The following is a 288,358-nucleotide window of genomic DNA, read 5'->3' as shown; positions in this document are numbered from 1 at the left end:
CCTACTGGTCCTGTGGTGGTTTTAGGCTATTTTCTTGGGGGGTGGGACACCCCCAACCCCCCAAAAAACCAAAAATGAATTGTAAAATAAATTTATAGGAATATAATTTGAGCAGATATAAAATTTAATATATGTCTTATGCTAAGATAGACGCAGGAGATTTCCTTGGTCCTTTTACGAATTTCACCTTATTTTTTTTATCACCTCTTGGGGCAAAGCCCCTAGAGGCTAGGGGCGAAGCCGCTAGTATTCCATATAACAATGAGCATTCAGTTTATACTTTACATCATCCGTCAGTCCGTCCGTAATTCTCTTATGTCCATTCTATTCACATTGAGAAAATCAAAGTTGCCCAACTACTTTTTTTACTTTTAAGGGGTTGAAGCATGGCGTTTCAAATGTTTGAGTGGATCAATCGAATGTATTTTTTTTAAATTTTAGTTGGTATAATGTTGGGTTTCAAAAGTTTGAGGGGTCTAATCTATTTTATTTTTTTTAATTTTAAGGGTGTAATATTAGGGTTTTCAAAATTTGAGATTAGTAAACAACCCCTCCACCCTGAAGTTAGTAAACACACCCTTTACCTCCACCCTGAGGTTAGTAAACATCCCCTTTACCTCCACCCTGAGGTTAGTAAACACACCCTTTACCTCCACCCTGAGGTTAGTAAACACACCCTTTACCTCCACCCTGAGGTTAGTAAACACACCCTTTACCTCCACCCTGAGGTTAGTAAACACACCCTTTACCTCCACCCTGAGGTTAGTAAACACCCACTTTACCTCTACCCTGAGGTTAGTAAACACCCCCTTTACCTCCACCCTGAGGTTAGTAAACACCCACTTTACCTCCACCCTGAGACATCTATGTCGACTACTACACAAAATTGTAGAAAATCTTGGATTTTGAAAGAATTTGAAAATAACTTAAACTAAATACTTCATTGTTAGTTTACATTTGCCCTTAAAATTTTAACATGGCCAACGAATTAAAGAATAGAGGGGGCATGCGATATATGTAACTGTGCCCACAGGGCTGGGACCCTGTCCCAATTTTGTATCGTTTCTTTGAATCACCCAATAAGTCGGAGATTTAAACACAGCCGAGTCTCTACAAAAGAACCGAAAGCAATTTGCTAGCAGACGAAAAGGGGGGGGGGGGTGTTGAGCTCGTAATTTTAGTCATCTACAAATTTCACTTTTCACATGATAATCTAGTGTAAGTTCCAAGTAATACTAAATCTATTTAAAAATCAGATAAAGTCATATCTTTTACTTAATCCCAATCCCAATCCTACTCAATCACAGCATGAAGGGACATTTCTAACATTACATTTGGTTCATACTGAATAGTACTCTATTTGTAAATATCTATTGTTAAAGTAAATAAACACTCAAAGTTAAGCAAAGCCCAATTGTCAACTAAATCAATAATTGCTGTCTTGTTCAATTATATGGGTGTCGTATGTAGCGAATATTTAAAGGATTTACGGGTTTTCTGTAGAAATTATGTTTGATTTTGAAAATTTAATATTGCATGCCAATTATGATTTTGAAGGGAAGACCTGCAGAAAATAGCCTAAAGCTATCCTAAAACTTTGATTTGAAAATAAAATAGCCTAAACTTCAGATGTGAGACAAATTACTAATGTTACAGACATCATTATGCAAAATATGTATTTGTTAGGACACTTCTAACATATTCAAATTAACGAAAAGAACTATACTAACGGACGGACGGACTGACACTAATTATAGAAAAGATTTGCTTTAAAAGGTTGACACCCATAGATTTATTTGTATTAGAATTTAAGGAGGGAGATTACCATGAAATTTAAATTAATATGCATACATCCCTTTCTTTAAATTAATAATTTGGGCTATAAAATTCATAATTGGATACATTAATTTACACCAAAATTATTTTGTATATTGTCTTATACCTTACTCCCTGATTACAATGAATGTTTATTGGTAATCCTCAGGAAGGAAGGGGACATTGGGTTGTTTATTACACTATTCCCCAAAGTTTTCTTATTCGTTGACTAAACAACTTTGAGGCCTTTTATTAAATTTGAATTGTTGGTTCAGTAAGTTGAGTGTCCTAACGCTTCAACCACTAGTTGTAATCTTTAGAAGGGTTAATTTTTTCATCATCATTATTAGGGATGTACATCGATTTATCGGCCATTGTCGTATCCTTTTACATTCCTAGGCAAATCCTTAAATTAAATAAAAATTATTTCTCGCATCGTATTATAAACGGCTTTCCGCGGGTATAGAATGTACAATTATGAGATTAAAACTAGTTTTTTTTAGCCCCGAGGTGCCGAAGGCACCGGCTAAAAAACTGGTTTTAATCCTATGATTGTACATTTTTATATTCGTAGAAAGCTGGATATATATTATAGGCTAGACTTAGTTTTTTCGTATAGAGGAGAACCGGTTCCTATCCAACGGATTCGAATTAATACAAGAAAAGTAACTAAATCCTTAACATACCATATTCTCAGGAATACTCGGATAGGACGATGGATGATATATTTTTCTGGTATTTCAAATTAAATTGAAATCTAAGCAATAAAATACTTGGTATTATGATTGTGATTAGGTTATGTTTAGAAAAAGAGAAAAGTGGAAAAGTTAAAGAACTGTATGTTAATGTGCTGACTTTCAATTGGGTCTTTGAATATTAGCATATATATAATAAATCTTTCTTAATCGTCATTTAAATCTAGTAAATCATATTTTAGGTCTTAATTTACTTTTCTTCTATATTTTCATTATTTCATAACCACCAACCCCACTTATTCATTTTATCCCCCTCCTCCTTACGTGATTATATGATGGCCAGTTTGACCGTCTAAATACCTTATTATTATAACCGCTTGCTTTAACCCTCTAAATACCCCATCCCATTTTCCCTCCCTTTTTCAGTATTTTACCTTTTTATAACGTGAAAATTATTTAAGTTTGTTAGTGTTTTGGAACACGTCCAAGTATCAACATTAATTAAAGAATTAAAAAATATTTATTGAAAAATGAGTTTAACAAAATGCACCAATAAGACCATCTTAAAATGCGCACCCCTTCAAATGAGCATTCTAAAATTCGGCCAGCCTAAGATGTGCGTTATAAAAAGCAGCGAAGAACAGAATAGTGTAATACAGTGTGCCCAGCCGAAAATGAGTGTTTTCAGGTTTGATCAGCCAATAGTGACACTTCTCATGTATAGAGAAACGACACGAAGCCTCCTGAAATATGAAATACCAAGAACGAGCATGTTCAAGCGAAGCTGAATTGAGAAAACTATGAAAAAATTGTAAATAGTTCATTTTGATTATTACTTTTGATACAATATTTGACTCTTTTGGTACAATGATATGTTATTGTTTTTAAATTAAATAAAATTATCAAAATTAAATAGCAGTTTATTCTTTTTTCTTTGTTAAATGTAAAGCTACTATGTAACACTCATACTATCTTAAATTCTTTTATTAATTTACGATTAAGGATCTACTCTATAAGTATCTTTGTCCGTTGTCATTCTATTTGCATTAATATCAACTTCTTAAATGTTCCCTTATTAATTTAGTCGGATATACAACGTTAAATAGATATTCCTCAAATTCTTTTTAAAGTTATTCATCGCATCGCCGAATGCCCGGGCAAACAAAACTGGTATATTAAGAGTGTATTTTAAAGGTTGTGAAAAATTGTCTGTAGTACGATGATATGAATGATTTTTTGGTATGGATATTAATCGGTGTCGAAGCCATATTGGAACTGAAATTTTGTAAATATTGGGATAAGAGATTGCATGAAGATTAATTTAACCGTCAACTCGAACCCTCGACAAAAACTAGATTAAAAGCTTTTTAGTTTAAGTTTGTGTATGTATTTAAAAAGAGTTTAATAGATTTTCTTGCTTTCAAACAACAAGGCTGTTTCTATACATTTTTTACATTATATTATAACATGCAATAAAAAGGACTTCAATGGACTGTAATTTAACTGTTAATAAAACCTTTAATAACCCAAAAACTCTCTGTGTTATGTTTAACAAGGTTAATTCTTAAGAAAAATTCAGCCCAAGGCTTAGGAGAGACGTGTTTCTCGGATAATAGATATAAGAATTAGGAAAATCCTTATTTAAAAGTAATAAGATGTCTGGCTGTCTTTGAGCTTAGAGTTTAGCTAACCGCTGGGGACCGATATGGTTTTCTTTACAGTGAAGCTTCTTAAAGGCACAGGGAAGGTTTATGACTATTTTTTTTATTGGACCTCATTTCCTCCATAGAGAAATCAGCCCTTGAATAAAAAAACTCATAATATGAAGAGTGGCTGTAAATATTAATTGTGTCTTGCTGCGAAATGTACAATTTCTGGCTTCTTAAAGTAAAACACAAGAATTGTACTTTGGAAGAACAATATTTTAGAAAACAAAAAGGCAGGCTGATTAACATACCAGCTGTAGTTATTTTTATATAATTGTTGACAATTGTCATTAGATTTGTGTGTATAGCAAAAAAGCTTCTTAGTTATAAAATATTTTTTTTCCTATATCTATTATCCAGATGGAAATTAGATCAGTTTGATGCAAGGTGCTGAAGGTTTGGGTCCTAGTCCTTTCCTGGTATGCATACAATAATACAATTACAAGCAGCTGCATATAAATGTATAAGTATGGATATATTATCAAGACAACTACCTGGCCCAAGTCGTGGAGAACCTTTTTGTCTGCTAGCAAATGGTGTAGGGACTCGGCTTTGTTTTTATTTCCGACGCTATTAGCTTATTTCAATTACCCAATACAAAACCGGAACAGGGTCCACGCCCCGTTGGCAGAATTACATATAGCTCATGCCCCTTTAATATTTTACTTTAATCGACTCTTCTACTATAGCCTTTAAATCAGGGATCTTAAGGTATAAGACAATTGAAGATAAAATCATATGCATCCTCAAATATGAAAAATAAAATATATTTAAATTGTTTTAAGAAACTAAGTACCCAAAGTTTTCAAGCAACAAATGAGATAAGTTATTTAGAGATATAATTTAATCTTCCATTTTCCTTCTCTCCTTCTCGGCCCGGAGTAAATGAATAGAGGGGACTGGGGTTAAAAATTGTATGATCAAGTGGTGAAGACCTTGAGGAAACTTTCAATTGAGTCTTTCTTTAAATATCAGCCAATAACGTCTAAAATATTAACACAGCCAAGTCGCTATCAAAGAGCACAAAGTTATTTTGCTAGCAGACGAAAAAGGTCCACACAACTGGAACCAGGTAGTTGTCTGGGATTTACTTCTTTGCTATGAATGATGTTGTCTTTATTGAACAAACACCACTAGAGTCTCGATTAATACAAAGATAAAAGAAAAGTAGAACATGGAAACATAAGATAAATTAGGTCAAAAAAGATATAAACAATATTTATTTTTGATACATGTGTTTTCATAACGGAATAGTAAATAATAAAGTTAATTGTGATTCTTTTCAGATAATATTTATGATTCTTCTTTTAGTTAGGTTAGGTTTTTTAAATAGTAAGAATACGGATGACAACATCCATAAGTAGTGAAGCACAAAAAAATCATGGAAACTCTAACGGATACAATATTTATTAAATATTTAATAAATCTTACAAATCACGCAACCTTTCTAATAATAAAAAAAAGTTTTTTAATGTCTTTTGAAGCATGACCGACAAACCGACGGACCACGGTAATTATAAACAGGATAGTCATTGCTACTTAAAGTCTTCACCAAAATATTAAAGTCAAGAAAATCACATTCCCGCTGTAGCTTTACGGACTGACGGACAGACAAAAAGTAAATTATAGAGTAGCACCGATACTTGTTCTTCAAATTGTAGATTACTTGTTCCTGCTTCTATCTATATAGATTAATGTAATTCTCATGTCTACAATGTAAATGAACAAGGATTACAACACCCATTTTTTTAACTCTTTTTTTTAGAAGTTATGTATAATGGTGCATTATTTGCCAAATGTACCACTTTTCTGCACTACCTCTCCGATTATGTTAATACTCTATATTTTGGTCCGTTGGGTAATTCAAGGATGCTGGATGGCCAAAAAAAAGTTTCAGAGTCCCTGGATATCTAGATATCTAGCTATCTATGAAGGTAGGTAACAAAAATTTAAAAAACACCCATTTTTTCACAATTTTAAAAATTATTTTTTTCATCAATCTTACATCCAACCTATACATTTTATACACCAAAATGATCGTTTATTCATGTAAAAAGCGCACATAATGCTATTTTGGCCAAAACTCTAATTTTACAGGGTGTCCAACAAAAAGTGTATTTTGGATATCTAGCGTAATACCCAAAATACCTGTCCGAAAAAATCATTTTTTTTTGGCTTAAATCCTGTGTTTTATCTGTGGGCATATGTGGTATATAACGGTTCGGAGGACCCGGGACTATAAGGTTGTCAAATTTCATTTTGGAACACCCTGTAAATGTGATTTTTGTGTCTGTAGAGCTAAAACTTGGTCCGAATTGGCTATTTTTTTCAAATTACTCTAATATGTGTCTTAGTATGTTTGGCCATAGAGTTTTCTGACCAGATCAATATTTTCCTATTTCTTGGACACCCTGTATTTTCAAAAAAAGAGAAAAAAATTTTTTTATTTTTTTTTTATTTTTTTCTATTTTTAAGTTACTTAAAACTGTCATATAGATACAAATTTTGACTAATAACAATAATATTTGCCTATTTTACAAATTTTTACACTTTTGGGACACCCTGTGCATGTTTTTGAAAAATGATGGTTTTTGCCCATTTTTGGGAGGAAGGAGTCGTTTTAAGGGCATAGACTATTTCTTCATTTTTGTAGAACTTTTCAAGATACATCATTTGTTATTTATGCAAAAAGCGCAAAAACCGAACCGTTTTGCCGTTATTCACTGCCAAAGGCGGAATTTTTTACGTTTTTTGCCGTTCCCGAGGATTTAATGCGCATTTTAGGTAGGAAGACGTTGATTTTTCAAGATAATTGTAAAATACTTTTATTTAGGCATTTTATTTTACTAAAATTCATGTGAAGTAAAAATTTTTGTATATCCAACCGATTTTTGTCAAAAGGAATTTCAAATGCACACGGTTTATGTTTCTTATATTACTTATGTTATAGCAATTATTTATATTATATTCTTGTTTTAACAATTGAAATCCATCTCGACGAAAAATGGTTAGCTGCACAAAAAATTTGACTTTATATGAATTTTAGAAAATTAAATTTCCTAAATAAAAGTATTTCAGAGTAATCTTGAAAAATCAACATCTTCCTACCTAAAATGCGCATTAAATCCTCGGGAATTGCAAAAAAACGTAAAAAATTCCGCCTTTGGCAGTGAATAACGGTAAAACGGTTCGGTTTTTGCGCTTTTTGCATAAATAACAAATGATGTATCTTGAAAAGTTCTACAAAAATGAAGAAATAGTCTATGGCCTTAAAACGACTCCTTCCTCCCAAAAATGGACAAAAACCATCATTTTTCAAAAACATGCACAGGGTGTCCCAAAAGTGTAAAAATTTGTAAAATAGGCAAATATTATTGTTATTAGTCAAAATCTGTATCTATATGACAGTTTTAAGTAACTTAAAAATAGAAAAAAAATTTAAAAAAAAACAAAAATTTTTTTTCTCTTTTTTTGAAAATACAGGGTGTCCAAAAAATAGGAAAATATTGATCTGGTCAGAAAACACTATGGCCAAACATACTAAGACACATATTAGAGTAATTTGAAGAAAAAAAGCCAATTTGGACCAAGTTTTAGCTCTACAGACACAAAAATCACATTTACAGGGTGTTCCAAAATGAAATTTGACAACCTTATAGTCCCGGGTCCTCTGAACCGTTATATACCACATATGCCCACAGATAAAACACAGGATTTAAGTCAAAAAAAATGATTTTTTTCAGACAGGTATTTTGGGTATTACGCTAGATATCCAAAATACACTTTTTGTTGGACACCCTGTAAAATCAAAGTTTTGGCCAAAATAGCATTATGTGAGCTTTTTACATGAATAAACGATCATTTTGGTGTATAAAATGTATAGGTTAGATGTAAGATTGATGAAAAAAATAATTTTTAAAATTGTGAAAAAATGGGTGTTTTTTAAATTTTTGTTACCTACCTTCATAGATAGCTAGATATCTAGACATCCAGGGACTCTGAAACTTTTTTTTGGCCATCCAGCATCCTTGAATTACCCAACGGACCAAAATATAGAGTATTAACAAAATCGGAGAGGTAGTGCAGAAAAGTGGTACATTTGGCAAATAATGCACCGTATATCAAAGTAAAATAATAGAGAGACCCTGTCTCGATTTTTTATTGAGTCATTTAAACCAGCCAATGGCGTCGACAATATTAACACAGCCGAGTACCTATAAAACAACAAAATGTAATTCGCTAGTAGACAAAAAGGGTCTCCACCACTTATACATTTATTGTAAGTATTGCCAGTAAAAGATTTCATTAAATTTGTTGGAAATCTTTTTGTTAACTGTTATTTAACAAAAACAGAAAGTTGTTAAAATTATAGAAAATGCTAAATCAAATAAATTGTACATTCTAGACAAAATCCTTACGAACGGACGGATAAACATACCAATATTATAGAGAAGTTTAGCTATAAAAATTATTAAAGCCATAAAAGATGAAATAAAGTGATCATAGTTATTTATAGAGTAGCTTTGCTTCCAAAATTAAACACAAGGTTTTGTTTAATTAGTAAATCTTAAAACAAACAATTTTTGAAATTAACACTGTTACTTAAATACAAGATTACTTGGATGTTGCACCAGATCTTCATATACAAGTAAAGTTCGCAGCTGCCTAAAATAACGATACTCCCTCCCATCGTATTGGATGAATGACCTAACCAATAATTTCCCCCTAAAACAAGGTTTCTAGGCACAAAGTTAATTAGTTGAGAATATTTGTTTAGCTTTTTTATTTCTATGATATTTTTCACCTTACATCCTTATAATGCATAATCAAGTTTTTTATATGTAAAATTGTTTAATGAAGTTACTTTTTTATATATTAACATTAACTCCAAATTTGCTTCAAAAACCTAAATTTTAAAATGATTTATAGAATGGACATTTATCTTCTTGTTTATTATTTGAAAAGCAAATATTTAGTAAATTAAGTTAAATAAACAGATTTCATGTGAATTTTAAATATACTTTTGTGAATTAATAGGAGAAATAGAGGTCTCTAGCGGCACCTGAGGTAGTGGGGGGTTGAATTCGACCCCCTGCCCCCCGTCCAATTTTTATTTTGGTTTCAAAAAGAATATATAAAAAAGTGAGGGGGGGGGATTTTTTGAGGTGGTGGTACCCTGACCCATAATAGGTAAACCTTCCAGGTCCCATTAGAAGATAACTGTAAAGCTGTGAAATCCTGCGGTACAGACATACATACAAAGATCCTATTACTTCAAATAAGGATAAAGATAAAATAAAATTCTTGATGATTTTCAAACACCCATAAAAAAAATCTTTAAAAGGCCTAAAAACAATTTTAAATGTGCGTTGAGACCTTTGATTAGTTCAGGTTAAATATCAATATCCTACGTTTACAAGACAATAATAATAGCATGGCCCGAAAAGCATTAAAAGATCAATAATTTAAAGATTGGTTCAAATGTTAATTTTGATATTACATGAACAATTTAATTTTAAATGTTAGAAACCATATTGTTATTATAAAATTTGGCGCTTTCTCTTAAACTGCAAATCAATCACTGAATACATCCCCCTATTAAAGTGTTCACGAAGCTGGGAAAAAGTTGATATATGTCACTGATTAATGTTTTTTAAGAGTACTATTTTGAGAATTAAGTCTTAAATACTTCCCATTTAAAAAAAAATCAAACTTTAAAAAAACGAATTTATTCCCTTGAAAACATCGTTGTATTTTGAGTTTTATTATACATATCTTAAAACCTATCAAAATCGACAAATAACAATCTTTTTGTTGAAGTTTACTTGCAAATTTAGAGTAGAATAAATTCTTTTGTTACATACATATTAAACTAACCAAAAAAGTTTGTAATTTCTTTTTACGGGGAGATTAAATGATTTTTACCGATAATCGTAAAGATATTACCAAATATGGGTATAAGGTCAGCTGATTTATAGTTGTCGATTGTGTAACATAGCACCCTCATCCTATCTCAATATTTACTACTTGCTAAAAAAGCTTCAACATACTGCAGAGCTAAAAATACGATTAGGCCCCCACATAATTGGGGGATTTTACTATAGATTGAGAAAGTTTTTAGCTATTATGGTTTTTTTATTTTGGGGTAAAATTCTTGCTTAGATTATATTTGATTAATTAACTAAAATCTATAAAAGATATTTAAAAGAAACAATCTTTGAAACATGAATTAATTTGCTATAAGCGTTTTCTGATTATAGCCAGGTTAAATCAAATACACACACACACAAACATACATATATGATATGGACTCCACAGAACTTGATTGTTTAATACTTCAAAACATGGAATAAGATAAAGAGCACACAAATTATATTCTTTTAATATTAATCTGTTATTCATGGATATACATTAATTAAAGCAAGGCTTTTATCTTAATCCTAAACACAATGTAAAGATGGTTCCTGAGGTAATAAATCAAGTCAGTTAGCAATAAACCTATACAAAAATTGAAATAAAATAACATGTTTTTTCAGTTATGGGAATAAAATTATTTAATTTTTATAGCTATTGAAATTTTCCCGTACTGGTCCAAACTTACAACTTAAAACATATTTACAATATTCAGTAATGTTTGGTTTCTATACTTCAACTTAACAAAATCCGTTGGTACCATTTGTACCACAAAAGATAAGGAGAGGGGACGGAGAATGGAAGAGGGAAACATGAATGGCCAATGTAAGTGAATAAGTGTGTGTGTGTGTGTGTGTGTATAATGACAGATATTTAATTAAATTCGACACATTACGAGATTATTTTACGATGATAAAATGCTTTTTTTTATGTAAATACTATAGAAAGACTGCTATATTTTATGCTGAATATGTGCAGCAAATGATATTTGTTTATTCTATTTGTAATTCTTAAATATCATACTTTCTACAGATTTAAACAATTTTTCTTTTGTCACTATACCTGCATAAACAAAGCGGTATTTGGTTAATGATTTTATAAAATAAATCAAACTTTTTCATTGCATTTTAGAGAAAGTTCAAAGATAAATATTAATAGAGATATATTACAAAAATATTTTCTAAGTATCAATTTTTTTGTTTTTATCTGCAAGGGAAGAAATAACTTATTTTCTCTTAGTTTAATTGATGCTCAGATTTTAACATTATTTTCATGTGGAAATACTCTCCGCATTTTAAACTGATTTTTTTCTAACTTAACTGAACTTTTAAGGCATAATTCTTTGAAAATTACTTAAAATATAAAAAAAGGTAAACGAAAATGCAATTTGAAAAATTAAATTTGTGATCACTTTAAATATAAAATCAATGTAAGGGTGGGGGGGGGGTGGAGTGGGAAAGGTATTTCAAATCCTATGAATAACATAATTTGACAAAGAAAAAACTAGCACCCTTCCCTTATTTAAATTTATTCCAAACTAAGAGGGTATGGGGGGGGGGTTGGGAAATTCTACTCAAATAGGCACTTTAAGGGAAACCGTCTGTTGGATGACATTTAAAAAAAATGTAACAAAATTTATTGATGCGCTTTATATAAAGACAAAAAAAGATAAACAAGAAGTTGTAATTGAAAGACAAGACAGTTTCTACAGACAACTCATATGCATAATTTGAACCGGTGTAGGTGGAAAAAATTACTTAGATATATCAAAAATATATTATAGCAAGAAAACTTAATAAAAATGTTTGGTACTTTTATTTAAATCTAGATTGATTGATTAAAAGTTGTAGAAAACGAAGAAATTCCATGAAAAAATCAGCATGTTACGTCATAAAAACGTAGGGATTATCCATATCTTTTTTAGGGGTTTCTTTCCATCTCCTCCTCTCCTCTTCCCTCACTATTATGACGTCAGATTTTTTTGAGCGACTTTCTTTGTCTTCATATATGTTTAATAGTAAATCTGTTTATTATAACACAGGATGTATATCAATTTATCGTCTATTGTCCTATCCCTTGAGATCCCTGGGATAAAATGGGAAGAACATACTGTACTACTGACCTACCAACCTAATCATTATAAAATCTTTTTTAAAATATTGGATATAGCCCTTTTTGTGACAACGTTTTATTGCATTTTCACAGTAGCTTTTGATGGGTTATTTTAGGTTAGATTAGGTTAGGTAATTGTCCTGCAAAGTTAGGCAATTTTCCCCGCAGGGTTAGATCCCCCCGCAGGAGCTAGAAATAGGATAAAGGTTTCTATGAAAATACGACGAAACGCCCCTTAAGAGGTGTTGTCACGAAAGGGACTGTCACTATACTCGAAATATTGAGCCATGCTAACCTCAATGATTTAATGATAACCTATCTAATGTGTTTTTAATTACCATGAAATATAAATCAATTATTACACATTTACAAAATGAGCTTGATTTTGATATATCACATAAAAATATCATTAAATAGCAATATTTAGGTCAGAAAAAAATAATATATAATATAAAAGTTTTAAAATAGAATAGATTTTCAGTTCAATATTCGTTGAAATTGTTTGTAATAAACACGATTTTTAAGTATGGCTGAGAATCCAACAGATATTAATCGGTTTGAAGCTATTCCGGTAAAGCAATTCTATACCTTATTTAACACCTCTTTCCATACTCTCAAACGGAGAAAGGTGGATTTACATGGCTGCTATATTGGATAATGTTTTAATATTTGAAATTTATGGTCGTTCTTCATCTTCAATATGAGGTTTTTGTGGAGGCTTAGTCTTATTCTTATATGCGATTTCGGACATTTTTAAAAGCGAAGCTTTTCTATAATTAGGGTCGGTCAGTCCGTCCGTCTCTTCGTCTGTCAGTCCGTAACGGATAGCTTTTTCGTTAATTTAGGCATGTTAGAATTGTCCTATCGATTTCAAACTTTGCATGATGATTCCTGTAGTAGTTAGGTACGATTTAGAAAGCGTGGTAACTCTATAATAGTTACCAGAATGTCCGTACGTCCATTTTAAACATGTTGATATTTTTACTTTTTTTTAACAATAATTTTTAATGTGATAAAATCATCCGAATGATCTGATTTTTGAATTACTGATTACTATTACAATAAGGTATAATATTTCTAATATTTATGTAATCAAGTCCTAAAAATGTCAGTATGTCATTAAACAGAATTCTGTATTTAAGAAGTTTTGCAACAAATTTACGTATAATTATGTCAATTATATATTCATACTTTGTATATTCAGTTCTAACACTCTACAAGTGTTAATGCTCGTCTGCCATACCGTTTCAGAGCTTCGCTTTTATGGATGTTGTCATCCTTGTTTTCAAAGTGTTTACTGTAATTAAGACCTATATCCAGGAAAGGAGGACAATTTGGTTCCAAAGTTTTATAACAACGTTATCTTATTTGTTGACAAATAAACTTTGGGGCCTTTTCTAAATTTTGATTGGTTAGTTCAAAACAAGTAGTGTCCAAACGTTTCAACCAATAAATTAATCCGCATAAGAGGTAATCTTAATTCATTGGGTATGTATATCAATTTATATTCCATATTCTTATCCCTTAATTTTCCTACGTATATCGAAGTTTAGTGACTTTTAAGGTTGATATTGGAATAGAGAGGTTTCGTGAATTTTAATGATTAATCTAAACCATAATCTACGATGAACTCACTATTAACTAACCCCTCTCTATAATACACTCCCCTTGATTTTGGTTTAAGGGGGGTGTCAAATTACTGTGCAAGCCACTAATTCAATGTATTTATTTTCCTATTAGTATTAATACCAAAGAATCCATGTAATATTTATGAACGATTAAAGATCTAACATTTTGTACTACTTAATATTTAATTTATCAATTTAAGATTAGGTAAAACAAACAAAAGACAAAAATACTACAATAAATATATTATATAAATTTTATATAGGGACAGATCTCCGCGAAAAGTAAAATATATGATTGATACCAGTTTTGTTAGTTTCATTAATTTGATTAATTCAACATTAAAGTAAAACAATAGAGGGGGCATAAGGAATATGAGGGCAGAGACCCTGTATTGATTTTGTGTTGGGTCTTTGAAATCAGCTAACATCGTCGGAATTATAAACACAGTCAAGACCCTACAGAAGAATAGAAAGCAATTGCTAGCTAATAAGGGCTTCTATCACTTGGGCCAGGTAGTTGTTTGGATTACACATCTATACTTATGCATTTATTAATTCAATAATTTAAATCCTTTGCTACTTTTGGACATACTTGTTTTTTTTTTATTTCCTATGCTAAATTTTCTAATGACCATGATTGAGTTAATGGCAGTAACGTCAGATAAATCTTCATTCTACACCCTTCCCCTCCCCATTGCAGTAATATATTTTTATATATAAGACTTTGGGGGCATATTAATCTATTATTCATTGAGCTATCCCTGTATCCTTGGTAATAACCATGGCGACATATAAATATTCAACACTTTCTTTATATGCATAAATAACATTAAAAACTCACGGATGCAAGGGACATCTATCTATTAAAGTAACGGAATTGCTGTTACAATAACAATATGTAACTTGTACGTACAAGGCAAAGACCCTGTCCTGATTTTGTATTAGGTCTTGTAATTGCCGCCATTTTAACCCTTCAGTAAAAACAAACCAAACAATGAAAATTAATCTTAAAGCGTCTAGCAGCTTTATTGAGAGGGCAAATTTAAATGAAATTCATAATTTTTGCTAGCAAAGGTTCCTTGTCATTTTTGGTAGGTAGTTTTAAAGTTTGAGGGGGTTATATAATGAATTTTCTAGAGGTGGTAAAATGAGGGGTTTCAATGGTATGGGGAGAAGGGGGGGGGGGGGGTGTAATGTACTTTTTTTAAAAAAAATGATGAGTTTAAAATGCGGGGTTTCAAAGTTTTAGTGGGGTAGATACCTCTTTATCCCTTAACCCCTGCAATTAGGCACACATATGTATGTGGAAGAAGAAAAAAATGGTTTGTAATAAATCAAAATTTCGTCGTGCTTCATACACAATACCAAAGGGTTATAATTCATAAATTAGATAGGTAGATACATAAATAGATAGAGATAAATAAATTGATATATGTTGAGATAAATATAAATTAAATAAGGATAACAAAGTCCATGATAGCGAAGCTCTGAAGCGGTAGGAAATGAATAAGCAGAATATAAATTTGTATAAGTAAATAAGTATTGCAATTTATTGTTATTGCAAGTAAATTTGTTGCAAAACTGCTTAAATTCAGGATACTGTTTAAGGACGAAAATACATTTTTAAGACTTGATTATAGAGGTGCGTATACCTTGGTGTAATAGTAATCAGTATTTAAAAAATTAGATGAATAGGATAAAAGCTTTTTCTTTAAAAAAGAAAATCACAAAAATGTTTTATAACTCTAGATCTAAAAGGAGCAGAGATATTATCCTATTGAAATATTGCTTGTGGTCAAATCTTCAAACGTAAACCAACAAGCAAAGGCAGTAGCTGAAGAATTATAATTTATTAACAATTGTCCCATCCCTGAAATCAAGGGGGGTCATAACTCATGACGACCTAAGATTTATTTAGTCAAGTAATGCTACAAGTAAACAACAGAATTTAATTCTATAAGAGTAGCATAACTTTAGATTATTGGCTTACTGTCGAGGAAGTGTCTGAACCTTACAGTGTCAGACTGAGGACGTTAAAATGATAATGATTAATAACAACTGCTGTTATGTTAGGCGTGTGATATCAATAGCAAGAATTGTGATATTTTTTGCTGATGAACTCATTGCCACGCATAGTTAGGACTTCCAGACAAAGGTCGTGCAATCAAATAGTTAGTTGTCTTTTTGGCTCATGGACGCATTACATGAACACCATTCGTAAAAAGAGTTGGTGACATCTGGTGTTTTTGGAATGGAGCTTCTCGAATTCAAGGTCCTGAAACAGTTTTTTCTACTGAATTTAACTTAGTTTAATACAGACAGACCTTTTGATTTTTAATTTAGATACTCTAATTTCAAAAGCAGCCTCTCTCAATGTAAAATAATTGTATGTACTTTATTTCTTTTGTAACAGTTTTATTTGAATAGAAAAAAATGGAATTCAACTATTTTAAACAAGCGGGTTTCAGACTAGGAACACTTAATGTGGCAGGGGGAGGGAAGTTCACCCACTCCCCCTGCAATAGGGTGGGTCCATTTCCCCCTTTTTTTAGATTTTACTGTTATCATAAATTGTGGAAGTCATATATTTGTATGATAAGCCCCATTCAAGTTTCAAAAGTGACTTGGCTCTTATGGCTGCCGGCGCGCGGGGGGTATAAAAAGTGCCCATCCCCTTATAAAACCAAATATTGAAATTCCTTCAAACACAGACATGTTGCATATCAAAATGACCGCATTGAAATGCTGATTACGAATATGAAAACCGTTTTGAAAAATATTGCTCCTAGTTCAGACTTAATCAATATTTTTCGAAACGGTTTTCAGATCTGTAATCAGCATTTCAATGCGGTCATTTTGATATGCAACATGCCTGTGTTTGAAGGAATTTCAATTTTTGGTTTTAAAATAGGGCGGGCACATTTTATACCCCCAGTGCGCCCGTTGTTTTTGGATTAAAAAACCTTTTTCAAGTTTCACAGGGTTGTATATTGGCCCAGTAACCCTTGCCAATGTCACTAATGTGAAATTCCAAAATCGACCCACCCTACCCTGCAAGCCAGTTTGGGGTGGTTTTCTCATCCAAAATAGTAATGACTGGGCCTATAAGAAATTTTACTGAAAGGAGAACATTATCGGTTCAGCAGTTAGCGAAATTGTTAGCTACAGACAAAAAAAATACTACTTTATATAATAAGATAAACCTTTTTGGCTTGAAAATATTTAATTTGAAATGTATGTCTTTTGGCAGAAGTTAAGTTTAGTATTTTGTATTCAGATATGTTTAAAGATTTGGCTATCTATGTCTTTCAGCTTCGCAGCGTAGCCAAACAATGTTAATAAATTATTAAAAGACTGCTGAGCATGTTTTGATCTAATATTATTTATTATAAATAAAAAGAGAAGTATTTTCCGTACCACCAATTTATATGTTAGTCTGTTACTTTCTTGGCTGCTATTGAATATAGATAACGGTTTTTTTTTGCATGTAAAGATACCACATCCGGTGTTCAACTTACTTGGTCTGTCAGTCAGTCAGTCAAGCTCCCAGACACATTGAAATTTTTAAGATTTGTCAATATAACTGATATAGTAAATAATAGCTAATGGCAAAATAAATTTTTTTTTTATTTTACAAGACCTACAAAATTTTACTTAAATTTTATTATCATATTTATGTATATACTTACAGTTATCTCTTTTTAAAAAAATATTTTTGGAAATATAATAGATATAGTAAATGATAACTAACTCCAATATTAAAGAACCTTTTCCACAATAACTTTTTTAATATGTTTTTTTGATTATCAATAATAATATATAAACAGTTTAACTTTTAAATACTAATCTTTTGTCAATATAATGGATATAGTAAAAGATAGCTAATAGCAAATAATTTTTTTTTTATTTTACAAGACCTAAACTTATAAGCAAAATTTTTATTATCATAATTATGTATAATCTGTTTTTTTTTTAAATCTTTGGAGTACTATAATAAATATAGTAAATGATAGCTTACTCCCATATATAAAAAAGTTTTTTCAAAATAACCTAAAAAATTGTTTTTTGACTATCAACAATAATGTATAAACAGCTTGACTTTTAAATACTAATTTTATTCTACAGTATCTATACAGCATAACCTAATCCTAAATACTTTATCTATAAAAGTAAGCTTTAATTTTGAATGATAATTTAATAAAAAAGAAAATAGTTTTTTTTTCATATAAAAATGTTAAATATTAAAATTTATGTATATTAATGTATTTTAAACACCCCCCCCCCCTGCTGATATTGTCTCTTGCTAAAAAATCCCTTCCAGTTTACTTTTAACATCCAACTAAACTCAAGGTTGATCATATTATTTTCTTCTTTTTTTAGCAACATTTTCTTCCTTTATAGTTCTACAAATTTCTTTATTTTTACCTATTTTTTAATATGTAAATTAAATTAATATGATTTATGTAATTTAGACTGATGAGGGTGCAGTGTCCACCGAAATATATTTCAATAAATAGCTGGGAAGTATCAAAGACTTTTTCACTCAGTGAATTTATCATTTATTTGCAGAGTTTGAAATTTCATGATAATGACATTTTTATAAAACATGGTTGACCAAAAATAGATGGCAAGGTTTTCCTGTGTAAATTCAACTATCTCATTAACTCACCGTTTGCCTATCAATTGCTCCGCTACCTATAGTTTTTTTTGTCATCCCTGTTTTATTTCTCGATCTTTAATTCGTAACATCTCTATGTCTCTCTCTAAAAGGAGTAAAGGCATGTGTGTATTTTATTTGACTTAATAAATAAAGTTAGTTTTAAAATACATATTTAAATTCTGACGGGTTTGAAATATTTCTATTGATAGGAGGGCATGCTAAGAGAAAAAAAATCAATTAAATGACTAAAACATACAATTTTAGTAGCATAACTCAAACATGCCATAGTTAGAAAACTAAGCAATCCCCAATCCTAATGTAGTGTGACGGCAGAAATCAAGCGTAAACGTAAAAGTGTAAGCTATAGAAATGCTTCACTCTTAAATCTTAAGTGCTGAAATAAATGTAAATATAACTTTTCCTATTTGCCCTGAAATTTTGAGACAAGATGGGTTGATAAGAATCTTTAACAAGCTTACTGAGTTTCATATCAAAACAAAATCTTTTACACACTTTACTTTGGCAGCCAAGCTTTAAATTTTTGTTCCGTTCGTACGTTTATTATGGATAATTTCCAACTGGAGCTTTGGAACTATGCAATTATTATCAGAAAGTCAGCGAATATTTTTTGCTGATTTTAGAAACAATTTATTTGGAATTTTCATTTAGACTTTTAAATGGTATTAAATGTTTGCCGTTATTCTGACTGCCTGATTTATTGAGCTTTGTTGGATGTTGCCATTCTTGTTTTAAAATCAAGATTAGTTATTTCTCGCATCGTATTATAAACAATTTTAAGATTAAAACCAGTTTGTTTAGCCCCCAGGTGCCGTAGGCACGGGATAAAAAAACTGGCTTTAATCTTATGATTGTACATTTTTATATTCGTAGAAAACTGGATATAATACAATGCTAGACATAGTTTTTTTCACATGGATGAGAACCGGTTCTTATCCACCGGATTCGAATGAATACGAAAAAAAGTTTTAGAAGCATATTTTTAAAGTATGGAAATTTACAACATAAGGGGTTATATTTGAGAATAAATATTTAACAGATTTCAAAATTTATTTTAAATATAGAAAATGGTTCCAAATAATTTAGTGACCATACATCCATACAATTATTTTAAAATAAGTGGATGACCTATTAAACAATCTTCTGTTTTCTTATTTTCTTTTATTCTAAATTAATATAATTTTATTGCTTTAAACATTTTTTCGCTCTTGGAGGATGAACATACACAAAAAATACTACATAAAAAAACTATGGAGTAAATTGTACAATGATGTATAGACATTTCTTATTAATAAGGTAACTTTACTTTGGCCATAAGATAACAAGGATGACAACATTCATAAAAGTGAAGCTCTGAAGCGGTAGGACAAACGAACATTAATACTTGTAAATTAATGTAAAAGTCTGAACAAAATTGTCAGTAAAAATGTATCAAATCTTTAAATTAAAGGATAATGTTTTAGGCCATACCTACATTTTAAAGACTTATTTATAGAGATGTTTCGCTTATAAATTGTTGTCAAAAAAGATGGAAATCAACATGTTTTCTATGGACGTACTGACAATTTTGAGGGAATAACCATGTAAAATTTGAAATCGATGGGATAAGCTAACCGTTCCGGACAGACGGACCGTTCCTAATTATAGAAAAGCTTCACATTAAAACAATAATCACCTGGAGTCTTAAAAAGTATCAAATTGTTGTTGTTTATCACCAGCAAAGAATATAAACAGGATGGCAGCAAACACATTCAATACTGATGCTAGAAAAATATAGAGATTAATGATTCAAACAATTATGATGATATCCAAAAGTAGCAAGGCACATAAATAAGAATACCCAAACAGGAATATAATATGAAAATGTTATAAGTAATCATAGAAAACAAAGTGAATACTCATTAGTCAGGGGAATTTCAATTTAAAGTGCAGACCTCTTTCAAAACTTGTGATAAAAACCAATGCAATGGATGGTAAAATTTACATAAATCCCAAACAAAGTTAACAAATATGCAGATTAGAATTGTTATGTTGAAAAGTTTGTACACTACTAGTCAACTAATACAAATTTGATACCAAAAAATTTTATTATAGACAGCTTTCTGTGGATATTAATAAAATGAAATTATTAGATTAAAACCATAATTGCTAGCCCCGAGGGGACGAAAGCTCTTGCTAACATATCTGGAAATAAGTGATTTTTATTTTAATATTCGTGGAAAATTGTCTGTAGGATGATGCTTTAGATAATTTTTCAGCCATTAAAATATATATTTATTTGAAAAGACTTACAAGTAGCAAAGAATAATCTCCAACCAAGAATAGGGTCCCAGCTAGAATCTGGATGGGTTAACCAGTTAGCCAATAAGGGTGTTATAGCTCCTAAAAGAAAAGGTTTGGTGACAAAGAAAATTGAAAATCTTATGTATTTATATTTTTCTTGTCTACATCTGTTTTCCCAATCATCAAGGACAACCATCCCTTTTATTTCACAACCTTTGTTTGAGAGTTATAGATACAAATGGTAATGAATTGCATCCATTGGGTCATTGTTTAACAAATCAATGTGTAAGTATAGATGTATATATCAGATAACTACCTAGCCCAAGTGGGTGACATTCTTTTCGTCTGCTAATATATTGCTTTCTGTTCTTTTGTGGGGACTTAGCTATGAATTTAAAGTCGATACAGGGTCCCAAATCCGTGGGTAGAGATACATGTTGCTTGTGCACCCTCTATACATTTACTTTAATTCTTAACTTATGTTATTATGTCTTAACTTAATCTTAACTTTAAATCTTCCATCTTCAGTCAACTACACATTTGAAAATGTACCTGATAAATTACCAAAACCATTTGAGATACCCAGAAATGTGCCTGATCTGTTAGGAGCTTGAAGCATAATATTTTGAATACCTCCACACCCAGTAGCTCCTACAATATTTAGATCTGTTAGGAGCTTGAAGCATAATGTTTTGAATTCCTCCACAACCAGTAGCTCCTACAATATTTAGATCTGTCAGGACCTTGAAGCATAATGTTTTGAATACCTCCACACCCAGTAGCTCCTACAATATTTAGATCAATTTCGCAGATTCTTATAAATTCTGACATGTGTAATCACCCAGGGATCTGAAGGGATAAGAACATGGCTGATATATTTATGTACATCCCCCATAATGATACACAAAATTACCCCCTTTTTTATATTACAATTAGTGGTTGAACCGAGTGGACACTCATCTTAATGAAACAACCAATCAAAGTCTCCAATAGTTGTTGAGCTAACGAAAAAGAAAACATTATCAAAAACTTTGGGAACTCTAAAGTGTAATAAACAACCCCTCTCTCTCTCTCAACTGTGTTCAACTGTTTTATATAAGATTTCTAAACATATTTTTGAGCTATTTTAGCTTCCAAGACCATTTTGTCAACCATTGTTTGTAGGTATTTTGTTACATAAAATATTCAAATGGCCTTCAAATAAAATTTTAAACCTAAAATTGGCTAATTTACAGAATTATCATTGTTTGATGCCTTGGTAAGGTCATAATAATATTTTTAGTTGACTTATGAATCAAATAGAATAATAATCAATCAATATTTTGATAACTCTATTAAGATTATAATCACTATTTATTGATTCATCAAAGTTGTATCTTAAATTTATAATATAAAACCCCTGCAGTTAATCTATCTATCTTTATGACCATACCTGCAAAAGCAAAGCCAGCTGTGATAACCAAAACACAGAACAATGGTTCTGAAGTTAAGTAACCCATCATGATTAAAGCAAGAGCAGGTGGTAACAGAGTCAGGCTGGCAAATATTTTCTAAATAAAAAGTTTTTATTTTTAGTAGTGAATCTACTCTATAATTTAACTAGAAATGCCTGGATGTACCATCCAGGTTTAGGATAAGCTGAAATAAATTTCCTATTCGAGCCCTAGTTTCCTAAAGTGTACAGCAGATAACCCAATTATTGCAGACCCTATTTTCAGCGACTCCGGTCAAATGGAAAAGTGATTTAATGTACAATTTATACATTATACATTCAAAAATTTTAATTTTTCAAATTTTGATTTTTTTTTAAGTTTGAAGTTTTTTTAGCTAGTAGCAAATATTGAGATAGGACGCGGAAGCTACGCACACTTTCGGAAACTAAATTCAGTTCATCAGGTTTAGATAAATTAGTGAAAATTATTGTTTCCTTCTGCTATAATACATTATTGATATTGCATCTTATAGCTATTCTTTCATAGTATAGCGTAGTGGTATGATATGAGAGAATGGGGTACGAAGATCAGTGGTTCAATTCTTGTTGTTAGAATAAACATTTTTTATTTCCTTTAAAAAAAAATTGAATTTTTTATTAAATAAATAAAATAAAACTAAAACTAATTTTGAAAAGTCACTTAAAATCTTTAAAAAAGCAATTTAAAAAAAAAATGTTGCCAAGCCTCGAACCGACTTCCTTGGCCCTAAATATTCTCTTTTATATTTCTTTTTATGACATTGTAAAAAATATCGGTAATTAATAAAATAAAACTAATTTTGAAGTCCCTTAATATCTTTAAAAAGGTAATTAAAAAAAAATTATCGCCAAGCTTCGAACCGACTACCATGGCCCTAAATATTTTAAAGAATACTTTATAGTAATTGTTTAATTAACAGTGTATTAAAACTTTCCTCTTTAGCTCATTGGATAAGTTTTATTGTTAATATTTTATCCAAGCAGTCTGAAGCACCTAAGATCGAAACCACTCCGGGGATTTAAAAAATATTTTTATCTTTATAAAGAGAGAAAGAGAAAGAAAGATATTGTTGTGTGGAGGGGGGGGGGGTAATTTTTTCCCAGAACGATTTCTCTTGGGTGGGTGGTGTTACCCTCTTCCAAAATAGTTAGAAACTTCCCAGAACCTATGATAAGCTACCCTGTACAAAGGAGAACCATATGGGTTCAGGGGTTAGCGAGATCCTTTGTCACAAACAAACAGACAGACAAATAAACATTCTGTTACTTTATTATATGGATGATAGCTTTAATAGTTTATTAAACATGCAGACAATAGAACTGGAATTCTTGATAAGTTACGTGGGGGGTTTTGAACCGGCGACCTATAAGCTTTGAGGGATACTTACTTAATATTATAGGAGGAAAGAGAGAGAGAGAGAGAGAGAGAGAGAGAGAGAGAGAGAGAGAGAGAGAGAGAGAGAGAGAGAGAGAAATTCGTAGGTTGCGTAATTTTCAATCATCAGCGACCGTTTAAACGGATATAAAAATCAAAATTTTATAAAGTAACAGGATATTTGTCTGTGTGTTTGTATGTTTGGAGGGTAGGGCGAGTAATATAATAGTTATTTAAAGCATCGTATTATTAACTATTATTATATAACACTGGCTTTAATCTGAAATGATTGTGCATTTTTATATTAATAGAAAACTGGATATAATAAGATGTTAAATATATTTTTCAGTCTGATATGTTAAACAAAAATTTTTTTTTAAAATTAATGTCCCTGCCTGGAGTCGATCTTGGTTAACCACGACCTTAGCCTTACAACGTACCCCTTTGCCACAAAAGCCGCATTAATATCAAACAAAAATTGGTCATCTTTTTACAACCCAAAACAAAATTAATAATGGGGATTAATCAACCCTTCTTTTTCTTCCATTGTTCTTTCCTTGAACTTTCCTTGAATATTAATATTTTTCTTCCATTGTCTTTTACCCTACTATTAATCTTTTTCTTCCATTTTCCAATCCCCGACTATTAATCTCTGAATATTATAAGAGGGAATAGAAATTGAAATTATTATAATAGCTAAAACTATTACGCCGATATTAAATTACACCAAATTTTTGTTAAAAATATTGTTATAAGAGCTAAAAAACGTTCCGCCGACATTAAAATACTCTTTTGTTTTAATTTAAATTAATCTAATAATTTTTACAAAGACGACATTAAATAGGTACAATTTTTAAACATGTTGATTGTTGAATCAACACCCCAACATATGTAATTTCTTGCCGCGTCAAATTTTTAAAAATTAATCCGCTTACGCTAAAATATAATAGTTTAAATAGATGACCTTTATGAAAACATGTGAAAGTTTAAAGTATACTATATGACATAAATTTTTGTAAAAATTGTCTAATTTTGAAATTATTCTTGGTGTACTCCATAGCTCAGTGGGAAAGTGGTAATGACTGGTTATCATGATCGAGTGTTCAATTCCCGGACCTGATTTGTTTTTTTTTTCAGTTCGTTTCCTTGTCTACCTTGGATGTGAGTTCAAGACTTACGAAAAACAAATTTAAAAAAATAGCTTTTTGATATTTTAAGTGACTGTTAATACAATGTAAATAAGTAAACTTTTACCAAATATTACTTATTATATCAGAGAGTGAAAATGATATTTAGTGTTTGGGTAGTTTCGAACTGACAACCTTCCGACTTGAATCAAAGTTAAACAAAAAAATATTTAAATTAGTCTTAGTTAAAAATCTATAGATCAATCGCCGAGATTTGAACACGCATTGATTCCATTAATAAGCAAGTACGATAACCACAATACCAAGAACACCAGTATAAATGTGTAAATTAATTACAATAGTAGCGGGGGGGGGGGGGGGAGGGGTTTACTGAACCGGCATCATATGGCCTTTGTAGTTTAGTGAGAGAGGGAGAGATAGATAGATAGATAAAAAAATCACGGAGGTTTCGTGAATTTAATTTTGGGAGGTGGGGGGAGACATAAGGAGGAAATAGGGAAGGAAGAACATATGAAGTGGGATGGATTCATAATAATAGTATAGTTTTTTTTACAAAAACTTAATTGTCTCACAAATCATGAGTTATTTTTTATAATAGAAATGATGCAATTTATAATAATAAAACATTTTTTGAATAATAAAAGTTGCATTATCGGATAGTCACGGAGGTTTCGTGAATATGCCAGAATGTTAAGTAGGGAGGTTTGGTGAGGAAAAAAATCACCAAACCTCCAAATTTTTTTTATGAAATAAAAACTTCGAGGTTTCGTGAATAATACTTTTTTTTACTACATTTACTTTTTTTACATCCATTCTTTGAAGTTTCGTGTAGCTTATGTATAGAACGCGAGTCTTCTTATCCGGTTAGTCCTGGTTCGAATCTTCTCCGAGAAGGGCGGGCTTTTTATCGATGTTAAAAATTGGAAGATTTCATTAAATAAAAGTTGTCGCAAATATAGGTATTAAATAATGTTTTGGGGGAAACAAGATTTGCATGGATCTTTTTCAAGATAAACGACTAGAATTTTTAGGGATTAAATGAAAGTACATTCCAGATTTGTTAAGATTAAGTTAAGATTTGGGTGCCAGATTGATTCTTAGATTTTTAAGTTTTTGTGATTTTCTTGACTTCTATTTAAGATAAATTGCTGAAATTTTCAGGGATTTCATAAGTTCACTTTCTACATATTTCCATCAATGCAAAGTTTTACTTTTGTTGAATTATAACCTGAGCTGTAATAAGCTTCACTCCTTTTGATATGATGAAATCTGATAATATTCCAAAAAGTCCACTGCAAACAGTTTTGGCCAAAAAGGGCATCATTGTCAACAAAGCATTCTGAATATAAAACTACATGGAAAAATCCTCTAATGTTTAGGTAAAAAATAAGGGTCAAGTGCAGTTCACGGTAAAATGTTCCTGGTAACTAACATCTCCAAAAATCTATGAACTTTAAAGGCTTTTAACGGCCAAACGGTGGAACGTTTAGATTATACTCGTACAAAATTTTAAAGGACAAAAAGCGTACAAATAATCTGGAAAATTCATTTATCAATAATGCACAGTTATCTCGCAGTGTACATAAATGCACAAGACTTTTATTACGCATTTTTTTCTTCAGTGAAAGATTCCCCGTGAGTCATTGGACCTTTGCTATTCCAGATTATTTGTAGGCCTTCTTAAAGTAGTGTTTGGTCATGATATGTACGTTCAGCTGTTTTACCGTGAACTACACTTGACCCAAAAATAATTTGCAAAAGTCTTAAAAAGTGAATTTAAAATACCTGAGTATATTTATTTTCTTCTCCGTGTGTAGCAATTGAGTTTATAAATGTTGGTCCCATAACTAAAAAGGCATATAAGCCCCAACTAAAAGAAAATACAAATTATAAAAAATGAAAACAAAATCGGGATGATTTGAAATAAAATAAAATTCAAATAAAATTTAAAGGATAAAAATTGATGATCAAAAATGTGACTTTTAAACAAATATACTAATTAGAAAGAGAAAAAACCAACAAAATTAATAATAATCAAGTCTAATTATAAAGATTTTAAATACCAATTTTTAAAATATTGTTTTTCTATATTACCAATAAGCTAGGTCATAGGCCATAATCACCCAAACTTTTGGACTTTTCAGCATTTCCAAAACTATTTTAAACAAGGAAGGCTCTACACCATCTAAATAGAGTTAATATATTGTTATGATTATCCTATAATATAAAGTATTAAGGTATTTTTTTGTCTGTGGAGAAGGATATTGCTAACAGCTGGAATAATATGATTCTCCTTTACAATATAGCTTCATATAGCAACATAGGCCCAGTAAAGACGTATTTATACTATTTTGGGGAAGGTTACCACCACAATCCCAAGAGAATTTGCCACTAGAAAAAAAGGCTTACAACCAAAAATTTAACTTTTTCTTTTTAAAACTAAAATTGAAAATAGACAGGGGTCAACAATCGCCTCCTCCTAAAGTACCCCTAGAGGGCTCTAGGACGTAGCCACTTGAGTACAATTATATACTAAATACACAAAATAATTTATTAACTTAACATAGAGGTTGGACAATACTTATGCCTAAATATCTCCTATTATTCTACCTTGATTGTTTTGAATTTTTCCTTCATCTCTGTTCTTCACAATAAAGTCAAGTTCATCTTGAGATATCCATCTATTTGTTTCAGGTGATTCAGATACTAAATATTCAACCATTTAAATTGTTCAGGGTGTCCCAAAAACAAAACAATTGTTATTTTTATAGTTTTTGTGGCAATCAGCAGGAATACTATGAGAATAGTAAAATGAAAATTTATAGGATAAATTTTTTTAGGATCTGAGGGGTAACAAAACTATTGTAGATTTTTATGAATTTATTTGATCTTTTGTGGAAAATTGTCTATAATATGATATGATACAGGTATTTTCATCATGGCCTAGAACTGATTCTTATCAAGCATATAGTATTGAAATGAAATAAATGAAAATACCCAGGACAAACCAAGCAAGACACCAGATCAAAGACAGGGAAGCAGTTGTATAGAAAACCATTTCCCATCCAAAGTTGTCCATAATAACTCCACACAGTGGGTAAGTTAAAACTGGACCCAGGTTGGATCCTGAATAGCTAAAGGACACAAATCTGGACCTATAAAAGTTAAACAAATTATTAACAAATATTATGCATCATGCAAATATTTTTTTTTTGGTTTAAAGAAATAAAACAAGTTGCATATTTTTACCAGTATGGGTTTAAAACCAATTAATAGCTAATTAGTTCCATTGAAAATGGTTTTCAGCCATACTGAAAAATCAGGTATAGCATCAAAAAATAAAATAATAAAAATAATACCTCGGCTCAACAATTTTAATTTTATATATTTTTTTTTATTTTTATCCGCGAAAAGCTTGTTTTATTACAATGCAATTAGTTACTATTACCTTTCTTGTAATGGTGTCCACTTTACATACAAAGGTGGAATACTTGGATAGGTTGGGGATAGCAACAACCCCTAAACATCAAAATAAATAGATGATAATATCTGTGGGTATATAAAATATAAAGAGACCCCCAGGATCCCAAAATTTAAGAACTTTGAGGACTTTTATTGAATTTGATTAGTTGGTTCATTAGGTTAAGTGTCCAAACAGTTCAACCACTCATCATAATCTACAAAAAGGGTAATTTTGTGTATCATCATTGGGGATGTACATCAATTTATCGTCCATTGTCTTATCCCCTAGCCTAAAATAACAGCAAAGAAATTAATAGCAGTTCCATATCATGTCATAAAAAAGTAAGTTAAAGTTTAAAAAGTAAATATTATGTTTATTTTTTCCTTATACTGATTTTGAAGAAAATTATTCAACAAAGAAATTTAGAGTACCTGAATAATTCTTGCAGCTACGACAGCCCAGGGGCTCCATCCTGCCAACACAGGTAGGAGGTAGCTCACCATCACTGAGCCTAGCATGGAAATTCCAAGAACATTCTAAAACAAATAAATTCAAATTTTTCCGTTTTGCTTAGTTAAAATAATGTCTATATTTACTCATTCTCAATTCGTTTAGGATATAGGAATAAATGACGAAGCCCAATCTGTACCACTTTTGATTTCTGTGACGTCATATAAATGAGGGAGATGAGAGTAGAAGTGGGAAAGAAAACCCATAAAAAAAGAGATGGAGAATCCCTCATTTTTATTATGTCACATGAATCAAAGTGGTACAGATTGGGCTTTGTCGAATAAATAATAAATCTAAAAAGATTTAATAGAACTATTTACAAGGATCTTTTTCAAATTCAAAATAATGAAAGTTAAGATTAATGATATTTTTTCTGTACTAAAATTAATATCTTACTCTAGTTCCAAATTTTTCTGCTAGGCGTCCACCAGGAATTTGAAGAAGTATGTACCCATAGAAAAAGGAACCAAGTACCCAAGATTTTTCTATAAATAATTAGAATACAGCTGAAATATTTTGTTTTGGTAAAATTTTAGTAGATTTTAAAAAAATATGCTCTGAAAGAAAGGAAAGCATCCACGAACAAGAGCAAGTCATTCTAAGCACCTCCAGCATTGATCCAGCAGTTAATATACACAGTTTATGTTTAATATTTGGTTTATCAACTATAAAGTTGGGTTTTACCATGGTTTTATATGAAAAAACTTTAAAATGTAAATATTTTTTGATGCAATATCATCAAATGCTTTGTTGAGTTAAAAGGACAAGATAACCAAGATAAAATAGCACGGTAGAATAGCATCATAAACGGTTTACATTATTACAAGTTTCCAACCCTTTTTCTAAATATACATTTTTATTCAAAATAATATAATTTTGTATCAAAGCTTTTAAAAAACAGTTTGAACTCATCTAAACATTTAAGGATATTGCACCAAAAAACGCTTTACTTTTCAAAGGTTTTCTCATATAAAACCATGGTGAGATCTAACTTTTTAGGTGATAAACCATATATTGAACATACACCTATTATATTCACTAAAAAAATACTATGGATCAATGCTGGAAGGTGCTTAGAATCACTTGCTCTCGTTCGTGGATAGTTCCCTTTAGTTAGGCCATTGGTTTTTGACGAATTAAAAATTTAACTTTTCAAACAGGCATTCAATATAAAATATCTAAACCAATACCTAAAGGTGTCCAATCATATTGAGAATGAACTGTCGAAGAATTTGTTGAATTTCCAACTATTTGAGTTATGGCAAAATCTATGTGAATTCTAAACAGGAAAAATCACGAAACCTTTCACCTTTCTAACAATTAGTTTTTGTCAGTCTGTCTTTCATTCTGTCTGTCTATTTGTCATATTGTCTTTCTTTCAGTCTGTTTGTCTCTCTGTTTGTTTAATTGTTTGTCTCTATTGTTGTCTGTCTATCTGTTTTCAAATTTATTTAAAGCAAAGCTTTTCTGTAATTAAATCCTTTCGTTTATAACGTTCAGCTCTTTGCGTTAATTTAGCATATTTATATTGTTTCTTCTCTTTCAAACTTTGCTTGATGATTCCTATAACACTTTAGGAATCATAGCAACTCTAAAATCATTACCAGAAAGTCCAAACATTCATTTAAAACAAGCTGTTTTTTAACTTAATAGCTATTGTTCGTTAGTCCTTCTTTCTGATTTTAAAGCTTCGCTTTTATAGATTTTGTCATGCTCGTTTTTACCTTAGCATATAATTACAGAAGAGTCCTATACATACCATTACAGAAACAATCCATCTCATACATTGCATTTTTTTCTGTCAAAATCTCAGCATAATACATTTTAGATTTAAACAAGGATTGCAACATTTAGAAAACCGAAGCTCTACAATTTGACGGTGTGACAAAAGAACATTAGAACTTGTTGTCCTAGGTATCACTATTTAAAAAATGCTATGAATGGGATAATTATTCTATAGTGTTTGTTGTATATATTTATATTTGAAATTAGGCAGATGTAGTTTTGCCAGTATAAATAATATGTTAGATGTAAGTTTGGAGAAAGACTAAACTACATAACTTTTGTGTCTTTTTTGAGGAAGACGATTCCTATATGACGTCATATAAAGGGAAAAGAAAAAAGGGAAGGGGGAAGAAATCTCTTTAAAAGATATGGGAGAAAAGAGAAGAAAAAGAGAAAGAAAATTGTCTTCCTCAAAAGTGACACAAAAGTTATGTAGTTTAGTCTCTAAGTTTTCTCTAAGTTTGCCCAGAGAATAGATTTTATTGTCATTTATACAGTAAAAATTGAGTTTGCCATAAATACATCCATACTTTTTAAATTGTACACAGTAAACAGAACACTTGTATCTAGACGTCAAATTTTAGATTAAAAAATGAACAAAACTTTACATTTTTAAAACATAAATTTTCTTTCATCACGTTTTGCTAGGCTTTAAAATACTAAATGCTTATCATAAAAAGCTAAATAAGTATATTTTAACATTAAAGCTACTCTTAAACTCAATTTTATTTTTAATTCAACCTTCAAGATGCATTCAATTATCTTTTTCTTTCCAATCCTGTACAATTTTTATCCCCAAGATTACAAAAAGGGGAGCGGGATAGGAAGAAGAAATATACCCTTCAATATTTTTTTTTTTTCGGGGGGGGATCTTTTGACTTCCTTGAATCATAAGTGTGTTTTGTGTTTTAAATGATATATTTCATCTTGAGGAAAATACCATACATAGATAACTAAAATTGTACATGCACAATACAAAATAAAATAATGTTTTTGTTCTAATAGCTACATTTTGATAAAATTAATGTTATTATTATCATGTTTAACTTATTTATGATTCATCTAATAAGAAGAATTTATGGTACTACTATATCCTATAAAAATTTGCAAACTTGTTGTCTATGTAGGCTGCTAATATGGACTTTATATATTGGTCAGTTCGTTCATTAATTATGAAAGTAGGGAATGGGGTAGCCAGCTGGTAGTATCACTTTTCTAGAGTACATGATAATCTGGTGTAACATCTAAGTAATTATATTTTAATTCCTATTGAGCATAGCGTATAGATTTCAATAATGGTGTTTTCATTTTTTACAATACACAGATCACATTTTCATTATTAACAACCTTGTCAATTCAAATCCTTGATATATTGTTTATGTTTTAGATTAATTCTCTATCATTAATAATAACACTTTTTTTGTTAAAATTATCCTTATATAAAAGTAACATGATCTGTGTGTGCCCTTTGTCTGTCTGTAGCTGTACCGAAGGATCTAGCTTGTCGCTAAACCGATTTGGTTCTCCTTTACAGTGTACCTTCTCATAGGTCCTGGGAACGTTCATAACTATTTTGGGAAAGGTCAACGTAACCCTCCAAAGAAAACTGAAAAGAAATATAAAAAATGCAGATAGGGTTCGCCACTGTTTGACCCACAGGACTTCTTATCGTACAATGATTACCACATTTCTATACTCCTTCTAAATTAATGTGCAAATTAGCGATTAGATTGCGGACGGACTGACTCTAATAGTAAAAAAGCTTTGCTGTAAAACACTAAAACAATATAAACAAAATATATATAACTAAAAAAGTTTTGTTTCTTTGGACAAAATGTGTTTCTCTTTCATTTTTTAACTATGAAAAAAATTTCCCAAAAAGCTACTCTAAAATAAGATCTGTCCGTAAACATATTGCGGTGCTTTCAGTATCAACTGGGAATGGATCAATCTCCTTAAATTTTAACAGATTTTTTGAGAGCGTTGATGGTAAATTTTTCTTGGGGCGATTTCTCTTGAGATACTCTCCTTGGTTATCTATAGTACAAAGTAGAATGATGTCTGTCCGTCCTTCCGTCCGTCCGTCTGTCTGTCCGTCCGTCCGTCTGTCCCTTAAGACCTCGGTAACCACTGAACCGATTGGATTCTACTTTTCAGGGAATATACCTACTGGTCTATAGTACAAAGTAGAACTATGTCTGTATGCCCGTTTGTCTGTCCGTCCGTCTGTCCCCTAAGATCTCGGTAACCACTGAACCGATCGGATTCTACTCTTCAGGGAATATACCTACTGGTCCTGTGGTGGGTTTAGTCCATTTATTTGATGGGTGGGACACCCCCAACCCCCAAAAAGATTACCCATATCATTTTTTTAGGTAGGCTGTAGCAGTAGCATGGCAGTGCCTATTTGTTTAAACAAATTCTATATAAGGGGGTTGACTTCCCCTTACCTCATAGGGCGAAGCCCCTAGAGGCTAGGGGCGAAGCCGCTAGTACGTATTATAAAACAATACGGGGACTATTAAGAAGATAAAGGCGGCCTAAGGGGCCTAGCGGTAAAGGAAATCTTTTCATACAAAGAATATACACAGACACACACCCTTCCTTTCCGTAAAAAATTACTCAATTTTCCATTTTTCCCAATAAAATTTTCATTGTGTGTTTCTGCCTTTTTTTGAGTGAAAAATTTTAACATAGGAAAGCAATTTTATGAATATTTACTTTTTCAGCATAAAACGCCCGGTGCTTGTAAGTTAATACAGTATGTTTTGTGTAGTGAAAATACTCTATAATTTGCTTTACGTTTGTCTGTATGTTTATAAAGTAACATACTTTACGAATGTTAAAGGGTGTGCAACAAAAATGCGGACATTTTTAAAATTGAAATTGCGCGGCTTGTGTTAATAGTAGAAAAATGTTACGCATACCGTTAGAACCGCTAAGAAGTTTTTTTTTTTTTTTAATATTAGAACGATTCCTCTGCTACGTATAGTTACGGAGCTACGTGTTAAAATGTACCAACTGATGTAAAACTTGACTTGTGAGTAAATTTTAAAATATAACTAAAAATTAGAGAAGATATTTTGCAAAAAGAGATGCCTACATTTTTAAATTTCAAATTGCGCGGCTTATGTTAATAGTAGAAAAATGTTACGCATATCGTTAGAACCGCTATGAACTGTATTTTTTGGGAAATATAAGAACGGCTCCTGTGCTACAAACAATCTAGGAGCCAGATTGTAAAATGTCCCAAAATTTACTCGCAAGTCAAGTTTTTAGTCAGTTGGGACATTTTAACACATGTAGCTCCTAAACTATGCGTAGCACAGGAATCATTTTTATATTTCCTAAAAATAGACTTCTTAGCGGTTCTAATTCTAAAAGTATGCGTAGTATTTTTCTACTATTAACACAAGCCGCGCAATTTCAATTTTAAAAATGTCCGCATTTTTTTGCACACATTTTAGCATTTCTTCTTTAGAATCTTGCCTCATTTACTTGTTCTTTTCAAATGGAATCAAACCGGTTTAAATATTGATAATGTATTCCAGTGTTTAATATACATTTTCAACATAAAATAAATAACAAGGATGTCTTTGACTTTTATAGGTAGCGAAAAATAAAAATATCATGATTGGAGAAACTAAAAATTCCAAATCACGAAACCTACACATATATGTATATGTTTTGTAACATCACCGAATTATAGTCAGTTCAAGTAAGTAACATACTGAATGCTCATTGCTTTAGAGAATTTTCAAAAAAAAACTTTCAACTGTCTATATTCTATAGCATCCGAGAATATCACTGCACTGTTTATTGATATTGTCTTCCTTGTTAAAATTAACAGTACTACAGACTACTTTCTTTTATTTGATTACCTATATATAGCCATCGATTTATAACTACTTGGATGTTGCACCAGATTTTTATGTACTCTAATAAGGTGACATTTACAGCCGACTAAAAAAAACTACATCCACCTCTTTACCTTATTCCCTCCCCTCTTACTGAATCAATGAAATAACCAATAAATTAGTTTATATTAGCAACCAAAATTGACGATAATATGTCCACATATTATATATCCATATCTATAGGTAAAACATGAACGTACATAACAATGTAAGGTTCAACTATTTAAGTCAGACAGTCAGTAAGTCAGCCAGGAGAGGAAGTTTTCTTAGAGTAGCTGCGTTACTTGCAATGTAAATTATAATTGATTGTACGTTTATTCATTGATATCTCGAAAACTGTTGATCAAAGAATGCTAAAATCCTCAAGGAAAATTTGGTTCCTTTTGTGATATAGAGGGGGGGGGGGTGTGTGTGTGTGTGTGTGTTTGCAACATTAGAGAAAAATCATAAGGTCGTCCTTTGTAGTAAATTCTCCGAATATTAATTAGATCTCATATTTAGAGTTTTTTTGGAACTTATTTAGGAAAAAAAAATTGAACTACATATGAGGACTTAAATCTTCATTTCCCATACCCCATATGACCATACAATGTCATTTTAAAATGCAAAACTATTTGCTATATCGAGCGTGACAGGACTCGAACCTGCAATCCCCAGATCCGAAGTCTTATTAAGCTTTAGGAATATATATGGTATAAATTGTTATTGATTTAAACAACAGTTGCAATTAAAATTATATATTCACTAAACCTATTTATATAAAAGTAACAAGCTAATAGCCTAACTATCTCTATGTACTAAAAGATCTACGTAACTGTTGTTGGGTGAAGCTTTATATAATCCTCCTCCAAAAGTTTAATTTAGATTTTGTTTAAGAAGGGTTATAATAGTTATTAAACAGTGTAAAAATTTTCGAGCGTGGCAGGACTCGAACCTGCAATCCCCAGATCCAAAGTCTGGTGCCTTATCCATTAGGCTACACGCCCTTATAATAACAAATAACTATTTCGTAATATAATGTATAAATTGTGATACATTTAAACAAAGGTTGCAATTAGAATTATACATTCACAAAACCTAGTGTAAACTCTAATCTTTGGTAATCTTTCAATTACTAAAAAAAGTAATGATTCGAATTCAACACAACACGAACCTGCAATCCACTTATTCATTATGCCACACACTTAAAAAAAAGATGTATTTGTTTTTATATAATCTATATTAAAAAATCTATAATACAAAGTAGAATGATGTCTGTCCGTCCGTCTGTCTGTCTGTCCGTCCCTTAAGATCTCGGTAACCACTGAACCGATCGGATTCTACTCTTAGGATCGGATTCAGGGAATATACCTACTGGTCCTGTGGTGGTTTTGGGCTATTTTCTTGGGGGGTGGGACACCCCCAAAAAATGAAAAAAATCCCCTCTCATTTTTTTTATTATTTAAAATTTGTGGGGACATCTCCAGAGGTAATTATTTTTTTTTCTTTAATTACCTCTTGGGGCAGAGCCCCTAGGGGCTAGGGGAAGCCGCTAGTGTATAATTAAAGTATTAATTGTAAATGATTTAAACAATAATTGCAATGATAAATCAGCATTCTCTAAGGCTCTACTGAATATTTATGATAAAATAATGTGATGTGTGTCTAAATATTTGATATGCAATATTTGTATTGGTCATTGAAAATTTAAATTTTAATTTTTTTGTCAGTGGGTGGGTAGAAAAGTTCACACGAAAATGTAAACAGTAAGAAAATAAAGTTTTGTTTTAATAAGAGCCATAGCTTTGAATCACAAATTTAATAAAAAGCTCGAGTGTGGCAGGACTCGAGCCTGCAGTCCCCAGATCCGAAGTCTGGTGCCTTATCCAGTAGGCCACACACCCTTCTTATAAAAAGCTCTTTTTTTTAATTTTATACAATTGTCTAAAATTTAAACAGGAATTGCAATGATGAATAAGCATTCACTAAACCTTTACAGAATATATGTGATACATACAATTCATATGTGTCTTAAATGTTGAATAAGGTTTCTGAAACAGTTAGCCACTAATAAAAATAATTTTGTCTTAACCCTTAACGGTCGGGGGGGGGGGGGGGGTGGGGCGTTGAACGCCCCCCATTCGGTTTTTTGTATCTCATTTTCTGTGTGTGAAAGATAAAGAGCCCAACTGCGTGACTTTTTAAGTATGGGTATGACACACAACTGAGAGTTGCAGGGTCATCCAGGTAAAAACAAAAATTTTTTTTTTGACTAAAACAAAGCATTTTATCATACCAAATTACTAAAATATCCTCTAGTAGTACATCCTTATATGAAATACAGGTCTTCAAGTCATTTTCAGGTTCCAGGTATGATCCTGCAGGTCCTGATCCTCCAGGTCTCCAGAAATCTTTAAAAGGCTCCTGTGGCCGCAATTTTTGACTTAGAGACTTCAAATTTTAAACTTAAGCTTTTCTCACATGTCTACATAACGTATTAAAATCTATGAAGATCCGCCGCTGTTTTCCCGCCGACCGCCGACTGCTGCGGCTGACAGCTGCCAAGTACAGCTGCGGCCGCTGAAATTTATATTTTGATATTTCTAATATAAAATTCACATAAAGATAAACATTTTCTGGAAAAAAATTGTTCTTCTAGCTTCAAAAATAAAAAGAAAATTACAGCCGTTTGAAATTTTAAGTAAAAAAAGAACTAAAAACAAAGGTTGTTAAATAAAAGGGTGAAGGAAGCGAAAAAAAAAGCGACTTAGACTTATAAAAGGTCGGAAATTCATTATCATACAGGGGACTTGCACAAAATTTTTTTTTGCCCTCTAGCAGGCTCTAATAGGAACTGAGATAATAAGGGGGGGCGTTGAACGCCCCCCCCCCCCCGACCGATTAAGGTGCGGCAAGGGGCCCGACTGTAAAGGGTTAAGGGCAAACAACTTTGTTACAAAACATAAAAATATTTATCTATTTTTTGGCTAGTATTAACTGCTTGCGTTCTAATTCAATGGAAACACAATAAAGTCATTCTATCCATTCATTAACAAAAAAATAATGACTCGAGTGTGACAGGACTCGAACCTGCAATCCCCAGATCCGAAGTCTGGTGCCTTATCCATTGGGCCACACACCCTTCTTGTAAAATTGAATATTTATTTTAATTAAATAAAAGTCTTACTTTAAACAAAAATTGCAATGATAAATCGGCATTCACTAAACCTTTACTGAATATACAAGATTAGTTATTTCTCGCATCGTATCATAAACGGCTTTCCGCGGAAATAGAATGTACAATTATGAGATTTAAATTAGTTTTTTTAGTCCCGAGGTGCCGAAGGCACCGGCTAAAAAACCTGGTTTTAATCTTATTATTGTACATTTTTATATTCGTAGAAAGCTGGATATAATACGATGCTAGACATAGTTTTTTCGAATGGATGAGAACCGGTTCCTATCCACCGGATTCGAATACGAGAAATTTGTATACATTATTACTGTTACCATCTAAAATTTGTATTTATTATGTTGAATAGCGAAGCTACTCTATAATTCACTTTGTCTGTCCGTCCATCCATCCGTCCTTAATGCTATGGGGGAATAGTTATTTCTCGTATCGTATTATAAACGGCTTTCCGCGGATATAGAATGTACAATTATAAGATTAAAACTAGTTTTTTTAGCCCCGAGGTGCCGGAGGCACCGGCTAAAAAAACTGGTTTTAATCTTATGATTGTACATTTCTATATTCGTTGAAAACTGGATATAATACGATGCTAGACATAGTTTTTTCGTATGGATGAGAACCGGTTCCTATCCACCGGATTCGAATGAATACGAGAAAATTTGATTTATGTTTATTGTATAACACTGCTCTATAGTAATTTTTTCCCCGATATCCATTCATAAATTTTGAGCTTCACTACTTTTGTTTAAATACACAGTTATTGTAAGACGACTTTTCATAAAATGTCAACATTTAGTTAAAGTAACTAAAGACAATTGAAGTAAAGAAATGAATGTATTATTACTTGAATGTTACACCAGATTTTCATGTTCTCTGGTAAGTGAAACTCACAGCGTGCTAAAATAACGATACCCCCATACCCTCCCCTCCTACTGGATGGACGAACTGACCAATAAATGATTTTCCTTTGGATGTCGGCCCGTCTGTAACAGTAATCTCTTATCGTAATTTAGGCAGGTTTGAATCGTCTATAGATTTTAAACTTTGTTGAATGATTCCTCTAACTAATAGTTAAATTTTCCTCTTACTACCCTTAGTTTATATCTTCACTTTTATGAATATTGTAATCTTTGTTATTTATATTTTATATTCAGATATTGTGTGTCAAAATGTTCTCTATCCATCCATTTACCAATATTATGGGTTCTAAAACAAAATTAAATCCAATGTTTTTCCCACTTTTTTTTCTGCATCTACCAACTTAAATTCAGATTCAATTTGCCAGGAAAGAAAATTTTGCAAAATTGTTCATCCACGATTAAAAGCATGGAAAACTTTTAAGGCAATGTATTATAGAAAATAAAATAAAAGTCCAGGTGAAAAATTATTCTCGGTGTGGGGATTTAGACTGGCAGTATATTGGATCTCTAAACTTTAGATTGGATAAGATTCTAGCATGCAATGTGTGAGCAGCGGTTACGACGGACGGCCGTTACCTGTACGATTTAACTGTAAAAAAGCTTCGCTTTAATCTTCAAATAATACAGAGGTTATATACACAAGTTTATTTATATACAAACAAAACAATACTGATTTAAATATTTACAGAATAAGGAATGGTTAAGCAGGATAATCATTGGTTCCTTCCTTTTATGTTTTATACATCTTGGGGGGATGAATTACAAAAACAAAAAAAATATATTTACATTTAATAGTCATGGTTTATCTAAACATAATTTATCTTCAAGGTGGCCTGTCTCACAACAATAAAGAGAGAATAGTTATTTCTCGCATCGTATTATGAACAGATTTTCGCGGATAAAGAATGTACAATCATAAACCAGTTTTTTTTAGCTCCGACTTTCCGAAGGCACCGGCAAAAAAACTGGTTTTAATCTTATAATTGTAAATTTTAATGTTTGTAGAAAGCTTGACATAATATGTAATAATACGATGCTAGACATAGTTTTTTTTCGTATGGATGAGAACCGGTTCTAATCCACCGGATTCGAATGAATACGAGAAAACAATTCAAGGGTGAAATTTACATATAGTTGTTTTATTATAATACTTTTTCTACTTTAAAAATCTTAGATTCTTTGATAAAAATATCCGTTTATAAAGGATTACGCTGACATCAGCTCCGAGTGAAAAGTGCAATAAATTCTTCTACACCTATCCTATGGATATGAACCACAGCGGCTGCACCCCTAAAAACCTCTTGAGAAGGGGGGGGGGGAGGGGAATGTCAATACCCTCCCCCAAGTTTTAATTTTAGTTTTAAAAAGAAAAAGCAAAAAAAAAATTCTAAGGGATGAATTTTCATAGAAAAGTGATGGTTCCCTCCGAAAAATAGTTATGAACCTTCCCTGGACCTATGATAAATTGTAAAGCAAGATACTTCAGTACAGACATACAAACAAAGATACAGATAGACATTATGTTACTTCAGGTATAAGGTATAACCAACAAGCGAAATTAATCTAAAATAATATTTAGGGGGAAAATGGAGAGTTCGTCAATTTTACGATGTGTTGCCCCCCAACGACAGCTGAAAAACACGTATAGGTTTCGTGATTTTTTTCCGAATTAATTTCATTGTTGGTATAAGCTGATGTTACTTATATATATGGCGAAGATAACAAGGATAAATATTACTAAAACAGATTGAATAAAATGGGTATTTTCCTCAAAATGAAGTGAGGTTGTCGTTATTTTAGCCAGCTGCAAGTATCACTTTATCAGAGCACATGAAAATCTGGTACAACATCCAGGTAATAGTATATCGATTCTAGTAAAAGTAGCTCTTATAGATTTTATATTAGTATAAGCTTTAATAGATGCACTATTTCAAGATAAAGATACTTAAAAGACCCATGTATAATATGTTATTGTATTACATTTTGTAAGTAATAAAACATTATGATAATAATAAGCTTGTTATTTATGGATTGTCACTGTAGTGTTTATACATTTCAGTAAAATATGGGGTTTATTATTACTTGGATCTTACACGAGATTATCATATACTCTAACATTGTAGCGGGCCAAAATAAGGATCTCCACCCTTTCCTCCTACTTGACAAACGAACTAACCAATAAATGACAGGGGAAATAGCAATAAGCTCAAACTATTATTGTCGTGCATCTGACGTACCCTTTAATTTGTTTTACATAAACACTTGTCACTTGGACAATAATTTAGAATGTAGAATAAAAATAATTATTGTATTATTCATATGTAGTACATTACATATGTATATTATATTATTGAGGGACAGTAATATTTTTTTTCTCGTTTTCATTCGAATCCGATGGATAAGAACCATTTCTCAGCCATACGAAAAAATTGTGTATAGCATTGTATTATATCCAGTTTTCTACGAATATAAAAATGTACAATCAGTTGTTAAAGATACGTAGAATTAGTATCATCAGTTAAGCAAGCATATCATTTTAATTGTCTTTAAATTGAACAATTATATGAAAATCTAAAAACAAACTAATAATATATTTATTTAATTTTTGTTAGGTTGCTTTTATCTTAGCTGAAAAATTAACATACTTAGGACTTCCAGACAAAGGTCTCACTATCCCACGGGTGATTGTCTGCAATGGTTGGTATTTGCCAGGGAGTAAGGGAGGGGACAATGGGCAATTAATTCAATTTAAGAGTTTTCGCTGAAAAGCAATGAAAATCAGATTTATCAAGGAAATTTGACCAAAATTGTAAAGGGATCATGTTAATATAATTTAGAACAAAATTAGTTCTAAAAAATCATTTACTTGAAAATTAAATTACCAATACATCACAATGTAGTAAACATTATGTATTAATCACTAGAAGTATCTTGTTTAGAACTGTGTCAGCCCTTCTCATATATTTAAACTGTCACCTAAATTCAAGAGGTTTTTAGATTGTTTAATACATAAATATCACAGTAGAGTTTCTATATATGAAATGACATTTTCTTGGGAAAAAATATTTGTTAAAACCAGCCATAAATAACAAATTTTTCTGTCTGCTATATTCAAAACTAACTCAGCTAGTTAGCGGGGCATTAGCGGGGCATATTCGTGCACATTCCCTTTAAGCCAGTACCCAAAGTCTGAGACTCTTAAAATTTAATATTCGATCCATCCCCTCCCTTACTCACTGGGTATTTGCACAGTGTCTATTAAATTTAGCAATTTTGGAGGGGTGTGACATTCGGCTGTTTATTAAACTCGTATCCAAAGTTTTATAATAAGGTTCAACAGTACTCAACATTGGGGACTTTAAGTAAATTTTGATTGGTTCATTAAGTTTCAACCATTAATTGTAATCTGCGGAAAGGGTATATTTGGATACCATCATTGGGGATGTACATCAATTTATCGGCCATTGTTTTATACCTCTAGATCCCTGGTTAGAAATACCACTTCTTTAAATTTAAATATATTTAAAGAATATCTTTTTTTCTAAGCGACTTTTCCCTCGTAATTTATTTGTAACTAGCGGCTTCGCCCCAAGCCTCTAGGGGCTTTGCCCCAAGGGGTGATAAAAAAATTTATATTTATTGTTTTTAGTAAGAGAATGTTGCTATTCTTTCATTCAAAATAAATGCTGGAATAAAAATAATAAAGGGCAGCCTGCGGCAGCTTGTATCAGAGCAAAATAAAAAATAAGGGGGGGATTTTTTTGGTTTTTGGGGAGGTTAGGGGTGTCCTACCCCCCAAAAAAATAGCTTAAAACCACCACAGGACCAATAGGTATATACCCTCAAGAGTAGAATCCGATCGGTTCAGTGGTTACCGAGATCTTAAGGAACGGACGGACGGACAGACAGACGGACGGACAGACAGACAGACGGACAGACATCGTTCTACTTTGTATTATAGATATAATTACTTTTATTGCAAGGTTCTAACATAAACAAACATATGAATATACCAGAGTTAAAGAGAAATGTAACTAAATAAAATAAAGTTGAAAATTGACACCTGTTTTTATGGTGTCAAGAATATATGTGAAACCTAGACAACTACCTGGTTCAAATGGCTTTTTTTATCAGCTAGCAAATAGCATTCTGCTCATTATAGCAAATGTGTAAATATTTCCATTGTTATTGGCTAGTATTTAAAACTCAATTGAAATTCTTATACTTTTTGTGTTAGGTTGCCAGAGGTATTCTTGCAGGGTTTGGCAGAAAACCATGAATGAAAAGATTTGAATTTATTTTTTTTTATTGTGACTTGTCCATTTTAGCAGAATTATAAAATTTTGTTATCTGTCTCATTCAGCTTGTATCTTAGCTGGCAGAGAATAGGGAATGATAAAAGGCTCAGCTGCAGATATTAATAGACTAACTGACATATTTGAATCATCTAAAATTTGACAATGCAATTTAAGCAAAATGAACTGTGGTTTAATATACTTTTAAAATTGTGCTTGAAATATTTACACATAGGAAACAATCTTTACCAAGCGATTCTTCACAGAAACATAGTAGATTGTTTCATTCGTACAATTATTAGTGCGCTACTTGTAACTTGGGCATGTTGTATAATAGTTTACAACACAAATTTAATTCTGTTCATTTGTAGGCTGTGTTTATATTTTCAATGCTGTTAGATGATTTTAAGATCCTATACAAAATTGGGATATGGTCCCTGACCTGTGGGCACAGGCCAAGTCTTCTATATTTTTTACTTTAATGTTCAAGCAAATGCCAAACCATTATGCACAGTTAGCAATACTAAAACTTTTTAACCCAAACAGCAAAGAATCACAAAGCAGACCAACAATTAAAGTAAAACACTAGAGGGAGAAAGGGTTAAATAACTGTATCTACCCATCGCAACAGCCAATTGCAACCTTTCTATTGGGTCATTGAAATCAACCAATGCAATGGTCAGCCAAGTAGCAGAAAATAATTTAGAAGCAGACAAAGGAGGTCTTTGAAAAAGGAAGGGAGGTAGTTGTCTGTCTATACTATAGATCTGTTGACCAACACACAGAAATTTGAGTAGTACAATAGATTTGTTAATCACAAACTCTGTCACAATATACAATCCTGTTTTTTTTAATAAATTGGTTAAACAAATGTTCAGGCTCACAAATTATCTATTTATTATAACAACCTAAAATAAACAATTTAAATAAAATTTTTAAAAAAATAATGAAATTAAGATTAGGATTACTACCCTGTTTTTACTGCAGATGCACACAAACACACATACACACACACAGACTAAGGATGATAAAACAAACAATTTATATATGGCTGAGAAAATGGAAAAAGAAAAATGTAAATTATTTCTTTACCTCTCTCTGTATGCCCTTTTTTCTTTACTCTCAACACATTAGAAGTTATAGAAAAGATGTTTTTAGATATTCAAATCTTTCAATGTTTAATATTTCTGAGGCCTGGCACTAAGGGTCAACCTCTAAAAATTAATGCTTTGATTTATTTAGACAATCCCTATATTTAATCACAGATGATGATCAAGGAAAATCATAAAACTGTAACCAGCACTTGGTAAAATTTAAAGAAAATTTCAGCATTTTAAAAGAAAATTAAGCCAAAGCTGCCTAAAGCCAAATATATTTTGCTCAAACCTTGTCATTTTCAAATGGCAAGTAAGATCTTTCCAGAATTGGTAGTTAAAGTTTGTTTACTTTAAATTAGATAGTCACCTGGTAATTTTGATCTAATTATTAAAATAGCATTTAATACTTTCAGCTATTATTTGAAGAGTTTCCTTCATAATTATCATAACTGCTCCCCTCCTTCCACTAAAAAATCAGATGTAATTACAATTGTTTTTTAAAAATCGCTCAGTTTTTAGTTTTAATATGATAACTAAAATATATTTTATGATACTCTTATTTTCTAATCTGTATAGTCTGCACTGACAAAATGTGCACTTTGCTGTCACCCTTTTTGCATAACATGAAATATGCAAATTGTTTTAAAGCAAAATAGAAATAAGTCACAAGTTTTTCTTCTCTTTTCTATGTGTGAGAGGAAAGAAATGAAAAGTTTATCATTACATAAAAAAACAAGGATAATTTAGTTCAACAGGACCTTTTTCGACATGTGAATAAACTCAGCAATAAAACAATTACTTATAAAAGAGTTAAACAGTCATTGTCATTGCTAAGAAATCTTCAAACTTTTTGAACCTTTAACTCTTAGCAGTCAGGCCTGTCTGACCTTATTCTGTCCCAGCTCCTATTAGATCTAGAGAGCTAAAAACTTTGTGCATATCCCCTGTTTGATACTGAATTTCCTATTATTAGAGGGTCAAAGGAATTTTTTGCTTCTTTAACCCTTTTATTTAACCCTTAACAGTCGGGCCCTTTGCCGCACCTTAATCGGTTGGGGCAGGGGGGGGTTTAACGCCCTCCCTATTTTCTCAGTTCCCTATAGAGCTAAACTTTTTTGTGCAAGTCTCCTGTTTGATAATAAATTTCCGACCTTAAGTACATCAAAGTTAATTTTCGCTTCCTTCACCCTCTTATTTAACAACCTTTGTTTTTAAGTACTTTTTTACTTAAAAATTTCAAACGGCTGTAATTTTTTTATTTTTGAAGCTAACAACTATTTTTTTGCAGAAAAAGTTTATCTTTATGTAAATTTTATATATTAAAAATATCAAAACATAAATTTGAGCAGCTGCAGCTGTACTTGGCAGCTGCCAGCTGCTGCAGTCAGCGGTCGGCAGGAAAAAGGCTGCAGATTTTTACGAAATTTTAATACATTATGTAGACATGTAAGAAAAGCTTAAGTTTAAAATTTGAAGTCTCTAAGTCAAAAATTGCGGCCACAGGAGCAATCTAAAGATTCCTGGAGACCTAGAGGATCAGGACCTGCAGGATCATATCTGTAACCTAAAATTGACTTGAATACCTATATTTCATATGAGGATGTTCTACTAGAGGATATATTAGTATTATAGTAAGATAAAATGCTTTGTTTTAGTCAAAAAAATATTTTTGCTCTTTACCTGGATGACCCTGCTGGGTTTGCTGGCATCCTGTGCCCGCCAGGATGGATATATTCAAAAAATTCCAACTCTCAGTTATATGTGATACCCATACTTAAAAAGTCATGCAGTTTGGGCTCTTTATCTTTCACACACAGAAAATGAGGTAGAAAAAAAACAAAGGGGGGGGGGGGGCATTCAACACCCCCTCCCCAACTGTTAAGAACATTTTTTTTTCAGCATATGTTTATCTTTATGTAAAATTACATTAGAAATCTGAAAACATAAATTTTGGCAGTGTCAGCTGTACTTTTTAGCTGCCAGCCACCACAGCCTTTGGTTAGTGAAAAACAATATAATACAAAATTATTTAGAAATACTTACTATGAAACAATAGTAATTCTGCATTTTACATTTATTTGATTTATTTTTTTGTGTGTCTGTGTCTGTGTTTTTGGTTTATGTAAGTAAAGACAAAAGTAAGTGAGTGAAAAATTTCAAGGGTTTTTAGATTATAGGTGTCCTACAGGTTGCCTGTCAAGGATGTCTAAGCTTTATTTGGAAGAGAGGACAAAATTTCACTAGGTGGGGGGGGGGGGTTGAATTACACTTATATGGTGTAAAATACACGTGATTTGAAGGGGAAGGGGTTTTAATCCAACAAATTTGATGAAAATGTAAAATTGTTACATGGCTTTTAAGAAGTAAGGGCTTCCAAATAAACCATGTTTTTTGTAGAGGGAGTTGGGTTAAAATTTTGTTAACTCCTTAAACACTCCTTTACCTCTCCCCTATTCTTTTTAAAAACTTGTTATCTCATTTGTTGGGTATTTTATCAAATCTGTATTGGTTGGTTCAAAATAGTAGTGTCCAAACTTTTCAACCATTAATTTCAATCTACAATATTGGTTGTTTTGATTCTCATCAATTATATAAAATTTCCACTAAACTGGTCCTTGATAAACTCCAGATCATGGAAAGAAAACAAAGTAGCGGGTTTTAATGTATTTTAACAGTAGCTGTTCTCCTATTTCTAGTCCTTTTGGGGCCTATTTCCCAACCCTGAAAATAGGACAAAACCTACTTCTTTATTTTCTTTCCATGATACTAAACCCTGGACAATTCCAGAGCCAATATACTTTTCCCTATGTACCTGATAGATGTTTGATTATTGAGAGTCGAAAGGGAGGATTTCTTTATCAAATCAAATTGACACTAATCTTACTTGCTGAGACTCTTCATTTACACAACAAATATCCACCAAAATATGAAAAGAAAAAAATGAAATAATAGTTATTTGTTGCATCGTATAGTAGACAGCTTTCCGCTAATATTTATATAAATAATTACAAGATCAAATTTTCTTTATATGCCTCTAGAGGCCGTCTAACATGGTATTACTTTTAGTATTCATTGAAAATTATCTGTAATACGAGGCTATACTTCAGTTTTCAGTATGGCTGAAAACTGGTCATAATCATGCGGATATTAATCGGTTTCGAAGCAATACTGGAATAGCTGTTTTACTATTTGTGAATTTGGAAATCCTTAGCTCTATCAATGCAGGGAGGGAATGGACATTTGGCTGTTTACACCAGTCCCCAACGTTTTTCTTCACGTTCCTTATTCGTTGGTTTAACAACTTTGGAGTCTTTCACTGAATATTGATGGGTTGGTTCATTAAGTTAAGTGTCCAAACATTTTAACCACTAATTGTAATCTACAGAAGGAATGAATTTGTGTATCATTATTCGTGATGTATATCAATCTCTCGGCCATTATCTTATTTTTTTTTATTCCTGGACCTGGTACCAAGTTAATTATTTTAAAATTCTGGTTCTTTTTTGAAAGATACTAATTTGTCTTTTAAACCTTTGTATATGCAATTAGAGGCAATAAAGAAATGATTTTTTTTTATTGTTTTGCACCTATATAAAAGATGTAAAATTTCAAGGCTTATCTTAAAGGGACTGTAAACAAGAAAATTTCTCATTAGATTATCAAATCTTAACATCATCTCATTCATATTATCTCAAAGATAGGGCAAAACTGTCTCTCGTTTCCTTAAAAAACGTCTTTTTCCGCCGATTTTTATTATGTCCAAGATTGGGGAAAAAAATTTTTGAAATGCTGTTAACAATTGATAGTTTTTTTTTTGAATAACCGAACTGAACAATAAATATGGTCCATATTAGCAAGTTTAATTGACAACAATTTGAATATAACCTGTCAATACATCCATTATTGTTTCATAATATTTCACTATAATTTTATTGCAATTTGAAAATTATTACAATTTAAAGGTTATATTTGTTGAGCTTCGCTTCTATGTTAACAAACTTGTTTCGTTAATTTTGTCTAAATCCTAATTTTTGCCAGAAAGTGACTTGCTAACTGTAGAGTAGCCGCACATCTAATAATCCTATGTATGTATAACAATGTTTGTAACTGCATAAACAGTCATAAACTATTATAAGAGCTTCTATAAATATATATTTACCCTCTAGAGCACAAGTATTATGAGATTCATCATGATACGGTGTCAGGAAAATGCGGGTAATTTCTGAAAGATAATCATTTCTAAAGCACATCTTTTCTATAGTTATGGTCGGTCTCTTTTCGTTGATTTATTCATGTTAGAATTGTCATATTGATTTCAAACTTTGCATGATGATTTCTATAATAATTAGGTTAGATTTGTTTAGACTTAAAATAATGTTGTTTTGATTAAGTTCTGATACTCTACTAGAGTTATTGTTCGTTTGTACTTCCTTAAAATTTTAGAGCTTCGCTTTTATGGATGTTGTCATCATTGGTTTTACATAAGTAGTGCATTGATTTTGGATCAAAAGAACAGGTTAAGAATCACAAGATAATAAAGTAAGAGACTGCGTAGATACTTCAAAATATAAATGGTGTAGGTAGAACTGTAAGAATAGCATATTAAAACTAAGGTTTTTATAAAAATAATGCTTGACTTTATTAAATCCTAAAAATAAGTTGATTAAAAACAACCTTGTCCAAACATTTCTACCATTAATTTAATCTTCAGAAAAGATGATTGTTAATTCCTTAGAAAAAATCTCATATTTGCAAATAATTATTATATTCACGCAACCTCTCTTAATATAAAAATCCTCTAAAATGGTTGAAACAATCTGCACTGTCCTAAATAATGTATAATATTGTCACTTGAATGCATACACACTGTTAGGACACAATATACACAGGGATCTAAAGGGATAAGACAATGGCCGATAAATTGATGTATATCCCTAATGATAATTCACAAAAATACCCCTTTAGTAGATTACAATTAGTGGTTGAAACGTTTGAGCATTCAAATAATGAACCTACCAATCAAAATTCAATAAAAGTCCCCAAAGTTGTTAAGCTAACGAATAAGAAAATGTTATTATAAGACTTTGGGGAAAGTGTAATAAACAGCCCAATGTCCCCTCCCTCCCTGAAATATACCCGTCCTTAGCTTTGTATTCATGCATATACACGAGGCATATATTAGGCAAATACGGGGTTCACCACAAAAAATATTTTTTAAATATGTTAGAATCAATTTTTTCTTCAAACTTGTAATAATATGGTTATAATTTAAAAAGTGCAGCAATTCTACAATTATTACAATAACGTCTTAAAATAAGTTCTTAAAAATGTTAGCAGATGCGATCAGAGAGGGGGTTTATCCACCACAATGACAAAATTAAGGGAATCGGTTACACTTCACTAGGTGTCTAGCTTCTTAAAATACATTCCTTTTGTTGTCTGTAATACACCCCCTAGAGCTCAAACCCAATACCCTCTTCAATTTGGGGTTGAGGGTGATGTTAAAAATTGCAAAGTTTTTTCAAAATTTTCATGTGTACTGCCTGCACCCCCCTGCAATTCCCTGTGCATACCACTGAATGTTATTATGTCATTATTAAGCAACCTGTATTAAAGCAGTTGTGGGACCGACTTACTCTTTTTTCTTTAGATTTCCTAACAAAGTAGAATTAATCGATATATAACTATTTGGATGTTGCACCAGATTTTCATGTACTTTAATAAAGTGATTCTTACAGCTGGCTAAAATAACAATATCCCTCATCAATTTACCTTTACTTCGTTCCCTTCCCTCTTACTGGATTAATAAACTAACCAATAAATGACGACAAATTTTCCCCTTTTAATATATCCGCGTATACTAAAGTAGAATGTAGTCATAACCAACCATTTGTTAATCATACTGATATCACCAACTGCAACTGGTCATACCACAGTTTTAGGCTATTTTCATAAGGAAGAGTGACATCCCACTATTAAAAAAATATTAAAGGTAAACATAGGGACGAACCTCCTGTTTTTCATGAAGATATAATTTGAAGATTATTCGATAATATCAAATCTACAAACCTAAATTTTGGGACACCCAGTATATACCATTTCTAGCTTGTAAAAGATATTATCCTAAGTATCTTATCCTTTAAATATCTAGCTATCTTTATCCTTAATATCTATCTATTTACCTTTTTCTTAGCAAAATGTTTTCCTTAGTTACACACAGAAGCGTGCAGAAGGGGGGGGTGTATTCACCCCGCTGGAAAAAAAACAGGGGGTAGATTACGCTTTCATGTCTTGACAAGGGCCTAAACCCCCTGATTAAAGTTTAAAAAGTCTGACTCCCTTTAAAATTTGGGTTCGGGGAGTATCAACATTTTTAAGTGAGATTTTGCACCACCTCTATAGCAAGAAATTATCCGTATTTGAATGAGAGTAAATGCAAAACACATCCTTAATGAACGATAAATTGATGTGCATTGCATATCCAATAATGATAAACACTATTACCCTTTTTGTAAATTAAAACATTGTTTGATTCGTTAGGAATAAAAGTATCCAATTTTTTTAATGAATAAGAAAACGTTTTATAAAACTTTGGGTCCGAATTTCAAATATGAATTTGCTTACAATTATCGCAATTATTAGTCAACGCATAAATCAAAAGATTATATAATTAGGCGTATTTTTTACTTGCCTATTTATGATTAAATACATATTGACTAAAGATGCCATCAGTTTTTATTAAATATTTTTATCTTTACTACCAGCTTGGGGTGAGGTAAGGGGGAGTTGAGAAGTTTCCTCCTAACACCGCCCCCCCCCCCCCCTTTTAGTTAAAGCATGCCCTGTATTTAGGCAATTTTGTTAAAACTTACAAATTAATGTTCTGCTTATTAATTTTTGAACGTTCTGCTTATTACTTTCTGACTAGTTCTGACACTCTAAAATAGTTATTGTTCGTTTGTCCTTCCTTTTAATTTTAAAGCTTTGCTTTTATGGATTTTCCATTTTCTGTTTTATTATTCCCTTTTTTTATAGAAGGTATAAAAGTATATTTAGTTATATTTACTTTGAATGTAATTATTCTTTATATTAGTGTTTGGCTTTCCTTAATTATGAGTTAATAATACTAAATATAAATATAATTTTCCTGTAAGTCGTTGTATCAATTTTAATAACCCACCTTTCTAACACGCAAGTTTGTATTGTAATCTAGGGAGGGAGGGGACATTGGACAGTTTATTACACTTCTAGCGGCTTCGCCCCTAGCCTCTAGGGGCTTTACCCCAAGAGGTTTGATCAAACCAATTTTTTTTTATTAAAAAGAAAAATTGAAAAAAAAAATTCTTTGGGGGGGGGGGGAATTTTTTTTGTGGGGGGGGGAAGTCGACCCCACTATTTTAATTTTAGTTTTAAAAAAACAAAAAAAATTTTTGGGGGGGATTTTTCATTTTTTTTTGGGGGGGGGGGTTGGGGGTGTCCCAAAACCAAGAAAACAGTTATAAACCTTCCTGGGACTTATGAGAAGATACCCTGTAAAGAAGAACCCGATCGGTTCAGCGGTTAGCGAGATCCTTTGCTACAAACAGACAGACAAACAAACAGACAGACAGACAAACAGACAAACAGACAAACAGACAAACAGACAGACAGACAAACAGACAGACAGACAGACATCGTTCTACTTTGTATTATAGATAGAGGTTGCAACCTAAGCAACTAGGCTAGATAGAATACAAAAATAACCTAAAACAATCATGGGACCTATGTGATGCTTCCCTGTTATGGAAAACTCAATCATATTAGTAGTTATTGAAATCTTAAGCAGAAGACAAAAATACCTTTGTACTTTTTATAATAGGAGTTTTTTTATTCGTTAGCTTCATATAATCACTTATTGATTTAAAACTTTGCATGATGATTACCGAAAAAGTTAGGTACAATATAGAACTCGTAACTACTCTCTACTCTACAAGAACTCTACAAATAATTCAGAAGGGTTTTATGGATGATTTTCACAACGTTTGGCCCTAGGTCCCTTTACAGGTTACTAAAAAAATCAACTTTTAGACGTATAATCCAGACAACTAATAGTTTTAGTGGTGGAGACACTTTTCGTCTGCTAGCAAATTGCTTGCTGATCGGCTGTGTTTATTTTTCGGACACTGTTAGCTGATTTCAAAGACCCAATAAAAATAGACAAAGGGTCCACACCCTGGCGCCAATATTACATACAGCTCTTGTCCCCTCTATTCTTTTACTTTTTATATTGTCGTATATCCAATCAAATCCAAGAATTTGGAGTTGTTATGCCATCATAAGAATAGTGTTATAATTTCGAAATGAAAAAAATAAAGTTAAATTAATAAGTCGTTAATTGTAAATAAGGAGGCTTTTTATTTGGACAACATAATTTTAATTGGAAATTATAAAATTATAAATATGTTGTACGTACATGCATATTAGTAACAAGGAAAATTATGCACATAGGAGTAGTTATTAATGCATCGTATTACAGACAGCTTTCCGCAGATATTAAAATTATAAAACTAGTATAACTATATGGCACAGGCTAACAAAATTTGTATTAATTTTACGATTTTTATTTAGTATTCGTTAAAAGTTGTGTCTAATACAATGCTATGCATGATTTTTCAGTATGTCTCAGAATCGGTTCTTATCCACGGACATTAAAAGATTTCAAAGCCATACTGTTTATAATAATTACATTTATTTAAAATATATCTAATAATTTAGCGTATCAATGAGTTTAAAAAGTTTAAACCTACTAATATATTACATTTGAAGCTATCCGTTACGCCATGATGCAAGTTTAACTACAAACGTATAATAAAACAAAAAAGCTATGCTGTACAATACATTAATCATGGACTTATGACAAAAGTAACAAAGTGTAGATATAGAGTAGCTTTACTCCTAACTAGGGAAAGGAAATTTTGATATTATAATGACATAAATTTGTGCGATTATTATGATTAACCTTTCAAGTACCTGGATATCCGATAGAGTAATACTTGGATATTGTAGCAGATTTTTATGTACTCTAAACAATTGACACTCACAGCTGGCTAAAATAAAGATTACTTTTCCCCATTCCCACCCATGGTAATGGATGAACGAACTGACTGATAAATAATGTCCATATTAGCAACCTAATTTGACGACAAATTTTTCACTGTCAATATATCCACGTGTTCTATATCCAGTACCTAAATATATGGATAGCAGGGCGTCGGGGATATGAAAATGGAATAATTAATAATAATTAAGGTAAGCGTTGGTTATTAATATATCAGCCATTGTCAAAGTAATTTTATATCATATTGTTCCAAATTTTTAAAAATTTCTTAGGTTAGCCTAGGAGTTATTAAAAGCGAAGCTTTTCTATAATTAGGGTCGGTCCGTCCGTAGGTCCGTAACGGATAGCTTTTTTCGTTAATTTAGGCATGTTAGAATTGTCCTATCGATTTTAAATTTTGCATGGTGATTCCTTTAGTAGTTAGGTACGATTTAAAAAGCATAGCAACTCTAAGTATGTAAGTATGTCCATAAACATCCTGAATCAAGCAGTTTTTCAACAAATTTACTTACAATTTTGCTTTGACTCCTATACATTTATATTATGATTATTCAGTTCTGACACTATACAAGTGTTAATGTCCGTTTGTCCTACCGTTTCAGTGCTTCGCTTTTATGAATGTTGCCATCCTTTTTGTTTTCTAAGTCATACATTTTCCTTTCACAATGTAAACCACTAAAGAAACCCATAGGATAGCCTTGGAATAATATAAGCATATTTTTGACACAAAAATGCCATTTAAAGAGGTTTATGTCGATAAAAAGTCACTACTTTTACCTAAAGCTAAATAGTCGACATAATTGATTTTAATTTTACATTTCATAATGTCAAATAGTTTCACAGAGAAGTAGATGATGAAATTGAGGATTGAAAGGTGGGTTGCAATAATTATTTATCGCATCGTATTATAGACACCTTTCCGCCAGTTTTGTTAACCCCTTGGGGTCAAGGCCGGTAAAACAAAACTGTTTTTAATATTAAGACTTATTTTAAGATGATTCGTTAACAAAATAGATAGAAAGAAATAAAGATAGAGAGAGAGAGAAAAAAAGAGAGTGAGAGAGAATGAGAGAGAGAGAGAGAGAGAGAGAAAGAGAGTGAGAGAGAGAGAAAGAGAGAGAGAGAATGAGAGAGAGAGAGAGAGAGAGAGAGAGAGTGTGTGAGAGAGAGAGAAAGATGGGAAGAGAGAGAGAGGGAGAGAAAGAATGAGAGAGAGAGAGAGAGAGAGAGAGAGAGAGAGATAGAGAGATAGAGGGAGAGAGGGAGAGAAAGAATGAGAGAGGAGAGAGAGAGAGAGAGAGAGAGAGAGAGAGAGAGAGAAGAGAGAGGGAGAGAGAGATATAAAGAATTAAGAACGAAAAAGAATATGACAAGAAGAAAGAGAGAGAGAGAGGGAGAGAGAGGGAGAGAGAGAGAAGAGAGAGAGAGAGAGAGAGAGAGAGAGAGAGAGAGAGAGAGAGAGAGAGAGAGAGAGAGAGAGAGAGAGAGAGAGAGAGAGAGAGAGAGAGAGAGAGAGAGAGAGAGAGAGAGAGAGAGAGAGAGAGAGGGAGAGCGAAATAGAGAAAGCAAATAGAAAGAAAGAGAAATATAGAAATACCCATTAACTAGTTGGAGTTTATTCTAGACAACAATATTTTTCTCTAAATATAAAAGCAACAAGGATGACAACATCTATAAGGCAAAGCTTGACATGTAAGGAAACGAAAATGGATTAAATATAAAGTAACAATTCAATATTTTACAATATCTAGTGCCATATCCTCTTAGAAATTATTAGGATAATTAAATCATATAAAAGTTAAAATCAACAAACTTAAAATGAAAGTACGAAATTTCCAGTAATATTTATAGATTTGCTACGCTTTCTAAATCGTACCTAACTCTTTAAGGAATCACAAGTGAAAAATATTTTAGCTGTCTATAATTTTCTACCCATATCATAATCTAAATCATCCTTTCATACCATTCCCTATTTGATTATGTAGATCTTCCTTCTTTAACCCCCAAAAATAAATCCAACCCCTTTCTAACTTACCTTCTTTTTCTCTTTCTTTCCTTTTTTCTATGTTACTTTCTCCTTCTTTCTATTTGTTTTCTGGAGTATTTTCTTTTTCTCTATATATACTCTCTCTCTCTATTTTCATATTTTTCTCTTTATTTCTCTCTCTCTCTCTCTTTCTCTCTCTCTCTCTCTTTTTATATTTCTTTCGTTATCTCACTCTCTTTTCATATTTCTTTCTTTCTTTCTTTCTCTCTCTCTCTCTCTCCTCATCTTTTTCCTTTTTCTATTTCTTTACCTTTCACTGAAAACCCCACCCCCCCCCCACCTTGTACATACCGCGCCCTACCCCACCCACTACCCACCTTGTAATGTTACTCCACCCACTACCCCACCCAATATATCTACCCCACCCCTAGGCTTACCTCCGATATACATTAAACAGAAGACACGTCCCTCTTAAGATCCATTAAAAAAATCATCAACATTTATAAGTAACATTTATTTGTATTAAGACCTAGAACTAGGTTTGCAAAAGGAAGCGAAAAAAAATTAGAAAGTGTCTCTAAAATCAGCCATGTGACGTCATAAAAGAGACATTTTGTCCAGTTACATTGCAATACAGTTGAAATTCTATTTAAAGAAAACACATCCTCTCTTGAGTGGGTAGAGATTCCCTGGTCCTATAAGAAAAATATTAGTCCGTACAAAGTGTCTCAAAAATTAGCCTTGTGACGTCATAAACATAAGTAGAGAATTGGGAAAGAAAACCCCTAAAAAAGAGATGGATAATCACTTAAAGTTATGATGTCACATGGCTGATTTTTGGGACACTTTGTCTCGCTACCATTGGTACAGCGGTTAGCAACAACAGAGAAAGACAAACACCCTATTACGTTTATAAAAGGATTTTTAAGAGTCTAAAATGATTTACGGACTGGTGTGAAATAAAACACACAAATTCTGTAATATAATACACACTCAAACTAAATATGTAAATACCAAAAGGGAAAATGGACAAAAAAGAGAAACATTTGGTTTATAATTTAGAGAGAAAGATAACATGAGAAAGAGAAAATGGATAGAAAGAGAGAGAGAGATAAAGGTTCGTATGGGTGTGTGTGAGTGTGTGTATGTGTGTGTGTGTTTGTGTGTGTGTGCATATAAGGGAGTTACGGCACGGCCCCACCCACCCCAAAAACCACTCCCCCCCCCCTACTCAACACTCATATAAACACACACACACACACACCCATATATATTATAAACACCACCCGGCCCCATTATACATATTAACCGTGCAAGAGATCGTAGCGGGGAGGGGAAGGGGAGGGGGTTGGCCTGACGGAGTAACACACGTAACAAACCAACGGAGAAATGACGGAGCTTCCCACCTCTCCCCCAGTATAGGGGAAAGGTAAGAGGGGTGGGTATGTAGGTTGGGCGGAGAAATGGGTGTGGGAAGGGAGGAAACCAACATACATACATACATACTCCGGTAGGAGAGAAAAGGGAGGTGGGTGGGTGGGTAAGAGTAAATGGTTTTGAGTGTGTGTGTGTGTGTGTGTGTTTATACTTAAGGTGCATGTGTGTAAGTAAGTTCTTTCTATATATGTTTGTGTGTGTTTTTAATATATGTATGTGTATGTGTGTGTGTGTCAGTGAAGACCACAGTTGGTCCTTGTATCGGAGCCCTATAACACAAAGCAATTTCATTCTGCATTTATTTATAAAATATATATATATATCAACAAATATATATTAAAATAAATATCAAACAAGCCGGCTCCTCATATTTAGATAAAACCATCTCAAATTTCCACACACACAGGCTATATGACATTATATTTATATAGTTAAAAGTTATTTGTTTCATTCAAGTGTATATTTTTCAAAATCAAATCTTTGGGTTGAGACTATCTTATAGTGGTAAGTATGTATTAGCGTATATTCTACTATACTAGAGTATATATATGTATGTGTATGTAATGCCTTAAAACATTTTAAAACCTCTTTCTTTACCCCCTGTCTCTCTTTCTTGCTTGATTTTGAGCCAGGCTTGAGTGTAATACAAATAAGAGAGTGAAGGAATGAGAGAGAGTATTGCAGTAAAGCTAAATACAAAGACCTTTTACAAATTTAATATTTACATTTTTCCTTCTATAAAGCAGAGTTGGATTCTCATATATTGTCATATTTAAACCTTTCATACAGCTGTCACCATTTCTAGACCCACAGAAACTTAATTGTGTACTAAATATATTCATTTTTTGAGCTTTTTCAATTGTAGTTATAATTTTTATAAATATTAAACGTTTTGAGCCATTTCAGTGTAAATCAAACAGCTTTTTCTTTCTTTTTATTAATATTAAAAGAATAATATTTAATTGCAAAAAGAAGTTTTTAAATGTTTTAAATGATGAACTATCTTAGAACTAATTGTAAAAAGACAGACAATTAAATATTGGTTGAATTAAAATAAGATTGACTCCATTACCTTGATTTTTAAAATATTGATTCATAGGAAGATTATACATGATGATAATAGGGAAGCTTTTTTATAATAAGGTCTGCAATGTAAGTAATCCCATATTACGCATCCTTTCAACTTTGAACTTTGGATTTTGAATACTTATATGCGAAACTTTCGTTCTGTCTTATTATGTTATAAATTTAATTCGTTTTAACTTGTCAATGTTCGTTTGTATGACTATCCTATTGATTGAGCTTCGCTTTTAAGGAAGTTGTCATCCTGGGTCCTTTATTTTTTGACACCAAAAATTTACTAATGCAAAATAGTTATTTTGCATCATATTTTATACATCTTTCTGCGGATATTTGAATGAAAAATGAAAAAGATTAAAACCAGTTTTATTTTCCCCTGTGTCCCTAGGTCTAGCAAAACTCGTATAAGTTTTGTTATTTTATTTTATTATTCGTAGAAAATTGTCTTTCATTCTAGCTATACATTATTTTTCATTATGGCTGAGAACCAGTTCTAATCCAGCGGTTATTAATCGGTTTCAAAGTAATAATGGGATATGTGTTACTTGCTTATTTCAAGATAGAAAAAAAGATTTCTTGTTCAAGATTATAACAATTAATAAATAAATCTTTTCCAAATTATTATGTATTAAACTATGCCTTTGATAGCATGTTTATATTCTTAGAATTATAAATTTGTTGAAAAATTGAATACTCAGTGTTCAATCCCTCCCTTATAGAATCTATATATGATTATTTGGATGTTGCACCAGCTTTTCATGTACTCTAATGTAAGTGATGCTCACAGTTAATAATAATACGATACCCCAATACCCCACCACCTCTTCTCCTACTGGATGAACGAACTGCCCAATAAATGAGTCCATATTAGCAACCTAAATTGATGACAAATTTTCCCCTGTCAATATATGATAAATGTTGCAACTGAGTTTATTGTTTATCAAATGCTATGCTAAGTTCAAACTGTCATTTAAATACCATTTTAACATTTTCTCAAGATATAATACATTTATTATTACTTGGATCTTACATCAGATTATCATGTACTCAAATAAAGTGAAACTTGTAGCTGGCTGAAAAAACGATCTCCCCATTCACCGCATTTACCCCATTCCTTTAATTAATAACTAGCTAATGAATGAGAGTGGAAATAGCAACCTAAGTTAACGGCAAGTTTTTCCCTGTCATAATATCCAACTCTATTCTACATCCATTTACAGAATATTGTACTTTGTCATAGAATTTAAAGATTTAGTTGTTATTAAGTGACTTAAACCTATATTTTCATATTGTTTGTAGAGATTTATCGACAAAAGGGCTTAGATGAAAGTAGTCATAGCTGACATACAATGAACCATATGTAATAAGATTTTATCTTTGCTATCAGAAACTCAAACTACCGTATGCTACTATTTTATCAAATAGTAGCAGCGCCCCTGGTATCTAGGCTTTTTTAACCTTTAATAAACCTTTCTATAAAACCCTTTAATTTAACAATGAAATGTCATTAAAAATCAGTAAGAGTTAAATCATTACAGTAGTTATCGAGATCTTAACGATAAAAAAACATTTCTACTTTACATAATAGGATGCCAAGAAGTATATTGTTTCAGTTAAAGTGATGAAAAAGATGCATGAGTCTAAAAAGTAATAAAAAATGACAAATAACTTCGAAAGAAAAGCTTTGCCTGTAACAAAACTTTTATTGATTTCCTATTTGATAACAATACATTATAAATATGGTTATAATGATAAAATCAATTTATAATTAAGTTTATAATAAATCTACACAGTATAAACAGGGAGCTAACATAAAATGTTCCTTTTTAATATTTTTTATAAAGAATTATTAATATAGTTTATACCCAATATGGGAGGGGACATTGGACTGTTTATTACAGTAGTCCCCAAGGCTTATAATGACGTTTCTTATTCCTGAACAACTTTGGGAACTTTTAATTAATTTTGATTGGTTAGTTCATTAAGTTGATTGTTCAAACATTTAAACCACTAAGAAGGGATAAATTCATCAATGGGAATGTACATCAATTTATCGGCCATTGTTCTATCCCTCTACATCCATGATTGAAACCGCAATCTTTTTACAATTAATGAAGCGTTGGCTTCGATTTTAAATTTTTACATTATTGTAACTTTTTAAACTACTAGCTGCTTCACGTACCCTTAGCCTCTAGGGGAGGAAGGCGGAGTTACATAAAATAACCTAAAATCAACCCAACACATTTATAAATCTATTTTTACTTTAAAGTTTTTTTTCTGTTAGATCCCCCTGTACATGAATGCTATGTTTATATTTTAATTAATGATCCCTATCTTCAAATATAATTGGAAATGCTTGTGTTAAAATATATCATATCGATTTTTATTTTGCTTTTATTCTAATACATGAAGTATTTCATAGTAAACTACTGATACTTTTTATATTAACTAGCGGCTTCGCCCCTAGCCTCTAGGGGCTTAGCCGCAAGAGGTTTGATCAACCTAATTTTTCGTAATTTAGATTTAAAAAGAAAAAGTAAAATTTTTTTTTTTTTTTGGGGGGGGGTTATTTTTCATTTTTTTGGGGGTTGCGGGTGTCCCACCCCCAAGGAAATTAGCTTAAAACCATCACAGGACCAGTAGGTATATTCCCTGAAGAGTAGAGCCCAATCGGTTCAGTGGTTACTGAGATCTTAAGCTTCAGACGGACAGACAGACGGACAGACGGACAGACAGACAGACAGACATCGTTCTACTTTGTATTATAGATTATAGAAAATTATTATTCTCTAAATCTCATTATGCCATTGAAGACCAATTTCTTTTACTTCTCAAGAAGGAGGGCTGTTTATAACACTATTCCCCTAAGTTTTTATAATAACGTGTTTCTTATTTATTGGCTAAAAAACTCTGGCGACTTTTATTGATCTTTGATTTGTTTGTTCAGTTTCCAACCACTATATGTTGCCTAAAGAAGACGCAATCATCATTGGGTATGTACATCAATGTATCGGCCATTGTCTTATCCCTTTAGATACCTGCCCAATTTAATATGATATAAGATACTAAGTACTATTATTCATTTATAAAATTTATTGGTTTAATTACTATTAAACGGGCTTTAAACTGGAATATATGTAGAATTTTGTGTTTCTTTTAGGTATTTAGGTATTGGTATTAATGTATTTCTCCCCCCAATTATTTCCAATGATCCATCTAGCTAGCAACATCATTTGCGGTTTACACAAGACCAAGAGAAAATGGTTCTTTTTTTCATAAGAGGGAGTTTGCTTATGAGAGTGGACGTACAAAACTGTAATTTTTTAAAGAAAAGAATAAAGGGGGCATAAACTATATGTAACTCTGTCCCCAGAGCGGGGACCCTGTACCAATTTTTGTATTGGGTCTTTGAAACCAGCTAATAGCGTCGGATATACAAACTACAACTGAACAAAATAAACTATTTGCTAGTAGACAAAAAGGGTCTTCACTACTTGGGTCAGGTAGTTGTCTGGATTAAGCATCTATACATTTATTAATAAGCCAAATTGAAAAATATAGATGAGTTTTGAGTAATAAGAATTGCAATTAGATAGCATTTAAAAAAGTTAAATTGACATATGATGGTAAAAAATTGTATATTTAAATTTAAGCACTTATATTTATTTGGTTATTTTAATATTTAATAACAATATAGGAATGATTATATCAACTTTGACTGTGAATATCATAGTTTAGACTAGCGTCTGCGACTCTAGCATGATAGGGCTATGTATTTGAAGAGATATAGGGGTAGAAAGATAGCCTAAAACCATCTAAAAGCCTATAATAAAAGAAAAATATTATAGTTTAGACTAGCCTCTGCGACTCTAGCATGCTTGGGCTATGTGTTTGAAGGGATATGGGGGTAGAAAGATAGCCCAAAACCATCCCTAAACCTATAAAAAGCTTTCTTAATATCGATAACTCAATCGGTCCAGTAGTTATCGAAATTTTAAGCTACAAAAAAACTTTAAATAATAGAATAATTCAAGTATGTACGCACTAATAAGATATAAATACTAACAAAAACTCATTGTGTTATAACAATCTTTGAAACTTGACTTTTTAGTCAAAATTAGTAGAAATTTCTTAAAATTCTTATGTTATTCGCTATTTTGCAATACTCCATTAAGTTACAATGCAAAAGCATCCCTTATTATTTATTGGTGTTTATGTATACAATAAAAGGCAGGGGGGGGGGACTTAGAGGGGTTGGAAGGTAATGATTATGAGAAAGGGGGCAGTGCATAATGATATAAAAGGGTAAGAATACGGGGGATTATGAAGGGGAAGTGGGATATTAATGATTATGTCCGTGCATAACAGTTCACTTAAAAAAATAATAATTATTTATCATATCGTAATATAGACAGCTTTCCAAGGATATTAAAATGAAATAATAAGATTTTTATGATTTTTTTAATATTCATAAAAATTGTATGTAAAATGCTGCTGTACTTGATTTTTCAGGGTGGCGGGTAACCGGCACTAATCCAGCGGATATTAAAAGGTTACAAAGCCATACTATAAAAAAATTCTTTTAAAGGGATATTTACCATAAACCACTGTATAATTATAACCTCAAGTAGCCATTTTGCTTTTTTTTATCAGTTTTGGTGGTATTGACCGAATTTCTTAATGATTACTATTGTACCAGATACTCCTACTGCCATTCAAATGTGCATACACACAAATTCAGGGTGCCTACAATAAATGTATAAGTATAGATATAGACACAACTACCTGCTCCAAGTGGTGGGGACCTTTTTCGTTTTCTAGCAAATTGTTTCAGGTTCTTTTATAGGGACTCAACTGTGTTTATATTGGCTGATATTCAAAGACCCAATAAAAATGGGGACAGGGTCTCCACCTCCACATATTCCCTCTTTTATTTTACTTTAATGAGCCACCACGACTAAAAAACGATGAAGGAAGATGTCCATCATAACTATTTTCAGTTCGATTCGCCCCATCTCTTTATGCATTCCCCTTTGAACTGGATTTTTCTGGATTATTTATTCCAAAACTTGATAGCGATAAGGTGTTTATACAAGTGCGCCAATGTTTTTTTTTTATAAAATTGTTAAAAAATGACATCTGTTTGGTTTTCCTTTGCAATTAAGCTTTTTTTTAGGTACAGGGAAGGTTTTTAACTATTTTGGGAGAGCGTATCTCTACCCTCCCAATTTAAAATCACACCCCCAAATTTTTTTCTGAATATTTCTTATTAAAACTCAGTTAAAAAGTAGAAGGGCGGTTGACTTATCCCCCTCCCACCTTAAGAACACCTAGAGGCTTCTTGGGGGCGTCCGTTGCCCCTAGTCTTTCTTAAAATAAAAGCTATGTCTTGCATTTTTTTCAATTAGGTGTTTGATCACGAATTTCATATGGTAAAAATATTTTTCTTATTTAATTGTTATCCTAATAAGATAAAAGTTATGCTTGAAAATTGTTTTAATAGCTATTATTATATGTTGCATTTTTAGATAAACGTGAGAATTGCGTTCAGAATTTGCGTCAGAATTTGCGTCATTTGCGTCATTTCAATTTTCAGATTTTTATTACCCGTCATCTAAAAAACATGGTTGCTAACAAAATTTTAGGGGATCACAAAAGGGTTAGCTACTATTTTAAATTTAAGGTGGCTACCAATTTTCAATTGTTTGAAACAAAATATTTGGGATGACAATTTATACTTTAACTTATACATTCAAATGTTTAGAATAATTATTTCTTGCATCGTATTATAAACAGCTTTCCGCGGATATAGAATATACAATTATAAGATTAAAACATATGATTGTACATCTTTATATTCGTAGAAAGCTGGATATAATACGATGCTAGACATAGTTTTTTCGTATGGACGAGAACCGGTTTTGATCCATCGGATTCGAATGAATGCGAGAAAAACTCTAAGGTTTTTTTTAGTTTTATACCATTACTTATTTTGTTTGATTTGTTTTATTATTTTTATGCATTTAGACTATTTTTTTTTCACCCATCCTATAATATAACAAACACACAAACACAAACATATTCCTGCAATTAATTTGATTAAAATAACATTTGACAACAATCTTAAAATTGTAAACAGTTTTTATGAGTAATTCAACTAGAGGGGAATTAAATGTTTATTTGCATAGAATATTAAAAGAAATTGCTGAAAATAAGAATCCAATAGACATTTAGTGTCGAAATAGGCATATTATACCTAGATGGTACATCTCACCCCAAAATTTGTCAAGCTTAAAAAAGGATTCCTTATTAGACAAACATCTTTGTATATTTTTTGCATTCAAGTCATACAAGCTACGAAATTTTTAGAAGATGTAATTCCTAATTTATCCTAATGAATTCAACTATTCATAGCTAACTTTTTAAAGGTTTTGTCAAGTTTTTTTCACGATATAATTTACTCCAGAAATAATCGATTTATGGATTACTTATTTTGAAATTATTATGTCCGTTCCTATCAAAATATGTACACAATTTCAGCTTATGATCTTCATGGTATGTTCCTTCACTACTTGTCTATTTAGGGAAGCTTTACAGATACCATGGGGTATCTTAGGATATTTTTCTGACCACAACTGCCCTCCCTTAGAGGAGGTAACTTAGTAACTAGTAAAATATAACACACTTTTATGTAATTAATTGTCTATTAAGTACTACAATTTGTTTTCAAAATACTTATTTCTTAACATTCCTTTAAGAACATTAACTTGTTCTAATTGAAAACTGAATGGGCTTAAAGTCCATACAAATAGATACTTGATTGTTCGGTGCAAAGCTTCTCTTCAATTCAACCGTCATTGTCTGTCTGTAATGTTTATTAAAGCCATTTCATTTGTGATTATTTCTTACATTAGGTTATTAAGGACTTAATTTTTTTTTGATCTTGTTTATAAGAAGAACTATTTGACCTCCTATCTATTATCGACCATTTGATTAATTAACGAAGAATAGAAACCTAGTTTATAAACTAAGAATTTTATCATTCTTGTTTTCTGTTTTGTATATTTCATTGAGTTGGGTTTAAGTATCCACACACCATACTCAAAGCAACAGACAAACAATCTGAAATTTAAATCCTTTAAATACAATCTCTCTTGGATATGTTAAAAGGAACCTCCCCCCCCCCCTTGATGGTAAACAAATTAACTCTTCTGCAGATGAAATTCATTTATTGGAAAGTTTGGAAGCTGGTAGTTTACCCCCTATTGAAGATTTGATAAAAGTACCCAAAGTTTTTTAGCAAACTAATGAGATAAAACAATACAATTTATAGTCCAAGATCCCCTTCCCACCTGACATGGAGTAGGTTTCTAAATAAATGATAACCTTAAAAAACCCAAAAATTATAAAATAATCATAAATTAGAATGTTTGTCCATGTTTATGATTATACATTAAGACATTATCATACACATATATATCCAGCTTTAATCGACTATATATCCAAATTTATTATTGTTTTAATTCATTCTAATTCATTATAATGAATATTTCTTCCTTTACATTTGTACTAGCGGCTATGCCCCTAGAGGCATCTAGAAATAATAGAAAAATATTAGAAAAGCTTTTTAGTCGAACATTTTTTTCTATGGGCGTTTTACCTTTGAATGGGGGTTGGTACATTCACCAAAAACGGTTGTAAATCTTACCAGGACTTATGAGAAGCTTAATCGTAAAGGAGAACCATAACGGTTCAGCGGTTAGTGATATCCTAATACTTTTAGCTTCAAAAAGTACAAGCCCCTTTAACAAATAAATATTTCTTATAAAATGCGCTTTATGAGCATTACAAAAGAGCTAAGAAACAAAAATTATAAATCTTTTTTATTTTGATTATATGATCTCATAAATAAAACGGAGATTTGATAAATATTATGATTTCACATTTTAAATTGATGAATTTTAGTTTTGACAAAAATAATGTTTTAAAGTACTGAAATATTCAAAAGCAATCTATTTTATGTTTTGGTGTATTCTAAAATTATTTTTGTAGAAAGATTGATTTATATTAGAAAAAGAAAAAAACTAAAAGACATACGTTTATCAAGTTAACCAAGCTTTTTTAAGGGATGTAAAATGAGGCCATTCAAAGTTTAAAGGGGAAAAATTGTGTAAACGTTTTAACCACTAATCGTAATCTACAGAAGGGGTAATTTTGTGTATAATAAATGGGGATGTACTTTAATTTGTCGTCCATTGTCTTATCCATTTATCATATCCATATGAAAAGAACATTAGGACGTCTTTTGTGTGTTTATACTCGAATCACCAAATAACAGAACTATAATTGATGAATTTATGTTATTGTTTAGGTGTGAAGAAGAGATTATTGTGTTGGTATTATAGAAAGTTATGAAATATCTGACCATCTAAACTGTGATAAACAATTAGGTAAGAATTTTAAAATCATATAATTTTAAAATCATATAAACCTTTGTGTTACATACAGCTTTCCGCGGATATTAAAATAAAAAAATATAAGATTAAGGCAAGTTTTGTTATGCGTACGGACCAATTACCCGTATTAATTTCATGATTTTTATTTTAATATTCGTAGAAAAAAGACTGTAATACTCTGCTATACATGATTTTTCAGTAAGGCTAAGAACCGGCTCTATTCCAGCTGATGTTAATCGGTTTCGAAGCGATAATGGAATAGTTATTTATTGCATCGTATTATAAACAGCTTTCAGCAGATATAAAAATTTATTAAACACTATAAAAAAAATTAGTTATAAAGTACCGTTCAATAAAAGGAACATTTTCAGTAAGGAAAACCATATACCCCACCCTCTCTCCAACACCACCACAAAAAATTATTTTTCCATAGAACTGTTTATAAAAATATGATGAATCTTTTATGATGTTTCTGTTTTTATACACTCATATTTTGGTAGAATTCCCAGTATAACTTAATGGAAAATATAAATCCCCCCTTGAAATTTAATTTTGAAATGATATCTAGCCCCATTAGTCTTAAGGAAACCAGTCTTAAGAGAGTAACCTATCCTAAAACAATCATTACATTATTACTTTTTTTAAATACAAGGAATAACTTAGGTGAATTTGGGGGGTTCACTAACAAACAAAGGATACTGTTCATATTTACATAATTTCTATCACAAGTGAATTTATCTTACATAAAGCCCCTCTTAGGAAAGCATAATTTTTTATTCATTCCAAAAATTTAAGTTTTTTCTTTTAATTCTCAATTTAACAATCTGTTATACATACCAGCATTTTTTTTTTGAATTAACAACTATATATCATGAAATTATATGAAACTCATTAATCTATCAAAAAGTATTTTATCAAATCTCTTTGACTGGATGACAACAGGCCTGTGTAATGTCAAGACATATCTCAGTCAGTATGTTTATAAAGGAAAATTGGTCAAGTGAAATGCGAAGGATTATGTCCATATTTTTGTATTTGAAGTCTATCTAACTTTTCTTGTGAAAATATTCTACATTTTCAGTTTCATTCAATATTATTTATTAGCATTTTTGGATCAAGTCAAGCTGAGTATGCCAATAGCCTGTTTTGGCACACGCTACTTGACTTGGGGGAATATTGGCATACTCTACTTGACTAGGGGGAATATTGGCACACTCTGCTTTACTTGGCGTAATATTGGCATACTCTGCTTTACTTGTCATGATAAGCTTTTCCTATAATTTTGAAATAATTTATGTATATATACTAGCGGCTCCACCCCCGCCCCCCTCCCCTCGATGTCTCTAGGGGCATTTGAGGGAAAGAGAGAGCTGAAAATTTATGTTTGAAAAAGAAAAACTATTGTAACAAAATCATGGTATTTTGAAGGACCAATAAGAAGCTTCATTAAAAGAAGAACCATAACAGTCCATCGATTAGTGAGATCTTTTATTTTGAAATTTTAATGGTTTTAGGCTAATTTTCGTAACTTTTCTACTACTTTTCTACTCCTAGATGCTAGGGACGCAACTGCTAGTTTATATAGTGTACTTAAAGTAGTAAATTTGTTGGTTGAATTAGATGATATTAAAAGGTAATAAAACCTATATAATAAATATTAGACTTATATGAATATTCTTAAATCCTGAGTCATAATCATATAAGTAGCGAAGCTACTCTATAGTTAACTTTTTCTGATCGTGCAGTCTATCATTTTAAACTTTTCCCCCAACATTTAGAGTCAGTCCATTAAGATGCCAATTTTCGTATGTTAAATAAATGTATTTTCGATTTAATACCTTTAAATATGACAATATTACATGTTGTTATTTGACTTTAGACAGAACTTCTATAAATATTATCATTCTTGTTTCTGTTTAATATAATCCTTTGTAATAAATTCCAATGTGTTATATAAAAGCATTTATAAATTTCCATTTCCTCATCCATAATTTTTTCGACTTTTTTTAATTTTTCAATTACGGGAAACATTAATCCCCTAATCCCCTCCTAAATAATTCTTATCAGCGCCCCTTTTAAGACATAAATATATTTATACTAATAACAAGGATAAATTATTGGCATACTATGCTTTACTTGATGAAATATTGGCATACTATGTTTTACTTGGGGGAATATTGGCATACTCTACTTGACTAGGGGGAATATTGGCACGCTCTGTTTTACTTGTTTCCATTGGCACACTCAGCTTGACTTGATCCGCATTTTTAACTATTTCGGTTGGGTTGGTAAAACTTATTTTTAATACTTGATGGGGTATTATTGTAGAGGAAATGTCTTGGCCTTAAAAGCGGAACTCAATTAAGCGAAAGGTTTTTTTAGCTAATAAAATAATAAACAATTTATATTACCCTACCATAATGTTCCTATCAAATCCGATTAATATCCGCTTAATTAAAACCGGTTCCTAACCATAGTGAATAATAAGTTTTGCATCGTATTACAGACAATTTTTCAAAAGTAATAAAACAAAAATCATAGAATTAAAATAAGTTGTGTTAGCCCGAGCCTTTGCCCCCTTGAAGCTAACAAAACTGGTTTTAATCTGTGAAACTTTCATTTTAATATCCGCGGAAAGCTGTCTATAATGCCATGCGAAATTTGTATAATTTCCCTTATTTTTAATCCCATATAATTTGCGTGATATAAATCCTAGTAAAACATTCTAAACTGGACATTTAACAACCAATTATCATAAAATCTTTTAACTTTTTAGGATTTATTTTGTCAGTTTTTTTTGTATTTTCTATAAAAAGAATAGTATTAAATGCATTAAAAGCTATCAATAATCAAAGAAGCTACCGTAAATAGATTAAGAGTTGATATGCATATTATTGATTAGTTCGTTCAACCAGTTGGGGGCGGAGGGGATTGTTTAAGGGGGTGGAAGTGGGGTATCGTTATCTTAGCCAGCTGCAAGCATTTCTTTATCAGAGTACATGAAAATCTAGTAGAATGTAGAATCCAAGTAATAATACGTCTATCCTTTATTTATGTTTTAAAAAGTAATTATTTTTGTCATAATCAATTAACAATTTTAATACAGTTTGACATTAAAATAACATTTGACAACACATATACTTTTATAAAACAATTAAATAATGTTTAAAAGTTATGATATTTCCTAAAACAATAAAAAAGGAAACAGAGACTAAAATGGGACATAAAAAGCTTAATATAAACATGCTTATATGAGTTTGTGTGTGTGTGTATTTTTGTGTATGTGTGTGTGTTTCTGTGTGGGTGTTTGTGTGTGTGAGTTAGTGTATGTATGTATGTATGAACCTGGTTCGTGAATATAATATATACCGACACACATAATCCCCATGTACCATTTTTACACAGTGCTACCGAATTGGACAAAAAATTTATAACAAGTATTTATTCACATTGGTACAAGAGAAGACAAAATGTATAATATAGTTTTTTTTTAAAGCAGATATCATAAAGTTATATTATATTCCTGTTTGCCTTTAAAACTAATTAATATCCACTAAATTAGAACATGTTACTGAAAAACATGTTTAGCATTGAATTACAGACAATTTTTAACCAATATTGAAATAAAATCATGATATCAAAGCAATCAATAATACGATGTGATAAAGAATTAATCTTTTGGAAATCAGAGCAAAAGTTAGTAGTTTTGAAAAATCATCCCAACACATTCCAATTATAAATTATATTTTTATCTGTCAAATAACATCCTGAAAACAGCTGTACTGAGAGTTCCATATTTTTAAAAGGAAGATAGTAATTATTCAGTGTAAGTTTTTAGTCTATTATGATTGCTTTTTTAGTCTAAATATATTGTAAAATTTATAAGATTTTTTTTGTTTTAATACTTATAACTAATTTATTTGTTTTTAAAGTACAAACCCATTGACAGCTCATTATTTCCTATTTTACGTTCAGTGTTTTACTTTTCTTATAAAAAAAGTTTCTAAAAATAGTTTCCTTATTAAGAAGCTTTTCAAATAGAAATGTAGAAAAAAGATTAACTCTACATTCCTTTGTTGTCAACAGACTTTACCAGAGTTTAACAAAGTTTTGGGTAAATATAAAGTTGTGTTTTACAGAATGCAGCAACCCCTCCCCACCCCCAGCGCCATCTAACCATTACTAACTTACCTCTATTCTTTTAGAACAATTTATATTTTAAAAGAACATTTACATGTATTTCATCCAATTGTTAAATGAAAAACTGTAGGATATGTTAACTAATATTTAATTGTATAAAATAAATCTTAATCTATTTAAACTACCTAGTTCAAAGATAGTTTTACATTTAAATGCTTTGATTTTTGCATATTTTTGGTTGGAGAAATTGGATTTGAGTCATTGAGTTCATAAATAACATACCAATCGTTTTTTGATAAGTTGCCGCACAAATTTGAGGTGTGTGGACCTTTTTTTTTAACTTGGCCCCCCTGATTGGAGCTTTAGGGGGGTACATCAGGGGGCCGATTATATTTGTTGAGGAGAGTGAACACTAAGTGGTGTGTATTCTTTTCTTGGGTCCAGGGAAGTGTATACAACCCCTTTCTGCAATCCCTTGTAAAATCCTTGTTTTTTCTGCTTTGTCAAAGTATTGGAGCATAGTGTGAGCACAGAATCTGATATGACAATGTAGATTATTTTGTCAGCTCTTTATAAATATTGGACCATATTGAGTATACTTAGATATGACAATGTAAATTATTTTGTCCTCTCTGTATAAATATTATAGCATAGTGTAAGTGCCAGAATCAGATATGACAATTTAAATTATTTTGTCCTCTCTGTATAAATATTAGAGCATAGTGTAAGCGCCAGAATCAGATATGACAATTTAAATTATTTTGTCCAATCCTTTTAAATATTGGAGTATAGTGTAAGCACGGAATCATATATGACAATGTAAATTATTTTGTCCTCTCTGCATAAATGTTGGAGCATAGTGTAAGCGCGGAATCAGATATGACAATGTAAATTATTTTGTCCTCTCTGCATAAATATTTTAGCATAGTGTAAGCGCGGAATCAGATATGACAATGTAAATTATTTTGTCCTCTCTGCATAAATGTTGGAGCATAGTGTAAGCGCGGAATCAGATATGACAATGTAAATTATGCATTCACAGTAATGACGTTGAGCTCTGCGGACGGAGGGAAACAAAAACAAGGATGAATTATTAAGAGTTGAAAAATTATGTTAATATAATTATTCTTTCTCGTATTCATTCGAATCCGGTGGATAGGAACTGGTTCTCAGCCATACGAAAAAACTATGTCTAGCATCGTATTATATCCAGCTTTCTACGAATATAAAAATGTACAATCATAAGATTAAAACCAGTTTTTTTAAGTCCGTGCCTACGGCACAAAGGGGCTAAAAAACTGGTTTTAATCTTATAATTGTACATTATATATCCGCGGAAAGCCGTTTATAATACGATGCGAGAAATAATTATTAAATTTCCTTCACACAACTTAAGTGCTACTAGAGGCCTCTAGGGGTGTAGCCGCTAGTAACTAGTAGCTACAAATCCTGAATTCACAATACTTGTTATACTCCATTGTCTTAACCCTGTATGTATATAAAAAAACCCGGAAAAATTGAATTATTAAAAAAAAGACACACATCAATTACGTACAAAAGGCAAAGACTTTTAAGACCAATATGTAATTTTGTCTCTGATAAGAAAATAATCCTTGTAGAAAATAAGGAAATAATATGTAGACTAAAAGCTGAATGAAAGTTTATTCTGTCATAGTTCAGTAACGTGACTCGGAAGACACTGATTCTAATGTTATTATATAAAATAAAAATCAAGGAAACCGCCCAAAATAGCAAAAAGTCAAGGGTGGGGAATTTCAAACTTTTTTGGTTCTTTGAATAGACTTTAATATTTTATTTGACCACGCTTAGAGCCACGTATTGGTTTTCTAAAAAGAAAGAAAATGAGAAAGCCCAATCTGTCCCGATTTTGTATCACTTTTGAAAAGTGCGATTCCTGTGACGTCATATAAAAAGGGAAGGGGGGAAGAAAATATATCCCTTTTCTCCCATCTCTTTTGAAGAGATTTTCTTCCCCCCTTCCCTTTTTCTTTCCCGAAACGTATATGACGTAACTGGAATCGCACTTTTCAAAGTGATACAAAATCGGGACAGATTGGGCTTTCTCAAGAAAATTCTTTGTGTAGAAGTCTTTTCAGCATAGCTTTGAAACCGATTAATATATTAATATCCCCTGGATTAAACTTGGTTTTGAGAAATACTGAAAAATCATGTATTGTATCGTTTTACAGACAATTTTCTACGAATAATAAAACAAATGTCAGAGTATTAATACCAGTTTTGTTAGCCCGGGCCTTTTTTATTTTACTATCCGTGTAAATGTGTTTAAAATATGATGTGACAAATAACTATTCTAAAATTAAAACGCCATTTTGCTTTGTTCTAAAACTGTTTTTCAGAAATATTGTCTGCCCGTCCCCATTCTGCCATTTTAAAATTCAATACATCTCAAACCTTTGTTGACTGATAAAAATAAAATAAAAACAAAAGTATAAATATTAATCTTCAAATCTTGGAGCAGGGTACTTTTTTTTATACTAATTAAGGTCTTTTATTTTCAAAATGATTACATAATTTTTTAGCCATAGTAGTTTTTTTAACCAATAATTTTAAATCACCAAAACCGCCTATATTATTGATTTATATAAATTAAAATCACTGGATGTACAATATCTTATCAGGGATCTCAAGGGATAAGACAATGGCCGATAAATTGATGCACATCCCCAAAGATAACATACAGAATTACCCCATCTGTAGATTACAATTGGTGGTTAAAACATTATAACATTAAACTTAATAAACCAACCAACCAAAATTTAATTAAAGTGCCCATAGTTGCTAAGAAAACGTGATAATAAAACTTTGGGGCCTAGTTAATAAAAGGTCCAATGTCCCCTCCCTCCCTGATATCTTATCCTTTACATACCTTCATGTACTATGAACATACATTCCTAAACTGGTTCTAAAGATTTTTTTTTACATCTGTATGACAATATAGATGCAATCTATCCTTGGCTAAAATTCAACTGTAATTCTACATTTTTTTAATTTTTAGAACCAGTTTTCAAATGCAAATTCATATAACTTGGTTTTCTTCTTTTCATTTGTCTTTAAAATTTTTGCACAGTGTGCTTATAATAATGTACAAAAAATTGAGTATGATATTTCGCTTAAACGGGAAGTATCTTTATTCTTTACTGGCGATTTTGCCCCTAGTATCTAGGGACTCTGCATTCGAAAGGCAGAGGGCGTGTATACAAAATTTAGTTTCATGGACTTATTTTTAGCGTTTTTTTTGTTCTTGTCGATGAAATTATTTAATCTGGTTTGCATGGCCACTGTTTTGCTGGGCGGGTGTGCACTTTATTTGAATTTCATTGTTTTCTTTCTGCAAATAAGATTAGGTGAAATATTTTAGAGACTCAACTTTGCGTATAGGTATTCAAACAAGGGCATCTAAAACCATAAGATCCCAGCTTTAGATGCTAGGAATGTACTTTAAACAAGGATGGCATTATTCCAAACAATAGGCTGTAAGAAAGGATAACATTTACATTGACATAATTGTAAAGATTATAGAGTTGCTACACTTTCTAAATTGTACCCAATTGTTACAGGAATCATTATGTCTAATTTGAAGTTTCTTTAAAAAAATATATTTCTGTCAAGTAACTACTTTAATTTTGAAATTTTTTTTTAGTCTAAATAGATTTCTGTTGCAAGTAATAATAGATATATGTATTATTACTTTGATGTTACACCACATTTTAATGTTCTCTAATGAAACAGATAAATTAACGATACCACCCATTAACCCTCTTTACCCCATCCTTTCCCTCCGACTGGATGTACGAAATGTCCAATAAAAGAGTTCCATGTTAGCAACGGCAATTTTTCCCCTGTCTTAATAACCATGTATATTCTTTATCCATTCACGTATTATATCCATTTATTTTTTGTATGGTTTTTTTCTCATTTTTCTTTCACCTTTTTAAAATTAACCCATTCTCTTCTATGTTACTTATTTTCATATCTATGTATTTTTTTTCAAATGCTCAAGATGAAGATTACTGTAAAGAGCGTAGCATCTCTAAAATTCAATAAGTATATTTATCCCCTTTTTAAAAAGTTAGTTTACTACATGTTTAAAATTAGAATTTCTTTCATGATTAATTAATCTTATTTTTGGCTGTCTGAGTTATCAAGCTTTAGAATGTTGTCATGCTTGTTTTTAATATGCATATTGTCCGAAAGAATATAATATATTGTAATGAATTACTTGTATTATTACAAAATATATAAATACATAACATTATTTAGATACTAGAGGCTTCGCTTCTAGAGACCCCTAGGGACAACTTCGAGAAAGGACTGAGTCAAGCACAGAAATCACCTCCCCTAAACACTTCTTATCCTATTCTCTAAAGTAGTACGGTTTTTTTGTCTGAAGCTTAATATTTCAATAACTACTTAGCTAATTAAGTCATCCTTTTTAGGGAGGCATCACATAGGTCCTGGGATGGTTTCAGGCTATTTATTTTTGGACCTAAGACTTTCTATGGGATGGGATATTTTTGTCCCCTCTATACTCTTTTGAATACAGAGCCCCTAGATGCTAGGGGCGCAGCAGATAGTTTTTAAAAAAATTGAAAATAAGTTGAGGGTAGTTTTTCCTTTCTTTTAATATTCAACTTAGATATGTAAACTAAAGAGTAGCATTGATACAAAAACACTCTTGAATATTAAACTGTCCTAGACATTAAAAATGATTTCTTGAATTAAAAGTTTATCTCGACTCTCATAAAATATTAGAGTATATGGCTTTAGACAAAAATATTTAGTGATATCCATAGAAATATATTTTTTTTGTATTATTGTTTACATAGTATGATTGATTTTTAAAAAATCTATTTTTAATTTTGAAAAAGACCTGTTTTTAAGTTATCTAAATAAAAAAAACAAGAAATCTTAAAAAAGATTGTTCTAAAATTTTTATGTCAATTGTCCCATTGTAAACTTAGTCTCCAGATTTTCAGGATAAAATATTTAAAAAGTTAAAAGTTTTATTTTGGAATAGTTTTGTTTGTTTGCTTTAATATTGTTGAATATTCCTTACAAATTTTAAACATTCTTTCTTTTTTCTTTGCTCATTTTTATGGGGGAAATTTTATTTTTAAATTTTTAAAATTTTATTAAATTAAGTTATTGAGTTTTAATCTATGATTACATAAGTTATTTGTGGTTTTAAAACGAATTTTGGTATAATTTGTATTAGTTATTCCTTTTAGAGAATAATAACATTTCTTTGATTTGAACTTTCTTTTAACTTCTTAAGCTTCAATTTTTCTTTCTCAATTAAAGATTTTATAAATGGGGTGTGACTTTAAAGTTCTAAGATTTTTGCAGATAGAGGAGGCATTTGAGGTTAGATGGAGATCTGGAGGATCAGTTTTAATGATTTGTTAAAATATAACAAAAATATCTGAACAGAGAAAAACTGGATGAGACGGGGGGGGGGGGGGGGGGGTTCTATGCCCCGTTCTATGTATACTTTGACGAGACAGTAAGGGACTAGTTGACTTATTAAATAAGACTAAAATTATAGAGACTTATATAGAATATAAGTCTCTAAATAACTTTATGTAGCCTTGCATTTTCATATTACTACATTTCAAACTACAGGTTGTTTCAAAAGTTTTACCAACAAAAATAAGAAACTGAAAAAAATCTAGATATTTTTATTTGATTATTGATTTTTAAAATGCAATCCTTTTATAAAAGTAACAGGATATGTATCTGTATCATGTTTGGCTTTCTATCACGAAAGATCTTGCTTAACCGATATGGTTCTCCTTTACAATTTAGCTTCTCATGAGCCCTTGAAAGGAATGTAACTATTTTGGGGGATGGTATCACAAACTTTTTAAAATTTTAAACGAGGTAGAGTCGTTTAAGGGTAAATTTTGACTGAACAATTGGACAGGACACCCTGTATGTAAATCATACATGGATCTAGTATACATGTTTGCATATATGTGAATATGTAAGCCCTACCTCGCCTTAAAAGTTGTATGCGTGTGTATTTATATGTACACAATATTTAGATACATGCATAAGAGTCATGGATCTAAAGGGATAAGACAGTGGCCGATAAATGGAAGCACATTCCTCATGATAAAACACCAATTACCCAACCTGTAGATTACAATTAGTTATTGAAATATTTAGTCACTTAACTTTATGAACCAGCCAATCCAAATATATTAAAGTACCAAAAGTTGTAAGCCAACGAATACAAAAATAAACAACCCAATGTCCCCTCCCTCCCTGCATAAGACTTATACCCTGGGTGGAGAGATGCATTCTTTTACAAATTTCAGGAATCAAGATTTGGCTTTGCACAAAAAATTTTTGTTTTAATGATTAAGTCTTGAAATTCATTGTCAACCTAAAAATTAATACAAAAAAATATACATCAAAGGTTGTTTTGTTTTTAAAAATTTAATTTAGAGAAAAATGTAGAGTTAATAATATGTCTTTTTAAATTTATATACATAAACCAAATTTATATAATATATAATATTTATAAACCAAACTACTTTTGATAATAGGATTTGAAATTTAATAAAAAACTGCATTGCTAACTAAATTGTATTCTTACTTTTAAAAAAAAATTTATTAAAATGATTAAAGTGCCTTATTTTTATCATTTCAATTTGAAATTAGTTGGTGTTCTGTGAGCCCATGAATAAAATTTTGCTAATCATGACAAGCTGACATATTAATCTAGAAAAATATATCAAAATATATAACAAATATTATATACACTTCTAATTCAAATTTCATTTAGTTTTGAAAGCTGTCAATACGCCCCCCCCCCCCCTCCCACCACTCACATTTGTTTACCTTAACCCAGCCACCCTCATCCCTCCCCCCATTTTGCCAGTCACACATCATCTCCTTGGGGACTTCCTGGCAAAATTGGCAAACTTTGAAACCTTGGAGTTTTAGAAATTTGTTTGTGTGTGTGTGTGTGATTGTGACATGCCGAACAATAGAGAAAACATATAAAGATATTTAAAGGGGGGGGGGGGAGACATTTACCCCTTCTCCAAACCCTTTCACCCCCAGTTTGATCCAAATAAACTTTTGTAAAAATCAAGATCAAATTTCATATAATTGCCTACACCAAAAGTTGTCTGTACATAATCCACTAAAATTTTTCTTAGCTTAGATTTTTTTTTGTAGTTCATGCTTGTGTAACACAATTTGTAACTGTTTTTATTGGAATTGAATATTCGTTCTTCTAGGTAGGTAGCCCTGTGATTCAATGCATGGAAGTTACTGTACCACTGCTGGTTATCTGCCTGCCCAGTGGCAAGAACCTCCATTGTACCTTATTGCAGGCAATTATATGCAAATTTTTTCTTAAAGTAGTCACTTGTTTTTGCAATATTTTGTTTTATGCTTAAAGATTATTTTTTCTTTTCTTTCTTAGGGGGAATTTTAAGTGATTTTAAAAGATCCTAAAACAGTAGCCCTTTCAGAATTAAAATAATAAATCAGCTTATAGTGACGTCATATAATACAAATGACCAATGAAAGAGACCAGTATATATTTTACAATTGGGCAATAATATGTATAATTGCCTATCATTGGCTATTTGTATTGTATAACATCATATTTTATTGGACACTATACGCTGTTTCTATTTTTAAAAAACAATATTATAGCTAAGATTTAGTTTAGAGTAAAATAACAATTGTTTTTAAGAATGTTAACACATGTTAAAAACATATCTTATCATAAAAATACTTAACATCAAAAACACAATCACTAAAGCTGTTAGGCCAAACTAAATTAGATAGTAAAAAAACTAAAATGAAATGACTAATAAAACCTCATTTCATAGATATCTAACTTGAATAATATAAAGCATTTTCATATGAATCTAAATAATAAGTTCATAATAAATTTTAAAAATTATGATTTAACGAGAATATTTTTGTTTAGGCAATTCTATGCGAGGTCCTGTAGACATGTCCACCTTGATGTTGCCCTCTGCCCCGACCATGACAACCATGACCAACACAGCTCCCATCCCAGTGAGCCAGCAGAAGAGCGAGGGTGTGGTGAAGTCCTCCGTGCTTGCAAACAACAACAACTGCAGCAACAAACAAGGTAGGAACTTCGTTTCAATGATTTTTGTGAATAAATGTTTAAGTATAGATGTATAACTACCTGGATCAAGTAATGGTGACCTTTTTCGTTTGCCCTCTTTTGTTTTACTTTAACCCTTTACAGTCGGGCCCCTTGCCGCACCTTAATCGGTCGGGGGGGGGGGGGCGTTCAACGCCCCCCCTCATTATCTCAGTTCCTATTAGAGCTAGAGGGCTAATTTTTTTTGTGCAAGTCCCCTGTTTGATAATGAGTTTCCGACCTTTTATAAGTCTAAGTAAATTTTCGCTTCCTTTACCCTTTTATTTAACAACCTTTGTTTTTAGGTCTTTTTTTACTTACAAATTTCAAACGGTTGTAATTTTCTTATTTTTGAAGCTAGAAGAAATTTTTTTTTCCAGAAAATGTTTATCTTTATGTAAATTTTACATTAGAAATATCAAAATATAAATTTCAGCGGCCGCAGCTGTACTTGGCAGCTGCCAGCCGCCGCAGTCGGCGGTCGGCGGGAAAACGGCGGCGGAAAATTTTATTCATGAAATTTTAATACGTTATGTAGACATGTAAGAAAAGCTTAAGTTTAAAATTTGAAGTCTCTAAGTCAAAAATTGCGGCCACAGGAGCCTTTTAAAAATTTCTGGAGACCTGGAGGATCAGGAACTGCAGGATCATACCTGGAACCTGAAAGTGACTTGAACACCTGTATTTCATATAAGGATGTACTACTAGAGGATTTTTAAGTATTTTGGTATAATAAAATGCTTTGTTTTAGTCAAAAAAATATTTTTGCTCTTTACCTGGATGACCCTGCCAGGTTTGCTGGCATCCTGTGCCCGCCAGGATGGAGATATTCAAAAAATTCCAACTCTCAGTTATGTGTCATACCCATACTTAAAAAGTCAAGCAGTTTGGGCTCTTTATCTTTCACACACAGAAAATGAGAGAGAAAAAACCGGAAGGGGGGGCGTTCAACGCCCCCCCCCCCCCCGACCGTTAAGGGTTAATATTTTGTGGATTGTTAGTTGTTTTAAATCATTATAACGCTAATGTTTTTTTATAGTTTGGATCGGCCCTTTAAGTACATAACGGATTTCACTTGTTGTTTAGAATTGTCCTTTTTATTAAAAACTTTTAAAATCTACTAGGTTTTAGAGCTTTGGTTTTATTGATGTTGTCATTTTTGTTTTTTTTTGTGTCCTAGAACAATACTTGTATCAAAATTTAGGTATTGAGGGATTGCACATTGAAGCTTCCCCTTAAAATGGTTTTATTTACATTATTTAGATTTTATATGTGCAATTTAATACACTTTGACTCAAGACTAGCATTTGACGACATAATAAATATCTTTGAAATTGTTGTTGGATTAAAAACTTGTATACAAATAAAACAAGTATTATAAAAATACTGCTGATTCATCTCGACGTTTAAGAGATCTTAAAGAATATTTACACTCACACACTTCCTGTTACTTTGTTTATTAAGCAAATTATACGCTGTAAACTAAATTACCTAAAAGCAAACTAATTATTTCAATTACTGATGAACAAACTTTTTGTCCATTATCAACAATTTGTGATACTTAATGGCCTATATGTTGAGGGGGGAGAAAATTAAGGTAATAATGAAAAGTGTAGAGGGGTTGCTTCAAAGAGGGAGATAATAAACATAAAAAGGTGGTGTAAGGGAGAGTAAAGATTGTTGCATTTCAGGGGGAAAAAGATCATTTCTGGAACAGCAAAAAAGGTATTTAGCATATTTTGAGATTTTCAAAAACCTTTAAAAAAATTGTTTTAAGGGTAATAAGGATGAATTCATTCTTTAAAATGTATCGTTTAGGTAAGGCTAAGTTAAACTATAAGTTTCCAAACATGCAATAAAAGCGAGGCAATAATGGAAAAATCCGATTTTTTGCTTTAAAAAATATGTTGTTTTATAGCCCCACTGAAATGGTGTATAAGTCTAATTAATTTTCTCAAGTAACATATCACATTATCACCATGCTCGCAGTGGTTAAAATACTTTTTCTTTCCAGAAATCTTCCATACATATTGTATTTGTTTAGAAACCGTTTTATAGATGTGGTTTATTCTTAATTAATAGATTATAAACTGCTTAATTTTAATTAATTTATCAACTAAAAATTTAAATTTTTGGTTGACTTTTTGAAGAAATTTGACAAAACTTATTTATGCTAGCGGCTGTGCTCCTAGCATCTTTAAGCTATGTATTTGAAGGATTAAGGGCAGTAGAAAATAGTATAAAACCAAACTTATATATAATGATTAAATAGCCTTAAACCATATAGAGGCCTATAAGAAGCTTCCATGAAATTATGAACTCAATCGGTTTTAGAAATCTTAAGCTACAGATAAAAAACGTCACTCCTTTATATAATAGGATATATTTCATTCTTTATCTTTATGTAAAAAATGAAGTTTTTTTTATTACATTTTTGTCCAAAAATATGTTTTTTTAGCCAGCTGTAGATAATTGGCGAAAATGTTTCATGTCTAAATCAATCGGCGGGTGGATTCTTTTTAGCAGCCCCACACTCCCTTGGGAGGGGTAAATCTGGGGGCAAGGGAGGGTAGGGGGATAAAATGAGGATAATTATTACAAAATATAAATAGTTAAACAGAAATACATTAAATATAGAATAATTGACATTTTTTTTCATAGAAGTAAAGATTTTGTTAATCAATGCCTCATAATTACAATGCAATGTAGACTTAATATTTGAATTGGAAAAATCATGTATTTTGATATTTGTTATAGAATAATTATTCTTTATTTCTGAGTTGGTTTAATAAAGAATGTAATTAGTAAAGGAGGGTGGTTAAGGGAAAGTCTTGTATTTTGATTTATCAATAGGACAAGGATGATAACACCCATAAAAGCGAAGCTCTAAAATCAGACGGTAGGACAATTGTATAATGTCATAATTTGTTTTACCATTTTTTTAAGGATATACTTACATTCGTAGAACTAAATTATATAGACTTTTTTCATTATTTGTACTTTTTTGTCTCCTATTTCTAGCCTCTGCGGGGCCAATTACCTAACCCTGTGTGGCACCTAACCCAATATAACCTAACCTAACCTAAAATAACCTATAAAAAGCCATTTTAAGGATACGACGAATTTTATGGGGCGATGTTACGAAAGGGACTATTCCCGATGTCTTTTTATAATTTCATACTTATAAATTGTCTTTAAAAAAACTTTTTTTTGAAGGGGGTTATCTAATGTATTATTAAATAATTTTATGGATGTAAAATAAAGTTTGAGGGGGATACCTTTACCCCCTACTCCCATGATGTCTATGGTATAAATTGTAATTTGAAAAAAAACTTTATGTTATTTTAAAAAACTAATTTTACTACCACCTTCCCCTCCTAAAAATGTCCTTTTACGCCTAAGTATGGAGTAGATCTGTGAGAAATTAAATTATGTTTTTTTGTGCAAAAAGAAAGAGAACCAAATAAAAAAAAACTTGAAAGAAAATTATCCTTCATTTTTGTAATTTTTCTTATATCTTACTATCTATCTATTTGGTCTTTTTTTCTAATCTATTTATCTATCTATCTATCTGTCAAATCAACATTATTTATGCTATCCTTTAGCAATCCTTTATTCTATGAACCACTAGTCTACTTAAATTTTTATCTATCTACATATCTAAATTTCTATCTATTCATCTATCTATCTATTTTTCTATCTATCTACTTATCTATCTATCTATCTTTCTATCTATCTATATATATATATATATTTATCTATCTATCTATCTATCTATCTATCTATCTATCTATCTATCTATCTATCTATATATCTATCTATCTATCTATCTATCTATCTATCTATCTATCTATCTATCTATATATCTATCTATCTATCTATCTATCTATCTATCTATCTATCTATCTATCTATCTATCTATCTATCTATCTATCTATCTATCTATCTATCTATCTATCTATCTATCTATCTATCTATCTATCTATCTATCTATCTATCTATCTATCTATCTATCTTGTATTGCACGTATGAGAAGAAGATAAAGATATAATTTAATATCATGTTTGTTTGCAAAAACCCAAGAAAGGAGGGGATATTGGACTGTAAATTACACTGGTACCCAAAGTTTTATTGAATTGTGATAGGTCTGTTTCAAACTACAGTGCCAACTTTTTAATAAACAGTTTTAATCTAAAGAATGGCTAATTATATATATTGTCATTGTGTATGGATATACATAATTGTCTTATCCATTAAGATCCCTGGCAAAAACTTGATGATGATAATTCCTGTGCACACTTATATCCCTTTGCAGGGATATTAAGTGTTAAGACAATGGGCGATAAATTGAGAACATCCCCAATGATGATTTACTAAAGTTTGAAAACAAAGATCAATTAAAATGTCCAAAGTTATCAATTCGTCAGATTATATAAACTAATTATAAAACTTTGGGTACCAGTGTAATTCATAACCTTATGTCCCCCTCCGACCATGATCTCATGTTGCAAAGCTTTTATATAAATACATTAGGTATATAAAATAAATATAGAAAATTTAAGTTTCAATTAGTACTTCTTCAAAGTTTTGCCTATGTAATTATATGTATAATTTTTTTTCTCAATTGTATCTTGTTATTCTATGTTCATTTTGTATTTTTAAAATAAGCAAAAAGAACGATCAAGCTGTATTCATGGACGTCCAAGCTTTTTATTTCGAGGGGGGGGGGGTTAAATGAGGGATTATAAAGGATTAAGGAGGGTGAACTTAAGTATTTATTTTATTTTTAGGGGGTTAAAATGAAGTATTTTTAAGTTTGAAGTGGGGAACACTACTTTTCCCCCATCCTATAATGTCAATGGCTGTATATCACTTTAATAAAAGTTTCAAATAGTGTTAAAGGTTGAGGAGAGGGGGGGGCTGTTGTGAAAGAAATCCTATGCACGTCTTTGTATGACTTAATAAACATTGTTAATGTAAATGTAAATTAGTTTTATAACTTTAATGAAACCAACTCCTTTGTTTCATGCTAGAGGCTTTGTCCATAGCATCTAGGGTATACATATTTATCTCTTTCTCGTTAAAATTTTTCTATTTCATTAGGTTTATTCTCTTTATTTTTATCTCTTTTTAATATCTTTCTTTCTCTCTCTCTCTCTCTCTCTCTCTCTCTCTCTCTCTCTCTCTCTCTCTCTCTCTCTCTCTCTCTCTCTCCCTCTCTCTCTCTCTCTCTCTCCCTCTCTCTCTCTCCCTCTCTCTCTCTCTCTCTCTCTCTCTCTCCCTCTCTCTCTCTCTCTCTCTCTCTCTCTCTCTCTCTCTCTCTCTCTCTCTCTCTCTCTCTCTCTCTCTCTCTCTCTCTCTCTCTCTCTCTCTCTCTCTCTCTCTCTCTCTCTCTCTCTCTCTCTCTCTCCCTCTCTCCTTCTCTCTCTCTTTCTCTCTCTCTCTTTCTCTCTCTCTCTCTCTCTCTCTCTCTCTCTCTCTCTCTCTCTCTCTCTCTCTCTCTCTCTCTCTCTCTCTCTCTCTCTCTCTCTCTCTCTCCCTCTCTCCCTCTCTCCCTCTCTCCCTCTCTCTCTGTCTTTCTCTCTCTCTCTCTCTCTCTCTCTCTCTCTCTCTCTCTCTCTCTCTCTCTCTTACTCTCTCTCTCTCCTTCTCTCTTTCTATCTATTTAGCTATCTACACATCTATCTATCTATTTATATAACTATCTATCTATCTATATAATTTTCACTCTGAATGTTAATTTGTAAAAGTTTAGTTTTTATATATTTTTTGTTGTGTGTAAACTCAAGGAGGGAGGGTCAATTGGACTGAATTTTACACTAGTACCAAAAGTCTTATAATAAGTTATAACGTTTTCTTCTTCGTTGGCTTTAGCACCTTGAGAACTTGTTTTGAATTTTGATTGGTTGGTTTTTTTAGTTCAGTGTCAAAACTTTTAACCACTAATTGTAATCTACAGAAGGGGTAATTTTGTGTTCGTTGGACCTGTAGATCAATTTTTCGGCAATTGTCTTATCCCTTTAGATCCTTTGGTGTAAACTGTTATAGAGAGAGAGATTACAGAAGAATATAATTAGGGAACAGAATTGATAATAAGTACTTGGATGTCTGTTTGTCTGTCATTTTGGTTGGATTTGTACCTTTGTTAAAGTTTTTAAAGAGATTTTGTGCTATTTTCCACAAAATTACTATATCCTTTCCTAAGTAATTTGCTTAGGCTTGGTAGTGCAGAACTCTATTGTTTTTTATTTAAAATACTTTTCCATTTCCATGAATTAGAGTAGAAGAGAATAGAAAGATGTTCCTTCATTCTTGCAAAATTTTATAGATTATACAATAGTATCGTTTGCAAATATCACATTATAATTATCTAAAATAGGATTATTTTGTCTAAAAGCTAAATAAAACTAAGCTAACAATAAAGAAAATAGTATAGTTTGCTAAAAGAAACTTAAACTTAAACGATTCAGTAGAATAGTATAGAATAGAGAGGGCATTAGCTATGCGTAACTCGATTTTATATTGTTCTTTGAAATTAGCCAATAGCGTCGGCAATGTAAACACCGGCAGGTCCCTACAAAAGGACAGAAAGTAATTTGCTACAGACGAAAAAGGTTTCCAACACTTTGGGAAGGTGAAGTTATACATCAATTGTTTATGTCATAAAGCTAATTTTGCGGTTTTGTTTGACCACGCATAGAGTTAAAATTAGTTATTCCTGGGATGCAATACTTTTTATTCTACTTCCCTTCCACTTTCCCATCCCACTTTTGTTTCCCTGACACCCTTTGTTTTTTGCACCCTTATCTATTTTCCCATTTCTACATCATACAGTTGAAAATTCGCGGATTTTTGCAAGACAAAAGTGAACCATTTTTTGCAGAATTTTGTGTAAAAAATGTTCCTTAGTTTATGATTTTAAAAATGGGTATAATTGCTGCCTGTTAATGTTATGATATTTGTAGTAAGACTGGGGGAATATTTTGGCCCTTAAGAAGTTAAAGCTTGTAACATTGCAAAATTAAGACTTTCAGACAAATCTTATGCAATCAAAGGGTCATTTTTTTATGTAAAAACTTGTTATATACCCTTATGAATATTCATATTTAGGATTTTTTTCTATTGTGCCATCTTTTTCTCCCCCCAAATAGTTGGTAATCCCGTATTGGATCAGTTTTTCATCCACTAGAAGATGTGGCAATTTTCAACTAGAGATACTTTTGAAGCATTGCATCTTTTGTGTTATTCTTTTTTCATTTTTTATTTATTTATTCTAAAGCAACTGGATCTTTGTATATATGTATTTATGGTAAGATCTTTTAAACTGTCGTCCTACCATTCTTAGTATAAAAGGTGTCTTAAAATTGCAATGCAAAAGAAAATAGTAATTTCTGTGTGTATGGCTTTTTGTATATTAAATTGATTTCATAGTCTAACCTAAATATGCCATAAAATAACAGACAGAGAAAATACTTATATAAAACAATTTCTAAATTATCTATAATCTTTTTAAAAAGTTTTCAAAATCAAAGAAATTAAGATAGATAAAGAACCTTATTATAACAATTGAACTTTTTTTCTCTTGTATTCTATAGAATACTTATTCCCATCATAATTTAACAATTCATATTCTTGTTCTAAGGGCGTTAAATGCATTAAACCCCATTGTCTTTGTTTATTAAGCAAGAAAGGAAAAACTAAACATGTATACAACACATAATACACTGAATAATAGACAAAAGAAATGTATAGATTTAGGTTTAAAACTGTGCAAAAGTATCTTAAAATTAAGAGATAGGGTTTCTACATTTATGGTGCAACTGCCCGTCTGTTTGCCCATAACGGATAGCTTGTTTTGCAAATTTAGACATGTTTGAAATGGAATTAAAAAGCATGTAATAATAAAGTATTTTTAAAGCGCAGCAATTCTATAATTGTTGCCTATCAGTTTATACGTCCATTTGAAATATTTGTTGAGGAAAAATATCATGTTAGTTTGATATTTCTTAGAGTAATTTCTACGCGATGTAATAGGTCATCTCTTTAATAATAAAATAATTTGATTTTCTTTTGTGGCTGGTTTATAAAACTTCTTGTAAGTAAAAAGAAAATATGTGAGAGAGAGAGAGAGAAAAAGAATTCATTATGCTACAGAGTTTCAACTAAATTGCTTTAGCTAGTCTAAACCATTTTTTGTGAAGGTCTTTTGGTGTAACAAAAAGTGTTTCTACATTTGATCCCTACATACAATGGATATTGTTTATTTTTAAAAGCGAAGCTTTTCTATAATTAGGGTCGGTCCGTCCGTACGTCCGTAACGGATAGCTTTTTCCGTTAATTTAGGCATGTTAGAATTGTCCTATCGATTTCAAATTTTGCATGATGATTCCTTTAGTAGTTAGGTACGATTAAGAAAGCGTAGCAACTCTATAATAATTACCAAAATGTCCGTACGTCCATTTTAAACATGTTGATTTTTTTTACTTTTTAACAACAAATTTTTATGTGATCTAATCATCGGATTGATCTGATTTTTGGTATATTGATTCCTGGGACAACAAAGTATAATGTAATAAGCGAAGCAACTCTATAATCAAGTCCTAAAAATGTAAGTATGTCCATAAATTTATACTGTATCAAGCAGTTTTTCAACAAATTTACTTACAATTTTGCTTTGACTCTTATAAATTAATATTATGATAATTAAGTTCTAACACTATACAAGTGTTAATGTCCGTTTGTCCTACCGTTTCAGTGCTTCGCTTTTATGGATGTTGTCATCCTTGTTCACTTAAATTTTCTTGCTATATACCGTAATAAGTCATGTCAGCTTTCAACAGCTGATCATTTACTTAACTATTTCTTAATTTGTTATGCCATAGAGTTTTATTATAATACATTATGAATTTCAATTTTCGGAGCCGACTGGTTCTCGGAGCCGGCTCCGAGAAATATATTGTATTACATTTTATTTTTATTTTTCGTTTTTTTTTGTGAGAAAGAAGAAACAATTGTGTAGCATGTATGCTGTAATCTTTATGAAAATGCTTTGCAATGAGAGTCTCATTTAAATAGGAAAAAGGACAGCTTTTAAGATTTTAAATCATTTTATGTTTGTGTGTATGTAAGCTTTTTCATTATATTCATTTTTACATAACAAAAATTTGTCCTAGGTCCCTAAAAATCTCCAAAAGAACAATAGTTCTTAGACTTATTATACACAAGCATAACTTGATTTAAATTAATATAATCTGACACTGCTTTTGGATTAAACTAGACTTTATAGGATTACTTTTTTTTATTAAAAGAATTTTTCTGCATTTGCTTAAAATGTTAAAATTAAGATAAAAACGATTTTTTGATTTAACTAAACTATTGTATTCTTTGTCAATTACACATTACACTGTACATTAAATTTGTACAGATTTTGGCTGTTTTCTTTGATTTCTTTTACAGTGACTGGAAAAAAAGCATGTGTACATACATTTTTGTATACATGGTCATAATACAACTCTTTTTCTTTCCTAATGAATTCATAGCATGAAAATTACTTTTTTTCCTCGTTTCTACAACAGTTTTTTGTATATTATACAATTTCAAATGATATTTTAAAAGGAAAAGAAAAAATATTTTGGAAGGGCGAGTTTTTTTTTTTTTTAATTTTCTTTGAACTAAGACGATTGACCTATCTAAATATAGAACAAAACCTGCCCATGATAAAAACAAGCATTTCTTAAAGGCCTATCATAAAGATCCAAGGACATCCAATTTCTAAGGATTTTTACGTGAAAGACATAATTATCGAAATGAGATATTAGACATTGATTTTCTTCTAAAAAATGTTTGTGTCATGAAAAATGAAAACGGTCTTCAGTCCAGCAGTTTTAAAGATTTCAATAAGCATATCAAAACAGAATGAAATTTAGAATTACTTTTTTTCTATTTAGATTTTGAAGCTTTAATTAAAATTTCCATATTCATAAGAATTAAATTAATTAAAGAAATAAATTTTAATTCATAAAGTGCCCTCGAGAATAAATTATTTTTGTTAAAAATCCTACATTTGACTTTCACCCCCTACATTTTTGTATTTTAATAATGATCCAAATAGTAATCTATAATACAAAGTAGCTTGATGTCTGTCCGTCCGTCCGTCCGTCTGTCCGTCTGTCACTTAAGATCTCGGTAACCACTGAACCGATTGGATTCTACTCTTCAGGATATATACCTATTGGTCCTGTGGTGGTTTTAAGCTATTTTCTTGGGGGGGTGGGAGATTTAAGTAACATAATACGCAACCTATAGCATTTTTTTCCTTTATGATTGTGATACAACAATAGATTTATTATTACTTGAATCCTACACCAGAATATCATACATTCTAATAAAGTGAAACTTGCAGTAGGCTAAAATAACGATTCCCCAATCCACTTTACCTTAATCTCTTTCCTCCTACTGGATGAACGAACTGACCAATAAATGAAGTCCATGTTAGAAGCCTAAATTGACGACAATTTATCCCCTGTCATAATATCCACGTATATGTTATGTCCTTAGAATATGTTTCTAGATAAGATTCAATAATGAACCATCTTATATATGATACATAACATAAAAGTATCATAAAAAGTAAAATACCTAAAAGATATATGTTTTATGTTATGATGAATAGCAAATCTACTCTTTAAGAGTTGACTAAGAAGGTGTGTCTTTTCGTCTAAATATTAAAAAAAGATTTTGGTTCCCCCCGCAGTTATTATTTTACCCAAAAAGATGCTTTAAAGGTGGGGACTTTTGGGGGGCTACTTGAGGTACTTAAAAAAGAATTGTCCCATGGCCCTATAAGAAGTTCAACTAAAAAAGATAGTCATATTAGTCTAATTGTTTGTGAGATCTTTCAGTACAAATAAACAACAGAGAGACAAAAATCCTGTATCTCTTAAGGGTATGTGGAGGCTTGCTTTTGTCATAATTGTTTTTTTTCTTCCTTTATAGCTGCACTAGAATCAAACATAATTATCCCTGTTTGATAATCAATATATCTGCCTTATGAAATGAATGGCCAATTTTCTTTTATGATTTTTTGCGCTCTATCTTAACAACAAAAAGAGTCTTTTTACTACTGGCGTATTTAGAACTTTTGTTTTGGTGTATTTTTTATCATGAATAATATTATTTTTTGTTTGTTGATATTGCATTGTCTTAAAATGACCGTGATTGACACAAAAACAAATGTTAGTATGGCCTCGAAATCGATTAATATCCGGTGGATTAAAACAAGTTCTCAGTGAAACTAATATATTATGTATAGCATCGTATTACAGACAATTTTCCACAAATAATAAAGTGAAAGTTAAAATTAATTCCATTTTTTGGCCTTGGCCTTCGGCCCCTTGGGGTAAACAAAACTGGTATTGATCTTACAATTTTTTGCTTTAATAGATTATCACTCTAGAGTTGATATTTAGTATTGCTTTAAAAAACTCTTTAATGAAATGATAATAAAAATGATTAATTAAAAAAATTATCTTCATTTACTATACTTTTTTTCAAATCCATCCCCTTTTTACGGTATTGCTTTTTATCGTAGCAATACATTACCCCGAAAAATATCGATAATTTTCAGGGTATTTCTTGAAAAACGAAAAAATATGATTTTTAAAATTAGCACCAAATTAGCAAACCTACTTAAAAATCAAATTAGAGCATGATTACAATGTGTATAATTATAATCATACTATAATATACTGCTTAAAAGAATATTTTTTTTTGTCTAATTAGCAATGAAAATGATAATTTTGACTTTATGAAAAAAACATAAAATCTTGTGTTTTCCCTTCTCTCTATGGGTGTATGTATGGTGCTAGTATAGATTTTAGTTACAGTAGATTGCTGAAAAATATATTATTATTTATCGCATCGTGTTATAGACAGCTTTCCGAGGATATTAATATGAACATTTATAAGATTAAAATCGGTTTTGATGACCCCCGGGGTAACAAAACTGTTATTACTTTGAGGATTTTAAAAATATTCATGGAAAATTTTCATTATTACGATGCTATACGTGATTTTTCACCATTTAAATATTGATAAAGCTTAAAACAAAAATATAAATTACAGTAAATCATGTTTTTAAAATAATTAGTTATAACTTATGGACTAATTTGATGTACATCTAAAATGGCTCTTTTTTGGGGTTGGAATACCCTCTAAGAAACTGTATTATATTTGTATAGAGAGATGCTCTGTCTATCTCTATCATAATATGCCATAAAAAGCAGATATTTTTATATCAAAATATAAAGTGGGAAAACTTGCTCCAAATTACTTGCTAAAGATACTCTTAAGGTTACTTTATAATACAGACAAGTTATATGTATTACAAAATTATGTAAATTACAATTTATAAATAAAAAGAACAATGATTTATAATACAGTAATCCATAGAATTGTTTTATTATAATCAGTGAATAATCGTGAATAATCATCACGGTTCTGAATCCTATTTATATCCGCTGGATAAAAACCGCTTCTGCATGCATGTGACTAATACAATTTTTTTGCTATTTCCACTGAAACCTTTTCTTTTACCATCGAACACCTTCCCCCCTCCTCTAAATTTTCAATTTTCAGAGGGGAAATCTAACCCTGCGGTGCCTAATTCCTTCAATGTTTGCTATTCTTGCGAAGATCTACTAACCGTTACTTAACCTAACCTACCCTTAAATTATTTGTGGTACCTCAGCAATATGAGACGTCCAAGCTTTATTGTAATTTTAACAAGTTTAAATAATATGGGTCTAAATTCCGATTTTCTTGAGTTTCTATTAACCCTTACAGATCGGGCCCCAATTCCCACCTTAATAGATCGGGGGGGGGGGAGCCCCTCCCTCTATCTCGGCTCCTGGTACAGATAAAGACGTAAAAATTTTTTCTGGGGGTTCATGTGTATTTTTAGAGAAAATTACTTTTTCTATTCATAGCAGTCAGACCGCTCCTTAGCCGCTTTTTAGCGGCCAGCCGCTAAATTTTAAAACAGCTGTAGAGCGGCTAATTTTGCAGCTAGGATGACCAAATTTTAGGACGAACTTTTATTTTTCATAACAAAAAAATTACTTTTTCTGATCATCGCCGAAAAACGGCAAATAACGGAAACCGCCATTTTCGGCGGTTACGGCGGTAAAACGGCGGTTGGCGGCGCAAATTAATATTTTTATCTGTTTATTATTGCTCAAGGATTTACCAAAAAAAATTATAGGTCTCTAGCTGTAATAGAAGCCACGATATTCATGATATATGTCTGTAGTAAAAGCCGGACAAAAATCGGTCATAAAGTCGGTCAGGGAGCGGTCAAACGGTCATAACACCACTTTTCTCAGATGGTCATTGATATTTAAGTATTCACCAAAAAAATTTTAGGTTTCTACCTTATACACAAAAGTCATAATGTAGAAATTAAGATTTATTTAGAATTTTTTCTAATTTTTTTTGCTACCCAACCGACTTTGACCGGACACCACGACCGACACAGACCAGATATCCTAATAAAATCAACTCTTGCCGACGTATAATTACTAAACTTAAAAAGTCATGAAGTTACAGCTCTCCATCTTACCTACAAAAAAAATGAGATTGAAAAAACTAGAGGGGGGGGCTCAAAGAGCCCCCCCCCCGATCTGTAAGGGTTAAAACAAAAAAAATAATATCTTATACTTCAAATGTACATGATTTATATTCTTTAATTCGTAATTCGTTTCTATTATAAACATTCAAAAATACGTAAATTCATAGTTTGTTTCATGTTTAACTCGAAATAAATTATATAAAAACAACAAGGTAATATAAGGGGTTTAAAAAGTTTTTTTTTTTTTTGGGGGGGGGTAATCTAATATAATTTTGAAATTATCAGGGGGGTTAAATAAGAGGTTTCAAAGATTAAGGGAGGCAAACGCCCATTTACCCCCCACCCTGAACCCGTCATTTATTTTGTGGCATATTTATTCATGTTATATGTCATGAAAGGGCTAAGTGAAGTGTAAAGTGTAGTCGCTAGAGATAACTATAGATAAACAGTCATGTAGCTAATTCTATAACATTTTGCCAATAGAATCTTTTAGAGAAATAACATTCCTATATAATAAACATTAAACAATAACTTAATTTATGTTAAAAACAGGTTTTATGATTTTCTTTCCTTTCCTCTAGTGACTATTTTTCTTCTTGATATATTTAGAATTTTAATTAAAATTTTAAAAATCCTCAAAAAAAAGCTTTTACAAATCTTCCAATTAAGACTCCAAAGTGAAATAAATATATTTTTCTCACAACAAATTTAGGGGTGTTCAAAGTAACTATTTTATAGTCATGAAGGAACAGTTCTTTGCCAGCTATATTAACCTGCAAAACTTTCTTCGCCCCTACTATATGTTCTTTTGTAAGGACTCTGCTGTGTTTATATTTCCGACGCTAATAGCTAATTTCTAAGCAAAGACTTAATACAAAATTGGGACAGGGTCCCCGACCTGTGGGCAGAGTTTTGTATAGCTCATCTATAGTTCATTCTCTCTATTAGTTTAACTTTAATGTTCAGGAAGAACAACTGTTTGAGTTTGAAACTTTCCTCGATATGTGTCCGTTTATGTGGCTAAAATAATTGCCAATTCTTACCCATTACCCATGGGATATCATATCAATGGACATACAAACTGGGATCTGAAGGGATAAGACATTGATGAAAATCAAAAATAATGATACACAAAATCACCCCTTCTATAGATTACGATTAGTGGCTGAACCTTTTAGACACTAAACATCTAACAAAAAATTAAATAAAAGTCCTCATAGTTGATAAGCCAACGAATAAGAAACCGTTGTTATAACACTTTGGGGACTAGTGTGATAAACAGCCCAATACAGTTACAATACAAGGACGATATTATTAAAACACAAAATCTTAATTAAAATATTTAACATTTAAGCAAAAAACTAAGTTATTTTTAGTGGCTAATACTAACACCTACCAACTACAAATGAATATATGTAGAATAGTTGCGCTTCTTTAGAACGGAGAAAAGGGTTATAGAATTTATGAAAAAAGCAAACATGGTAACGGAAGGGAGGGAAATTTTGCAGGGTAAATATTTGTCTCTTAAAGGTGTATATATTTGCTAAAGGGGGAACATTTATAGCAGATTTTTACAAAAGATAAATAATCAAGTAAAGTTATGTAGGCTGATGTACATCTCTAATGATGATAAACACAATTTTTCCTTCTTTAAATATAAAATTATTGGTTTAAAACAGTGGGCATTGCTAGTTTTTAAACCAACCTCTTTCAAGACAGCCCCAGTAATAGAGTAAATACACTTATAAAATGTACATTGGAAATAGTTATTATTCAAATACTCTATTTTATAAAGTCTATATAAAAAATCTAGCAACACAACTAAATTCCAACACAAAAATCTCTACAGAAATAAATTAAGGAAATATAAAATGTATTTTCGTTCGGTATAAAAAAATACCATGGATAAGGACTTAAATTCTGCTGTTGTTTTATTAACACAGAATTGTAGCCATAATCAGGGAGAAAGTGGACATTGTGGGCTGTAAATTACACTGGTACCCAAAGTTTAATTTTTAGTTGGCTCAAAAATGTTGGGTACTTTTATTAAATTGTAATTTGTTTGTTCTCAACTAATATTGTCTAAACTTTCAACTAATAATTTTAATATACGGAAGTGTTTATTTTTATCATTATTGGGTACGCACATCAATTAACTGTCCATTGTCTTCTCCCTTAAGATATCTGTTAAAAATACTGAATTTTAGACCATATCAATGGGAATAAGATAGTTTACCTAGCCGTATAATTTACCATATTTATATCATTTAAGGGCAACCTAGATAGGTCGAGGGGGGAAAGAGAGATAAATAGATAGAGAGAGAGAGAGGGAGAGAACTATAGCAGAGCAAAAATAGGAGAGATAGAGAGAAAAAAAAGAGAGATAGCGATGTATTAATAGATATATAGACAGACAGACATACATACCAACACAGGGACAGAGTACAGACTGACAGAAAGACAGACAGCCATACATACAGACATAAATACAAACAGACAGACATGCATACAAACAGACAGACAGGCATACAGACAGATGAACAGACGGACAGACAGATAGTAGACATATAGATAGACAATAAAAAGAAAGAAAACATTTAGAAAGATAGGAGCTGAAATTAATACTATTTGCTACAAATGGGCTAAACTCAACTCCACATATATTTGATATCATGCAATACATGTTCTATAGATCTGTATTTCCTTATTTGTATATATGAAAAGCTGTTTTGATCTATTGGTGTATTTTTAACAGTATGATAAGCTAAATAGGGTATTCTTATAATAAAATCCTTTTAAGTGAAATGATGACTATCTGCAGGTCAGTCTGGCTGTTTGTATCAAAAGATCTCGCTAACCGCTGAACCTATATGGTTCTCCTTCACCGTGTAGCATTTCATAGGTCCTAGGAAGATGTATAGCTCTATGTAGGAAGGATACCACCACCTTTCCAAGAGAAATTGCCAAAATTGCCCAGCGGATAAATTTTTGGTAAACAGCTGATCTTAACATAGATTGAAAAGAAAACATGTCCCCATACATGTCCCTAAAGGCCTCTAGGGGCGTAGCCGCTAGTAAAATCATAAAGTTACAAATGTGTATTGATCTCTATTTTAGATTTGTCATCTATTATTGTGTATATTTCTCATTCTACATGTTTTGGATGTACATATGTGTTCTTGATCAAGCTTTTAAGGAAAATCAGGGAAAATTGTTGAACAAATATTTTTGTTCTTTTAACATTAACAGGCAGATTTTCATAATAGTCCAAATTACAAAAGTGGAAAACTGTTACTTAGATCTTAATAAGCCTGTTTACTTCAAACTGAATTCCTTTAATGATATATTTTCTTTGTAAATTTATAAAACGTAAGTGGATACTGAATTAAATAATTTTACTTTGTTGTTGTGTGTGCTGAAAGATCTCATAAACAGCCATACATTTCAGTCTAGAATTTTCTGGCAATTTGGATATTAATTCAGGGCAGGTTTTAAGCTATTTGTATGTGAGGTGGACTTGGATAGGGATAAGGGAAATATAATATTTGGCATTTTCTTACCTTTCTTAAAAATGAAAATAAACTCTACATATTTTGTGGACGCTTAATTTATCTTCCATAGTCCTATCCAAATATCCCAGGAAAAAAGAAGAGGATATTATTAGATTATGGTAATATAAAGTATCGGATTTCACAAGATTCTAATATACTCAGGAATATTGGGGTAGATAAAATTAAAGATTAATCAACCCCCCCCCCCCCCCTCCATCCCATCTAATATTCTAAAAAATCTTTTTAAATTTATGTCTGTAAAATATCAAACTGTATTGATCTAATTTTCTTAAATTCCATTTCCAAATCAAAGTCCAAGTTTTTATTTTTGATACTTTGCTAGTGCTTTACTTCTATAGCAAATAAGATTATTTTATCATTTATTTACCTATCTTTACATCCTACAAATTGTACAGTGTTTATTTAAAACAACTAAATTGATGTTAGAAAGGGTAAGGGCTAAGAGTAGCGGTAAAGGGGTGGTTAACCCCTAAAAAAAAGAAATAATATAGTAATTTCTCGCATCGCACCGGCTAAAGAAACTGGTTTTAATCTTTTGATTGTACATTTTTATATTCGTAGAAAGCTGGATATATTACGATGCTAGACATAGTTTTTTCGTATTGATGAGAACCGATTCTTATCCACCGGATTCGAATGCATACGAGAAAATAGATTACCATCCTCAAACCTCAAACCCCCAAATTTACCCCCTCAAAATAAAAATAAATATTTAACGTCATTTTAGAAATTTATAATTTTTTGTACACTAACCCCTCTACAATTTTTTTAGGGAAACATAAAGTAAAGTAGATTTGGGAGGTTTTTTTACTTTTCTGGAAATGTCGACGACCTGGGAGGTGTCTATAAACTAAATAGAAAATACTCAATTTCTCCATTATGCTTCTTTGTGTAAACTCTTTAATGTACACACCCACTAAAATACACTTAAAAATATACGGCGGCGGTTTTCCTTATATTTCATCTGGAACAAAACAATTTTTTTTTCTTCTGTTGACTTTAGGTTAGGTAAAAAAGAATCCTGAAGAGTAAATGCCCCTCGCAGATGCTAGAAATAGGTTTTCTTTTTCAAAAGTTAAAAATAACGAGGTGGGGGGGTTCGATTGTCAAGAAATATGTTTAAGTAAAAGCATCCAATATACACTTATAAATACATATCAACCATGGATAGAGCGATTTTATTTTATTGAATTAAAATCATGTATTCGTGGTGTATTGTCAAACTTAGGGTTTTAGGGGTACAAATCGACAAAATTATCTTTCTTATTATATTTCTCTCTCTCTCTCTCTCTCTCTCTCTCTCTCTCTCTCTCTCTCTCTCTCTCTCTCTCTTTGTCTCTCTCTCTCTCTCTCTTTCTTTCTCTCTCTCTCTCTCTCTCTCTCTCTCTCTCTCTCTCTCTCTCTCTCTCTCTCTCTCTCCTAACAACTCCTTTTTCCATAAGACATAGGACATCATAACGTATATAAAATAAAGTTTGATTTAGCTGTACGTCCCATACAGACTGACAAACCTTCGATGTAGAGTAGCTGCGCTACAGAAAGAACTAAAAGTGAATATGAATGTAGTAAGAAAAGAAATGGTGTAGAAATAATTTTAGAGGAAATTAACACTTTGTTTCAACTGGTAAAGGGACAGTCTTTATAGTTGAGAAAAAAATCATAGGCAAGGCAGACAAAGATTCTTGTAAAAAAGAAAGAAATGAAGGATTTGAGCAATTTTTTAAAAAGTACACTTTATATTTTTTTCTTCAAAAACTCTCAAAAATTGGATAAAAAGGAAACTGAATAACGTCTGAAGTATGTATTGTAGGATAAGACAGTTATTTTGGAAGTAACTTTTAAATTTAAATTTTCCGTACTACAGAATTTCACATTGTATTCAAATATGTTTTAAACACATAGTTTTAAAACAATACTCGGCAGCCGCTAAAAAAACTGGCAGAAAACAGTATATGAGACCGCCTACGAGCTGTAAGACATTTTAAAAAATGTATCCCAAGACATATTATTTTCATTAGGACTTTTTGCCATAAGGTCTTAAAGATGTAGAACATTAATACATAATCATAATTATGGCAGCTGAAAAGCGGCTGTCGAACCCTGTCTAAAATGTAACTATGTATGCGCAATTTTAAACCTATTTCTATGTAGGAGTTCAAATATAAAACCATTTAAATAATGTTCGCTAAAAATGTTTAAAGTTAAATACTTCACATATTTTTAACATGAAAAATAAAGGTTCTTTTATTTTTCATATTTTATAACTTTATATCTAATTATACTTAGTTAGTCCCCAAAGCTTTATATCCAACATATGAGAGAACATGTATATACGATTGTTAATGCCCCCCCCCCCCTCCCCCTGTTAAATAACACTCCATTTACTATAAAGAAAAGGAATATATCTATAGAAATGGAGGCAGCAAGTTTTTTTTGTTGGTACATTTTCCTTCTTCAATATATGTTTATGTTTTGTGTATTAAAAACGTCATTAACAATTTTCAATACAGAGCTACATCATTAAAACAATCGATATATTAGTACTTTGATGTTGCACCCGATTTTCATGTACTCTAATAAAGTAATACTAGCAGCTGGCTAAAATAGCAATTTAGCTTGATGACTGATTTTCCCCCGTCGATATATCTACGCATTTTATATCCATTTTTACAACATAAAAAGGCGAATATACTTGAAAGTATATAAAATCCGTTTGATTTGAAGAATACTAAAACGTCTTTGGAAAAATATTCAAAGTATTTTTTTTATTTTGTTGCTGCTGCGTTACTTATGGACATAATTAGACTTGCTTTTTTGAGTATGAATGGCACATAGATTCAATGAATACATTCATGGGTTAATTTGATTAGAAATTATGTCGTTTATTATATAATTAATATGGACGCAGGAATTGGATATACACGATAATTTAATCTTATTCATATTCTTATTAAGCAATTCTTATTTAGGACATTATTTACTTGGTATTTGTAGAATGTTTAGAGTAAAAAGGGTTGAATATTAATTTAATCCTCTTTGTCCCGTCCCTCCCTGATCGTTAATAACTAATTCAATTATGTCTATATTGAGCTTATATGAAGGAAATAACGTTTGCAATGTAACGTAAAAGACATAAATAAAGTGAAATGATTGTCCAATCATGGTGAATCCTGTAACGATTTGGAATAATGCAATGAATGTAGTTATGTGGAATATGTCCATATACCAACAGATATATTCTACACCCCCCCCCCCCTCCTCAAAAATGATTAAGGTCTCTAAAAGGGCCCCAGAAATAAGGGTTAAACGTTGATGTTAGAAAATATAAAAATTGAGAATGTACTAAAACACATATGACACAATCTTAGAGTCTTTGCAAAACAAAAAAATCTTTTTTTTTCAGCAAAAAAATATATTTTGCTTTTTAGATAGGAATAATTTGTTGCGTTATTTCAAAAGTAAGTCACACAGAAAAACGATTTTGCCAACTAATTATGCTAATAATTAAAAAACATAGGTTGGCTATTGATTTTTTTTATATTCTACAATTGAATATTTTTTTTGTCAAATAACAGCAACTCTATATTCCAAAGAGACTTTTCTTTCTGCCTAATATTAGAAGGAGGCATTAAGGTGGGAAAAAAAACCAAGAAAAAGAAAATTTAGAAAATCAAAAAGAATTTTTTTGTGGTTTTGTGCATACCCCGCTGGCGACAACAATTCTCGTTTCTCAATCTTTTTATTTTTTCCTTAACTGCTTAACCGCTGTGTGACCCTATTTTACACCAGGGATCTAAAGCGATAAGACAATGGACGATGAATTGATGTTTATCCCCACTGATGATACACAAAATTATAATTTCTGTAGATTACAATTAGTGGTTGAAACGTTTGGACTTAATGAACCAACCAATTAAAATTCAATAAACGTCCCCAAAGTTGTTGAGCCAACGAATAATAAAAAGTTATAAAGTTTTGGGGACTAGTGTAATAAACAGCTCAATGTCCACTCCCTCCCTGGTTTTTTACAATATATGAAACTTTACCCGAGGGAGGGAGAGGTCATTGGTTGATAAATTATCATACATCCCCTTTGTTTATTTGCTTTGATATTAAAATGAAAAAATTAAACCATTTTTCGGGACCAAATAAACGGGCTAACAAAAATTGTATTGAATTAATGATTTTATTTTACTATTCATTCATAGAAAATTGTCTGTAATACAATTCAATACTTGGTTTTTCGGTATGGCTTACAAACAGTTTCGAAGCCTTTATGGAAAATCTATTACGAAATGTTTGATATTGTTAAGATATTTCTCAAAGGCTTAATTTTCTGACTTAAATGATGTTTAATTACAAGAGCTGAAATATCCATCCCCATTGCTTTCTACAAGAAAATTTGCTACCTGTACCCTGATCTATATGAATCTTTGAGTAGGCTTGTAACATTTGTTACTAGTAGTTGCAATGCACGATAAAAACAACTTGTAAATTGGTATTGAAATCGAAGCTACTCTTTTATAAGATATGGATTGTTTGTTAGTTTGTTTGTCTTTCTTAAATGTCATATTTATAAGCCTAATATTGAATTTTAACAGGTTTTAGGCTATGAAAACAAATATTATTTTTTATCCCAAAAAATAGCACAATCTTACCATTCTAGGTTTGGAAGTTTTGTATAAATAATTATGTAATAAAACTTTTAAATTGTAACTTTTTTTCTATTTGAGCATTTGCAATTTTTTATAATAAAACTTACCTAATGCAAAATATTTATTATAATAATAAAACATTTATGAAGTATAAATATGGATTGGATATATATTATTATTCAAGGTTATTCAGCCACACATATAAAGCGTTCAGTTTTCACATGTTTCTTAAACTTTCTTCTTCTTTATTGCTTGAAAAAATACTCAACTTTTGGAATGAAAAGTAAAAAAATCGACCTTATCCTCTTAGAAATATTTTTTTAAATTTTGAAAATTTGTATACAGAGATATTGTCCCTAGATAAAAATGATCCCTTTAATTTTTTTCCACTTTTCTTTTTAAAACTAATATTGAAAGGAAAGAGGGGGTCGACACGCACCTTTAGTGCCCCTAGAGGCCTCTAGGGGGCGTAGCCTCTAGTAATAATATAAAGTAATAATTTCTTCTAGAAATCTAAAGTCAGTCTAAATATTAAATATGAGCTAATAGATATCATAAAGTTCTGCACCATAATCTCAATGAACACTCGGACACACACACATACACACTCACACACACACAGCAAGCAACTAGTTGAAAAAGTGACCATTCCATTGCCCCTAAGGCTAAGCTGTTGCCCTTTTCCTGCCACAGTAAAAAAAAGAAGGAAAAATAAATTCTATAGTTTTAACTAAAAAAATAACAAGGAGAAATATGTCGAAACAGATGATAGTGCATACAAAAAAAAGACGTCATACTGGCCTACCATTGGTTGATTTTAATGTATATTGCCTAACGTTGGTCATTTGTATTGTATGACGTCATTTTAAAGCAGTTTCAAGAATGTCTAATAGTAACTTAAAATAAGCTTAAATTTTTTTTTGAATAAATCATTAAGTGTTGTGTAATTAAAATGAAGAAAATATTTAATAATAATGAACTTATTTAAAGAACAGGTTTTCTACTAAAACATTCGGCCTCCTCGTTATTAGGGCACATACATTTATTGGAAGTTTTTGTGCTACCTTGTTAAAGAAATGTAGGTACTCTAGCTTAGCATTACCTGGTTGTATAAAACTAAAATAAGATTAAACTTAAACACAAGTCTATATTTAAAAATATTTTATAAAATCTATTTACACTGGCGGCATCGCCCCCAGCATCTAGGGAGCATTAAAATACCCTAAAACCATCCTAAGACTGAGAAAATTAAATTGCCTTAAACCATTCTAAGACCTATGTGAAGGTTCTCTAAAATAGAGAACTCAATCGGTCTAAAAGTTCTTGAAATTCTGAGCTACTGACAAAGAAACCATTATACCTTATACACCTTAGAAACTTTATATAACAAAATCTGTTTACCTACTTCACTTTTAAGGTAATAAAGCTAACAAAATTGGCGATTGATTTTTCAAAATGATGGCATGAAAATTGAAGATTGCACATATTTTCAACTGTGTGCTACTGGCTACCATGTGCAAATTTTATTCTAACCGGATATTCGCTTCCTTTTTTTCCTCTCCTTTTTTTACAGTTATCTTTTTACATTTGTCAATCCATTTAGCATTACTAGAGCTGCTGGAGTTTCATGTTTTATACTATGGCATATCTTAGAAATGTGTATGGTCCATTAAAAGAGTCTAAAGTGGCTCTCAAATATATGTGTATGTATGTCTTAAAGTTATGGTAGTGAAATGCTGATGCCTCCTATCTTTTCTTGATTTATGAAGTTCTACTCATACGTTTACTGAAAAAAGGGTTTTGGTGCTTTCCCATTAAGAAGGCATAGACCACTTAACCCTCTCCCCTCCCATCTTTGAAATAATATATGCGTGGAATTTTAACCCTGTGGAGCTCGTAAATGTTTACCCTACCCTAATACAAAAATTAACCTTACCTAATCTAAGTAATAAACAATTTATTTTAAAATATTAGGAGGGGGGTTAGTCGCAAGGGTTAAACGTATAATAGCAAATTTCTCTAAACAAAAAAATGCGGACATTTAAAATTATATTTAAGCTTTGCTACTCCAAAAACAGGAAGAATATAAACATTGTTGTTTATTTTTAACATTACTTCCCCATTTTTCCTGCTTACTTAGCATAATTCTTAAATTATTCTACTTTTTGTAGGTCTGCCCAGTAGTGCCTGGTTACAGGGAGGGAGGGGACATTGGGCTGTTTTTTACACTAATCCCCAAAGTTTTGAAATAACGTTTTCTTGTTCATTGGGTTAACACATTTGTGGACTTTTATTGATAAAAGATTTGTTGATCATTAAGTTGAGTGTTCAAACTATTCAACCACTAATTGCAATCTACAGAAAGGGGGTAATTTTGTGTATCATTACTGGGGATGTACATAAATTCATTGACAATTGTCTTATCCCTTTGGATCCCTGGCCTGGTTAGCTATTTGTTTATCTCTCTACTTGTCTTCAATATTTTTCTTTTTCCTGTGTCTAATATATCTCTGCAGCTTATTTTGTACAGGGCGCATCGGCCGCATATTTTAAGGCTGTTTGGCTGCGGCTGCACATAAATAATTGTTGGATTGGATGTGAATTTATGCATTTTTTTATAAGCTCTTTAATGTTCTTATAAAAATGACGTCATAAAATACAAATGACCAATGACAGGCCAACACACAGACTAAATTAACAATGGCAGGGCAGTACACATTGACTACTTACTTATGGTAGGCTAGTATGACGGCATTTTTAATAGTGACTATTAAAAGCTTCAAGTTTTAAGGCGAAAAAAAACACAGTTCAGTTGGAGATTAGTACGGGGTGAAATATCTAATAGGACAGCGTTTTTTGGCGGCTGCAAATTTTAATGGTCTAAAATCTGAGCCTCCTGGCAGGATATTTTTTTGCAGCTGCGGCTGTCGAGCCCTGATTTGTTTGCCTTTATCTGATCCTATACATCAGAGGATGCAAAGCAAAAACATTTTCCACATTATCTTAAAAAGAATTTCCTGCATTTATTAATAGCACTGCTACTCTATAATTAAAGTCAGCAAAACCAACGGACCAATTGGTACAGAAACCGTAAATATTGTTTCTTTTTTTGTTTTCCCTTTAAATATGGTTACTGCGCTAATAAATGTATTATTAGTAAAGATGTATAATGTAGACGACTACCTGCCCCAAGCAGTGGAGACTCTTTTGTCTTTTAGCAAATTGTTTTCTGTTCTTTTATATTAACTCGGCTGTGTTTAGATTTCCTACGCTATTAGCTAATTTTAAACATCCAATACAAAATTAGGAGAGTGTCCCCTGTGGGAAGAGTTAAAAATAGCTCTATTCCCCTCTATTATTTTACTTTAATACTGCGCTACATATGAACATTTTCTTCTTTGTATAAAAGTTAGTAACTATGTATAAATTGTCATAAAGAGTAATAAATATAAGATTATATCTTTACTTCCCTTCTAACATATCACATACATTTTTGACTAAGTTTTCATCCCCACACTTTGGTATAACATTTTTTTCCGCATAAAACATTTTTCAGTATGGCTTCAAAACCGATTAATATCTGGTGGATAAGAACCTGTTCTCAACTAAACTGAAAAATAATGTATCATATTGTATTCTATCCATTTTTCCACAAAAATAAAATGTACAATCATAATATTAAAACCAGTTTTGTGCGCCTGTGCCTTCGACATTTCGGGGCTAACAAAATATTTATTTATATCCGCGGAAAGCTGTTTATAATACGATGCTATAAATAACTATTTTAAACGAAAAATCAAATTATCATGTCTCCAGATATCTAACTCTAGAGTTATGGATAAAAAATTAATGAATATCCCTATGATAATAAACAAAATTACCCCTTGTGTAGATTATGAGTGTTGGGTGCAAAGTTTGGTTATTACAAGTTTGAAACCAGCCAATCAAAGTTTAATGAAGTACCCAAAGTTATTTAGCCAATGTATAAGATAAGACTTTGGGTACCAGTGTATTTTACAGTCCAATGGTTCCTTCCTTACCACCCCCCCCCCCCACCCCAATCCATAATGACAGTGTGAAAGAGAAGGATCATTTTGATTAACCATTTTTGGTTCTTAATGATTTGATGATACTTTTGCGGACTTGATGGTGCACTTTCTGTGTTACATATTACATATATACTGCAGAATTTCTATGCTATTTTTATCAGGATACAGACTTCAAATTATAAATGTGTGAGAGTTTATTACAAGCATCTGAGAATTGTACAAATCTGTACATGAAACAAATTGTAATAAAAAAGAACTGCATATTTAAATGATTTGGAAAGTAAATAATTGTGTTAGACTTGTGAATTTTTAACTTTAAGTATTTCATTAAAAGTATAATGACTCTTTCATCGGCTAAATAAAATTTTAGAAGAGTCCCAACTTATGTTATTTATATTTAACATTGCAAATAATTATAACTTTTCCAGTATAACTTCGATACTGGATTAGAACCGGCTAACAACCAAAATAAAAGATAATGTATAGCATTATATTACAGACAATTTTCCACGAATATTAAATTAAAATTCATAAAGTTAATGAAAGTTTAAATCTTATAACTTTTTAATTTTTATATCCCCCGAAAGCTGTCTATTGAAACTACTAAATAACTAGTAATTATTTTAATATGTAGTTTCATTCAATATTATGATCCGATTCTTGAATAATTCTATAATAGATGTTTTTCTTATCCCTTTTGAATAATCATGCATTTTATTGACATATTGAAACATACTTGAGTTTTATAAAACAAAATTCTTTAATCATTTTACAATACTACACTACTAGATACCATATGATTCACAAATGTCTGTTTGTCAAAGACTTGTTTATGTTTATTACCGAGACAAAATTGACTGGAATATTATAGAACTCACGAAATATTTTTTAATGCCTAAAAACCATCCTAAATTGTTAAACATACATAAACAATTGATAGTCTTTCAAAAAAAAATTCAGTTAGTCATTAAATAATACAAAATTAATTTTTTTCGTTTTGACTTTAGCAACGCCATCAATTTTAACACATTGAAGAGGAGATACTAATTTTGTTCTAAAACGCACAATTTTCAGAGTTAAAACATGAGTAATACCTTAATCTCTTCCTTTATACTTGCTTGAAAATCGAAAACCTTTAAATCAACACATTTATTAATGTGTAGGAGTACAGCTCTTCACAAGTCATTTTTACCTGGAGGTCGATTGTGGAAAAACCCCTGCCTAATATCAAATTTTTTTTTCATAAATGGAATAGTCTATACTTGGGTAAAATATGGTATCAATTCTAGATTGGAGACGTTATTCAAACTAGTTTTATAACTGATTAATCTGTTTCCAAAAATTTAGCTTTCTTTCTTTGCACTTCTTTGTACTTTTTTTTCTTTTCAAAATGATAAAATGTTTTAACAAATAGTCTTAAATATATGAGGTAATATAGATAGAAAAGGATATCCAGGGAGTTTGGCTAAATCTTCCCTTATTACCTCTTGGCAGATGAACTATCCCTTCCTGTTAAACCTACATAAATGGATAAACATTATGCATGAAAACAACTTTACAGTAGCGAAGCTAATTGAAAATTAATTTTGTTTAAACCATAGGGTGTGTTTTAGTTAATTATGAGAAAATATATCAACAGTAACGAAAAACTGCTGAGCTGCAAAATTGTTGTAATATTTATTAATAGCCACAGCCAGCGGCTGGTAGTTTGCAGTTTGTTACTGTTGATATATTTTCTCATAATTAACCAAAACAAACCCCCCCAAAAAAACAAGATTGCATGTTCAATTTTACAAGTTTAGCTGAATAATTGCACCAGTGGTCAGCCGCCAAACCGCCAAATTAAAAGTTTTGCAGAATATTTATAGACTGACCCATAGTATTATAATTCAGAGCTCTATCTTGAATATGGGCCTCAGAGCGCACTGTTACTGTGAAAGTGTACAACCCCCTTCCCCTTGTTTTAAAAGCACAAAATCTATTCTGAAATAGACAAACGGACAAAGTGAGTTATAGAGCTGATTATCTGTTATCACAAGAAAGAAAAGAAAGAGCAGTCTGACCGCTACGGATGTGTTCTACTTAATTATGCTCCATATTTATGTGAATAGCTACAAGAATTTTCAGCCTTCTATCTTTTACAGGAGCTGAAAAATCACAATTCCACTCCCCACCCCCCCCCCCCCACCCCCGTTTTGTCTCTAACAGACGGACTAACAGATGGACATTTCAAATTTTAGAGCAGCTTTGCTACTAAAAGAAATAATACATTGAGAAAATTTGTTGTGAAAAATATAAGCGGCTTAACAGCAGTCCGACTGATATGGATGTTTTATACTTAATTATGCTCCATATTGATTGAATGTTTAGGAGAAGTTTCAGCCTTCTATCTTTTATAGGAGCTGCGAAAATGATGTTTCCTCCTTTTTGTCTCTAAAAGACGGACAGACATTGCTACTAAAAAAATAATACATTGTTATTTTTTATTTAACCCTTAACGGTTGGGGGGGGGGGGGCGTTGAACGGTATGATCCTGCAGGTCCTGATACTCCAGGTCTCCATAAATCTTTAAAAAACTCCTGTGGCCGCAATTTTTGACTTAGAGACGTCAAATTTTAAACTTAGGGCTTTTCTTACATGTCTAACGTATTAAAATTTCATAAAGATCTGCCGCCGTTTCTGCCGACCACTGACTGCGGCGGCTGGCAGCTGCAAAATACAGCTGCGACCGCTGAAATTTATGTTTTGATATTTCTAATATAAAATTTTACATAAAGAAAAACATTTCCTAGAAAAAAATGTTCTTCTAGCTTCAAAAATAAGAAAATTACAGCCGTTTGAAATTTTTAAGTAAAAAAGGACCTAAAAACAAAGGTTGTTAAATAAAAGGGTGAAGGAAGCTAAAATTGACTTTGACTTATAAAAGGTCGAAAATTCATTATCAAACAGGGGACTTGCACGACAAAAATTACCCCTCTAACTCTAATAGGAACTGAGATAATAGGGGGGGGGGGCGTTGAAAATTCATTATCAAACAGGGGACTTGCACGACAAAAATTACCCCTCTAACTCTAATAGGAACTGAGATAATAGGGGGGGGGGGGCGTTGAAAATTCATTATCAAACAGGGGACTTGCATGACAAAAATTACCCCTCTAACTCTAATAGGAACTGAGATAATAGGGGGGGGGGGGCGTTGAACGCCCCCCCCCCCCCAACCAATTAAGGTACGGCAAGGGGCACGACTGTTAAAAGTTAAAAGGATGACAATATTCATTAAAGCAAAGCTCTTAAGATCAAAAAGAAATTGATGTAAAATCATGGTTGCCGTTTAAGATTTGTAATATTTACTATACCTTATACATATTGAGCTGTGAAGCATATCATGGATGCTTATATTCATCACAACCATTGGATCTTCGTTTAGGAAGGCCTAAACAGCTATTTGTTAAATCATTTTATCATTTTGACAAGAAAAAAAAGTACAAAGAAGTTCAAAGAAAGGAAGCTAGATTTTTGGAAAAAGATTATTCAGTTATAGAACTAGTTTGAATAACGTCTCCAATCTAGAATTGATACCATATTTTACCCAAGTATAGACTATTCCATTTATGAAAAAAAAATTTTATATTAGGCAGGGGTTTTTCCACAATCGACCTCCAGGTAAAAATGACTTGTGAAGAGCTGTACTCCTACACATTAATAAATGTGTTGATTTAAAGGTTTTCAATTGCCAAGCAAGTTTAAAGGAAAAGTTTAAGGTATGAAACTCATGTCAGCTCTGGAAATTGTTGAAATGAGAACAAAAATACGGTTTTAACATTTTTGTGTTGGCAGCCATGGCTTCACAATAGACGATAAGAAAAATATAAAAATCTCTTTCAATTGTTGGAAAAAATATTTTTTTTCAACACACCATCATTTCTTAATGTATTTTTTATAATTAAGGATAGTTTTTAGGCTTTTTCCGTTCATGCGTGATTTTTTTGTATAACACGGTTAGTTTTTTATTAAATGAATAAGTTAGGGTACAATGTTTGGCACTTTCGATATAAGTAAATGATAATAACAAAGCCACAGAATACGATAATACCTTCAGAAAAATCGATGAAAATAGTTTTCATACTAAATTTTGGTTTTTTATATTTTTTCTAAAATGTCATGACAGAAGATGCAAAATGTCGTCTTAGTTTTTTGAAAGGATTAATCTTCTCTGAAATCTAAATTATCAAAATATTTTTTTTGGTAAATGATTATACGATGTATGTCAAACATTTTATCAGAAAGAAATATTTAAAATTGTGAAGTAGAAACCTGAATAATTTTTCTTGTGGAAATAGTTTTCTGCAAGTGTTGATAAACATATGTCTGCTAGCATTAAGATGTTTGTACTGCCAATACACGTTGGGTTTTATTTAAAGAATTTCTTTAAAATGTGTTTTTTTTTACATTGTATAGCAATAACGCAATATTTGCTATCAGAAAACCCCCGACTAAGACTCGCCTAAGACCCGATCTTTTAGGATTGCTTTGTAATTTACATTTTTGAAAGTCTTTCAACAGTAAACACAGCAAATTCTCTCTTTTTTAACTAACTTTCCGAATAATATACCTAAAGCATTTGAATTGACAAAGGCTATGCTAATATTTTTACCATTCAAGTTTATTTAATATTCTAATAAATAGCGCAACCCTCCAAGTTTATGACTACTTTTCATGAACATATGATCTAAAGAATAAGCCCTGACGCAATGTCATATAAGGATATTATAATATTCATTAAAAAAATTGTTATTTTTGCATATATGTTACATTTTACAGTGTTTTGTGGCTCAAAAGAAAGACAATTAAAAATTATTTCATATTATAAAGTTTAAATTACATAAGATAACCTAGAAATAGTAAAAAATTCCCTTTCTTTTTTTGTCGCAAAAGAGAATTCAACAAAGATTTTCATTAAAAAACACCTTAGTGTAAAAATTAAAAAGTTTTAACTTGGTCACAAAAAGATTCAATTAGTTTATTAAATGTTTCATTTTCAGCAAATGACGATTAATCTCTAATACAAAGAATAAAGTGTAAAAAGATATTCTCGTTTTAATTTTAAGCAACTTAAAATGCATTTTAATACCTTTTAATGATTTATTTTTTAAAACATCATTTTATAAAATGTTATTGATTTTTAAAGTTATATATTAAAATGTTTTTAAATTTTGTTAACATTTTGTTTTAAATGTAGAAAATTGGTAATTCTAAACATTCAAAAAATGATTTTATTAAATTTTCATCACTTAAATTGCATGTTTGATGAAATTTTCAACTGATAATTCAAGAAAAATCGTTTAAGTTTTATTATATTTTACTTTGAAATGTTAAAAAAATATATTATTGTCAAAAATGTGGAAGTTATACTTTCCTCAAAAAAAGACCTAAAACATGCAAATTAACATGTGTAATGAGATTTTTTTTCTTTCAGGTTTAATTTTAAGTAATTATTGATATTTTTTGTAAAAAGGATTTTATATAAAAAGTTTTAAAACTCGAGTTATGTAGTGGTTCTAAAAAAGGTTGCGAATTTATGCAATTTTCTTGCAAAAAAAATTTTCTAGGATTTTAAAAATAGCAAAGGGTGTTATTAGACGTACTTACAGATACAATTGCTAAGTCATTTTGGCCAAACACTAAAATAAAGTTTTGACATCTGAGGGTCCAGCCGTGATAAGGAAGTAAGAAGTGCTCTACCAAGAATGACCAGGGGAGTTAATTCTCGTAATTCTAAAATCTTATTTATCAATCTGGAATTTATTTATAAAAAAAATTATTCTAAATTCTTCTCATTTTTGAACCGTTTTATCCAAAAAATGAGTGTCGCATCCGTTATGGCAACTACTAGTTGCTGACAATCCTTATACTAAAGTAACAGGATGTCTGTGTATCTGTGTGTCTGTCTGTGTGTCTGTACCGAAGGATCTCGCTAACCGCTGAACCGATAGGGTTCTCCTTAACAGGGTAGCTTCTCATAAGTCCCGGGAAGGTTTATAACTATTTTGGGGGAGGGTACCACCACCTTCCAAGAGAAATGACAAAAAAATCGAAATTTAGGGGAGACTTCAACGTCAAATAAGGTGGTATCGTACATAAAAAATAAACTTTAACAAACAAAAACATTTAAAGTGCCAATAGAGGCCTCTAGGGGCGTAGCCGCTAGTACTGATTAAAGTAATACTTTATTCCTTTTATTTTAGGTAAGTCATACAATTATGAATCAGCAATGAAAATTACATACTTTTTTGTAAGGTAAGCCATGACATAAATTTAACTTTTTTATGCAGCCCCCTTTCCTTATATGAAAAAGTAACAGGTTGTCGACCGATGTGCCCTTAGAGGCCTCTAGGGACATAACCCTTAGTTTTATGACAAAGACATAAGAACATAAAGTAGTTTCAGTGCGACAGTGCTCCTTAAAATTAAGGAAAACCATAGCAAAGTTGTACTTTAAACCGTTTAGTTTACTATACAATGTTTTTACCAAAATATGTGTTAGTGTGGATTTTTTTTGTGTTTGTGTGTGTGTGTCTGTGTATTTTGTGCTATCCTGTGTAAGATTAATGATAGAACTGGTATGTTCTCATGTTTATAAATCATCAATTCTACCCATCCCTCCCATTTTTTTTATATAACCCCAGAATAATTTTCATGCAGGGAGGGGGGTAAACTCATCCCCTCTCTCTTTTCATCATCATAAATGATAATTTTAGTCTACACATTTTATTATCATTCGAACCATCTTTTTAAGAGAAAAGTTACTTTTCTTATAGTAAATATTTCTATACTTTTAATAATAATGAAAGATTTCTAAATAGTTTTAAATAACTCCATCGTTATATACAGCTTACAGATTGAATTTTGTGAATTTTTTTTTAAAAAGTTTAAGTTAGCCCTATCGATTTATAATTCCTTGAATGTTGCACCAGATTTTCATGAACTGTAATAAAGTGATACTTGCAGCTGGAGAATAGTAATGATAACACCTTTTAATCCCCTTTACCCCATCCCCTACACTCCTAACAATAAATATTATAGCTTCCTAGATTTACTACAAATTTTCAACTGTCAATATATCCACGTATTCTGTATCCATGTAAAACCGAATCTGAATTGATTTGTTTCTTGTCTACAGTTATTTAAAAATTGTATAGAAGTTTTGCTCCAACCAAAAAAGCACCATATTGCCATTATGATCTGTCGTATGAAATGTCTAATTTTACCACTAGACCATAAAAGACATTTTTCTAATAATAAGTTTTCCTTACAGTGCTTCTGCATTTGAGCAATTTTTCAAAAATAATTACAGCTTAATATTTGTATTTTATTTGTATATTATAGACAAAAATGTCTAGAATCTTCATAATATTATTTAATCTATTGCCAACCCTTCTAAATTGCATCAATTGCTCTTTGGTAAATTTTAATTTTAGTAGAAATGTATGAACATCTTTATTAGCACAACTATTTCTCCTCATTTTGGATCCGTAGCATCTCTATAACTGCTCTAATTGTAGAAAAAGTTTGTATTTCTAATATCCGCTGGATTAGAACCGGTTATCAGCCATACTGAAAATTCATGTATATCATCGTATGAACACTAATATCGAAATAAAAATCATAAAATTGTATTAATTTGTTAGGCTGGCCCAAGGACCTTCGGCCCCTTGGAGCTAAAAAAACAGGTTTTTATTTTTTCATTTAAATATCCGCGGAAACTACAATATATTTGTACCTCATTCCTCCCTCTAATATTTAGAATTTACAATTACAATTCTAGCATTCTCTATATAAAGATAAGATTAATAAGTTTTTTTTACAATTTTATTCTAGTATCGCAACAAATATCTTTGTTGTTCTTGTTTCTGTTCTACTACAGAGCCCTTCCTTTATTAGCCTTCTCTGTTTTTCTAATCTTCCACTAAAAGTTCTCATTTAGTATGGGATCAAGTGATATGTTTAGATAACAAAAATACTAATCATTGAAATTTGGTAACGTTTGTGTGCAACGATGTGGGATTATACCCATCTTACTATAAAAAAGGATCATGGAAAAAACGAAGTATCGGATTTCATCTTTTTTGTTTCACTGTACCTTTTGATAGCTTATTTTAGGTTAGGTTGTGTTCGCAGGGTTAGGAAACAGGCCCCGCTGAATTAGAGCCCTCCTGCAGTGCAGTGGCTAGAAATATGAGAAAAGCTACTGTGAAAATACGACAAAACCCGCCACTTCGTTTTCTTTCCATGATCTATAAAAAGTAGTAAAATAATGCCCCTTCGGTTAGGCTGTTCTTTTCAAATAAGCTTTAATAGTGTTTTATTGTGGTTTTAGGCTTTTTTTCTTAAAATCCAAGGCATTACTTCTTCTAGAGTCTAGGGATTAATTAATTTGTTTTACATAAAGCCAAAAAATAGGTTTGATTCCAATACTACTAATATTGTTTTGTGGCGATGATTTTTAGCTTTTGATGCTTTTATAATTATCAGAGCTGGATCTTTAAATCATTTTAATGGTGATTCAAATCGGGGTGCGCGGAATTTCAGCCAACCACAGCGCGGGATTTTTATAATGCCGCGCTGTGATTGGCTGAAATTTGGCGCACTCCGATCTAAATCACCATTAAAATGATTTAAAGATCCAGCTCAGAAAAATCTTAAGATCAACGTCTATTTTCATGTTTCTTTTCTTGGAAATATTATTTTTTCCATTATTCGTGGTGGGACGGGGTTCTGTGTAAAATTATTGGCAAAGTTCTTATTTATGGCCCAATACTAACAGTCAACAATTTTGTCAACTATTGAGTATGGATATCTAGCTATCTCTATCTAAATATCTGTCTATCTATATATCTGTTTATCTAGCTATTTATCTATTTATCAGTATATTTACCTATCTGTCTATCCATCTATCTATCAATATGTCTGTCTGTCTATCTGTCTATCTATCTATCTGCCTATCTTTCTTTTTTCTATCTAGCCATCTCTAAGAGAATAGAAGTGCCTTGAAATACAAACAGTATTTTATCTAAAATTTCTACTATTTTACACCAAAGTTTATTTTGTATTGCTTTTGTATGAAATCAAATAAGAAAATATATAATTTAAAAGTTGAGTATATATGTATATTGGTTTCACAATGCTTTGTCACTTATACATCTATCACCTGGGAGGAAGAAAGAATAGTTATTTATCCCATTGTATTATAGACAGCTTTCTGCGGATATTAAAAATAGTTGTTTAGCCCTAAGGGGCCGAAAGCCCGGTTACTAAAAATGATAATAATATTATGATTTTTAGTTTAATATTAGTGGAAATAGTGTTTTTTACAATGCTATACCTGATTTTTAGTTTGGAACCAGTTCTAATATCCTGCGGATATTAATAGGTTTCGAAGCTTTACTTGACAGATATTTTTGTTCATTTTAAGCCAGTTTAAGCATATTATGTTTGCGTCAAACCCAAACCTCTTTTGGATTCAATATACTAATTTTGAATTATATTTCATCAAAACGTTTTTTATGGGGGTTTGATGAGTTTTTGATAAAAAACTTTATATACCTTTTTTTAGACAGATTATTAAAATTCTTAGATGGTTCAACAAAACTCATAAAATTTATGTTTGTTTTTTTCTTGGTATATTTTCATATTTTCACTTTGTTATTTGCCTAAAATTGTGTACTAAATTATTTATACAATAAAACTATATTTTTCTTATTGAACCAAGTACATTAAAAAGAAAATTCTTAGAACACTAACAAAATATTCAAAGAGACATCATTTAAAAAAAAATATTTGGATATTTTTAAAAATTAAATAATAATTATTATTTCACTTTAAATGTTTTATTAAGAGAATTTTATTGCTACCTAATATTTAAGTATTTTTTTCAGTTTTTAAACTTCTTAAAAATAAATCAACTCTGTATGTTTGTTTATTCTAAAGGCCTTGTTTGATGGATACAGGATATACGTGGATATATTGACTAAATTACCAATGGCAGGCCAGTATAAATTTCAATAGACCAATGGTAGGTCAGTTCGCCGTGTTTTTTTTTTTTTTTTGAAGTATAAAAGTTATTTCTCGCATCGTATTATAAACAGCTTTCCGCGGATATAGAATGTACATATATAAGATTAAGACCAGTTTTTTAGCCCCGAGGTGCCGAAGGCACGGACTAAAAAAACTGGTTTTAATCTTAAAATTGTACATTTTTATATTCGTAGAAAGCTGGATATAATACGCTGCTAGACATAGTTTTTTCGTATGGATGAGAACCTATTCCGGTTCCTATCCACAAATACTAGAATAGTTATTTCTTTCATCGTATTATAAACCGCTTTCCGCGGATATAGAATGTACAGTTATTAGATTAAAACCAGTTTTTTTAGCCCCGATGTGCCGAAGGCACGGTCTAAAAAAATGGTTTTAATCTTATGATTGTACAATTCTATATTCGTAGAAAGCGGTTTATAATACGATGCTAGACATAGTTTTTTCGTATTTATGAGAACCGGTTCCTGTCCACCGGATTCGAATGAATACGAGAAAAAAAAATATAAACATTATGTTAAACACTTTACTAAAGTCAAACAAACACAAATTGTCGCGTTTCCCTTTAATAGACTTCTTTGTTTAAGTGCGTACTATCAATCATAACGCAGTCAAAATTTAGTTGACAAATTATGCTTTTATTTGAGGGGGAAGGGTGTTTCTGAAAACAACATAAAATAACGTAAATAAATAGAAAAGAACATGGGTGTAAAATACAGTAATAGTTATTTATCTCAACAGCTTTCTGTGGATATAAAAATATAAGATTAAAACAGTTTTTTTAGCCCCAAAGTTTTAGAAGGCATAGGCTATAAAACTGGTTATGATCTTATGATTTTACATTTAAATATTCGTAGAAAACCGGATAAAATACGATGCTATACATAATTTTTCAGTATAGCTGAAAACCAGTTCTAAACCGCCAGATTTTAATTGTTTTCGAAAAAGATTTTAATTGTTTACTGGAAAAAGGGTTAAACAATGCAGAATTATGTTTAGATAAGAAAAATAATCTTTTGGGTATAAAACGCTATTCCAATAGTGAAATGTTGACATGTTAGCATAAAAATCATAAAAGCTTGACATGTAAAATTATTGGTTGTTTCTATAATAACCTATTTAGAACAAATGCCTATTATATTCCCATTATATAAGTAAGAATGAGGCTTTCCTATATATTATACTTTTATAGTATGCTTCCCCTACAAGGAAAGTTATTTGCTTTTAATAACAAAAAATTAATTAATTAATTAATGTTTTCGTTTTATTCAACATCGATGTGAATTTGTTCCAAAAGTTGAACTTTACATTGGTCCTTTAAAAAACCTTTTTTGTTTTTGGGTAGATTCTAAATGGAAAAGACATACTATAAAATGTTCGTTTTTTTAATTAGTTGCTTTTAATCTTCTTTCTTAATTTGAAGGCGAAGCCACTAGATTTAAGCTTTTTATTAAGTTCAGGAACCTTTTTTAACTTATTCTATAGATTTTATTTCACTGTCCAAGTTTTTGTGTGTGTTAATTGTAGTTTCTTGATAGAAATATAGTTTTTGAAAAAGAAAAATATTTTGTCTTTTTACTGAACTCATAAATCAAATTTGTTACTTGAAACAATTTTTTTCTCTAAAATGTATCTTAATAAGTCCCTATATATATATATTCTCTTGTTGCCAAAAAAACATTCCAATTAAATTGTCATCAGGCACCCTTGTTGATAACGGAATCCGTAACCAATTACATATTAGGCTGATTCTTAAGTCATGTTTTCCTACTCATAATACATTAGAATTTAAGCAATCTTAAGTATTTTTACTTCTGTGGTATTTAGATGTTAAATATGATTAGGACCGTATATTATCAGGGTGGGTAGTTACCCTTTCATACGTGCCAAAAAAAGTAGAATAAACTGTAGTAGACTAATCTTTTACAATTAATAGGTAATTTTATCATAGAAAATAATCCTGCATTGTGCCTTATTAGTAAAAAGAGTTAGCATTTTTTTTCTTAAAGAAATTCTTAACAAAAAAACTACATTAAATAAGATATTTCAAATACTTTAAACCCAAATTGTTTGTTTGTAAAAGTCAGTTGAAAGCGGTAATATTTTTCTTGCTAAAAAAAATTTTAAATGGTTTTAAAACACTCTAAGCAAACTCCTAATAACGCTAAGCCTTTACACCACAGAAAGAAGGAACAGGACATTTCTATCATTATGTTTGTCAGTCGAAATATTGATTTTCACCCAAAGTTTTATAACCATAATATCTTATTCGTATTTTTGAAACTTTTATTGAATTTTAATTGGTTGCTTCTAAACTAGAAATGTCAAAACTTTTTCTCCAATTTTTTAAATATACAAAATAAGTAATTTTGTTTATCATCATTTTGGGTGTATTTTAATTTATTATCTATTTTCTTATACCTTAAGATCCGTGTGTACAACCATAAACACCCACACACACACACACCCATGTCTTTATCTTTTGGCGGGTTGCCAAGGTTAGATAAATGATTTAGGATGTGAATGAACCACAGTCCCCCCCCCCCCTCCCCCTCCTCATTCTATTCGTTCCAGGAACAATTCAAGTAAAGAAAAAAAAGGGAAGCGATAAATCAAATTAGCACAGCCATATTCGCCAGGGAGTGGGGACAGGTATACTGAAATAAAAATACGCCAGAGTAAAAAAAAAAAACAGTGAAAAAAAAGTTTAACTTAACATCTTGATATGATTTATTGATGTTAAAATTGTGTTTGTACATATTACAATAAATGTACATAATAACTATGAGTCTGTCTGTCTGTTTGTACTAAAGGATCTCGCTAACAGCGGAACCGACATGGTTCTCCTTCACAATGTAGTTTTTCATAGGTCCTGGGAAGGTTTATAACTATTTTGAAGAAAGGTACAGCGTCCTTCCAAGATGTATTAAAACTAGAAAAAAATAACCAAGAAGCCTCTAGGGACATATAGTTTACAAACAGATTATAATACTATATTCCTTTACGATTAATTTTTTCGTATGCTATTTTCTGTTATTACTTTTTTGTATTTGTATAATTAAAAATGAGATTACATGTCTATGTATAAATTTTATTCTCCCTTCCTTTTCTTTTATGATCCCTCTCCCAATCTTTTTATTCATTTTTTATCAAACTCATATGCATATATATTCAAATTATATTACTTTTTTACCTTTCTGGGTGAGATAGATTATAAAATTCTGATTCTTTCTGGCCTTTAAACAAACTTTTAAGATCTGTAATACTCTTGAAGGAAGGGGACATTGGGCTGTTTATTATATATATGTTTTAAATTAATGTTTTTTATTCGTTGGATAAAAACTTTGGTGGCTTTTTGGATTTTGATTGGTAGAGTGTACAAACGTTTTAGCGACTATTTGTTATCTACAGTAAAGGTAATTTTGTGAATCATCATTGGGAATGTGCATCAATTTATAGGCCATTGTCTTGTCTCTTTAGATCCCTGTTAATTATAATAATTAATTTTATCTAAAATTATATTCAATTAATCCCAATCAATGAAACAACCAATTAGTATTCAATAAAAGTACCCAAAGACAGATATAAGACACGTAATTATAAAACTTTGGGTACTCATGTAATTTACTTAGTCTAACCTTTTGTCATATACAACATATAATTGGCAAACCATGTATAAAAGTCCAATTATGTTCATACAGACGACATTAGATTAAAGGGTAGTTGTGCTACCTGAAAAAGGAATTCTAGCATATAAAACCTTTTAATGGCAAATGATATTATAAATGCTTAATGATGTAAATACAGACTGATAAAACCTAGTTAATGGGTAGCTATGCTATCAAAAAAAAATCTATGAAAGACATAGTCTAGCCTTCTAGCATATAAAACCTTCTAATGGCAAATAATGTTTTAAATCCCCAATGCTTTTAACTGTATGTAAATGTGAATTACATCAAAAACATGAAACAGAGAAAAGCTTTCATAACTCTAAATAGTGGACAGGGTGTTTTTTTTTATTTATTCAGTACAAGACAGGCTCTGTCTGCCGTTTGTCCGCTCTTCGTAGACAACATAAACTGTGTTGTTTGGGGTCAATACATTATTTGGCAAAGCGCAGGGAGGGGATATTAGGCTGTTTATTACAATAGTCCCCAAAGTTTTATAGTAACGTAAGCTTATTTATTGGCTTATAAACTTTGGGGACTTTTCTTGAATTGTGTCTAAACGTTTCAACCCCTAATTGTAATCTACAGAAGGGGTAATTTTTTGTATCATCATCGGGGATGTACATCAATTTACTTGCAATTGTATTAACCCTGGGCAAAACTAGTTTCTACGTCATGATTAGTTGCAAAACACAACATTATTTTCTGATATTAAAATCTCTAATAAAAAATATAAGATAATAATTATCCATTTATATATGAAAAATAAATATAAATAAGGCAATAATTTTGATTTATTAAAAAAAACACCTTGTATGTAAAAAGCACAGTAATAAAATGATAAATTTCAACTTTACTGTAAAAAGTGTTGTTCATTTTAAAGCAATAATATACTGCAAAAAAAGATAGAACTTTTTTTACATAATTATCCACTTCAAGTTTTTGTTTCATGGGTAGGAGGGATGCTTTATTATATTTAACTGGGGGGGGGGGGGGGAGGTGTGTATTAATACCCCTTATCACTCCTCCTTGGACGTACATTGGCGTGAGTCTTAAGGTGCATTTGCCGAGCCCTTATATACATGTTATCATAAAGGATTTATTATTACTTGGATGTTACACCAGTTTTTCGTGTTCTCTAAAAAAAGTTAAACTTCTACTGGCGAACAAGCTGATCAATAAAACGAGTTCCATGTAAGCAACCTAAATGGTGAATTGGACAACGAATTTTACCCTGTAATAATATCCACGTATATTATATATCCATACATTATTAGCAAATATATACATATATGTATGTATAGAAAGTTGTTTGATGTGTTTACTACAAACCTGAATTAATAATTAATTCTGCAATCACAAAAATAGTAATAAAATGGTCTAAACTCAAACAATGAATTCATGTTTTTATATTTTTTCCTATAAAAAATTTAGCTTTATTAACTACTTTATTTAATCTTTTATTTTACCTTATTGAGCCTTGAAAACAAAGTCTTAATGTCAGACATGACTACTTTTCAAACATGTCTTGTTGTCGACCAAATAATTGAAATATCATGGACATAAAGGGATTAGACATGACAATTAACGATAAAGTGGTGTACGTCCCCAATAACGATATACAGAATTTCCACTTCTATAGATTATAATTAGTGGGTGTAACGTTTGGATATTCAACTTAATGAACCAACCAATCAAAATTCAAAAAAGTCTCCTAAGTTATTATGCCAACGAATTAGAAAACTTTATTTAAAAACTTTGGGGACTAGTCTAGTAAACATCTCTTGTAAAGAGTACAAATAAATATTGTAAATATCAAGTTTAAAATTTTTGATGTCATATTTTGGAATGAAAAATGACTTTACAATTTGGTTCACATCCTGTTATAGTAAACTCAACTCTCCCCTCTGGTCAAATTTTTATAAAAACATAAGAAGGTGTGAAAAAAACAAGGAAGGCAACATTCATAAAAGCTAGGATTGTCAAATAAACAAACACTAACAGACTAAGAAAAAGATGGAATGCTTTACTTTCATTTTAGATCAAAGACATTGTGCATTGTGCCATATCGTCTTAGAAATCATTTTTACAAAAAAATAATTTAAATATAAGTAAAACAGCCGTTGCTTTGACTTTCTATATTGTACCTAATCATTATAAGAATTATCATGCATAAGTTTTGAAAACGATAGGACGATTATAACATCCATAATTATTGAAAGCTTCGCTTTTAGGAATTGGTCGAGGGCAGTATTGAAAAGGGGTATGGGGAAGAAAAAATGAGTTATTGTTGAAAACTTATGTCATTGATGTTTCTGATTTATAGATCTCTTCATTTTCTATAAAATGTTGACACAATATTTTCAGATTTTTTGAGCAGTGAAAATACTCTATAATTCAGTTTGTCTGTACGTCTGTCAGTCTATACATCTATGAGGGTAAATGTGATTTTCTGGACTGCTATTCAAGATGGGTGGCTGAAATTTTGTGTAAAGGTTTTCCATGCCAATGAGCATCCAGTTTATATTTTTTATTAGGTCTGTTGGTCTCCCAGTGATGCTACTGAAAATATCTGTTCTTCAAATCACTTTGTCAGTATATCAAATAACAATTTTTGTGTGCTTCGCTACTTAAGGATGTTGAACATATATAACTTTTTCCTCTAAATAATGAGTATTTTACTAATGTCTTAGAATGTGCTGTTTATTGCATTATAATACAAACCATTTTAACTAAAATGTTATCTTTTACAATCGCAAATAACTGTATTTTGTCTTAAAAAATTTATATTGGAATGTACTGAAACATTTGAATACCTAAACTCTTTAAATACTCTTTTTTGAAATAATCTTTAGTAGGGATGCGATACTTCTGGTTATTGGAAGATATAATCCCCAAGGATCTATTTCTAGTTTTAACTGCCATTCATACATTTGAGCCTTAACAGTTAGATCCAACACGCATTTCTTTTTTCTAAAGTATTTTTTTTTATTTTTGGAATGGATTTGTTCCCTATAAAAACGATTAATAATATAATTATATTTTAGCGTATTGCTGATGCTTATACCCCGAGAGATGAGGCCATTAAAATTTGTATGAATTTTGGATTTTTATTTCTATAAAACGATACATGACTTTTAGTATAACTCAGTATCGATTCTAATTCAGTGGATAATAATCGGTAAGATAATATAACATTTAGTTCGTGGATCTACATATCTAGCTCTAAAAGTAAACAACTGTTCGTTTTTGTACCTTACTGCTTTACGTTTCTTTCTGACAACTTTTACAGACTTTCTTTAATCTTAGGAGAAAAATATAAATTTGTAAGTTTAAATTTTGTCATCTCTCTCTCTCTTTCTCTCTCTTCATCTCTCTTTCTCTCTCTAAGATATTTTGACAATTCTCCAGAGAATTCTGAGCTAAATTCCTTTGTCCTTAGAAGATACACTGTACAGGATGCATGGTAACTTTCATATCATCTCTTCCAGCATTCCAGCTTAGGTACTTTCATATCATCCCTTCCAGCATTCCAGCTTGGGTACTTTCATATCATATCTTCCAGCATTACAGCTTGGGTACTTTCATATCATCCATTTCAGCATTCCAGCTTAGGTACTTTCATATCATCCCTTCCAGCATTCCAGCTTGGGTACTTTCATATCATATCTTCCAGCATTACAGCTTGGGTACTTTCATATCATATCTTCCAGCATTCCAGCATGGGTACTTTCATATCATCCCTTCCAGCATTACAGCTTGGGCACTTTCATATCATATCTTCCAGCATTCCAGGTTGGGTACTTTCATATCATCCCTTCCAGCAAACCAGGTTGGGTACTTTCATATCAACCATTCCAGCATTCCAGCTTGGGTACTTTCATATCATCCCTTCTGGCATTCCAGCTTGGGTACTTTCATAAAATCCCTTCGAGCATTCTAGCTTGGGTACTTTCATATCATCCCTTCCAGCATTTCAGCTTGTGTACTTTTATATCATCCCTTCCAGCATTCCAGCTTGGGTACTTTCATATCATATCTTCCAGCATTCCAGCTTGGTTACTTTCATATCATCCCTTCCAGCATTCTAGCTTAAGTACTTTCATATTCCATCCAGCATTCCAGCTTGGGTACTTTCATATCATCCCTTCCAGCATTCCAGCTTAAGTACTTTCATATTCCATCCAGCATTCCAGCTTGGGTACTTTCATATCATATCTTCCAGCATTCCAGCTTGGGTACTTTCATATCATATCTTCCAGCATTCCAGCTTGGTTACTTTCATATCATATCTTCCAGCATTCCAGCTTGGGTACTTTCATATCCATTCCTGGCAATACTTGTGGCATTCTGTTGACATGCAATTATTATACTATATTTAAATGCAACCATTATTTTAAAACAAATTGCCTATATTGACATTAAATTCTTGACTTTTGTTGCTTAAAAGAACAAAAAATGTAAAGGCCTTATGCTTTAGGATATAACAAGGATCTCAATATCCATGAAAGTAAAGCTAAAAATTGGAATTATTAAGTACTACACCTTTCCCTAATAAAGAAAAACAAATCTGACCAAAAATCTAATGTTCATTTGCTGAAAAATTATATTTAATCAAGTGACATACGACCTAATAATTGTTAATAGTCTTAAAAAGATATCAGTTTACGGACAGACCCTAAAAGTAAAAAGCTATGCTTTTAATAAGGACATGTCTTTATATAAATTGTTACCTTTATATCCTACTATATTAAACCATAAGGGGAGTAATGCTAGGGTCAGGGATGATCAATAGATAGACAATTGGTAGTAAATAATATTACCCCAATATTATGATAAACAAATTACCCCTTATGTAGATTAAATATGTTAATTTGCAATCTTATTTTATACAACCCTATATTATGCTTAACAATGGAATAAAAAGTTTGAGAACATTTATTACTTACAATCCATTATCCGCTCCCTCCCTGGCTAAGAGATAGAAATATTAAGGCAGGTCACAAAGGTGATTTAATATAGTGGACTTTGGGATTGAACCCTTACCTATAATTTTCTGTAACTTAGCTCCTCTATAATCAGGTTATGTATGTTCATTGATAATTCATCCTGGACGCTTTTTATAGTGCCTGTAAAAAAAGACTTCATACTGGCTTTCCATTGCACACTGGTCTGAAAACGCAGTTTTGGGTCAACAATTCGTTTTCAGCCGTCGCTTGGCCGATTTTAATGCCCAATACAGCAAATTGGGGGTTTTAGGGGTCAGGGAGTCCATTTATGAGAAAAAAAATACATGACCTCAAAGGTCAAAGACCGTTAAAATGACCTTTAAAGTCTAATTTTTGCCGTTCCCGAGGTTTTATTGGACATTTAGGGCGGGAAGGAGTTGTTAAATCAAGAAGACTCTGAAATACTTTTTTGTAGACAATTGCATTGGCTAAATATCATGTGAAGTAAAAATTTTTGTAAGTATAACCAGTTTTTCACTAGCTGCAAATTTCAAATTTGCGCGTTTTTTTTAATATCTTGATCATTTTATCTATATTGTCTTGATTTAATCCATTTAAAAATCAGTTTAATCAATTGGTTTTCCTGCAGTAAAGGCTATAGCGCGCCAATGAATGCGTTTGTTAATCGTTTATGTTTTGAATTTGTGTATGTATTCTCGGTTATTACTATGTATTGTATAACCTCAGTCTAAGTACACACACACACACACACACAAGTACTCGCATAGCGTAGCAGACAGACTTACGAAGACACATAAAGAGTAGGCTGAAAGAATAATATCAATTATATGAATATAAAACAATAAAATTGACATTTAGAAATTTATTTTAACTAATCTACATGAAATATAACAGATTTTTATACTATTTAGCTATTTCGTATGTTTTCATTTTGTTTCTCAGATATTACTCCGCAAAAATAGATCCTTCCCCCCTCTACGCGTTCGGAATAATTTTAAATTATAACATCGATGAAATTTAATCGATCTAATAGTTTTTAAGATATTGCACAAAACGAACAAAACCGGATGCCATATATATCGTGAAATATGAAGTCAATTACAATATCAACGAATTCTCTTTAATAAACATGCGAAAAGCTCAGAGAGTACTCAATAAGAAAATTTTGCAAAACTTACCCTTATCTTAAAAACTAAGAAAAAAAACCACATTTTTGCATTTTGTACCATTTTTTGTGTTATAAATAATTTTTGAACTTATATAGGACTTATTTTAGTTGGACAATTTCCATCATGCGGATATTTGATTTTATCAGATTTAAGCAAGTATAGCCAATTTAACAATGTCAATAATACGTTCTTAGATTTTAGAGTTCTGCAGCTTTGGCCCCAAATTATTTCAAAAAACATATTATCAACATGGGTTGATATTTAAAATATAGGTGGCCCAGGATGTCTTTGAAGGCTGGCAGGTCAACTTTTGTCTAAATTGATGGGTAGGAAAAATTGAATTGTTGACCCCTCTGGACCAGTGTGCATTGGTTAAAGAAAATATATACTGGACTGCCATTGGTAATTTGGTCTATGTTTGGCCTAACGTTTTGTTCTAAAATATCTCTATTCTTAGATTTTAAAAATAGGATAAAACTAAGCTTCCCTTAAAAGGATAATCAAATTTATTCAGCAGTTTTTGAAATCTTAAGCTTCAGACAATAAAACCTTACTACCTTATATAAACTGATTGTAATAATACTATATTTAATGAATTGTTGACAAAAACTACAAATAATATAATTTATTAAAATATAAAATTTTGTCTTTTACTTATAGCTGCACTAATTATGGTCAAATTTGATTATTTAGATCTTAAATTATATATGCAACACATTTATTATCAAAACCAGCTTTGTCTATTTATTGTGCAAGGTATTTCTACTGTTATTTATCATCATTGTTACACTTCTGATATTGTAGGAAATGTATGACGTTTTTTAGTCTTCTGCTGCTTTGTCAGATTCCATAGCTTATTAAACTTTGTTCAATCCTCAATTGCAAAGAAAAATATTTTGTAATCTTTTCCTTGGTTCACCTCTCACAGTCTCACATACCTTATCCCCCCCCCCCCCACGTCTCAATGGTAGAATTGTTTGAAAATAGTGAAAAACCCCAGGGATGGAGGGGACATTGGACTATAAATTACACTGGTTCCCAAAATTATACAATAACGTTTGTTGAAAAACTTTAAGAACTTTAATTGAATCTTAATTGGGAGATTTAAAACTAGGAATGTCAACCATTTTCAATCAATAATATAAATCTACAGTTGGAGTAATTTAGTTTATCATCATAGGGGATGTATATTAATTCATCGTAAATTGTCTTTTCCCTTAAGATTACTGAAAACATGGGTTAATAAGAAATAATAGGTTTTGTTTTCAGAGGTTAGGTGATTCAAAATTTTAACAGGTTGGACCTCCTATGAAATTTGTGGTAAAAACTTCAGTCTTCATTTAGTGATCTTAAGGTATAAGTTTGCCAGGGCTATTTTGCGCCAACTAATAATAGTTTATTAGAAGTCCTCAAAGCTTTAAGCAGAGGGAACATATAAAACTATTGGGGACTATTATATTCCACAGTCCAATGTCTCCTCAATTCCTGGGTTGTTTTATTGTTTTGAAACACATTTTCTAGGGAATAGTGCCCAAAATACACACACACACAAACAAACACACCCACATGCCAAGTAGAAGTTGAAGTTCCCAACATTTTTCCAGTTGGAAACAAATTCTTATTTCTGGAATACACAACATTTCTACATTTCTCACAAACTTTCAAATGTTTCTTTACCATCTCTTTCTATTTCTCTCTCTCTCTTCTCTCTCTCTCTTCTCTCTCTCTCTCTCTCTCTCTCTCTCTCTCTCTCTCTCTCTCTCTCTCTCTCTCTCTCTCTCTCCTTCTATTTTTAATATACTTGCATTTCTCTTACTTTTTTTCTGCAACTAAATGTGAGAATGTATTTAAAAAACTAAATTCCACAAATTGTAGGATTTAACAAGAAAAAACATGGCCATAATTAGCGCATCTCAGCTGATTACCAGACAATGGCAGGTATAGAGCAGATACAGAGAAATTTACAGAGAAGTACCTATCTCGAATAGCTGCTATCCAAAAAATTAGGATAGGAGGTACAACAGGCAAAATCAATTAACAAGTAGATTCTCTTTATTAATAATTATTATCACAAGAAATTTCAGAATACTATTTTATTTTTTTTACCAGAGTTGTACCATTAAGTTCAGTGTTAAAACGTTTCAACCACTAATTCTACAAAAGGGGTAATTTTTGGGATATACATCAATTTATTTGGCCATTGTCTTATCTCTTTAGATCTCTGGTACAGTAGACCTAATAATGGATGAGCTACGCATCTTAAAACAGGATGAAATTGGACTAAATGAAATTGGAAATAATGGAGTTTGGGTCTTATGCAATAATTGGAATTGAAAAATAAAGACCTAATTTTAGAATTCTTTTTATAAAAATAATAGCAATCCCAATCTTGAATCAGGGAGAAACTTATAAACTAGCTGCTTAACAGGTCGACTGTTTACAATATCGTAGAAAATAGCTAAAACTTTCAAAGCTTAAGAAAAAGCTTCACTTTAAAAATGGAAAACTAATCCAGTTATTTCAGAGATCTTTAGCTTTAGAAAGAATACGTTATTACTTTATATTATAGGATATTTCTGATTCTAACTTTAATCAAGGTTAAAATAGAAATCTAAGTAACTTTGAAATGATTTTAGATGAAATTTTAACACTTGATTTTAAATGAATTTTTCTAAAAAATAAAATCAAAACTATGTTTTTATCAGTATCTTAATAAATTTATATTTTTTGTCTAAAAAGTTTTTGAAGATTTTGATAACTATTGAACTGAATGAGTTCTTCCTTTTACGGAAGCTTCAAATAGGTTCTATGATGGTTTTAGACGATTTTTTGATCAATTTAGGTTCTTTTCTGCTCCTTTAAATGCAGAGCCCTTGCTTGGATGCTAGGGGCGTAGCCGCTAGTATTAATAAAGTTGTTGAAAAGAGAAGGACCAGAGAAAATAGGATAGGGCAATGAAAGATAAATTAAACTTTATTATATTTCTTTCATCAATTCAGGTAATTTTAATAATTAATTGGGGGAAGATTAATTTATTTTGCATTTACCTATCCTATTTGTCCTATGGAACAACACACATCTTCCTAAATTAATTTTTGCATCAGATGAGTAAGGTTGCTATGTGTATTATTTGGGTGGGGGAGGGGAGGGGGTATAACCACCCCCCCTCCGGACGTAATTCTAGTCTCTTTGTGCATCATAACCTATGTATATTCTCTCTCTCATATTTCTCTCTCTCTCTCTATCTTTCTCACTTTATCTACATACACTTTCTTTGTGTAAATCCCAGGACTCCTAATCTTATCTAAACCCAACACCTGGGGGGGTTGCATTATTACCCACCACCCCCCTTTCCGAACAATATACCAAACTTTTAACCCTATCGGAGGGTGCCCTTCAAACTTAACCCCCTTCCCATCCCCCCGTTCAAATAATATCTCGTATCTTGCTATACCTACAACTTTCACCCTACCCCCCCCCTCCCTTAAAGTTTGAAAGTTGCAAAGGTTCTAATATAAAATTGCGAACATATTGGCAAACAATTTTAGATGGATAACTTCATATTAAACCATAATAATTTATATCCTTTGAAAAAACATTAAAACCAAAAAAATTGTAAAGTATGTTTAGTCAATATTAAAATTCAAAATAAGAATGTTTAGATTTAAAAAAAAAATATTTTGCAAATTTGCACAAACGCCTTGCAAATGCACATACACACACACTCACACATCCACATACTTATACCGGCTTCGATTTTGGGGAAGGATTACTCTCCTCCCCTCATCCCCATTATTCTAAAACCGGCATCACCCTAAAAGTTTATCCCCCCTCCGCCCCTTGAGCTAAGCATATGGCTGGCTAAAGCCTTGGATGTATATTTAATAGAGAAGAGTATTTACTGTGAAGATTGGGGGGAGGGAGAGAGGGGACCTCTGTTACTAAGCACCATAGCGGCGGCTCAATGGTGCGGGATGCAACTTTATATTCGCGCATTTTTTTCTGCAAATTTTTCAAGTTTTGGCGAATGCCATTGAAAAGTGTTCAACGGGGCCGTCCGTGTGTGTATGTTTTTAATAGAAGACCTAGAAAATTTTAAAAGTTTATATTTAATGTTAGATTTAAATTTTTATACAAAATGAAGGCGATTCTAAAATAATGTATATTATACTTCACATTCTATTTCAACAGAAAAATATTATATAGATTTATAGCTGATGAACTTACTAGGATGGTCTACAGAGAAGTTTCATAACAACAACTAAATTTTGGATTTAGTAAATTTAATTTTTCAATATTTATTTTAGAAATAAAATTGACCTGACAATGAAATCATATTTACTCTTTTAAATTTTAGATTTATAATAATAATAACAATGTCAGGATTAATTTTAAGTCAACATGAAAATAAATACAAAACACTTTGAAAGAATGCAGTTCAATTCAGTAAAAGATAATGTTTTTGAAACGCATAAAAAATGTTTGTTAAAAAAAAATAAGTAGACCATTGTAATCATATTTAAGTTTACTAAAGTTTCATGTGTATGAGAAAAAGGTTGACTTATTTACCTAATAAGATTAAAATTGTATACCAAAATGCTTTAAAACTTGTAATTAGCAAAATGTATAATATATAAGATTGAAAATACATCTAACTTAATGCAATAGCAAACTTTTATGATAAAATCTATTTGAAGTTATTCTATCTAGGCATATGAAGTTATAAATGCATATTAAAGTTATCAGAACCATACAATCATAATTCAATTACCAAAATTATGAAATACATTTCCTATTTCATTCCCCTATATGCAGTTGGGTGGATGAAAAACATTTTGTTTCCTTGAAAAAAGTATAATTATTATATTCAGTTACAATTTATGGAACTAATATACAACTATAGAATGTGCACATGTTCTCTGATAGACAATCTATCATCTAACTATTGATAAAAATGAAATCATTTTGGCATTCTTGTTTATTGTTGGATCTTAAAAATTTAAGCTCATAATTGCAAATGTACTTTCAATTGATTTTTTGATGATTAATGCTAAAAGTTAGCATAATATAATCTTATTCTAAACAATATAATATATTATATTCTAAACAAACTTTTCTTAATAATCTGTATTATTTGCTGCCTAATATTTTTTTTATTTTTATTTAAACGATAATTTGATATTGTTACACTCTTTTTGATAACTAAAATGATTGATACTTATCTACAAAGAAAAATATGCATAATGATACATCTCAACATGTAGTAGAGCTCTATCTATCCATATATATCATATATCTACACATTAAAAGTTTAGGTAGCCCAGAAATTAATATGTGTTTGTGTTTATTTGTGTGTGCAGTCGGTAGGGTTCGTGTTTAGTGTTCAAGGTGAACACAAATTTGTGCACACATATCAAGGAAAGGAATAAGTATTAAGAATTGATTATAATTTGAAATTTGTACATTATCTAAAAGTTGCAACAAAATATGGTAACACAATATGGTGTAAAGGCCAGAGTACAAATTTAAACTCAAGATAAATGAAGTGTCTCTTCTCTTGCTTATTTAATTTTTAGCACCTAAAATTCTTTATTTTCAGCATATATGTTTCTATACCTACAGGATTTCAAAATTTAAGGTAAAAAAAATTTTTTTTAAAGATATCTTAAAAAGAATTAAACTTCTGGCTAGTATTTTATAATAATACTAGCGGCTTTGCCCGTAGCCTCTAGGGGCTTTGCCCCAAGAGGTGATAAAAAAAATTTGGGTGAAATACGTAAAAGGACCAAGGAAATCCCCTACAAAAAAAAAAAAAAAAATGGGGGGGGATTTTTGTTTTTTGGGGGGTTGGGGGTGTCCCACCCCCCAAGAAAATAGCCTAAATCCACCACAGGACCAGTAGGTATATTCCCTGAAGAGTAGAATCTAATCAGTTCAGTGGTTACCGAGATCTTAAGGGACGGACGGACGGACAGACAGACGGACAGACAGACAGACATCGTTCTACTTTGTATTATAGATGTCAAGTTTGTCAGAGAGTTGGTGGTTGAGTTTTTACAAGGACTGTTAGGTAGGACACCTGCCATATTTTTTTATTAATATCTCATTAACATTGGTGGTTTTCAATAAGCTTTTAATTTGGCTTATTTAATGGATCCTCTATAAAGGTGTTTGTATGCAAGTGTGTTTGCTTGTTGTACCTATGCAATATGATGCAAGTATAAGCAGATGAAGGAGACAATTCTTCTGAGTAACAAATAGTTGAACAAGTCACACCGATATTATAATATCTTGAAAAGTGACAATTTACTTGTGAAAAATAACATCAGAAATATCTTTGAGTTTTCTTGTGTTCTGTTTGTACTCACAAGTTCATGATAATCAATATGTGTGTTTGTAAGTATTCAATGATACTATTTCCTATCTTGGAAGAATTCCTATTCTAATCCACACCTGCTTAAGGCAATGATAACAAGAATAAATTCAATGAATTCTGATTATAAGAGCTCAGCCATGCCTGCTGCCATCCTGCTTCTATGGAGCAAATGAAAAGATAAATCTTCAAGAAATTGCATTTAAGATAAAAAAACTATTTACTAGGTTGTTAAATTAATTTCACTGACAACCTACTATTTGGATATTTATTTTTAAGTGGCAATAAATAACAACTACTAAGTATATCTCTATTCTTTACAAGTACATATTTGATCAAATTTAAGATAAGAATATATGTTTATTTACCCAGCTATGGTAGGCTTAGCTAAGCACAAATATGAAAGGTATGAATTGAAAAGATGTGAAAGAATTAAAAGGGATGAAAGAGATAGAAAGTAGAGGAAGCGGGGAAAGGAAAAGTTGGAGGTAGGTTTTGAAGGGTGAGGGGGGGGGGAGATACCACTTTCAATTTGCAGCAATTATGAAGGCATGTGAATGCAAAGCAAGGCGTGCACAGAAATCTAATAAAAGTGGTTTTCTCGTATTTATTCGAATCCGGTGGATAGGAACCGGTTCTCATCCATACGAAAAAATATGTCTAGCATCGTATTTTTTCTACGAATATAAAAATGTACAATCATAAGATTAAAACCAGTTTTTTTAGCTGGTGCCTTCGGCACCTCAGGGGCTAAAAAAACAAGTTTTAATCTCATAATTGTACATTCTATATCCGCGGAAAGCCGTTTATAATACGTTGCGAGAAATAACTATTCTCACATATCTTACTTACAATTGTTTAATTACAAATTTTATAAATTCTTGAAATATAAATCAATTAATCTGTCATTATGTCTATCAATCAATTTATAAATCTATTTCTATATAAATATCATATGAGAGTGTGAAACATGATTTTAATTAAATTTGGAAGGTGCTGCAATCTAAGGATGAAAGGATCAAAAACTTTATTTTTAAAAGCGAAGCTTTTCCATAATTAGGGTCGGTCCGTCCTTCCCTACGTCATCACCAAAATGTCCGTATGTCCATTTTAAACATGTGCATTTTTTACTTTTTTAACAACAAATTTTTATGTGATCTAATCATCCGATTGATTCATGGGACAACAAAGTATAATGTAATAAACGAAGCAACTCTATAATCAAGTCCTAAAAATGTAAGTATGTCCATAAACATTATCCTGAATCAAGTAGTTTTTCAACAAATTTTTACTTACAATTTTGCTTTGACTCTTGTACATTTATATTATGATTATTCAGTTCTGACACTATACAAGTGTTAATGTCCGTTTAACCTACAGTTTTAGTGCTTCACTTTTATGGATGTTGTCATACTTGTTTAAAAATCAATCATAATAGAGATATTAAAAATTGGCACTTTTACATTTAATATAAGATGGGAAATAATGAGTCTTAAATTTATCAACCCTTCAATCACAAAAACATTTTTTTGAAGTATGATTGGTGCAAACTCCTACTATAGGATATTAGGTTAAATGACATCCAAGGACAACCAACCCATTAACTGCACGACTTTTGTCTGGAAATCCTATATGTGCATAGACATGAGTTGCTCCTGTTTACAGGCCGAGGCATTCCCTATACAATCAATATTAGTGTCACGTGCCAGAAAAGGTACCATTTTTAACGTCTTTAACATGACGCGATGTGGGCAAAACTCGAACCCAAAACCTCACAGACAGCACGCAGGCACTCTATCATTTATTTTGGTAGATTAAATATCCTTTTCTCTCAAAACTGCAGCCGGCTTCTACTCTACGAGAGCCAATAGATAGATTTGCCAAAAAAAGATGTGGGGTAATGGAAAAAGTGGCTGGAAGAAAAAGGTTGAATAAAAAAGAAAATATAAAAAAAACAATAGAATGATAAAATTTTTGCCCCTAGAGGCTTCTTGGGGCGCTTGAGAGAAGGGGTGATCCACCCTTGACTTTCGAAAGAAAAAAAATCTATAATTCATATTTTTAATTGTAAAGACTTTACATGTATAGGCAAATGCCTAAAAAATGCATTCGAAAGATTTGAAATTTATTGTATCTATTATTTGTTAAATTTTTCCAGGTAAGTTAATTCATTGATAAATAATTATTGGATGTACATGTTGTTGAAGCAATGGTAAGTAAATTATTACAATAATAAAAGGATGTACGTCTGCCTGTAGCTTAAGATTTATCTAACCACCGGACCAATATGGCTGTCCTTTACAGTGAACCTTCTCACTACCACTTTTCCAACAAAAATCGCCCACGGAAAATAGTACCAACCAAAAACTGAAATTGAAAAAGGAGTTTTGACTCTTCCCCTTTTCTTAATTGCCCCTAGAGGCCTATAGGGCTGTAGCCGCTAGTTACATAGAAGATGAATATTTAGGTGATAAGATAGATAAATCCTTATACTAAAGTAACAGGATGGCTGTGTGTCTGTGTATCTGTGTGTCTGTGTATCTGTGTGTCTGTGTGTCTGTACCGAAGGATCTCGCTAACCGCTGAACCGATCGGGTTCTCCTTAACAGAGTAGCTTCTCTTCAGGAATATGTAAAGGCATAAAAATAGCCTGAAACCATACCCAGCCTTTTTTTATAAAAATGAAATATCCTAAAACCACCTCGGTACCTATAAGAAACTTCACTGTGAAGGAGAAGCATATTGGTTTAGCGGTTAGCGAGATCCTTCGCAACAGACAAAAAAAAGCATACTACTTAATAGCTTATTGAACTAGAGCACTTTCAGGGGAATAATAAACCGTACTAATTAGCCATAAGTGCAAAGCCCCCAACGCATTATAATTTGATTGAGCTCTCTGGTCAAAAATTCAATCCTTACTCGTTATGGGGTAATGGCGCAATGGTGTTGGCCTGGTAATCTAAGGGTTCCCGGTTCAAGCCCCGCCACGTGCAAAATTAACTCTGATAAATTGAGCCATACTGATGAGCCCTAAAAGGGCGAAACACTGTGTTATGGATACTTAATATAATAGGATACCATTTCAGAATAAAACATCCTCAAATTGTAAGTTTTATAGATTAATAGGATTCATGATTATTTTGTTATACATGACACCATAAGTATCCAGTTAACTAAAAATGGCGAATTTGCAGATTCGAATATCGGCAAAAAAACGAGTTATTATAATTTCACCTACTGTTTCTGAGAGAAGTGTTTTCCCTATAAACAAAGGTTGTGCAACAAAAAGATCGGTTCCTAAGAATCCACACATGGACCAACTATATTTCCTAATATACCAGAGATCTAAAGGGATAAGACAACGTCCGATAAATTGATTTACATCCCCAATGATAATACACAAAACTACAATTAGCGGTTGAAACCCTTTAACACTCAACTTAATGAACAAACCAATCAAAATTTGATAAAAGTCCCCAAAATTCCAAATTTGTTGAGCCACACATTTTTTTTTCTTATTAAAACTTTTGGGACTAGTGTAATAAACATCCAAATGTTCCCTTCCTCCCTGTTAATACACACTCTAAGATATAATCAATTATGAATAATAGGTTAGAAAATAAACATATATAACTTTTCTTTGCTATTATACATCCACAGCAATATCTATTCAAAATAACAAATTTATATTCAGACTATTTTGCTATTTAGACATTTTAGAATTGTCCCATTGATTTCCAATTTGACTTGAAAAGCTTACCAAATCTATAATCATTACCAGAAAATCAGTACGTTCATTTTAAAATATTGATTTTGTACAATACTCCTAGTATCCTACTCACTTATTTTTTGGAATATTGATTCTTACGATGATTAGGCATGTGTTGTTAGTCTATATTTGTAAATGTTCGTTTGTCAAACTATCTTTTTCTGATTATATAATCCTTTTGTAAAACTTTTTCGTATTTCTATTATCTTGGTTAATATTTAATAAGCTAAAAAAAACTCTGTACCAAATATAACTAAATTTTATACCGAAGAGTACGTTACACGTACAGAACAATAAATAAATGTATAAGTACAAATGTATAACCCAGACAAATAACTGGCCCAATAGGTGGGGACCTTTTTCGCCCGCTGGAAAATTGCTTTTTAATCTTTTGCAGTGACTTGGCTTTAAAGTACCCAATTGAAAATCGACACAGGGTTCCCACTCAGTGGATAGAATTACATGTAGCTCGTGCCCCCTCTATTATTTTACCTGAATTACTCAACATTAACAGTCGGGCCAATTGCCGCACCTTATTATCTCAGTTCCTTTTAGAGCTAGAGGGCTAATTTTTTTTTGTGCAAGTCCCCTGTTTTATAATGAATTTCCGACCTGTTCTATGTCAAAGTCAATTTTCGCTTCCTTCACTCTTTTATTTAACAACCTTTGTTTTCAGGTCCTTTTTTACTTAAAAATTTAAAACTGCTGTAATTTTCTTATTTTTGAAGCTAGAAGAACAATTTGTTTTTACAGAAAATGTTTATATTTATGTAAATTTTATATTAGAAATATCAAAATATATATTTTAGCGGCCGCAGCTGTACTTGGCAGCTTCCAGCCGCCGCAATCGGCGGTCGGCGGGAAAACGGCGGCGGAACGTTATGAAATTTAAATACGTTATGTAGACTTGTAAGAAAAGCTTAAGTTTAAAATTTGTTGCCCCTAAGTCAAAAATTGCGTAATCAGGAGCCTTTTAAAGATTTCTGGACACTTGGAGGATCAGGACCTGCATAATCATACCTGGAAACTGAAATTGACTTGAACATCTGTATTTGATATGAGGATGTACTACTAGAGGATATTTTAGTATTTTGGTAAGATAAAATGCTTTGTTTAAGTCAAAAATCTATTTTTGCTATTTACCTGAATGACCCTGCCAGGTTTGCTGGCATCCTGTGCCCGCGAGGATGGAGATATTCAAAAAATTCCAACTCTCAGTTATGTGTCATACCCCTACTTAAAAAGTCCTGCATTAAATAAAACAATGGGAAATAAAATTAGATTTAGTTTTGAAACCCTTGTGTGAATCATATGGTAACAATGATCCTTTATTTTATTATCCGGGAAAACTTTCTATTATATAAAACAATAAATAACAATTCCAGTATAACAATCTTCCTACAATTATAATGGTTGAAATTGGCAGGAATAGTAGATTCATTATTACTCGGATGTTACACAAAATTTACATGTTCTCTAATAAAGTGAAACTCGCAGCGGGCTAAAGTAACAATACCCCTATCCCTTCCCCTCCTACTATATGAACGAACTGACCAGTACAAAAGTTTCATGTTTGCAACCTAAATTAAAGAAATTCCCTCTCGCCCCCTCATAATCTGAAATGCTACAAATTTTATAGAGAAGCTACAAATCCAACAAAGCATCATAAAATTTTTTTTTTGAAAAAAAGAAAAAATAAAACGGTAAAATTGATATTTGTATTGCTTGTAGTTTACATTTATATGATAAACCTGAGCTTTTTATTACCCTACCTTACATAAATATGCCTTTGCTGCACGGATATTGATTTATATTCTAAAAAAATAGCCTAAAACCTGCAAAAAAATACGTCCTATGCATATTTTTTCCGAGATCTTAAAGAGCATACACTCAATTATCTGAATTAAAATTTTTTATTATATTGGATAATTTTCTTATTCTATTTATCTTTTAAATTATTTATCCATACCTTTGCTATTGTATATAGATAGTTTATCATATTTTTGCAGGGTGGCTTCTCGGAAAATGAATGCAATTTTTTGTAAAAATTTTCTAAAATTTTTAAGAAATCCACAAAATTGCTTATCTTAGTGGAGTTTCATTGGATTTTCAATTTTTATATTAATGGGAAGTAATAGTATTGCATCGAATTAAAGACAGCTTTCCGCGGTTATTAAAATGAAACATGATAAGATTAAAAAACTAGTTTTGTTGGCTTCGAAAGCCGAAGCAAGGGTTCAGAAAATTTAATTGTATGATTAAAATTAATTAGTGTACAATTGTCTGTAATACGATGTTATACATAATTAATCCGTTTTCCTGGGAACCGGTTCTAATCAAGCGGATATCAATTGGTTTCGGAACCATACTGGAAAAAATTTGTTACATTTTTGCTTTGATTTTAAAAATTCTTGTGACTTTAGTCGTTTTATGGGGTTTATGCTTCTTTAGACCTTGTATAACCCAAAGGTAGCTTTATAGAAATAAAATCAGTTTTAAAGGTATTTTTTTATTGGTCACCCTTTACATGTATTTATCCTGCTATATGTATGCATATGATTATTATCTACCTAGATCTCTTTTACCTCATGTATTTTATTAGAATGGTAACATCTCTAAAGGGTTCTGCTTCCATAGGTTGACCTACGAATTTGCTTATCTGAGTATCTATTATAAGCATCTACAAAGGTGTCTTTTACACTCATTAATTTTATTTTTGAAAATGCGATTATAATCAAGCATATGTTTCTTACTATGTAAAGAATTACGTGGGTGACTTTTCTATAAAATGCTTTCTTACTTTTTTTGGCATCTAGGGAAATGAAAGGGCAGCTAGGACAAAAAATTAAATCTGAAAATAAAAGAGTATAAAAGCATCACATGACCGATGTGAAGCTTACCGGATAAGTGTAACCCAATCGGTCAGAATTGAGACCTAAAGCAATACAATAACAAACCTTTTACTACTTTATATAATAGGATATAGATATTTGTGTATATATTGTATTTCTGTACAATGATTTCAGAGCTGTCGATTTTTTTTTATCGACCAATGGATGTTTACGTCCTTGTCACGTTACCATAAATGTCATGAAAATAGGTCGGAAAATAAATACAATTCATAATAATACTTTTTATACTTTCACATAAATTGCTTGTTAAACACTGAAACCCCCCCTTCCTAAAATTTAAAATAAGAGGGGATACTTATTTTTTTTTCCAATACCAAACCTATACCTCAACCCAGCGGGGCTATTCAGTATAACGTAACATAAACGTAACGTAACTAAAGTAATAACCAAACGAACAAATGTACCTCACCCTTATTTTCAAAATAAATCCAGAAAAGGAGAAGGTCCGAGGGAACGCGAGCGCGCGAGAGAGAGAGAGAGAGAATGAAATAAATAAAGTAAGTGAGCTAAAGAGAAAGATGCTGAGAAAATGGGAGAAATTAGATAGTAAAAGAAAAATAGATAAAGGATTAGATAGATAGTTAGATATATTATGTGGATATGAATAAATTTTGTGAGGGGAGATTTCTGCATTTCTTATGCATAATAATAAGTATAGCAAGTATAAGACCTGTTAACATTCCCTAGCAAAAAAACATGTTAAATAAACATGCTAATAACTGAACTGATAGAGTCCTTTTTAGAGAAGATTCAAATATTTTCTGGATATTTTTAGGCAAAATCTTTTTAGATTTAAGTCTTGGAGAGCTTTTAGGCTAGTTTATGCCCCCTTCTCACTTACCTCTTTTTTTCCTTAGATTTTAGGGGTGAAGCCGCAAGAAGCCAAAATAGGCCTATATAAGAGCAATTAAATTCCAAAGTAGAACAACAATTAAAACTATTATTTTTTTTCTAAAAGAAAGTACAGTAGATTATTATACAGTAAGACTAGAAAACAAATTATTGAGCTATATTTATAAATTTAAGTTGGGACAGGGTATCTTTGAAAGAATTGGGTCTTTAAACCGATTTCCAAAGTAAAAAAAGTGTGTCTTTCTCAGCTTATCAATAATACTTGGAGAAAGATCTTTATATCTTTCATTAACATATCCCTGTATCTTAATTTTATTCCCCTTATTGATACCCTACAATAACTTCCTATGACTGTGCTCTTAGATGATAACCAAGAACTGATAGGTCCATAGGTAGCCCAGCATAAGCAAGCTAAAATGATTGAATTTAAGGATAATTATTTATTTTAAGTGAAGATATAACTTAAATTTTATAAGATGTTGCTGATAATGATATTTACTTTCATATTATCCATAGAGGGAGGGGAAATTGGACTGTAAATTTCACTGGTACCCAAATTATACCTTGATTGATTGATCCAAATAAGCTGTTTCAAACTTTTCAACCACTTCTGATTGGATATTATGTTTATCCTCATTATGGATGTACATCAATCTATCTTTTATTGTCTTATCCCATAAGATCCCTTGATATTAATTATGGTACAAGGACGTTTGGACATTGGATAGACCCATTTATAGAGTAGCTGCGCTTCTAAGAAACCTTTGAATATCTTAATTGTTATTATAGGTTCTTAACAGGTTTATCAGTCAGCCAATCAATATGGGAAAGAAAATTTATCCTTTTCTGATACTCATACACGTTTAGGGGAGGATTAATTTAATATCCATTGTCCTATCCCTGTAAAACTGGTAGAAAAGAGCAGGAATCTAAAGGGATAAGTCAATTGCAGATAAAATGATGTACATCCCAAATGATCATACCAAAAATAACACCTTCTGTAGATTACACTTAGTGGTTGAAATACTCAACTCAATGAACCAACCAAACGATTTTTTTTAGAAGTTCCCGTAGTTATTAGGCCAACGAATACAAAACATTATTATAAAACTTTGGGGACTAATGAAATAAACAGCCCAATGTCCCCTTCCTCCCAGAGAAAAGTGTGTGAAAGATATATCGGTAGTTGATATAAACCATTTAGAGAGGTTAGCACAGTTGAGATAAGCAATACAGGGTGCGTAGACTTTTCCAGTATGGCTTCAAAACCGATTGATATCCGCTGGATTACAACCGGTTCTCAGCCATACTGAATAATAATGTATAGCATCGTATTACTGCCAATTTTCCACCAATATTTCAATAAAAATCATGAAATTATACTAGTTATACCAGAAATAACTACGACCCATCCCAACCCCTTCTACTGAACAAACTGACCAATAAATGAGGTCCATGTTTCCCCTGTCTATATCTATCATTGTAGAGTAGTAACGCTACCACAGAAATCTACTAAAAATTGGGTCAACCATTTGATAAAGTTTTCAATTCAAACTCAAAACTATTCAATTATGTATATTCTACCACACTGCAAGAACGATTACGTCCAATGGCAGTAATTTAGTAAAGCTTTTCCTGTATAGCTTGGAAACCGACCAATATCCACTGGATTATAACCGGTTCTTAGCCATACTAAATAGCATGTATAGCATCGTTTTATATACAGTTTTCTACAAATATAAAAATGTACAACAATAAGATTAAGACCAGTTTTTTTTGTAGTGCGAGCCTTCGGCATCTCGGGGCCTAATAACTGATTTTAATCTTATAATTGTACATTTTTATATCTGCAGAAAGCTGTTTATAATACGAGGCGATAAATAACTATTCCAGTATAGGTTCGAAAATTAATCAATATCCGCTTGAATAGAACCAGTTATGTTAGCTTAGGTCTTCGACCCTTAGGGTTTAACAAATCAGGTATTATCCCTTTAATTTTTCATTTTCATAATAAATATCTTGTTTAATGTTTTAAGTCATCATTTTTAGGAACACATCTACTCTTATAACTAAGGCCTTCGCAACCATGTCAAATATATTAAGAATATCGACTAGATATTCCTTGTTTCAAAAATTCTTAACAATAATTTTTAAATGGACTATCTAATTATGAATATGCAATGTACATTATCTTCTTAAAATGAAGAGTTATTTATCGCATCGTGTTACAGACAGCTTTAACACAGTTTTATTAGCCCCAAGGTGCGGAAAGCAGGAGCTAACAAAACTGCAATTATTTCTTGTTTTTTTTATCCAAATATTCGTGAAATATTTACTGTAATACCATTCTAGGCTTTGATTCGGTTCTAATCCAGCGGATATGAATCGATTTTGAAGCCGTAATGAAAAAGCTTTTTTATTATACAGTCTGACAAGTATTGCATTTAGATTAGTTTTGTTATCGAAAACATGAATTTTCCCTAAGTTCATAATTATTCATTAATGTCTAATTAATATTTCATACATTTCGATTATTTTGGGAGGTAATTAAGAAATTGTAAATTATTCCCCCCAAAATTTTATGATGAATTTTCCTTTTTTAGTAGCGAAGCTACTCTATAATTCACTTTGTCCGTCCGTCAGTCCGTCCGTCCGTCAGTCCGTAACGCTATGGGGGAAATGGGATTTACTCAGCCCCTATAAAAGATAGAAAGCTGAAATTTTTTGACAACATTCCCATCATTAAGGAGCACAATTAACTATAAAACATCAATGGCGGTCGGACGGCTTTTTAGCAGGTTTTTGGCTATTTTTATATTTTTTACATTTTCCCCCGTATCTTTGGTGTTTATGGTCCGATTTTCAAACTTTTTTCTGTTAAAGATATCAAAATTAAATTTCCCATCGTTTGAAGAAAACAACAATGACGGTCAGACTGCCTTTTTGCAGGTTTATGGCTATTTTTATATTCTTTACATTTTCCCCCATATCTTTGGTGTTTATGGACCGATTTTCAAAATTTTTTCAGTTAAAGATATAAAAATTAAATTTCCGGTCAATTGAAGAAATCAACAATGACGGTCAGACTGCCTTTTTGCAGGTTTTTGGCTATTTTTATATTTTTTACATTTTCCCCCATATCTTTGGTGTTTATTAATCAATTTTCAAAATTTTTTCAGTTAAAGATATTAAAATTAAATTTCCCGTCGTTTGAAAAAAACAACAATGACCGTCAGTCCCATTCACGAAATTTTGTGCTTCGCTACTTATGGATGTTGTCATCCTTGTTTCAGTTTTATTCAATTATTTATTTATAAGTAAAAAGTTATTAAACATTAAAGATAAAACGTATGTTTGTTTCAAATTAATCAACATATTTTTAAATTTTAACAATTATATATTTTTTGTTAGTATGAGAATGATCTTTAAAAATGGATGTAATATATATAGGGATATTATGACAAGTGACAAATTGTCGTTAGTTTAGCTTGCTAACTCATTTATTGGCCAGTTCGTTCACCCAGAAAGTGAGTAAATAGAGTAAAGGTGGTGGAAGGGGGAATCTTTAATTTAGCCCACTGCAAGTTTCACTTTAACATTTATGTAGAAAATAGTAAAATTATTGGATCTACTGCAGTTTACGGTAAAATATTGCTGGTAACGATTATTGCCAAAAATCTATGAAATTTAAAGGCTGCTAGCTGCCAAACGGCTGAACGTACAGATCATGCCCGCACACTGTTTTAAGCGGCATAAGAAGGCCTACAAATAATCTGGAATAGCCATAAATTAATAATGCATAATTATCTCGCAGTGCAGAGAAATGCGAGAAAAAGGCCTAATTTACGAGTTTTTTCTTCAGTGAAGCTTTCCCTGTGCATCATTAGATCTTGGCTATTCCAGATTATTTGTTGGCCTTCTTATATTGCTTAAAATGGTGTTCGGGTATGATCTGTACGTTCAGCCGTTTGGCAGCTAGCAGCCTTTAAAATTCATAGATTTTTGGCAATATTTGTTACCAGCAATATTTTACCGTGAACTGCAGTAGATCCAAATTATTTTTCTAAAACTTACATTTTTTCTGTTTAATATTTCAAGTTATTAGCTTGTTATTGCTGCACCACTCTTGCTAATATTTTTGTTGCTGTATTTATAAAATTTCCATTCCCAGTATGGTATGTTTTCAATAGCCACAAAAGATCGTATTAATCCGACATAAAAAGGCTCCATAAATAAACCAAAACATTGTCGACAGGAATAAGGAAACTGAAAAGAAGAAATTGTTTTATATAAAAATATTGTTTAAGAATCTAAATGTAATATAACAATTTTTAATTGTTATCAGCAAAGCAAATAGTGCTTATTTCAAGGCAGAACGTTAAGAATAACTGTTTTCTAGTATGGCTTCGAAACCGATTAATATCCGCTGGATTAGAACCGGTTCTCAGCCAATATCAAAATAAAATCATGAATTGCCACCAGTTTTGTTAGCCTGAGACTTTCATTTTTTATCCGCGCATAGTATTATAAACGGCTTCCGCGGATATAGAATCTACAATTATAAGATTAAAGCTAGTTTTTTTAGCCCCGAGGTCCGAAGGCACCGGCTAAAAAACAGGTTTTAATCTTATGATTGTACATTTTTATATTCGTAGAAAGCTGGATATAATCGGTGCTATACATAGTTTTTTCGTATGGATGAGAACCGGTTCCTATCCACCGGATTCGAATGAATACGAGAAATAACTCTTAATCTGCCCTATGCTTATCCCCAAGCCCCCCCCCCACACACACACACACATACACGTCCTGTTGTTCTTTTACTATTTTATATTAAACAAGTATGACAGTTTTCATTTGCAGGGAAGCCAGAAAGATAAAATTATATATTTCCCAATGTAAAACCAATAAAATTGGTTTTTTATCTTATATATTTCAACTTAGTTTAGTTGGTAAAATGTGAATAGTTATTTATCGCATTGTATTGTAGACAGCTTTCCGTGGATATTGAAATACATTTTTTAGATTAAACCATTTTTGTAAGCCCCTTGAGGCCTAAGGCCCGGGCTAACCAAACTGGTATTTGTGGAAAATTTTAAATGTAATACAAAACTATACATGATAATTCAGAATGGATAAGAACCAGTTCTTTTCAAGCTGATATTAATATTAAGGCCATACTGGAAATTGTATTAAAATGATAATCTGACATATCTTTCCTAAGTAAACAAATTAATTCTAGAGAAGCTACGCTCTTAAAACACAATCTCTTAGTGTTTATTGTTAGAAGTATTTTATTTTAGAACATTTATAACGATTACAGCAATTTACAACAGTATGTTCTTTTTCTAATCCCTTTTATTTTATTAACTTTTTTTATTTAATAATAGAGAAAGAAAGAGAGAGAGAAAGAGAAAGAACGAGAGAGACACATAGTGAGGGAGATAGAATAAGTGAGTGAGTGAGAGAGAGAGAGTGAGAGAGAGAGAGAGAGAGAGAGAGAGAGAGAGAGAGAGAGAGACAGAGAGAGAGAGAGAGAGACAGAGAGAGAGAGAGAGACAGAGAGAGAGAGACAGAGAGAGAGAGACAGAGACAGAGAGAGAGAGACAGAGACAGACAGACAGACAGACAGACAGACAGACAGACAGACAGACAGAAAGAAAGAAAGTGAGAAAGAGACAGACAGAAGAGAGAGACAGAGAGAGAAAGATAAAGAAAGAGAAAGAAAGAGAGAGAGAGAGAGAGAGAGAGAGAGAGAGAGAGAGAGAGAGAGAGAGAGAGAGAGAGAGAGAGAGAGAGAGAGAGAGAGAGAGAGAGAGAGAGAGAGAGAGAGAGAGAGAGAGAGAGAGAGAGAGAGAGAGAGAGAGAGAGAGAGAGAGAGAGAGAGAGAGAGAGAGAGAGAGAGAGAGAGAGAGAGAGAGACAGAGAGAGAGACATTCCTTATTCATACGTGTCTTTATATTGCCTTTAGAGGCTAGTGGAGAAGCCATTGGTAGTATAGTATGAGCAATCAATGTTTTTGCTAAGGAGCCAATCTTTCATAATTTATATGTCTCTATAAGATTACTAATTTAAAAAAAAGACACTTTGGACAAATGACTACAACTTTGTTATTGACATATTTTAGAATTAAAAAACATAAATTGCTTACAAAATATCAATTATTATTGAATAATATCAATTTATAATCTTGCTTCCTGCTTATAAAATGGTCTTAGATGACATACAGCTGACTTTATTACGACGTTATGACCATTATGAAGCACTATTGCATAACGAGAGCCTCTATTATAATAATAATGCTATCCTAAATTCTTATCATTTTTGTACTTGAATGTTGTGTTATTTGTTTTTTTTTACTGTATCTTACTTTTCTATTCTTTTTCAAACAAAATTGACCGTTTTTTATTGCTTTGCTATTTCTAGACAAACATGGTTGGCTGAAATGCTCGCACACCCTTATGTAGAGGCACTCGTATAGTTATAGATCAATAACATATATTCCACCTAGCCCACGGATCTTAAGGGATAGCACAATGGAAGATAATTTTTTGTACATCCTCAATGATGATAAACTAATTTACCACTTCTATAGATTTAAATTATTTAAAAATAAAGTTTTATTAAAAGTGCTCAAAGTTTTTGGCCAATAATTGAGAGGGCATGTTTATAAAACTTTGGGTACCAGTATAGTTTACAGCCAAATGTCCTGACCCTCCCTGACTATTTCCACTTAAGTGCAATAAGACAAATATTCTTATAAATAAATAGTAGAACAGAACAGACAAAAAATGTATATGTATATGTAAAATCCAGACAACTACCTGGCCCGAGTCGTGAAGACCCTATTCGTATGCTAGCAAATTGCTTTATGTTCTTTTGAAGGGTCTCGGCTGTGTTTATATTAGCTATAAGGTCATGCCCTATTATATTACTTTAATGGGCAGACAAAATCAAGCATATGATATATTGTAACAGCTATTTATATAGTGTGTTATTGCTTCGCTACGTACGGATATAATTATTATTTGTAAGAAAAATATATAGTTTGTATTTGTTTTTATGAATAGCTTTCCCTATCCCAAAACACACTTTCGGAGGAGGGGCCTTAAAAATAATTATATCGTGTTAACGGCAGCACAACTCGGCATAGTAACGAAAAATCAATAATTTTGGCTAGTTCCCTTTAATAACACCATTGTGGAACCACAATTCATTTGATGAGGGGGGGGGGGGGGGTTGTAATTAAAGATTTACGAAATTGAAGTCATTGTAAATATTATAATTTCCTTCCATTACTCGCCGTTTTTAAATATAATTTTAAGAGTTTGGGTTAGGGTACCTATAAGAAGCTTCACTGCAAAGGAGAACTATATCGGTTCAGAGGTAAGCGAGATTCTTTGCTATAGACAAAAAAATATAATATAACTTTTGTTGGAATTTAATATTGATTATTTTGTAATCATGGATGTTGTCATCCTTGTTTAATTTCTGTTGAACATATATTACGTATGGTTGGGGAGTATTAATTGGGAATATTTACCTTTCCTAAACTATGGAATATATTATATATATAGAATATCAACAAGAATGACACCTTGCTCAAGGCAAAGCTCAAAAACAAAAATAAACGAACAGTGACAAAACCTTATAATAAAGTAACAGGATGTGTGTTCGTCTGTTTGTCTGTCTGTACCGACAAACAGGTCCTGGAAAGATTTATAACTATTTTGGGGGAGTGTACAACCACCCTTCCAAGAGAAATCACAAAAAAATTTAAATTTGTAAAAATATTCGTAGAGACTTGAACGCAATATAGAAACCTCACATTTTTAAAAACTTTTTTCTTTTAAAATTGACCGTTGTAATTCAACTTCCCTCTTCTCAAGTTCCCCCTAGAGGCCTCTAGGGGCGTTGCCGATAATTTAAAGTAAGTAGTAAAGAAAATTCGTGCAAATTAATTCTTAAAAATAAGACTTTACTATATAGATGTATTACTAATCGTATCAGAAATCGCTACTTTAAAAATGAAGTGAATGGGGATAATTAAATAAAATATAAATGTAAAGTTGAAATTGATAGGACAATTCTAACGTGTCTAAATTGACGATTAGAGCTATCCGCTCTGGACGTACGGAGGTATCTTAATTACAGAAAACTTTGTTTTATAGAAAGACAGACGGACAGACAATTGGAAAAATGGTTGGTATCTTACAAGGGGCTATCTATTGTTATATTACATACATATTATTGACATTTTTTTGTGTCTTCCATTATATTAGCTCATACGAGTATGTGAGTATACAGATATGTTTTCTAAAAACAAGAACTAATATTTTATTAGAACTTTACATGATTTTTCAGTATGGTTGAGAACCGGTTTCAACCCACCAGATATTAGTCGGTTTCGAAGTAATACTGAAAATAGTTTTTCATGATTTTAATTTTTAATTTTGTTTGTTTGACTGTCATAGCTTTTGAGCTTTGTTTTTATTGATGTTGTCATCCTTGTTTTTTTAGAATGATCATCCCCTATTACTTATATACATAATATATGGATGTATGTATGTGTTATTGTATATGTATGAATAGAAAAACATTATATTGTTGCTCATTTTCTTACTCTAATCTTTATTGCAAAAGAAATATACATTTTTCGTGGATAAGAAAAAACTATTTAATGCGATCATTAAGAAATTTATCTTTTAAACCTACTATTACACTTTACTGTACTATACTTATATATATTAAATACACAATTTCATTTATCCGTTCTAAAGATTTTAAAGAACAGAGATAAACAAAATCCAAATAATTTATTCATTTATTTCTTATATTTTTAGGTATGTCCATTGAATGATTTGATGAAAAAACGTTGAAGTTTTAGTTAGTGTGGCTAGAGGGTATAGTGTCAAACGCCTTCTTTAGATCAAATTACAAAAATCAAAGTTAAGAATTAAGGGCCCTGATCATAATGCTGGTATTAATTTTTATTTAATATTCGTGGAAAATTGTCTGTAATATGATGCTATACAATATACATGCATTTCAAATTTGGCTGATAACCGGTTCTAATCCAGCGGAATTGAATCGGTTTCGAAACCATGATTTTATGAATATTTGACCGCAGATACGAAAATAAAACAGTATTTTTATTTCTAACTATTCCATAAAAATTTCTTTGTAACCACCACTGATCAATTAACTTTTCCGTATTCCATCATATTATTTATAAATATGTGGTAAAAGAAATTTATTGGAAGGAAAGTGGGTTTATTTAGTGGTGTCCACATAAAACAACATATCTAATATTAGCCAAACAAGCATATTTATGTCGAAAACAGCGTAGCTATAAATTGTGTAGAATAATGACAAAACAGTAATAAAGCAGGGATCTAAAGTTATAGGAAACTGGCCGAGGTACATTCTAATGATGATACACATAACTATTCCTTCTTTAAATTACAATTAGTGGTTGAAACGTTTAAATATTCAACTTAATGAATCAACCAATCAAAATTCAATAAACGTCCCCAAAGCTGTTAAGTTAACGAATAAGAAAAAAGTTATTATGAAACTTTGGAGACTAGTGTAATAGACAGGCCGATGTCCCCTCCCTTTCCGGTAATAAAGTCAATATGTAAATAAATAGTAAACTTTCATAAGGAATTACTTGAAAATCAGTTTTGCTAATATTCGAAATTATTATTCGTAATATTGATAGAACAAGGATGACAACATCCATAAAAGCGAAGCTCTGAAACGGTAGGACAAACAGATATTAACACTTGTATAATGTCAGAACTGAATAATCAGAATGCGAATGTTTAAGAGTCAAAGCAAAATTGTAAGTAAATTTGTTGAAAAACTGCTTGATACAGGATAATGATTATGGACATACTTACATTTTTAGGACTTGATTATAGAGTTGCTTCGCTTATAATATTGTACTTTGTTGTCCCAGGAATCAGTATACCAAAAATCAGACCAATCGGATAATTAGGTCACATACAAATTTGTTGTTAAAAATGTAAAAAAATCAACATGTTTAAAATGGACGTACGGACATTCTGGTAATGATTATAGAGTTGCTACGCTTTCTAACTCGTACCTAACTACTAAAGGAATCACCATGCAAAATTTGAAATCGATAGGACAATTCTAACATGCCTAAATTAACGAAAAAAAACTATTTAAAAAAGTAAAAAAATCAACATATTTAAAATGGACGTACGGACATTTTGGTAATGATTATAGAGTTGCTACGCTTTCTAAATCGTACCTAACTACGAAAGGAATCACCATGCAAAATTTGAAATCGATAGGACAATTCTAACATGCCTAAATTAACGAAAAAAACTAATTAAAATTTTTTAAAAAATCAACATGTTTAAAATGGACGTACGGACATTTTGGTAATGATTATAGAGTTGCTACGCTTTCTAAATCGTACCTAACTACTAAAGGAATCACCATGCAAAATTTGAAATCGATAGGACAATTCTAACATGTCTAAATTAACGAAAAAAGCTATCCGTTACGGACGTACGGACGTACGGACGTACGGACGGACGGACCGACCCTAATTATAGAAAAGCTTCGCTTTTAAAAATGGTTTACTTTAGTAAGGGAATAATATGTGTATATTTAAGGCCTTTGGAGTTATTTTATGGCACAGTATAATAGTACAATATCAGCATATTTAGTATAGAGGCCTGCTGTGATTTTCATATAATTTTTGATCCTTAGAAATACACTTATTTATATCATAAAAGCGGGGGGAAATGAGCATACAATAAAGTGGTTAAAAAGGGGTAGGTGGAAGGGGGAAATAAAATTGATCCAATTTTGACAGAAATAATACTTATATAGATAGATAGATACATTTTTGACACATTTCCCTGATTATTTTAAGCAAAGTAAATTAATAACAAATGTTTAAATATTAATACTCTTAAAAATCTGAATAATTGTTAAAAGACAATTATTATCCTATAACTTAAATTGGAAAGGTTTTGTGCGTGAAGATAAGGATACCAGAAAATGTTTAGTTTTAGAGTTAGTTTTATGCTATTTACTTATCCTTCCCCGCAGCCCCTAGATTCTATGGTCGAATCAAATATTATAATTAAAAAGCATAGCAAGAAAAAAGTAATAAAGACCTAAAAACATTGCTTTTCCTAGGTAACTTATTGATTTTTAACAGTGTTTTAAATGCTTTCTTTCCTAAAAAGGCACTTTGTGCATGACCACGTATAAAACAAGGACATTTATATACATAAGTAGCGCAGCATAAACAACACTAGGAAAATAATCAATATTTTACTCAATAACAAAAAGAAACTATAAAAAAAATTAAATTTATTATTTTATTTTATACAATCTTGGCACTCTATGATATTAAGTGTCCATAATGGATCTAAAGGGATAAGACAATGGTCAAAAAATTTATGAACATCTCCAACGATAACATACGAAATTACGCCTTCTGTATGTTACAGTTAATTGTTGAAAAATTAAGACACATATAACTTAATGAACCTACCAAACAAAATTCAATAAGAGTCTCAAAAGTTGTTGAGTAAACGAATAAGAACACATTATCATAAACAATTTGGGGACTAGTGTAATAAGCAGTCCAATGTCTCCTCCCTCCCTAATTATTAACGCACATACCCACGTATCTATAGAGTGGCTGCGCTGTGGAAGAAAAAGTCGATATCTGAAAATGCAATGTATTTTATATTTTTTTTTTATTTGCGGTGAAATTAATTATTTATTTACATAGAACAGGGAACATTCACCCGAGGACAGGGATGTGCTTGTGAAAAAGTAGCCAGGGATCTAAAGGGATGAGACAATGGCCGATAAATGGATTTATATCCCCAATGATTATACACCAAAAATACCCCTTCTGTAGATTAAAATTAGTGGTTGAAACGTTTGAACACTCAACTTAATGAATCAAAATTTACTAAAGTCCCCAAAGTGGTTAAGCCAACAAAGAAGAAAACGTTATTATGAAACTTTGGGGACTAGTGTAATAAACAACCCATTGTCCACTCTCTCTCGATCTCTGAAAAGTAGCGCAGCAATTACAGGCCAACAACAGTTTTGTTAATGGAAAATATCAAAATAAAAGAATAGAGTATACACGAGCTATATGTAACTCTACACACGAGTGTTAACCTTGTCCCGAGGTATAGAGTCTTTAAAATCCCTACAAAAAAAAGTAATTTGGTTGCAATAAAAAAGGGTATCCACCTCTTTGGGCAGGCAGTTGTTTAAATTATACTTCTATTCTCATTTATTGCATATGAGAATTTAGAACTAAAATATAGACAAAGATTACATGCTCTAAATTTCCTAATTTTATTCTCTGTTCCTAAACCAACCCCCCCCCCCCTTTCTCTCTCCTCTTTCATTCTTTCCCATTTAATTTATGTTATATTTAGAGATCATGACATAGAATTTAAAATATAAACTTTAGAACAGGGCTGACAAAAATTGTATAAATATGTATATTTATTGATGAAAAAATTGTCTATCCTGATATCCTAACCTATAGTTTTAAGTAGTAAGTTTTTTGCTAGAATATTGTAATTTACAGGATAGCTTTATGGATATATGTGGGTGGTTTTATACTATTTTACTCTAGAGCTTAAGGGCAAATCAAATTACTAAAATGGTAAAGACTTGTTTATTTTTTCTTTTCTATTCTATCTCTCGTCTTTTTTTTCGTTTGTCAACAATAGAAAAATTGAATTAGAATTGTTTAAACGCATCTACTCTATGTATCAAAAGGGTATTGATCACTAAGTGAAGAAAAATTAATATATAATCGTCTATTAAACGGAATTTTGAAAATATATGTAAATAGCTTAGTTTACTTTCTATAGCTTCAAGTTTAGTCTTTACAATCATTCATAAATTTCAATAATTTCCCAACACAAAAACAATCTACTTTTACTGTTTGTTGGAATTGCTTCAAATATTACTCTAGTCTAAAACGTCTATTACCAATCATTAAAGTTTTTTTTCTCTACTAAAATTTATGTATCGCTTTTTCCCCCTTCAGTACACACATTAAATACTTAGGTTGTTAAAAGCGAAGAGTTTCTACATTTCGGTTAGGTCCGTCCTTCTGTAAAGGATAGCCCTGATCGTTAAGATGTTATAATCGTCTTATAAATTTAAACTTTGAATGTTGACTCTTGTCACATTATTTTACATAGTTTTAAAAGCAAAATTTTCCAAATTTTTTTTTTTTAAATGTACACGCATCTATATTAAGCATCATGTATTTAACCATTTTTTCTCAGCTAATTGCTTAGACTTCTAGACATTCCTTCAATATTATGAGACTTCATATTTTATATGTTAGTTTGTCAAGCTGTTTTTTTGGAGCTAGACTTTTTTTCGTATGTTGTCATCCTTGTCTTGTTTTAAAACAAATATATATTAATTATCTATTTTTAAAAGAAAATGTAGTTCTTGTAAAATTATTATTTTTATTTTTTGAAAGGCGGACTGAGCTAAATGTTTAATGGACAATCACTTACCATTTTTTTATTTAATTAAAGCATAGCTCCCTTATAAGTATATATATTCGTACGTTTTCCGTACTTTTTAAATCCGAACAGAAAGAGTTATATAAATACAAGTTTGTTTTTAAAATGCTATTAATTTCAGTGATTGAATGAAATGACTCGACATGCCGTCATGTCATTTTTAGGTATTTATTGTCAACGCCAGAGACATTAGGCTGTAAATTGAACAGGACCGCAAAGTTTTATAATAGCGTTTTCTTTTTCGATGGCTCAACAAATTTGGGGACTCTTATCAAATTTTTGATTAGTTGGTTCATTAAGTTGAGTGACCAAACGTTTCACTACTAATTGTAATCTACATAAGGGATAATTTTGTTAATCATAATTGGGGATGTACATGAAAGTTATCTGCCATTGTCATTTCCCTTTAGATCCCTGATAATATATAAATACCTTATTATTTAAACTATGCAATTTTAGCATTTGAACAACATTTCTGTTTTTATTTTATTTTGATTTTCGTTTGCTGCGCTAACATGAAAAGAAATACAAATATATTAATCGACTTAGCTGTTTAATCTGTAAGATAATAATAACTAAATCCTCTTATTAAGTTATGATAATAATAATAATATGTTAATTCACAAAAATAAATGAACAGTGAAATTTTATTCCAGCATAGCTTCGAAACCGAATAATATCCGTTGGATTAGAACCGGTTATCAGCCATACTGAAAATTAATGAATAGCATGGTATTACAGACAACTTTCCATAAATATTCAAATAAAAATCATAAAATAAATACCAGTTTGGCAGTTTTGTTATCCCGGGCACTGGGCCACTCGGGGCTAACAAAACTGGTTTTCCAGGACCTCTAACGCAATGGCCTCCAAAAGGTGTTATATCTATTTTTGTACTTGTTTTAAGACGTACGGACGTTGATCTAATTTTGTAATTGGTCAAGTAAAACCAAATGAATAGAAGAATGGACAGATATATTGCAAGGCCTAACATATGTGAGTTGTGTATTCAAAAAAAAGTTCCCCAAAAACTGTCCCAAAAAAATCTTCTAAAAATAGCAAATAGTCGTATATCTTAAATAGCATTCGAGAAAAATATATTTTTTCTTACACTGTTCATGGGTGAACAATTTAGGTTTATATTGTAGCTTTTCTACTAAAGAACCTTATACGATATAGGCATTTTTCTGCCCTTTTCTACAATTTAAAATTTCATGATTCCACATAAACACCCCTAGCTCCTTATTTCCCCCTTTACTTTTCCCCCGTATATCTGTGTACTCTATCTATCAAGAATGCAGGGAGGAAGGGGTCAATGGACTGTAATTTGAATTGGTACTAAAAGTTAGCTTTCAATCTTTGGGTACTTTTATTTGAACTTGATTGTTTGGTTAAAACTAGTTGTGTCCAAACCTTTGCACCAATAATTTTAATCTACAACCGCAATTTGTTGTACATCAATTCATCCGCTTTGTCTTATCCCTTAAGATCCCTGCAAGCATGGTTGTTTAAGAATTGGGGAAATTTGTTTACTACGTTCATACATTGTAACAAAAATATTTTTACATATCAAAATCTTGTATCTATTTCAATTTGCTATTAAAACTTTATATGAAAGTATTATTTTGATTGGCAGAAAAGTTGAAGGCATAATTAATTGGCTTTTAATTAAAAGTTTTCTCTTTACTAGCTTGACTATCGCGAAATAGCTGATGTTAATTTTCTAGTAGACATCTTTAGACACCTATTTTAAAGAACAAACTAGATAAAAAAGAAACCAAGTATTTTTAAACCTCTAAATAGGGTTCCTTTATTTTCTAAAATGTGCCAAATTTCTTTTGCTGTTTTATATGACGCTATATTGTGGAAGGAGCTGAGTGAAAACATTTATTTATCGAATATCACTCAACGTACAATCATGGTTGACAAAATCAATATTACCAATGGATGCTTATACATTCAGGAACGTCTAGGCTTTTCATTTTGAAGGGAGTAAAATAAGGGGTTACAAAGTTTAAGGGGAGCTAAACACCCATTTAACCAACCCTTGGACGTCTGTGTGTTAATCGTTGAAGAATTACATATTAAACGGGAGGAATGGGGCATGAGACTGTAAATTACTCTGACAAATAAAATTGATAAATATTCTCTCTATTATTCTATAACTTTTAACACCCTTTAACACTTTTATTAAATCATTTTAGGTTGATTAAAACAAGTAGCTTAAAACACTTCAACCAATGATTTCGATTTAGAATAGGGTTAATTATGTTTATCAATTTATCACCCGATGTCTAACCCCTTTCGCGGATTTGTTAATAAATATCAAATTTTATTTGTTATTTCTACTTCTTATAAAACAGTAACGTATAACACAGTAAAAATGTAAACTTGAATAGAGGTAAAATATAAAGAAATTTCAAATTTAAATTAGCTGCGTTGATAAGAAAAACTTAAAACCCCAAAACAAATGGCTTTTCAACACACATTTGTTATGGCAACCCTTATTTCCAATTCTCCCATTTTCTTCTAATTTCCCTCGTTTACCATCCTTTTAATAAGATAGCTTACAAATACACACGTCATACTTGCTATATACTAAAATAAATTTAAAACTATCGTTGGTTATGTACATTTACTAGTTGCTGGACCCTAAAACAGACCTAAACCCACTTAGGACCTAGCTGATCAATAGTGTAGAACCTATCCGGTTCTAAACACGGGACCTATATTGTTCTCCTTTAGAGTTATTATAAATTTGTCCAAGGACCAATAAGAAGCTTTATTGTAAAGGAGAACCATATCGGTTCAGCAGATATTTACCCTTTGATGTATTGTTCTTATTCCACAACTCACTCTCTGTCTGAACAAATCAAGTTTCAGATAATTTGCTTACCAGATTACATACAATGTAAATAAAATCTGGAAGGGATGAGACATTGAGCTGATCATTTCACTAGCCCCCAAAGTTTTATAATAACGTTTTCTTAAGCTCAACTGTGGCCACTTTGATTGGTTGGTTTATTAATTTAAGTGTCCTTATGTTTCAACATCTAATTGTTTTTTACAGGAGTAATAATTTTGTGTATTATCATTGGAGATGAACAATAACCTCAATTTATCGGCCATTGTCTTATCCCTTGAGATTCCTGAAACAAAAGGAAGGAAAAAGTAAATCTTATTATTCGAATCTATATATGTAATACAAATTTATAGATAGATAGATCATAATGGACACAGACTGAAAAAATAGGAATCCCGGGCCCAAAGGTTTTACGTATGATTGTGCCCCTAGGCTCACAAAAAGGGTAGGGGGAGGATACCCATCCCCCTTCCAATACAGACTTTTTTTTATCAAAAGGTCATAACCTTCGTGGTCATAAATTTTCGGGGAATTCTAAAACTGTGGGGTAATCAGTCCAGATGTTTACGAGATCTTTAAAGACAAACTAATCCTCACCCAAAATCCTAACCAAATAGCCCTTTCATTAAATTTAACCTAATTTAAGTTTTAAATTAAATTTTATAAATCTTGTCCTGAGTCTTAAATTTAACTTTAAGATATTCAAGAATGTGTAATATGCATTGCTGCGGATTTAATTTGATCAAATTATTTCCTTTTAATAATTATAGTGCAGTAATTTATTTTTAATAATTGGGGTGCACTTCCTACTCCAAATTTATATATTGTATATTTAACTTCATTATTTAAACCATAGCATCTCTTAAGTTCTCTAAAATGTGTTCCTTTCTACTATCTGTCTTTAGTAATCCACTGAATCTAATCATGTAGGAATGTCCAAGCCTTTTTATTTTCAGGGAAGTAAAAGGAGGTTTTAGGCGGGTAATGTGATGTATTTTTTAAAATTTTTGAAGGGGGGTAAAATAAGAGGTTTTAAAGTAAGAGGGGGTCAACAAAACAGCCCATTACCCTACCTTTGAACGTTTATTTAATCAACTAGAGCGTCTCTGTTAACAGAGTTCCTAAAAATCAAAAATAAGGACGGAAAAAAATAAAATTTCATGTATATACTTTTAATAGAATATTTTTAGTCAACAGTTATGCCTTTGAACCCTTATTGCAAAATTTCATCCTTGTTAACTAATGCAGTGAACAGGGGTGTATATTTTAATTACTCAAATCCCCCCCCCCCTTCTCCCTTCTAAATGAACTGAAACTAGCCTCCCAACTTTAATCCTTAACTGTCATATCTAAGCTATTTAAAATATACAATTTTAAATTTAGAAAATTTCATATATATTTTAGTCAATAGTATTTAAATGTAAAATGTATTGTATAAAAAGTAAAAGTTATCTAAATATGATTTAGTATTTAAAGTAAAGATACTTAGAAGGTAAGTATTAGACATTTTTTGTTAGTTTTAAGAAAGTAATAAGAATAGTTCTTTGTAAAAAATAACATACTTGACTTATTTTTTATTTATGGTAAATACTATTTTACATATTCTATAAAAATATATATGTGATTTTGAATATTATTATTCTTGTTTGCAATGGTAATGAAAAAAAATGCACCACAACTTTTTCCTGAACCCTAAAATTGACAAACTATTTATTGTTTTTTTTTGTGTGTGGACTTTTTTTAATTTCTTTTACTACTGATTGTAAATCAAAGTTTCTGTATTGTGCAGGATTAAATAAGGATGATAACATCCATAAGAAGTGAATTACAATAAGTAACTTTTAATAGCTAATAAAAAAATAAGTTCCCTTTTTAGGGAAACTTTATAAAGGACACAACCCAATCTTTCCAGATTTTGTATAATTTTTTTAGGAACACGACTCCAGTGACGTCATATTTTTCTTTCCCGAAAAACGGAAGGGGGGAAGGAAATCTCTTCAAAAGAGATGGAGAAAACCCCCTTTTCTCCCATATCTTTCTTTCTTCCCCCCTTCCCTTTTTCGAGAAAGAAAAATATGACGTCACTGGAGTCACGTTCCTCAAAAAATTATACAAAATCTGGAAAGATTGGGTTGTGTCTTATAAAGGTCTGGGATAGTTTTATGCTTTTTCTTTTTAAATTTATGTTGTCATATAGGGATGGTTTTAAGCTTTTTCTTTTTACATGTATGTTGTCAAAAATCTTTCAATGCCTCCCATAGCAATTATAGACATTTAGACGGAAATTAGAGAAATACAGAGTAGCTTTGCTAAATTTTATTCTATGTTTTCTTGCAATTATTGTTACTTTTTCAGCTAAAAATCACTTTAATAAAACTACTTCACCAAAGCTACTTTTGTCACATGCAATTTTGTGTATACTGTCTCTTTATTGATTGTAATAATATACTTTAATATTTACTTTGTTACAGCCCCTTTACTGTTCCCATTCAGGGATCTAAAGGGATAGGATAATGGCCAATAAATTGATTTAAATCCCCAATGATGATACACAAATTATTCTTTATTACACTTAATAGTTGAGACATTGGGACTTAATGAATGAACCAATTTTATTTCAATAAAAGTCTCCAAAGTTATTATCCTAACAAACATTAATTTAAAACTTTGGGGACTAGTGTAATAAAAAGCCCAATGTCCCTTCCCTCTATGGTTCCCTTCACAATGTACATTTTATGTATTTTGTGTCTTAGAATCCCTAATCCTTTCAGCACAAATTACTAATACCCATTTTAATCTAGAAACAATTAGAATTTAGAATATTAAACTATAAAAAACAAAGCAAAGAAAATAATGTTTTGCTTAAAATAATAAATCTAGATCATTAACTGAAATGTTATTTTAATAGCTCTAGTTAATCTTGATTCTCTTGTTGCATTCATTTGTGCATTAAAGCATCTACCATTCTCTGTATTAATACCCACATATCCTTACTCTATTTATCTCTCTCTTTCTTCCTATATTTTCTTTCCACAAATCCTTTCCATTTCTTACTTGCAAAGAGACCAATTCAAGAATTAATAATGTTTACAAGAATAAAAAAAAAACATAGTTAGTTCATACTTCATTTTGGTATCTACAAATACTTTTTTAAGAAATGTATTTAATTACCAGTTTTAAACAAAAAGTTTTTTCATAAAATGAAATCTTGTCTAAAATAGAAAAAATAACTTTAAAAATATTTTCAAACAAACAAAAAAAACCTTAAATTAAAGTACAGGATCTTTATGTGTCTGTATTTAACTTACAATCTCACTTCCAATGAACTGATATAGTTTTCCTTTACAATTTATCTGCTCATAGGTCCTTGGTAGGTTTATAACTAATTTAGGGAGGGTACCCAAGAGAAATTGCCCTTAGAAAAAATATACCAAAACATTTAATAAAAGCGTAAGTCGGAGCTACTGTATAACTTACTAGGCTTTCCTTTAAAGTAAATTTGTTTTGAATAATTTGTTATTTATCTAATATGCATAGAATGATTTGTGTTTGTCCTGGTATATATGCTAATATGCAATGATGCAAGATTAAGATGGAGAGTTCTTTGTACTGCTTTTTGCCTCTCAACTCACTTCAATGTGCCCACATTATAACAAATTATCATATTTAACAAAATAAACTATTACATCCACCATTAAATATTTGTAATATGCACACAAAAGATATACTTATCAATAGATTCAACTACATATACTTAATTGCTTTTAATTTTGACCCAAAAACTAAATATATTACATAAACACTATGTCAAATACCATTTCTTCTTAACATAACTTTTCTATCATAAATGAGGGAAGACTTAACTTTCACAAAAGCAAACTTTAGAATAAGATGCTAAAACTAACACTTGCTCATTATAAACAAACTTTGATTAATTCAAAATATGAAATAAAATAATAACCAACAACATATTGTGCTATTGCAATTTCTGAAATTGCTAAGGCTAAAGTAAATTAATAAACTTTGCACATCAATCAAAATACTTTCTTTTACTTTTCTATTTGAAACTTATCTTTTTAACTCAACTTATCCCTCTATCTTCCTGATGCCAAACCTTACTTTTACTGCAATTCCTTTATTTCTAGTTTGGGACAAAAACTGTAAGCTTAGCTAAGGCTTAAACTTTGAAATAACAAAAGTTGTTGTACTGCCTTCACACACCAGTCCTATACCTTTACAACATTTGCATATCATACAAGTAGAGAGGTTGTTATGGATAGATAAGTCATATTTTGTGATATTAGATACCAAATCAATTATCAAATGATATCTTTTATTATATCAATCCAGGTTATAGATTAAATTAAGATTTAGATTTTATTAAACTGTACCGGTTTCAAAATAATAGTCAACAAATGCAAAACCAATGAAACAAAATGATTAAAAAATTTTTATTTTAATGTATATAAAAGAAGTAAAATAAAAATAAATTTGTTATAAGATGCTTGTGTCTTTAGGTAGTTATTTAGATACCTAATTAAATCATAATTTTTATAGAGTTACTGATGGTTAGGGTTTAATATGAAACAATATTTATAATTTGGAACCTGTTACCATCCAGAAACATTGTTCCAACGGAAAGGTGGCACAGCTGTTTACCAGGCATCCTATGCACCCTAACATACAAACACACGCATATGCATAAAAACAAACATGTACACACCTTACACAATATAACTTTTGCAAAATAGAAGAGAGATGGATGTGATGGAGTTGGAGGTGGGGGGAGGAGGGTGGGAAGATGTGCTGAATGCTTTGAAGGATATATGATAGAATATATAATATGGTAAACTAAAGATATGTAAATAGACAATTTCTTGAATATCTGCAAAGAAGACTTGAGTAGATATTTTATCAAGAGTTTTAAGTTTTACATGATATGGAAATTCCTGAATTTTCTTTTTCTTTATTGAAATTTATTGATATTATTCCAATAAATTGTTTCATTTTTTCATCACCAATGATTTCAAATGAAGTAGATTATTCTTATCTCTCTTTCAAGAAAATACACCAACCCTTTAGATTTTAAATCTAGAATTCTTATGACCAAACATTTGTTATTATTTCAAGAATTGCAATATTGTCCCTGTGTATAAAAGCAACCTCTTGTGGAATATAATATTCTTGGTATGGAACTAACAGAGGGAACCAAGCACAGCACAGTGGGAAGTTTATGTGAAATAATTTTTTATCCAGAGAAAAAGAACATGAGGTTCATAACACTAGATTTACTCTTATATTTATATACTCCCATACATAAATATACACACTTTACACATTACTTACATATGCCTCATACACAATACATATAAACCAAAAAGAAATAGAAAAAGTTTATATAATTTGTCTAAAACTCAGTACTGCAAATAATTGTGTATGTTTTCTGTTTGCTTCACGGAACAATTTTAGTTTATCAGATTAAGAAGCTGAAACACAAACTATCTTGTGTCTCATGCTAGAATCATAGAAAAGCTTCAAGATTTTTAGAAAAGAAAATAAGAAACTACATTAAAAAATTGTAACATTCAATATTTATCTTTAACCTAAGTGGAAGATAGGAAGGTAAATTTTGTCTTTTAAAAATAAATTAAATACTAAACCACTCCCCAATTGTCTCCACCCATCAAAGAAGATAGAGTTAGAATGGGGAATTTGTAAAACAGACAAGATTCCTTTGAAGATTCAACTCTATTGTTGTATAAGAATTGTATCTCCTCTGTCTGTTACATAAAGAAATATATGAATTTATATCCTGTTATTCATAAAATATTCATATCAGATAAAAATGTAAACTAAATCAAATCCCTGGGTTAGACACTAATGGGGGTGTTTTGTCTTTGGCTGAATATATGGCCTTAAATTTAAAATTTTTCCTTTTCATATTTTCTACAAATGTTTATTCAAAGTTAATACTTAAAAAAGATTACAATTAATAAGTCCTGAAATACATTAATTAGTAAGCTCTGTAATTGTATTGGACATACACATTTAATCATGTCATACACAGAGATACATTCATAATTAGTAAATACCCTTTAGCAATATCAGAATAACATACAATATATTTTGTGTATTGTATAACATATAAAAAAGAGCAATTTTTAACATTCTAGCTAGGAAATTTTATCAAGATTATGATAAAATTTAATTCTCTAAAACACATTAATATACCTAAAATGTGTATATATATGTGAGTGAGTTCAACTTTGAAAATTACTTTGACAACTTTTTTTTAACTACACTAAAGGGAAAAGGAGAATTGGTGATGATGGTATTTGAAGAAGGGAAGGGGGAGTGACAAATCATGTTTTAAAGCTAATTGGATTTATCATCTTTTCAGGACAATTTCCCCAACTCTCTTTTCCAACTTCCTCTTTTTTAAACCTTCTCTTTTACTTCCAAAGGACAGTATTTAAACTGCTTCTCCATTCTTCCCAAGCCCCCCTCCTATAAAACTCATAGAGAAAGGATATAGCACAAAGTTTAGACTGTAATCTAGAAATATTTGAAAAGTTTCATTAAGTTGCAGTTAAATTTTCACTGCTTTCCACAATGGATCACCAAGGGTTAAAAGTAGATTTAGGCTTTTAGCTCATTTTTTTTATATTTTTGAAATCATGGATGTAAAATATTGAATGACTGATATTATCACAGAGTTTACTTTCAAAAAATAAATATTCAAACATAAATTCTACATATATGAAATATCAAAAGTCAGAAAGAAATAAATTAATCCCCAATTTGAGCAAATTTCAGCCCGTTGTGCTTTTAGACCAAAGTTTTAAACTAATATCTTTTGGTGTTTTGATGACACTTTTAGGGATACAACCAACTTTGATAAAAAGGTTAACACATTTTGGCAAAAAGTTAAAGTTTTAAATTACATTATTGTTCTTCATAACTAAGTTTATGCAAAAAAGTAACATTTTAAATAGAAAGCTCTGTTTTCATTAAAATTTAATCAAACAAATATTGTATATTATACTTGTAATGTTGTTTCAAAATCACATGACAACTATTTAAAGTTATATATATATTATATGCTGTACTAGTATAATTATTGCTTTAATAAATAATTAAGTTAATTAATTACTGTATTTGTTATTCTACTTGCAACTTCAATACCCAAAATTTTATTACTGCTTACAATGGACATGTTGTTAACACAACAAGGATATGATTCTGCAATGAATGTAAACAACAGTATAAAATATCTTATAAATTAATTCCAATTTATGGAATCAATTAAAGTTTTACAAAATGTTATCTTTTGGTATGTTTCCAAAATGATTTTTTTAGTTTAATTTTTAAAAACTAAAATGAAAGTCAACATTTTAAATTTCATACTTCGAATTTTTAGTCAAAGAGTAGTTTTGCACCAACCCAAACTGGGAACAAAAATTAGCAATGCATGGAATACAATTTGGGCAGAGCTTAATGAGACTCATTCTCTTTCACTAGTCACATCAAATACTTGGCTAATTTCTCTCTCTCCCCCTTCTCTTCCTTTCTCATCTTTCTCTATGTCTCTCCAGTTCTCTACAATACCACTCATCCATTCTCTCTTATGTTTGCCCTTCATTGAGATTTAATTGGAAAAGTCATTGTGTGCTGGCCTTATTCTTTCTTCTATTGAGAAAACAAAATTAAAGGGATTCTATTTTTTCAGTTAGAAATTATATGAAGCTATCTTTTTCATTTTGAAATGACAAGAAGCTGTCTTTTAATTCCATAGTTTTATTTCATATATTTCTAAAGATGAATAGAGAATGTGAATTTGTAAATCCATGATCAATTCAAAAAAATATATCTCCAAACAAACCATAATGAACTTAAAAAAAAACTTAATAGTTTATGAAATTCTTAAAATATATTTTTGTCCACCCTATCTAAAAATATATTTGTTCTTATTAAGATCTTTTTTGCAAACATTTTTCTTTTTATCTAATTTCTAATTCTATGAGAGTGTCTCAGTATCTCTCTTTCTCTTATTACCTTTCCCTCTTTTTCTCCTTTTAGATTTGCCTCTCCTTATCTATTTATTTCTTCATTGTATCTTCTTTAACTCTCCACCCTTTACCAGTGATTGTAGGGATTGGTAATGAAAGAAAAAAGCTTGAATTCATTGAAAAGGTTTTCAAAAGATTTCCTTAAAAATCAATAATTTTATAAATGTGAATACCAAAATTACTGGATTTTCTAAAATTGATTTTTGTCTACTCTTTTTAGTTTTATCATAAGCAAATGCATTTATAGTAAACAAAGTTAGTTAAATTTTCCATTCAATTAATATTAAACTTTTTTTTTCTTTTTGCCTTTTCAACCTCTTCATTCAAATATTGTATCCTTACATTCCTGAATCTTGCTTTGGTATGTATACTAATAGAATAGAATCCTTGCTGTCATCTGAAACACTGGAGACAATAACAAAATTGCTCACAGGGAATTTATTTTTCCTCATCCACTGTCTATCCATTACCCTTTCCTTTCCCCTTTCCCCTTTTTTACATTTACCACTTTATATTTTCTTATTGTATTGTATAAATATTTTGTAATATATATACATATAATGTATAAGTAAATGTAATATACTGTGAGAAATATGGAACCAAAGTAACACAATTTGGTCCAAAGACATAGACTAGTTTAATTCAAACATTATACTAAGAATCAGAGCAATTCTTTACAAATCAATATTAAAGGATTTTAAACAATTTTATTAGTTTTAATTTGATATTGATTCAGAGTTTTTATCAGCAAATTGTAATTTTCTGGATGAAAATTGTACTTGTTATAGAGAGTTTTTCTTATGATAGTTCATTTCTACCCACTTATTAGATTAGTTACCAAAGTTTTCTTAGTATTTCCAACTGAATTAAGAAATATTTTTTTTTCTTTAGAAGTTTTTGTTTTATTAAAAGATTAAATATATTTCATGTTTTCCTAACTTTTTTGGATCATTGATAAAATATTCCTTTTAATAACCTCTTATTATTGCTTTTTGGACTAAACATATAAAAAATAAATATAAAAAAAATACATGAGGATTATTGTTTACTAATTGCAAAAAAATGCCATTATATGCTAAATCTAAATTGGTTGGCTACGCCAAGCAAATTGTTAGGCATCCTTGTTTATTTCTCTTACGTTTGTATGTGTGTGTGTGTGTGTGTGTGTTAAAGCTGAGAGTCTAAATAATTCTAGTTATTTGTCTTGATGTACACTGTAATCTGTAATCCACTTTACTTAACCCAACAAAGATAGGAATATAGAGGGATGGTGCTGGTTCCAACATAAAACTTGTGGCGAAAATGAGATTTTTTTTAAAGGTAAAACGAGAAAAATGTCAAATCTCTGTATCTATATACTTGAACACTTTTTTATGTCATAAGCACACACCAATGAATTTATTTCAGAACTGATCTAATTTTAGATCATGATGAAAACAATTAGATTATAAAGAGAAAAAATCTCTTCGTATTCTAAACTTCTAAATTTCATATATACAGGAATAACAGGACAATCTAGGCTTAGATGTACTCACCATTCCTGTTTATACTATTATATAAAGTAAAAAGTATTGGGGAAGTTTATGAATGTCTTCGGGTGGTTTTAGGCTATGATCCTCACATTCCCCTACCTCCCTTAAAGGTTACAGCGATTCAACTAGTTTATAAGACAAAGTCTTATTTGAACTATCAAACCTCTATACCTATTATCTGTATTTTGAACAAGAATGGGTTTATAGGATGAGTGGCAGCTAGGAGATGAAGAAGGGGAAGTAAACATAAATGATGTTTCTAAAATTTTATTACTGCTTACAATGGACATGTTGTTAACACAACAAGGATATGATTCTGCAATGAATGTAAACAACAGTATAAAATATCTTATAAATTAATTCCAATTTATGGAATCAATTAAAGTTTTACAAAATGTTATCTTTTGGTATGTTTCCAAAATGATTTTTTTAGTTTAATTTTTAAAAACTAAAATGAAAGTCAACATTTTAAATTTCATACTTCGAATTTTTAGTCAAAGAGTAGTTTTGCACCAACCCAAACTGGGAACAAAAATTAGCAATGCATGGAATACAATTTGGGCAGAGCTTAATGAGACTCATTCTCTTTCACTAGTCACATCAAATACTTGGCTAATTTCTCTCTCTCCCCCTTCTCTTCCTTTCTCATCTTTCTCTATGTCTCTCCAGTTCTCTACAATACCACTCATCCATTCTCTCTTATGTTTGCCCTTCATTGAGATTTAATTGGAAAAGTCATTGTGTGCTGGCCTTATTCTTTCTTCTATTGAGAAAACAAAATTAAAGGGATTCTATTTTTTCAGTTAGAAATTATATGAAGCTATCTTTTTCATTTTGAAATGACAAGAAGCTGTCTTTTAATTCCATAGTTTTATTTCATATATTTCTAAAGATGAATAGAGAATGTGAATTTGTAAATCCATGATCAATTCAAAAAAATATATCTCCAAACAAACCATAATGAACTTAAAAAAAAACTTAATAGTTTATGAAATTCTTAAAATATATTTTTGTCCACCCTATCTAAAAATATATTTGTTCTTATTAAGATCTTTTTTGCAAACATTTTTCTTTTTATCTAATTTCTAATTCTATGAGAGTGTCTCAGTATCTCTCTTTCTCTTATTACCTTTCCCTCTTTTTCTCCTTTTAGATTTGCCTCTCCTTATCTATTTATTTCTTCATTGTATCTTCTTTAACTCTCCACCCTTTACCAGTGATTGTAGGGATTGGTAATGAAAGAAAAAAGCTTGAATTCATTGAAAAGGTTTTCAAAAGATTTCCTTAAAAATCAATAATTTTATAAATGTGAATACCAAAATTACTGGATTTTCTAAAATTGATTTTTGTCTACTCTTTTTAGTTTTATCATAAGCAAATGCATTTATAGTAAACAAAGTTAGTTAAATTTTCCATTCAATTAATATTAAACTTTTTTTTTCTTTTTGCCTTTTCAACCTCTTCATTCAAATATTGTATCCTTACATTCCTGAATCTTGCTTTGGTATGTATACTAATAGAATAGAATCCTTGCTGTCATCTGAAACACTGGAGACAATAACAAAATTGCTCACAGGGAATTTATTTTTCCTCATCCACTGTCTATCCATTACCCTTTCCTTTCCCCTTTCCCCTTTTTTACATTTACCACTTTATATTTTCTTATTGTATTGTATAAATATTTTGTAATATATATACATATAATGTATAAGTAAATGTAATATACTGTGAGAAATATGGAACCAAAGTAACACAATTTGGTCCAAAGACATAGACTAGTTTAATTCAAACATTATACTAAGAATCAGAGCAATTCTTTACAAATCAATATTAAAGGATTTTAAACAATTTTATTAGTTTTAATTTGATATTGATTCAGAGTTTTTATCAGCAAATTGTAATTTTCTGGATGAAAATTGTACTTGTTATAGAGAGTTTTTCTTATGATAGTTCATTTCTACCCACTTATTAGATTAGTTACCAAAGTTTTCTTAGTATTTCCAACTGAATTAAGAAATATTTTTTTTTCTTTAGAAGTTTTTGTTTTATTAAAAGATTAAATATATTTCATGTTTTCCTAACTTTTTTGGATCATTGATAAAATATTCCTTTTAATAACCTCTTATTATTGCTTTTTGGACTAAACATATAAAAAATAAATATAAAAAAAATACATGAGGATTATTGTTTACTAATTGCAAAAAAATGCCATTATATGCTAAATCTAAATTGGTTGGCTACGCCAAGCAAATTGTTAGGCATCCTTGTTTATTTCTCTTACGTTTGTATGTGTGTGTGTGTGTGTGTGTGTTAAAGCTGAGAGTCTAAATAATTCTAGTTATTTGTCTTGATGTACACTGTAATCTGTAATCCACTTTACTTAACCCAACAAAGATAGGAATATAGAGGGATGGTGCTGGTTCCAACATAAAACTTGTGGCGAAAATGAGATTTTTTTTAAAGGTAAAACGAGAAAAATGTCAAATCTCTGTATCTATATACTTGAACACTTTTTTATGTCATAAGCACACACCAATGAATTTATTTCAGAACTGATCTAATTTTAGATCATGATGAAAACAATTAGATTATAAAGAGAAAAAATCTCTTCGTATTCTAAACTTCTAAATTTCATATATACAGGAATAACAGGACAATCTAGGCTTAGATGTACTCACCATTCCTGTTTATACTATTATATAAAGTAAAAAGTATTGGGGAAGTTTATGAATGTCTTCGGGTGGTTTTAGGCTATGATCCTCACATTCCCCTACCTCCCTTAAAGGTTACAGCGATTCAACTAGTTTATAAGACAAAGTCTTATTTGAACTATCAAACCTCTATACCTATTATCTGTATTTTGAACAAGAATGGGTTTATAGGATGAGTGGCAGCTAGGAGATGAAGAAGGGGAAGTAAACATAAATGATGTTTCTAAGAAGATTTATTTGCTACAATCACAATAGATATTTAGTAAGGTTTCAGACTAATGAAGCTGTGATTATTATATAACATTTTGATATCAGAAGCTTCCAACAATCTTTTTCTGAATGGTCTTCATTATTGCTCGTTTCCACCCATTTCTATGTTAATAGATTGATAGATAGACAAATAGTTAGATAGATATACTTTTACATTTGGATAGGTAGATATATAAATTGATAAATTTAGAATGTATATTAATTATATTTTCTATTTTAGGTAATTTAATGATTCAATCAGTTTTGGTAATTGTAAGTATAAATTACAAGAGAGAAAGAGAGATAGGCCAATTGTAGATAAAAAGATCTTCTACACCATTCAAACTATACATTCGATTTTAAAGTTTATTTTGTCTTCAATTTACAAATGCAATTATACCTTAATAATTATCTATAACACTTAAATAATGGCGTATATTTTATTTCCCTATATGAACTTAATACGCATTTAATAATTATATACCCTTCATTATATTCACCAGTTTTACTAAAACAAGGATGACAACATCCATAAAAGCGAAGCTCTAAAACGGTAGGACAAACGGACATTAACACTTGTATAGTGTCAGAACTGAATAATCAGAATATAAATGTATAAGAATCGAAGCAAATTTGTAAGTAAGTTTGTGGAAAAACTGTTTGATATAGGATAATGTTAATGGACATACTTACATTTTTAGAACTTGATTATTGTTGTTTTGCTTATGACATTATTATTTGTTGTCCCAGGAATCAATATACCAAAAATCAGATCAATCGGATGATTAGATCACAAAAAATTTTGTGTTAAAAAAATCAAAAAATCAACATGTTTAAAATGGATGTAGGGACATTCTGGTAATGATTATAGTGTTGCTACGCTTTCTAAATCGTACCTAACTACTAACGGAATCATCAAGCAAAGTTTGAAATCGATAGGACAATTCTAACATGCCTAAATTAACGAAAAAAGCTATCTATCTGTGACGAACGGACGGACGTATGGAAGTACGGACCGACCTTAATTATAGAAAAGCTTTGCTTTTAATAAAAAGTTAAAGAATTTGTTGTTTTGTAAGAATGCTGTTAGAAAAAGACCTAATCAGAAAAATGATATGAAATTGCAAGCAATTTCAACTCTGACCCCTTTGGGAGTTCTTTTGAATTAGCCAATATTTTTTTTTCTATATTTTTGTATTATGGGTACGTGAACGTGTTACTTAATATTTAATTTTGAAATTATAGATTATATTCATATTTCCTTACATATATTTTCTAGATTTAAATTTGGCGGGTTTTAACAATAAAGGCCATGTTATGTAATTTGTATGGTCTTATTTTTTTGGGAAACACCGACCATTTTTTTTGCACAAAAATTGCAGTACTTGAACGATACAGATAGATATAAAAGATGGAAATTATTTTAAGATTTTTTCATTTTCTTTTGGTATGACCCTCACACCATATAATATCTTTCTATCAGTTTGTCTTCTTTTTTAGATCCTTTTTTTCTATCATAATTTTTTCTTTTCTACATTATGAATGGTGCAGATTCTTTATAACTTTGGTATATCACAAAAAATACCAATGCAATAAGACCATATTTTTTCTGTTTATAAAAATTTTAATATTAAATACAGTTTACATTAAACTTAATGGGTTAATATATTACATTCTCAAACTTAATTTTAATGTCAAATTTAGAATTACATGAAAAATTTTATAAAACTAAACCTTACTTTATTGTTCTTCTTTATATCAGTTTTTTTTTATTTGTTATAGATGCTTTACCTATAGATGTCCATATTTTCAAATGATCAAAACAAATCAAATTTCAAAATGATTTTTAAAATCCGCAATTCAAATTAATAAAAATCCTCGAATTGTTTCCCCCAATTCATAAATCAATTTTACTGACTTATCTAAATTCTCTTAACATCTGTTGGCTGTTGTTGTTATTGTTTTAATGCTTTAGAGTAAAATTGTATAAAATTAGTTAAACTATTTATGTATGAAGAAAAATAATAAAAAATAAAGTAGACACACAGCCTAATCTCTGTTTATTTTATGCATCACAGCAGGAACAAAAAACAAGCACAATCATTTACAAAAAAAAGGATCTACTGCAGTTCACGGTAAAATATTGCTGGTAAGGAATATTTCCAAAAACCTATGAATCTTAAAGGCTGCTAGCTGCCAAACGGCTGAACGTACAGCTCATGCCCGAACACTGTGTTAAGCGACATAAGAAGGCCTGCAAATAATCTGGAATAGCCATAAATCAATAATCCATAATTATCTCGCAGTGCAAGGAAATGCGCGAAAAAGACCTATTTTACGCGTTCTTTCTTCAGTGAAGCTTTCCCTGTGCATCATTGGATCTTGGCTATTCCAGATTATTTGTAGGCCTTCTTATGCCGCTTAAAATGGTGTGCGGGTATGATCTGTACGTTTAGCTGTTTGGCAGCTAGCAGCCTTTAAAATTCATAGATCTTTGAAAATATTCCTTACCAGCAATATTTTACCGTGAACTGCAGTAGATCCAAAAAAAATCTAAAACTTGTATCATATTCTATTGCAACAGTTATCTGGTATAGGCCAATTTCTCTCTGTGAACCTTTTTAAAATATACAATTTATAATTTTAGCGCTTTTTTGGGTTAGGTTAGGCTCTAGTAAAAGCTCCTTTCTGATATAAAAGCTAAAGCTGTTTAAGAAAAAAGGGTGTTTTGAATGAGAATTTAAGGCAAAATTGACACAGAAAGGGAGAAACTATAATAATTTGTAGAGTAGATGTGCTCCTACAAAAAACTACATAAATGGATATAATAAAATCATATTTATGTTACCAGTACCAAAATAAGTTCTCTTCATGAAACAGCAAAAATTAAATTTAAGTTTAGTTTCAATGCTGGAGTATAAGATTAAGCAACATACATTCAAGTATATTATCTAAAATGTAAAAGATCTTCAAGGTTCATGTTTTAAATGACTGACTTACTGTTTAATGGCTGTTTCTATATGGTTGTTAGTTTTTAAGATATAACAAAAAAATACTTCTCTAGAAATGGGTTCATTCAATTATTTTTCTTCTCTCTATCTTTCTCCTTTTCTCTCCCCCTCCTTTACTCTATCTCTAATTCCTCCCTCTTTTTCTTCCCCTTGTTTTTGTGAATATTAAAATGTTTATGTAGATGATATTTTACAGAGAGCACTGTTGCTTACATTACAATAAATATTCTAGTTGGAACCATAAAACCAATTTGCTTACATTACCAAAAATATTCAGGTTAGGAACATGGAACAAAGAATCTTAGTAATTATAGAACAAAGTTACTTTTAAAGATGATAAATTTTTGTTTGGGCTAAAAAATATTGTATTGTATTAAATATTTTAAATGGGTATAAGAGACTAATGTTATTGCATTACAATAAAGTATTTAGTTTGGATCATAAAACTATTTTTTTAAATAAATAATTTAGTAGGGATCATGAAAACAAGTTTTTGAGTTAAATATATTTTCTTCATGAGAGCAACAACTCATTGATTACATGAAATTAAATCTTCTAGTTAAGGCAAAAAAATTACAATAAGTATTATTATAAGGAATAAGAAACAAAAGCTGGCTTAATTAAATTAGTAAGAAAATTTACAGGACTATTCATTATTATATTTTCAAAATCATATATAGGTTGAGTTAGGTTTCTTTTTTTGGGGTTAAGTGGGGGGGGGGGGGGGGGGTGCAAGTTTATTAGATTATATCTCTAAATTATTCTCCTTTGACCTATCAAAGAATCAAGAAAGTAAATATGAATAATGCCAATTTTAGCAGAAGCTATCTGATATAATATTTTTGTGCTGTGTATATGTTCTGTCAATACCAAATATCCATTATGGTGTTTCTTCGCACAAACATTTAACGATCGAATCACAATAATTAGAAAACTTTAGAAGGCTTTAATTTCAGCACGATTTTAATAATGAATTTCTACAATTCAATTTCAAACAAAGTATGAAAAACTCTTTGAATAAGTATTGAAGCAATAAACTACTGTTAAATTTTAAAAATCGATAAAAAAAAGCAAGACAAGCATTATAACCTTTTTATAAATTGCTGCCGTTCCATTGTTATTATGATCAATACTGACTGACTCACAGATAAAATTTGTATAGTAGATTTGTAGTGCATCATTAACCCCTCCCATGCAATATCCCCTTGACCTACCCCTGCAAACAATTTATTCCATTACTCCCCCCTCCCATCCCTTCCCCCAATTAACACTGAATCTCAATATATTTCTTCTTTTTGTTAACAATAAAACTTATTTATTCAATTATAACATCAATTATGGTTTCCTAACTAGCTCTATATAGTTATCTATCTATTTGTTTGTTTCTTTCTTTCTAAATTACTTGCTTTCACAATTATTCCTTTAACTAACCCTAAACATTCTTTTCATATTAATCCTCTTTATCTATCTTTTAATGTCTTTATGTCCCTCTATATCATATCAGCCTATAATATATATTATCTATTCATCTTTCTGACTATTATATCTTAAATTTCGTCTAGATTTTCTAAATTCTTACTCTTATATATTTTCTTTATACTAATTTCTTTTAATGCTAGCAAATGTTATGGATTTCTTGTCATAGGGACATTTAATCTAAAAAATGAAAGTATAAACTAGTAAAAGCATAAAAACTATATTCCTTGTCTGTAAATTACATCCCTCTCAGTGAAATTTATGTGACTTTAAATCTTTAGTGTAGTTTTCTATTTTTTTTTTATATCTATCTTTCTTTAAAAAGACACTTCAGGATAAAAATCGCCTTGTTTTAGATTTTTCTAAATATTTTCTTTATAATTATATTTGGTTTTTATAAAAGTTCTCCGTATCTGAGATCTTGTTGAATCATTAAATCTTTTTTCCCTTGATGAAATTACATCTGTTGCTATTCTCTCTCTCTCTCTCTCTCTCTCTCTCTCTCTCTCTCTCTCTCTCTCTCTCTCTCTCTCTCTCTCTCTCTCTCTTCTCTCTCTCTCTCTCTCTCTCTCTCTCTCTCTCTCTCTTTCTCTCTCTCTCTCTCTCTCTCTCTCTCTCTCTCTTTCTCTCTCTCTCTCTTTCTCTCTCTCTCTCTCTCTCTTTCTCTCTCTCTCTCTCTCTCTCTCTCTCTATCTCTGTCTGTCGCTCTATCTATCTCTCTATCTCTGTCTGTCGCTCTATCTATCTCTTGTTTATCTTTCTTTTCATTACGCAACTAAAAATCTCTTAACTTGCGAAAATTTAAATAAATTAACATCTTCGCTAGTATTGAAAAACAAGGATGACAACAACCTTAATTATCGAGGCACAAAAAAATGGATAACAAAGGAACAAATTAAGAAAAAGAGCAGATGGTCAGTGTTCATAGAAATTAAGACAAAGAATATGGGATTATCAAATAGTATGAAATATAAAACCTTCCTTAAGAATGAATATATTTTTCTTTTGTAACATAACAGACAGACTGACGGTCCAAGTAAGTCATTTAATTTTTTTTTTGATAAAGGCAAAATAATTCGCAATCTTTCTTTAACAGCATTGAAAAAATTAAGTTTTCTCATTCCGTTACTATAAACAGACGAACGAGCATTACAAATTATAGAGTAGATTCGCTACTAAAAATTATCGGGTATAGTCCCTTTCGTAACATCGCACCATATTGGGCGATTCTTCGTATTTTTCACAGTAGCTTTTCTCCTATTTCTAGCCCCTGCGGGGGGCTCTAACCCTGCGGGGCCAATTACCTAACCTTGTGGGGCAATAACCTAACCCAATATAACCTAACCTAACCTAAAATAACCTATCAAAAGCCATTTATAAAATACGACGAATCGCCCCTTATGAGGCGATGTTACGAAAGGGACTATTCCCAAATTATCTCCCTGTTTCTCACTTTGTCTGAGGTACATGTGGGAATAGGAACACGATGTATTGCTCTTCTCTATAATTCCATGGAGAAATAATATCATATTAAGTGCGGGACAATCTTTTTATTTTATCCTACCATCTTTCTTTCTACAATATATTTGAAAGACCCTAATAAAAAAATAATATATCTTTTTAATTATGTTCATAAATACAACAATCCTTGTATAAAAGTAACATAATGTCAGTCTGTCAGTCTGTCTGTCTTTCTGTAGCCTAAGATTACTTTAACCATAGACTTATTTCGCTATCCTTTCCAGTGAAGTTTCTTAAAGGTCCAGGGAAGGTTTATAACTATTTTGTGGAGAATAACTTAACCCTAAAATAGAAAAATGATTCTTTTTTATCTTTTTTTTTATTAAAAGTTAAAGTAGTAGGTCGACTTACTTTACACCTCTTCCCTCAAATTTAGTTATAATTGTTCAATCCAAATATTTTAATTCTATAAAGATGCAACATAAAATATATTTCCCTAATAATCGCTCTTTGTAAGACCATGTAAATCTACATAGCATATTTGTTGTATTACAAGAGATACCACAAAGAATAATAACCAATATGAGGCCACCAAATGTCAGTAATGAAACAACACATGAATGATTACATCTTTAGGAGCGGTGAGGGGGAGGGAGGGGATATTGTTTTTTTTTGGCAAATTAATGTTATTGTTAACATATGATGGCTAGGTGCAAAGATGTTATTATTTTAAGCTAATATTGGTAAAACGAATGGCCGTACTTTATTCTTACTTTGTATATATATTTTCATCACTTTTTATGACCATAATTGTCCTTGTTTTACTCATTTTCAATATTGTAAATATTATATACTGTATTTGAAATATTTATAATTTCTATAGAGTTGACTAGCTAGCAAAATGATCTAATTTTATTTGAAATAAATGTAAAATGTTTCTATTTTATTGGGGCTATTAAATTCTATAAAAGTTTGGCATTGGACTTGGGGATAATATCATTTATGTTAGGATCAAATGAAATATTTGAGTTTCAAATAATTCCAAAATTACTTAGGTCAAATTTGAAAAATTGAAAATAATTTATAATTTAAATTAGAATTTAAACATGTAGGTAAAAGTAGTAGATATAAAGTAAAATATGACTAAGTAAGCTTATTATAATTAAAAGATTAAAAGTAAATTTATTAAACTAAAGATGAAATAAACCCTAATCTTCATAGGATCCAGAATGTTTGATGTAACTGATATTGAATACTCTTGTGAGAGTTGTGTGATCATTTTAATGGGATGAAATGTTCTCAATATTCTGAAACAACATACTTAAGGATGCATCTTTGCATTTCCCTTCTCCTCTCTCATCATCAAATCCTTACTGTCTCTAATTTTCTTCATCTCTACCACATACCTCTCCCTCTTATTCTCTTGTTTATGCATAAACACCTATTCACAAATTCAGAAATAAGTTCTCAAACATCAAAAGAATTACATAAAAATAAAAGCCTTCCAAAATAAAACAATGCACAGTGGACCAGATTTGAATAAAAATGTTCAAGAAAGTTGATAATAAATTTAAATATTATTTTCTTATGTACGTTTAATATAATAGTTATTTATCACAATGCATGATTTATAAATCTTTATTGTAAATTAAAAATATGAAACAATACATGAGTTTTCAGGGTTTCTGTGAACCTGTTCTAATCTAGCAAACATTATTTGTAGCCATAATGAAAATATATTTAAGACTAATATTTCAAACTAAATATCCCCTTGACAGAATTTAGTGCATAAATGCAAGGCTAAGAAATAAGTAACTGGATATATAGTGAATGCTGCTTTTCTATTTTATATAACATTTTTAAAATCTTCAAACACTCATATTTGCCATCTATGAAGCTACATCTTTCCTGTATTTATCTATATCTTGAACAAACACACAGACACATACACATAAAGATGTACTCATTCCCTTCTGCTTGCAAAATCCTCTCTCTCATCTCTCTGCAATATCAAAATCAAATACAAGTTGCAAAGGTCAATACGAACACATAGCTTAGCCTGGGCTTGCTTCAGCCTGCCATGCCAAAGTGGATGGTGGGGGGTTGGCTTGATTCAAGCTAAATGTTTAACAAATATAAAATAGATGAATGTGAAATTGTACAAAGTAAAGATGCATTTGGTCATGGATAGACAAATATTGCTTTAAAATTATTTTCAATCCCAACACAACCTTATTGTTAAACTACAACAAAATAAGATAAAAATCTTTTTCAACATATTTTTTTAATGTTTATCATTCTAAAATTATGCACATTTAAAAAATTATAACTCAATCATGGACATGTTTTAATTTTGAATAAAATATTATTTAATATTGTTATTTTGAAGCCACTGCACAGTTCCATATTATTAGGAAATATCAAGAAAACAAGGATGACAACATCCATAAAAGCGAAGCACTGAAACGGTAGGACAAACGGATATTAACATTTGTATAGTGTGTAAACTGAATAATCAGAATATAAAAGTATAAGAGTTGAAGCAAAATTGTAAGTAAATTTGTTGAAAAACTGATTGATACAGGATAATGCTTATGGACATACTTACATTTTTAGGATTTGATTATAGAGTTGCTTCGCTTATAATATTGTACTTTGTTATCCCCGGGAATCAATATACCAAAAATTTGTTGTTAAAGAAGTAGAAAAATCAACATGTTTAAAATGGACATACGGACATTATGGTAATGATTATAGAGTTGCTACGCTTTCTAAATCGTACCTAACTACTACAGGAATCATCATGCAAAGTTTGAAATCGATAGGACTATTCTAACATGCCTAAATTAACGAATAAAAGCCATCTATCTCGGACGGACGGACGGACGGACGTACGGACCTACCCTAATTATAGAAAAGCTTCGCTTTTAATATACTTCTGCTTCACTTTGCAAAGATGAAGGGTGTAAAAATTTATTGAAAATGATGGGGGCCTGGGTAAGGGAGGTACAGCCATTTTCATGTTCAATATGTGCTCTGCAATATGGGAGTAGCAATAGTTTTACACAGTTTCAAATATAGGCTTTATTCTTTATATTGTATCAAAAATACCAAATATTGATTTTATATAATTTTTTTATTTATTTTGGTAATAATACAACTTTGCAATCATGAAATAGTTGTCTTTATTCTTTATTTAATAAGTAACAAGTAAAATTGATCAAAATTTTCCATTGTACCCCACTGTGCCCCCAAAAGTAATTTTGGGAGGATGAATTTTTGATCCCTATATTGATTCTAAAGGTGCAATTTTATTAAAGATTATGCAAATTTTGATTTTATTTGAAGAAGGTTCAATATTTCAACATATCTGTACTCTGCACTCTTTATAGGACACACACACTTTTTTACACAGATTTACACACAGAGACTGAGAGGAATATAAACAGTTTAGGATTTAGCAAAATAATATTTAAAATTTTGTGGGAATTCAATTAAAGAATCAAATTATAACATTCATGAAATTAACAAAAAAATATAGGTTTATAACATACATGCATATTGCATACACTTCAAAATACAGAGTGAGGCAACCAAAGCTACAATGTGAATGATTTTTAGGATATAACATAATCAGAACTTAAAGGCTTGGGGGGGGGGGGTTAAAGGGTGTTTACCCCCCCACAAGCAAATTTTGGAAGTACATTAGAATGCCCCACCCCATTACTAAACCTAAAACAAACCTACACCCCCCCCCCCCTAAAGAAGGCTTGAACGTCTTTAAATATAATCCTGAAGAAAACATAATGAAATAACTAATTAGAAGAAGCTTTGTAACTGAATAGAAAAGGATTAGCTTAATGAAAGGTTATGGAAATGAGTTTTAGTTTTAGTCCCTTCTTTATTATCTATGTTGTACTTTTACTTAATTACTACCAACTCCGCTCAAATCATTTAGGCTATATATATTAAAAGGGGTAGGGAAGGAAAAAAATCGCCAAAAACCATCACAAGACCAGTTTGCAGCAACCCTAAAATTGAGAACTCATTAGATATCAACATTTTAAGACACAGACAAAAAAAACTTACTACTTTAAACTGAAGGATAAATGAAGCTTTTGTTATATACAAATCAATATGTTGCACTATATTTTTACCTATCTATTCAAATGGTCCTTCCAGCTGGCTAATATAACGGCAACAACCATCCACCTCTTTCCCATCCAACTTGAGGAAATTACTGACCAAAAATAAGGACTAAGGTAGCAACCTAAATTGACAACAACAATTTCACTTTTATATTATCATTATCCATTATATATATTCTATCCATTTGTGCATGCACAATAATGACAAAAGTTTTTATTCAGGAGTAATATCACTGGACAATCATTGAGTAGCTATTCTATTAATAAAAGGCTAACACAGCAACATACAGATATAGATAACATAACAAATTAAATAAAATGATAATAAATAAGATTAGTAGTTATAATATAAGATCTCATCGATTATGTTGCCGTCATGAAAATATGCTCCATGCCCCATTCCTCTCTTGTTACAGGCTTTTCAGACAAAACAACAAATTTTGGCGCAAATTGTTAGCAAATGTAAAAATTTATTATTTTTTCTTAAGTAAATAATAATTAAGGATTTCATAACTAGTTATTTATTAATGTAGATAAATTAATCTTCCAATCTTACTTTGAAACTAATTAGATATGTTTTCGGGTGCAAGGAAGATTTACAACTCACACTTGGTTTTTTATTAAATGAATAAGTTAGGGTACAATGTTTGGCACTTTCGATATAAGTAAATGATAATAACAAAGCCACAGAATACGATAATACCTTCAGAAAAATCGATGAAAATAGTTTTCATACTAAATTTTGGTTTTTTATATTTTTTCTAAAATGTCATGACAGAAGATGCAAAATGTCGTCTTAGTTTTTTGAAAGGATTAATCTTCTCTGAAATCTAAATTATCAAAATATTTTCTTTGGTAAATGATTATACGATATATGTCAAACATTTTATCAGAAAGAAATATTTAAAATTGTGAAGTAGAAACCTGAATAATTTTTCTTGTGGAAATAGTTTTCTGCAAATGTTGATAAACATATGTCTGCTAGCATTAAGATGTTTGTACTGCCAATACACATTGGGTTTTATTTAAAGAATTTCTTTAAAATGTTTTTTTTTTTACATTGTATACCAATAACGCAATATTTGCTATCAGAAAACCCCCGACTAAGACTCGCCTACGACCCGATCTTTTAGGATTGCTTTGTAATTTACATTTTTGAAAGTCTTTCAACAGTATACACAGCAAATTCTCTCTTTTTTAACTAACTTTCCGAATAATATACCTGAAGCATTTGAATTGACAAAGGCTATGCTAATATTTTTACCATTAAAGTTTATTTAATATTCTAATAAATAATATAAACCCTCCAAGTTTATGACTACTTTTCATGAACATATGATTTAAAGAATAAGCTCTGACGCAATGTCATATAAGGATATTATAATATTCATTAAAAAAATTGTTATTTTTGCATATATGTTACATTTTACAGTGTTTTGTGGCTCAAAAGAAAGACAATTAAAAATTATTTCATATTATATAGTTTAAATTACATAAGATAACCTAGAAATAGTAAAAAATTCCCTTTCATTTTTTGTCGCAAAAGAGAATTCAACAAAGATTTTCATTAAAAAACACCTTAGTGTAAAAATTAAAAAGTTTAAACATGGTCACAAAAAGATTCAATTAGTTTATTAAATGTTTCATTTTCAGCAAATGACGATTAATCTCTATTACAAAGAATAAAGTGTAAAAAGATATTCTCGTTTTAATTTTAAGCAACTTAAAATGCATTTTAATACCTTTTAATGATTTATTTTTTAAAACATCATTTTATCAAATGTTATTGATTTTTAAAGTTATATATTAGAATGTTTTTAAATTTTGTTAACATTTTGTTTTAAATGTAGAAAATTGGTAATTCTAAACATTCAAAAAATGATTTTATTAAATTTTCATCACTTAAATTGCATGTTTGATGAAATTTTCAACTGATAATTCAAGAAAAATCATTTAAGTTTTATTATATTTTACTTTGAAATGTTAAAAAAATATATTATTGTCAAAAATGTGGAAGTTATACTTTCCTCAAAAAAAGACCTAAAACATGCAAATTAACACGTGTAATGGGATTTTTTTTCTTTCAGGTTTAATTTTAAGTAATTATTGATATTTTTTGTAAAAAGGATTTTATATAAAAAGTTTTAAAACTCGAGTTATGTAGTGGTTCTAAGAAAGGTTGCGAATTTATGCAATTTTCTTGCAAAAAAAATTTTCTAGGATTTTAAAAATAGCAAAGGGTGTTATTAGACGTACTTACAGATACAATTGCTAAGTCATTTTGGCCAAACACTAAAATAAAGTTTTGACATCTGAGGGTCCAGCCGTGAACTAGCTAAAATACAGTCGACCTACTGTTATAAACACAGTTTTAATGTCAGATTCACATCTGCACTTTAGGGAGTATGGCAAAAATACACTGTTAATTCACAGTTTTGCTGTCAATTATGCACCTATATCTATTATATCTATACATATTTATCAATAATATTCAATAAATCTATTACATACACAATTTAGTTTAAATGCAAGAACACCTTAACCCTTTTCTTCACGTCTCGTATCTTTATTGATTTAATCCTGTAATGCAATAATAAGTTGGGGAATTCAATGAATTATTATAGTATAGTGTGGGTTAGATTTAGATTTTTTTAGAAAAGGTGGTTTCTTTCATATTCATAGTATAGAGGCAGACTAGTTTTTTTTTGACGAGTGGGTATCTTTAACCAGGGAGATTGCATCCCCCTGTCGAATATAATAATACCTGGCAAAGACTACAACTACACTTCCCTGAAAACCTTGTAAACTTCAGCCCAGCCGTATTTAAGATCTTTAAAGGACATAAATACACACTTAGCTTACTGGTTAGTCTGGTCTTTATCATAAGTTTTACTTTAATTCAGCTCCTCAACTAATGTAAAAGTGGGGAAAAGGTAGGTGGCTGGTTGATGATATCTATGGATTAATAGCGATAATCATCATTTTATCTAATCTCTTGGAAATAAAAGAAATTCTATATTTGTCGTAAATATGCAGAAGTTAAAGAGTATTATTGCTACTTTACAAATAATTTTTTAACTTGTATAAAACTTTTTTGTCCTTTTTTTCTTGATATAATTAAGGACAAATCACTAAACACTGCACCTAAATAAATTTTGTGGAAAAACTTTGCAATTTGTTTAAATGTACACCGCTAGATGTCTCAATTAACATATATATTTTTATTTCAGAGCATTATCACATCTTTGTCGGAGACCTAAGTCCTGAGATTGAGACTCAAACCCTGAAAGAAGCCTTCCTTCCATTCGGCGAAATATCGTAAGTTTGTTATCATCCCATTTATAAGAGCGCAGCTGCTCTTTAAATAGGATATGTATGTTTGAACAGTAAACACTTAACTACAGTCGCGTTCAACTTTATTGCTTATTGACTGATTTTTAAAAATATGAACATAGTTTGCTTTATATCTAAATCTACCCTAAATTCATGATAAATTACCCACTAAGTAGATTAAATAATTTTTGGGAAGGTTTAGCCACTGTCACTTTGTATCGACCAATCACAAATCAGCTCAGACCCTCATAGTTCAAACCAACAAATGAGAGAACTTGTTCATGTGATGGAGATCAATGTACACTTTAATTTCCCGTCCATACCTAAATCTTTTGATCTATACGGTTTTCTTAAAAATATTATTTTCTTTATCAATATTTTTTGTAGTGACTGCCGAGTGGTGCGTGATCCCCAGACCCTGAAGTCCAAAGGTTACGGCTTTGTGTCCTTTATTAAGAAGGCGGACGCCGGTAACGCCATCGCCCTCATGAACGGACAATGGCTTGGATCCAGGTAGGATTTTTTTTTGTTCATTATTACCTCTAGAACGGTGTGAATAATCGTGGATTATTATGTAGTGCAGATACAAGATTGTCTTTGTTTCAGAGAGTGAGGGAAGAATTGGTGGTTTATTACACTAGTCCCAAAAGTTTTATAATAACGGTTTCTTATTCGTTAGCTTAACAACTTTGAGAACTTTTGATAAATTTTCATTGGTTGGTTAATTAAGTTGAGTGTCCAACCAATAATTGTAATATACAGAAGGGGTAATTGGGGATGTACATCAATTTATCGGCCAATGTCTAATCCCTTTAGATCCCAGGCTCTGTTTAGAAATATTTGAAACTTTTATGAAGAAAACAAGTCATTATAGATTATTAAAATTTCATTATAAAAAATAAAAAAAATTATGTATTTCTTAAAAAATAGTTTCAAAAATAGAAAGTTTTACTTTTTTCATTAGAGGCTGGTTGCATTTCTTCTTCATACATCTAAAATTGTTTGTTATTGCTACATAAAAGGAGAAAAAAGAAAGATAATAAAAAAAGAGTCAGAAAATATAAGAAAAAGAGGGCAAGGGGTTACAGTTAATCTGATTTAGTTTTGGTAAACATCATAACCTTTCCACATTTGAGCGAATGTTTAAAATAGCCAATAAACAAACTGAAAATAATTGAGGATAATTTGTTCCTAGTAGTTAGTAGTTTGGGTACCCGGTATAAGTTTGGGTATAGTACAAAAAAAGTCATAAGAGTCTTAGTGTGCTCTTTTATGTTCTGGTTTCTGGTTGTTTTTATGAGCATTTTTATATCAAACTGTGTTTCATCCGAATAATCTTTATTTGTCATAAATAAATAAGATTATAAGACTGATAATAACAGCATAAGTATGTAGGAATACAAATATTAACTTTGTTCTTTAGTAGTAGCTAAGCTTCTCTATAACAAGATTATATTTGTATTTTTATTTGTCTTTTTAAAATTTTTTTATCTTTTGTCAGACTATTATGATATATTTTTTCTTTCCTATTCATGAAATTGCACTTTTTGTTACTTTACTCAATTAAACTTTTAAAAATAAGCAATTACTAAGTTTTGAATATCTGTTTCACGCCTTTAAGCTGAAAGACCTCTTCTATTTTTTTTTCATTTTCTGAAGAAAAACAGTTAAAACTGGAAAATTATACAGAAATAGTGAAAATCGAATCTAAAATTTTTCCAAAAGGAACATTAAAAAGCAACTAATAAAAACTTTTGTTTGATTATGTTAAAGTTAAAAAAGTTAAAAAGTTAGTGGTACAGACAGACAAATGCCTTTTAGAGTAGCCTCGCTCAAAGAAGATACCTCGCTACTAAGACTATAAAGTACGACTACAAAAGCTGACTATCTTATGAATAAAAGAACACGGATGGCAACATCCATAAGTAGCGAAGCAAAAAATAGTCATGGTTGGACAAACAGACAAAGTGCCTTATAGAACAGATGTTAATTTGACATAAAAAAGTAACAAATTGACATATAACATGCAAAAAATTACAAAAAAAATAATTGAAGCATAACCAACAGACTGACGGATCAAATATTTGATTATTGGATGCTCATAAATACGGGAAATCTTCACCAAAAAATTCAGCATTATATCTTTAAAAAGAGTCTAAGAAAATCACATTACTACCATGGACAGACTGACGGACAGTAAATTATAGAGTAGGTTCGCTACTAGAAAAGATGTGTATGTATTATATATTAGGTACATTAAAAGTAAACAAAATACATCATGAAGAATGTTTACAGCTTAGAAGGCATTAGATGTATCAAGATTAGAGCAAGCACAAATCTGTATTAAACCTTGCAAAAATAAATCATATTGTTTTAGAGTAAAAAGGTTAAATTAAGTTTTAAAAAACCGGATCATTGAAAAAAACAAAGTAGCGGGTTTCGTCGTATTTACAAAGTAGCCTTTCTCCCATTTCTAGCCACAGCATGGGGGCTTAAACCCAGCGGGGCAGTCACTTAAATAACCTAACCTAAAATATCAAAAGCTACTGTGAAAATACGACGAAACATGTTTTTCTTTTATGATCCTAAAAAACCTTTACCTTACATTAGTTTAGGATTAGAGAATTTTTTTGTCTATGTCTATGATACAAAGTGCGTCGCCCATAGCCTTTAGAGTCATACTTTTTATTCTAATGGTCCATTGGAAAAATCCACAAAATCTAAAAGACTTGCAGTCTATGTCAATGCAATGACATTATGACGTAAAACCCTGGGATCTAAAGGGATAAGACAATGGCCGATAAGTCGAAGTACATCCCGAAATGATAAAGCACAAAATTACCCGTTATGTAGATTACAACTTGAAAAACTTAAAATGATTGGACACTCAACATGATGAATCAACCAATCAAAATTCAATAAACTTCCCCAAAGTTGTTAAGCCAACGAATAAGACATCTTTATCAAAAACTTTGGGGACTAGTGTAAACAGCCCAATGTCCTTTCCCTCCCAACGTACAACCTTATTGCAGTTTTTCAATTACTCAATGTTTACTTTTCTCCAAAAGAAACAGAGTGGTACGAAAAAGCATTTTCACAAATAAATTACATTTTTTTTCTTAATTGTAATATTTTTGTGTACATGATATGTATTTGTTTATTAGTTAGTGTAATTGGACAAACAAACATTCACCAAAAATGCACACATACACACACACACACACACACGCACATACACACACACACACACCTACGTATATATACCATTTTACCCAAGTAATGAAAAGAAAAAGGGAAAAAATGTCAGTGAAGGGGCTCAGTGGGATATTATGTACAAAAAGTGTAATTTAGAATAATATAAGATTTTTTTATATTTACCATAGAAAATTGTAAATTTGTCTGCCAAAAACATTTTTTCCGTTTTAATTAATAACAAAGATTAAAAAAAGACATAAAGTCATTTTAATAAAATCAAGAGAAACCAAGGACATTCTATTGTAGATTACACTGGTACCCAAAGTTTTATAACAACGTTTTAATCTATATAAGGATATAACTTCATGTAAATTCTCCAATGATACACAAAATTATCTCCTGTAGATTACAATTAGTGGTTGAAACGCTTCGACACTCATCTTAATGAAACAACTAATTTAAATTTATAAAAGATCCAAACGAATAATTAAATGTCATTGTAAAATTTTGAGGACTAGTGTAATAAACCGCTAAATGTTGTACACATACATTTTTTAGGGAAATTTTTAATTTTTTCCACTGTGAAGGGGATAAGAAAGAATGGTTGTACTGCGTGGTGGGGGGAAAAGATCCATTTGTCTAATGTAAATCTGTCAGTTTGGAATGTAATACAACATTCCTTCTCCCAGCTTTTCTTGCCACATAATCCTACCTTTTATATTTGGAGCACTGTTAACCCCTTTTCCAGTATGGCTTCGAAACCTTTTAATATCCAGTGTATTAGAACCGTTTCTCAGCAATGCTGCAAAATCATGTATATCATTGTATTATATTTAATTTTCCACGGATATTAAAATGAAAATTGATAGGTTCATAATGGGTGTCAAAAAAGCTGTTTGACTGACTGATATATAATATAACTTTTCTTTAATTACTAGCTTAATAGACGTACATACTATGTGTAGATTTATCTGTGATTTGAATTTGAATTTGAGGGAAGCTTACTTAATATCTTGGCGTGGTTTTAGGCTATTTTACTGACCTCCTAAGCTTTATCCTAGAGGCTAGAGGTGAAGCAACTAGTTTACTATAAATTGGTATTCTAAAATTTACATTAGAATACTTACAAGGGACGATTTTAAATGCAATAACAGAATACTTCAAGAAAAATAAGGAAGGGCATGAATGACCTAAATACCAAAAATAGGATACATCTTTCTTGTTCCTGCCCTTATAGCGAGACTCAAGTGATAACATTAGAATTAGTAGGCAATAAAAATATATTTTCTTTTATTCTTCACAGATTCTAAGGTCAAAATTTTGAGAATTTATGTTCCAGTATGGCTTAGAAAACGATCATTATCCGTTAGATTAAAACCGGTTCTGGGCCATACTGATACAGTTAACTTTCGACGAATAATAAAATTAAAAAACATAAAATCAATACCAGTTTTGTTGGCCCGCGACTTTGGCCTCTTAGGGCATTAATGTTTTTTTTTTATTTTATTATTCGTGGAAGGCTGACTGTAATACTTTTAAAGATAATTATAAACAAGATTGGTGAAGCAAAAATAATGTTTCAAGATAAACAGACCTTTTTGCTGAAATATAGAAATGCTAAGCTTGTAAAAATGTCAATTTCAAGTAAAGCTTCATCTCATATCAAAAAATCTTTTTTCGATGAACGGACGAACATACGGTCAAAGCAAACATTAACTTATACAATAGCTGTGCTACTAAAAATAAATTAGTAGAAGATGTAAACAATGTATAAAAAAAGTTTTTAGTGAATATCTGTTATGCATAATACTGTCATAATTTACACAACTTTCCATCATTAAATTGAAAAAGTTGTCATTTTATTGCACCAAAGCATAAATTAAAACTTGGGCTCTATCTCATTTTTGATAGCAAAGCTACTCTTTAAGCTTGAACTCAGGTCAATTTAAGCAAAATAGTTTTATTGTACACAAAATGGTGTATCTTAAAAAGCTTTTTTAAAATTATTCTTTTATATTTTCTGCATTCATACTAGCGGATGCGTCCGTAGCATCTTGTAGCTCTGTATTTGAAGGGATATGAAGAGGGTATAAAAATGGCCTAAAACCATTCTATCGCATTAATTAAATAATGATTTAGTCTAAAACCACTCTGAGATCTATGTAAAGCTTCCCTGAACAGAGAAAGCTCTAGGAAAAAAATAATATTTGTAAAATATTGTAGGATAATAAAATATATGTTAAAGCCTGCTAACTTTTAAATTTAACTATTCTTGTTTCTTTTTTTCTCAATCTCAGTTTTACTGCTAATCCCCCCCCCCCCCCTACACCCCACCCTATAACCTCTACACGCACACAGTCATCTAAAAGAGGTCAAGATAAATTAAAAGCCTGCTGTAAAATGTGTATTACTAATTTGAGTCAGCTTGACTCAAGGCAGGCATTTGACGAGAAATTATATATATTTCTGAAAAAGTTCAAATTTTAAAGAAAATATTTGAAACAAAATATAACCTTTTAACAAAAAAGAGCATGTTTGTGTGTAGCTTAAGATTTTGCTAAATGCTTGACCATTATGGTTTTCCTTTACAGTGAAGCTTCTTATAGGCCCAGGGAAGGTTAAAAACTATTTTGCACCCTCTCAAGAGTAATCACACTTGGAAAAATCCCACCTCCCCCCCTAGAATATAACATAAAAGTATTAAGATATTCAACTCTGATCTCAATTTTGGGATAACCCTATTCATTAAGCTGCAATAACTAATGAACATACATATATATAAGTTATATGCATATACTAGGCTAAACATATATTCATTTCAATTAAACTTTGCAAATCAATAAATTTGTTCTGTACAACATCTAGTTAACTATACAAATATAATATTCAAACATTGCCGGGCTTGGCAGCTGCCTATCTGCCAATATGGCCGCTAAGTTGTCTAGTCATAAATTAATAATAAACCCCTTAGTTATAATATAATTGCTTCCTTAATTTATTAGAGATAAAATAAATATTTACCAAATTCTAAATTTTAGTAAATATTTTGATGCTTTCCAAAAATATGCCTTTTGATGCTTTTAAAGGCTAACCCTCCTCTTGTTTTTGAAAAAAACAATTATAAAGGAATTGGAGAGTAGTTATTTGCCTATGCCTATATAAATTTTGAGTAGAACAATATCAGTTGCCAGAATAAAAATATGTAATTTTTGAGTGTACCAATTATCTGTTGCCAGTATAAAAAAGAAATTTGAGTATAATAGTTATCTGTTGCAAAAATTAAGAACATGTAATTTTTGAGTGTAACAGTTATTTGTTGCCAGACATAAAAAAATTGTAAATTTAGAGGATAACAACGATCTGTTGCTAGAAAAAAACATGTAAATTTTGAGTGTAGCAGTTATCTGTTGCCAAAATTAAACATGTAAATTTTGAGTGTAGCAGTTATCTGTTGCCCCTGCTCAATGAGCCTCAACATGATTGTATTGGAGAAAGAAGAGACATTACTACACAAACAGGGATATGGCATCTGAAAATAAACTATTTTGGCCCAAAATATCCTTATTCTCACATTCATAACTTTTATATAGAGATGCAAAATTATGCCTAATCATCTCAGGAATTAATATTGTAAAAATTGGTTTTTTTTGGTAATGATTATCGTACTGAAATGTTTTTGGAATCATTAGAACATATCAGCAGGGCAATTTTAACGGGCCTAATTTAAGCTTTAAAAAAAACAATATGAAAGGGTATCAAGTTTAAATGGCATAAAAATGAAATCAGACAAGACTTTTTTTTAGATGCCATATCTTTGTCCCTAAACATTGTGCTACAACAAAATTGAAAGGTCTATTTCCTTACTCACCAGGGGCGTCCAAGCTTTTTTTTTTGGGGGGGGTAAAAAATTTTAGGGGGGGGGGTAATTCGTGTTTGGGGGGGTAAAATGGCGCGCGAAGCGCGCCGAAATTTTTTTTTACCCCCCCCCAAATTTTTACCCCGGGGGTAAAATTTGATTGGGGGGGTAATTACCCCCCCTAAAGTCTGTTGGGGGGGGTAAATACTCCCCCCAAATCTGTTGGGGGGGGTAATTACCCCCCCCCAAACTAATTTACCCCGGGGGTAAAATTTTTGGGGGGGGGGGGTAATTTAATTATGTAAAAAAAGCACCTACCTAATCTATTAAGTTAATAAGTACTATCTTATAACATAAAGTAGTAAGTAAGGTTTATTTGACTATAGCTTCAGATTTCATTACTTTTAATACTGAGTTCTCCTTTTTAGGAAAGCTTCACATAGATCCCATGATGGTTCCACACTATTATAGGTCAATCCTTTGAGTGGTTTTAGGCTATTTTTCTCCTCACTTTTTAACCTTTAGAAAACACGAGTTCTTAGATGCTAAGGGCGCCACTACTATTCAAATATATAGTAGTATCTCATTCTTTAGAACATAAAAATACAATAATTAACTCACTAACCAATGAACCAATATGATTTTACTTTAAAGTGAAGCGTCTTATAGGTCCTGGTAAGTTTTATAACTAGTTTTGAGACACCCTGACATCCTCCCAAAAGAAATCGCCTATAGAAATTCTTTTTCATTATTTAATGAAATATTTAATTTAGTTAGGTATCTATTTTATGGAATCTTCAGTGCCTTACAATTACATCATAGATCCCCGGGATGGTTTTAGCCCTTATAAAGGCCCAAGCAAATAAAACATGATCAAACTATTAAATTTTTTGTTATCATGGTTAAGAACTGTTTTAACTGGTTGGACAGTAAAATTTTTTGTTTAAGAACATTCAATTTGGGGGGGGGGGTAAATACCCCCCCCAAAAAATTTTTTTTAAAGAACATTTATTTTTGGGGGGGGTAATTACCCCCCCCCAAAATGGTTTGGGGGGGGTAAATACCCCCCCCAAAATCGTTGGGGGTGCCTACGGCACCCCCAAGGTAGGGGTAATTTTTTTTGGGGGGGTATTGTTCACAAAATTTTGGGGGTGCCAAATGGCCCATTACCCCCCCCCTTAGACGCCTATGTTACTCACATAGTCTAGTGGTTACTCAAACCATTTTAGTTATTTACATTTTGGAATAAAAACAAAACACTGTTTGATTATCATATAAAATCTTTCTGTAAAAGTTCTAAAGTAATATGTTATTTAAAGTAGCTTTCAACTTTTGATAGAACTTTAATTGACAAAATATTAATTTGAAGTTTAGTATTTAATAGTTTTCGTATTTAAATAAAAAATTAACAATAAAAAATATTAATAATATAAAATCAAATCTTGCTCAAATCTACCCTCTAAAAATTTGAAAAAATTACAAAAGATTATCTTCATCAAACCTTTTACCCCCCTCAAAATAAAAGGCTTGGACATCCCTGGAAGTGTGTATATTTAATATGGTTGGTGGATAGGTCTGGTAAATATCCAGTGTTGCACTCCCTGTGTGTGGATGATTGTAAAAACCCCATGGAACTCAATGCAATCTGAATTATATGTTTCACAAGTATAACCATTTCCAGCACCCAATAATATGGTTGACTATTTTTTGTCCAAAAGTAAATTATTGGTCCGTTTGTATCAATAAATCACTATTTTGATTCTAAAACAGCCAAACAGAAAGAGAGAGGAGTAAATTTTTAAGTACGTTCAAGCAAGCGGAGGGGTAAAGGGGTAATTACTCCTCCAAAATAATTTAGGGGTAATTTAAACACCAAATCTTAGGATTTACCTTTAGGTTGGAGGTGCCATAGCTTACATTTTTTGGTGGGGGTAAACTAATGTATACATATTATATAACAAGAGTACAATACATTTTGGAGGTATGTCAAAGCATAATTATAAAGCAGCTGTGCAACAGCTAACCTAAAAATTACAGTATGGAAGTGTGTACATAAACCTGATGTACACATGATCTTGATATTAATCCAGCTGTGAAAGAAAGCAGGAAACATCCTTTTCTTTACACCATCCCATCACATCACTCTCTCCACTTAGATAATCTTCACCACTACTTCTAATATAAAATAATCTATATTAATGTTAACTTTTGTTTTGAACAGGAACAAAAATGTTCAATGTCAGCAATATAAACATTTTATATTGTTGATGAAAGTAAACCTGAACATACATGTCTTGAAAGAACATTAAAAGAAATTTATAAATGATAAATTATTTTATTTATTTTAGTTAAAATTTTTATAAAAGGGAAGATTATTTTTGTTTTAAATTACATAAGAACAGTTCTACCTTTTACACTCTTTCCTGTGAAAGCAATATCAGATATAGAGTCAAACCCCTTGCAAAAGTCAATAAACGAGTGTTTATAGACTTTTGATAGTTTTTCTTCTGCATATTTAATAAGCATAGGAGAAAATAGGTTTTGTAAAACAAGAATTTTTAGAAAATTGAAACAATTTAAAAATGTTTGTTGGAAAAATGTAAACAATTTAAATTCAAAATAAAAAAAAAACTATTTTGATATTTTTAACAGTATTAGTGAATTTTAAGTGAATGTGTGTGTGAAAATTGCATTTAGTGCGTTTTCCACCCACCCAACCACCCTATTAATTTATCCCTCAAAAATAGACTCTCCAACTCTTACTCCCCTTTTTGAACCAGCAAAGTCACAATGATTGGATTGAGATGGAAAATTGAACTTTGTGGAATGCTTGGCTTTTACGAGGTTAACATCAAATTGATTTCTGAGTGGGGGTTGGTTGGGTTAGATGGGGTAATTCATTGGGGGTAAATAGACCTTGTAATAGGAGAGAATTGGGGTAGAGGGATAAATAGTTATGAAGGATGTGAGGGGAAGTATGTGTTGCTAGGCTTGTATTATATATCATACTTTGGATAGATAAAGGAATTAAGAGTTCTAAAGCAATTCTCTCCCCATAAATTCTTTCCCTTTTGCTTATTACACAGATAACCCTTCGCTAAACTAAATACTTTAGGTTTATTGCTAGAATAAAATGGTTTGATATTTAAGTAATTTAACCTAAAATAATATTTTACAACTGTTTAGTCTAAAAATAATTTTTAGAAATATATAAAAAATATGCACTAACTCATCTCTGCATTAGCGATAAAAACACCTCTAAATCTATCTATCTATTACCAACAAACAAGCTCGTTAAAGACAGCTTTGCCAAACAAAGTTTACTCGTCTTCTTTCTAAGATTGCATCCATGTGGTTTGAGGGGTGGTACAACACTGTGTAAATATTCTCAACAATTTAGGAAATGCTAAAAGCATTGCTATTTTAAAGATAACAAAATCCTTTAAGCACAATTAAAAAAATAAGGAGTTGATTAATTAGACATTATTGAAGAAACTATCCTTCTTAAATTTTGATACACACTCTTAAACTAAATATTTTGAAAATTTGATTACCATGTTGAATCCTTTAAAATAAAATTCCTGTTTTCTGGAATTTTCATCAAATTTGCTTGATCTCTAGGTAACCTTAACTAATGGCACATACAATTTTTTTTTATTTATTCGATAATTAGTTGCTATTTTTTTTCATTGTCAAAAGAAATTTAGCATTGAGAATAAAAACTGGTGTGATAGGGTAGTGTGGGGTAAGTTTGTTTGAAAACTTAGGAAAGTAAAGCCAACACTAACACAAGAAGGCTGGTATGGATGCATTAGAAAAGATTTGCAATTATTTCTTTGGGGTTGCAGGGAATGAGAATAAAATGCACAATAATGGAGAAAAAGAAAGATTATAGAGAAAAGATGAAGTAATTGAGATAGAGAAAGAGAGAGAGAGAGAGTTTGGGATATTTCATTTGTCTCAGGAAAAGCAATTAAATCTTTTCTAATCTTGACCCTTCTGTATGCAACCAATTATTGGAACTTTAATATTGAACCAAGAATTGTGCATCTCAAGAGTAGGTTTTACCAAAAAGATTTTATTTAACTTGAAATTTTCATTACAAAAGTTTTACCCAATCTTACCTCTAAAGTCACTTGTCAGACAATGTAGTTGTAATTAAGTGGTTTAATCATTTTATATTGCTTTGCAAGACAAATAATTTACATACATACAACTAAAGTGTATAGAACAATATTAATTATATCTCTGCTGAACCCTAGTACTGTATAAATAACTAAACTAAAAGGAGACATACAAATTGCAACAAATGTCTAGCACAAATCAGACCATAGTCTAAACCAGGATATCAGATCTACAAAGCAGTGTGTTAAAGTAAATCACTATGTATAAAGTATAATTTTCCTTTACCTCATGTGTTAAATATGATAAAAGCAAAAGCTATAAATTAGTGCCCTATAAATAAAAATTACAAAGATGAATTATTCAAAGAATAAACTGATTTAAGAGTCTCTATGCCTCCAAGAAAGAAAAAAAGATCTATGTTGTTTAGGTAAGGGGAAAAATTGTTCTGTAAAGTTTGTATGTGTTATACTTGAGTTTGCTATCTTCAAACTTTTAGCCAATTAGGTTGCTGTAGGATATTCTAAGCCAATTATATTATTTTTATAATAATATGAAGATAAATAGATAAAAATTTGTTACAAATTTTTAAGGTTTTTCATAACCATCATATTTTCAAAAATTTGTACCTGAATATCAAAATTCAAAATAGGAACTATTACTCTGTTCAACCATATAAAGAATAAAAACTTAATTAATTATTAACTATCAGACAAAGATTGATCCTTATTAAAAAAATATTGTAAGAAGATAAAAATCATTATAACCCTACCTAATGCCATCACTGAATCTTCCTGTATCTTTATATTGTCCATCCTATACAACTTAAAATGACATTTCTACTCATCAAAATATGGTTAATTTCTTACATTGGTAATTACAATGTTAAATACTAGCTATTATGTAAATATTAATGTATACAAAATATATGATAGTAGAAAATAGACCATTATTTATTTTTTATATTTTGAGAAAACACTATATTTTACCCTTTCCTTGCTTCCCCCATATTTTCAGAGAAGTCCAATCAACAAATTGACTTTGGAGACATCCTACTTTCCCCAACCCTCCCCCACTCAACCCTCCTTAACTTTGTCATAATTTGTCATTCTGTTTCCACACTTTTATATAAACTAAAACAACTGTAAACATATATTTAGGGTAGGTAGGTAAATATTTATAAATATACATATGTACAATTTTATAGGTAGGTTTTACATTATTTATGCACACTTTAAAGTGTGAAGTAGGTAAAAAGTGGATACAGGTATGAGATTTTAAATCTCTGTTAAAAGAAAAAAAATCTTTCAGAATATTATTTTTTTAATTTCTGTCATTGTAATAATTGGAAATGAAAATTAGGACAGTAATTAAAAAGTATTTTATCCTTCTTTGGAAAATTAAGATTTTGTTGGCTGACACAGTAAAGAGAAATTATTGTTAATGTAAATGTGTTAGAGCAAGAGAAATAAAGAAATGAGGTAAAAAGAAAATATACATTTAAGAAATGCATTTATATTCTAGAGATTGGTTTTACTGTGGAATAATTTTGGAAGTTTAAGAATTTAGACAGTAAATCCCAAATTATGTTGGTTCAAAGAACAAATTAAGCAATTTTGACTATTTTTACATTAATATTTTTTTTCTCTTAGACCTAATGTAGTTCTTAATATGGTAGCTTTTTTGAGCAGCAAGGGGAAGAGAGAGGGTTATGTATATAAATGGATGCTATTTTCTATACACACTTACATACATAATATGCTTGTGTATATATTACAATGTAGCACTATATGTATTAGTAGAGAAAATTAACTAAATTATCCACAAGGGAATGAAAAAAAAAACACATGTTTACTATACATACAATATTCAGTTTAGACCTATTAGTTTCAGAAAATCATTAGCAAAATATACTTCTTATACTCATTTATTAATTTTATGATATGATTATTTAATGATTTGTTTAACATTAGAGCACTAAAAATATCATAATAATACCATCAAATGGAAGAAAATAAGTTTAAATAAAAATAGTTCCTAATAAAACAATTATAAATTCAATTTTCTAAATTTTTTTTTGTAAACAATTGGTAAAGTTTTAAATTCATTGATTTCTTACATAAAAACATAAAATGAGTAATCATAATTTTTTCTAGTGGTAATATTTCTGCCTGCAAAGAAAATTGATGTAATGGGAAGAAAAGAGGTTTAGAAAGGGGATGGATATTGATGGTTTTTTTCCAGGTATACATACCACCAGGATTTAGGGAAGATAACATGTTATTAGTGCCACAGCTACTCAATAACTAGCAAAGTTTATCTACTGTTGCTTTGGAAGATGCACAACTTTGATATAATAGAAAGGAAAAATGACTTGGCCATAAACTGGTTCAACTGATTATCATCTACACTGCACAGTTAGGAATTTTCAGACAAACGAAAGTTTTGTCAGCAATAATTGGAATATTACTGCCTTTAAAATAATCTGATATCAGTGGTTTTAATCTGATATTAATTGTTGCAAATGATTCTTTCTATAACTGCTACAGTTTTCAAACACTGATAAATAATTTTGATGAATTATACCAAAAACAATTAAAATGTTGAATTTCAACTATGTTTATACTGGTTATTTATGTTGAATTTGATCCTTGTTATTTTTCTCATTACTTGCAACACATTTATTTAATATGGCCTGTGGGTATAAGTATAATAACTACTTTATTATGTATACAATATTTTCAACACTTTCATAAACAACATTTACTTATTTTTATGGAGTTCTTGATGATCCTTTTCATCTACCTTCTACAATTTAAAGTACACAATCCTTATTTATCTAAATTATCCATCAATATGGTATTTGTAGAATGGTCAAAAAAGAAAATGTCCTTAAATATACTTCTATTGCTAAATGAAAAGGAAAATATTGAATAGTGAACTACTGAAGAGTTGAGAAGTACTTTTTTATTTATCTAATATACATATAATTTTGTTTATATATTTGTATATAATATCTAGAAAAGGGAAGTATGTTTTCCAAGTGATGGATTGATCCTTAGGAGTTAAACATGGAGAAACAAGTTATAAGAGAGCTCAGCAAATGTACTTTTAGTTCTACTTTTTATGTGACATTATCTCAGCAAACAAACTTGATCTAAGCAGTATGGGTATTTTTTATATTGTTTGATAATATTTTCCCCTTATTCTTAGTGTTCTATAAGAATTTTTGAGTTTTTCACTCTAATTTGAATAGTTAATTGGGCTGTTTTTGAAATATTCCTTCATGTATGATACAAAAAAGGTTTTGTTAAAGGTCTTTTTTTTTTGCTCTTTACGTTTCAATTGACCTCTTTTAAATTCTTACTCTATGAAGTATGGGTATAATATTTGATGATGTGTGTTGGTACATACACACCCACACACACAAACTCACACATACACACACACACACACACACTTATACAAACACAGTAAGAGAGCTAAAATACGGAAAGAATATTGTTATAGTGATTATTATTTTTTCAGAAATATTGTTATTTACAATCATGAAAAGAATATAACTTTTGTATTTTAAAAAAAATAATCAAATTGTATCTTATTGTCACTTTTTATTGTAGAAGTTTCATCATTTTTTGTTTATCATTCACAAAAAGGATTAAAGAAGTTTTCATACATTCATCCCTGAGTTTTTTTTGAGAGGCAATGTTTGATGGGCTAATTCAGGGTACATTTTTTTGTACGATAAAAAAGGTTTTTTTACTAAACTGTAGAATACAATAGAGAATTAGATGATATTCAATTATTCTATTTGCTTTGCCCCTAGCCTTTAGGGGATTTGCCACAAGAGGTAATGGGACATTTAACCCTCTTACAGAGAATAAAAACTAAGAAAAAAACTTGGAGGGGGGGAATATTTTTTTTTGGGGGGGGGGGGAGATTGTGTGTCCCAACCCCAACAAATAGCTTAAAACCAACTTCGGATCACTATCTCTATATTCCTTTAAGAGTAGATCCCGAGATATTAAGCTTCAGACAGACGAACATATATCGTTATACTTTATATTATAGATTTCGCTTTCTCTTTCTTTCTTAAACTCTTTTTATATTTTGATTTCCTAAAAAACATTACGAATATTCACTTCAATATTACTCAATGACGTGCAACAACGGCCTTACATAAATCTATAACAAGGATGACAACATCCATAAGTAGCGAAGCACAAAAATTATGGATGGAAATCTGGTGAAAATGAGCTATAGAGCAGTTTCATAAAAAAAACGTTAAACAAAAAAATCACTAAACCTAGTAAGATTTATAACTTTAAAATCTAAGAATCAATCTAGCACCTCAAACAATAAGTAAATCTTAATGAAACTTTGTGGGGATATGTAAATTGTAAACTCATATAACTCCTATAAATAGCACGCGTCTGTCTTGAATAGGAATAAATTAAATCATGAAAACTTAAAAATTTAGGAATCGAACTAGCACCCAAAACAATAAGCAAAACACAGTGCGTATGAAGGTGCTTTGACTTTTGTGTCAGAACCTAAATTGAGACATAGTGCATTTCATTACCCTAGGTTAGGTAACTTCATTTCACTTTTCAACAAAATCTAAAATGCAGCCGTTTTTGAGAAAATTAGATTTGAAAATTTCAAGTTCAATTTTCATCCACTAGGAGTTACTGCATAATCATGACAAGAAAAGCAAATATTATTTATTTAAATTTTTGAACACCTTTGCTTTTATAAAGTCTGTCATAAAACCTCTCTATATATGATTTATTTAAGGCTGAATTTCCGTAACCTTAGCAAAGCAACTGATAAAAATGGCCATGAATCAACTCAGTTAAGGAGTGGTTTTATGAAGAACTTTATAAAAGCAAACTTGTTCAAAATTTTGAATAAATAATCTTTGCTTTTCTTGTCATGATTATGCGGTAACTCCTAGTGGATGAAAATTAAACTTAAAATTTTCAAATCTAATTTTCTCAAAAACGGCTGCATTTTAGATTTTATTGAAAAGTGAAATGAAGTTACCTAACCTAGGGTAATGAAATGCACTATGTCCCAATTTGGGTTCTGACACAAAAGTCAAAGCACCTTCAAACGCACTGTGAAAACTTTATAAAAGTATGCAGAATATCATAAAATCTTAAAACTTGGTGAAAATATGAATACTGTTTAAAAAATTAATCCCTGAAAATTTCAGCTCTCTATCTTTAATAGGAGCCGAGAAAATCACGTTTTCCCCTTTCTGTCTCAGACGGACGGACGGACGGACATTTAGAATTATAGAGAAGCTTCGCAACTTAAAATTTAGAATATAAGATTTGTCAATTGTTCAATTATTTTAAATTTTAGATCATTTTTTTTTGTAACGATTATTATGTAAAATATTGATAAAAGCAACATTGAGTGAAGGAAATATTATGAAATTATGTCAGTTAAATTTAAACTGACAATATTAGCTGTTTCAGAAATAAGTGGTTACATGCAACTATGTATTTAATTTTTTAGCTTAGTTTCTATGTCTAATTTCATTCTTGTTACCCAATCAGAAAGAGTGAACAAGGATGACAACATAAATAAGTAGCAAAGCAAAAAAAATCATAGAACATTAACATTTGCGTCTTACAAATTAAAAGCGACAGACAGACGGACAAAACAAAGTATAGATTAGATACAAATATGTCATGGAAATCTTCACCAAAAATTACAGCTGTCTATAAAATTACTTTTCTCCGTTAGCGTTTCCGAGTGACTTACGGACAGAAGGGTAAATAATTGAATAGCTTCGCTTCTAAAAAGCAGAAACCTCTGACGTCCCAGAGCTTGGAAGAGAGAGTTTGAATGATTAATTGATATTTTAACCGGCCTATTCACTTCATAATTTTCCTTATATATACCTTTCTCCAACACAGAAAAAAAGAGCTTAAATTTTCTACCTGAATATATTTTTAAAATGTTCTTCTAACAAGAATGACAACATCCATAAAAACAATGTTCTAAATTCAGAAGGAAGAACAAACGAATGATAACTCTTGTTGAGTGTCATTATTAAGCAGAACATTAATTTGCAAGTCTGAACAAAATTGTACAGAAAAATTGTGTAAATCCTTATACTAAAGTAACAGGATGTTTGTCTGTGTGTCTGTACCGAAGGATCTCGCTAACCGCTGAACCGATCGGGTTCTTTTTAACAGGGTATATTCTTATAGGTCCCGGGAAGGTTTTTAACTATTTTGGGGGAGGGTACCACCACCCTTCCAAGAGAAATCACAAAAAAATAAATTTTTTTTTTACATTTCTTGATTTTAGAAAGACAGTTCAACGCAAACATAAACGTCAAACGCAACATAGACATATTTTAAATATAAAAAAAAAACATTTAAAGTGCCACTAGAGGCCTCTAGGGGCGTAGCCGCTAGTACAAGGTAAAGAAAAGGACATACTTTCATTTTTATTATTTGATTATACAGATATCTCGTTGCAATGTTTGAAATCTTAACATGTTTAAAGTATTACGGGAGGACTTACGGACGGAACGACTATGATTGTAAAAAATCTTAGCTTTAAAAAAGTAAATTAAAGGCGAGCATGTCCATAAATAGCGCAGATACTTATGCAGAATATGAAAGTAATCAATCCCTTAAAATTTCAGCCGTCTATCTTAAATAAGTGTTGAGAAAATCATAAAAACTTAAAAATGGAGGATTCGATCTAGCACCTCAACCAATTGGCGAATCTTAATAAAACTTAGTAAAAATACGAAGAATTTTTACAAAATTAATCCGAGAAAATCGGACGGACGGACGGACATTTTGAATTATAGAGTAGCTTCGCTACTAAAAATACAAGTATTTGACAAAATAAATTTCAGCAATTAAAGCCAAATATGTATAAAAAGTAAAATAAAATACCAGATTCTTTTGCAAAAAGGATAACTGATAAGTCCCATAAATAGATAATCAGATAGATTTATCCATTTATGTATAATACTAGATAATAAAAGATAAGACATGTATGTAGAATGGTTAGATAGTCTCATACCAATAATACAGAAATTAAATATCTGGGTTTTCACAAAATAACTGTACTTTTGTTAACAAATGGTTCGTATTAAGTTGATATATTCTGACATTGATAATGTATTCTAAATTGATGGATCGTTATTTTTATTGAGATACTACGCTGTTAACTTAAAATTAACAAAAACATGACGTACGGACTTTCTGGTGACGAATATAGAGTTGCTACGCTTTCAAAGCGTACCTACCGGTTCTAGGAATCATCAAACAAAGTTTGAAAACGATAGGACAATTATAACATGCTTTAATCAAAGAAAAGAGCTAACCGTTACGGACGGACTGACCGACTCTAATTATATAATAGCTTTGTTTTTAATAAGGCTACTCACGTGAGGGCCTAAACAAATCTTTTTTATGTTCTATTTATCTTCTTTTGCTGTAAAGCATAAGCACCAAAAAGATCTCTTACAAAGGAAATTAACAAAATATCGTTTTGACATTCCCATCAAAACCGCAAAAAAACTTGCTACTTAGATTACTGGCATTTAGATAAAACTTTCCAGTATGGCTTTAAAACCGATTAATATCCGGTAGATTAGAACCGGTTCTCAGTCATACTGAAAAATTATGTATAACGTCGTATTACATACAATTATGTGAATTTAAAATCAAAACGGGTATTACTCTTATAATTGTTCATTTTAATATCCGAGGAAAGCTGTCAATAATACTATACGATAAATTACTAAATGTTTTCCAAATTCTACTAAAATCAAGATTGTATTTGTTTTAATAAAATCTTATAGTATTTTATCTAAGATATGTTATAAAAGGAAAAGGGAAACAATGGCAGGTAAAGAACACTGTAGTAATGGATATATCATTTCTTGGATATTACACCAGATATTCAACCGCAGTACTAAGTATCTTTTCAAATAAGAATAAAGAGTTTTAATATTTGTTTTCTTTATTTCAGAGCTATCCGAACAAACTGGGCAACAAGAAAACCCCCTGCAAACAAAAATGACGGTAAGAGCTACATTTTTTGTGATGTTACCTCTACACTTTATTTCTATGAGTACAAAACATTTTTTTAAGAATTATATTTCAGTTCTGGTGTTCTTAATGATCAGAAATTGTTCAATATTTTTTCAAAAATAATCACTTGTTATGATAAGGTCAAAGTGGCCTAAATTATTTGAAATTAGAGTTTTTTTGTGTGATAAATTATTAACTTATTAAACTCTATGAATGATTTATAGTTTTGCAGAACAAAAAATACACAAAAGTATAAATTTATAAATTATTGAAATATGAATCAGTAATCCAAAAATCAATTAAATTGGATGATTTTATCACATAAAAAATTGTTGTAAAAAAAGTAAAAAATCAACATGTTTAAAATAGACGTACGGACATTCTGGTAGCGATTTAAGAGTTGCTACGCTTTCTAAATCGTACCTAACTTCTACAGGAATCACCATGCAATTTTAAAATGCCTAAACTAACAAAAAAAACATCCGTTACGAACGGACTGACGGACGGACGGACTGACCGACCCTAATTATAGAAAAGTTTAGCTTTTAATAATATTCCATAATATATTTATTTATATAATGTAAATTCATCAAACTTTGATTGTTTCTCTATTCTATAAAACTTTTAAGTTTTCTCAAAAATATGAATTTTAAAACAGTTTACATTAAACCAGGGATAAAGGATGAATCAAGACGATTATGTCTAAAAGTAGCACAGAAAAATAGGATGTCTGTCTGGTTGTCAGTCTTTTTGGTAAAAACAGGGAAAAGGTAATGTGATTCTGACAAAAAATTCTAAGTTAAAATTTCCCCTCAACCCCCTTCCCTTTTCCTCCCCCTTCTTACCCACTTTCCTTTCAGTTACACCCTAAACAAGTTTTACTCCAACTTTACTCCAATAAACTATTGAATTTTCGGCAAGGAATAAGCTTCTTTATCAATTAAGGAACATGAATATCGTAACCAACGTAAAAAAATTAAAAACTAATTTTTGACGTTCTTGCTTCAACAAAAACTATAATTAAGTAAAATATCCTATTTTAATAATTATTGGGTTAAAAACAATAATTAATACAAGTTAAAACTAGAAAAAAAGTAATTAACGTATTTTTCCCCTTTTATTACAAAATCGATAAATTAGCCCAAAAAGTGTTTCTAAAATAATCATGCCTTTTTAATACTTGATTTCATTTTCTAATAATATTTTCTAACTTTTAATTTTTTTGTGCAGATTTCTCTGACAAATGCGCATTTTTTATATAATTTAGAATATTTAATGGTTTCTATAATGATTTATATTTTAAAGTAAACCTCAATATAAAAAAATACACCAAATATATGTTAGCCTAATGTTTATAGAATGACATACAATTTTCGTGTACATTAAATATATGTTAAATAAATCAATAACAAAATTACGCAAAGTTGCATAGCCAAAGTCAATTTAGATTTTTTTAAGTGTGTGATTGCAATACTGAGTCCTTAACTTAAAATTACTAAATAATCTTCTTAAAAATACATATTTTTATTAATTGTAAGCTAAGTTGGGTTAAGTAGGGGTTAGGAACATGCTTTTAAAGATGTATATTGCCGATTAGAGGTATTTAATTAAACTAATTTATTTCACAATCTATCGGAGTTTTGTATGAGAAAGCCTTTTAGTTTAATATACAATACAAGGGCATACAGAAAGACGGACAAGAAAATTAAAGCGTAGCTTCGCTACTATATAAACATTATTCAAAGGCTAATCATTATAATAACTTGGTCCGGAAGTAAACCGAGTCCTTTCCCCAACTTTTCTCCCTCTATTTGTAAAAACATAGAATAAGATTCGTCGATTTTAATAGGCAAGCAAATGCGCTCCTAGAATCTAGGTTATCTATATTTGAAGGTGGTTTGGAAGTGAAGAAAGAAAGCCTAAAACCATCCTACGACTAAAATCTAACATTAAATATCCTTAAAATATCCTTAGACTTTTTTAAGCTAAAAAAATACCGAGTCCGTAATTATTGAAATTTTAAGTCAAAAAAGAAACCCATTATTTTTAGGCTTAAAATCATGTTTTAAAAACCAGAATAAATTTAAAGGAGCATTATAAATGAAATTAAAATTAAAAACTTGATTTAAATATCTGAATCATGGACCCTTTTAGTGCAAAATTCCCCGATTTTCTCACAATTTTATGCATAAGAACCAAGTATATATATGCGAAAGCATACTAAGTAATTTTCATTAATTTGAATCAAGTTTGTTACTTGAAATCTAATTGGTTAATTTTTTGCAGCTAATCAAAGCTTATATTTGGGTATACTTAATTCAACAAGAACTAAAATCCTTTTTTAACCTTTGCAAAAAAAAGGTAAACTTTGAAACATCCTGCAAGAATAAGCTTTACAAAGGGTCTCAAAAAATCAGCCATATGTGACGTCATAAAAATTAGAGATTATCCATCTCTTTTTTAGGGATTTTCTTTCTCACTTCTCTTATCATACCTCATTTTTATGACGTCACATGGCTGATTTTTTTAGACACTTTGTAAAGCTTCTGCAAGAAGTTATATTTTATTATTCAATGAGAAGACGTACTGACAAACGTACCCTAATTGTTAAAAAGCTTCGCTTATTAATGGTGTACATAAAGTTTAAATTGAGCATATGCCTTAACGAATGAAATTATTCTGATTGAAAAGATAAACACACATAACTTCTTCTTATATTCATACAAAACAACAAAATAAAAAAGCTTCCACAGCAAACTGTAATATAAGGATTTTTGTCTATTTTTTGGGATGTTAGCTCAAGAGAATCGCACATAAAAGCCACTCACCCCTATTTATTTTACTTTTCTTAATTTAAAATAAAAATTTGATATGATAGTTTAACTCAAAGACGAAGAAAGTCCCTCAAAAAAAATTTGACGTCATAAAAATGAGGGATGAGAAGAGGAGTAGTGGGATAGAAAACCCCTAAGAAAGAGATGGATAATCCCTCATTTTTATGACGTCACATTGAGCGACTTACAGCGTCTTCGTATACCTCCTCTCTACCTCACTTCAACATGCTTTAAGGTTCTGTACGGGTGAAGTTGTTTTTTTCGTAATAAAGAATTAAAGTCATATTTATTTCAAACAGCACATATTTTATTCTGTTCCTACATTTTTTTTATTTCTAATTAGCATCTTAGAACTTTTAATATAAAACTTTTTAAAATTTAGATTTTTTTATTTCATGTAACTTAGATTTTAGTAAGGCATTGGATGTCATCAACTAAATATACTTTTTTGTCTTTATTATCTAAAATTATTAGAATCTGTAAAACTAAAGATAATATATAACAGACATTGTTATGATCTTTGGCAGGTTTTAGGCTATTTTTAGGGTCATAAGAAGCTATCTCTTGATACACTAAAACATATACCTATTTTCAAGCTTTTAAGACATCAATATCAACAATTACATTTATCGCTATTCTAATAATGAAAGTATGAATATAATACTTTTATCTATCTATTAGTTTGAATATTACTGCGCACGCCTCTGCTGGTTGTGTTAAACTGGTTTTGAAAGGATGATTGATGATATTTGATTTCGATTATCATTTCTCTACACACTTCATATGCACAGGGATAGGTAACTTGTGTCAAAATATTCTGATAGTCGATTAACTTTAAACAATGGGTTTATCATTAATTGGACAATACACCAGATTATCATGTACTCTAATAAAGTGAAAATTGTAGCTGGCTAAAATGACAATTCTCCCAGCCTATTTACCCCATCCTCTCTTCTCCTACTGGATGAACGAAATGACCGATAAATGATATCTATGTTAGCAACCTAAAATGAGGACAATTTTCCCCTTTCATAACATCAATATATGTTCTATATCAAAAGTTTAAACCTGACTCTCGTTGCAAATTTTGGCTTTTCAAGCCTTTCCCACAGCAATGTTATATTTTCAAAGACATTATCTTGTTTTATTTCAATAACAGATAAATTTTTGGTCACAACAATTACTGGATTTATGAGAAAAAAACTATAATATACTAAATATTTGAATGAATATATCAAACAATATACTTATACTATTTTTCTAGAAGATATACTAACACACACACACACAAACACAAAAACACTAAATTATGTAGGTAGGGAGGGTGGGTGAGGGGGTTGTTACCGAGAGTAAACTACATGGCTCTCGAGGTATAAGACATTGAACGATAAACTAGCACTCATCCCGAAAGGTGATAAACAATGATACCCAGTACTATAAATTACAAATTATTGGTCCAAGTTTGGACACTGATAGTTTGAATAAAGATTGGAAGTAATAAGAGTGTTTTGATTCAACAACTGAGAAAACGTGTTTTTTTTAAATATTGGATAATTTGAAATTCAATGTTCCCTTTCTCCCTGGTAGAATGTGAATTTTATTATGATGACAATAAATATGAATATTTTATACATCAACTTTACTTTCAAAATATAATTCTAAATCCTTATATAATAAAGATTTATTTTTGCCATTATATTTTCCAAGGGGAGAGTTTGATTTAATCCTATTCTCATTTTTAACTGGTCTTCTCTACCCTCATCCTTTTATTAAATTAGAGTAGATACTTTTTGTTCATTTGAATCTTTACAACTAAAAGAAGCCAATTCCCGTTTCATAGATCGACGGACAATTGTAATTTAGGAATAGAAGGTTATTTCTTTTAAAATTATAAGAAATGACGCCATCATTAATCAATTACAATGTATACTGGCCTGCCACCATCAATTTAGTCTGTGTATTGGCCTTTCATTGGCCATTTGTATTGTATGTCGTCATTTTCTTATCGGCATTATAAAGAGCTTCATTAATTGTAATACAGTATTTAAATAATATGTCCTTATACTCTTTCACTATCAATTTGCATATCTTTAAATGATTAGCAAAATTAAACTATTTGTTAAAATGAAATATGGAAGTGTATCTCTATTTTTAAACGTTTATTGTCCATAATGTTTTATTTGTATCAATATTTCATAATTTTTGTGTGTGTTATAAATCTTTTGCAATACATTTTCTCCTCTGGTCTTTAAGTAGGGTGTCCCTACTATTATGCTAAATATTATTTTAGCAGAAAACTGATGGCTTAAACTATGTCTTAGTTGAAAGTTTGCAACAACTTATGAATGTAGTAAAATGTCTTGTTTTCCAGCAAAGTGCCTTGTTGAGCATGAAAAACCACCCCCTCCATTGTTTTTAAAATTAATTTAAAATAAGAGTGGTGTGGGGGCAAGATAGATTTACGTTTGTTTACTTTAGGTAAGTTTATATTTTGTACTGGGTTGCCCCACAGGGGTTAATTAAGCACAAGAAAAAAACTGCCATTCTATCATTTAAATTTATGTTAGGTGTAAGGGGGGAAGGGGCTTTTCAGTTCTTAACAGGCATTGTATGTGAGATTCTAGCAGATTATATTTAAAGGCCATATACTCGACAGTAAATGTCATTACACTCGTTCTTATGTCAGTCATAGCATTAGATTTAAATATATCTTGACAGTTGTAGTTTTGTCTTTCATTGATATAAAAAAACTGAAAAATTTAATTTTAAAGTAGTCATTTTTATCTATTTTGTGCAGACGCCCATTGCTAGTTTTGTCTCCTTTTGTGCATTACATTTATCATTGGTTATAGAAAAGACACGGGGTGTTAGGGAGAGGTAATCTGTAAATAATTAAATAATTAGTTGGTATCCCACAATAACAGATTAAATATTCTTCTTCCAAAATAAAAATCAAAGTTTTTTAAAAGTACTAATGTAATAACAGCTAAATATCAAAAGTGAATTATTAGAAAAAAATCATACCAACTTTACCTATTCATATATCTCTGAAAGGTATATATGAATTATATCAATAACTAATAGCTAAAGTAAAAACGCCGTGACTCATTCCCCAAAACATTGAACAAATTGAAATAAATAAAATACGCGGATATTATGAGAGATTCTTGATTGTACTAGTAAAATTATTCTTAAAGCTTACAAATATAATGATATCTCTCTTTTTTGACTTATCCCATACTTCCCCTGACTATGGAGGAACGTATTGACCAATTCTGAGGATTATATTAGAACCTAATTGTCAACAAAAATTCCCATGTCATAAAATTCACTTATGGCTGACAAACTGATAGATTAAAAAACACTTTACTGAAGTTAATTTTATTTTGAGCCTAGGCCATAATTAAATTTTTCTAAATCTCGCTTCTTGTAGTTTTAAATCTATCTCAACCATAGCATTAAAAATGGTAACTGCTGCTGCACTAAAAAAAATTGTATTTCAAAGATAAAAATTGATAGCTTCAATAGAAAGGGTGAATCCATCACTACTATTGCTTGGTCGTTTTAGATTTGATTTTTAGAAGAGTACATTTGAAAAAAATGAGAATCAAGAAAAAAATATGAAATTAATATGCACATTAATAACAGTTACAGGCTAAAATTTATCACTGCTTTTACTTATCGTAAATTTAAAATGAATAAATAGATAAATATATGCTTTGCAAACTTTTAAACCATTTATTTTACTAAAACCAAGCTTGAAGGGTGTTCTTATATAGACCCCAATTTTTTAGCTAATTCAAAAGTTGTATCTAATTTTTAATCTTGCGGGAAGCCTTATTTAAGCTAAGTTCTCCTTAATTAGTCTATAATATACTTTGGTAAAATAAGAATTACAACATTCAAAGTAGCAAAGAACATTAATAATAAAAGACATTATATAAATAACAAGATGCAATCCAAGCTTTGATTTTGAGTGGGGTAAAATGAGGGGTTTCAGTGGTTTTAGGGGGGTAAATACACTTTTAGCCTCCCCCTGGACATCTATGGACCAATAATCCAGCGAATTTAAAACTGAGCAAATAATATGTTAATATACATATATATATCATTAGTTTCATTGCATGAAGCCTAAGTAAGATATTTTTCTCATAAATTATTCTTTTATGCTTTTATTTTGCTTTTCTATGGTTTGCTTTTCATAGCACAACAGAACTTTAATTGGCCATGGTATATAAAATAACATTTATTGCCATAAAATTTTATTCTTTGAAAAAATTAAATGTTTTATTTACTTTCTCCTCCTTATTTCATTTTTAAGAATCTACAAAATTATGGTTAAATTCGTTGAAATTTTCTTATTTTTGTGTTAGAATTTAGAATCTTTAATTTTTATGCAATAGGTATTTTAGTTTTTGAAAGATATTGCAACAAATAACAACACGCAACAAAATCCTGTATTTTTTTTGTAACTTTACAAAGTGTCTCAAAAATCAGCCATGTAACGTCATAAAAATGAGGGAGATGAGAGAAGAAGTGGGAAAGAAAACCCCTAAAAAAGAGATGGATAATTCCTCATTTGTATGACGTCACACGTCTAATTTTTTAGACACTTTGTAAAGTTACATTTTCAGAATACAGTATAAGATAAAATTTAAAATCTTTCTGTTTTTCAGCCAATTCTAAGCCCCTGACTTTCGACGAAGTGTACAACCAGAGCTCACCAACAAATTGTACTGTTTACTGTGGAGGAATTAACACAGGTAAATTATTAGATAGATAGATTCATAGTTAGATTGATAGTTGGGTAGATAGATAGATAGTTAGATATAAAGATAGGTAGATAGATAGATAGTACAACCAGAGCTCACCAACAAATTGTACTGTTTACTGTGGAGGAATTAAGACAAGTAAATTATAAGATAGATAGATTCATAGTTAGATTGATAGTTAGGTAGATAGATAGATAGTTAGATATAAAGATAGGTAGATAGATAGTACTACAACCAGAGCTCACCAACAAATTGTACTGTGTACTGTGGAGGAATTAAGACAGGTAAATTATTAGATAGATAGATTCATAGTTAGATTGATAGTTAGGTAGATAGATAGATAGTTGGATATAAAGATAGGTTGATAGATAGATGGTTAGATATAAAGATAGGTACATAGATAGATAGTACAACCAGAGCTCACCAACAAATTGTACTGTTTACTGTGGAGGAATTAACACAGGTAAATTATAAGATAAATAGATTCATAGTTAGATTGATAGTTAGGTAGATAGATAGATAGATAGATATAAAGAAAGATAGATAAATAGATAGTTAGATATAAAGATAGGTAGATAGATAGATAGTTAGATATAAAGATAGGTAGATAGATAGATAGTGCAACCAGAGCTCACCAACAAATTGTACTGTTTACTGTGGAGGAATTAACACAGGTAAATTATTAGATAGATAGATTCATAGTTAGATTGATAGTTAGGTAGATAGATAGATAGTTAGATATAAAGATAGGTAGATAGATAGATAGTTAGATATAAAGAAAGGTAGATAGATAGCTAGTTAGATATAAAGATAGGAAGATAGATAGATAGTACAATCAGAGCTCACCAACAAATTGTACTGTGGAGGAATTAACACAGGTAAGTTATAAGATAGATAAATATGTAGTAGATAGATATAAATATAGTTAGACAGATAGATAGCTAGATATATAGATAATAAGCATAAAGAAAGATAGTCAGATAGGTAGACTACCATAACTGTTCATTCACTCTCCAACTTTCTCTCTTTCTCTCTTTTTCTCATTCGATTTCTCTTTTTTTCTCTCTCTTTATGGAAGCAGCTTATAGTGCCTTTAAAAAATGACGTCATTAAATAGAAATGACCAATATATTTTTTACTGCATATTTTTTTTCTCATTATCTTTATAAAAACTCTCTCTCTTCTCTCTCATTTTTTTTCAATGTTGTTTTTTTCTGGTTTTTCTTCAATTGACCGATTTTTAAAAAATTGAATAATACTTTTTTATAATAATTTACTTTTGATTTTCTTCTTATTACCAAATTTTCCTTTTTCTTTAATAACCGATCTATCTTTTTTGTGTGTGTGTAAGTTGTCAGGGATCTAAAGGGATAAGACAATGACCGATAAATTGGTGTATACACCCAATGATGAATACAAAATTAAATCTTCTGTATATTATTAAAATACGTGATTGTAAACACTCAACTTAATCAATCAACCATTCAAAATTCACTAAAATCTACAAAGTTGTCAAGAAAACATTATTATAAAACTTTGGAGACTAGTGTAATAAACAGCCCATTGATCCCTCTCTCTCTGGTAAGTTGTGAAGTATTTCATATCCTATGAGTAAAATATTATATCTAAAACTTTTCCAACAGTTTTTGCAATATTGTAATAATTTTCTTCATATACATTTATTTATCTATCTTTGTAAACTATCTATCTAAACTTTATTTAATGTAAATTCTCTATATTATATATGAAGCCATACTGAAAAATAATGTATAGCATCGAATTACAAATAATAAAATGAAAATGATAAAATGAATACCAGTTTTGTTAACATTCGTTTTCGTTGGTCTAACAAAACTGGTTTTAATCTAATAACTTTAATATCTGCAGAAAGCTGTCTATAATACGTTGCGATAAATAACCATTAGTATCTCTTTTTATCTGCCAAATTCTATATTTATCTCGCTCTTACTCTTTATACATGTGTATATCTATATAAAATACTAATTTTATTCTAAATAATGTTTTTTGAAGATTTGACCTTTCAGTATGTAAAAAGAGTGCTAAATAGGAAAAGAGAAAGAATTAAAGAGTGGAAAAAGGTTGAAAAGAGGGCTAGAAAAAGTGAGAGAGATTGTAAAAGAAACATCAATAAATATTGCATTGGAGAGTTTAAGGCATGGTTGCCATTTAATCTAGAAAAAAAACATTGTAGGTAATTGGGGCGTTGATAATATACTATTTTAATTGTTTGTTATTATGTCAAACGTTTTCAAGACTTAAAAAACTTATGTTCTATTTTATGTTTAACTAGTATTTTTATTAGTGCCATTGAATTATTTTGTATGAAATATATTCTACAAGTTTACAACCATGATATTGAAAGGAAAAAGACATATTTCATAAATATTTTCGTCACCAAAAACCCATATATGTACAGTGCATGCCTTCTTCAGATGAAGAACAAGGCAAAAAAGAGTTATAACAATTATATCAGTCTTACTTGAGGTTACAAACCCAAATTTGTATATAGATTTAACAGCTTTGTAGGTTTAGGCAAGCTGCAAAAGACTATGCCAACATTTTACATTTTTGATGCCTAAAAAGCTTAAAAGCTTTACTAAAGGATGGTATGTCATACTAAAGTCCGGTCAATTATTAAAACAAGAATTATCAATTTTCCTGCGGCTTGTAAGCGGTTGCCGAGCCCTGATATATTTTGTAATGATTTCTGGAATAAATGGCATATGTCAGGTCCTCATGCACTTGCAATTTATTGATTTCCAGCTTCTGTGCAATATACAGGGAAGGAGGGAACCAGGGATCTCAAGGGATAAGACAATGAATGATAAATTAATATACAAACCCAGATAGATTTTAATTATTGGTTAAAAGGACATTAATATTTTTTTTGCCAATCAATGAGGATATAATAAAAGCACTCAAAAGTTGTTGGCAAAATTATATGTTATTGAACTTTGGGTACAAGTGTAATTTTCAGTTCAATGTCCCCTCTCTCCCTGGAGGGATGAAAGGACTGAAAATTATTTTAGAGTTCAAAGTTTTATAAATATGATCTCTAATTCGTTGGCTAAAAGCTTACTATTTTAAAATTATCTTTGGCTATTTTGCTTTGTAAATTTTACTTTATACCTTACCTATAATTAAACACGCTGAACTAAGGAAGGTATATTAAGTATTTCATCCTGTTTTTGATGGAAAAGTATATAAAATTTAAATACAAACATCCCCCCAGTAAACAATTAACTATTTAGGGAAAAGGAAAGAAAACAGAGGGATGGGGGAAAAGAGATAACCGTGCCACGTCCAAAAAGTTTTTAGTTTAGGGGCGGTTGGGGTTAAGAGATAGTTAAAAAGATTGTTACCATGCCTGGGGAATAAATTCCGCAATTGCTAGTTTTTTTTTATCTTCAAAGTTAAATTGAAATTTTTAGGAAAGAACTAAGAAATTATATCAAATTTTTCCTTTGGCATTAAACTTAATTTTTAACTTTGTCATTTTAAAGCATAGAGTTAGTCAAATTTATGCATAAGTTTTAATATTTGAATTGGGCTTATGTTCCATATTTTTATCTTCATTCATTTTATTTTTATTTTTTTTTAAAGACAAATACTTTTTTGCTGAATTTATATAAAAAGCTGTTACTTACCTCTTTACCCAGTTAGTACGGAGGGAAGGACCAGGGGGGGGGGGGGAGGAGTTGGGCAAAGAAATTTGATTAATGAATCTCTTTGAACAAACATTTCAAGATGACAAATTAGAAAATTTAAATCCTAAATTCAAGCTCACAGTTATTCCCACAAAACTGTCAATTAACCATCATTTGAAAAAGCCAAAGTGATAATATAATTATAGGTTTAGATACTAAAATCAATTTTCATTTTGATGTCAATTTGTGTAGAAAGAAAACTAAACCTTATATCATATCTAAACCTCTCAAAAGAATGTTATTATTAAGAACCAGTTTTTCTTTTAATGTAGTTCTTATTCTATAACCAATGCAATTCCGAATTTTTTAAAAGCCCATTGTACAGTATTTTTATATTTGAAATATAGTTATAAAGACAGTTATCCCACATTGATCTATCACTATTGCTTTTCCCTTTATTTGTTTTAGTGATTATTTCTGTTTACAGTTTTGTCTTTCAACCACCACTGAAAACTACATACAAACACACACATAATTAAACAGACACACATACATCAACATACTCTAACAATTATAAACTGAAAATTCAATTATTTTTTGTGTGTGTTGGAGGGTAAGAAAAAACATTAAAAAATTTATAAATTATCTGTAGGCTTATTTTCATTGTATTTAATGTAAAAACTTTCTTTCTGGTTATGTAAAATCTCCAATATGACTTTTTTAATTGAATATTTCTTTGTTTTCATTGATTAGAATAATTTATATTTAATATGTCTATGTAACTGAGTTCCTAATTAAAAGTTTTCAAGCTTTTTTACAATAAATTATACATAGTTACAAAATTGTGAGAAAAAATAAATGTAGAAATTAAAATGCAAGTACCTATGGTTATATGAATAAAATGATATGCTCTTGATGGCATTTTTGAAATTTATATAAACTTGATTAAAAGAAAATCCAGAACAGCATCCATATTTATCTAGCTGACATACTGATTATTCTATAAATTTAAAATATGTTGCTTACAAAATTTTGATTAATATTATCTTTTAACCTTCTACATTGTTGCAAATTTTAAATATTTCAAATTTTCAAAGGAAATTGAAAAGAATGATGAAAATCCATTACTAGCACAGCAACAGCAATCTGACAACTTTTTTTGTATTAAAATGGTTTAGCAATTTATTATTCAGTTAGAAAGTTTACATATTTTAGCATTTTTAACTATTTTAATAGTAGTAATCTTTATCAATATATTTTTAAAGTACTTGTTTCTTTCTTAACATAAATTTTTATATAAAAGCTTGCCCTCATCCAAATATTTTTTTTTCTCAAAGTATTGGCGATCTATTATTATCATATTACTCTTTCTCTTCATATCTTTGTTTTTCCTTTAGTACATTTCTCATTCTTTATTTATCTTCAAAGTCATCTTTCTCAGTAGTATAGTATGTTTAAAGCTATTGTGAATAATTTGAGGATTTGAAATTCTTTACTTACATTCAACCCTCTCTGCTTTACAACACTCTCAAATGCAAATATTTTTATAATATACCTTATACAAATTATTGCTATTTCACATACTTTTAACATAGTTGTAACTTGTTTCTATTATAATGGTTAAATTTAGAGCCTAAGGCAAAATCAAAACATTTAAATAAATTCAATTTAGGGAGTTAAAATTAAAATTGCACAAAGAAAAAATTATTCTTTTTATATCAATTTGATTATGGCCATATTTTAAGACTTCTCTTCTTCTTTATTCCTACTCTCCTTTGAAAACCCATTGCTATTATTATGTTTATCCAAAAAAAGAAAATCTTTTTAGGTAAAATTGTATTATTTTGACTTGAATTGTAATCTAAAAAGTCAAATAATTAAATAAAGGTGCAACTTTCAGTGTATAAAAACATAAATTCAAAATTAATTATTAAAATATGGTTACAACTGCAGAAGTATTTCTCACTTTCTTGGTTATATTGTAGGATTACTTTTGCCATTCCAGCTTTGCAAAGTAAAAAGTGACGAATGGGATAAAATTTAATTATGCTCATTAAAATTCTAATGTGTTTGTGCTATAACTGGGAGAAGCATCATATTCATATAGAATTATATTAAACAACAAACAAAGCATACATGAAATATGTATCTTTTACTAGCCAGCTATCTAAAATAGGGATGGAAGAGGATTTGATAGGAAACTATGATACTTAAAAGAAAGTCCCCTTTAAAACTGTATAAAGTCAGTTTTTGAATATCAAATCTGTAGTTATTTTTACAATAGTTTCCTTGTATAACATGACATAGTTCAACACAGTCAAACATTAGTATATTATTACGTAAAAAGTTTACCTTTCAGGTTAATATAAAAAAAAAAGGTTTTATTGTAACTTTTTTTTAAAAGCAAGGAGTCTACTTTAGAAGGCTTTTGAGAAGTTTGTCAACTTTCAATTTCAAAATAAGAGTGTACCTTGAAGAAGTGTTATAATGAAAGACAGTGTTGTACTAACTAATAAGAATTCTTAGTATTCATGTATTAACATAATACAAAGTTAATCTAGAGGTCTTCAAATTAGTGTCCCTGCATTACTACTTAAACAATGACATCAAAACTTTAAAAATTACAAATAGACTCTCAAATACAAAATCTTTCTTAAAGTGTTACATTTAATTTTGTTTTGTTACTATACAGTAACAAAATAGTACAATTTAGTTAGACCTTTTGCTATAAAAAATTTGAAACATTGGAAAAACACTGTTGAATTCAATTCTATTACTCTGAAATTTACATATACACACTAACATTAATGTTAAGCAACTCACATTTTAAATTAATTTTAATTAAATCCTAAAATTTATTATCTTCCCTAAAGGGATGAAATTTGATTGTTATCATATACAGGGGGGAAATAATGGTTTAATGAGATTAGAAGTAAGAAGCACAAAAAGTTAAATCCTTTTTTATTTGTAAATCAAAATTGTAGCAGAGTTATGTAAGGTTTTATTATTTTAGAAAGCCTTGCAACTTTGTAAGTGTTAAAATCCTTGTTATTTTAAGTAAAATGGTTTTGTGAATAGATGTTAACTTTAGTGGCTGGAATACAAAGTACAATTTCAAATCCCCTTTATTCAGTCCAACGATGCTTTTGCTATAATTTGTAATTTGAATATCTAAATATATTTTACAATAAACACAAATTTTTGTTTCTACCTCTGGGTGTTGGGCTTCTAAGGATATTCAAACAAAGGGTCATTGTATGTATCTTTTGCAGTTTGAATTACCTCTGAAAGCTCCACATTTATAGTGCAATTTTTATCTCCATAATAGACTTTTAGTGAATGTAAAAATATGCGTTTGAATATTCAGGGATAAGCAGACTAATATAAAAATCCATATATATTATACATAGATAATATTGCTTCTTTTTCCTTCACTTTAAATTTGCATATTTGAGAGTAATACTGGGCGAGCTGCTTTGGTATGTTCAACAATTTTTTTTTTAATGAAAACTTAATTTCTAATTTAATAAATTTACTATTGAATTAGCCATAAGGATTCTCTTAAAATTTGTAAAAGTCTCTAAAATTTAAAAAAAAACAATGTTCTCTTTTCCAGCTTCGAAAACGGATAATGTTCGCTGGATTAGAACTGGTTCTCAACAATATTGAAAAATCATGTGTCGTATCTTCGTAATGACAATTTCAAAGAATGATAAACAGTACTATATGTGGAAAGCTGTATGAAATAAGATGCAATTAATAACTATTATTCTATTTTTGTATTATTTTAATTTTGACACCTTTTATGAAAGGAGGAATGCACCCTTGTAATAATAAGAGGAAAAGAGACAGAATAAAGAGGAATAAAATCAGAGCAGCTACGAGAAAAAGAGAGATAAGGCTGTTTCTCAATTACAACTAATATCTAAACTTAGGAAAATTTAGATGATATAATGTATAGATGAGTATCCAGACACCTACTTGGCCAAAATCTTGTAGACCCTTTTGTCTGCTAGCAAATTGCTTTTTTTTCTCTTGTAGGGACTTGGTAATCTTTAATACTTACTAGAAAATAGCTTAAAACCACCGCAGGACCAATAGGTATATACCCTGAAGAGTAGAATCCTATCGGTTCAGTGGTAAACGATATCTTAAGGGACGGACGGACAGACATTAAGCTACTTTGTTATATAATTCTTATTACAGTTAATCATATCTTATTAAGCTGTATGGATAATATTTGAAAACTACTTATTTTGAGCTGGCTCATTTTGAGAATTGCATGGCAGAAAATAAGGATTTAAACGTAATGTTTTGGGGGGAAAATCAGGTCTTGAAAAATTACATTTAATATTTTAGTTAGTAGTTTGGTTTGAAACTAGTAGGAAAATTGTAAAGGAAAAGAAAGAGATGGTACAATGAATATAGAGGGGGTAGAATTTAACCCATTTGTTGAATTAAGGTCTTTAGCCCCCAGGTCAATACGAGAATATCTAGAAATACACCAAGACAAGGGATAAGTTTTCAAAAATGTAAAATGTTCCTGGAATCGATTATTTTTAAGAAAGAAAACAATAATTTTAAAGTCTGCTAGCGGCCAAACGACTGACATACATATTATAAATGAAATCGATATTTTTTTATTTCTTATTTGTTACCTATCAATTTATAAAAGAAGCTTAACCATTCATTTGATCTACCTCTCTTTTTCCTCTAAAATTTACTAGCTAAATACTAGGCGCAAAAATTCGTCTTTGGGTCACTTTTATCTTTTTGATAATATTTGTCTTCGTTACTTGATTTATAATGCATCGTATTTCTTGTTAAGTTAAAAATACATTTGGCATGATAAATTTACTAGAAAATTTGATAAATATAGAGTTGCATCTAAAAAAAACATTCAATAAAATAGTTATAAAGGGGTGAAAAAAGGGAGGGCTGGCCTTTCTAATTTAGATTTTAAGGGGGGTAGTTGACACCCCTTTACTACATGCAACTGGTGCAATTTTAGATTGTGTTTTATACTGGAATATTTTCTTTTACACAATATGGAATTTGAACTAAATTTTAATATTAATTGTTTTTTTTATGAATTAGTGATATGAATATGATATTTTGATATGGTTGAAAGAAATTATGCATTAAAGTTACCAAAAGCCATATAGCCCAATGTACAATTTGTACATTATACATACTCTACATACGTATTCAGAAACAAACAAACATATAGACATGGACTTCATGTAATTTCATACATTTTATTTGAATATGGTATACTATACGTATGTACATTGTACACAGTAATTGTTTTATAGAAATTATTGCTTTTTAAAGATTGGATTGTAAGAACTGAGAAAAAGGTTATACATGCAATTTTACTTGTTTATGTCGACTATATGGTAATATAGAAATTGGTCATAACCAACATAGTATCTATATATCATTACTTGGATGTTGCCTTAGATTTTCATTTACTCTAATAATGTGTTACTCGCAGATGGCTAAAATAAAGATTCCCCCTATCCACCCAGTTTACACGATCTCCTCCCCTCTTTTCAAATGAAGGAGTTGATTAATAAATGAGGTCCATTTTTGCAACCTCAATTCCACTTGCCAATATATCAACGTATTCTTTATCCATTGCCGGAATATATTAGAATACTTCTCCCTGACTGCCCCCCAGATGTAAATGTCTACTGCACCAAATATCTAATTATCATATTTTCTTATATCTTCTCGTACCAGATATTAAAAGCGACGCTGCTCTATAATTAACCTCCGCCTGTGGCACTGAGGAAAGAGAAACTGTCCCAATTTTGTATATCTTTTGCGGAACAAGTTCCAATTACGTCATATGTTTCTTTCCCGAAAAAGGGAGGGGGGGAAGAAAATCTCTTCAAAAGAGATGGGGAAAACCCCCTTTTCTCCCATCTCTTTTTTCTTCCCCCCTTCCCTTTTTTTCTTTCCCCCTTCTCTTTTTCGGGAAAGAAAAATATGACGTAATTGGAACTTGTTCCGCAAAAGATATACAAAATTGGGACAGTTTCTCTTTCCTCCTCTATAATCATTACTAAAATGTCCGTACGTCCATTTTAAACATGTTGATTTTTCTACTTTTTTAACAACGAAAATCTAATTATCCGTTTGGTCTTATTTTTGGTATATAGATTCATGGGACAACAAATTAAAATATTATAAACGAAGCAAATCTATAATTAAGTCCTAAAAATGTAAGTATGTCCATAAACATTATCCTGTATCAAGGAGATTTTAAACAAATCTACTTACAATTTTGCTTTGACTTATACTTTTATATTCTGATTATTCAGTTCTGACACTATATAAGTGTCAATGTCCGTTTGTCCTATCATTTCAGTGCTTCGCTTTTATGGATGTTGTCATCCTTCTATTAATCTAGCTATCATTGTTTAGTAATAGGACAATGTCCTTACATTTGCTAATTAATATCTAAAAAAAAATTCTTATTATGAAAAACTCTATGAATTGTAATAATTAATAGCTTTTATATATGGAAAATCATCCAAGGTGACAGTAAAGGCGTGTTTACCCACCTAAAATTTTTAAACCTCTTCATGTACCCCTCAAAATTTAGATTTTTACATTATATTTCCCCCTTCAAACATCTAAACTCCACACATGTTATCCCCCGCAAGAAAAAACTTAGGCGTTCCTTTTTCAAATATTGTACAAAAATCAGCTAATTTATTATTATTTTAGGACTTACTGAAGAACTGTTACAGAAAACCTTCTCTCAGTATGGCAGTATTCAAGAAATTAGGATATTCAAGGATAAAGGATATGCTTTTGTAAGGTAAGCATAGTTTTTTAGACCCACAGACATCCTGTTACTTTTATATGAGGATAAGTGGGTCCCAATTCTGTACAAAAATATTTCATTTTGGCATGTTTGGCAACCAAATTACGACAGGAGTAGAAATAAGCAATGTATTTAATTCTTCATATTTAAATCAAATCTTATGTTTAAGTCAAGCATACGTTAATTCCAACATATTACCCTTAATGCTTCAAATTACGAGGTTACTAGTGACTACGCCCCTAGCATCTAGGGGCTAGAAAAATAACCTAAAAACATCTTATACTTGAATATAGGATAGTCTTAAACCACTACAGTACCTACGTGTAGCTTACCTGCATTAGAGGACCCAATCGGTTCAATGCTTTTTGAGATCTTTAGCTTTAGACAAAAACAGATACTAATCTATATTTATATAAGAGGATATGAAATTTGAAATTTATTTAAAGTACATAAATTTTTCCTCATTTTCAAGTTTTCCTTTTTTTAAGAAAAAACGAAATAACAATAAAATGAACCTAAACGGAAAATATATGTTTTAAGCATTAGTATTTTGTTTAAATGAAATTGTTGTAAGTCAGAAATTCCGGCAATAAAGTTAATCTTTTCATTTCATTCAATAGCCTACCAAGCTTTAACGTAAAAACGGCGGCAAATCCCACAAAACAACAGATACACTGTAAAAAAGAGTGAACAATAAAAGTTATTGAAAAAGATAATTAATAAATTATGTTTATTTAGAAGCACAACAATATAACTTAAATAATTTTATTTTACTAATTAATGGGTTGATGTTTCGAAAAATACTAACTTTCATTCTTTTGTACGTTTTTAGCTCAAGAAAATTATTGTTTAATATCACCTAGCTTGCAGTTTTTTCAACCCTTCAAAACCCTTTGGAAAACGATACAATTAATCCACTTACTATTAATATCTTTTTCATACCCTTTTCATATTCGCAAATAAGTTCTTATCTGGTCGTTTTTTTTATATTTTTTTTTGTCTAATCGAACGAACACTTGAAGTAAGGAAGTGGTAAGTAAAAAGGAAAGAAAAATGGGGACTGGGTAAAAACGTAAAAAGAATTCAAAATAGTATGGTTTATGCTATAGTTCAAAAAAAATAAATTTGGAAAATCGTTGTTTTCCAACCAACTATATAATCAAAATACTTCATTGATAAGTAAAGGAATTTCCTAGTTTAAAGGCATTATAGTTTAAATTTTGCCATATGCTGAATGCTGTATACAATACTGTACAATAAATAACTAGTTTATTTTTCAGTTAAACTTCTTGGCAAATTTTTATCCTTGTTTATAAAACAAAAACTATCTACATTAGAACTTAGCATTTTCAACTAAGATGATAGTATTACACATTTAAATTTATTTTATTACCTAAAACTTTAAATAACACAAACAACTTTATTTAATGTTTAAAAGAAAAACAAAATTTGAGCAGAGATAGGGTGTTGTAATTCAAAAACTAAAGGAATAGTGGAACATTTTTGATTCAGATAGAGTAATTCATAATGTAAATTAATCGGTCTTTTTAGTACCTAAATTAGATTTAAATGATCATAACTTATTGTTAAAAACTATCAACGGATACAACTTTACCTTTAAGGGAGGTTTTATATTTTGGAGAAAAAAAAACTAATTAGAACAATTATAAGGCTTCCTTAAATAGAACACTCAAATAAATTGAAGAAAACCTTACTGCTGTGTAGTCTAGGGTAGCTTCATTTTTTTAAATTCATAGACTTTAATGTAGTTCTTATATTCAACTAGTTAATATTTATGTGTTGAATATTTTTGATGAGCCAATATGAGACATAATTGTCCTTGTTAAAAACAATTCTCCTGCCGAATGAAAAGGAAAAATCTATAAAGTAAAGAAGCAGGAAGGAGAGGCGATGCGACATTTTCTTATACAAAATTGTATAAGAATAAAAGTACGTTTTTGTTATGATATGATATAAAATTTAACAATAAAGAAATCAGGATTGAAAGAAGGGAAAGGGGGGAGGGGCAGAAAAAGTAAAGAACCAAAGGAAAAAAATCTCAAATATTTATGGAAAAGTAGATTAAAAACAGTATCTAATTTTTTACAAATTCAACACCATTAAAACATAGAACATAAAACTGCTTTATTAGAACCAGTTCTCAACTAAACTTAAAAATCATGTATAGCATCATATTACGGACAATTAAAATGGAAAGAAAACATAATATTAATACCAGTTAGATTAGCCCGGGCCTTTGACTCCTCGTGGCTAACCAAACTGGCTTTAATCTTTTAGTTTTTTATTTTAATAACGGCGGAAAGCTGTCTGCAATATGATGCGATAAATAAGAATTCTTATCACGTATAGCGTTATGAACGGGCACACACACATACAGTGAATCATAGGTTTGATGCTCATTGTTATGGGAATCTGCATAAAAAATAAAGCCATAAAAATTGAAAAACAGATTACATGCAGATGAATATTTGGACTTAATGAAAAGCTTTACTATTAAAGACATAAGTTAGATTTCATTTTTGAAAAGAGAAATAAAATATCTTATGGTCAAATTCAAAGAAAAAAAATATCTTAAATAAAACTTTTTCTTACTCTTACAAGGATGGCAGCATCTTGAAACTTTGTTTTAAAAGAGTTTACAAAATTTTTAAAAAGTCGAACCTTACAAATAGATTACTAATAGGACAGCTAAAATGACAAACTGGCGGTCAAATTGAATTATTGAATATTAGTCAATAAAATCTTAACAGAAAATTATAGTTATCTATCTTTAATAACATCTAGGAAAAACAATTTTCCTCACAGAAGTTTAATTCCTCAACAGATTGACCGACAGACAAAGAAAATTTAAAGAGTACATGATTATTGGTAAGCAGAATATGTACACAAAAATCAGCCTTCTATCTTTAATAATATCCACGAAAAATTCTGATTGTCTGATTTCTATATCATTTAAAGCATATTCGTACATACTGTTGTTGAAATGGGTATCTTTACATAAAAAGAAAGTATCTCCATTGTGTCATGTACAGTAGACCGACTCAGAATTACCACTTTTTTTGAAATTCAATGGGCGCGCTATTTCAACCCATTCCTTTTATGATATCAAGACCAATGATACCAAAAAAAGTGTTCTAGTAGCTTTTTTTCAGCAATATGTCAAATTCGATTTTCATAAAAAAGGGGAAGGTTCCCCCCTGGGGGTGAAATTTTTTTTTCTTTCAAACCATGGCTTTATACACCTTCCTGAATTCGTCTTGAAGAGTACATTAAGGATCAAAAAACGATTTTAAAATATTTTGATCATAGCAAGAGCTATTCTCAAAAAACTAACAATTTTGGCCATTTTAGCAAAATCAGGTGATTTTGACGGTTATTTGAGGATAACTTTTTCTGGGATCAATATTTTTTAAAAACGTTTTTTGATTCTTAATGTACTCTTCAAGACGAATTCAGGAAGGTGTATAAAGCCATGGTTTGAAAGAAAAAAAAATTTCACCCCCAGGGGGGAACCTTCCCCTTTTTTATGAAATTCGAATTTGACATATTGCTGAAAAAATAGTCTGAGAACACTTTTAAAGGTATCAATAGTCTTATATTTATGAATAGAATGGGTTAAAATAGCGCGCCAAAAAATTTTGCATCTTGAGTCGGCCTAATGTACAGATGTACAGACATACAAAGACAGTGATAGTAAGCTTTTCTTCAGTAAAAAAATAGAAAAAAACGAAGGGAAAGAAAGTAACAAGGGAGGTGGGGATGTACAAGAAAATTTATCGATACGGCATTAGTTTAAATTGGAACAAAATTGTGCGGGATTTATTGTATTTTATACAATTTAAATGGGTTTCCTCACAAATGTATATTTATTTTAAGAAAAGAAAGAAATATTGGTTAAATTTAAATTGATAAAGTAAAGATAAATTTCTAATAGATTTAGATATGTTTACTTAACTAATTTTAACAAATTGTTGTTAATGGAAGCTTTAATTAGTTTGAATGACTTTACTTTGGAATCATTTTTATATTGAATCAGCAATTATTTACTCTAATCAAAAAAAGTAAAAGTATAAAGTAGTTGGACTAGTAAATAATAAAACTAAAAACATGATGATCAAACTAATATTTTACCTAAAACCCAATGACAATTTATATTTTTCCTATACAGAAAGAAATGAAGGATGAGTAATAATTTGTCTATACAATTTTTTTTTGACACAATTTTGCCTTACTAATACGAAAAACGTATGCTGCTTTTTTAAGTACCTACTAAATATTTGCACCATCATTTTTTTAATAAACTGAAAAAAGGGAAGCAGTTTATTTTCTATTCCTTATGTCTTACCCTGCGGGGCGTTTCATGCGTGGTATAAAATATATACACTAGATACTAGAAGGAAACTACCAAACAATATTTCATTTGCAATTATATAATTGTCTCTCCAAATATCTTCAAAAAAAAATTATATGTTCTGTCCAACTATTATTTATCCGAATATAAATCTCTGTTCCCTGCATAAACATACATATTAAGCATACTCATAGGAAAAGGTTATTATAAGTGGAGGGTGCAGGGAGGGAGGGGACATTGGCTGTTTAATATACTAGTTCCCAAAGTTTTATATTAACATTTTCTTATTTCTTTTGCTTAACTTCTTTGAGCACTTTTATTGAATATCAACAAGTTGTTGGCTCATTAAGAAGATTGTACAAATTTTACAACCACTAATTGTAATATACAGAAGGGGTAATTTTGTTTATCATTTTAAAGGTTGTACATCCATTAATCGGCAATTATCTTATCCATGTAGATCCCTGGGAGGGAGGATCAATTACTTTGTTTGTCATGGGAGAGGGGTTGGAGGGAGGTGTACACACCATTCTCAGGACAACCTTAGATATTGTATAGGACAGAAGGGAAATAACCTATGAATGTGTATTTTCATTTTTCTGAAAAATCTTTTGAATAATGTGAAATATTAATATTAATTTGAATTGATTAGATAATTCTTTTTTTATTTACATTATCTTAAAAAACAAAAATAATATCTTTTAATTCTGTAAAAGTTTTCTTAATAGAAAAATTATTTTAACAATCTTATGTAATAAAATCTACATGCACAGACATACAAACACACACATACACACAGAAAAAAAATACACACATAAAGCTTGGTTGTGTTTCTAGCTTTACAAATATATATATCCCAACTCTAGTAATCATTCCACATCATTTAATCCTTCCAGCATACACAAGTAATCACTTCAAGGACAATGGCCCTGAGGAAAAAATACTTTACAACCCTGTCAAATATTGCAGAATTTGGCTATATTTGGATTCCTAGAACTGCCCCCTATTGCCTCTTTGATTTACATCGCCTTTTTGAAAACCTACAATTATAATGGCTTATCTTTATATTTGAAAGTAGTAGGATGTCTGTCTGTGTTGTGTAAGTGTATGTCTTTCTGTAGTTTCAGATCCTGCTAACTGCTGTACTGCTAAAATTTTCATTAACTCACTGTATAACAAAATAAAAAGAAAAAAGTGTTTTAAAAAGTAATATAATTAATTATATTCCAAAAATACAAAATGAACCAATATAAAGAAAATCAATTCATCAAAAGAAAAATACTTTCCAAATAGATTTACTTTTCTGAAATATGCATTCTTACACAAATCAAATGACCAAGATTTTTTTCCTCTTAAGAAGCCTATTAGAAATTTCCTACAAAAATGCAGCTGCTTTCCTATCCACTGAAAAACTTACACAATCAACTTCTGAATCAAGTCAAATTCATTTCTTTATTGCACAGCTAAACATTTTCACCCAAGAAAATTAATCATTTTATACACAAAAAGAAAAAAGTGCAAAAAAGTGTTCCAATTTGTCATTTCCTTAATAATGCAGCAAAATATTGTGTTTGGCTTAACTGGAACATTTAAAAACATGAAGGAAAAACAAGAAAAGACAATTACAACAGTATAATTTATTTGCAATATTATTAAAAAAAGATACTATCAAATATATTTTATATATAATAAAATAGTTATTTTGGCTCTGCAGGACTAACAAAACTTGTTTGATCTTATAATTTTTATTTTAATATTTGTGAAAAATTGTCTGTAATGTGATACTGGTACTTTTCCAGGGATAATATATGATTTTGTAAGCCAAACTGGAAAAATTTATTATCTAAAATACCATTTATTCATGCTAGGTTACCTTAAATTCATATAAGGTTTAGAACTGTTGACCTTTTCATTGACTTGACAGACACCCATCAAGGTTTCCCATTCTATTTATTCAAATTTAAATTTTGTGAGATTTAAATTTACATAAAATTACATGTGTCCTAAAAGTGCATTGGCACTTTTTTAACATTATTTTAAAAATTAAATATTTATCTTTACGTCATATATTGCTAAACTTAATATTTCATTGTACATCTTTTGCATGTTTAGTTGTCTAAGCCTATCATTAACCTTAACATTTAGAATTTTGAAATCATTATATTTTTTATGGTAAGGTTCTCTAGAAGCTAGGATTTTACTGTAAGGGATAATTATCCTAGAGACTAATTAATGTACTGAAGCATGCTTTGTATGTACATGTATATTATATATAATGCTCCAAGCATCTAGTTTTGTTTATTCACAAATAAAAAGAAAACATTAATTCAGGGATCTTTATTTAACAATGTTAGTAATGTTTGCAAAACATAATGTCTTGTAAGAATAAAAGAAAAAAAAAGAATGCTTTTAGAAGAATAAAACAATAGATATTTTCTATAATGATATCAATAGGGGTTATTTGAACAGCATTACAAAATAATACATGTAATGTAATTAATAAAAAATGGTTTAAAAACAATATTCTTCAACTTTTAATTGTTTTATTTACTAAGTATATTTGCGATAACTTTTATTTAATGAAATCTTCCAATTTTTAACATGTACAAAACGGCCTGCTTACTTGCTTCAAGATCCATGTCAGATCTATATAGGAAATAAATGTCTATAAACGAGCTCAAGTTTTCCAAGGAATATATGACTAAAACTCATAGTGCTCCAATAATCCATAATAAAATCTCATTGCCCAGAACGAAAAGACTCATTATTTTACTTTATTAAAAATAAATTCCTTTTTTTTATTTCATGTAGCTATTTACCTTATATTGATGTATTTAATTTCTAATCATAAAAGAGAAAATTTAAATTTATAATATAATAAATTTAAGAAAACTCTGTTTTAAAAGAATTCGATTGTGGCGACATTTTGTGTGGTCAAATATTAAACTAAAATTGTAATCAGCATCATTAACCCTTTAGTGATGGTAATGTAAAGAAAAAAATATAATTTAAAAAATCTTTTTAAAATCATTTAAATTATTAAATATTTACTTTCTTTTAGATAGTAATGCCGGGTGAGGAAAATAGATTTATTGAGAAATAGATATGCATATAGAAAACTAGCCAATAGGGAGATAATTATATCGAGCCAACTCTAGTAGTCTTATAGCTATAACATACAATCTAAAGTGAAAAGTGATAAATTCACTATAATAAAACAATAGTTTAATAGACTTATTTACAAATAAATTGAACATTAAACATTGAACATGACACATTCTTTATTTTAAATGACAATAATCGTATCATTTTAACTTATGTATTTAAAAGCTTAGTAAAGATAATGTAACTAGAGTTATATATTGCCTAAAGCAGTAACACTAAAGACACCAAACTAACAAAAAATCCATCAAATAAAATTGAAAAATCGTCTACTTAATATTTTTCCAGGTTCTCAACAAAAGAAAGTGCTGCACATGCCATAGTTGGTGTCCACAATACTGAAGTGTCCGGCCACATGGTCAAGTGCTCCTGGGGCAAGGAGTCCGGTGACCCCAACAATATTCCTACCGGGGGTCAAGTGTTGCAGGTAATTTTACTCTGGGTTTTGTCCAGGTTTTAAATTCGGTTAAATTACAATCAATAAATAATGTTTAGTCTCGTATTTGAAAATAAAAATTCTATGTTGAGATTGTGTTCGTCTGTTTGTTACTTGCACACACTTTTTAACTTTTTATTGTTTTATCATTTTTTTTTTGTAAATTTACTTACTTTTCAGTTGGCCATCCCTCAGCTTATTCCTGGAGCCCAGTTCCCTGGCTGGAGCTCATTCTCTGCCGGTCAACCTATCCCTGGATATTATATTCCTCAACCTATAGCCACTCCACAGTCTTCATACCTACAGGTAAACAGCTACTGTTGATATTGTTGTTATGATTACAGTATTATGTTTAGGGATTAGACACAACCATAAGAAATACGATTTCTAACTCAAGCTTATTATTTATTACCAAAATCTTGCTCAGGTATGGCAGGTGTCCTTTTTTAAACCCCCGTAATAAATTGTACCTTACAAAATGGCATAAGATGCATTCTAAACATCACAATATTTAGGGCGCTGTATGTAGATTCGAAACATCTGCCAATAGAATTGTGATTAAAAATCCTACAAAATACTTGGATACTGAACTCTTTATTTAGATAGCTAGGTATATAGATATACAGGGGTTGGATAGATAAATAAATATAAAATAGAATTGTTTAATTAAAATTTCAGCATGATGTCAACGAAGTGGTTTAATCCTACTTGTTTTATCTTTAATAAAAAGAGGGAGTGAAACAATGGGGAAGATACAAATTTATTTTCTCCTCTTATAATAATTTCAAACAACCAAAAAAAACACGGTACTTTCACTCAAGTTACTTTTTTGGGCATTGAAACTCCCTCTACATAATAATAATGTTATAAGTTACTTAGTTTGTTTATTACTTTAGATCAGGTTATGTTAGATAAACATCATGCATTTGAAAAAAGTCTTATTTTCAATTTATTAACTTCATTTTAAAGACATGGGGGTGTGGGAAGTATTAGTTCTTGACAGGAGCTTTAAGTGAAGGCATTAAAACAATTGTTATTGAGCTGGAAACGTTAAAAAGGAAAGAAAAATAATAATTTTAAGAAAAGAAGGTTGATAAATCTGCCCAACTATGAATGGGGGAGAAGGATAGGGAGGGAGTGAGAGAGTGAAAATGAAAGAGTTGAATGTATTGTCCCACAGGGAGGCAAAGTAATCTACACAAACCAACACACGCACACACAAGCACACACATACACACACACAACAAACAGACCAATACATATACTTTAAAGGATTTTTATACTGATTCATAATAAAAATCATTTATATTTTTTTTAAATTAAGTACATCAATGTTTATAGATAACTCACCAAGAAAGTTTATCAGCAAAGTGCAAAACTTTGTTTTTTTCCCATTCCAATAAGAATTTGCCTGTTTTTTACTCGAAAATAGCAAGGAAGGAGTAATCTCTTCCAATTTCCTAAAAAATCAGGAACCCATGCTTTTAATACAAAAAACTAATTAATGTAATATATAAAAAAAGATTAATACTTATTGCATAACATCTTGAATAGCAAGTAAAAAGAATTTACTAATAGACAAACATTCATGAAATTTCCAGTATTACTTCATTTGACCTGCTACCTAATTTAAAACACGAATTTAAAATAAAGAAGAATTGTAAATAATCTTTTATACATACAATTGTCTTGATTATTTGAGTATTGATATCAGTTTAAGTAACACAAGGCTTGGTGACCTAACAATACTATTGACTTACAAAATTATTCAGTTTACTTTGCTGTAAAATTATTCCAAAACTTATTGGATTTTCTCACATACTGGAGTGGGTTGAACAATGTGTCAAAGAATCAATTGGGATGTTATTCACATAATCTAAGTGGCTAATTCATAGTTAATGCACATGATAGGTATATAAAAACAGATATATATATTCACTATATTAACTAATTATTATCATTATATGTATTTCGTTCACATATAAAGGTTTCATTAAGTAATCTTTACAATATGTAGATTTATATAAACAAGGAGGAAAACTATAGATAGATAGATCAATTACAACATACATGCAGTCCATGACACTCTAACGCCAGGTCCAATAACTAAGGATAACTAAGGGGACTATTATCTCCTTTTCTGTCCAAACACCAGGGGTATTAGGTTAAGTAACACCCAACAGACAACCAACTCTTTTATTTCAGGCTCTTTGTTTGGAAATCCCAACTGTGCATGGTAATGAGTAGCACCTTTTTGGGGCAAGACTTTTCCTCTTCTCTAACTATTAATGTCGCGCAACTGACATAGCAGTAGTAGGAACCATTTTTACGTATTTTGTATGACGCAGTGTTGAGCCGAAATTCGAACATATTACCTTCTCGATGATGAGCGTATTCGGGTTGAGCCAAGGTCGTGGATTAAGCTAGATAGATAGTTTGTCTCAACCATGACACTTTGGTTGAGCTTGACTTCCGAATTAGCGGGAAGTTCACGAGATCAGTTGGCGAACATACAAACCCCCAATACCAGGAACCATCAAGTTTCAACAGCAGGTTTGAATATAGATTTATTGATGAAATTATTTCAAAGACCTGAAATTACAAGATCAATTAATAAACAGAATAAAATATTATTCGTTATCTTAAAACTTTGAGCACTAAAAAAAATCTTTTTCTTTTCTTATGGTTAAAGAATCTTTGGAAACTTTGGCTTTAAAGGAAAATTATTTGGTTTAATAAATCATTGTTAAATGCAACAATAAGGCACATAAAAATTACTAAAACATATATTAATCATAATTAAGTTTCATGCTTAGCTGGCTAAAGCCTTTTTAAAACTACATATAATCGTCCTATACACCATACTTCTTAATCAAATTAACAAATTCTACCTGAAGCTCTTATGGTTTCAAATCCCTGATATACTAGGGTCGTTCACACTCAATGAGACCAATGATAGGCCCAATTTTGTTCTCCGAAATCTTCACACTCTCATATCTCATTCAAAAGTAAAGAACGTGCGCATCCAAAAATAAACAAACACTCTATGCCGCGCCACATTATGAAAGGAAAGCCCTAAAAGACGACATTTGCGCTTTGATTTTGGTTTAATGATAAGGAATTTAATTTCGAACTTGATAAACACAAAGCTTCCTCGAAAAGAGGTTAAGACACACCCCCCGTTTGAAAGTCAAATTAACTTCCTTAACGAGATTCAAGGTTTTTTTTTTCGCGCTGAGCACTAGCAACATTTCTCACTAAACTCAACTCACCATAATCACATGAGAATGGCCACATCCCGAAAACGTGACAATTTTGCTCCTAACTAAATGAAACCCCGTGAAATGCATACACAATATTATACTCCTCACTAGGACTCATAATACCTCACATTTTAGGATAGAAGGATGGGGATTGGTTTGTACCATACAACATTCCATGCACATGACAATCACAAGATCACATACACAATCCTAAAATAGATAATCCTATTAATCATGATGTTGTAAATATAACAACTATACTAAATAATAATCATTTCATAATCAATAGGCAATAAATCATTATTAATAAATCAATAAGTACCTACGAAATCAGGTTGAAATGTAAATGTAAACAAATAATGTAAAAATAAAACGAAATAAATCTTAGACAAGAAAATTAAGATTTATAGGTACTTAAAACTAAATTTGTTAAGCATCAAAAAGAGTAGTAAGAAAAAATTTTTCAAAATCCTTGGGCAGAAAGTTTTTCAAACCTAATGAATAAGAACTGTAATATCTTAATCAACAATAAAACTTTTTAATACTTAAAGAATAGCAAAATAATAATATCTTCGTTAGAATTTTCATTGAAATTATGAAAAAAATACCAATTTTTCTTTGTAAAAAAAACTTTAAATATGAATTTTCAATCATTCCTTGATCTGAATAAAAATGTTTTACTTGATTGAAATTCATATATAATTTTAAAAAAATCTGATAAAAATACTTGATTTTTTTCATAGAATAAATATCGAATCACGCAACCTCGACACATTTATTCCTTTTTGTTGAACTTCTCAGGTAAGTTTTAAAATGTATTGTACTTTTGAAAAGAAATTAAACTCAATAAAATTAAATTTGAGCATATGAATTAGAAGAATATTTAATCGCATTTCATTTGATTCTTATTTTAGGCATAAAAATAGGCATATGAAAAATGTGGCTTTTTACTAAAAAAAAATCTCAATTTCCATAAAATAAGAATCAATTATTAATCATAATTTTTAACAACTGCCTGACTGATACAGCATGTTCTTCTAGGGGAGATTTATCTGTCAGTCTGAACAAGACTCTTGCAGTCTTTCTCCCATCCTCAATTCTCGTCACTCGGCCCATCCTCAAACATCTCATCAGGGGATTGGTACTCGTAACCAGAACTATATCTCCGTCAGCTAGTGGCTCTGCCATCTCATCCTTCCACTTGGTCATCCGTAATATCTTCGGTAGGATCTCCTGGCGGTAGGCAGTCCAAAACTGGGCAGATAAATCTTCCGACAACTTCAACCTGGAGGAAATTTGGTCCTCCGGTTTCATCGCCACATTGCACAACGGCTGGCGGTCAACATTTCCCAGCAGCTGGCCAGGGGTAATCAGCCGCCAATTCTCCACGTCGTTCGCAGCTTCAATCGTCAGTGGTCTGCTATTCATAATTTTGCTGACCTCCGCCAACAGCACCAGGAGCTCGTTGAAATTAACAGAACTATTCACCAACTTCTTGGACAGCAATCTCTTGGTTAATCCCACCATTTTCTCAGCCTGCCCAATATAATGGTGGGCTCGGGCCGGGATCTGAGACCAAGAAAACTCTACCTGGCTGCCCAACTTCTGCTCTAAAACCTTGCGAGCACCGGATAATTGTGTGCCCATGTCGCTTACTATGATCTTCGGCAGACAATGAACAGCTTCCAACTTGCGCAGGGACAACAGGATACTGCTGGTATCATACTTTTCCAAGGCATCTAACCACAACGCCCCTGAGAACCTGCAGACCACCACGAACACCCACACCTTCTTCGTTGCTGTCTGACTCCTCGTTTTGGCGGCAGCTCTCCTCGTAACCAGCGGACTCATCAGGTCGACTTGCACAGCTTCAAAAGGCCTGCTCGGGACCAACTTGTCAGGTAACACCTCCTTCATGGTAGCACGACATTCCTTAGCCCTCTCAACACTGCAGGGCCAACACTTCTTCACTTCCATGATGGCCAACCTCCTTGCCTTCACAATCCAGCACCAACGGCGGCTCTCAGCTAAAGTTCCACGGACACCAGAGTGAAGCTCAACATGCGCTTCTCTCATAAAAATAGCAGCTAACCAATTACCAGGCTCCAAAATTATTAAACCTGGCATGTCTTCAAATATCATTTTACGGCCGCCAGTAATGGCGTCAATGACTGGCTGTCCTCGACCAACCATTTTAAGAATCCTCATCTCCCTGGTCACATAATTTCCACCGGGACCAACGACAGGCCAGGTCAATGATACTTCATGCACTAATGGATTTAATGACGCATAATTGCCTTTAGCGTCATTTATCCACTCATCTTCTTGGCTTCGTGACACAATGAAAAGTTCCGCCGCCGCCATAAAATTGTACAAAGACGGCTTGTACACAGAATCTGCGGCTGCTACATGACTACCAGCGGCTGTAGTCTTACCTTCTTGTCTGCTCTTTAGCTTCTTCAACCAGGTGTTCGCAACTTGCAGGACAGCTGCCATAATACGTTTGGCCTGTCCAAATGATCTCCTGTGCTTAAACCTAAAGACATCTTCAGCGGTTTCTCCGGCAACTTTCATTGAACATAACTTAACCATTTTGGTATTCAACTCCTCTGGGGGTAAAACCTGCTTGACTTCTTCGGCAGTTTTCACCGGCCACGCACTTTCATCCTGGCGCAACCATTCTGGGCCCAATCTGTACCTGGAACCTGGTCCCAAATCTGATACTTTGCAGGTGCTTCTGGTGCCCAAATCTGCAACGTTTTGCGTCCCCGGGACCCACCTCCAGTCATCCTTGTTGGTCGCAGATTGAATTTCTCCAATACGATGAGAATTAAATGTGTTCAACATAGCACTGTTGGAAACTATTTGTGATAAAACACACGATGAATCAGTAAAATACATCACTCTGATAATATCAAAGGGCAGGGCATCTCTGACGGACTTTGCCAACCTTGTGGACATTTGGCATCCCATCAACTCAAGGCGTGGAATTGACTCACACTTGACCGGCGCAACTCTTGACTTAGTGGCTAGCAGAAACGTTTCAAATCCTTGTCTAGTTGGCCACCTCAAATATGCATTAGATGCATAAGCCTCTGATGACCCATCCGAAAACATCATCAAGGATGGAAGGCCAGTTGGTTCATCCGGGACCACACAACGGTCAAACTCCAATTTAGCGACCTCAGCTCTGTCCTCCAGCGACTGAACAAGTTCATCCCGTAGACTTTTTGGAATGAAATCTTGCCAGCCCAAATTCAGCAAACATGTTTTCCGCAGGACAAGTTTAATTCTCAACAGAATAGGGCTGCAAAGCCCGATCGGGTCGAAGGTTTGGGCGGCGAACCTGTGGACCATCTTCTTTGTCAGATTCTCGTCCAAGGCGTCCTGGAGGTTGTACAAATCAGCATCCTCTTTCACCTTCCTTCCCTTGACTTTACCATCTTGGTTGACTCTTGTGGCGATGGACAACACATCGGTGGCTGGCTTCCATATCAGCCCGAGAACCTTGGTATGCTGGCAATCATCTCCAGAATAAATGACTTGTTTGAAGGAAAAACTACCTTTGCCGATAATCCTGTCGGCCTCTTTCATCATCTCCTTGGCTTCTGGCTTCGATCCTGCTCCCGAAATAACGTCATCTATGAAGCTGTGCTTCTCAAGCTTGACTGCAACTGGAATCTGAGGTAACTTGAATTCCTCATCAGGGTAGGTAGGTATTTGTGGCTCCTTCCATAATTCAGGTTTGGCAACAATTTCACTACCGTTTATTTGTCCCTCTCCATACATCTCCTTGACCTCTGCTTCACTCTTTCCGCCGAACAGGCGGGACGTCAACTTCAGGGCTGTAACTGCCAAATTTCCCGCAGCTAACTCGCCGAAATTTACAACTTTGGTCAGGTAAATTTCAAGTGGACCATCTGGCGTCGGGGAAAATAAAACTCTCTTCATCTGGCTGTCGAACTCTGTGGCCAGGATGGAGTTATAAAACTTGGAGATATCCGCGGTTATACCAACCTTGTAACCGCGGAAAAGCATCAAATGATAAAAAATCTTCTGCATTGGCGGCGGGCCTCCCAGCATTATGTTATTAAAACTGGTACCCTTGAACGTCAGAGAACTATTTGCACACAATCGCATGGGTGTGGAACTTGAATCCTCCTTGAAAGCAACCACTATTGATGAACAAGACTTAGGTCCTTCATACTGCAATTCTTCAGGCGTGGCTTTTTGAAAAACGCCTCTTCTTATGGCGTCGTTGAATACCTCCACATACATTCCATAGGTACCTTCCTTGACCATCCTGGCACGATCCTTTTCAGCAATTTTGCGGGCTAAACTTTCATTGTAGGGTAAAGTGTGAGGATCTTCAATATAAGCATATTGACCTGTCCACTTGTTGGACTGCAAGTCTAGTGTTAAACCTGCCTCAATTATCCTCTGCCTCTCACGCTGGTCCCAGGTAGTGCCGTCGGCCATAGCCTTGCACTCTTGACAAGCAGTACATCCTGGACAAAGTGCCTGCGGCTGTATGCCAAACGATTCAGACGTCAGAAAGTCTGGCAAAGTGCCTCCACTGACACTGACAGCCTTATAAGCTGACTTTTGATCTCCAGCTCCACCATCAGCACTCGTACAGATAAAACCACTACCAAAAATGGTTCGCCACAACATAGACTGGCCCACTTTCTGGTAGGTTGAAGGAAACACGTCAGGATGTGTATTTCCAATGATGATATCTAAGCCTCCACTAATATATGTAAACCTTTCTGGCGGCATTTTAAATATCTCGGCGGCAGTTTCGGGGTGGACCGAGCGCATCTCGTTGGCCCCGCCGAGGGTAGGCATGACAGCTGCCTCAAACTCCCTCAGATTGCCGTCCCTATCCTTCAAATAAAACACAACGTTGCGGCAGGAAGACTCACTACCATCAGCTACAGAAATAGTTGTATATCTGCCGGTAGATTTCAGCTTCAACTTGTTGGATAACTTCTCAGACACAAGTGGCAAATTTGCCCCGGAGTCAAACATTACCGTGGCGTGGCAGGTGCCGCCGCCAGGTGCTACAACAGGAACTAACTGTAGTAAGAAGGTACAGGGGCTGGGTGCAGAACTTGACTTGTAGACTGTATTCACACCAGCACTAGCCTCATGGAGTAACCTGGAATGGTATCTGTCGCAATTATTGGTACCACAAACACCAAGTTTATCAGACTTATTACACTTGTCAGCAGTATGGCCGTCACATAGGCAGAGTTCACATAACTTCTTCTGCTGGACAACTTTCTTTCTGTCAACCACATCCATTTTCTTAAACGTGAGGCAACGGAAAATCGGGTGTTTCTCCTTGCAGCTCTCCACAGGACATGCACTGTTCCACTTGGAAGCCTTGTCTTTTCCAGCCTTTCCATTCTTATTGTCGTTGCGGCCAGATACTTGCGCGGTGGCAGCTCTGTCACGATTTCTCTTGCCGGCGCCACTGTCATAGGACATATCACCGGCCAACATGGCACCCCTGGTCCTCTCCAGCAGTTCTACAATCTTCGGGATGTTTGGTTGGTTCATGCTACCAAGCTCCATCATAATTTTGTCTCTCAAATTCTCAGGGCACTTGTCTTTAAAAATATGAATAAGAGTTAGGTGGTTGTAATCCTTTGCAGCAGAACCAACGATGGCTTCTACCTCCTGCATCATGCTCTTGAAGGTAGCAATTGCGCTAACCACGTCCACAGGTTTATCCACAGGTTTCATCTTGTTCAACTTAGTTAAAATCCTCATGAACCGGCGAGTGTTTGATAAAAACATCTGGTCAAGAAACGCCCATTGTTCATTGTGATCTCTAATCGCTGACACTTGCTTGCGTAGTTCCGGGTTGGTTATCACCTTCTCCATACACAACATCAGACTTAACCTCTGGTCAGCAAATCCATAACCAGAGCATAGATCCTTAAAGACCTGTTTAAAGTTTGGGTAATCCGTGTCAGTACCGTCGAACGACGGCAACAAACTGTTGTCCCAGCGCCCATACTGCGGGTTGGAACTCCGAATATCCACAGCAGACATACTTCTGGAGAGCATGGCAGGTGTCCCACTCTCATCCAGATTAGATGAACGACGTTCCATCTCTCTAAGCCTTCGGTACATATCACGTACTTCTTGGCGCAACTCCACGGAAATTTTAAGCACTCCCATGTCCATCTTCACCTTCTCAATGACGTCGAGGTTCCTGGCGACAGTGCTTGACCTCGCGTCATCTGAATCATTGTCAAGCCAGTACAGAATTTTTGTACACTGCTCCAACGACGCATAAACTTTATCTGCAACAGTTTTTTGCTCACTAGCTTCATCTAAATCACGCTTGAACTCGCGCAGCTCACTAGTCTCCACGGCAGGTTTTAGACTTTTTATTAGGTCAGATTGGTCCTTGACCTCACTAAAAATGTCACGAATTGATTTTACAGTCACATTTTCACATGAACTAAAACTTTGGCAGGCTTTTAGATTGTCATAAAACACTTTTAACTGTTCATCAAAAACTTCTAGCCTTTCACTGCCAATAGCGATAGCTCGCTCAATTTTCTGCTTTTTGGTTAGTGGCATATTGATTCACTAGGTACTTATTTCACAGAAAAATTGTCACAGTTTATTGCATCAATAATTCACTGGATGCTATTGATCTCTTGATGAATGCTAACGCCTATTCATCAGATACTTTGAAATTGTCTCAACCATGACACTTTGGTTGAGCTTGACTTCCGAATTAGCGGGAAGTTCACGAGATCAGTTGGCGAACATACAAACCCCCAATACCAGGAACCATCAAGTTTCAACAGCAGGTTTGAATATAGATTTATTGATGAAATTATTTCAAAGACCTGAAATTACAAGATCAATTAATAAACAGAATAAAATATTATTCGTTATCTTAAAACTTTGAGCACTAAAAAAAATCTTTTTCTTTTCTTATGGTTAAAGAATCTTTGGAAACTTTGGCTTTAAAGGAAAATTATTTGGTTTAATAAATCATTGTCAAATGCAACAATAAGGCACATAAAAATTACTAAAACATATATTAATCATAATTAAGTTTCATGCTTAGCTGGCTAAAGCCTTTTTAAAACTACATATAATCGTCCTATACACCATACTTCTTAATCAAATTAACAAATTCTACCTGAAGCTCTTATGGTTTCAAATCCCTGATATACTAGGGTCGTTCACACTCAATGAGACCAATGATAGGCCCAATTTTGTTCTCCGAAATCTTCACACTCTCATATCTCATTCAAAAGTAAAGAACGTGCGCATCCAAAAATAAACAAACACTCTATGCCGCGCCACATTATGAAAGGAAAGCCCTAAAAGACGACATTTGCGCTTTGATTTTGGTTTAATGATAAGGAATTTAATTTCGAACTTGATAAACACAAAGCTTCCTCGAAAAGAGGTTAAGACATAGTTAGAGAGGTAGATAATTGCTAAATATCTTTATTTTCAGGGCCTTCCTGGATATCCTTTCGGTAATTTTGGCGGTTCCTATCCTCAAGGATATATTGGGTAAGTAAATCTCGTGCCAGAGCTTTGTTATTATGAATGTTGTTATCCTTGTTATTGATATCTTATGAAAACTAAGTAATTATTTTTCAGTATGCCTTCGAAACAGATTATTATCTGCTGGATCAAAACCAGTTCATAGCCATACTGAATTATCATGTATCGTTTCGTATGATACCTAGCTAGTTTTTTCTACGAAAATTGAAATAAAATAATCATATTAAAACCAGTTTTGTTAGATCGGGCCTTGGGATCCTCGGGGCTCAAGCAACTGGTTTTAATCTAAAAATTTTAGTTTTTTTAATTCATATTTTGTAATATATGTTTTTGTGAATTTACGGCCAAATTGTAACTGTTGTTGCTTTTTAAAAACGGATAGCCCAAACTTACAAAAAATCGACATTTAGAGAAGCTTTGCTCAGTGAAATTATTCAATGCAGCTTAAAAGATAGATTGATATTTCAATAATTTATCCTTTTCTTAATATAACAAAATCGCATACTTTCTTTTAGTGCATCACTAACCCCCTCCCCCCCCCCCCCCCCCCACCTTACAAAACACATTATATAATTGAGAGAATGGTTTAGACAGTAAGACCTTATTGTGCGTATTGTTACATTTTTAAAAAAAGTTAGTATGTTTATTAAAGATTTGAAATAACGGAATTGTATTCGTTGGCTTAACAAATTTGGGGACTTCTATTACATTTTGATTGGTTGGTTCATTAAGATCAGTGTTTAAACGTTACAACTACTAATTGTAATCTACAGAAGGACAAATATTGTGTATCAGCATTGGGGCTGTACATCAATTTATCGGTAATTGTCTTATAATTTTAGATACCTGGATTTTAAATTAGTTAGGTACAGGATTTAGCTAGAAGGGAGATGACAAAAGAAAATTTTAACACAATAATTAGTTGAAGTGTTTTTTTTTTGTGGGGAGAGGGGGGAGTAGGGCAGAGTGCCCATTTACCAAATGCGTGGTCCTACTGTTGATATGAATGTATGTGTTTTTGTTGGTTTAGTTTTGTGTTCAAATCCGGCGTAGTGCACAAATAATGATATTCAACGGTGCTCCCATCTTCAACTTAAATAAAAATTTCAAACTAAGTTTAAGTTAATTCACCTATCTATATTGTTACATTTTTATTTTTGTGTACTTCAGTCAAACACACGAGTAAACAATAGAGGGGAAAGGGGTTAAATAATTGTATGTCCCCAATCGAAGGACCCTGCGCCGACTTTCAATTAGGTCTTTATAAGCAACCAATAGAGTCGAGAATATTAACAAGAGCCAGTCGCTACAAAAGAGCAGAACGCAATTTGCTATCAGACGAAAAGGTCCGAAAAAGGGGGATCCAGGTAGTTGTCTGGAGATGCATCTATATATATAGATTTACTGGTTAACCCTCTAAAAGTTTTGCCTTAAGAGTGGTTTGTATGTGTAATAACATTTATATTTGTATGTGTGTCTTTTTACTGGGATTTTATGTCGATTAGAATCTCCCCCCTCCCTCCCGAAACTTAAGTAAAAAATCCAAAAAAAGAAAGAGACTAAACAATTAGTTTAGCCGTTTACAAGATATTACTAGACACTCACTCTAAAAACTATTTTGCCTACTTTAATATGAGTTTTGCAAAAACTTTTTTTTAAAGTTTTTTTTTGCGTGAAGGAAGAAAGACCAATATTGTGTAAAATTGGTTGATTTAGTGGAAATTTTACACAAACAATATATATAAAATACATTTTCTAGCGTGGACACTCTACTTATATTTGATATTTGTTAGATATTAATATTGTCGCACTTTCGACACGAATTTTATAGTTTATGTCGACTATTCTGCTGTCTTAAATCAAAATTGACTAAGGCTGATATGTTCTTCAGTTTTTAAGCAGTCGACTTTTATAATTTTAGGCTCATGGATGTTGCCATCCTTTTTTTTGTAAAAAAAGGTATTTAAATAGTAAATGTATAAGTATAGATGTAAAACAATTACCTGGACCAAGAGGTGGGGACATTTATCGTCTGCTAGCAAATTGCTTTCTAGCTTATTGCAGCGACTTTGCTGTGTCAATATTTCCGACGCTATCCACTGATATTCAAAGACCCAATTAAACGTCGTCACAGAGTTCCGACTACGTAAACAAACATTTATTTAACCCCAATCCCCTCTATTCTTTTACTTCAATATTTGAATAAAACTTGAATAGGTCTTAATAAATTAACAAAACACGAATTTGTTCAACTTTGAATTTCAAATTATCCAGAATAAATATTCTAACAACATGTCAATATTTTTAATTTTAACTCACTTCAAAGTATTTCAAACAAAATTCGGAATAGCGGCAAATATTTGAGAAGACAAGGACAATTATGTCCATGATTAGCGCAGCAATAACATTATAACAACATTTTGAAGAAATTATGCCCATAAGAAAGTGGATGAAAAAACCTCCTTGAGAAAAGTTTTGAGAGATTACCCATTTCACCCTTCAAAGCTCACACCCCTTAGCAAATCCAGGAAGGGAAGATACAATGGCTTGTAAATTAAAAAGACTACCATTGTTTTTTAAAATGGTCTCTCATTTGTAGAATTTAAAACTCTTGGGGATTTTATCAAATCTTGATTTGATTTCACTAACCAGCAGTGTCCGAACTTTTCTTCCAGGTCACATATGGTGTAGTTTTGTTTGTATTAACTATCGTTAATTGTTCCTGAGCTGATAAAGTCGTTTTAATTTGACATTTGGCTATACAATTCCAACTTATTTCCCCTTAAATGTTTCTAGTCTTCTAACCATTTAGCATTTTTAAAACTTAAGTTATCCATGTTTTAAAAATGTTTAATAATTGTAAAATAATTTTGTTAAACCTCTAAATGTCCAGATTTTGATATGTGTCTAAAGGTTTTGGGTTAAAAGTTATCATAATTAAATTCAAGAATATGTACTCTAATATAATTAAGCACTAACATAACTTTAAAGTGAGGAGAGAGAGAGAGAGAGAGAGAGAGAGAGAGAGAGAGAGAGATAGAGAGAGAGAGAGAGAGAGAGAGAGAGAGAGAGAGAGAGAGAGAGAAAGAGAAAGAGAGGGAGAGAGAATTAGATAGAAAGAGGGGAGAGAGAAAGAAAGAATAATGAAAGAGAGAAAGTGAGAATGGGATAGAGAGATAGATAAAGAGCGTGATAGAAGTGTTCAAAAAAATAAGCAAAGAAGTCATTATTAAAAAAAATAATGCTATAATTCGCTGATATACGTTTATATTTTTCCTTATTATAGAACTTCTAACTTTGGATGTCGACATCCTTGTTTTCAAGAATACTTATCTAATCTCCTTAACAAAAATTATGGAACACAATTTAACTAAATTAGACTAATGAATTCAAAACAATTTTAGATTTCAAAATTTATAAAGATAACACTTAGATGTACAAGGAAAATATAAAGTCTTACTAAAAGTACATAAAATGTTTAATGATTTTTAAATTCATAGAATGAACTTTCTTAATTGTTAAATACTTTTAAGAAAATGGATTTCAAGTCTTTAAAAAAACAAGTACAATTTCAAACCATAGAAGTGGATACTTTAAAATACTTTTCATTTAAAATAGTAAGGTTTTTGTGACTTTCCTTCAGTTAAGTATTTTTATATTCATAGATTACCGCCTAGGGGGTGGTTTTAAGCTATTTGTAAATTTTGTATGCCTTATCCAGCCCTAAATTTCCCCTAGATATATACTATTTATATCTGTTATGATGCTGGATTTATGCTATTTTTTAAACAAAGAACTTTCCCCAAAATGTAATTATTTTTTTTACGCATCTAAAACCAAAATAATCAGAACTCAAAAGGCTCTCTATCGAAGTTTAGGTTATGATTAATGAAATGTAGTAGACTTCTATAGCATACTCAGTTCCGTACTTACAGATTGCGAGGTATAGAGAAGCTTATCACCTGATAATGACTCTGGGTCACTGAATCTTTTTTCTTAGAAGAGTATAATGGATTTTTTAAACAGACTGGAAGCTATTTTTGGTATAATACATTATTTTGTTCAGTGAAAAAATAATCCAACCCCAAAACATAATTTTTTGCGAAAAAAAAGATGGTATATAGTATACTTTACAAAGATAGGTAGGTTTAAGTAATTTGAAAAAACTTGCAGCTAAGGCATGATTGAAAAGAACACAGAGTAGGGGGGGGGGGGAGGGGTAAGCACCGCTTAAGTTTAAGAATTTGGGAATTTTTCTTTGATGGATTATGTGTAGAACATTAGGATTTCGTTTTTAGTAGAGTATCAACTTTTCAACATCAGTGAAGTAGGGGACATAAGGTTGTTTATTACACTTGTCCCCAAAGTGCTAAAATAAAGTTTCGTTAACGTTGGCATAACAAATTTGGGAACTTTGACTAGTTGGTTCATTAAGTTAAGTGTCCTAAATGTATCTCTCTCTCTCTCTCTCTCTCTCTCTCTCTCTCTCTCTCTGTCTCTCTCTCTTTCTCCCTCTCTCTTTCACTTTTTCTCTCTTTCTCACCCTCTGTCTTTCTATCTTATTTATATTTCTATGTATCCTTTACAAGTTGTCCATTTAGACTCCACAGTTAATCATCATGTAAAGCTTAATTTTCAGCATAAATCTTCTTTTTAGAACATTTTCTCCCAGTTTTCCAAGCAAACGGTTCTTTTATTTTTTGATTAGCGGTTGCGCTCCAGTAATGTATTCTGTGGAAGTAAAGGGGGGTTATAATTTGAAAAAAAGCCTAATCTCATTTTGGGATGACTTAATCAGTTCAGTAGTTTTTAACGGACAAAAAACCTAAACTAATAAAAAATCAAAATTCCTTGTTTTTTTGGTTCTATTTAAAAAAGTAAAGATTTTTTTATAAATTGGGCAGCAATATAATTACATATTTTGTTTGCATAATGATTATTATGTTTAATTAAAATGAAAAACGGGTTTGATAAATAGTTTTCAAATAAAGTTTTGAGTATCTACACTTCTTTAACTAAAACTGACATAATATATTTTGAGCAAGGAGATATGAAGATACTCAACTCATAGCTTAGGACACGTAAAAATAGTCTGGAAAATAATATTACATTATAATTCAGTAAAATTAGATAAGTATTTCTTAAATATATCCAAAAACAAACGGACAGATAAGGTGATTTAGATGAGAAAAGAATATATATTTAACAACATAGTTAGACCAGGGATGGAGGAAACATTTGAATGTTTATTACACTAGTCCAAAAGGTTTTATTACAATGTTTTCTTATTCGTTGGCTCAACTACTTTAAGGATTTGTTTTATTTGATTTGATTGGTTAATTAAGTTAGAGGCTAACGAACAGACAGACGGACAGTGATTCAAAACTTAACACAATTTTTCTTTTTCAAAATAGCTATCCATGTCCGTTCTCATATCAGTTTGCGGCAATTTGAATTTATTCAAATTTTTTCATATCAAGATTATGTTCTATATCATTTTCTAAGCAGTACAGGGTCTTGTTGGAGCGTAGCTTCTCAATTACTAGAGTTTATCAAGAATTAGTTCGTCCGACCATAGACGTCTGAGGGTAAAGCGGTGTTTACTAAGAGATATAAGTTTTCCGGAATTTTAATGTAGGGAGTAGATTTGAAATCTGCATCAAATTTTAAAATTCTTTAACTAAAAGCGAAAATACATTTTAAGTTAATTAATTTTGACCAATAGGATAGGTGTATTTTAAACTACCTGCGCTCTAATTGGTTGAATGATGTACGACATCCAATCAGAGCGCAGATTTTTTAAATCCACCAATCACAGATGCCAAAATTAATTAACTTAATTTGTATTTCCGCTTTTAGATAAAGAATTATACAAAAAACGAATTTTATAAAAAATCCTTAAAATTTGATGCAGATTTCAAATCTACTCCCCACATTACAATTCCGGAAAACTTATATCTCTTAGTGTTTACCCTCCCTTCAAACTTTGAAAACACTCATTTTACCCCCTAAAAAGTTTTAAAAATACATGTTTACACCTATCAAACCTTCGAAACTCCTCATTTGATATAACCCACTCCCCCCCCTCCCTCTTTTAGTAAAAGCTAAAACTTCCCTGCTTCCCGACTAAGACAAAAAGTGCCAACCAATGAGATATATTAAAAGTACCAAAAATTTGTAAACTAACGAATAAGGGAATGTGTTTATAAAACTTTGGGTACTTATATAAATAAATTAATTAAATAATTAAATTGTAAAACATATATTGGTAATATAAGGAATAAGTTTTTTATTATTAAGAGTTAGCTAATGTTATCTTACTGCTAAAAATGTTTTTAATCATCCTATAAACTATCATCCCACTTATTTCAAACTTTCAATAATAATTTCTCCAATGTTTGTTTTTGTAATATATCAAACGTTTTGCTAATGTCTAGCTGCATTAAATTACTCAAATAAATATATTTAACAATTAAATACATTTTTAGATATATCAAAATGCAGGTTATTATTACTTTGTTTTTTAATGTTTATCAAAATATTTAAATGAGACTTTCTAAAAATAACATATTTAAACCTTTATAAAGTTTTAAAAACTGGTTTATTCTATTTAAATATATATTTTCTATAAAACTGAAAATTAAATTTGTTTTAAAATTGAGTAGAGGCATACTATATACTAAATACAGGAATATAGGAAATAATCCAACCCTCTCCCCCCTCCCCTTTAAAAAAACTACAAATAGTTTTGTTTTAAATTTTTCTTCATTATATTAATACTAACCGTTGTGACCCTAGCATTTAGAAGCTTTGTATTCGAAGAGAGATTTAAAATAAGGAGAAAAATAGCCTAAAACCATCCTACAACTTAGACCTAAAAAATTATATACCTAAAACAATCCTAAGATCTATTAGAAGCTTCCCTAAAATGGAGAACAATTAGTAGTTATCAAAATCTCAGACTAAAAACGAAAAAAAAAATTACTTTATATTTTAGGATAAGATTCTAATAATCAATTGTCTTTCCCTGTATATCTGAAATTTACATGGAGTGCGCGCTGAATTTATGAATTTGAAATATAATCTAATTATATGGATGAACAATCTAGCTCTGCCCTGCCAGGAATAAGGGACACACAATCTGAATTTGAAATATAATCTAATTATATGGATAAACAATCTAGCCCTGCCCTGCCAGGAATAAGGGATATACAATATGAATTTGAAATATAATCTAATTATATGGATGAACAATCTAGCCCTGCCCTGCCAGGAATAAGGGATACACAATATGAATTTGAAATATAATCTAATTATATGGATGAACAATCTAGCCCTGCCCTGCCAGGAATAAGGGATATACAATATGAATTTATAAATTTGAAATATAATCTGATTATATGGATGAACAATCTAGCCCTGCCCTGCCAGGAATAAGGGATACGCAATCTGAATTTGAAATATGATCTAATTATATGGATGAACAATCTAGCCCTGCCCTGCCAGGAGTAAGGAATACACAGGGAAAAGGGATACCCGCCATATGAAAAATTATAAAGCAAAACCAAATAAGGTGATAGAACTTTATATTGAACTCTTAACTAATATTATCATTTGTATAGTAAAAAATAAGCTCTTTTTAGTGGCTAATAAAATGACGTCATACAAAACAAATGACCATTCAATGACTAAATTACCAATAGCAGGCCAGTATACATTTGGCCAATTGAAGGCTAGTATGACGTTATTCTTTATAGGCAATATAAAAAGCTTCTAAAACATAAAAATTTAATTTTATATGAAATTCAAGTTTTAGATAGCAGACTTGAAACAGCAGGGACGGGTTGGGGGGTGGGGGGAGACTAAACATACCCCAACCTGAAAAAAAGTAAAAACTAATTATTATAATCAAATCGTGAAAATATTTATTTCTTTCTTTTATAGATATACTAGCGCCTGTGCCCCTAGAGCATTTAGGGGCTCTATATTTGAGGATATGAAAGGGCAGAAAAATAACCAAAAATCATACAAAGACTTATTAATAAAAATAAAATATCCTAAAACCAACAAAAAAGCTTACTACTTTATAATACAGGATATAAAAAGAAAAGTAATCGTTGTTAGATTAAAATATATTTATCTACCATTGTCTTATCCCTGAGAACAATAATCTCATTTTTATGTCTTTGTAATTCTTTAATGTTTCTTATTTGCCTGTACTATACAAGAAAGAAAACCTCCAAAAAGGCGTAGCATCTTTATGAATCTTTAATAAAGTAGTAAGGTTTTTTTGTCTGTTTCCTAACTAATGAATACTCTATTTTTTGGCATCGTCTTTTAGGTCCCTGGATGGTTCTAGGCTATTTAATTTGTATATCTAAGTTTCGTTTTAGGCCATTTTTCTTATTCCTTTGAATACAGATATGATTTTAAAATTTAACGTAAACAAATAGGCTCCAGCGGAAAAATAAAAATATTTAAATTGTTGTGGCCCGAAGAAATAAAACAATATTTTGCCTTTAGCTTTTTATTCCTTTAAAGTGATTCTTTTAAAATTTTCAAACGCGGCAAATAATCGGCTTATATATTTACAAAATAAATACCATGAAATATTAAATTTTCTTTAAAAATAAATGTTATAAAGTGCAAATATAATGAATTAAGGCTTAAAAGAATTAGCTTTAAAATATTCCTTTGATTTTAAATCATCCGTATTTTTATGTATAAAAAAGATCACGAAACCTCTGATTTTTCTTTTAAACTAAACTCTTTCTCTATTTCTTTCTCTAACTTAGTTTAACTATCTAACTTTTTCGATATTTTTCTCTATCTATCTATTTATTTATAAATTCTCTCTCTTTATCTCTCTCTATATCTTTCTATCCATTTTTCTACTGCTATCAATTCTTGAATTATCTTTCTCGTATTCATTCGAATCCGGTGGATAGGAACCGATTCTCATCCATACGAAAAACTATATAATTGTACATTCTATATCCGCGGAAAGCCGTTTATAATACGATGCGAGAAATAACTATTATCTTTATTTTTTCTATCTCTCATTATATCTATCATTTTCTGTAGAATGTATAACCTTTTTTCTCTTTATATATCTGTTACTATGTATTTCCTCTTTATCTATCTGTTTATCTATTCATATCTATCTCCTCTGTATCTCTATAGTTATCTATTTATTGTTGGCATAGCAACCCTTTTCAATCACATCCCCCTTTCATTTACTAATTTTGTTAGTAAAGTTTATAAATTTTAAATTACGGGCATATTGATAACTCAATCTTCACATAACCCTTCCCCCCGGGCACGCCCCCCCCCCTCTACAATCTCTAAAATGTTTGTTACTCTAAAAATTTTGTATAAAACAGTGAAAACTCTTTTTGTAAAATAGTCTATTTTGAATGGATGTAAAATATACGTAGATATTATGACAGTGGAAAAATTGTCGTAAAATTAACTTACTAACATTTCGTTCATGCAATAGAAGAGGAGGGTATGGGGTAATGGGGGTGGAAAGGGAAACGTTATTTTAGCCCGCTGCAAGTTTTACTTTATTAGAGAAAATTAAAATCTGGTGTACGATCCAAGTAATAATACATATATTCATTTCTGCACATTATTTTGTCCTTTTCTGTTAATATAATCTTATGTGATTGCGGTGGGGGGGTCAGAAAAATAACCTATAACCATCCCTAGATATTTATAAAGCTTCTCTGAAAAGTACAGACTATTTGGACAAGCATTTTCCGAGATATTTAGCTTCATACAAAATAAAGCTATTACTTTACATTACAATATAAAACTGCCCTTGTTAAAAACCATCAATTTGATATCTAAATTTATTTTATTTAGAGTTATTGTGGGGGCGCTTGTTACTATAACTCTGAAATTCAATTAAACTTTGGCGTAGTAAGAGTAAATTTAAAAGTATTTTATTCAACGTTCATTCCATGTAGTTAATTTTTAAAATAGCAGGAAAATATGTAAAAACAAAGTCAGATTTTTACACATAACATAAGCAAAATTCCTAAAAACAATCAGTCTACGCGTTTGTCTCTGGCCTCTAGGGGCTTTAACCTTCACTATTGAATTTTTTTTTTACACCTATGACATTCTAAATAATGTTTCTATATTGTGAAAGTTTCCTTACAAATTACCAAAATCATAAGCAAATTTAAATTAAGCGTAAAATTTTTTGATAATAATTACTAAAATTTTACCTTATAGTTACAAGAATCTACAATATGAAAATAAAGTTGTCAAAGCTTTCCAAAATTAACGTACGGAAATATAGAAATGCAGATACCAAAGATGTTAAGTCAACGAATAAAAAAATGTTATAAAACTTTTGGGACTAGCGTTATAAACAGCCTTTTGTCCCCTCTCTCTCTGGTTAGATGTACTTAATAAGGTGTCATGAGTATTATAAAACTTCTGCGTTTTAATGTCATATGTCATGTAGAGTTTTTACCAATTAAAAGTTTTTGTTATCATGACACCTTTTTATTCAAATTTTACATTTCATCGTGGCGACGATATGGATCTAGCTAATAAGAAGGTATATAGAATATAGCTAGATATTATGACAGGGGAAAAATTGTCATCAATTTAGGTTGCTAACATGGTCAATATTTATTGGTCAGATCATTAATCCAGTATGAGGGGAGGGGAAGGGGTTAACGGGGGGAATTGAGGGAATCGTTATTTTAGCCAGCTACAAGTTTTACTTTGTTAGAGAACATGAAAGTCTGGTGTAAGAATCAAGCAATAAAAAGTCCATTTTGACAAAAGTCTAAAATATTGTTATATTATATTATAACATATTTTTATATTACAGCGTTTAAAATGGACGTACAGCCGCTTATTAAAGAAACTACGCTTTCGTTGTTGAAAATGTATATTATTGAACCATTTTTTATGAAAAATTATTTTTATTCTTTTTTTCCGAATAAAAGTGGATAATATAATTTATTACAGGCCATTATTGCTTGTAATTCTATTTGTTTATTACAATTATAAGTAAATGATAGCTTACAAGAAAGAAATAATACATAAGTAGCGTATTCTTCTTTTTTACTTTTGAAATTTAAGGAGGTCCCACGTCCCAACCCCTCTTTCTTTTAAAGGGCCCATGGAGGTCTAAAGGGGATGATATGAACCCCCTATAATTTTTAATAAGGCTGTAAAAATTCAAGGAGCAGGGACGTCCAAGCTTTTTAATTTGAGGGGGTAAAATGGGGGTTTTTAAAGGTTAAAAAGGGAGGAATCTAATGCATTTTCTAAAATTTTAAAGGGGGTTAAATAAGGGGTTTCAAAGTTTGAGGTGATCGTGAGTGAACAGCCCTATAGGATGGCTATTATAAGGAGGACATAAAATATTGAGAAAATAATTTAAAAATTAATTGCTACAAAGTTTCAATATAACACTAGAGTAAAAAATCTATGAAAACTTATTTTTGGTTTTATAAATAAATATTGTATCCTTGTAATAGCATACAATAATAAGAGTAATAAATCAAATAAACTTCATATGTGCCCCAAATAATAAAGCTATAATGATTAGAGGGAGGGCACGATGGACTGTAAATTACACTGGTACCCAAAGTTTTCTAACCACGTTAGCTTATTCATTGGCTCAAAAATACTGGTACTATAACTTAATTTTGATTGGTTGATACAAAACTATTACTTTTCAAACAAAGATTTTAATATAATGAAAGGTTAGTTTTGTGTATCTTATTTGTGGATGTATATTATATTGTATTGTATATATCATATTATATTTAGGTATTATCCTCTTAGAAATTTTTTTTTCAATATTGAAAATTTGAGTAACCCCCCCCCCCCCCCCCCCACCCCCCACAGCGAACTATGAACTCTGGCCGCAGCGCTCGGCTCCCTAGCCTGCCTAGCCGCAGCGTTCGGCTCCCTAGCCTGCCTAGCCGCAGCGTTCGGCCCCCTTGCCTGCCTAGCCGCAGCGCTCGGCCCCCTTGCCTGCGTAGCCGCAGCGCTCGGCTCCCTAGCCTAAAACCTAACCTAACTTAAAATAGTTGTTCGTCGGTAGTCGGAAAGGGGGGGGGGTACAAAATTGAAAAAAAATGAAAAAAAAATTTCTAATATTTATATTAACAGCACAAATTTTCTATATTGATGACCATCTATTGTATTACATCTTTTTTTTATACACACTTATCTAAAAAGTTTTAGCTTAGTATGGTAATAGGAATAACATGGATGTTGCATATAGAAAAAAAAATGCGCCAATAAAATAGGATTATTAAAATTAAGCAAAAGTATCTAGGTGTACAGAAGGGACAGAAAAATAGCCTAAAAGCATCCCAAGATTTAAATCTAAAAATAAAAAAAGCATAAAATCCTCCCGAGGCCTATGTAAAGCTTTCCTAAAATGGAGAATTTAATTTAATTTAATTGTGTTCAATATTTATTCTAATCTTAAGCTTCTTATAAACTATCTATATTACTAAATATAATAGTTTTAACAGGTGAAAATAGATTTATTCAGTTGCCCTTTCTCCAAAATGGATACATTATTTTTGGCATATTTCATGTTCTCTTCTAATAAAAAGAAACTTGCAGTTGTCTACAATAAGGATTTCCTCTTTTTACCACCCCATTGAGCCCATCCTATCCCCTCCTACTGGATGAACGAACTGACCAACAAACGAGTTCCATGTAAGCAAGCTAAATTGGCGCATTTTGTAAATCCATTATCCCCAAAAATCCTGGATAAAAGTATTAGTTTTGGTCACAATCTTTTCTTTACTTTCACTCTACATTTACTTTTATTTATTTTATCCAAAAATATTGTTTCTTATAATCATACAAAAACAAATATAAGATGTTCGTAATATTTTTTTGAAAATGCGGGAAATAATTTCGAAATACATTTTAATTATACTAGCGGCTACGCCCCCTAGAGGCCTCTAGTGGCACTTTAAATGTTTAATGTTTTAATAAAAAATAATAAGATACCTTGCAATGTTGCGATGGAGTCTCTATTGAAATGCTACGATACTTTGCAATTTCGATTTATTTGATTTCTCTTGGAAGGGTGATGGTACCCTCCCCCAAAATAGTTATAAACTTTCCTGGGACCTATGAGAAACTACCCTGTTATGGAGAACCCGATCGGTTCAGCGGTTAGCGAGATCCTTCGGTACAAACACACAGACAGACACACAAACACACAAATACACAATCACACAAACAGTCAAACAGACATCCTGTTACTTTAGTATAAGGATGTACATTTGGTTTATACATTATTTTGTCCGTCTGACTTTTAAAAGAAATATTTCTATTAGTAAAATAATACTGTATATGTTTTTTCCTTATAGTATGACGATGTACTATCATTAGCAGCGCAGCTACCCTACATTTAGGTTGTACATCCGTCCATGGACGATAATTATTTAGGATAACTATAACATCCTCGCTTCTTTAGAAGTATTGGATATCATATTTAGGGATTTATTGACAACAATTTTTCATCTTTCTTGTATTACATATATGGAGATTGCCTTTGTTATATATTGTATAGATAATAATAATATAATAATATTATATATCAAATAACTTATTGTATAAAATATGAGATCCAAATCAAGTTATTTTGTTAATTTGATATTCATATACATATAGAATATATATATCTATGCATATATGTTTTACTAATGTTATATATAACCAATAAATATAATATACCATAAACAAGTACAGCAGTTACTTGTACAATAAAGATGCCTTGAAACAGTGCAATATAACTCAATAATTATTATTTCTAACAAAAATATGGAGGCAAAAATTTCGAATATTTCTTTTTCTTTCTCTTTTTAAGTTCATTAAGAACCCCTGTTTCAGTGTGTTTGTCCCAAGAACAATTTTAGCATGCATGGTGCTTGCTTACATGTGAAGACCGGAGCACAGAACCCCCCCCCCCCCCCGCTTAGTTTTGACAAAAATCAAAAATAAGGGGGGGGGTAGTTTTTTAACCCCCCGCTTAGTTTTGACAAAAATCAAAAATAAGGGGGGGGGGGTAGTTTTTAACCCCCCCTTAATTTAGAAGAAAATCAAAAATAAGGGGGGGGTAGTTTTTTCACTGTACAACACGCCAGAAAGTTTAGTGAGGTAAATCAAGAAAATCCAGTATACCAGAGGGGAAACCTTATTACAGGGATATTCATGTTTTGGGGCATAATTTCCTTATTTATTGACTTTGGCCAGTAAAAGGTTTTAATTTTGCGCAAAATTAAAACCTTTTACTGGCCAAAGTCAATAAATAAGGAAATTATGCCCCAAAACATGAATATCCCTGTAATAAGGTTTCCCCTCTGGTATACTGGATTTTCTTGATTTACCTCACTAAACTTTCTGGCGTGTTGTACAGTGAAAAAACTACCCCCCCCCCTTATTTTGGATTTTCTTCAAAATTAAGGGGGGGGTTAAGTCTTTGCCTTGCTGAGCTTTTTTCCTCCTTGCCGTTTTCCAGACATTAAAAAACTACCCCCCCCTTATTTTTGATTTTTGTCAAAACTAAGCGGGGGGGGGGGGGGGGTTTCGGTGCTCCAGTCTACCACATGTAAGCAAGTACCGCAAAAAGACTTCTTCTTTTGACTGGTGAAAAAGTAGAAGGCTAAATATTTTCTCTTGTATTATTATATATACATCAAAGATAGTCTTTTAATCACCCCTCCTAAAATAGCACAAAATTATCGAAAAATTGTTTAGAAGTCGGTCATGTTGAAAAGATATCTTTTGGCATAAGTAAATACAGACACACATTCTGTTATTATATAGGGAAATGTAGCTAAAACTCTTGTGGAAACGGACCAAACCTTAAAACATTAATTAAGTTGGGGAAAATGTTAAAGTTTATGCTTTTGATTGACTTGCTGTGACAACTAGACAACTTTGCATACTAAATTACAGATATTATTTATTCATTTAGTAATATTTATATTTGATCCGTTAAGGGGCAATTTTTATAAGCGAAGCTTTGCTATAATATAGGATCAGGTACATGTCTTTTCGGTACAATGTTTTCTTTCACAAATTTGGGCATAAAAAGAATCGTCTGATCTGTTCAAATTTATAGTTACACGTTGACCGTTTGTTAAATCTATATAGACAAAAATCTCATTGTAATTTTTAAAAGTGAAGCTTTTCTATAATTAGGGTCGGTCCGTCCGTCCGTCCGTCCGAGATAGATAGCTTTTATTCGTTAATTTAGGCATGTTAGAATTGTCCTATCGATTTCAAACTTTGCATGATGATTTCTGTAGTAGTTGGGTACGATTTAGAAAGCGTAGCAACTCTATAATCATTACCAGAATGTCCGTACGTCTATTTTAAACAAGTTGATTTTTCTACTTTTTTAACAACAAATTTTCAAGTGTTTTAATTATCCTTTTGATTTTTGGTATATTGATTCCTGGGACAACAAAGAACAATATTATAAGCGAAGCATCTCGATAATCAAGTATTAAAAATGTCAGTATGTCCTTAAACAGAATTCTGTATTTAAGAAGTTTTGCAACAAATTTACGTATAATTTTGTCAAACCTTTTATTTTCATATTTTGTATATTCAGTTCTGACACTCAACAAATGTTCGTCTGTCATATCGTTTCAGAGCTTTGCTTTTATGGATGTTGTCATCCTTGTTTTTTTTTATAAATTAGTGTTCTTTGATTCTGTTTATTTTTTCATCCTCGTTAAAAGATGTATCTTAGAAAAAGGGGGAAATGCAAGAAAGACAATGACCGATAAATTGATGTTCATCCCCATTGATATTAATCAAATTAAATCTCCTGTAGATTACCATTTTTGGTTGAAACGTTTAGACACTTACCTTAATAATCTAATTAATCAAAATTTAATAAAAAGTCTCCAAATTGTTGAGCCAACGAATAAGAAAATTTAACTATAAAACTTTGAGGACTAGTGTATTAAACAGCCCATGGTCCCCTCCCTCCCTTGGGCAATGTTGGTTTTATAGAAATCTTGTAGAAATTTGGGTATAGTCCTTTTCACGACATCCCTCCATAAGGAGCGATTCTTCGTATTTTTTAAATGGCTTTTTATAGGTTATTTTAGGTTAGGTTAGGTTATATTGTGTTAGGTGATTGCCCCACAGGGTTAGGTAATTGGCCCCGCAGGGTTAGAGCCCCCCGCAGGGGCTAGAAATAGGAGAAAAGCTACTGTGAAAAATACGAAGAATCGCTCCTTATGGAGGGATGTCGTGAAAAGGACTATACCCGAAATTTGTTTTATTGAAATATTTTAAGTTTGTTTTTTGGAATTCTAGTATCCTAACCTAGTAGCCATGTTGCATTTAATATTATTTAGAATATTGATTTTTAAACCTAATTTAGGTACTTTATAATTATCAGTTTTATACACATTTACATTTTTAATATAATGTACAGCTTGATTAAAAGTATGATATCAAGTATGAAACCATCTACAAAAGCGAAGCTCTTAAATATGATAGAAGGACAAAACGAACAATAACTCTAGTAGAGTGTCAGAATCTACAGAACTTAAGAAGCAGAACATTACTTTGTAAGTTTTAACAAAATAGATCATAAATTTGTTGCAGAATTAAGATATATAGGATACTTTATACGGACATACCTTCATTTAACTTTAGATATGCCTAGCTTATGTATCGGACTTTATTTTCTTAGGAATCATTATTCCAAAAATCAGATGAAAAGGTTGTTGTCAAAAATATTAAAACCAGCTTTAAATGCACTAACGAACTTTCTGGTAACGATTATAGAGTTGCTAAGCTTCCTCATATAAATCATAATACCAATTTTAAAATCTATAGGACAATTCTAACATGTTTAAATTAACAAAATGGATGGAGGACGTACCCACCCTAATAAAATCTTTGCTTTAAAAAAATCCACTTAACATGCAATACACAGAAAAAAGCCACACCCCCAAAAAAACACACACACACAAACATATGTACAAGGGAATGTAAGTATTTGACAGCATGAAATATTGTCAACAAGTATCAAAGGCCTTCTTAATGTCACAAAAAAATGTGCACAAGAAAATGCTTCCAGTTCAAAATGGCACACGGGGCAAAAAATGTAGATGGAGGATTAAGAGAGTGTGTTTGGGAGGGGGGGGGGGGGGGGGGAGTGGAAGTTTGTTGAAAAAAAGGCATTAAGAAAAGGGTTATTGGAGAAATAAGGAATTTAAATATGGAAATGGGAGGCAAATGTATGTTTGTATGCATTTGAAGCAAATTGTTTTCTTTTTGTTTGCATATTTTTAAAAGGTGTGCTCAGGATTTTTACATAGGATATATTTTAGTCAACTTTTTTATTTCAAGTTTATTTTTTTTTTAACTGAGAAAAACTTACTAAAGAACATTAAAAAAATTAATTTATGGAGCCTTAACAAATAATATACATCTTACAATTACAAAAGAAATACATCTAAGAAAGCAATTATAAGAGAGACAGCGTAAAGGGCCACCAAAAAATGACGTTATACAATTTTATCATTAGTCAATTACATTGTATACTTAACAATCATTGGTCATTTTATTGAATGACGTCGTTTTTGAGGCACTTTACGTTGTTTCATTATAAGGTAAAAAAAAGATTATCAACCCAATACAAAAACCCTCCACCCTGTGAACGCTCATGAATATTTATACATTTTACATAGAACATCTTTTAAGAAATGCAGATCACGGCAAGGGACGGATATTCAGTAATTTTATGGACGAAGACAAACTGCATAACTTTTGCATTGATTTCTGTGACGTCATATAATGTGGAAGATGAGAGGAGAAGTGGGAAGAAAACCCCTAAAAAAGAGATGGAGAATATGACGTCAAAAGTGGTGCAAAAGTAATCGATATATTATTTCTTGGATGTCGCACCAGACATTCATGTTATGTAAGTTAAAGTTGCAGCAGGCTAGAATTATCCCCTAACCCTCTTACTGGATGAACGACGTGACCAATAAATGAGCTAAATTGACGACAAATAATCTCCTGTCAATATATCAACAAATATTCTATATCCATTTATGCAGTTTAAAACATGAACTGTTAATTCCAAACTTAGTCGATCTACTTTCTGTAATCTCAAAAAAAATTAACGAGAGCACTAGTTAAAAAGTATAACTTTAATAAAAGCAAGAATCACAACATCTATTAATTGAAGCTTTGAAATCTGTAGATCAATCGAACATTAACACTTGTAGAGTAAGATATATAAGTTTTCCGGAATTTTAATGTTAGGGGGAGATTTGAAATCTGCATCAAATTTTAAGGATTTTTTTATAAAATTCGTTTTTTGTATAATTCTTTATCTAAAAGCGGAAATGCATTTTAAGTTAATTAATTTTGACCAATAGTATAGGTGGATTTTAAACTACCTGCGCTCTAATTGGTTCAATGATGTACGCCATCCAATCAGAGCGCAGATTTTTTAAATCCACCAATCACAGATGGCAAAATTAATTAACTTAAATTGCATTTCCGCTTTTAGATAAAGAATTGTAGAAAAAACGAATTTTATAAAAAATCCTCAAAATTTGATGCACATTTCAAATCTCCCCCTAACTTTAAAATTTCGGAAAACTTATATATCTATTGTAGAGTGTCAAAACTTAACAAGCAGAATATTAATCTAAAGGTATAAATAGTTAAATTCCTTAAAAACATGATTCTGTTTAAGGACATACCTGCATTTTTAGGACTTGATTATAAAGATGCTTTGTCTAAAATAGAGTACCTTTTTGTCCTATTAACCAATGATCCAAAAATAGAATGACTATGTACATATATCATACAAAAAGTTAAAACATCAGCATGTTTAAAATAGACGTCCGGACTTCCTGATAATGATTACAGACTAGCTAGCTACGCTTTCTAAATCCTAACTGACTATTTTTTTTAAATCCCCGAATATCTATCTCTTTGCCTTTGGCAGATAAATAAATATATGTATAGAGGACAACAAATATTGGTAGGACAATTTTTCAACAGCCTTTTCTTTCAATTTGTTTACTTTACTTTTGTTATATTTTTCTTTACTTTTTTGCAGTTGAAATTGAAATAGATATTTTGTATTATTTCTATTTAATATTGAATTATTGCCTCATTTTATACAAATTTTGATATTTATTATCTATCAAAATATGTATAGTTTAATTATATAACTAATTTGCACGTATATATTTCATTTATATTTTATATCAATATCCGCGGAAAGCTGTCTATAATACGATACGATAAATAACGATTATTTGATTTTGAAGTTACAATGAGTTTATTGCCTGTCTGTTACCCTACTTTGTCACTATATTCTTTTACTATTAGTCTTAAAATTAAAAGTTTTGATAGCAATAATAATTTTTGTTGAGACTTAATTTTTAAACTTTATTGTTAGATGTTAAAGGATAAAAAAAGACTTTAGGCATTAATATTATCTATTTCAGATCAAGTGTGCTAGACGGGCTGAACCAGGGCATCGGATTGAACCAGCCGATCCTCGGCACCACTGCCGCAGCTGTCAGAGACCCGCAGCAACAGCAGACAGCGACACTGAAGGGCGGGGAAGATGGTGGTGCTCTGTGGCCCAAGAGCCCTGCTAACCTTTATCCTTTCACTTATGGCATCAAGTCTCTTGAAAGGTATTTAATAATTTTTTGGTGCTTTAACACAAAGTGTCAGTTGAGCACTGGTTACCCCTTTCCTTATTTAATTGAAAATAAGAGGAGGGAGGGGAGGGGGGGGGGATTTTTTTTATATGCCTAACTCCTGCTGTGGACCCCATCCCAACGGGCCACCAAGTAAGCAATATTTATATAACCTACCCTAACCTGACCTAAAGCAATAAACAAAACAAAAAATCGAAAAACTACCAGGGCCTCCCCCCCCCCCCCCGCTTATTTTCAATTTATTTCATATTAAAATCAAAGATAAAGTTGTATCACCCTATAATTAAAGTTAGTTCTTAATTCTGTTTTTTCTTTGTAAAAAGAATATATAAATATTTATAATGTGTCTGTCCCTGGGTTTAGTAGGAACAACTTTTCTGTGATAAATTGAAACTTTAACCAACTTTTTACAAAACTTGTTTTCAATTAACAATACTTTTTCATCACCACTGTCAAACAGATAGATAATTACATATCTATCTACCTATACATATGTCTTTCTAACTACCTTATTATTATCTATCTATCACTTTATTATAAATGTTTAAAGCATTGATTTAGTTAATAATCTAGATACATATCTATCTACCTTTTTATCTGTATCCAACTATGATTTTACCCAGGGATGTAAAGGGATAAGACAATGGCCGATAAATTGTGTACACATAATTACCCCTTCTGTAGATTACAATAAGTGGTTGAATCGTTTGGACTCTCATACACCAACAAATCAAGATTCAATAATTGTCCCCAAAGTTGTTGAGTCAGATATAAGACTTTGGGAACTAGTGCCCAAAGCCCCCTACAACACCTCCTGGCATTTACCACAAATAGATAAAAAATATCTACCTATCCATATAACTTTTAAACTCGATTCTAATTATTAAGGAGTCTCATCTAACTTTTTACACAGAATTGCAGTGATTTATCTTAGGAGGATGGTGGTAACCTCCCCCAAAATAGTCAAAAACCTTCCCTAGACCTAACTCTCTTTTATAGCCTTTCTGTATTTATCTTTCTATCTCGCTTTCTGCATTCTTGAAATGACATTTGCATATGAATTAAAATTTTTCTCTTCTCTCTCTTTATCTATCTATTCCCCCCCTCCCCTCCCCTCATGTCTTTCCTTTTTTTCTGCTTTGAAATAGACCAATTGATTGTAGACTTTGCATAATATAATTGTTTTTTTTGTCTGTTTCTTTAGATCTAAATATCTAACCCGTAACACAAAGTAGTAAGTTTTTGTCTGAAGCTAAAAATCTCAAAAATTGCTGGTCGATATTAGTTTTACTTTTTCATGACAGCTTTTTAAGCTCTTTGGGTGGTTTTAGGCTATTGTCTTCCCTACCATCTGCTCATGGAAAGGGACCAAACAACAAAACAAATATTCTAATAGGTTTTAAATATCAAAATCACAATTAGGTCTAAATTTCTCTAATTTAAGTCTAATGTACTGCCTACTGCCTGAAACAATAGAAATTCAACAACTAAGTGTATAAAACAACCACACAGACATTCAAACAGAAAAAAATATAATATATATTATACACTACAAAAAAAAATATAAAATGAGCAGTAGTAAAGTTTTTTCAATGTAAGTAAGAACTGAAAATGATATATAATTTTGAAGATTAGTCAAAATCTGAGTCTGTTTTTTTCTACTTTGTATTTTTCAGTACATTTATCAATGCTTTCTAGTTGTAAAATGAGAAAGAGAATTAAAAGGATGAAGTTTTCTTCATTAAAATTATAATTTCTGGTTTTGTCTTTTAGAAATGCACACAGTAGAGTGAATTTTGAGCCTGCATTTTTTTCTCTCTTTGTTTATAGTTGTTTAGAAGTCATTTATGCACCTTTATATGCATTCTAAAATAAATGTACAAGTATAGAAGTATAATCCAGACAGCTACCTGGCCAAAATGTTTGGAACCTTTTTCGTCTGCTAGCAAAAATATATGTTAAAAAACTACGTCCCTATTATTTTTAATTTATCTTTAACAAGGGAGATGAAGGGGGTTGGGGGGGGGGATGGTTATGTGCCTAACATGGAACTTCTATTCTATATATTTCTCTATTTTTCTCTCTCTTGTAATTTTTCTCTATTTTTTTTCTTTTTTCATTTATTTATCTGCAGATGCCTAATAAATATTTGTTTTGCAGCCTTCAGAACGTACAAGCAGCTGCAGCCGTGTATGGAGTGCCCACAAACCAGACAGCCGCCGGCGGCAGTTCAGGCCCTGGTCAGCACGCGACAGCTGCCGCAAGCCTGCCAGCTAGTGCCCAGCATGCAGCACAGCTGGCAGCAGCTGCACAACAGCAGGCAAGTTTCAAGTATTTGTATTAAGGTTTCGAAATTTTAATTGATGTTAATAAATATTTAAAAAACACTTATTCATTTTTATTTATCTTTTTTTTATTTTTTACAAATTACTTTTAAAATTTTCTAATAAAAATCAAATTTTTGTAGGCTGGAGTAATGATGGCCCAATATCCTTCACACACAGCCGTTCAGCAGTTCGGTCAACCCACAACTCTACCAGCATTGTAGGTCATAGATAGATAGATTCATCTACCAAACATTATCATAGATAAGTAGATAATTAGAATGATAACAACACTGAGGAATAAGTTTACTTTCAGTAAGAAGAACTTCTAGATCTGTTATGAATCGATATATTATTACTTGGATGTTACACCAGAATTTTATCTATTCTAATTAAGTAATGCTCGCAGCTGGCTAAAATGACTATACCTCCCATCCACTCCCCTTTTACTATATGTATGAAATGATTAATAAACGAGGTCCAAATTAGCAAGCTAAATTTTCCCCATAGAAAGTCAAAGATAAATAAATATATGGTCACATTTAGAGAAATAGAGACAAAAATACAAAAAGAACTCAATTAGCATATTTAGATAGACAGACCTTTTTGACAGACCAATCAACTGGAATTATAAGTATTATTATGGAAGCTTTTTATAGTGCCTTACCACTGGCCAATAAAAGTGTATTCTGGCCCCATTGGTAAAATTATAGAGGTTTAGAAATTAATTTTGTTTCAGGTATTAAAGAAGCAGAAACCAGTCATCTTTCTCAGCCTGGCTGTACAGTACAGCTGTACGTGACAAGAATGTACAGTTTGTACGTCCTTCGTACAGTTACCATATTGATAAATCTTTCAAAACAAAGACTAGCAACACAAAGTGCCAAGCTACAGGTAATGCCCTCACCTTCGTCACCAAAACCGTGTTATAGAACGCTTAGCTTTACTCACTCTGTCTGTGTGTCTTTTATTTCGGCTTGTCCTCAGTCTTTTACTTCAGAGATCTAAAGGGATAAGACAATGGCCGATAAATTGAAGTATATCCTCAATGATGATGCACAAAATTACTCCTTCTGTAGATTAAAATTTGTGATTAAAACGTTTAAACACTCAACGTAATTAACCAATCAATCAAAATTTAATGTTGTTAAGCAAGCAAATAAGAAAACGTTAATAAACAACTCTAGGGACTAGTGCAACAAGCAGCTTAATATCCCTTCTCTCTCTGTATTTACTTGGATTTATATTGTATGTTATTGACCTATCCCTATTTCTCTAAAAAGAAGCTGAATAAATGCATATAAAATATAATACCTTTTCATACAAGTGTTCCGTTATTTATGCAAAAAAAATTTGGCACAACCAAAATTTGGAAGATTTTTTCTTTCAATTAATTTTAAAATTAACCCATTTAGCTATTACAACATTAATTAACAAGAGGAAGAGTATATCAATGGCACTTTAATCTTCTTCCTTATTAACTAGTTTAAAATTAAGTCTTTTATATAATTTATAGCAGGCCAACAAATAATACTATTTTTGTTAATCTGGTAGTTTTGTATAAATGTCTATATAAATATAATATTTAGTAAGGTGTCACTTTTCATCAAATATAGAGTGCCCTATTCAACTTTAGACTGGCTCAAAAAAATGCCAAACAAAAAATTTGATTTATTTTAGTATTGGCTTTAAAGATTAAAGTATTATCCTATTTTGTATTTGAGTAGCTTCTCTATAATTAGAGTATATATATCATTACGTTCATTAAAGAGTACCTGTATATTATCTTACACACTATTGTTTAACCCATTAGTGCCGAGCGCCACTTTTATGGGCCGATCGAGCTGTAAGTTTCAGGGAAGCTTTATAATGGTCAAAACGGAATTCGTATTTTTTTGTTTTGCTCTAGTGGCGTGCACAGGAAAGTTGCAAAAAAACCCGGTTCGGCTTGGCCATAAATACCAACCAGGCATTAACACCCGTTTTTGGTGCTTTCCCCCAGTTTTAAAACCCGGTTGACCTGTATAAACCCGGTTATTTTGACCAAAAATCGAAAAATGTAATTTTTGAACGCCAAAAGTGAGATGAACACTTTTTAGAACTTTGATACGATCCGTAATTGAAAACTACACAACCTCATGTAATCTAAAGAGCTACAAGTATAATACGAAGCGATTTATTTCAAATTTAGTGTTTCGGCTATAGGTGCCGCCGTTTTCGGGTAAAAAAACCCGTTGCTCGAAGTTTTAAAAGACACACACTACAAAAAAAGAACATATAAAATTTGGGTGTTACATATCAGAAAACGAGCATAAAACTATTGGGTGACACCTATAGAGATTACTAGGGTTATTAGGGTGGCTCAAACCCTTACTAATGACGTAAACTGTTATTTTTATTGGTTGAAAAGTTAAAACCGGGTAATAAAAACCGAAACCGAGCCGGGTTTTAAAATTTTCGGGTATTTATGGCCAAGCCGAACCGGGTCATAATAGGGCGTAAAAAATCGATTAAAAAATCATATAAAAAGATATAATTTGAATAAAACGAATTCACAAATAGATGTACTTGTCAATAAACATTAGATTTCACAAAAAAAAATCAGCGACTTTACTATAAAAACAAAAAAGTTAAAGGGGTATTTTGAATTTTCATGATTTTCAAATTTTGTTGAGCTATACCAGCAAACGGAAGTAAGCTAAACTGCCTGCTCCAGGGGGAAATGAAAGTCAGGGTAGTAGAGGGGGGATTCATTCTGAGAATGATGCAATTATGAAGCCGGAAACCGGTTTTTTCCCATTTTTCGGAACCGGGTTTTGATGCCCGGTTCGGCACTAATGGGTTAAGCAAACTAAAAGATTGTAGGAATGTGCCATGTAAATTTATACATTACATCCCCTATAAGATTTAAACTATATTATAATATTCTATTTTATTTATTTAATTATAATCTAAAGATGGGATACACAATCACATGGTTTTAATTTTTCTTGTTCTCGTAAGATTTTTATCCAATTTCCATATCTATCTATGATCACTTTATGCTATAAATCATAATCATTTAATAACTCCGTATTTTGTTATTCTGAGCCAACCTATTTAAACAACCTTTTGTTTGCTTTTGCTAGGGGATATAAAAATGAGAAAAAAATGTACTGAAATAGAAATATTCTAACATTTGCCTAATATTTTAACAAAACTTATGTGGTTTAAAGATATTGTACAGTAAAAAAGTGTGTAATAAGAAATATGATTGTTTATTTAGATTGAAAAATCATTTGGTTTTACCTTTTTGAAATTTATATATATGCTTAAGGACACGATTTGCCACAGTTTGATTTTAAATTATAAAAATGGTTTACCAGATTTTCTTTTATTTTAAACAAGTTAATAATGCAAAATATTGGTGTGTTGGATGAGTGTATAAGAAACTTTACCCCTTGGCCCCACTATTTTTTAAGCAACTCCTAATGAGTTCACTTTGTATGTCAGTCAGTCCATAACGCTATAATGTGATTTTCTCGGATTTCATTTAAGATATACAACTAAAAAGGATGCAATTTTAATAGGTTCCTTTTTTTATAACTGCTGCTAGTCGTTCATGCTACAAAAGACAAAAATAATTTAATTTTAAGGTTTCATGATTTCTTTAATTTTGACATTTTTTCTCTATTACTGTTTCTGTTTAAGAAAATTCAACATCTTCTATTTAACTCACTTTGACCGTTAGTCTATCCATGATTTTTTTGTGCCTCGCTGGTAAAGCACTCTCTATCACTTTAATACCATACGTCTATTGTTCTAATTAGAGAGATTAATTAAACAATAAAAGGATTCCAACAATTTCTCTAACTCTCAAATTTTGAGCACACTGCATTGTTCGTAAAACAAAAGAATTTTTCTGTTCTCATAGAATTATACTTTGTCTTTGTGTAGGGTTAAGCTAAAGAGAAGGTCCTCATGTAAAATTTTAAATGATAGCATTTTTCGAGTTATCCATATCATTGTATTAAAAATGGATTCTAAATAAATGAAGCAGAATATTTTGTTCTTTTTCTAAACTGTAATACTTATTTAAATCTAATGTTTATTTTTAAGATTTGTTTTTTTCTTATTTATTGAAAATACTCCCACAGGAAAAAAACTATTCTCCCTTTTTCAAACCCTTCAATATTAACCCATGTTTTCTATTTCTCTTTTTACATTACATTTTGGGTTTTGAAAGATTTATTTATATTTGAAAATTGTATTAAACAAGAGTTAAGGCTCTTAAACTGTTTTTAGTAGCGAAGCTACTCTATAATTCGCTTTGTCCGTCCGTCCGTCAGTCCGTCAGTCAGTCCGTCAGTCAGTCCGTCAGTCCGTCAGTCCGTAACGCTATGGGGGAAATGGGATTTACTCAGCTCCTATAAAAGATAGAATGCTGAAATTTTTTGACAACATTCCCTTCATTAAGGAGCACAATTAACTATAAAACATCAATGGCGGTCGGACGGCTTTTTAGCAGGTTTTAGGCAATTTTTTTATTTTCCACATTTTTCCTCATATCTTTGGTGTTTATGGTCCGATTTTCAAAATTTTTTCAGTTAGATATATCAAAATTAAATTTTCCGTCGTTTTGAGAACCATCAATGACGGTCAGACTGCCTTTTTACAGGTTTTTGGCTATTTTTATATTTTTTACATTTTCCCCCATATCTTTGGTGTTTATGGTCCAATTTCAAACTTTTTTCAGTTATAGATATAAAAATTAAATTTCCCATCGTTTGAAGAAAACAACAATGACGGTCAGACTGCCTTTTTGCAGGTTTTTAGCTATTTTTATATTTTTTACATTTTCCCCCATATCTTTGGTGTTTATGGACTGATTTTCAAAATTTCTTCAGTTAAAGATATCAAAATTAAATTTCTGGTCATTTGAAGAAATCAACAATGACGGTCAGACTGCCTTTTTGCAGGTTTTTGGCTATTTTTATATTTTTTACATTTTCCCCCATATCTTTGGTGTTTATTAATCGATTTTCAAAATTTTTTCAGTTAAAGATATCAAAATTAAATTTCCCGTTGTTTGAAGAAAACAACAATGACCGTCAGTCCCATCCACGAAATTTTGTTCTTCGCTACTTATGGATGTTGTCATCCTTGTTTATATATATGGTGAAGCAAGTCTAAATATTATAATTAACAAAAAAATTGCAAAATTTAAAAGTTGGCCTGGGAGTAAAAAAAAAAGGTTATTAATTTGAATTGCTTAAGCAAGGCAACTAACAAACACGTTTTGTTAAGTGCTACTTACCAATATAATAGAAGTAGCCAAACTAATAACAAAGATGAAAACATCCATAAGAAGCAAAGCACAAAAAAAACTCATGGATGAACAATTGAGTTTTTAAGTTTTAGATGGTCACTGTTTAAAAAAAAAATTATTTTTCTTTATTAGCATAAATGACAAATTGAAAGACAAGGAAATTTTTTTACTGAAAGCTCTTTTGTTAGTAGTATCTTCACAAAAAAAATCAGCAGTTTTCTTAACTAGTAACTAAAAAAATCAGTTTTCTGCTATAGGGTTATGGACGGACCAATAGACAAACAAAGTGAATTATAGAGCATAATTACTTAAAAGTCTTTCAAACCCAGAAAGTACAACATGAAATTTTGTTGCTGTGTGTACAAGTGAGGAGTGAAAATGTCAGAAGTGAGGTCAATCTAATCAATAAGCTTACAATTCAACTGAAAAGTGCAAAAGCCCATCAACCAAAGTAAACAAACAATGATGGTTACTTCCATAGTTTTAATATGTTTATAATAAAGTAACAGGATGTCTGTGTGTTTGTCCTTGCTACAGTATCTCACTAATCGGTGAACCAATATGGCCAACTTCTCAGTCCTGGAAAGTCTTATACCTATTTTTAGCTGCTAAGAAATTTTTTTTTGATAAACAGCTGATCTTAATGTAAATTTTAAAAAACATTTTACATTCTGCTAGTTGCCTCTTGAGTTATAGCCACTAGTAACAAATAATCATGCATTGATTTCAAAACAACTTAATATTTTTACATATCACTATTTTTTTTACAGTAGCGTTTTAAAATAGTTTGAAATAACAAATATCTAATATCACAAAATTATCGGCTGTTTCCTTGTGTTAATTACTGCGCCATATTAATTACATAAATCATGTTAGTCATAAATTAATTAATTACCATTTATTTCTCTTCTACACTAACACATGTTGAGTTTAATGCTAATGTATGTACAGGTATATAAGTTGTAATTACAAGAAATAAAATTATTTTTTTTTTTTTAAATCTAAAATAAATAAATCTTGTTTTCCTACATTTAATAGATTACAAAATAGGATGAAGTAAAATATAATAAAATTTTATTTTCATTTAAAGAGATTATGGAATTATCTATCTATTGTCTGTCTATGTATAAGTTTTGTTTTTGCTGAAAAGGATTAAAGTAGCTTAATAATTATAGTCTTTTCATCCTTTTAATATTTTTACCTCAATTTTATATTTATAATATTATCTTTTATATTTTAGGTTATAAATTATCCTGGCATTTCACAAAGAGCCTCCCATAATCATTTTAACCCCCCACCACCCCTTATCCAACACATCCTTGGTGAGTTCTTTCTAACCCATCCACAAATGGACATTCAGATTATCAAGTATTAGATTGTTTTGAGAAACAAAAATTCAACCAAAACATCTGATGTCACTTGAAAAATTGAAAAACAACTCCCAGTGAATTTTTATACATATATATTATAATCAAAGTAAAGCTCATTTATATTGTATAAATAAGTTGAAATGAGCAGTTTACAGTAGCATCAGTTTGAGTCAAATATTTTGTTTAGAAATCGAATAAGAATGTTTAAGAGGTCCCCTAAATCCTCCAAACAAATATGAAAAATCCTCTAATTATCTATTAGAAGCTATTGTTTGAAAGACTATGTTTTGTATTATTGAGTATCTATTTTGATAAAATGTATGCATTTTATAAATACCAGTGCGTAAAATTATTTTAGTTAGTAATTAATTTTTATATTTTGCCAATGATAAAGTGTTATGAAAACATTTGCAAAATCTAACATCTATGAGATAAACTAATTTGTTGATATTATAAAACTTTGCTAAAATTAAGCGTTTATAGCAAAGGTTACAGAACTAATTAGTTATGATATTGAATTATAAAGTTTCATATAACTTTATATATTTGTACAATTTTTTCTTCAAAGCTAAAGCATTTAAAAGTGGATATAACAAAATATTACAAAACATGATATTTGCAGTTTGATTTGACTGAAAATATAGAATCATAATGGATAAATATTACAAAGAATCCATTTATAAAAAATGTTACTATATGTATTGAGTGAATGAATAAAAAATGTACAAATATGTAAATATATTGAATAAGAAAGAAAGACTATTGAGGGAAAGGAAAGCCTCTTTTTCTTAGATATGTATGTGCCCATGTATATTTTATACAAGGAACATACATACTTTTATGTGTATAATCTACAGGGTCTTTTTGTATTAAGTCTATATTTTTGGATAAAAAACTATTTTCCTAAAAGAAAAAGATATTTTGAAAACATCTACCTATCTTTCAAAGAAAACATTTGTAAAAAAAGAAAAAAGATATTTTTTCTAGTTAACTTTGTATTGAAAGACCCTGTAGAACCATGTATACATAATAGTAAAAGACAGTAAGTGAAACATAATATTTACTTACATTATTGATAATATATGAATAAGATGAAAATAAACAGTTAGGACTTTCAAAGACCTGAAAATAACATATAATTTCCTTCAATTGTTTTCTTGAATAAGTTTAAATTTAACTCTTTGACTCACCAAAAAACATTTTGATTGAAAAAATAAGTTATGTTAACAATAGATCCTTGAAAGTCCTAGCTGTTAAAAAACTTCTGGATTGGCTCAATTCATTATATATATGTATATATATAATATCTAAATAAGTTATATGAATATATGTACACATGTTATATTTAATTAATATGCTTAGGTAGTAAGAATTAGTAATTAGTAATATTATGATAATTATAATGAACAGATGATGTAGCTTTTTTATACATATGTTAAAGGGATAACATATTGATATTTTACATGCATGTATAATTATATGTATATGTTAACTTTGTCAGATTAGTCGGGCCCACAATTATTCTAAATTAATCTTGTTATATTCATGTTACTTAGAATAAAAAGATGATTATTAAGAATTATTAAAAGTTGTTGAAAATTAAATAGACCAAAAGTTTCAGATTCTTTCAAAAACCCCCTAGAAATTTAGATTAGATATTAAAATTTAAAGAGTTAAAGTTTTAAAAATTATATTATTATAGATTTTAAAATTTGAAAAAATGTCTACATAATTTAAAAGATAATTGTGAAATTTTTACAATCAGTGAAAAAAAAATCTCGAGGTCCAAAAAAACTAATCATAATTGAGAACCAAAGATTAAAATGAAAAAAGAAAACAATTAAATAAAATTCCAAAAAGAAATGCTGTAGATATATTAATTATAAAGAATATATATATTATATTAATGTGAAATATAGTTTTGATCTAGCCCAAGAAATTGTCATTAAAAGCAAATATTATCAGTTACACAGAAAATGAAAATTTTATTTTCTAACATTAAATTTAAAATCACAGAGAATTATGCAAATGATGATTACTGGATTGTTAGGTCAAAATTGAAATAATTTTTAAGCCAGTGAACAAATTACAGTGAAATTATTTAGATGTTTGATGTTTGTATAGTATAATAGTATTAAACTAGTATGTATAAGAAAAACAAAATACTAATTGTAAATACGTTGATAATTGTATAGTAGATAGCAATGCAGTAATTAAAATGTTAAAAAGTCACTGTAGCAATTTGGATTTGGATTTCATGAGATTAGGAAATTTGTTGTCTTTTTTTAGAATCAGCAAAATTTTGTTCTATGTTAAATCTTTATCTGTTGTTACAATGGCTATTATAAAATGATATTGATATAAAATTAACTAGTTTTATGAAGAGAAAGGTTATTTTAGTGTAAAAATGTTCTGTTATTGTACACAAAACAATTCTTTTTTAGTGAACACAGGTCAGATTTTCATTTGAAAATTGGTTTTCAAATTGAAACCAGTATTTTTTTGTACAAAGATTCTACTAGTCATTGAAACTGGTTTTATTTTTGCATAATAAATAAGATATTTCAAAACCAGTTTTGAATAAACTTAATATGGCATAAATTGAACTAAGTGTTAATTATAAAAGAATTGTATGTTGTACAATAAACTAGTTCTGTTGGTGTACAAAAACCAGTTTTGTTAGTGTACATGATTATAAAATGTTAATGTGAAAGTTAACCAATGCACAATTGTGAAGGCTCAGTTTTTTTATTCATTAGTTGACAGTGGCGGAATTCATTCTACAATCATCCATTTATTTATATAGGCTCAATTCATCATATTTATTCATACATAGTTTCATTTTAGATAAATAATTATTATTAGAAACAGAAAAGTTATTTTTGTAAGAAATTGTAATCTATTTTGACTGTATCTAGTTAAGTTTGTACTAGTTAATTCTTTATACTTGTTTTTGTTTAATCCTTTGCTAATCTCATTTCAGAACCCAGAAACAATAATAAAACAGGATATATAAAAAATACTCTTCTCCAAAGTCTCTCACTTTTCTACCATCTTTCTCCTCCCCCATCACTATCCTTTTCCCCTCTCCAACCTCTGAGCCTCTCAAGAAACATAAACAATTGGAAAAATATTGTGAAAACAACTGTTTCTTTTTACATTTTCATATTTTCTTTCCAGATTATAGTCTCTTACTTTTGCAACAAAAGTTTTTTTTTTTAAGTATTTTTAGTTTAATTAAATCATTAATTATATTTTTTAAAATTACAATATTTCAAACACAATCACTTCCAACCCAGTGAAAAAAAAACAGCAAAAAAGGACCAAAACCACGGTTTAACTTGTCTTTCATAAATAGTATGAATTCCTAACCTAACCTAACAAGGCTTATGGCCACTGTCAACTATAAAATGTTCTAGATTTTAATGAGTTGGTTGTGTTCTTACAATATTAAAATAGATGTCATGTTTTAAAAGGTTGATCAAAATCATGTTACATTTTTGGGGTTTGCGCCCGAATTTTCTAAACTTTAGGAAATGAAAAAGAAAAGCTCTAAGCAATTTGCTTAAGATAGTAAGTCAAACTTTAAGTAAATTTAGCCAGTTTTGCTAGTGATCCAAAAAAAACCTTTTAATTGATGAAACTATTTTGTAAGAAGTATAAAAAAGAACACAGCCCAAACTAAGTTGTAAATAATTTATACATGATGATGATAAAATAATGTTTATAGTAGAGAATAATATTAATGATTAATTTAATAATGATGATGCAATGAATGTGTATGTCAGTAAGAATGTGAGGATAATTCAAAATTACAGTAAACCCTACTAGAATGTGTTCTAAAACAAAAACAAAACAAACAAATACAAAAAAGTTGTATAAAATTATGGATCAATAACAATAAATAATACCTTAAAACAAGAAAAAGCCAAAAAATGAACCTATTTATAGATTTTTACCTTGACTTTCAAACCTAAAGCACAAACACAAACCCAAAATTATTATGAAAAAAAACCCTTTTTTTGTTTTTTAAAGCTGAATTGAATGCAACTGAATGTAAAGCATTATTATTATTATTGAATATAATATACATTATACATGTTTAGGTTAAAAATGTAAATTAAAAAAAAACTTATCTATGCAACTAAAATATGCAGATGTTTGCAAATCAGCAAAAAAATCAGGGAATTCTAATCAAAATTTAACCCATTCCATTTGTTTACAAGAAACTAATGGTAAGTGTAAAAATTGTCTGATTTTTTTGTCAACATGCTTACTATTGTGTTTAGAAGCAAATAAACAAAAGTGCACCTTATGAAGCATCAACGAATCTTTCCAAGCCTTTTTAAAGTTTTATAATCGGTGGATAAATATTGTTTCATGAAAAAAAAGATATTTTAGAAATGTTTTGAAGCATTTTGATAAAAGGTGAATATGATTATTCCCCGATTATAAAACCCCTTACCGTGCTATGTTGTTTATAACCTTAGAATACAAATACTAAAGCTATGCCAATTAGAACTTGATGTTTTCTTGTTTTTCTAACAATTTTGCACCAATATTTTTATGGATAAGCTGAAATTAAAATAATTATATCTGGGTATTCAGTTTGAACTGTAAAAATATCCATTTAATTATTCTAATTTAAAGCCTTTAAATGAATAAGACATAAGCAAAACTCACCAGTAACTAATTACCCTGGCATTTAAAAAAAAAACATTTTGTATCCTAAGAATTGTGCATTTTGAGTTGGTTGTTCATAAAAATAAGCAACACTAAAAATCTAATTTTTTTTCTTTATATAGAAACTTCAGTCCATAAATACAGCTGAATTTTTTCTAAATCTGCAAAGCTTTTTAAAAATTAAATGATGGTTAAAATGATTACTCGGATTAAAAATGATAATAATTTTTATTTTTTTAAATTAAAAAAATATATCTTTATTGTTGCATTATTTTATTTCATCAAACCTTTTACTAAAGTCAAATTGTTTCAAAATTGCCTTTGTTTTGATAATAAAGCATTGTACTAAAGTAAAACGGTTTAAGGCACAAAATTAATCTTAAATAAGAAAATTTTAAACCTCAAAAATGGCCCCATCTTAATTTATTTTATACCCCTCCCAAAAACCTTACACAAAAACCAAACCAAAAAAAACTGAATACCTGTACTTTAACTCAAAAAAATAACCAATTCAATGCATAAACTAATAACAATACTGACAAAAAAAAACTAAAAATAGTAAATGTTATATATATATAAAGGAAAAATATATAAAATATATATATTTAACAATATATATTATGTAGTGAAACCCATAAAAATAATAATAAAATAGTGTACAAGAGTTTTGAAGAAAAAAAAATATGTATAAAAAATATTGTGGGATATGATAAAGTTGTGGCAAGTAATGTTGAAATATAATAAATTGAAATATATACGTTTATTTTATGCAGAGTAGAAGTAGAAGAGACATTTATCCAGACATTCTAACCAAACAGCAACAAAAAATTATGTTGAATAGGACGATTTCATTCAACAGTGGCGATGCTTTAAAATATAAGGCAAAAGAATAGATAATAGAAAATTCCAAAAGAAAACAACAATTGCATCTCCTGAGACCGTTGATAAGCTAGGACCAGGTTTAAATGAGCTCCCCATGCACTAACAATTCCCATCTATTGCCAACAATCAACCTTTTGATTTCATGACTTTTGTCTGGAGGTCTTACTGTGTATAATGATGAGATGCGCCTGTTTTGGGCCAAGGTATTCCATTACTCTTACTATGAATATCAAGTTTCTAACATAGATGTAATAGGTAAACCTTTTTATGTCTTTAGTTATGAGCGCAGTTTGTGATGAGATTCGAGCCGCCGATAAAAAAAATAATGTTGTATCAATTGAGAGAAAAAACTTACATAAGAAGAGAAAATATTTGAGGGAGTTCAAGAAAAGATAAAATGAGCCATCTAAAATCAGACAAACCGACTAATTAGAAATGTATTTTAACTTTGTAAACAATTAGTGTTAGATTTAGGTGAATTGTAACCCCTCGTTTTCATTGATTCCATGGTTATTTTATTATATAAAGACCATATCATACAAAAGACACCAAAAGTAAAGGTTAGGAAATGTCCATTAAATATGATCACTCGTTAAAAAGTGAAAGGGATCATAGTAAAAAGTTGTTCATTTGAGTATTCAATGCATAAATCATTTCAGGAAGCTAAACCACTCGAGTTTTGGTATATTTGTTACTTAGAATCTTGCTAGCAACTGAACTAATTAGATTCTTCATTGCAGACGAAAGGTTTTTAATTTTTCTCTAACATTTTAGATATCAATGGATGATAGGGACGAAACCGCTGGTGATTGATATCTTAAACATAATTTTGAGTTTAGAGTTTAGACTTTATTAAGTAACCTCATTTGTTTTCACCTAAAAGCACATTTTACTTATTCTTTACAAATTTTCAAAACAAGTGGTTTTACTTATATTGTTTAAACGCTTTCAAGAGAAAGAGAGTAAGGATTTTAACATTAAGATGGGGGGGGGGGTGTACTGTGGGGTAAATTTTGGGGCGGGTGAAAGTGGTTTTGTGAATCAGAAATTGTAGGGGTGGGGGTGGGTGGGAGAAAGTAAAGTTTTATCGCTCTCTGATGTAGTTTAAAAGGGGAATGGTAGGGTGGAACAAAAATTTCATCTCTTTCCAAATTTTAATGAAATCTTAAATCTTTACAAGAGTCCTTTTCCCTAACTCTCAACCTATTATCATTAAGATTTATGATAGATATTAAACCTAAATTAATAGAAATAGTAGTTAAAACTAATAGAAAGTCTATATTTTTGTTAATAAATCTAACCAACTTATTTGCTTTTAGGGTATAAAATGATTTATTTAAGGATGATATAGTTAAAAGAAAAGCAATATAACAGAAAATTCACCGTATATTTATAAATCAAATAAGCGCTGTTCCCAAAAGTTCACAGTCGAGCAAGGAACCCCAGCCCCCCCTTATTTTGAAATAAATTGAAAAAAATGAGAAAATTAGTGTTCAATGTTTTTTTTTACCTGAGGTTAGGATACATTTTGGAGAGGGTAATCCCAAATGGCTAGGGACATCCACATGTGTATAAATTTCGAAAAAGTGCGTCCTAGAAAAAGTAAAAAAGTAAACTAATCTCAATTGAAAATAGAATAAGCCAAATCAATTGTTGATTAAATTAAAGATTTTAAGCTCCCTACACTGTAAAAGCAGCTTCGTATAAGTGTGTGTGTGTGTGTGTGTTTGTGTGTGTGTGTAAGATTGTATTCCCGGTACGCCGATACTAGAACAAAGACAATTTCGTAGCTCGAGTAGAATTTTGATTAAACACACAGATACAAACTAATATACACACAAATACAGGGTGATTCAGAATTATAATTATTATTATACACACAGATATAAACTAATATACACACAAATACAGGGTGATTCAGAATTATTATAATTATACATACAGATACAAACTAATATACACTCAAATACAGAGTGATTCAGAATTATATTATTATACACACAGATATAAACTAATATACACTCAAATACAGGGTGGTTCAGAATTATTATTATTATACACAGATATAAACTAATATACATATAAATACAGGGTGATTCAGAATTATTATTATTATACACACAGATATAAATTAATATACACACAAATACAGGGTGATTCAGAATTATTATTATTATTATACATACAGATACAAACTTATATACGCACAAATACAGGGTGATTCAGAATTATCATTATTATTATACACACAGATATAAACTAATATACACACAAATACAGGGTGATTCAGAATTATTATTATTATACACACAGATATAAACTAATATACACCCAAATACAGGGTGATTCAGAATTATTATTATTATACATACAGATATAAACTAATATACACACAAATACAGGGTGATTCAGAATTATTATTATTATACATACAGATATAAACTAATATACACACAAATACAGGGTTATTCAGAATCATTATTATTATTATTATACACACAGATATAAACTAATATACACACAAATACAGGGTGATTCAGAATTATTATTATTATTATTATACACACAGATATAAACTAATATACACACAAATACAGGGTGATTCAGAATTATTATTATTATTATTATACACACAGATATAAACTAATATACGCACAAATACAGGGTGATTCAGAATTATTATTATCATAATGCAAGATCATACCTGGAGGCTGAAATTGACTTGAACACTCATAGTTCATACGATGATGTACTACTTAAGAATAATTTTATTATTTGGTAACATAAAATGCTTTTATAAAGTCAAAAAATCTTTTTGCTTTTACCTGGTTTACAGTGCTAGGTTTGCTGGCATTCTGTGCCCGCCAGGATGGAGATGTGTCTTATCCATCTTAAAAATCACTTAGTTATAGCCTTGAGTGGGCGAAAACCATTAAGTGTTAAAGTGTTAAAAATGTTATGTCATCAAATAACCTCTTGCATTTTAACTCACAGACAATTTGATCAGGCTCTTCAGTGTTTTTTAAATTCTCATTACGGCTGGGATGAACCAATAAATGTACAAATAAGTATAGATGTATAGTACATAAACTAGCCGGCTTAAGTGGTGGGGACCTTATTTGTCTGCTAGTGACTTAGTTGTGTTTATATTTCCAATGCTATTGGCTGATATTTGATAATTGAAAATCAGCACAGGATCCTCAACCCAAGGGTAGAATTACATATATAGCTCATGCCCCTCAATTATTTTACTTTCAAAATTCACCAAGAATTGTTTTGAAGACACCCTGTAAACGCGCACTCACTAACAAATTCTAGCAGTTACAAACACACACACACACACACACACATGGTAGAATAGTCAAACCACGTAAACTAAATATGGTTTCATATTATAGATGCAAATTAGGCCGGTTCGATTTTTGCAATGGCAATAGAAATCAAGAAAAAATATATTCTGGTAATGAAATCCTATTATATAAAGTAGTAAGCTCTTTTTGTGTGTAGCTAAGGATCTCACTAACTGCTGAACCGATATTAGGGCGGGTTCATATCGGAATTAGACAAAGCGGGGATATGCAACAGATAAAATTAACCTTAAAAACATTTCTGACCGAAAAAGAATTTTAAAAAATTGAGTTTTAGAACAAGACCACTTAAAAATATAATTCGTTACTTATAAGTATGCAAAGACGACATTCAAAATTTTTTTTGAATCAGAACTATGCCTTCATGGTGCTCCCTGGAAAGGCCTTGAGGAGCTGAATCAGGAACTTTTGTCCGTTTCAAAATATCTCGTTCCTAGCCTTAGAAATCACTAAAAAAACCACAATTTTTTAAGGTTTATTGAGAATTGTCCAATTTGCAGAGGTTTTTTAGATTTTCTCAGGCTAGGAACGAGATTTTTTGAAACTGACAAAAGTTCCTGACTCAGCTTCTCAAGGCCTTTCCAGGGAGCACCATAAAGCCATAGTTCTGATTCAATAAATTTTTTACTCCCATTTACAAATAGCTTTACAATTGAATGTCTGGTCGTCAGCGGTTTTAAGACTTAGGATAAATTTTAAATCATCCAGAGGTGTATTATATCTATATAAATTGAGTGCAGATCCCCGCTTTGGCCTCAGAAAAAAATGTCCAAAATCGACCCACCCTAACCGATATGGTCCTTTTTTACACTGAAGCTTCTTAAAGGTTTTGGGATGGTTTTAGGCTAATTTATTTTTATAAAAGTCTAGGTTTGGTTTTAGGTTATTTCTTTATATATCCCTAAGAATATAGAGCCTCTAGATGCTAGGGGCGCAGGTGCTAGTTTCAAATGAACACAGTAACTATGTCTGACTGATTATGACGTAACAAAAAAAATAGCCAATGAGAGGCCACTATAAATTTTACCATTGGTCAATAACGGCCTCTCATTGGCTAATTTTTTTTGTCACGTCATAATCAGTCAGACACTATTACTGTGTTCAATACACAAGGAGGGAGGAGACATTAGGTGGTAAATAGTGCTGGTATCTCAAGTTTTATAATCACGTTATTCGTTGACTTTCGATGATTGTGATTAGTTGGTTCTACACTTTTATTGCCCATACTTTTCAACAAATAATTTAATCTAAAGAGGGTCATCATAAATAATGGTGAACATAATCATTTTTTATCAGCAGTTGTTCTACTCCTTAATATTCCAAGCTTTACACAATGCAAAAATATAAAACTTAAGATCTTTGGTATTTGGACAGGCCTAAATGTGAACACACACACACACATGCACACACACATACATACACACACACTCACACACACACACACACATGAACACTGAGCACGCACATACATAATTGAATTTTATTTTATTTGTTGTTTTCAGAGAGAAATAAATTTAGTTTTATTCAATATTATAGTTTAGGATTTTATTTTATAAAACTTAAGTTTTGAGTAATATTATGGACTTATACGACAAGCTTGTTAACCTTTATAATTCTTTCGCTTATCAACTTTGGGGACTTAAGTTTCATTAAATTTTGATTGGTTGGTTTACAGTTCAGTCCAAACGTTTCAACCACTAATGGTAATCTAAAGAAGGGGTAATTTTGTTGATATCATTGAGGATGTACACAATTTGTCATACTTTTATCTTATCCTTTTAAGTTTTAGATAAAATAGTTAATAAAACAGCTTATCTTTTTTATAGAATTTACATAATAATTGAAATCAAGTTTCTACATTATTGAGTATAGAATTAAAGTAAAACAATAGAGGGGGCATTAGCTATATGTAACTTTCTCCTTAGAGAAAGACCCTGTCCTGATTTTGTATTGGGTGTTTGAAATCAGCTAAAATCCTCGGAAATATAAACACAGCCGATTCCCTATATGCAAAAGAAAAAAAATATATTGCTAGCAGACGAAAAGGATATCTGCCAATTGGGGCAGGTAGTTGACTGGATTACACTTCTTTTACCAAATAAGAAATATTTTTAAAAATTTTTTTGTTTCTCTGATAAGGAGGGAACGTATGAGAGAAGAAAATTAATATATATTATTACTTGGATGTTACACCAGATTTTCATGGATTCTGATAGAGTGATACTCGCAGTTTACTACCCCGTTTACTACATTCCCTCCCCACCTACTAGATAAACGGACTGACCAATAAATGAGGTTCATATTAGCAACTTAAATTGACGACAACTTTTCTCCTGTCAATATATCCACGTATATCCATTGAGAAAGACTGGAGTGATCTAATAAATAGCTATAAATCAGCGGTGTCATGTTTTCTGTATCTAATAGTAATCACCACCCCCTTCATATTCCCCTCCTTTTTTTAGATGCGAAGCATCTTCCTTAGTGTATTTTCCCCTTATAATAATAAGCTACTATGTACTCTTTTTTGTTAGATGCATAATACCTTATCAAGTACTATGTATGTAAATCATTTATTGTATAAAAGAAGAGAGAGAGTTTATTCTTGTTCCAGTTTTTTAAAGTATCCAAACTGATAATTCATATTTATTTTAGTTGTGTATCTAGAGACAGTAATAAAAATAAGAATAAATGATTTATAGATCTTCCCCAATTTATTTGTTAAAAATTCTCCCTTGACTTGTAAATTTATGGGGAAAAAAGTGAGGCAAGTAGAACATTTTTATCCCGACTGTTCTTTCCCTCTCTAAGTTAGTGATATGTGCATAACAGTACATATATAGTTATACACACAGACCACGGTGGAGACATATATTATCAATTACAAAATTAATATAATCTATATCTGAGATGGATCTTTAAATTATTTAGTTGTGAGCCGAGCCAGATCTGCCTCGAGGTGAGCCATAGGTGAACCAATGCTAAAAAATCATTGATCTTTAAAAGATGTACGGCTCGGTGGCATTCCAATATGAGTGTTACCATTTCGATTTAAAGATTGATATGAGGTGAGCAACTTTCAAAATCGGCCTGCTTGTGGCTCGGCTCGGGCATATCGGTGATTTAAAGATCCAGCTCTAGTTTTCTGACAGTCACTTGTCAAACACAAATTAAACCTCCTTTTTATTTCGAAGTAAATTGAAAAAATGGGGGGGGGGGGCAGCTAGTTTGTCTTTGTTTTTTTTATTACTCTATGTCAGGATAGGATTGGTTATAATAAATACTGTTTACATGTAAAGATACAAAATGATTCCATTATCTTTAAAATGAATATAATGCAATTATTACACAGAGTCTGTAATGGGATGAATGATTTTATGTTCATTGTCTCCTCCGTCCTTGATTTTAACAACACTCAAAATGTAATTGACTTTAAGAATATCTTTCCTCTGTCCTGGATAATATTATATGCTCTAGATCTTGGGCCTTAAACTTTTTATGTGGTAAAAAAATGTCATTATAGTTTGCATAGAAATAAAGATATATTTTACTCATCCTGTAAGGATTTCGCTAACCGCTTAACCAATATGGATCTCCTTTAGAGTGTAGCCGCTATTCCCGGTAAGGTTTATAACTATTTTCTTGGGGGGTGGGACGCCTCAACCCCTCCCCCCCAAAAAAAAGTTCGTCCCCCCCAAAGAAATTTTTTTGGGGGGCAAAGAGATGGGACAATGAATAAAAAATTAACATTTCCCACAAAAGTAGAAATATGAGAACAATGTCACTTTGTATAGAACCTAATAAAGTATCAATATTATCACCTAACAAATAACATAGATAGATTTTCATAGCAGGCTAAAAGAACGATACCCCCCATCCATCTCTTTTACCCCATCACCTTTATTCCTAATGGATGAACGAACGGACCAACAAATGAGGTCTATAATAGCAACCTAAATTATCCCCTGTCAATATATCCACGTATTCTATAGCCATTGTTGCAGAGATGCAGTTCTAATGCAGTTCCTCCCAAATATTATCAAAAAAGATTATAATTATAGAACAATTTTCACAAGAGCAGACAAATAATATTTAAACAATCAATATATTAATACTTTGATGTTGCACCAGATTGTCATGTAATGCAATAAAGGGATACTTACAGCTGGCTAAACAAACGATACCCCTCATCCACCCACTTTACCCAATCCCCCCCCCTCTTCTACAGAAAGAACGAACTGACTAATAAATGAGGTATATGTTAGCGCTCTATATTTAAGACAAATTTCCCCTGACATTATATCTACATATTTTCTATATCCATAATTAAAACTAAATGATAGGAAGTCTCCTTATCCGTCTACCTAGATTGGCAATTTGAATATATTTCAAATTTTAATTCTATTGTGTATTATTTTAAAATTATCTGTATTGAAAATAAAAAAGGCAGTTCTAGGTAAAACATTAAATTGATTAGAAGACAAATATATCATAATTACTATGTTTATAAAGGGATAAAACAATGGACGATAAATTCATATACATCCACAATGATGATACACAAAATTACTCATTCTATAAATTAAAAGTGTTAGTTGAAAAGTTTTGACACTGTAAGTTTCAACCAACAAATTAAGATTCAATAAGATTACTCAAGGTTTTTAGACCAACGAATGAAAGAGCAGTTATTTTAAGTCAAATTTCCTATCCCCCATACAAATATTCAATATCAAAATAATTAAATTCAAAATATATTCTTTGTATAATTACTCTATAAAATTTGAACTAATCAAATATATAAATTGCCTTTCCCTAATTATTTCTTCTTTATCTTAGTTAGGTTTTTATTGGGTTATTAGTTTTCAAGTTTAGATAGATAGATAGATAGATAGATAGATAGATAGATAGATAGATAGATAGATAGAAAGATAGATAGATAGATAGATAGATAGATAGATAGATAGATAGATAGATAGATAGATATATAGATAGATAGATAGATAGATAGATAGATAGATAGATAGATAGATAGATAGATAGATAGATAGATAGATAGATAGATAGATAGATAGATAGATAGATAGATAGATAGATAGATATATAGATAGATAGATAGATAGATAGATAGATAGATAGATAGATAGATAGATAGATAGATAGATAGATAGATAGATAGATAGATAGATAGATAGATAGATAGATAGATAGATAGATAGATAGATAGATAGATAGATAGATAGGTAGATAGATAGATAGATAGATAGATAGATAGATAGATAGATAGATAGATAGATAGATAGATAGATAGATAGATAGATAGATAGATAGATAGATAGATAGATAGATAGATAGATAGATAGATAGATAGATAGATAGATAGATAGATAGATAGATAGATAGATAGATAGATAGATAGATAGATAGATAGATAGATAGATAGATAGATAGATAGATAGATAGATAGATAGATAGATAGATAGATAGATAGATAGATAGATAGATAGATAGATAGATAGATAGATAGATATATAGATAGATAGATAGATAGATAGATAGATAGACATCTTACTACTTACTATGGTTGAAAAGCCTTGACTCCTTGAGTGAAGAGCTCTCATCTATGTAAAATATTTGGATTATAATTCATTCTTAAGCTCAGACAAATATTCTAAAAAAAAAATATAGTACTTTTTTTCGCATTGTGCTATAGACAGCTTTCCACGGAAATTAAATGAAAAATTATTAGATTAAAAACGTTTTTGTGGACAAATGTCTGTAATACGGTGCTATACATTATTTTTTATTTCGGCTGAGGCCCGCTTCTAATACAGCGAATATATAAAAGGTTTTAAAGCTATAGTGGAAACATAATTCTGCATGTTAGTCAGCCGTTACTCCTTATTTAAATAGGATATAAAAGTAAAAAGGTATGGTCATTATAATGACTAGAACCTTCTTGTTACAAAAATGTTTTATTTTATTCTAAGATTAAATGCTCATAATCCCAAAATTCCTTAATATCTCTCTTTCTTTCTTTCTCCTTTGTATGTTTCTCCTTTTTCCCATTTCCCCCCTTTTAATTTGTGGATCTGTTTAATCTAATTTACCTTTGAAAATGGAATTAAGATGACTTAAAGTGGGTTTAAGTAGTTAGCACACTAAACTGTTTACAAAAAGAATTTTTGAGACGGTTGCAGTACAGTGTAAATTCTAGTTGTTGCTTTCCCTTAAAGTGCCTGTTGGGCACTGAAACCCCCTTTTTTGTAAATTGAGGGGGGAAGGGGTGATGGCAATATATGCAGTTCTCCAGCCCCGCAGGGCTACCAAATATGACCTAACCTAACAACAAAAATAAAACAAACAAACAAAAAACTTCCCGCCCCCTTATTTTAATTAGTTTCCAAAATAAGGGGAGTGGGGGCCGTTCTCTGCTCCTTATGGCGTGAGGGAAAACTCTCTAGCCTTAAGGGCAAAATTTTATAAATGTATTAAGCTTTATTTTGAACTCAATTATAATTCATTATGACTTTTACAACCTCCCACCCCATTTCTCTCAATAAGATACTCTATGGTAGACCCCAAAAATTAACCTATGTAGCTTCTCACCTTAATTCAATAGTGGTAGATGTATTCAAATATGCGTTATGTCAGACTATGCCTATTTAATAGTTATAAAAGCATATACATGTGGATCTATAATATTGTAGTCATCGATATTTTAAAGTAACAGGATGTCAGCCTGTCTATTTTTCTCTCTGTGTACTTGTCTTTCTGTAGCGAAGGATCTAGTTAACCGCTGGACCGATATGAGTTTTCTTTAAACTGTTTGGTTGTAACTTGTACACCTTTACAACTTACAAATATATTCTTCTAACTTTACTCATGTGTTAGAATAAGAGAATAAATGAAAGACCAAGGAATACGACTTTTAAAAAATTACAAAATACAATAAATATATTTTAAAACTATGCTGTTCCCCGTTTTAGAAGGTCCGTCCGTTGTCCGCAACGGTTGGTCTGGATTGTATTAAACACTGTAGAAAGTTCAAATTGTGTATACTGATTTATTATGGATCATGAAATTATGTGTAAAATATAAAAGTAACCACAATAACAATGATAAAAGAAAATAGCGAACCTTCTGTGTACATGTAGGTATATTTCAATTTCAATTAGTATATGTATGACAACATTTTTATAAATGAGATAAAATCATAATACAAAACAATATTCTTGAACAAACTAAATGAGATATTTTACCATTTTGGTCAACGTTGTGAATTAAACTTTTTGTTTTTAATTCTGAGAAGGGTGTAAAATACCCCTTGGGAGATATTATTGAAATGAAGAACACTGCATGATATGTGGGAGACTACATTGGTTATTAAGTAGTATATTGTGTTGTTTTAAAGGCGAAGCTTTTCTATAATTAGGGTCCGTCCGTTCGTCCGTCCGGAATGGATAGCTTTTTTCGTTAATTTAGGCATGTTAGAATTGACCTATCGATTTTAAACTTTGCATGATGATTCCTATAGTAGTTAGGTACGATTTAGAAATCGTATCAACTCTATAATAATTACCAGAATGTCCGTACGTCCATTTTAAACATGTTGATTTTTTTACTTTTTGAATAGCAAATTTTTATGTGATCTAATTATCCGATAGATCTGATTTTTAGTATACTGATTCATGGGACAACAAAGTACAATATTAAAAGCGAAGCAACTTTATAATCAAGTCCTAAAAATGTAAGTATGTCCATATACATTATCCTGTATCAAGCAGTTTTTCAACAAATTTACTTACAATTATGCTTCGACTATTATACATATTCTGATTATTCAGTTCTAACACTATACAAAAAAAATTGTAAATGTCAATTTTAGAGTGCTGATTTGTATATTTGAAATAAAATTTTGCTGATTGTGTCATTAGAAAAATATTTAATTATGATATTAAAGAAGAAGCTACTCTATAAATAGATGTCTTTATCGTTTTTGTTTAATAAAATGTGATGATCGTTTTGTATACAATATTTTATGTTTGAAGAAGTTGACATTGCTTACATTTGCTTGTAAATCATGTTAACTTACGCCTATCTGAAAATTTGTTTTAATATATGTAGGAGGGCTTTTTAATGGAAAAATGCTAACTCCTCACCCAGCTAGCAAAATTCTGTTTTTATGCCAATGTATGTTACAGAAGTGATTATTGTAAGTTTAGAAGATGAGAAGGGTATACTCCCTTTCGTGGCAACGCTCCTTAAGGGGCGATTCTTCGTTTTTTTACACAGTAGCTTTTCACCTATTTCTAGCCCCTGCGGGGCCAATTACCCAACCCTGTGGGGCAATCATCTAACCCAATATAAACTAACCTACCCTTAAATAACTTATCAAAAGCCATTTTAAAGATACGACGAATCGCCCCTTAAGGTACGTTGCCACGAAAGGGACTATTCCCAAAATTTTTATATTATTTTATGACCAAAACAGGTTAGCTGGAAAACAGTAAAAGTGTCTGACTATGACGTCAGAAAAAATTAACAAATAACCAATGAGAAGCCAGTATTCACAATGGTAAAATATATAGCGGCCTTTCATTGGTTAATTATTAATTTTTTCTGACGTCATATACAGACACTTTTACTGTTTTCGGTTAGCTGGCGTCCTGCCTCCCCTAGGATTGATATATTTAAAATGTAATTGAGAGTTTCGCTTTTATGAATGTCATCAGTAGGTATATCCTTGTTGAAACTCCCTAATTATTTGCAGTCTACACTAATCAACAATGGAAGAAACATATAATGTGAAAGTTATAACCGATGTTCAGCAATGTAAAACATTTATCAAAGTAAATTTTAATAACAAAGCTACTCTTCAATTTGCCTATTTGCCTGTTTGTATACATTGGAGTGGATACTAAACAGCGAAAAACATAACAGCGAATGTTACAAAACAGCGAAATTACAAAACAACGAATGTTACAAAACAGCGAATGTAACAAAATTGGCTTATATTAGGCTCTATTTAGTGCTGTTACTTTATTAATAAACTAGCGGCTTCGCCCCTAGCCTCTAGGGGCTTTGCCCCAAGAGGTGATAAAAAAAGTTAAGGCAAAAATCGTAAAGGACCATGGAAATCTCCTTCAAAAAAAAGGACCAAGGAAATCTTCTACAAAAAAAAATAATGGACAAAGGAAATCTTCAGAAAAAAAAAAAAAAAATGGGGGGGGGATTTTTTGGTTTTTGGGGGGGTTGGGGGTGTCCCACCCCCCAAGAAAATAGCTTAAAACCACCACAGGACCAATAGGTAGATACCCTGAAGAGTAGAATCCGATCGGTTCAGTGGTTACCGAGATCTTAAGGGACAGACAGACGTACAGACAGACATCGTTCTACTTTGTATTATAGATAGTTATAGTGATAAAATTATCATGGAGCCACAGAATTTGGTCATGTTGGAGTCTACTGTCTAACCTTACCACTAAATTTTCAATTTTGCACAAAAATAACATATCAAAAAGTCTAATCAAAGTTAAATGTCATTTCTTACCAGAAAACGTTTACCATAAAAGGCACTGATTTTTTAAATTGATAAAAACAATACCAATTTTTGTTCAAATTACATTATTTGTTTTTGCTTGTTGTATTTTTATTATTTTTGGGGGAAGTATAGTTTAGGCAAATTATTCAAAATAACGACTTATCTACTAAAGTCAGGCATGCCATTTCTAAAATTTTGTGTAGTCGACATAAACAAATCATTTGTCAATGCAATTCTTCAAATTTGATTGAACCTTTTTTTGATAATTTACTTAACATAACAATAGACCAGACATTTTTTTAATGTCTTTTTCAGTTTTTAAATAACGTGTATAAGGGAGTGGTGGAAAGTAAATTTTTCATTTATAGCTAAAGTTCATTTAACCAGAATGCGATAAATGACTATTAAATATTTTCTGAAAAAAAACATTTGCTAATGACTTTAATCATCCTTATTTAATTTTAGGAAATATTTGTTGATGGTGAAAAAGATGCTACTAAAGTTGCTATTGGTTTGGATACTGAAGGGTCAAATGGCGCAAAGGACCAATATATTAATTTTGTATATTTTATTGAATTTAAAACACTGGTTTTAGAGCGGATTTAATTTGATTTTAGTCTCCAAAAATTTTAAGTCATCTAATAAAAGAGAATAAAGTGTTCAATAGGGATAAGTATAATTTCTTCAATATGTTTTTTGTATATGAAAAAAAAAATGGGTCATTCAATAAATTACAGAAATAGGTGCAGTTGTTGTCGGTATACTTTAAAGACAAAAACACTTTTTCACTTTTAATTTTAGTTAGTTTTTGGGAAGAGTACCCTCCCCTAAAGTAAGTAGCTGCACTGCAAAGGAAAATCATATTGTATCAGCAGTTAACGAGATCCTACGGTACACTTAGACAGATATACATACACTGATGGACCGACCCCAATTGTAAAAAAAAACTTTGCTCTTAAAATTATTTAGATAAAATTAATATGAATATTGTTAGGGGAAGTTAAAACTGATAAAAGTAAGCACATGGCAGGGCAATGTTTATGTGTTTGATGTCCTTGCCAATCCAGAATTTTTTACTGAAGGTGAATTCTTTTTAAAAAAAAGAACGTCAGTACCGGTTAGGTTTTGTCGTATATTTGGTTTAAACGTATTAATCAAAATTAATTTTTTAACCTAACAAATTTATCAAGGATGACAACATTTATAAAAGTAAGTCCGGCAGACCAGATTGTAGGACAAACAAACATTGCCAATCTAAAGGTAGACCAAAAATTATTTAGAATTATGAACTTGAACTTAATATAAATCACTTTTAAATTTTTTAAATGATACTTTGTTCAGACAAACTTTCATTTTAAAGACCCGATTATGGATATACTTTGCTTTTAATAATGTTCTTGTTCTTAACATTGGATATTTCAGGTTTGCTTGGTGAGCTCTTGACGTCCAACAAGATAACTAAGGGAATGGATTATTTTGTGTAATTATTAAAGATGAAGGCGAATTAGGATCGTCGTAAAAATAAACATGTTGTTCATCTGATTTTTGACGCGGTGTAGAAATGCCTTCATTTAATTTAAAATAATATGCTGCTATTTATCTAATTAACTAGGATGACAACATCTATAAAAGCAAAGCTCTAAACTGGTAAGACAAACGAACTTTAACACTTGAGTGTCAAAACAGAATATGAATATATACATTTTTACAAAATTTTAAGCAATTTTGGTGTAAAACTGTTTTAATACAAAGGTGGATTCCTAAAAAAAACATTTTGCCTCACTAAAATCAGTGAGGCTCGCTAAAATTTTAGACGGGATAATTTTGCCTCACTATTTTAGTCAGGCAGTAAGCCAAAAAAAGTTTTTTAAGAATTCACCTCAGGTTACTAAAAAGGACATACTTACAATTTTAGGACTTGAATATAGAATCGCTTCGTGTATAACAATGTGCTATATGTTGTCCTAGGAATCCACATTCTAAAAAATAAAATCAGATTAGCACGATTATCATATCACATGAAAAGTTGTTGTTTAAAAAGTAAAAAAAATCAGCATGTTTTAAATGAACGTATGGACTTTCTCGTAACGTTTATAGAGTTGCAATCATTTCTAAATTGTACATAACTGTTATAGGAATCATCTACAAAGTCTAAATTTAGCCTAGCTTTTTTAGGAGCTAGCTGTTACGGACGTATAGCCTAATTATAGAAAAGGCTAGCTTTTTAAAATAAGATAATTCAATCAATTTATAATATGTGATGCATCACTATGTAAACAATGCACTGGCCCTCTATTACCAACATGGAATATTTGTGAAACGTGTTTATGATGTTCAAATTGCACATTCTCTGATAGATCTGCATTATAACAGACAGGATTGTTCAATGAAAACAAGGATGATAATAACATCCATAAAAGCGAAGCTCAACAAATCTGACATCAATTTTTCCCCTGCCATAATATCCAACGTATATTCATTTGTGAACTACTTAAAAATTTGACTGGATAATATTCGTTAGATGTCGTCATCCTTGTAAAAACATTTTCCTATTTTTAAATTCGTCATAAAACCATGTTTCAAAAATGTCTTTTTTTTAATGGATGTAGGATTGATATGGATATTATGACAGGGGAAAAACTGTCATCAAGTTAGGTTGCTAACATAGACATCACATATTGGTCAGTTCGTTCATCCATTAGGAGTAGAGGGCATGGAATAAAGAGGAAGGCTTGGGTGGGTCGTAATTTTAGACAGCTACAAGTTTCACTCCTACAGAGCACATGATAATCTGGTGTACGATCCAAGTAATGATAAATCCATTGATGACTTTATTTTCAAAATGAACACATAAATATAACAGGTCAGACAGATTTCATTTCAAAATTTGTGCAGTTATTTTAATCTACAGTACACTCAAGTTGAAAAGAAGAAAAAATCTAGGAACGGGAATTGTCATTTGAGATTGATGACGAATATTAAAATGAAACATATTAACAAGAACAAATACTTCCATAAGAAGCGCAGCATCATCAACCTTACAAATAAAAAAAGCAAACTGTAATAAATGGAAGCTTTTAAAAATTTAGGATAGGATTATACGTCCGTCTGTAACTGATCATTAATTATGCTGTCCTTATGTCCATGTGAAACATGATAATTTTATATCTATTTTACAACAATTACTTTATTTATTATACTCAAAAACCATGTATTGTTTATCATTAAAGACAAGTTTAAACGAATATTGAAATAAAAATCAAAAAAATTATACCAGCTTTGATAGCCCGGGACTCTGGCCCCTCGTGTCTGACAAAACTGGTTTTAATCTTTGAATTTTTTATTTTAATATCCGCGGAAAGCTATCTATAATACGATGCGATATATAACTATCCAACAATGTCAATAACTGTCCTTTAAATTTTAGTAAAAAGAAGAAGGAACTGACCGAAGATGAGACAATTTCAACAGACAAAGTTCTTAATCTTCTTCAAATTATGAACAAGCAACTTAATATAAGGCATACTCATTTTTAGATAAAATATTACAACTGTTATTAATGATACATTAAGCAAAAAGAAAAGAAAAAAGAAACACATTAAAATGATAAAGTCTTTTGCTTTGTAAAGCACATAACACTTATGTAGGATCAGGAAAAAAGTCCGGTTAGGTTAGGTTATAGTAGGCATTGGGTACCACCGCAAGGATTGGCCATCGCAGGTAAAAACCCAAAAGTTTTTTTTTTAAAGAAAACAGTAAAAGTGTCGAACTATGACGTAAGAAAAAAATAACAATTAACCAATTAGAGGCCGCTATATATTTTACCACAGTGAATACTGGTTTCTTATTGGTTAATTGTTAATTTTTTCTGACGTCATAGTTCGACACTTTTACTGTTTTCTTTTTAAAATTACCACCACTTTTTTAATCTATTTCAAAAGACAGGATGTGGGGGTGGGGGTGGTGGGGGGGTAACAGTACATGACGAGGTCTTTTTAGGGAAGCAACCAACCTTACTTTTCTATATGATTTTAGGAGGGGTACTGCCACTTTTACCACTAGCAAAAATACAGCCACTGAGTTTTTAACAAAAATTGGGTGTGTTTTTGTCAATTTCGTTTTTAGCTGTATTTTTGGCAATATTTTTTATCCACTGTCAAAATTACATCTTTCTGCTGTCATAAACACAGTTTTATTGTCAAGTTCACACCCATGAAATTCAAGTATGCTGTCAAATTCACAGTTTTGATGACAAAAATACACCTACTTTTAAATTAATATTAATTATAAATATTTTGACCAAGTTATTAAACTTACAACTATTAATAATAGAAATCCCCTAATTTTACTGAAAAGATTCTTGGATGACCTGTTTATGATCTGGAGAGGCAGTGTGGAGAATCTACAAATGTTTTTAGAATTGGTCAATACACTCCACCCCACAATTAAATTTACAAGTTCGTTCACCTGTCCTTTCCCTTGTACCTATCCTGCTGGATTTGAACATGACT

The 288,358-nt window shown here is 30.9% G+C and overlaps 3 protein-coding genes and 2 non-coding genes across 8 annotated transcripts; 2 read left to right on the top strand and 3 right to left on the bottom strand.

Annotated features, from left to right (window-relative positions):
* Window positions 1–20,222: 20,222 nt before the first annotated feature.
* Window positions 20,223–30,591, bottom strand: LOC145333885 (sialin-like). 2 transcript variants are annotated; one of them, XM_080179143.1, is made up of 15 exons: window positions 30,522–30,591; window positions 29,988–30,076; window positions 29,194–29,282; window positions 28,719–28,823; window positions 28,273–28,343; window positions 27,822–27,979; window positions 27,435–27,530; window positions 26,919–27,009; window positions 26,610–26,694; window positions 26,053–26,163; window positions 22,263–22,380; window positions 21,574–21,615; window positions 21,383–21,439; window positions 20,840–20,929; window positions 20,223–20,310 (listed from the first exon to the last, which is right to left on the bottom strand). In XM_080179143.1, exons 1-15 carry the CDS (start codon window positions 30,587–30,589, stop codon window positions 20,231–20,233), a joined length of 1,350 nt encoding a protein of 449 aa, XP_080035269.1. In that variant the 5' UTR covers window positions 30,590–30,591; the 3' UTR covers window positions 20,223–20,230. The 2 variants fall into 2 exon arrangements, with proteins under 2 accessions (XP_080035269.1, XP_080035268.1); XM_080179142.1 differs by lacking the exon at window positions 21,574–21,615 and having other exon boundaries at window positions 21,383–21,481.
* Window positions 30,592–35,412: 4,821 nt separating this feature from the next.
* On the bottom strand, window positions 35,413–35,485 carry TRNAQ-UUG (transfer RNA glutamine (anticodon UUG)). The gene has a single exon. It is a non-coding gene; the product is annotated as a tRNA-Gln (tRNA).
* Window positions 35,486–37,547: 2,062 nt separating this feature from the next.
* TRNAR-UCG (transfer RNA arginine (anticodon UCG)) lies at window positions 37,548–37,620 on the bottom strand. The gene has a single exon. It is a non-coding gene; the product is annotated as a tRNA-Arg (tRNA).
* A 19,129-nt stretch (window positions 37,621–56,749) lies between these two features.
* On the top strand, window positions 56,750–269,338 carry LOC145334527 (cytotoxic granule associated RNA binding protein TIA1-like). 3 transcript variants are annotated; one of them, XM_080179985.1, is made up of 17 exons: window positions 56,750–57,008; window positions 65,956–66,034; window positions 77,473–77,568; window positions 78,177–78,344; window positions 180,395–180,482; window positions 180,885–181,010; window positions 199,684–199,736; window positions 207,256–207,342; window positions 217,758–217,851; window positions 225,680–225,818; window positions 226,008–226,133; window positions 236,589–236,647; window positions 256,150–256,344; window positions 258,532–258,691; window positions 258,839–258,915; window positions 259,435–259,589; window positions 265,244–269,338. In XM_080179985.1, exons 3-16 carry the CDS (start codon window positions 77,493–77,495, stop codon window positions 259,439–259,441), a joined length of 1,455 nt encoding a protein of 484 aa, XP_080036111.1. In that variant the 5' UTR covers window positions 56,750–57,008; window positions 65,956–66,034; window positions 77,473–77,492; the 3' UTR covers window positions 259,442–259,589; window positions 265,244–269,338. The 3 variants fall into 3 exon arrangements, with proteins under 3 accessions (XP_080036111.1, XP_080036113.1, XP_080036112.1); XM_080179986.1 differs by having other exon boundaries at window positions 56,872–57,008; window positions 77,477–77,568; XM_080179987.1 differs by lacking the exon at window positions 77,473–77,568.
* Window positions 269,339–283,072: 13,734 nt separating this feature from the next.
* Window positions 283,073–287,398, top strand: LOC145333846 (uncharacterized). The gene is made up of 7 exons (XM_080179105.1): window positions 283,073–283,155; window positions 284,313–284,391; window positions 284,843–284,929; window positions 285,270–285,311; window positions 286,106–286,225; window positions 286,712–286,790; window positions 287,275–287,398. The coding sequence occupies exons 1-7, from the start codon at window positions 283,093–283,095 to the stop codon at window positions 287,381–287,383; spliced, it is 579 nt and encodes a 192-aa protein (XP_080035231.1). The 5' UTR covers window positions 283,073–283,092; the 3' UTR covers window positions 287,384–287,398.
* Window positions 287,399–288,358: the final 960 nt, after the last annotated feature.

The sequence above is a fragment of the Acartia tonsa genome, chromosome 12 (genome assembly GCF_053477335.1).
Source record: "Acartia tonsa isolate MP-2025a chromosome 12, ASM5347733v1, whole genome shotgun sequence".
NCBI lineage: Eukaryota > Metazoa > Arthropoda > Copepoda > Calanoida > Acartiidae > Acartia > Acartia tonsa.
This window is presented reverse-complemented; position numbering and strand designations above follow the sequence as displayed.

What these genes read in the sequence shown, in the direction of transcription:
- LOC145333885 (XM_080179143.1), bottom strand. Translation starts at nt 30,589, where the DNA reads ATGCAATGTATGAGATGGATTGTTTCTGTAATGGTATGTATAGGACTC. An exon ending in TTCTGTAATTATATGCTAAG is followed by an intron (nt 30,077 to 30,521) that starts GTAAAAACGAGC and finishes TTTCCTGTTTAG; the next exon opens with AATTCACATAGATTTTGCCA. An exon ending in TCTTGCTTGGTTTGTCCTGG is followed by an intron (nt 27,531 to 27,821) that starts GTATTTTCATTT and finishes TTGAATATTTAG; the next exon opens with TATCTGAATCACCTGAAACA.
- LOC145333846 (XM_080179105.1), top strand. Translation starts at nt 283,093, where the DNA reads ATGGAAGAAACATATAATGTGAAAGTTATAACCGATGTTCAGCAATGT. An exon ending in AGGGTCAAATGGCGCAAAGG is followed by an intron (nt 284,392 to 284,842) that starts ACCAATATATTA and finishes AATATTGTTAGG; the next exon opens with GGAAGTTAAAACTGATAAAA. An exon ending in GAAAAGAAGAAAAAATCTAG is followed by an intron (nt 286,791 to 287,274) that starts GAACGGGAATTG and finishes TTTAAATTTTAG; the next exon opens with TAAAAAGAAGAAGGAACTGA.
- LOC145334527 (XM_080179985.1), top strand. Translation starts at nt 77,493, where the DNA reads ATGCATGGAAGTTACTGTACCACTGCTGGTTATCTGCCTGCCCAGTGG. An exon ending in CTTCCATTCGGCGAAATATC is followed by an intron (nt 180,483 to 180,884) that starts GTAAGTTTGTTA and finishes TATTTTTTGTAG; the next exon opens with TGACTGCCGAGTGGTGCGTG. An exon ending in GGCATCAAGTCTCTTGAAAG is followed by an intron (nt 256,345 to 258,531) that starts GTATTTAATAAT and finishes TTTGTTTTGCAG; the next exon opens with CCTTCAGAACGTACAAGCAG.